Here is a 279,141-nt window from a genome sequence, read left to right as displayed (position 1 = left end):
AAAAGCTTTACCCAGCAAAAAAGGGGAAGACAAAAGAAGTCCAAGTGCTGGAAGAGCGATGCCATCTGCCCTTGCACCGTGTGCCTTCACATCCCAGCTGCTGCAGGCAGCAGAGGGATGCTCTGTGCAGCCGTCCCTGTGTCCAGGCTGCTTTGTTTCTAGACAGAGGAGTGAGGGGGGATGGGAGCAGAGAGCTGAAGTGTCTTGCTCTGGATCTCCCAGTTGAGGAAGGATCTCCCTCCAAACACACAGCCGGAGCAGGCTTTGGGCTGCAGGGGCCAGCCCCGGCTCTGCAACCCAAGCACCTGCTGCGCACGAGTTAAAAGCATAGTTTCATCGTTTCATAGTTTCATTCAGGGTTGGAAGGGACCACAAGGATCATCCAGTTCCAACCCCCCTGCCATGGGCAGGGACACCCCACACTAGATCAGCCTGCCCAGAGCCTCATCCAGCCTGGGCTTAAACACCTCCAGGGACAGGGCCCCAACCACCTCCCTGCACAACCCATTCCAGGGCTTCACCACTCTCATGGGGAAGAACTTCCTCCTCCCCTCCAGCCTCAATCTCCCCACCTCCAGCTTCATTCCATCCCCCTAGTCCTAGCACTGCCTGAGATCCTGAGCAGTCCCTCCCCAGCCTTCCTGTAGCCCCCTTCAGATCCTGGAAGGCCACAATGAGGTCACCTGGGAGCCTTCTCTTCTCCAGACTGAACAGCCCCAACTCCTTCAGTCTGTCCTCACAAGAGAGGTGCTCCAGCCCTCTGCTCATCCTCCTGGCCCTGCTCTGGACACCTTCCAGCACCTCCAGATCCCTCTTGTCATAGGGGCTCCAGAACTGGAGGCAGGACTCCAGGTGGGGTCTCCCCAGAGCTGAGCAGAGGGGGAGAATCACCTCCCTTGCCCTGCTGGCCACACTTCTCCTGCTGCAGCCCAGGATCTGGTTGGCTTTGTGGGCTGCAATTGCACATAAGCAATGGCAGGAGAGGTTTAATGCCCTGTTCAGTGCTGATTCACATCTGGCTGGAGCCGCAGCGACCTGCTGGCTGGTTGTTTGATCCAGCTCCAGAGTGATAAATTGATCTGTACCTTATGCCGGTTGCCACGCACGGCAAAAACCATCTGATAGAGAGTGGCGGCGGAGGGTGCGCCGGGGAGCCGGAGCCACGGCCCCGGGGCGGGTGAGTCACTGATTGCCTTGGGGAATAGCCCTCTGCGCTGGAATGTTATCAGCACCTCTCCTGCTGGATCTCTCGCCCCAGGCCCAGCAGCAGGGCTGGCTGCCGGCTGTTGGCTGCCGGCTGCTCGCAGGGACGTGCGCAGGTTCAGCCGCTGCTGCTGGGGAAAGGAGCAGCTGAGGCGCTTGAGCAAGAGCTGCTCCCGAGCTGCTCCCCGCCGGCAGCAATCGGCTTTGACTGCTGAGCGCAAACGGCGTCAACCCAGGCTGCCCTGCGACCTTTGTTTTTGTTATTGACTGCTTGGGTTTGATCACCAAAAGCATAAAATCACATTTGGTAGGGAAAAGATGGAGTTTTAAATCCGGATCAGATGTTTAGGGCCAGCTGCTTATTGAGCCAATGAATCATTCCCAGCAGAGAAGTGTTTCCCTCTCCACATGGTATGGACATCAGGAGTGCTTTTGTTGTGGAGCATATGGGGGAACAAGTCACTCTGACAGTGAACTGAGTGAGATTTCAATCAGCTTTTGCTGGCTGGGTCCTCTGAGCTTTGGCTGGTCCTTGAAGGAACCAGACCTGTGTCTTCTGCTCATTCTGCCCTGGGCTCTGCACTGCTGAGGCCACACCTTGAGTCCTGTGTCCAGTTCTGGGCTCCTCAGGTTAGGAAAGATGTTGAGATGCTGGAAGGTGTCCAGAGAAGGGCAAGAAAGCTGGGGAGGGGTCTGGAGCACAGCCCTGTGAGGAGAGGCTGAGGGAGCTGGGGTTGCTTAGCCTGGAGAAGAGGAGGCTCAGGGTGACCTCATTGCTCTCTGCAACTCCCTGAAGGGAGGTTGTAGCCAGGTGGGGGTTGGTCTCTTCTCCCAGGCAAGCAGCACCAGAACAAGAGGACACAGTCTCAAGCTGTGCCAGGGGAAGTTTAGGCTGGAGGTGAGGAAGAAATTCTTCCCAGGAAGAGAGATTGGCCATTGGGATGTGCTGTCCAGGGAGGTGGTGGAGTCACCATCCCTGGAGGTGTTTAGGAGGAGCCTGGATGAGGCACTTGGTGCCATGGTTTAGTTGATCAGATGGTGCTGGGTGAGAGGTTGGACTTGATGATCTCAAAGGTCTTTTCCAACCTGGTTCATTCTATTCTATTCTATTCTATTCTATTCTATTCTATTCTATTCTATTCTATTCTATTCTATTCTATTCTATTCTATTCTATTCTATTCTATTCTATTCTATTCTATTCTACTCCATTCCATTCCATTCCATTCCATTCCATTCCATTCCATTCCATTCCATTCCATTCCATTCCATTCCCTTTCTTTCCTTCCTCTCCTTGAGTGTTCTTCCCTTCCATGCAGCTTCATTGCACTGGGTAACTGTGACTTCAGTTTGTCAGCTTTGGTTTGCCCAGCTTGCAGTTCCAGGGCATGGAGACCTAAATGCAACATGGTGCAAACCCTGCAGCCAGTGTGGGGTCAGTAAGATGAATGAGGGAGGTTGTCTTGAAGTCTGTGAACAGTGATGAGAATTGGGAGATCTGCCTTCAAATTAGAAGCAGCTGGATCCAGGTTAGGTATTGGGAAGCAAATCTCCCCCAGGAGGGTGGTGAGGCACTGGGACAGGTTGTGGAGGCTCCAGGTCTGGTAGTGTTGAAACCAGGCTGGCTGGAGCCTTGAGCAAGCTGGGCTAGGGAGGTGTCCCTGCCCATGGCAGTGGGGTGGAACCAGAAGGTCTTTGAGGTCCCTTCCTTTATTAGAATAAACCAAACCAGGTTGGAAGAGACCTTCAAGATCGTGTCCACCCATCAACCAATCCAACCCACCCAAACAACTAACCCATGGCACCAAGCACCCCAGCAAGTCTCCTCCTGAACACCTCCAATGATGGCGACTCCACCACCTCCCCGGGCAGCACATCCCAATGGGCAATCACTCTCTCTGTGTAGAACTTCTTCCTGACATCCAACCTGAACCTCCCCTGGTGCAGCCTGAGACTGTGTCCTCTTGTTCTGGTACTGGCTCCCTGGGAGAAGAGACCAACCTCTGCCTGTCTACAACCTCCCTTCAGGTAGTTGTAGAGAGCAATAAGGTCACCCCTGAGCCTCCTCTTCTCCAGGCTGAGCAACCCCAGCTCCCTCAGCCTCTCCTCACAGGGCTGTGTTCCAAACCCCTCACCAGCTTTGTTGCTCTTCTCTGGACTCATTCCAGCAAGTCAACCTCCTTCCTAAACTGAGGGGCCCAGAACTGGACACAGGACTCAAGGTGTGGCCTAACCAGTGCAGTGTACAGGGGCAGAATGAGCTCCCTGCTCCTGCTGGCCACACTCTTCCTGCTGCAGGCCAGGATGCCATTGGCCCTCCTGGCTGCCTGGGCACACTGCTGGCTCATGTTCAGCCTACCATCAGCCAGCACCCCCAGGTCCCTCTCTGCCTGGCTGCTCTCAGCCACTCTGCCCCCAGCCTGCAGCACTGTCTGGGGTTGTTGTGGCCAATGTGCAGAACCTGGCACTTGGATGTGTTCAGTCTCATGCCCTTGGCCTCTGCCCATCTCTCCAGCCTGTCCAGGTCCCTCTGCAGAGCCTCTCTACCCTCCAGCAGATCAACTCCTGCCCCCAGCTTGGTGTCGTCAGCAAATTTACTGCTGATGGACTCAATGCCCTCATCCAGATCATCAATGAAGATGTTAAAGAGCACAGGGCCCAGCACTGCTCCCTGGGGCACACCACTGGTGCCTGGCTGCCAGCTGGCTGTGGCACCATTCACCACCACTCTCTGGGCTCAGCCTCCAGCCAGTTCCTTACCCAGCTCAGAGAGCTGCTGTCCCAGCCAGGGGCTGACAGCTTGGCCAGCAGTTTGCTATGGGGGACGGTGTCAAAGGCCTTGCTGAGGTCCAGGTAGACTACATCAACAGGCCTCCCCACAGCCACCAGGCAGTCACCTGATCATAGAAGGAGATCAGGTTGGTCAGGCAGGACCTGCCCTTCCTAAATCCAACCCAAACCATTCTGTGATCTGTCTCCTACCCTCAGCAGTGCTCATGAGTAACCAACAATCACTCTCTGCCTGGTTTTGCCATGCCTCTGGATCAGCAGCAGTGCCTGCAGAGCCCCAGAGGTGCTGAAGTTCCAGCCCATTCGTGTTCATAGCATCGTCACAGGCAGGCAGCTGTCCTTCAGGAAGCAAGTCAGAGACTTGTGGTCAACAGGATAGAGTCTGGCTGGAGGCCTGTGTCCAGTGGAGTCCCTCAGGGGTCAGGACTGGGACCAGAGCTGTTCAATCTATTCATCAATGACCTGGCTGAGGGAACAGAGAGCACTGTCAGCAAGTTTGCTGATGTCACCAAGCTGGGTGGAGTGGTGACACAGGAGGGTTGTGCTGCACTTCAGCCAGACCTGGACAGGCTGAGAGCTGGGCAGGGAGAAATGGAATGAAATTCAGCAAGGGCAGGGGTAGAGTCTGGCACCTGGGAAAGAACAGCCCCAGGGAGCAGGAGAGGTTGAAATAGGTAGAGGAAAAGGGCCTGGGGGTCCTGGTGGATGGAAGGTTGACCAGAGCCAGCAATGTGCTCACAGCAGCAAAGGACCTGAGGGTGCTGGTTGGCAGCAGCTGAAGAGGAGCCAGGGGGTGCCCAGGTGGGCAAGAAGGCCACCAGCAGCCTGGCCTGGAGCAGCAATGGTGTGGGCAGCAGGAGCAGGGCAGGGATTGTCCTCCTGTGCTGGGCACTGGGGAGGCCACAGCTTGAGTGCTGGGTTCAGCTTTGGCCTCTCACTCCCAGAAGGACATTGAGAGGCTGGAGCAGGTCCAGAGAAGGGCAACCAAGGTGGGGAGGGGTCTGGAGAAAAGGTCTGGGGAGGAGCAGCTGAGGGAGCTGGGGGTGTTGAGTGTGGAGAAGAGGAGGCTGAGGGAGACCTCATTGCTCTCTGCAGCTCCCTGAGAGGAGGCCGCAGGGAGGTGGGGGTTGGGCTCTGCTCCCTAGTCTCAGGTGATAGAAGGAGAGGAAATGACCTGGAGTTGTGCAGGGGAGGCTTAGGTTGGAGATGAAGACAAATGTCTTTGCTGCACGAGTGGTCAGGGACTGGCAGAGGCTGCCCAGGGAGGGGGTGGAGTCCCCATCCCTGGAGGTGTTCCAGAACCCTGTGGCCATGGCCCTTGGGGCCAGGGTTTGGTGGCCATGGTGGGGTTGGGTTGGTGTTGTACTGATGATCTCAGAGGGCTTCTCCAATTGAACACTTCTCTGATTCAGTGATTCTCACAATTTCTCTGGCTTGCTGATTCAGCTCTCTGGATGGCTCCTGGCTGCTGTTTGGGCAGCAGGCCACAGAAACATTTCCCCTGTGCAACAGGGAATCATGAAAGTGTCAGGCATGGACCAGCCAGGAATGCCCCTCGGTGCTGCAGGGCTTTGCTGTATTCTGCAGGAGCTGCTTTGCTCTGAGCTCAGCCATGAAGAACCCTCCCAGACTGGGGGTGGAGCAGGAGGCAGAAGCCAGACAATGTGGCAAAGTTGAGGTTTTGTGACTATTTCCACTTATTTAAACAAATCCATTACCTGTTTGAATACCTGGAAGCCCTCCAGCACTTCAGCAGTTGGTCATTTTCTCATCTAATTCCCCTGCTTTGTTTTCCCAGGCCCAAGAGCTGCTGTCTTGGAACCTTCTCAGGGAAAAGGTGGAGAGGTCCCTGTGCTCACCCTGTCTCTGTCCCTGCAGCAGCAGGACCAGCAGTGCCATGGTGCACCTCAGGGTCACAGGATGTTAGAGCTTGGAAGGGACCTCCAGAGGTCAGCCAGTCCAAGCCCCCTGCCAGAGCAGCATCACCCAGGGCAGGCTGCACAGGAAGGCATCCAGGTGGCTTTGGAAAGGTTCCAGAGAAGGAGACTCCACAACCTCTCTGGGCAGCCTGCTCCAGGGCTCTGGCACCCTCACACTAAAGAAGTTTCTTCTCCTCTTGAGCTGAAACCTTCTCTGTTCAAGTTTGAACCTGATGTTCCTTGGCTTATTGCTGTGCACCACCCACAAGAGCTTGGCCCCCTCCACCCCTCAGCTATTGAGAGACATTGATCAGATCCCTCTCAGCCTTCTCCTCTCCAGACTCAACAGCCCCAGGGCTCTCAGTCTCTCTTCCCAGGGGAGATGCTCAAGTCCCCTAAGCATCCTCCTGGCTCTCCCTTGGCCTCTCCCCAGCAGGTCTCTGTCTGTCTGGAGCTGGGGAGCCCAGCACTGGACACAGTGCTGCAGGTGTGGTCTGAGCAGGGCAGAGCAGAGGGGCAGCAGAACCTCCCCAGCCCTGCTGGCCACACTTTGCTTGCTGCCCCCCAGGACCCCATTGGCTCTCTTGGCCCCCAGGGCACTTTGCTGTCCCATGCAGACCTTGCTGCCCACCAGCACTCCAAGGTCTTTCTCCATGGAGCTGCTCTCCAGCAGGGCAGCCTCTAACCTGTCCTGGTGCCTGCTGCTGCTCCTCCCCAGATGCAGGACCCTGCACTTGTCCTTACTGAACTCCATGAGGTTTGCCTGCAGCCAACTCTCAGCCTGTCCAGCCCTGCTTGGATGGCAGCACAGCCTGAGGGGGGCCAGCCACCCCCACCCCCAGTTTTGTATCATCAAGGAACTTGCTGAGGGTGCTCTCAATCTCCTTATCCAGGTCGTTAATAAAGATATTGGACAAAATCATCCTAGAGGAGTCCAGGAATGGTTCCAGGCTCAGGTCTGCAGGGTGTGAGCAGAGGCTCCAGGCTGGCAGTGAGCAGCAGTGCAGGGCTGTAACCTCTGCTGGTGTCAGCATGGGGACCAGGGCTTGGCTGCCTGCCTGGGGCAGGGCAGTTAGAAGCTCTTTGAGGGATCTCACTCCAGACCTTTACAAAGGATGAACCCCAGGTGTTCCTTCAGATGTGGCTGGGCACAGCACTGCTCTGAGCACACTGGGACATGGCCAAGGCATGCACTGGTTAAAAGCAGCTGGGTACATGAGCCAGGGGTGGCATCAGCAGCTGGCCTCCTCCAGCAGGCTGAGGAAGAGCATGCAGGGAGGGCTGACAACTCACCAGCCCTCAGGATACAAACCCACCTCTCTGTTTCCCTCCTCTCTCAATACAAAAATGATCCTGTTGGCCAGGTGCAGTGCCAGCCAGCAGCCCCTGACAAACAAAGGCATTGCCCAGTGCCCAGGGGACTCTACTAAATGATAGGGTACCACAGCCAAGTGTGAGAGGGCCCAGCACCACTGCCCACCAAGGAAGAAACCAGCAGGTGTGGGCTGCAGGGGGCAGCTCCTGCTATTCTGCACACACATCTCTGGCCCTTGAAGAGGCTGGGGGAAGGGAAATGTAGTTCCTTTCATAATGTTAACCAGACCTGCTTCCTACTCAGTGCTGAGCTTGCTGCTTTGTCTTTCTGGAGGCTTTTTCCTGAAAGTGGGAAGTGAGAATCCAGCTGTGAGAAGCTAGTCTGCAGCTAAGGGCTCAGGCCCAGCCAGCATGGATTTAGGAGGGGCAGGTCCTGTCTGACCAACCTGATCTCCTTCTATGCCCAGGTGACTGCCTGGTGGATGTGGGGCAGGCTGTGGATGTGGTCTGCCTGGACCTCAGCAAGGCCTTTGACACCATCCCCCACAGCAAACTCCTGGCCAAGCTGTCAGCCCCTGGCTGGGGCAGCAGCTCTCTGAGCTGGGTTAGGAACTGGCTGGAGGCTGAGCCCAGAGAGTGGTGGTGAATGGTGCCACAGCCAGCTGGCAGCCAGGCACCAGTGGCATCCCCCAGGGATCAGTGCTGGGCCCTGTGCTCTTTAACATCTTCATTGATGATCTGGATGAGGGCATTGAATCCATCAGCAGTAAATTTGCAGATGACACCAAGCTGGGGGCAGGAGTTGATCTGCTGGAGGGCAGAGAGGCTCTGCAGAAGGACCTCGACAGGCTGGGCAGATGGGCAGAGTCCAGGCCAGGCAGCAGTGGTGTGCACACTGGGACCAAGCAGTTTATATGCCTGGGCAAACAGGTTGTAGAAGCTGCAATTCACCACCTTGGACTAAAGCAGCTGCAGTTAACCACCTTGGACTAAAGCAGCTGCAGTTAACCACCTTGGACTAAAGCAGCTGCAATTCACCACCTTGGACTAAAGCAGCTGCAGTTAACCACCTTGGAGTAAAGCAGCTGCAATTCACCACCTTGAACTAAAGCAGCTGCAGTTAACCACCTTGGAGTAAAGCAGCTGCAATTCACCACCTTGGACTAAAGCAGCTGCAATTCACCACCTTGGACTAAAGCAGCTGCAGTTAACCACCTTGGAGTAAAGCAGCTGCAGTTGACCACCTTGGACTAAAGCAGCTGCAATTCACCACCTTGGACTAAAGCAGCTGCAATTCACCACCTTGGACTAAAGCAGCTGCAATTCACCACCTTGGACTAAAGCAGCTGCAGTTAACCACCTTGGAGTAAAGCAGCTGCAATTCACCACCTTGAACTAAAGCAGCTGCAGTTAACCACCTTGGAGTAAAGCAGCTGCAATTCACCACCTTGGACTAAAGCAGCTGCAATTCACCACCTTGGACTAAAGCAGCTGCAGTTAACCACCTTGGAGTAAAGCAGCTGCAGTTGACCACCTTGGACTAAAGCAGCTGCAATTCACCACCTTGGACTAAAGCAGCTGCAATTCACCACCTTGGACTAAAGCAGCTGCAGTTAACCACCTTGGACTAAAGCAGCTGCAATTCACCACCTTGGACTAAGGCAGCTGCAATTCACCACCTTGGACTAAAGCAGCTGAAGTTAACCACCTTGGACTAAAGCAGCTGCAATTCACCACCTTGGACTAAAGCAGCTGCAATTCACCACCTTGGACTAAAGCAGCTGCAGTTAACCGCCTTGGACTAAAGCAGCTGAAGTTAACCACCTTGGACTAAAGCAGCTGTAATTCACCACCTTGGACTAAAGCAGCTGAAGTTAACCACCTTGGACTAAAGCAGCTGCAGTTGACCACCTTGGACTAAAGCAGCTGCAGTTAACCACCTTGGACTAAAGCAGCTGCAATTCACCACCTTGGACTAAAGCAGCTGCAATTCACCACCTTGGACTAAAGCAGCTGCAGTTGGCCACCTTGGACTAAAGCAGCTGCAGTTGACCACCTTGGACTAAAGCAGCTGCAGTTAACCACCTTGGACTAAAGCAGCTGCAATTCACCACCTTGGACTAAAGCAGCTGAAGTTAACCACCTTGGACTTTAGAGTAACTTCAGGTTTTCAGCTTTCATGGCCACTTGTTGGTGTTTGCAGAGCATTCCTACAGCATATGGTAACCTTTAGCCCAGCACAGACCTTCAGGAGTAAGTGCAAACCCTCTGTCAGCCCTGGCTGGGGCCTGTGGTTAATATTACACAATGGCTTAGCTCTTGTTTGCTGGCCTGGGTTTGCTTTGAGACCATCTGAGCCCAGCAGCTCCCCTTCAACTCGGCTTCAGGGCTGCCTGAAAGGATACTGAAGTGCAGAACCTCTGGCTGGCAGGACAGTCACACAAAGGGTTCTCATTGCTTTGGGTGCTGCACAGGCACTGCAAAAGAAGCAGTTTCTGCCCTGTGATGTGCTCAGCAGCTCCAGAAACGCAGCAGAAAAGGGGCAGGAGGGGGAGGCAGAAGTCATCCTGCTCTGGCTGGGAGGAGATGACACAGCCCATGAGTGATGGCGCCAGGAATAGGAGCCGAAGCCCTCAGCTCCCTTGCTCCTCTCACCCACCATGTTCCCAGGGTGGTTTGTTATTTTAAATGTTAGTGAAACATCTGCATAAAAGAACAAATCATAGAGCAGTGGCAGCTGCCTGCCTTTCTGTGCTGTCACAAGTATTGTTTTAGGAGCAAGGAAGAGGGACAGAAGGGTCTGTTAAGCAACATCCCCCGAGCAATGTAAATCTCCTGAGAAAATAATGCAGCTTCTTTACCCTATCTGATTCCCAGAAGGCTCTGGTGCCTTCCAGGATGGCAGAGCCTTGGTGTCCCAGCATGTTCCTGAGCAGGAATGCTGTGCTGGGCAGGCTGCAGCGCCCAGCTGGGAGCCTGGAGGGGCACAAGTTGGGGGCTGAGGGACGGTGGGTGTGGAGCTGGCCTGGGACGCTGCCACTGCTTCTCCTGCAGCTCCAAGGAGGCAAGGACAGCTGGGGGGGAGCTCAGGTCTCTCTCACTGCCTCAGCCTTGAAGAGAGATGCTGCCATACCTGTGCCTCCTGATTTAAGTTGTTGTTTTCAGCTCAGTGCCTGACAGCCCTTTGCTTTGCTCTTCTGACCCCCTTGAATGGAGCATGTGGGTGCTCAGGCAGTGCTATAAAAGATTCAGACTAGGCACAGGCTTTCACCCAGGCTTTTGTCACAGGACAGACCCAGGGAGGCTGGGGACAAAGTGATCACAACCACAGGGGAGCACAAAGGGCTCCAGCTTGTGCCATGGGAGGGCACCCATGGCCTCAAGTGGTCGATGGCATCTGCTCTCCCCATTTCCTTTCATCTGCAGGGGAGAAGTCACTGCTCCCACCCCTGATCACTTTAGCACAGAACCACAGAATGTACCTGCTTGGAAGAGAGCTCCAAGCTCAGCCAGTCCAGCCCAAGGCCCAGCACTGCAGGCTCAGCACCAAACCATGTCCCTAAGCACCAGGGCCACAGCTGCTGGAACACCCCCAGGGATGGGGACTCCAGCACTGCCCTGGGCAGCCTCTGCCAATGGCTGAGAGCCCTTCCAGGGCAGAAACATTTCCTGAGCTCCAGCCTGAGCCTCCCCTGGGGCAGCTTGGAGCCATTGCCTCTGCTCCTGTCCCTTGGCACCAAGGAGCAGAGGCTGTCCCCTCCTCACTGCAACCTCCCTTCAGGGAGCTGCAGAGAGCAAGGAGGTCTCCCTCAGCCTCCTCTTCTCCAACCTGAACACCCCCAGCCCCCTCAGCCCTCCTCTAGCCCAGGGGCTCCAGGCCCTTCTCCAGCCTGGCTGCCCTGCTCTGGACAGGCTCCATGGCTGCTGGCCTTTGGAAGCACACATTCCAAAGTGTCCCCTGCACCACTGCGAGGTGTCAGCTGCTCAGGGCCAGACTGCAGTGCTGTTGGGAGGGGAGCTGTGCAAATCAGGCTGCCTGCCTGCCCTTTGCTCCCTCAGGTCACCATTCAGGGGCAGATACCTGATTCCAGGTGACTGTGCTGGGCCTGTTTTCTGTGAAGCCCTGGAGAGGAAAGCCAGGTGAATGACGGAGGAGTTGGTAACTGGAGAGGTTGCTGCAGGGGGTGGGGGAGTGAAGGAAGGCAAACTGCCAATGGCTGATGACTTTGTGGTCGTTTCTCAGTCCTGGAGAGCACAGAGGTTTGCCTGATTGTGACCACACACACGTTTAAAAGGCCAAGATGAGGAGCAGCAAGATGGGTGCCTGCAGCTAAGCCCTTGGGGTGGACAGTGAAGCATCCAAGCTGAGTCTGCTGAGGTCTGTGGCAGGAGGAGACCCTTCAGCTGCAGTGGACTCCTGCAGAGGCCCTGAGCAGCTGGCAGCTCCTGCTGAAGTCCCAGCTGAAATATTGTTCTGTTTCCTTAAAAGTGCTGCATGATGGACTTAAAGGACCCCACTCCAGGCACCCCTCTGGTCTGTGTGGCAGATCTGGTTGCAAGTCTAATATCATAAATCCTACTGAGAAGATTTACAGCTTTCCTGCCTTCGTTTATTTACTATTTCTGCTGGTGAATAGATGGGAAAAACAAATCAGATATTCTGATTTTTTTGATGTGTCTCAGTCAGTAGGGATTGCACTGGGGATTGTGCTAGGAGCTTTTGCCTCCCAAGCTGCTCTCCACACCAGGCTGCCTGCCCTGAGCCAGCTGAGGATGTGTGGGGGCCTGTAGCTGGTGCTCTGTGCCAGCAAGGAGTGGTGCTGGCCCTCCAAGATGAAGGACATGTTTGAAACCTCCCTCCTCACACCCTCTTTCTTCTTCATTTTCAGTCTTTCCCATCCAGACTGTGCCTGGAGCCCCTCAGTTGTGCTGCAGTGACTGGCACTTGAGGAAAAGAGAAGAGAGAAGAAAGAAAGGACAGAACTCCTCAAAAAAGAGCCCTTGGCCACGGCAGAGCTCTGGAATCTTCAAGCAGCTTTGCCCTGCAGCTTCAGTGAGCAGCTCTGGTGCTTCCAGCTGCAGAGCCAGCCCTTGGTACTCCTCATGCAGAGCAAGTGGAGGGGTGGGTGAGTGCCACAATAGCTGTGGGCTCCCCGGGTCAGGGACAGAGACTCCCTGGAGAGGGTACAGAAGAGGGCCACAAAGGTGCTGAGGGGACTGGAGCATCTCTCCTGCTGAGAGCGTTGGGGCTTGCTAGTCTGGATGAGGCAGACTGAGGGGGAGCTCACCAATGCTGATCAATACTGAAAGTGTGGGGGCAGGAGGATGGGGCCAGGCTTTGGTCAGTGGTGCCCAGGGACAGCTCAAGGGGCAGTGGGCACAGACTGGAACATCAGAAGCTCCATCTGAACATGAGGAGGAACTTTAACTTAAGGGTGACAGAGAGCTGGACCAGACTGTGCAGAGAGGTGGTGGAGCCTCCATCTCTGGGGACATTCCAAAGCCACCTGGATGTGCTCCTCTGTGACCTTCTCTGGGTGACCCTTCTTTGGCAGCAGGGCTGGCCTGGATGATGTCCAGAGGTCCCTTCCAACCCCTACCACGCTGTGATGTTGTGGTACAGCCTGATGCTTCTTCTCAACGCCCCCTCCCCCATCCCTGCTTGCTCCCGCCTGCCACTTTGTCCCACCTTTTGTCACAATCTGTACCTGGTTAGCTGGAGAATGTTTCTGACATAATGGTGAGCTGCCAGGCTGCGGGTTTGATGTGCCCTCCTGTTAATGCAAAGCACACCATTACTGGTTAATGATCATGAACTGTCATCACAGGCACTTTGAAAAGGTGACAGTGATGAATGGAGACGCCGGCTCCCAGGGAGGCTGAGCACCGAAGGGACAGTAAAGTTTATTTAAGCCCAGGCCTGATAATGGCTCTGCATATTTCAGATGGGTTGTTACCACTCACTTCAGGGATTGCAGACATTCCCCACATGATGCATCCCTCTGCTGCCCCTCACCCCTTCTCCTGCTCTCTCACAGGAAGAACAGGTCTCCCCCCGCTGCTGAATCACAGAGACCCAGAACGACAGCTTGTATGGAACCCCAGGGAGCATCTGCTCCAACCTCTGCAGCTGACAGCAGAGCTGAAAGGAGCTGGCCCAGCCCCCTGCCAAGCTGAGCCTTCCAACTGCCCCATGGAGGGGACTCCCCTGCTGCCCCTGGGAGATGATTCCAGTCTCTGACTGCTCTCAGGGGCAAACATTTTCTCCTGCAGTCCCATGGGAATGTCCCCAGCAGTGCCTTGTCCCCATCCCCCTTTGTCTTTCCCATGGGGCTCCTTGGACACAGGGAGTCTCCATCCTCCTGGCAGCCTCCCTTTATCTGCTGCTCCATGGTGATGAGGTTGTCCTCTAAGCCTTGCCTTCTCCAGGCTGAGCAAGCCCAGCTCTCTGCCTTGCCTTCTCCAGGCTGAGCAAGCCCAGCTCTCTGCCTTGCCTTCTCCAGGCTGAGCAAGCCCAGCTCTCTGCCTTGCCTCACCCGGCCGTGCTGCCAGCCCTCTGATCATCTGCTGCAGAGCTGCTGCTCCCCTGCCCGTGCCGCAACTCTCTGCCAGAGGCCTGGCTGACATTTCCTCCGGGTCTGAAGACAGGAAGAGCCTCTCTCGGAGCCCTTTCCCAGCGCATGGCCCTGCTGCTCGCAGGCTGGGGCCGCAGCTCAGGCTGGCACCGGGCTCGCAGGAGCTGTCCGGGCAGGCTCAGCCTGAGGTCCCGGGGTGGGACCGCAAACGAAACCTTGCATCTCGCCGGGCGTCCCACCGGGGGCCGGCAGCCAGCAGCGGCAGGCTGGGCGCTGGGACACAAGCCAGGGCTTCGGGGCTGGGAGGTTCGAGGTCCCAAGATAAACAACTGCGCTGGTGAGAGTGACCAGCCTGAGGTCAGGCTAAGGGTCTCGGGGAGGTCACGCCGCCCCGCAGCTGGGATGTTTTGGTTGTGTATTTACCTTCCCCAAAGGCAGGCTGCGTTGCGAGGCTCCCCTGGCAGAGCTGGGATCGATCTGCCGGCCCCTCCCCGGGGGGCACATCCCTGCGGCAAGCCCCCCGGGGGCGCTGGGTCTCGGTAGTGCGGCTGGGCAGAGGGAGGCAGAGCTGAGGGGCAGCAGCTCTCGGCGAAGGTCTCTGGGTCGGTGAGCAGCAGGGGTGCAGGGGGAGATCTTGGCTGCTGTGCTCTCCTAGGCTTCCTTTTCACGTGTGCTGGTGGTAACAAACGGCCAGGGCTTGCTCAGGTTGGCCTCTTCTCCCAGGCAACCAGCACCAGAACAAGGGGACACAGTCTCAAGCTGCGCCAGGGGAGGTTCAGACTCGAGGTGAGGAGGAAGTTCTTCACCGAGCGAGTCATTCGTCATTGGAACAGGCTGCCCAGGGAGGTGGTGGAGTCATTGACCCTGGAGGTGTTCAAGGGGAGATTGGATGTGGCACTTGGTGCCATGGTCTAGTCATGGGGTCTGTGTTGATAGGTTGGACTCGATGATCCTCGAGGTCCTTTCCAACCTAAGCGATACTGTGAGACTGTGATACTGTGAAAACCTGCAGCTGCACCAGCTGACAGCAGCCCAGGCTGCAGATGGCACTGCCAGAGCCTCACACATGCAGCAGCCAGGTCTGGCTTGAAAAGCTGGAGGCTCCTGAACACCTGAAGAAGCAGAGGAAAGCCTGAGATGCTTCTCATGGCTCTGTTTCTGGCTGCTGGCTCTCTGGAAGCTCTGCCAGGCTTTGCTGTGCAGGCAGGAAGGCTGGAGAGGCCCTTTCCTTGTCACTGAGAGGTGAGAGCAGACTGCAGTAAGGCAGAGCAGTGCCCAGGAAGAGCTGACAGCTGGGGACACTGCAGGGGCACAGCTGCACCAGCCCTCACCCCAGCACTCCAGGCTCTCTGTGGCACTCTGCTTGGGGCATGCTGGAGCCACAGAACTGCTGAGGTTGGAAGAGACCTCTGAGATCATCAAGTCCAACCACTTGCCTGTTGGCTACAAACCAAGCAACACCTTCTCGTGCTTGCAGTGGACAGCACAGCAGTGATGTTTGTGGTGGGTGTCCTGTGGTGCTTATGATGAGTGTCCCTGAGTGCCCAGGTGGTCATGTTGTTCTCTTGGCTCACCCACTTGTCAGGATTCACAGTATCATAGTATCAGTCAGGGTTGGAAGGGACCACAAGGATCATCCAGTTCCAACCCCCCTGCCATGGGCAGGGACACCCCACACTAGATCAGGCTGCCCAGAGCCTCATCCAGCCTGGGCTTAAACACCTCCAGGGACAGGGCCCCAACCACCTCCCTGGACAACCCATTCCAGGGCTTCACCACTCTCATGGGGAAGAACTTCCTCCTCACATCTAGCCTGAATCTCCCCACCTCCAGCTTCATTCCATTCCCCCTAGTCCTATCACTACCTGAGATCCTGAGAAGTCCTTCCCCAGCCTTCAGATCCTGGAAGGCCACAATGAGGTCACCTCAGAGCCTTCTCTTCTCCAGACTGAACAGCCCCAACTCCTTCAGTCTGTCCTCACAGGAGAGCAGCTCCAGCCCTCTGCTCATCCTCCTGGCCCTTCTCTGGACACCTTCCAGCACCTCCAGATCCCTCTTGCCATAGGGGCTCCAGAACTGGAGGCAGGACTCCAGGTGGGGTCTCCCCAGAGCTGAGCAGAGGGGGAGAATCACCTCCCTTGCCCTGCTGGCCACACTTCTCCTGCTGCAGCCCAGGCTCTGGTTGGCTTTCTGGGCTGCAAGTGCACACTGAGAGCTCCTGCTGAGCTTCTCCTGCCCCAGCACCCCCAAGGCTCTCTCCTCAGGGCTGCTTTCCAGCCAGTCCCTGCCCAGCCTGCATTTGTGCCTGGGATTGCCTTGACCCAGATGCAGGACCCTGCCCTTGCTCTTGTTGAACCTCCTGAGGTTGGCTTGTGCCCAGCTCTGCAGCCTGTCCAGGTCCCTCTGGATGGATCCCTTCCCTCCAGCTGTCTGCTGCACCACACAGCTTGGTGTCAGCAGCAAACCTGCTGAGGGTGCACTCAGTGCCACTGTCCATGGCACCCACAGGGATGTTGAACAAGCCTGGTGCCAGGAGTGATCCCTGAGGGACTCTGCTTGTCCCTGGCCTCCCCTGGGACATGGAGCCATGGACAGCCACTCTGTGGGTGCAGCCATCAAGCCAGTTCCTTATCCATCCAGTGGTCACCCATCACACCCATGTGTCACCGGCCTGGAGACCAGGATGTGATTGGGCCTTCTCTACCTGATGAGGCTCTCTGGACAGATTCAGAGGAAGGCTGGCAAGGTGAGTTGAAAACTAAAAGCCTCACAAATCCATCCAGGGAGAATAAGACGTCCTCAAAGCTTGAATAAGGGAGCTGAGGGACACAAGAAGCTGCCCAGGGGATGGGAGTGACTTGGTTGCAGCTTGGTGGAGACACAGCCTGTAGGGGAAGGGCTGGGGGTGGTGCAGCTCCCCTATGGGGACAGGCTGAGAGAGCTGGGGGGAATCAGCCTGGAGGAGACTCTGGGGAGACTTTAGAGCAGCCTTCCAATACCTGAAGGGGGCCTACAGGAAAGGTGGAGAGGGACTCTTAGCAAGGGCTTGTGGTGACAGGATGAGAGGCAATGGATTGAAGCTGGAAAAAGGGAGATTGAAACTGGAAGAAGTGAGGGTGGTGAAACTCTGGCACAGGCTGCCCAGGGAGGCTGTGGCTCTTCCCTGGAAGTGTTCAAGGCCAGGCTGGATGAGGCCCTGAGCAAGCTGGGCTGGTGGGGGTTGGAACTGGATGATCTTTGAGGTCTCTTCCAGCCCAAACCATTCCATGACTCTATGATTCTACAGGCACACATATGGCCAAGCAGCTACACTGAAAGCATTTATTGCTACATCATTTTTGATCTGCTCTCTGTCATAGTCACAGAGCCTCACCCTTGTTAGAAGGGTGAGAAAGAACCTTTCATCCAGAGGTAGCTTCTGGATGATCTGCTGTGTGGTACCTGCATGGCATAGTCAGAAGCAGGAGGTGTTAGGTCTCAGCTAAAATCAGACCAGCTGAAGCTTGAGCAATGTCAAAGCTTGAGCTTTGCTGTCAAAGCAAAATAAGGACACTGCCACAAAGGAGCCACATCAGCCAGCCCATTTATAAACTGACAGAGCTTCTTCTGGCAGACAAGTCCACAAACCACTTGCTGGTGTCTCATATGGCAGCTTACCCTGCACATTTAAGGCACAACAATGGGCTTTTAGGAAAAATAAATCACTGGCTGGAATTAGTGGTTGCTTTCATTGTCAAAGTCAATGTTTTAAGTGAGATGTAGAAAGGGAGGCAAAATACAGGCCCCCTGGCTGGGATCAGCAATTCTGTGTCCAGCAGCAGCAGGGAGGGGATTGTCCCCTGGCACTCAGCTCCGGGCAGGCCACACCTGCAGTGCTGTGTCCAGGTCTGGGCACCTCAACCCAAGAGAGATGTGGAGGGGCTGGAGCCAGGGCAGAGCAGGGCAAGGAAGCTGGGAAGGGCCTGGGGAAGAAATCTGCTGGAGAGCAACTGAAGGAGCTGGGGAGGGTTAGTGTGAAAGAGAGGAGGCTGAGGGGAGACCTCCTGGCTCTCTGCAGCTCCCTGAGAGGAGGCTGTGCAGAGGTTGGTGCTGGTCTCCTCTCACAGGCAATTAGCCCCAGAAGAAGAGGGAAGGGCCTCAAGCTGCACCAGGGCAGGGTCAGGCTGGACACAGGAAACATTTTTCCCCTCAAGAGTGGTCAGGCACTGGAGCTGCTGCCCAGGGAGGTGGTGGAGTCCCAGCCCTGGAGGTGTTTCAAGGTGGTTTGGATGTGGTGCTTGGGGCTATGGTTTAGGGCTGAGCCTTGCAGAGCAGGGTGAGGGGTTGGACTTGGTGGTCCTGAGGGTCTCTTCCAACCTGAGAGTTTGTGTAATTCTGTGATTCTCAGGAAGTTCTGAGCTTTGGGGGTGATGCCAGGGAGCTGCTTGTGGCAGGGCCAGCAGAGGTGTTGACAGCAGTGTAACAGAGCCGAGCTGTGTCCTTCAGAGAGCGCTGCTGCTTGGTGGCATGTGGGGACAGCAGTGCACCGCCCTGAGACACCTTGGCACAGGGACAGGGATGAAGAAAATCCACCCTCATCTTCCTGCTGCCCTTTCAGTGCCATGCAGCTAGCAGAGGCGACTGTCCTTTGAAATGTGGGCTGAGACGGTTTACCTCTGCTCTGCAAACACTCAGACACAGAACTGCTGCCGCTAACTGCCAGCCCATTGTCTGCCAGGGACAGTCTCCTCTGAAAGCCACTTACCAGGGGGTGGATGTTGATTGAGCAAATGAGCACAAAGCTGCCGAAGCTGCTGGCTGCGAATTGTGCTGCTGTGAGTTTGAACAGCTTGAATAGAAATGCTGGGAGAGCCGGGAGGGAGATTCACTGAGGGCAAGACGTGCCAGGCACAGCGAGATGGCTGTGGCTCAGGGGTCACCCTGGCTATGCTTATTGTGCCCACGCTCCCTCCCCTCCAATGTGATTTAATCCCAGGCTGCTCCCTCCCAGGCTGCTCCCTCCCAGGCTTCAGTGCTGTGCAGCACTGGGTTGGCAAAGTCCAACCAAGCCACTCACAACCAGAGGATCTGCTCCAGGCTCAGCCCAAATATTCCCAGCCCTGAATCTTCTGCCTGGTTCTTCCAGCCTGCTTTCTGCCCGGTTCTTCCAGCCTGCTTTCTGCCCCTTGGCTTACACCTTCTGTGGCTGGGGTGCAGGCCAGTATGGCCAGCTGCTAGAGGGACCCTAGCAGCTAGCAGCAGATGTTGGTCAGTTAGAGGGTAGAAAGGCTCTGCAGAGGGACTGGACAGGCTGGACAGATGGGCAGAGGCCAACAGGATGGCATTCAACAAGTCCAAGTGCCAGGGGCTGCACTTTGGCCACAACAACCCCAGGCAGAGCTACAGGCTGGGGTCAGAGTGGCTGAGAGCTCCCAAACAGAGAGGGACCTGGGGGTGCTGATTGATAGCTGCCTGAATATGAGGCAGCAGTGTGCCCAGGTGGCCAGGAGGGCCAGTGGCATCCTGGCCTGCATTAGGAAGAGTGTGGCCAGCAGGAGCAGGGAAGTCCTTGTGCCCTGTGCTCAGCACTGCTGAGGCCACACCTTGAGTCCTGTGTCCAGTTCTGGGCTCCTCAGTTTAGGAAGGACATTGAGAGACTTGAAGGTGTCCAGAGAAGGGCAAGAAAGCTGGGGAGGGGTCTGGAGCACAGCCCTGTGAGGAGAGGCTGAGGGAGCTGGGGTTGCTTAGCCTGGAGAAGAGGAGGCTCAGGGGAGACCTCATTGCCCTTGACAACTCCCTGAAGGGAGGTTGTAGCCTGTGAGGAGGAAGTTCTTCACCAAGTGAGTCGTTTGTCATTGGGATGTGCTGCCCAGGGAGGTGGTGGAGTCCCCATCCCTGGAGGTGTTCAAGAGGGGATTGGACGAGGCACTTAGTGCCATGGTTTAGTCATGGGGTCTGTGTGGATAGGCTGGACTCGATGATCCTCGAGGTCTCTTCCAAACTTAGTGATACTGTGAGACTGTGAGACTGTGACTTGCTGGGCTCCAGCAAAGCTGGGGCAGAGGCTGCAGTTCTCATGTGGCAGGGAACCATCCCCTCACTGGTGTGATGATAACCAGCAACCTTCCTTCAAGGTGTGGATCAAAGAGGCTATGCACTGTGCAAAATATTCCCTGAACCACCTCTGGATGCTGGAAGGGCCATGGGGGAGGGTTAGAGAAATGTCTGCCTGTGCCATGGCCTGGCCACTGCCACAGGGAATGGCTGCACAGGGAAAGAGGAATCACAAGCACCTGACTCAACAGTGCTGTTGGTGTAACAGATTCACACAGAGCAGCCTCACATCTGACTCACAGTGCTGTTGGTGTAACAGATTCACACAGAGCAGCCTCACATCTGACTCACAGTGCTGTTCGTGTAACAGATTCACACAGGAGCAGCCTCACATCTAACTCAGTGCTGTTGGTGTAACAGATTCACACCAAGCAGCCTCACATCTGACTCAGTGCTGTTGGTGTAACAGATTCACACAGGAGAGCCTCACATCTGACTCAGTGCTGTTGGTGTAACAGATTCACACAGGAGAGCCTCACATCTGACTCAGTGCTGTTGGTGTAACAGATTCACACAGGAGAGCCTCACAGCTGACTCAGTGCTGTTGGTGTAACAGATTCACACAGAGCAGCCTCACATCTGACTCACAGTGCTGTTGGTGTAACAGATTCACACAGGAGAGCCTCACAGCTGACTCAGTGCTGTTGGTGTAACAGATTCACACAGGAGCAGCCTCACATCTGACTCAGTGCTGTTGGTGTAACAGATTCACACAGGAGCAGCCTCACATCTGACTCACAGTGCTGTTGGTGTAACAGATTCACACAGAGCAGCCTCACATCTGACTCACAGTGCTGTTGGTGTAACAGATTCACACAGAGCAGCCTCACATCTGACTCACAGTGCTGTTCGTGTAACAGATTCACACAGAGCAGCCTCACCTCTGACTCACAGTGCTGTTGGTGTAACAGATTCACACAGAGCAGCCTCACATCTGACTCACAGTGCTGTTGGTGTAACAGATTCACACAGGAGAGCCTCACAGCTGACTCAGTGCTGTTGGTGTAACAGATTCACACAGGAGCAGCCTCACATCTGACTCAGTGCTGTTGGTGTAACAGATTCACACAGGAGCAGCCTCACATCTGACTCAGTGCTGTTGGTGTAACAGATTCACACAGAGCAGCCTCACATCTGACTCACAGTGCTGTTCGTGTAACAGATTCACACCAAGCAGCCTCACATCTGACTCACAGTGCTGTTGGTGTAACAGATTCACACAGGAGAGCCTCACATCTGACTCAGTGCTGTTGGTGTAACAGATTCACACAGAGCAGCCTAACATCTGACTCAGTGCTGTTGGTGTAACAGATTCACACAGGAGAGCCTCACAGCTGACTCAGTGCTGTTGGTGTAACAGATTCACACAGAGCAGCCTCACATCTGACTCACAGTGCTGTTCGTGTAACAGATTCACACCAAGCAGCCTCACATCTGACTCACAGTGCTGTTGGTGTAACAGATTCACACAGGAGAGCCTCACATCTGACTCAGTGCTGTTGGTGTAACAGATTCACACAGAGCAGCCTAACATCTGACTCAGTGCTGTTGGTGTAACAGATTCACACAGGAGAGCCTCACAGCTGACTCAGTGCTGTTGGTGTAACAGATTCACACCAAGCAGCCTCACATCTGACTCACAGTGCTGTTGGTGTAACAGATTCACACAGGAGCAGCCTCACAGCTGACTCAGTGCTGTTGGTGTAACAGATTCACACAGGAGCAGCCTCACATCTGACTCAGTGCTGTTGGTGTAACAGATTCACACAGGAGCATCCTCACCTCTGACTCACAGTGCTGTTGGTGTAACAGATTCACACAGAGCAGCCTCACATCTGACTCAGTGCTGTTGGTGTAACAGATTCACACAGGAGCAGCCTCACAGCTGACTCAGTGCTGTTGGTGTAACAGATTCACACAGGAGAGCCTCACATCTGACTCAGTGCTGTTGGTGTAACAGATTCACACAGAGCAGCCTCACATCTGACTCACAGTGCTGTTGGTGTAACAGATTCACACAGAGCAGCCTCACATCTGACTCAGTGCTGTTGGTGTAACAGATTCACACAGGAGCAGCCTCACAGCTGACTCAGTGCTGTTGGTGTAACAGATTCACACAGGAGAGCCTCACATCTGACTCAGTGCTGTTGGTGTAACAGATTCACACAGAGCAGCCTCACATCTGACTCAGTGCTGTTGGTGTAACAGATTCACACAGAGCAGCCTCACATCTGACTCAGTGCTGTTGGTGTAACAGATTCACACAGGAGCAGCCTCACAGCTGACTCAGTGCTGTTGGTGTAACAGATTCACACAGGAGCATCCTCACCTCTGACTCACAGTGCTGTTGGTGTAACAGATTCACACAGAGCAGCCTCACATCTGACTCACAGTGCTGTTGGTGTAACAGATTCACACAGAGCAGCCTCACATCTGACTCAGGGCTGTTGGTGTAACAGATTCACACAGAGCAGCCTCACATCTGACTCACAGTGCTGTTGGTGTAACAGATTCACACAGAGCAGCCTCACATCTGACTCAGTGCTGTTGGTGTAACAGATTCACACAGGAGCAGCCTCACATCTGACTCAGTGCTGTTGGTGTAACAGATTCACACAGAGCAGCCTCACATCTGACTCAGTTCTGTTGGTGTAACAGATTCACACAGAGCAGCCTCACATCTGACTCAGTGCTGTTGGTGTAACAGATTCACACAGAGCAGCCTCACATCTGACTCAGTGCTGTTGGTGTAACAGATTCACACAGAGCAGCCTCACATCTGACTCAGTGCTGTTGGTGTAACAGATTCACACAGAGCAGCCTCACATCTGACTCACAGTGCTGTTGGTGTAACAGATTCACACAGAGCAGCCTCACATCTGACTCAGTGCTGTTGGTGTAACAAATTCACACAGAGCAGCCTCACATCTGACTCAGTGCTGTTGGTGTAACAGATTCACACAGAGCAGCCTCACATCTGACTCACAGTGCTGTTGGTGTAACAGATTCACACAGAGCAGCCTCACATCTGACTCACAGTGCTGTTGGTGTAACAGATTCACACAGAGCAGCCTCACATCTGACTCACAGTGCTGTTGGTGTAACAGATTCACACAGAGCAGCCTCACATCTGACTCAGTGCTGTTGGTGTAACAGATTCACACAGGAGCAGCCTCACATCTGACTCAGTGCTGTTGGTGTAACAGATTCACACAGAGCAGCCTCACATCTGACTCAGTTCTGTTGGTGTAACAGATTCACACAGAGCAGCCTCACATCTGACTCAGTGCTGTTGGTGTAACAGATTCACACAGAGCAGCCTCACATCTGACTCAGTGCTGTTGGTGTAACAGATTCACACAGAGCAGCCTCACATCTGACTCACAGTGCTGTTGGTGTAACAGATTCACACAGAGCAGCCTCACATCTGACTCAGTGCTGTTGGTGTAACAGATTCACACAGAGCAGCCTCACATCTGACTCAGTGCTGTTGGTGTAACAGATTCACACAGAGCAGCCTCACATCTGACTCACAGTGCTGTTGGTGTAACAGATTCACACAGAGCAGCCTCACATCTGACTCACAGTGCTGTTGGTGTAACAGATTCACACAGAGCAGCCTCACATCTGACTCACAGTGCTGTTGGTGTAACAGATTCACACAGAGCAGCCTCACATCTGACTCAGTGCTGTTGGTGTAACAGATTCACACAGGAGAGCCTCACATCTGACTCACAGTGCTGTTGGTGTAACAGATTCACACAGGAGCAGCCTCACATCTGACTCAGTGCTGTTGGTGTAACAGATTCACACAGGAGAGCCTCACATCTGACTCACAGTACTGTTGGTGTAACAGATTCACACAGAGCAGCCTCACATCTGACTCACAGTGCTGTTCGTGTAACAGATTCACACAGGAGCAGCCTCACATCTGACTCACAGTGCTGTTGGTGTAACAGATTCACACAGAGCAGCCTCACATCTGACTCACAGTGCTGTTGGTGTAACAGATTCACACAGAGCAGCCTCACATCTGACTCAGTGCTGTTGGTGTAACAGATTCACACAGAGCAGCCTCACATCTGACTCAGTGCTGTTGGTGTAACAGATTCACACAGGAGCAGCCTCACATCTGACTCACAGTGCTGTTGGTGTAACAGATTCACACAGGAGCAGCCTCACATCTGACTCAGTGCTGTTGGTGTAACAGATTCACACAGAGCAGCCTCACATCTGACTCAGTGCTGTTGGTGTAACAGATTCACACAGAGCAGCCTCACATCTGACTCAGTGCTGTTGGTGTAACAGATTCACACAGAGCAGCCTCACATCTGACTCACAGTGCTGTTGGTGTAACAGATTCACACAGAGCAGCCTCACATCTGACTCACAGTGCTGTTGGTGTAACAGATTCACACAGGAGCAGCCTCACATCTGACTCAGTGCTGTTGGTGTAACAGATTCACACAGAGCAGCCTCACATCTGACTCAGTGCTGTTGGTGTAACAGAGTCACACAGGAGCAGCCTCACATCTGACTCAGTGCTGTTGGTGTAACAGATTCACACAGAGCAGCCTCACATCTGACTCACAGTGCTGTTGGTGTAACAGATTCACACAGAGCAGCCTCACATCTGACTCAGTGCTGTTGGTGTAACAGATTCACACAGGAGAGCCTGACTTCTGGCTCAGTGCTGTTGGTGTAACAGATTCACACAGGAGCAGCTTCACCTTAGCTGTCCTTGCCACATGCTTTTCTCAAAGCCTTTTCCAGCCTCCACTACATGCTCAGCTCCACAGGCAAGCAGTACCCTGTGGCAGAGCCTTCTGTCCCCATGAGGGGTAAGGAGATAGCCGAGGGAGGATGCTGGTACCTGGATCTTTGGCTGACAAAGCTGAGGGAGAGGAATGAGACTCCTGGGCACTGAGGGAGGTGAGGGAACAGACTCAGATGGGAGCGGTGGACATTGCCTGATCAAACAGCAGTGAGCTGAAGAGCTGAGATGAAACACCTGATAAGGGAACATCCCATCCCGTGGTGGCTGCTGGTGAGTGTGAGGCACTGGCTGCAGGAATGGGTGAGCAGAGTGCTCCTTCCAGGTTGTTCTCTCATTTGACTTTGCTCAGGGGATGGGAGATGTTGCTGCCCTGCACCCCGTGGGAGCAGCAGTGCCAGTGGCCAGCATCTGAGCTCATGGGGAGCAGGATATTTGATTAGGGTTCAGTGTCTGTAGCTGATGGCATTGCTGCTGCTTCCCCAAGCTAGTGTCAATGCAGCAAGGCAAATAAAAGGCTCCAGTGCTTCCTACCCCAAGGGCACACCAGTTTGGCTTGCTGGGGGAGGGATGCAACATCCCACAGCTTGTAGCTCCGTGCCAGCATCGCAGGAGCTGCTGAGCTGCTTCTGGAGGCAAGGAGTGATTGGTATCTCAGGCACAGCACAGTCACCAAGAGAGCAGAGCTGTGGTTTGAAGGAGCTGCCCCCCCCCACGCTCTGCACTCTGCCATGCACAGGCCCACACCGAAGCCATCCCACAGCCAGATCTTTGGAGAGGCAGTGGAGGTTCTGGGGCAAGGCAGAAGGACCCAGCACTGTCTGTGTCTACATCCCCACAGGAGCCATTGGGCAGCCTCATTCTTGGTGCAGGGTGGGTCTGTTCCCTGGGTGGGGTGGGGAGGAGAAGCTTCCCATGCTGGGAGAAGGGATGACAGTAGGGACAGCTCATAAGCCCCCTGGGGTGCTCAGGGAGATTGCCATTTGTTCCAGCAGCCCAGCACAGCCAGAGAGCAGCCTGCCCGGGGCTGCAGCTGAGCCCAGCTACAACACTTGGTAGCACCTCCCTGCCAAGTACCAGCACCAGCCCTGAGAGCAGAACCCTGGAGCCTTCAGGAGGGTGTGCTGCCCCTCTGCCTGCTCCCAGCCTGCTGCTCTGTGCTGCCCCTCTGCCTGCTCTGAGCCTGCTGCTCTGTGCTGCTCCTCTGCCTGCTCCGAGCCTGCTGCTCTGTGCTGCTCCTCTGCCTGCTCCCAGCCTGCTGCTCTGTGCTGCTCCTCTGCCTGCTCCGAGCCTGCTGCTCTGTGCTGCCCCTCTGCCTGCTCCCAGCCTGCTGCTCTGTGCTGCCCCTCTGCCTGCTCTGTGCTGCTCTGTGCTGCCCCTCTGCCTGCTCCGAGCCTGCTGCTCTGTGCTGCCCCTCTGCCTGCTCCGAGCCTGCTGCTCTGTGCTGCCCCTCTGCCTGCTCCCAGCCTGCTGCTCTGTGCTGCCCCTCTGCCTGCTCCCAGCCTGCTGCTCTGTGCTGCCCCTCTGCCTGCTCTGAGCCTGCTGCTCTGTGCTGCCCTTCTGCCTGCTCTGTGCTGCTCTGTGCTGCCCCTCTGCCTGCTCCCAGCCTGCTGCTCTGTGCTGCCCTTCTGCCTGCTCTGTGCTGCTCTGTGCTGCCCTTCTGCCTGCTCCCAGCCTGCTGCTCTGTGCTGCCCTTCTGCCTGCTCTGTGCTGCTCTGTGCTGCCCTTCTGCCTGCTCCCAGCCTGCTGCTCTGTGCTGCCCCTCTGCCTGCTCCCAGCCTGCTGCTCTGTGCTGCCCCTCTGCCTGCTCCAAGCCTGCTGCTCTGTGCTGCCCTTCTGCCTGCTCCCAGCCTGCTGCTCTGTGCTGCCCCTCTGCCTGCTCTGAGCCTGCTGCTCTGTGCTGCCCCACTGCCTGCTCTGAGCCTGCTGCTCTGTGCTGCCCCTCTGCCTGCTCCCAGCCTGCTGCTCTGTGCTGCCCCTCTGCCTGCTCCCAGCCTGCTGCTCTGTGTTGCCCCTCTGCCTGCTCCCAGCCTGCTGCTCTGTGCTGCCCCTCTGCCTGCTCTGAGCCTGCTGCTCTGTGCTGCCCCTCTGCCTGCTCTGAGCCTGCTGCTCTGTGCTGCCCCTCTGCCTGCTCCCAGCCTGCTGCTCTGTGCTGCTCCTCTGCCTGCTCTGTGCTGCTCTGTGCTGCTCCTCTGCCTGCTCCCAGCCTGCTGCTCTGTGCTGCCCCTCTGCCTGCTCCAAGCCTTCTGCTCTGTGCTGCCCTTCTGCCTGCTCCGAGCCTGCTGCTCTGTGCTGCTCCTCTGCCTGCTCCCAGCCTGCTGCTCTGTGCTGCCCCTCTGCCTGCTCCCAGCATGCTGCTCTATGCTGCCCCTCTGCCTGCTCCCAGCCTGCTGCTCTGTGCTGCTCCTCTGCCTGCTCCAAGCCTGCTGCTCTGTGCTGCCCCTCTGCCTGCTCTGTGCTGCTCTGTGCTGCTCCTCTGCCTGATCCCAGCCTGCTGCTCTGTGCTGCTCCTCTGCCTGCTCCCAGCCTGCTGCTCTGTGCTGCCCCTCTGCCTGCTCCCAGCCTGCTGCTCTGTGCTGCTCCTCTGCCTGCTCCAAGCCTGCTGCTCTGTGCTGCCCCTCTGCCTGCTCCCAGCCTGCTGCTCTGTGCTGCCCCTCTGCCTGCTCCCAGCCTGCTGCTCTGTGCTGCTCCTCTGCCTGCTCTGTGCTGCTCTGTGCTGCTCCTCTGCCTGCTCCCAGCCTGCTGCTCTGTGCTGCCCCTCTGCCTGCTCCAAGCCTTCTGCTCTGTGCTGCCCTTCTGCCTGCTCCGAGCCTGCTGCTCTGTGCTGCCCCTCTGCCTGCTCCCAGCCTGCTGCTCTGTGCTGCCCTTCTGCCTGCTCTGTGCTGCTCTGTGCTGCTCCTCTGCCTGCTCCCAGCCTGCTGCTCTGTGCTGCCCCTCTGCCTGCTCCCAGCCTGCTGCTCTGTGCTGCCCCTCTGCCTGCTCCAAGCCTGCTGCTCTGTGCTGCCCCTCTGCCTGCTCCGAGCCTGCTGCTCTGTGCTGCCCCTCTGCCTGCTCCCAGCCTGCTGCTCTGTGCTGCCCCTCTGCCTGCTCCGAGCCTGCTGCTCTGTGCTGCCCTTCTGCCTGCTCTGTGCTGCTCTGTGCTGCTCCTCTGCCTGATCCGAGCCTGCTGCTCTGTGCTGCCCCTCTGCCTGCTCCCAGCCTGCTGCTCTGTGCTGCCCCTCTGCCTGCTCTGAGCCTGCTGCTCTGTGCTGCCCCTCTGCCTGCTCCCAGCCTGCTGCTCTGTGCTGCCCCTCTGCCTGATCCGAGCCTGCTGCTCTGTGCTGCCCCTCTGCCTGCTCCGAGCCTGCTGCTCTGTGCTGCCCCTCTGCCTGCTCCCAGCCTGCTGCTCTGTGCTGCTCCTCTGCCTGCTCTGTGCTGCTCTGTGCTGCCCCTCTGCCTGCTCCCAGCCTGCTGCTCTGTGCTGCCCCTCTGCCTGCTCTGTGCTGCTCTGTGCTGCCCCTCTGCCTGCTCCCAGCCTGCTGCTCTGTGCTGCCCCTCTGCCTGCTCCCAGCCTGCTGCTCTGTGCTGCCCCTCTGCCTGCTCCCAGCCTGCTGCTCTGTGCTGCCCTTCTGCCTGCTCTGTGCTGCTCTGTGCTGCCCCTCTGCCTGCTCCCAGCCTGCTGCTCTGTGCTGCCCCTCTGCCTGCTCTGAGCCTGCTGCTCTGTGCTGCCCCTCTGCCTGCTCTGAGCCTGCTGCTCTGTGCTGCCCCTCTGCCTGCTCTGAGCCTGCTGCTCTGTGCTGCCCCTCTGCCTGCTCCGAGCCTGCTGCTCTGTGCTGCCCCTCTGCCTGCTCTGAGCCTGCTGCTCTGTGCTGCCCTTCTGCCTGCTCTGTGCTGCTCTGTGCTGCCCCTCTGCCTGCTCCCAGCCTGCTGCTCTGTGCTGCCCCTCTGCCTGCTCTGAGCCTGCTGCTCTGTGCTGCCCTTCTGCCTGCTCCCAGCCTGCTGCTCTGTGCTGCCCCTCTGCCTGCTCTGTGCTGCTCTGTGCTGCCCCTCTGCCTGCTCCCAGCCTGCTGCTCTGTGCTGCCCCTCTGCCTGCTCCCAGCCTGCTGCTCTGTGCTGCCCCTCTGCCTGCTCTGAGCCTGCTGCTCTGTGTTGCCCCTCTGCCTGCTCCGAGCCTGCTGCTCTGTGCTGCTCCTCTGCCTGCTCTGAGCCTGCTGCTCTGTGCTGCCCCTCTGCCTGCTCCCAGCCTGCTGCTCTGTGCTGCCCTTCTGCCTGCTCTGTGCTGCTCTGTGCTGCCCTTCTGCCTGCTCCCAGCCTGCTGCTCTGTGCTGCCCTTCTGCCTGCTCTGTGCTGCTCTGTGCTGCCCTTCTGCCTGCTCCCAGCCTGCTGCTCTGTGCTGCCCTTCTGCCTGCTCCCAGCCTGCTGCTCTGTGCTGCCCCTCTGCCTGCTCCAAGCCTGCTGCTCTGTGCTGCCCCTCTGCCTGCTCCGAGCCTGCTGCTCTGTGTTGCCCCTCTGCCTGCTCCCAGCCTGCTGCTCTGTGCTGCCCCTCTGCCTGCTCTGAGCCTGCTGCTCTGTGCTGCCCTTCTGCCTGCTCCCAGCCTGCTGCTCTGTGCTGCCCCTCTGCCTGCTCTGAGCCTGCTGCTCTGTGCTGCCCCTCTGCCTGCTCCCAGCCTGCTGCTCTGTGCTGCTCCTCTGCCTGCTCTGTGCTGCTCTGTGCTGCTCCTCTGCCTGCTCCCAGCCTGCTGCTCTGTGCTGCCCCTCTGCCTGCTCCAAGCCTTCTGCTCTGTGCTGCCCTTCTGCCTGCTCCGAGCCTGCTGCTCTGTGCTGCCCCTCTGCCTGCTCCCAGCCTGCTGCTCTGTGCTGCCCTTCTGCCTGCTCTGTGCTGCTCTGTGCTGCTCCTCTGCCTGCTCTGAGCCTGCTGCTCTGTGCTGCCCCTCTGCCTGCTCCCAGCCTGCTGCTCTGTGCTGCCCTTCTGCCTGCTCTGTGCTGCTCTGTGCTGCCCCTCTGCCTGCTCCCAGCCTGCTGCTCTGTGCTGCCCTTCTGCCTGCTCTGTGCTGCTCTGTGCTGCCCTTCTGCCTGCTCCCAGCCTGCTGCTCTGTGCTGCCCTTCTGCCTGCTCCCAGCCTGCTGCTCTGTGCTGCCCCTCTGCCTGCTCCAAGCCTGCTGCTCTGTGCTGCCCCTCTGCCTGCTCCGAGCCTGCTGCTCTGTGTTGCCCCTCTGCCTGCTCCCAGCCTGCTGCTCTGTGCTGCCCCTCTGCCTGCTCTGAGCCTGCTGCTCTGTGCTGCCCTTCTGCCTGCTCCCAGCCTGCTGCTCTGTGCTGCCCCTCTGCCTGCTCTGAGCCTGCTGCTCTGTGCTGCCCCTCTGCCTGCTCCCAGCCTGCTGCTCTGTGCTGCCCCTCTGCCTGCTCCGAGCCTGCTGCTCTGTGCTGCCCTTCTGCCTGCTCTGTGCTGCTCTGTGCTGCTCCTCTGCCTGATCCGAGCCTGCTGCTCTGTGCTGCCCCTCTGCCTGCTCCCAGCCTGCTGCTCTGTGCTGCCCCTCTGCCTGCTCTGAGCCTGCTGCTCTGTGCTGCCCCTCTGCCTGCTCCCAGCCTGCTGCTCTGTGCTGCCCCTCTGCCTGATCCGAGCCTGCTGCTCTGTGCTGCCCCTCTGCCTGCTCCGAGCCTGCTGCTCTGTGCTGCCCCTCTGCCTGCTCCCAGCCTGCTGCTCTGTGCTGCTCCTCTGCCTGCTCTGTGCTGCTCTGTGCTGCCCCTCTGCCTGCTCCCAGCCTGCTGCTCTGTGCTGCCCCTCTGCCTGCTCTGTGCTGCTCTGTGCTGCCCCTCTGCCTGCTCCCAGCCTGCTGCTCTGTGCTGCCCCTCTGCCTGCTCCCAGCCTGCTGCTCTGTGCTGCCCCTCTGCCTGCTCCCAGCCTGCTGCTCTGTGCTGCCCTTCTGCCTGCTCTGTGCTGCTCTGTGCTGCCCCTCTGCCTGCTCCCAGCCTGCTGCTCTGTGCTGCCCCTCTGCCTGCTCTGAGCCTGCTGCTCTGTGCTGCCCCTCTGCCTGCTCTGAGCCTGCTGCTCTGTGCTGCCCCTCTGCCTGCTCTGAGCCTGCTGCTCTGTGCTGCCCCTCTGCCTGCTCCGAGCCTGCTGCTCTGTGCTGCCCCTCTGCCTGCTCTGAGCCTGCTGCTCTGTGCTGCCCCTCTGCCTGCTCTGAGCCTGCTGCTCTGTGCTGCCCCTCTGCCTGCTCCGAGCCTGCTGCTCTGTGCTGCTCCTCTGCCTGCTCCCAGCCTGCTGCTCTGTGCTGCCCTTCTGCCTGCTCTGTGCTGCTCTGTGCTGCCCCTCTGCCTGCTCCCAGCCTGCTGCTCTGTGCTGCCCCTCTGCCTGCTCTGAGCCTGCTGCTCTGTGCTGCCCTTCTGCCTGCTCCCAGCCTGCTGCTCTGTGCTGCCCCTCTGCCTGCTCTGTGCTGCTCTGTGCTGCCCCTCTGCCTGCTCCCAGCCTGCTGCTCTGTGCTGCCCCTCTGCCTGCTCCCAGCCTGCTGCTCTGTGTTGCCCCTCTGCCTGCTCCGAGCCTGCTGCTCTGTGCTGCTCCTCTGCCTGCTCTGAGCCTGCTGCTCTGTGCTGCCCCTCTGCCTGCTCCCAGCCTGCTGCTCTGTGCTGCCCTTCTGCCTGCTCTGTGCTGCTCTGTGCTGCCCTTCTGCCTGCTCCCAGCCTGCTGCTCTGTGCTGCCCTTCTGCCTGCTCTGTGCTGCTCTGTGCTGCCCTTCTGCCTGCTCCCAGCCTGCTGCTCTGTGCTGCCCTTCTGCCTGCTCCCAGCCTGCTGCTCTGTGCTGCCCCTCTGCCTGCTCCAAGCCTGCTGCTCTGTGCTGCCCCTCTGCCTGCTCCGAGCCTGCTGCTCTGTGCTGCCCCTCTGCCTGCTCTGAGCCTGCTGCTCTGTGCTGCCCCTCTGCCTGCTCTGTGCTGCTCTGTGCTGCCCCTCTGCCTGCTCCCAGCCTGCTGCTCTGCTGCCCCTCTGCCTGCTCCCAGCCTGCTGCTCTGTGCTGCCCCTATGCCTGCCCCCAGCCTGCTGCTCTGTGCTGCTCCTCTGCCTGCTCCCAGCCTGCTGCTCTGTGCTGCCCTTCTGCCTGCTCTGTGCTGCTCTGTGCTGCCCTTCTGCCTGCTCCCAGCCTGCTGCTCTGCTGCCCCTCTGCCTGCTCCCAGCCTGCTGCTCTGTGCTGCCCTTCTGCCTGCTCCCAGCCTGCTGCTCTGTGCTGCCCTTCTGCCTGCTCCAAGCCTGCTGCTCTGTGCTGCCCCTCTGCCTGCTCCCAGCCTGCTGCTCTGTGCTGCCCCTCTGCCTGCTCTGAGCCTGCCGCTCTGTGCTGCTCCTCTGCCTGCTCCCAGCCTGCTGCTCTGTGCTGCCCCTCTGCCTGCTCTGAGCCTGCTGCTCTGTGTTGCCCTTCTGCCTGCTCTGTGCTGCTCTGTGCTGCCCCTCTGCCTGCTCCCAGCCTGCTGCTCTGTGCTGCCCCTCTGCCTGCTCCCAGCCTGCTGCTCTGTGTTGCCCTTCTGCCTGCTCTGTGCTGCTCTGTGCTGCCCCTCTGCCTGCTCCCAGCCTGCTGCTCTGTGCTGCCCCTCTGCCTGCTCCGAGCCTGCTGCTCTGTGCTGCCCCTCTGCCTGCTCCCAGCCTGCTGCTCTGTGCTGCCCCTCTGCCTGCTCTGTGCTGCTCTGTGCTGCCCCTCTGCCTGCTCCCAGCCTGCTGCTCTGTGCTGCCCCTCTGCCTGCTCCCAGCCTGCTGCTCTGTGCTGCCCTTCTGCCTGCTCTGTGCTGCTCTGTGCTGCCCTTCTGCCTGCTCCCAGCCTGCTGCTCTGTGCTGCCCTTCTGCCTGCTCTGTGCTGCTCTGTGCTGCCCTTCTGCCTGCTCTGAGCCTGCTGCTCTGTGCTGCTCCTCTGCCTGCTCCCAGCCTGCTGCTCTGTGCTGCCCCTCTGCCTGCTCCCAGCCTGCTGCTCTGTGCTGCCCCTCTGCCTGCTCTGTGCTGCTCTGTGCTGCTCCTCTGCCTGCTCCCAGCCTGCTGCTCTGTGCTGCCCCTCTGCCTGCTCCCAGCCTGCTGCTCTGTGCTGCCCCTCTGCCTGCTCCCAGCCTGCTGCTCTGTGCTGCCCTTCTGCCTGCTCTGTGCTGCTCTGTGCTGCCCCTCTGCCTGCTCCCAGCCTGCTGCTCTGTGCTGCCCCTCTGCCTGCTCTGAGCCTGCTGCTCTGTGCTGCCCCTCTGCCTGCTCCCAGCCTGCTGCTCTGTGCTGCCCTTCTGCCTGCTCTGTGCTGCTCTGTGCTGCCCTTCTGCCTGCTCCCAGCCTGCTGCTGTGTGCTGCCCCTCTGCCTGCTCCCAGCCTGCTGCTCTGTGCTGCCCCTCTGCCTGCTCTGTGCTTCTCTGTGCTGCCCCTCTGCCTGCTCCCAGCCTGCTGCTCTGTGCTGCCCCTCTGCCTGCTCCCAGCCTGCTGCTCTGTGCTGCTCCTCTGCCTGCTCTCTGCTGCTCTGTGCTGCCCCTCTGCCTGCTCCCAGCCTGCTGCTCTGTGCTGCCCCTCTGCCTGCTCTGAGCCTGCTGCTCTGTGCTGCCCCTCTGCCTGCTCTGAGCCTGCTGCTCTGTGCTGCCCCTCTGCCTGCTCTGAGCCTGCTGCTCTGTGCTGCCCCTCTGCCTGCTCCGAGCCTGCTGCTCTGTGCTGCTCCTCTGCCTGCTCCGAGCCTGCTGCTCTGTGCTGCTCCTCTGCCTGCTCCCAGCCTGCTGCTCTGTGCTGCTCCTCTGCCTGCTCCCAGCCTGCTGCTCTGTGCTGCCCCTCTGCCTGCTCTGAGCCTGCTGCTCTGTGCTGCCCCTCTGCCTGCTCTGAGCCTGCTGCTCTGTGCTGCCCCTCTGCCTGCTCCGAGCCTGCTGCTCTGTGCTGCTCCTCTGCCTGCTCCGAGCCTGCTGCTCTGTGCTGCTCCTCTGCCTGCTCCGAGCCTGCTGCTCTGTGCTGCTCCTCTGCCTGCTCCCAGCCTGCTGCTCTGTGCTGCCCCTCTGCCTGCTCCCAGCCTGCTGCTCTGTGCTGCCCTTCTGCCTGCTGCTCTGTGCTGCTCTGTGCTGCCCCTCTGCCTGCTCCCAGCCTGCTGCTCTGTGCTGCCCCTCTGCCTGCTCTGTGCTGCTCTGTGCTGCCCCTCTGCCTGCTCCCAGCCTGCTGCTCTGTGCTGCCCTTCTGCCTGCTCCCAGCCTGCTGCCCTGTGCTGCCCCTCTGCCTGCTCCCAGCCTGCTGCTCTGTGCTGCCCCTCTGCCTGCTCCCAGCCTGCTGCTCTGTGCTGCCCCTCTGCCTGCTCCCAGCCTGCTGCTCTGTGCTGCTCCTCTGCCTGCTCTCTGCTGCTCTGTGCTGCCCCTCTGCCTGCTCCCAGCCTGCTGCTCTGTGCTGCCCCTCTGCCTGCTCTGAGCCTGCTGCTCTGTGCTGCCCCTCTGCCTGCTCTGAGCCTGCTGCTCTGTGCTGCTCCTCTGCCTGCTCCAAGCCTGCTGCTCTGTGCTGCCCTTCTGCCTGCTGCTCTGTGCTGCTCTGTGCTGCCCCTCTGCCTGCTCCCAGCCTGCTGCTCTGTGCTGCCCCTCTGCCTGCTCTGTGCTGCTCTGTGCTGCCCCTCTGCCTGCTCCCAGCCTGCTGCTCTGTGCTGCCCCTCTGCCTGCTCCCAGCCTGCTGCTCTGTGCTGCCCCTCTGCCTGCTCCCAGCCTGCTGCTCTGCTGCTCCTCTGCCTGCTCTGTGCTGCTCTGTGCTGCTCCTCTGCCTGCTCTGTGCTGCTCTGTGCTGCCCCTCTGCCTGTTCCCAGCCTGCTGCTCTGTGCTGCTCCTCTGCCTGCTCCCAGCCTGCTGCTCTGTGCTGCCCTTCTGCCTGCTCCCAGCCTGCTGCTCTGTGCTGCCCCTCTGCCTGCTCCCAGCCTGCTGCTCTGTGCTGCCCCTCTGCCTGCTCTGAGCCTGCTGCTCTGTGCTGCCCCTCTGCCTGCTCTGAGCCTGCTGCTCTGTGCTGCCCCTCTGCCTGCTCCAAGCCTGCTGCTCTGTGCTGCTCCTCTGCCTGCTCCCAACCTGCTGCTCTGTGCTGCCCCTCTGCCTGCTCCCAGCCTGCTGCTCTGTGCTGCTCCTCTGCCTGCTCCCAGCCTGCTGCTCTGTGCTGCCCCTCTGCCTGCTCCCAGCCTACTGCTCTGTGCTGCCCCTCTGCCTGCTCCGAGCCTGCTGCTCTGTGCTGCCCCTCTGCCTGCTCCGAGCCTGCTGCTCTGTGCTGCCCCTCTGCCTGCTCTGTGCTGCTCTGTGCTGCCCCTCTGCCTGCTCTGTGCTGCTCTGTGTTGCCCCTCTGCCTGCTCCGAGCCTGCTGCTCCCAGTCTGGGCTCTCACCCCATGCAAAGGATCAAACAAGGAAAGGAGCAATGCTTCTGTGCTACCACGGAACGATTTGGTGTCACCAGCAGTGCTTACACCAAGAAACTGAAGGAGGCCAGGATGTAGAGAAGGAAAGACCAGACTGAGGGAGGTCTCATCAGTGCTGCTCAATACTTCAGGGGTGGGTGTCAGGAGGATGGGACCAGGCTGCATTCAGTGGTGCCCTGTGACAGGGTAGAAACTTGAGCATAAGAAGTTCCTTGCAAATATGAGGAGGAACTTCTTTAATCCAAGAGTGCTGGAGCCCTGCAGCAGACTGTCCAGGGAGGTGAAAGAGTGTCCTGCTCTGGAGACATTCAAACCCTGCCTGGACATGTTCCTGTGTGACCGTCTGTAGGTGACCCTGCCTTGGCAGGAGGGTTGGGCTCAGTGGCCTGCAGAGGCCCCTTCCAACCACTACCATTCTGTGGCTGTGTAGCTGCTCTGTGTCACTGTGCCTGTGTGGCACATCCCAGTGGTGTGCCCCGGCACGAGCACGGCTCAGGTGTTTGCTGTCACCAGTCTGCACTGAAAGCTGCTCCAAGGCTGTGAGCTGCACTGGGCTGGAGGCTGCAGGGGCAGGGAACAGCCCTGCAGCACTGCAGTCACTCACAGAGATTTAATCATCCCTCAGGTGCCTGCCACATGGTGATCCTGCAGCGGGGAGGCAGCGTGGCCTGGATGACAGCCTTGGCTTCAGGGAAACTGTTGTGGGGCTGAATGTGATGGGATCACCTCATGTGCTGGTATCACTGAATGTGCTGGTATCACCTCATGTGCTGGTATCACTGCATGTGTTGGTATCACTGAATGTGCTGGTATCACCTCATGTGTTGGGATCACCTCATGTGCTGGTATCACTGCATGTGCTGGTATCACTGCATGTGTTGGTATCACCTCATGTGTTGGGATCACCTCATGTGTTGGTATCACTGCATGTGTTGGTATCACTGCATGTGCTGGTATCACCTCATGTGTTGGGATCACCTCATGTGCTGGTATCACTGCATGTGCTGGTATCACTGCATGTGTTGGTATCACCTCATGTGTTGGGATCACCTCATGTGCTGGTATCACTGCATGTGCTGGTATCACTGCATGTGCTGGTATCACCTCATGTGTTGGTATCACTCCATGTGCTGGTATCACTGCATGTGCTGGTATCACCTCATGTGCTGGTATCACTGCATGTGCTGGTATCACCTCATGTGTTGGTATCACTCCATGTGCTGGTATCACCTCATGTGCTGGTATCACCTCATGTGTTGGCATCACTCCATGTGCTGGTATCACCTCATGTGCTGGTATCACCTCATGAGTTGGCATCACTCCATGTGCTGGTATCATCTCAAGTGCTGGTATCACCTCATGTGTTGGTATCACCTCACGTGTTGTTATCACTCCATGGGTTGGTATCACTCCATGTGCTGGTATCTCTCCATGAGTTGGTATCACCTCATGAGTTGGTATCACTCTACGTGTTGGTATCACTCCAACTGTTGGTATCACTCCATGTGTTGGTATCACTCCATGTGTTGGTATCACCTCATGAGTTGGTATCACTCCATGTGCTGGTATCACTCCATGTGTTGGTATCACCTCATGGGTTGGTATCACTCCACGTGTTGGTATCACTCCAACTGTTGGTATCACTCCATGGGTTGTTATCACTCCACGTGTTGGTATCACCTCATGGGTTGGTATCACTCCATGGGTTGTTATCACTCCACGTGTTGGTATCACTCCAACTGTTGGTATCACTCCATGTGTTGGTATCACTCCACATCTTGGTATCACTCCATGTGCTGGTTGTCTCCCCTTTGCTGCTCCATCATCTCCCCAGAGCATTCCTCTCTGCCTGCTGCTGCACACACCCCTGATCTGGTGCTCAAACCTTCTTCTGCCTGTGCTCCCTCTCCTCCTCCCCGCACTTCATCCTTCTCCTCCTGGCTGTCCACACCTCCTCTTGTGTCACCTCTGGATGCAAACTCCTGTGCTGCATTCCTGCTCCCCAGTGCCACACACACAGTCAGGTCTTCATGATCCGGCCCACACCACCACGCTGACTGCTGGGGCAGCAGGCTCCTGCTAGCAGGGGGCTGTCACCCTGCCTCCATCCCCCCTGCCACCATCCACCCTGACACCATCCACACTCCCACCATCCCCCCTGCCTCCATCCACACTCCCACCATCCCCCCGCCACCATCTGCCCTGCCTCCATCCCCCCTGCCACCATCCCCCCTGCCACCATCCACCCTGCCTCCATCCCCCCTGCCACCATCCACCCTGTCACCATCCACCCTGCCTCCATCCCCTCTGCCACCATCCCCCCTGCCACCATCCACCCTGCCTCCATCCCCCCTGCCACCATCCCCCCTGCCACCATCCACCCTGCCTCCATCCCCCCTGCCACCATCCACCCTGTCACCATCCACCCTGCCTCCATCCCCTCTGCCACCATCCCCCCTGCCTCCATCCCCCCTGCCACCATCCCCCCTGCCTCCACCCACACTGCCACCATCCACCCTGCCTCCACCCACCCTGCCACCATCCCCCCTGCCTCCATCCCCCCTGCCTCCATCCACCCTGCCCCCATCCCCCTGCCTCCATCCCCCCTGCCTCCATCCCCCCTGCCACCATCCACCCTGTCACCATCCACCCTGCCTCCATCCCCTCTGCCACCATCCCCCCTGCCTCCATCCCCCCTGCCACCATCCACCCTGCCACCATCCACCCTGCCTCCATCCCCCCTGCCACCATCCCCCCTGCCTCCATCCACCCTGTCACCATCCACCCTGCCTCCATCCCCTCTGCCACCATCCACCCTGCCACCATCCCCCCTGCCACCATCCCCCCTGCCTCCATCCCCCCTGCCACCATCCCCCCTGCCACCATCCACACTGCCTCCATCCCCCCTGCCACCATCCCCCCTGCCTCCACCCACACTGCCACCATCCCCCCTGCCTCCATCCCCCCCACCACCATCCACCCTGCCACCATCCACACTGCCACCATCCACCCTGCCTCCATCCCCCCTGCCTCCGTCCCCCCTGCCACCATCCCCCCTGCCTCCACCCACACTGCCACCATCCACCCTGCCTCCATCCACCCTGCCCCCATCCACCCTGCCCCCATCCCCCTGCCTCCATCCCCCCTGCCTCCACCCACACTGCCTCCATCCCCCCTGCCTCCATCCCCCCTGCCACCATCCCCCCTGCCTCCATCCCCCCTGCCACCATCCACCCTGCCTCCATCCCCCCTGCCTCCGTCCCCCCTGCCACCATCCACCCTGCCTCCATCCCCCCCACCACCATCCACCCTGCCACCATCCACACTGCCACCATCCACCCTGCCTCCATCCCCCCTGCCTCCGTCCCCCCTGCCACCATCCACCCTGCCTCCATCCCCCCTGCCTCCATCCCCCCTGCCTCCATCCCCTCTGCCACCATCCCCCCGCCACCATCCCCCCTGCCACCTTCCACCCTGCCTCCATCCCCCCTGCCACCACCCTTGCTGCCACTGGGACAGGCAGGCAGTGTGATCTGAGTGCTGCTGGCCTGGCACACCTCAGCTGGTACAAACGGTGCCAGGCTCCAGCAGGCAGTTGAATACTTCTGGTGCACAGGAATGTGAGCTCACTGCCTGGGGCTGCCCCACACAGACCCTTCCTCAGCCTCCTCCTGTTCTCCTGGGGGAAAAAATTGGTCATAGGTTGATCATAGAATTGTTTGGTTGGAAAAGGCCTCCAAGCTCATCGAGTCCAACCATCAACCTACCACCACCATGGCCATTAAACTGTGTCCCACAGTGCTGTGTCATAGAATCATAGAACAGTTTGGGACGGAAGGGACCTCCAAAGATCATCCAGTCCAACCCCCCCTGCAGTCAGCAGGGACATCCTCACTAGATCAGGTCCCCCATCGAGCCTGACCCTGATGGCCACAGGTTTCTTGAGCACCTCCAGGGATGGGGACTCCATCCCCTCCCTGGGCAGCCTCTGCCAATCCCTGACCACTCTTGCAGCAAACAAGTATTTCCTCATCTCCTCATCATCACCCAAGCCTCCCAGCTCTGCCTGCTGCAGGGCTCTCAGCACCCCCAGCTCGCAGGGGGGCACCAGTGGGCACAGGGGTGAGGGCCGGGCTGCAGCCGGCAGCGAGCAGCGCAGAGCTGGGTGCCTGCAGGACAAAGGCAACCTTGCAAGGGTGCCGGGGCTGGCAGCTATCAGCGGCCGGCAGGAAACCTCCCACACCACAATAAGCTCAACCCCACCTTATGTCAGCAAGCCCCACAAACAGAGGGAGCCGGGCGCGGGCTGCCGCGCTGCCTGGTGCCGCACAGCGGGGCCGCTCCGACGGGGCCGGGCGGAAGAACGAGAGGCCAGGCTGGCTCTGATGGCAGCACGATAAACCCCGCGGCGCTCCGGCCGCATTGTTCGCTCCCGGCCCTCCTCGCTGCCGCCGCCGGGCACACGATAACCCGCGGGGCTGTGTGTGGGGCTCCCGCTCGCCTCCGCGCCGCTCTCAGCGCTGCCATTCACGCAGAGCAGCGCCCGGGGAATTGGTAATTCACCGGCCCTGGGACGCCGCCGCCAGGGAAAATGTGAAGGCTGTCGTTAACCAGTTCCTGCTGGGTGTGAATTCCTCCCACCCCTGGCACCCCGGCTCAGGATCCTTCAGCTTCCCACAGCAGGCGGCTTCAGAGCCAGGGCTGGCAAGGAAGGGAGGGAACGTGAGCAGGAGTAAGGAGACGGACTCCTGAAGGCCATAAGCTCGGTCAGACCCTGCCCAGGCTGGCTGGGGTGGGTGCTCCAGCCTGGATTCCAGCAGAAATGAAACCAAAGATTCCCATGGGCTTTGTCACACAGCCTGGAAGCCAACCATGCCCTGGGCTGCATCCAAAGCAGTGTCAGCAGCTGGGCCAGGGAGGGGATTCTGCCCCTCTGCTCTGCTCAGACCCCACCTGCAGCACTGCCTCCAGCTCTGGGGCCTCAGCACAAGAAGGACCTGGAGCTGCTGGAGAGGCTCCAGAGGAGACCATGAAAAGATCAGAGGGCTGCAGAACCTCCCCTGTGGGGACAGGATGGGAGAATAGGGGCCTTCCAGTACTTGAAGGGGGATAGAAGAGAGTTGAAGAGGGACTTTTGACAAGGGCTGGGAATGCCAGGACAAGGGGCAATGGCTTTGAGCTGGGAGAGGGGAGATTGAGAGTGGAGATGAGGAAGAAATTCTTTGCAGTGAGGGTGGTGAGACACTGGCACAGGCTGCCCAGGGAGGCTGTGGATGCTCGCTGAAGGTGTTCAAGGCCAGGCTGTGCTGGTGGGAGGTGTCCCTGCCCATGGCAGGGGGGTGGAACTGGATGAGCTTTGAGGTCCCTTCCAGCCTAAAGCATTCTGTGAATCTCTGATGCTGTCAGGTACTACATCCCAGCACATCCATGTACAGAAGCAGGAAAGCCCTGTTGGACTTTTTAGCCCCACAACAACCCTTGTGCTGCTTGTTCCCTAAAGCCCTGATGATGAGGTCAGATATTCTCAGTGCCTCAGGCAGCTCTCCAGGATCACCCACCCCTGGCTGACATCCTCTGCCTGTGCCATGGCACTCAGCTGGCAGCCCTGTGCCCGAGCAGGCGCAGGCAGGAAGGGAAGGTGGGAAAGGGCCTAGAGTGCTTGGGCAGGAGTTTGGGTTTTCATCTGGGTGATTTAACACAACAGCAGGACTCAGACTCCTGACAGCTCCTCTCCTTGCATGGCAGCAGCCTGGGCATTTGCTGCAGCCTGCTGCTGGCACTCCTGTACGGCTGAAAGCTGCAGTAATGGCTAATGGACAATAGGAGCTTTGCTCCTGTCCCATGTGCACCTCACCCACAGCCCTTTCCCTGCTGTGTCCTCCATGCCCTTGTCCCTCATGCTCTAGCAAACAGCAGCCTCCTTTCAGCATTTCCTGCGAGGCTGAAGTGGTTTCTGACACTAGAATCATAGAATTGTCAGGGCTGGAAGGGACCTCAAGGCTCAGCCAGTCCCAACCCCCTGCCATGGGCAGGGACACCTCACACCACAGCAGGTTGCTCACAGCCACATCCAGCCTGGCTGCAAACACCTCCAGGCAGGAGGCTTCCACCACCTCCCTGGGCAACCTGTGTCAGGCTCTCACCACCCTCATGGGGAGCAACTTCTTCCTCACATCCAATCTGATATCCTCCTACCTAAGTGAGGGCACTGCTGGTGAGACTTGGACATGGACAAAAGGCACATGGACATGGAAATTGTTATTAGCTTAGGAGAAGCTGTGATGTCTGTGCCAGTCTCTCACCAGCCTCATGGGGAAGAACTTCTTCCTAACATCCAATCTCAATCTCTCCACTTCTACTTTTGCTCCATCCTCCCCAGTCCTATCACTCCCTGACACCCTCAAAAGTCCCTCCCCAGCTTTCTTGTAGTCTCCCTCAGATACTGGAAGGCCACAAGAAGGTCTCTTTGGAGCCTTCTCTTCTCCAGACTGAACAGCCCCAACTCTCTCACTGCCAGTGCCACATCTGGCTGGCTTCAGAACCTGCAAGGCTGTGGCTCTCTAACCCTTCAGACCAGTTGGGTTTTTCATCTGCCAAGTACCACACAGGCTGTTGAGTCTATTTTCCACATCTCTCCAGCTTATCCATTTCCTCCCCTCCCCACTGGATTATCTGCCACAGCTTCTTATCTTTCCTCTTTGTGACCTGATTTGCTTCTGCTCTGCTCCTCCTTGCCCCATCCACCACTCTCCCCACAATTCTGCCCACTCTAAACCCCTGCCTGCTGTGAGAGGTGGAATGTGCCTGGCTGCAGGGGGGAGATGGGAGACTCTCTCCCATGTCTTTGTAAGCCCTGTGCTTCTCCTGCATTCTGGAGCCAAGCAGTGCACTGCAAGTGGAGCACAGAGAGCAGCCTGGGCTCTGGTGCAGCACAAAGTCTCTGCTCTGGCACTGCAGTGGGCAGCAGAATTTGCCAGCACAGAGTGTGCCCAAAGGTTTGGTTTGCTGCTGCTGCTCCTGCTGGGAGTGTGGAGCAACCAGAACAGCCTCACTGCAAAAGCAGTACTCTGTACTCTGCCACTATACCCCATTGGTTAGGCCACACCTTGAGTCCTGTGTCCAATTCTGGGCCCCTCAGGTTAGGAAGGACATTGAGAGACTTGAAGGTGTCCAGAGAAGGGCAACAGAGCTGGGGAGAGGCCTTGAGCACAGCCCTGTGAGGAGAGGCTGAGGGAGCTGGGGTTGCTTAGCCTGGAGAAGAGGAGGCTCAGGGGAGACCTCATTGCCCTCTACAACTACCTGAAAGGTGGTTGTAGCCAGGTGGGGGTTGGTCTCTTCTCCCAGGCAAGCAGCACCAGAACAAGAGGACACAGTCTCAAGCTGTGCCAGGGGAGTTTTAGGGTCGAGGTGAGGAGAAAGTTCTTCACTGAGAGAGTCATTGGTCATTGGGATGTGCTGCCCAGGGAGGTGGTGGAGTCCCCATCCCTGGAGGTGTTCCAGAGGGGATTGGATGTGGCACTTGGTGCCATGGTTTAGTCATGAGGTCTGTGGTGCCAGGCTGGACTTGATGATCTTTGAGGTCTCTTCCAACCTTGGTGATTCTGTGATACTGTGAACAGTGCCTGGCCTGAGGAGCTTGCAGGCCTCTTAGATAAGACAGACAGAGGCAGGGAGAGGAGGCATGGAGAGATGGGGGCCAGTGAGAGGAGTAATTGAATCCATGTTCCTGCTTATGAAGGGCTCTCCAGGGCACTAAGCTGCCCACTAAACCAAACACCAACTCTAGTTGGTTTTTTCCTTAGCCCCTGGATCAGTGAACATTTCAAACAGTATTTTGATATTCCATCTTGGCTTTTATTCTCTGTATTGCTGTCCACTTGGGTTGGGTTGGGTTGGGTTTGGTTTTCTGCGGCACTAACTCAAGAAGCAGGAATTTCAAGTTGATCTGATGCCTCCTGGTTGTGGACACATTGTGACCCAGCAGTCGGAGCCTGGGCTGCAGCAAGAGAAGTGTGGCCAGCAGGGCCAGGGAGGGGATTCTGCCCCTCTGCTCCACTCTGCTGAGACCACAGCTGGAGCTCTGGGGCCAGTTCTGGAGCCTCTGTGCCAGGAAGGATCTGGAGGGGCTGGAAGGTGGCCAGAGAAGGACCACGAGGAGGAGCAGAGGGCTGGAGCTGCTCTGCTCTGGAGACAGCCTGAGAGAGTTGGGGTTGTGCAGGCTGGAGAGGAGAAGGTTCCCAGGAGACCTCATTGTGGCCTTCCAGGATCTGCAGGGGGCTACAAGGAAGCTGGGGAGGGACTTTTGAGGGTGTCAGGGAGGGATAGGACTGGGGGGGATGGAGCAAAACTAGAAGTGGGGAGATTGAGATTGGATGTGAGGAAGAAGTTGTTGCCCATGAGGGTGGTGAGAGCCTGGCACAGGTTGCCCAGGGAGGTGGTGGAAGCCTCCTGCCTGGAGATGTTTGCAGCCAGGCTGGATGTGGCTGTGAGCAACCTGCTGTGGTGTGAGGTGTCCCTGCCCATGGCAGGGGGTTGGGACTGGCTGAGCCTTGAGGTCCCTTCCAGCCCTGACAATGCTCTGATTCTGTAATGGTTTTGCTCTGCTGTCATCTGGAAGCCTCAGGCAGCTTGTGGAAGGTGCTGGAGAGTCTTTTACCTAAGAGCCCAATAAATTGAACTGTGTGACAACTGCTGTGGGCAGAGCACCATCTGCTTCCTCTGCAGCATCACAAGTGTGGGGCATAGCAGGCCAGAAGGGACAGAGCTGGGGGGAACAACCCCCCAAAAGAGGTTTCTCCTTTTGTAAGAGGAAAGGAAGCTCCAGCTGAGGAACTTGAACATGCACAGGTGTATGGGACCTGAGGTCCTCCAAAGCATCCCAGAGTGCTGAGGGAGCTGGCTGCTGGAGCTGCCAGGCCTCCCTCCATGGCCTCTGGGAAGTCCTGGCAGGCAGCAGTGCCTGGTGACTGGGAAAGGGAAACACTGCAGCCATTGGTGAAAAGGGTAGAGAGGAGGCTGGGGTCACTGACCCGGCAGCCTCACCTCTGTGCCTGGGAAGAGCATGGCACAGATCCTCCTAGCAGCTCTGAGAGGGCTCTTGCAGGACAGGGAGGGGATTGGAGGCAGCCAGCATGGCCTCACCAAGGGCAAGTCCTGCCAGGCCTGCCTGGGGGCTGCTGTGATGGAGTGACTGTGGCAGTGGACAAGGGGAGAGCTCTGGGTGTCCTCTGCCTGGAGGCGTCTGACACTGTTCCCCACAGCCTCCTGCTCCCTAAATCAGAGAGATGTGGGTTGGATGTGTTGGGTGGTGACATCCAGAGGGAAGTGGTCAGTGGCTCAGTGTATAGGCTGGGACTGGTGATGAGCAGGGGCAGGGAGGGGATTCTGCCCCTCTGCTGTGCTGGGGCAGCTCTGGAGTCCTCAGCACAGACAGGGACAAGAGGTGTTGGGTTTAAGCTAAAAGAGGGAGATTCAGATCAGAGAGAAGGGAGACATTTTTTACTCTAAAGGTGGCGAGACACTGGCCCAGGTTGCCTCGAAGGTTTTCTCTGCAAACATTCAAGGTCAGGGCTGGAGGAGGCTCTGAGCACCCTGCTCTAGTTGAAACATCCCTGCTGAGTGCAGGGGAGTTGGACTGGATGACCTCTGAGGGTCTCTTCCAGCCTGAAATCTAGCAGGAGCTTGGAAAGCACCACTGGGAACAGCAAGTTTGGGTTCCTGGTTATCTGCAAGGCCAGAGGGAGGTACAGGCAGTGCCAGTGAAGGCTCTGCAGTTCTCCTGCTGCTTAAACACAGAGGCACAAGAAGAGAAGCAAAATGTGTTAGTCAGTCCTGGCTCTCAGCAGCCTGAAGCCCTTCCTCATCCACCCCCAGAGCTGCTCCTTCCATTTGCTCCATTCATAGACCACAGGCAGCTGGGGTCCTGGGGGTCAGCTTTGGTGAAGGCTGGGAAGTGCCATGGACAACCTCCCACCAAGGCCAGGGAATGAAATGTGGAGCCTGGCAGCAGGCAGGGCTCCCCAGGCATACCTCCATCGAAATGGGGATCTCCATGGGGGTCTCCAAGCTGCTGGCTTCCCACCTGCCAGGGGAGCAGGCCAGAGGAATTTCCTGCTGAGTGTGTTACCAACCTTTGGGATCTGTCCTCTTTTTCTCCTTCCCTTCCCTCTTTTCCCTGCCACCTGGTCAGCATCACCCTCCCTGTGCTTCCACACTTCTCCCACTGCTGTGTGTGCTGTCCCAGGGTTTTCCTTTCAGCATTCTCTATTTCCATGCCAGACCACCTTGGTCCTTACCTTCTCCAGGCTCCCTGGACTCAGGCTGTCTCCTGCCCTCAGCCCAGACCCCTTCTCCCTCATGCCAGGTCCCTGCCTGGGTGACAGCCAGCTTGGTGATCTCTCTTCCAGTGCCACGGTGGTGGCAAGGCAGGAACAAACTTTTCCTCTAGCATGAGGAAGGGAGAGGAAAGGCCCCAGAGGCATTGCTCATCACCCCCAGGATGGCCAGCATCTGCCTTGGGCTCAGCCTGGCTTTGCCTTGCCATGGCAGCTCCCCAGCCTGCCTCCCACCTCACTCTGCCTTCCACCACTCTCTGCCTCCCACCTCACTCTGCCTCCCTTTCTCCCTTCCCCTGCCTTAGCCCACAGCATGCCCACTGCAAGCAGAATACTCTCACTCTTTCTTTCCTCTGCTGGAGCCAGGCTGGAACGTCCTTGGATGGTATTTTTAGCCAGAAGGTTGGCAGCCTGGCAGCCCCTGGGCATTCTGCCACCTCGAGCAAAAAGTGTGCGTGGGCCTGATAAGGATTACAATGGGGTGCATGGGGGCACTGTGGGGAGTGCCCAGCTCTGCAGCCCATGTTCACCCCTGTCCTGCACCCTGCCCTGCAGCATGGCTTCATTCAGCTGGCCCTGGGCTCTGGGGTACCTTTTGGGGTACAGCAGGAGGGGTTCCTAGGGAAGCCAAGGGAGGAAAGTGGAAGAAAGCTGGAACAGGGCCACTGGCTGGGGGCAGCATTGCTGCAGGTGGTCTGAGTGCAGCAACTCATCCCAGAGCACTGCCAAGAGCACTGCAGCCAGGTGAGGATGGGCACAAGCAGAGTATCACGTGCCTGTCCCCAGGATGAAGGAGGGGATTCTGCCCTGCTGAGACCCCACCTGCAGCCCTGTGTCCTGTTCTGGTGCCCCCAGCACAAGAAGGACCTGGAGCTGTTGGAGCAGGTTCATCAGAGGGCTGGAGAACCCTGGGGACAGGCTGGGAGAGTTGGGGCTGTTCAGCCTGGAGAAGAGAAGGCTCCAGGGAGAGCTTAGGGCACTCCTCCAGTAACCTGAAGGGATCCAGGAGAGCTGGGGAGGGACTTCTCATAAGGGCTGGGGGTGACAGGGCAAGGGACAATGGCTTTGAGTTGGGAGAGGAGAGTTTGAGAGTGGAGATGAGGAAGAAATTCTTTGCAGTGAGGGTGGTGAGACTCTGGCACAGGCTGCCCAGGGAGGCTGTGGCTGCCTCCTCCCTGGAGGTGTTCAAGGCCAGGCTGGATGAGGCCTTGAGCAAGCTGTGCTGGTGGGAGGTGTCCCTGCCCATGGCAGGGGAGTTGGAGCTGGATGAGCTTTGAGGTCCCTTCTAACCCAAACCATTCCAGGATTCTATGATAATAGCCTTGAGAGTTGCTCCTTTCCCTCTGCTTTGTCTCTCTGGCTGCATCACAGCTGGGGGCACGGTGCCAGCCCCCTCCCAGGCAGGGGCAGCCTCTGGGAGCTGGCACAGCTTGCCTGGGATGCTGCCCACAGACATGGCAGGTGAAATGCTTGCAGCAGGGCCTGGCCTGCTGTGGGCACTTGCAGCTGCAGGCAATGGGGTGCTGCCTCACATCAGGCTGATGCTTTCCACTGTCTAGTTTCCCTCTCACAGCCCAAGGGTCTACCTCTCACTTAGAGGAACGTTGACAATGTCATTAACTACCCTGGGAAACCTCTGCTGAAACGCAGCCTTTCCCCAGCGGGGCTCTGGGGGTGTGGGGGATCCTCAGAGCCAGTGCACCTAGATTGCTTATCCAGCTCCTGATCACACAGAGCCAAGGCAGGCAGAGAAACTCCCTGGGGAAGCACTTCCAGGGGTAACACAGATGCTCTAAGTACTCTTCAATTAGCCCTGTCTGCCCTGTGGGCGCCCCAGGGGCTGCAGCTGGCCACCCACCTCAGGGAGCAGAGCTGTGAGAGCCTTGCCCAATCCACACCGCTCTGAGCAGCCCTCCAAAGCTCAGGCCAGGCAAGCCTGATCCTCAGCTCTGCACAAATGGCTCTGCTGTGCCTCTGTGCAAAGGGAGGTCATTTCCAGAGGACCCTGCCTGAAGGCTGGTGGGGAGGACACTTATTATGAGGGTAACAAAGCTGGGGAGGGGTCTGGAGCACAGCCCTGTGAGGAGAGGCTGAGGGAGCTGGGGTTGCTTAGCCTGGAGAAGAGGAGGCTCAGGGGAGACCTCATTGCCCTCTACAACTCCCTGAAGGGAGGTTGTAGCCAGGTGGGGGTTGGTCTCTTCTCCCAGGCAAGCAGCACCAGAACAAGAGGACACAGTCTCAAGCTGTGCCAGGGGAGGTTTAGTCTTGATCTTAGCAAGTTCTTCCCAGAGAGAGAGCTTGGCCTCAGGATGTGCTGCCCAGGGAGGTGGTGGGGTTGATGTCCCTGGAGGTTTAAGACGAGCCTGGGTGAGGCACTTGGTGCCATGGTCTGGTTGGTTAGATAGGGTTGGGTGATCAGTTGGACTTGATGATCTTGGAGGTCTCTTCCAGCCTGGCTGAGTCTGTGATTTGGAGCAGGGCAGGTAAGGGTGGCTGCCCCTGTGCATGTGGTGGGGAATCACTGCCTGGAGCCCAGAAGTGGACAGAGGGGTTGGAAGAGATCTTCAAAAGCAGCTCTCTGCCTAAGAAGTGACCAACTGTAAGCATGCTGTACTGTGAAAGCTGTTCTTACACTACTCTCAAGGACCTTTCTAGCCATTGGAAAAGTTTTTGCCCTGTCCATTATGAACAGGGGAGCAGATTTGTTCCCCTCTCCATTCATCAGCTGGTTTAAGTACCCAGGGATGTCACTGCAGTCCCACCAGCTGCCTCTCTCTTGACCCAAGCTGCCCAATTCTTCAGGCCTCTCATGCAGGCCACATTTCCCAGAGCTCTGCTCCCTCTGGGCTCTCTCCAAAGGGCTCCATCTCTCCTGGAGTGCATCCCCCCAGACCCTCCAAGAGCAGCAGCACCCCACAGCTGCACTGCACAAGAGAGTGGTTGCTCGGTTACAGGCCATGGTGCTCCTTGTCCCTTCCAGCTCCACGTTTGCTTTCATGGCTTTGGGTTTGCTGCTGCTAGGAGCACAATCCAGAGCCAAAGCTGTTACCCCCTGGTGCCTGTCCAGCTCCTTACTCATGCCAAATCCTTGCACCCTTCCCCACTGAGTTTTGCCAAGCAATGCCTCTAGGTTGTCAGCACAATGTTTCTTTTCCCCTTTTATCTGTTTTACTTTTGAGCTCTGGTCCCCCCCAGCACCTCTCTCTGCCAGGCTCACAGCTGCAGGCTGTGCTCCCATGGGATCACACAACCACTAGGGTTGGAAAAGTCTGTGTGATGAATCATTCACTCTGTGAAGACTGCTGCCTCTGTCTTACAGCTGCTATCACAGTGTCACAGTGTCACCAAGGTTGGAAGAGACCTCAAAGATCACCAGGTCCAACCTGGCACCACAGACCTCAGGACTAAACCATGGCACCAAGTGCCACATCCAATCCCTGCTTGAACACCTCCAGGGATGGGGACTCCACCATCTCCCTGGGCAGCACATCCCAATGGCCAACAACTCTCTCAGTGAAGAACTTTCTCCTCACCTCCAGCCTAAACCTCCCCTGGCACAGCTTGAGACTGTGTCCTCTTGCTCTGCTGCTGGTTGCCTGAGAGAAGAGCCCAACCCCCACCTGGCTACAACCTCCCTTCAGGTAGTTGTAGAGAGCAATGAGGCCTCCCCTGAGCCTCCTCTTCTCCAGGAAGACTGCAGTGAGGTTAAAAGAATCTGATCAAATGCTAACTTTTTTCTCTGCTCCTCCCTTTTTGTCATTCCCAGGTGTCCCAAAGATAGTTTCATAGTTTCATAGTTTCATTCAGGGTTGGAAGGGACCACAAGGATCATCCAGTTCCAAGCCCCCTGCCATGGGCAGGGACACCCCACACTAGATCAGGCTGCCCAGAGCCTCATCCAGCCTGGGCTTAAACACCTCCAGGGACAGGGCCCCAACCACCTCCCTGCACAACCCATTCCAGGGCTTCACCACTCTCCTGGGGAAGAACTTCCTCCTCCCCTCCAGCCTCAATCTCCCCACCTCCAGCTTCATTCCATTCCCCCTAGTCCTAGCACTGCCTGAGATCCTGAGCAGTCCCTCCCCAGCCTTCCTGTAGGCCCCCTTCAGATCCTGGAAGGCCAAAATAGCTCCTGAAACCGAGAAACCAAATCTAGATGTAAACTGAGATCAACCCCCATGACACTGAATAGTGTTCAGCAAGACTTTTCAATGGGAGGAAGAGGGGAAGTATCTCCAACCTAACCCTCCCCTGGCACAATTCCAGGCCATTTCCTCTTGTCCTATGGTTAGTTACCTGGGAGAAGAGACCAACCAGCCTCCCTCCAACCTCCTTTCAGGTAGCTGTGGACAGCAATAAGATCTCTCCTCAGCCTTCTCCAGGCTAAACAACCTGGGCAGCAGCAGCCCTGTGTCCCTCTCTGCCTCTCTCCCCTTTCTGACTATGAGCTACCCCCAGCTGCTCCTTGCTCTGTCTTATCCAACCAGTTAGGCATCCAAAAGGTATTTTTCTGCTGTGCTTGAAGAGTTGTGAGGCAGATTTGAAGGGGCATGAGACAGCAGCAGCCCCACCTCCAGAGAGCTGAGCAGAGAAGATGCTGCTGGCAAGACAGCTGGGAGGGCAGCTTGGCACAGAGAGCCATAGGGGTTAGGTGTTCTGCAGCTCAGCTTGGCCATGGCTGAAGGAGCCAGGTATGTGCCAGGTGTCTGAAGGGCATAGTGGCACCTGGGCAGGGAAGTGGAGCAGCCAGCCTTTGGACTCAGGTGCCTGTGGGACCATTGGGGTTTGGTTTAGGTGTCCATGCCCATGTGCTGTCTCCAGCTCTCCCAGGGCAGCTCTCTCTGGTAGGCCAATGGACACAAACACACCAAGGGGAAATCACAGAGCTGTCAGGGATGGAAGGCACCTCAAGGCTCAGCCAGTCCCAACCCCCTGCCATGGGCAGGGACACCTCACACCACAGCAGGCTGATCACAGCCACATCCAGCCTGGCTGCAAACACCTCCAGGCAGGAGGCTTCCACCACCTCCCTGGGCCAGGCTCTCACTACCCTCATGGGGAACAATTTCTTCCTCACATCCAATCTCAATCTGCCCTCCTCTAGCTTGGATCCATCCCCCCCAGTCCTATCACTCCCTGACACCCTAAGTCCCTCCCCAGCTTTCTTGGAGCCCCCTGCAGATCCTGGAAGGCCACCAGAAGGTTTCAGTCAGCTGTGTTCCTGTGCCTGGGGCTGCTGCTCTGTGTGGAAAAGATTCTCAGTGTCCACCAACTGATACTTGATTCTGGGAAATGTTCTGTGCTGAACATTGAGAGCTTTTATCCCAGTGTGCTGATGGGAAGTGGGAAGGGCTGCAGGCCAAGGTGCCAACAGCCCAGCAGCTGCTGGATCTCAGTTACCATGAGTGGCTCACAGAGCCTGAGTCCCTCTGAAACCTGCATCTCACCTTCCCCTCACCCCTTGCCCATATTAAAACCTTGAAGAGCTGCAGCACACAGAACAAAGGAGAAAGCAACAGGAGAGTGGCAAGGTCACCCATCTGCTGCTTTCCACACTTCCTTATCTCTGACATCATTGCCTCAAGGCCTTTCTCCTCATTAAAACAGCTGAATAATTGCAAACTCCACACAAACCGACCACCCTGTGGCCTTCTGCCTTAGCCATAACATGGGCTGTCTGGCCAGGGAAGATGCTCCTCGGTGAGGCTGGCTGAAGGGGATGAAGGAATGAGCAGCTCTGTGGGAGCAGCGTGGGCAGCACTGCCTCTGCCACCCTCCCTGGCAGGACAAACTGCAGGGCACCCCCAGCCAGGGCAGTGTGGGGTCCCCAGTGGTGCTGCTGCAAGCACTGGGAGGTGACCCCATCCTGCTCCTGGGGGGGGGCAGGGCCAGCACCCCACTGACCTGGGGTGTGCTGGTCTGTGGTGATCCTGCCAGGGCTGGAGCTGTGCTTTAGCGGTGGAGAAATAACAGGCCAGGGGTAAGAAGGGGAGCTGAAGGCTGGGAGGAGTGGGAAAACAAAGGGTAAGGCAAGTTCTGAGTGAAGGTGCATGAAAAAGAAAGCAGAGAAGGAGGCAGAAGTGCCCTGAGCCAAGGAGACTCTCAGCCTGGCTGCAAGCAGGGCCCACCAGCTCAGAAAAGACCTTCAAGACCATCGAGTCCAACCCTTCCCAGCCTAAGCTGACTTCAGACCCCTCTGTTTCTTCCTCACCATGGGGAGCTACAGGCCTGGGGATGTGTGGCTGGAAAGCTGCAACCTGCAGAGGGACCTGGGGGTGTTGGTTGGCAGCCACTGACCAGGAGCCAGCAGTGCCCAGGGGGCCAAGAGAGCCACTGGCAGCCTGGCTTGGGTCAGAAGCAGGGTGGGCAGCAGGGACAGGAGGTGACCATCCCCTGTGCTCAGCACTGGGGAGGCCACACCTCGAGTGCTGTGCTCAGCTCTGGGCCCTCCCTGCAGGAAGGACACTGAGGGGCTGGAGCCTGTCCAGAGCAGGGCAGCCAGGCTGGAGAAGGGTCTGGAGCCCCTGGGCTAGAGGAGGGCTGAGGGAGCTGGGGGTGTTGAGGCTGGAGAAGAGGAGGCTGAGGGAGAGCTCCTTGCTCTCTGCAGCTCCCTGAAGGGAGGTTGCAGTGAGGAGGGGACAGCCTCTGCTCCTTGGTGCCAAGGGACAGGAGCAGAGGCAATGGCTCCAAGCTGCCCCAGGGGAGGCTCAGGCTGGAGCTCAGGAAATGTTTCTGCCCTGGAAGGGATCTCAGCCATTGGCAGAGGCTGCCCAGGGCAGTGCTGCAGTCCCCATCCCTGGGGGTGTTCCAGCAGCTGTGGCCCTGGGGCTTAGGGACATGGTTTGGTGCTGAGCCTGCAGTACTGGGTGGAGGTTGGACTGGCTGAGCTGGGAGCTCTCTTCCATCCAGATACATTCTGGGGTTCTGCTGTCTCTTCACAGGTCTGTTGGGCAGCTGCCTCTCAGATCCAAACACTGCACACACTTTTGCTCACATCTCTGTGGCTGCTGCCCTTGGGATTGCTGCAAGCCACTCCTGTGGCCACCCCCCTGCTAGCCCTGCAGAACCTCATTAATGGCACAGGGTCTGGCAAGACACAGGGCTGGGTGCAGAGGATCTATTTCTGCTGGTCCTACACACCTCCCTGCTTGCTGATCAGTGCTCAGCACCTGGCCATGCAACCCTCTGGGAAAGCCAAGGGGTTAGCCAGTGTGTGGGTGGGGGGTGGCCTGCAGTGTGAGAAGTGAGAGGTGCACTGAAGTGAGTGCATAAAGATGCTTGTGAGGCTCCAGAGCTTCCCCTACAGGAACAAAAATTACTGTGAAAGGTGAAAACTGTGTGAGGGGTGGCTCCTGGCAGCAGCAGCTACACACCAGTGTCAGCAGTGTTAGTCCTCCCTGTGCTGCTGAGGAGGGTTGTAAGCTGCCAGCAGTGCAGCTCTGTGGGCTCCCCACTGAGCTCCAGCTTTGGCTGTTCCTCCCTGAGTCTCACAGAATCACAGAGTGCCAGGGGCTGGAAGGGACCTCCAAAGCTCATCCAGCCCAACCCCCTGCCAGAGCAGCATCACCCAGGGCAGGTCACACAGGAGCACAGCCAGGTGGGGGTTGAATACCTCCAGAGAGGGAGACTCCACAACCCCCCTGGGCAGCCTGCTCCAGGGCTCTGGCACCTCACAGGGGAAAAATCCTTCCTCCTGTTTCCATGGCACTTACATAGAATCACATAGAATAAACCAGGTTGGAAGAGACCTTCAAGATCCAACCCATCAACCAATCCAACACCACCTAAACAACTAACCCATGGCACCAAGCACCCCATCAAGTCTCCTCCTGAACACCTCCAGTGATGGTGACTCCACCACCTCCCCGGGCAGCACATTCCAATGGGCAATCACTCTCTCTGTGTAGAACTTCTTCCTAACATCCAACCTAAACCTCCCCTGGCGCAGCCTGAGCCTGTGTCCTCTTGTTCTGGTACTGGCTGCCTGCCTCAGCTTCCACCACTGCCCCGGTGCTGGCATTGGGCATCCCCCAGCAGAGCCTGGCTCCAGCCTCTGGGCATCACCCTGCACAGCTTTAGCAACAGCAAGGAGCTCACCCTCAGGCTCCTCCTCTCCAAGCTCCAGAGCCCTCAGCTCCCTCAGGCTCTCCTCAGGAGGAAGATCTTCCACTGCCTGCAGCAGCTCTGTGGCTCTGTGCTGGACTCTCTCAAGCACTTCCCTGAGGTCCTTCTTGAGCTGAGTGGCCCAGAGCTGGACACAAGTTTCCAGATGCGGCCTCAGGTCTGACTGAGTTCTCAGATGACCTTTCCTTTAGCAGGAGATTTCCAAAGAGATTAACTTCATTTCTGCTTGCAAGAAGGGCAAAAAAAGTGAAATAATAAAAGGTCTTTTTAAATCCCACACATTGCTTTTGCCTGCCTGGAGCTGGCTGTGCCTCTGAGCTCCAGGAGGTGCAACATCTGCCACACCTCCCACAGGGGTTCCCTCCAACAGACCTGGCGAGGAGAAACTAACCCTGCACATCTTCAGCAACAGCAGTGAGGTCTCATCCCTGTGCTGGGCCTGGGGGTTGCCTTGGACCAAACCAGCTCTACCATCAGGGCTGCCACCCTTTGCTGGGGGCTGCTCATCCTCACTGCTGCAGACTGAGTTCTTCCAGCTTCTTCTGTTGTGCCTTTGCCACCCAGCAGTGAGTTTTGCTACCTGGCACCATTCCCTTCCCAGGGCATTTGCACCACCAGCAAGACAGCTCAGCCTTCTTTGGAAGAGCTGAGCTGGTGCCTTGGGTCTGCTCTTTCCTGCACATTCTCCACATTTTTGGCATTTTTTTGGAAGTGTGGACAGCAGATGGGAGCTGCTGACCCATCAACCCTCTCTTTACTTCCTGTCTTGGTGGGACCCCATTACACCCTTAGCAACCTACTGGGAGCTGTAGGGACAGAGGCAGAGCTCTTCCCTGCATCAAGAATACCCAAAGAGTGGCTGTCCATGGCTCCATGTCCCAGGGGAGGCCAGGGACAAGCAGAGTCCCTCAGGGATCAGCCCTGGCACCAGGCTTGTTCAACATCCCTGTGGGTGCCATGGACAGTGGCACTGAGTGCACCCTCAGCAGGGTTGCTGCTGACACCAAGCTGTGTGGTGCAGCAGACAGCTGGAGGGAAGGGATCCATCCAGAGGGAGGTTCAACAAGACCAAGGGCAGGGTCCTGCAGCTGGGTGGAGGCAATCCCAGGCACAAATGCAGGCTGGGCAGGGACTGGCTGGAAAGCAGCCCTGAGGAGAGAGCCTTGGGGGTGCTGGGGGAGGAGAAGCTCACCAGGAGCTCTCAGTGTGCACTTGCAGCCCAGAAAGCCAACCAGAGCCTGGGCTGCAGCAGGAGAAGTGTGGCCAGCAGGGCAAGGGAGGTGATTCTCCCTCTGCTCAGCTCTGGGGAGACCCCACCTGGAGTCCTGCCTCCAGTTCTGGAGCCCCTATGACAAGAGGGATGTGGAGGTGCTGGAAGGTGTCCAGAGCAGGGCCAGGAGGATGAGCAGAGGGCTGGAGCACCTCTCCTGTGAGGACAGACTGAAGGAGTTGGGGCTGTTCAGTCTGGAGAAGAGAAGGCTCCCAGGTGACCTCCTTGTGGCCTTCCAGGATCTGAAGGGGGCTCCAAGAAGGCTGGGGAGGGACTGCTCAGGATCTCAGGCAGTGATAGGACTAGGGGGAATGGAATGAAGCTGGAGGTGGGGAGATTGAGGCTGGAGGGGAGGAGGAAGTTCTTCCCCATGAGAGTGGTGAAGCCCTGGAATGGGTTGTCCAGGGAGGTGGTTGGGGCCCTGTCCCTGGAGGTGTTTAAGCCCAGGCTGGATGAGGCTGTGGCCAGGCTGATCTAGTGTGGGGTGTCCCTGCCCATGGCAGGGGGGTTGGAACTGGATGATCCTTGTGGTCCCTTCCAGCCCTGACTGATACTAGGGTACGATGTTAACCCTCCAGGTGTGTTCTGGGGTTGTGTTTTCAGCCTTTCCCCCCACCTTGACTGCCGCTGGAAGGAGAGTGCCAAAAGCTCAGGCTGATGTGGTCTCTGCTGGAAGAGAGCAGCTTCTCAGGCCAGCTTGCCTGACAGAGCATTTAGCAGGGACAACTTGAGGCACACTGCCCCAGGCCCATGGAGCAGTTCCTGTGTCTTCACTCAGTTGTCTGAAGATGGCAGAAGGTGACACTGCCAGCTGCCAGTGTGCAGGTATCATCTGGGTACCATTCCCCAGCCTGAACAGAGCCCCAGACAGAGAGTTGTTGGGAAATGAGCCAGAGCTGGCAGCACCCAAAGATGCTCTGGAGGGAGTGCTGGGGAGCATCCTGCCACTCAGAGCTGCACCATGGTGGCTTCCCCTAGACACCATTGGTGAAAGGATTTTAAATGGTCTCCCCCTGGGCCCTGCTTCTGGCACCTGGGGCCTAATGCCCACAGGCAGAGGAGAGGAATGAAAAGCAGGCAACCTGGCCCCAGTGATGCTGAGCATAGCTGGAGGATACAACACAGCCTGGGGGGAACCTGCTGTGAGGCTGAGGGAGCTGGGCTGCTTCAGCCTGGAGAAGGCTCCAGGGGGACCTTAGAGCTGCCCCCCAGTAGCTCCAGGGATCCTACTGGGAGGCTGCAGAGAGACTTTCCCTGAGGGGGTCTGGAGCCAGGCCAAGGGGGAATGGTTTGGAGCTGAGGCAGAGCAGGGTCAGAGTGGATGTTAGGAAGAAGTTCTTCAGCCCAGGGGTGGTGAGGCTCTGGAGTGGGTGGCCCAGAGACACCCTGGGATGACTTCTCACTGGGGGTCTTCTCAAGAGCAGGTTGGACAAGGCCTTGGGCAACCAAGCCCAGTTGAGAGGCATCCTTGCCCATGGCAGGGGGGTTGGAGTAGATGATCTCTGAGGTCCATTCCAACCTGAGCCACTCTGTGCTTCTCAGCTGGCCACTGCAGAAGTCAGACTTCATTTAGCAGACTGCCAGTGCTGCACCAGTGCTCTGGAGGCTGTTCAGAGAGACCTGGGTTCACTGGCACAAGGCTCCCAGCTCTGGATGCCATGGAGGGTGGCACAGCTGTAGCTATGGTGAGGGAGAGAGGAGTCCAAGGCTTGGAAAACCAAGCAAGGCATCAAGCTGAGCAAATCTGCTCTGACAGCTTTATGTGTCCTCATGGATGGGTTCTGCCTGCAGCAGCTGGGCTCTTAGCTGCAGCTCTGCAGCATCTAGAATGCAATCACACTGTGTCAGGATGAAAGGGAGCATGGTCAGCATGAAAACAAAACCAAGCTACAAAGTTCCAGCTGGGGAATTTGTGGAGCACTGACAAAACATTGTGCAGGAAGCAAGGAACAACCCTGCCTCATGCTGCCAGAGAAACTCCAGCCCTGATGGCACTGAGTAGATTGAAACAAACCCCTGAGCCTTCTGCCAGGGACAAGTGGAGACCCTCAGGGATCAGCACTGGCACCAGGCTTGTTCAACATCTTTGTTGGTGCCATGGAGAGTGGCACTGAGGCACCTCAGCACCAAGCTGTGTGGTGCTGCTGACTGCTGGAGGGAAGGATCCATCCAGAGGGGCCTGGGCAGGCTGCAGAGCTGGGCCCAGGACAACCTCAGGAGGTTCAAACAGACCAAGGGCAAGGTCCTGCAGCTGGGGCAGGGCAATCCCAGGCACTGCTATAGGCTGGGCAGGGACTGGCTGGAGAGCAGCCCTGGAGAAAAGGCCTTGGGGGTGCTGGGGGAGGAGAAGCTCAGCAGGAGCCAGCAGGGAGCACTTGCAGCCCAGAGAGCCAAGCAGAGCCTGGGCTGCAGCAAGAGAAGTGTGGCCAGCAGGGCAGGGAGGGGATTCTGCCCCTCTGCTCCACTCTGCTGAGACCACAGCTGCAGCTCTGGGGCCAGCTCTGGAGCCTCTGTGCCAGGAAGGATCTGGAGGGGCTGGAAGGTGTCCAGAGAAGGGCCAGGAGGAGGAACAGAGGGCTGGAGCTGCTCTGCTCTGGAGACAGCCTGAGAGAGTTGGGGTTGTGCAGGCTGGAGAGGAGAAGGCTCCCAGGAGACCTCATTGTGGCCTTCCAGGATCTGCAGGGGGCTCCAAGAAAGCTGGGGAGGGACTTTTGAGGGTGTCAGGGAGGGATAGGACTGGGGGGGATGGAGCAAAACTAGAAGTGGGTAGATTGAGATTGGCTATGAGGAAGAAGTTGTTGCCCATGAGGGTGGTGAGAGCCTGGCACAGGTTGCCCAGGGAGGTGGTGGAAGCCTCCTGCCTGGAGGTGTTTGCAGCCAGGCTGGATGTGGCTGTGAGCAACCTGCTGTGGTGTGAGGTGTCCTTGGCCATGGCAGGGGGTTGGGACTGGCTGAGCCTTGAGGTCCCTTCCAGCCCTGACAGAACACTGAGGGTCCTGATGAAGCTCAGAAGCTCAGCAGTGGGAGACCCTGTGGGAAGGGCAGGAGGCCACGAGGCAAGACACCAAGTCCCTGCTAAGTCACCCTTGCACTAAGATCAGAGCAGGGGGCTGGGGGCAGATGTGCCAAGGGGTGCCCACAGAGGTCATGGGGGACCTGTCTGCATGCATGCACCAGGATCAACCTCCTGGCACCAGGCAGTGCAGAGCTGGAGAGGGACCCTGGGGGAGGTCCTGTGGAGACCTGCTGGCACAGCTGCATGGACTCAGGTCTGGCAAAAGAGAAGCAGCTGTGGGGGCCAGAGAGGAAAGTCTCTGTGTGTGGACTAGGAGGGAAAAAAGCTTAGCTGGGGCTGAGTAAAGCTGAGCTGGGGCTGAGTAAAGCTGAGCTGGGGCTGAGTAAAGCTGAGCTGTAGCTGAGTAAAGCTGAGCTGGGGGTGAGTAAAACTGAGCTGTAGCTGAGTAAAGCTGAGCTGGGGCTGAGTAAAACTGAGCTGGGGTTGAGTAAAGCTGAGCTGTAGCTGAGTAAAGCTGAGCTGGGGCTGAGTAAAGCTGAGTTGTAGCTGAGTAAAGCTGAGCTGGGGCTGAGTAAAGCTGAGTTGTAGCTGAGTAAAGCTGAGCTGTAGCTGAGTAAAGCTGAGCTGGGGCTGAGTAAAGCTGAGCTGTAGCTGAGTAAAGCTGAGTTGTAGCTGAGTAAAGCTGAGCTGGGGCTGAGTAAAGCTGAGCTGGGGCTGAGTAAAGCTGAGTTGTAGCTGAGTAAAGCTAAGCTGGGGCTGAGTAAAACTGAGCTGGGGTTGAGTAAAGCTGAGCTGGGGCTGAGTAAAGCTGAGCTGGGGCTGAGTAAAGCTTAGCTGGGGGTGAGTAAAGCTGAGCTGTAGCTGAGTAAAGCTTAGCTAGGGCTGAGTGAAGCTGAGCTGGGGGTGAGTAAAGCTGAGCTGTAGCTGAGTAAAACTGAGCTGGGGGTGAGTAAAACTGAGCTGGGGCTGAGTGAAGCTGAGCTGGGGGTGAGTAAAGCTGAGCTGTAGCTGAGTAAAGCTGAGCTGGGGGTGAGTAAAGCTGAGCTGGGGCTGAGTAAAGCTGAGCTGGGGCTGAGTAAAGCTGAGCTGGGGGTGAGTAAAGCTGAGCTGGGGCTGAGTAAAGCTGAGCTGGGGGTGAGTAAAGCTGAGCTGGGGCTGAGTAAAGCTGAGCTGGGGGTGAGTAAAACTGAGCTGGGGGTGAGTAAAGCTGAGCTGGGGGTGAGTAAAGCTGAGCTGGGGCTGAGTAAAGCTGAGCTGTAGCTGAGTAAAACTGAGCTGGGGGTGAGTAAAGCTGAGCTGGGGCTGAGTAAAGCTGAGCTGGGGGTGAGTAAAGCTGAGCTGGGGCTGAGTAAAGCTGAGCTGGGGGTGAGTAAAGCTGAGCTGGGGCTGAGTAAAGCTGAGCTGTAGCTGAGTGAAGCTGAGCTGGGGCTGAGTAAAGCTGAGCTGTAGCTGAGTAAAGCTGAGCTGTAGCTGAGTAAAGCTGAGCTGGGGGTGAGTGAAGCTGAGCTGGGGGTGAGTAAAGCTGAGCTGGGGCTGAGTAAAGCTGAGCTGGGGGTGAGTAAAGCTGAGCTGGGGGTGAGTAAAGCTGAGCTGGGGCTGAGTAAAGCTGAGCTGTAGCTGAGTAAAGCTGAGCTGGGGCTGAGTAAAGCTGAGCTGTAGCTGAGTAAAGCTGAGCTGGGGGTGAGTGAAGCTGAGCTGGGGGTGAGTAAAGCTGAGCTGGGGCTGAGTAAAGCTGAGCTGGGGGTGAGTGAAGCTGAGCTGGGGGTGAGTAAAGCTGAGTTGTAGCTGAGTAAAGCTGAGCTGGGGCTGAGTAAAGCTGAGCTGGGGCTGAGTAAAGCTGAGTTGTAGCTGAGTAAAGCTGAGCTGTAGCTGAGTAAAGCTTAGCTAGGGCTGAGTGAAGCTGAGCTGGGGGTGAGTAAAGCTGAGCTGTAGCTGAGTAAAGCTGAGCTGGGGGTGAGTAAAGCTGAGCTGGGGCTGAGTAAAGCTGAGCTGTAGCTGAGTAAAACTGAGCTGGGGGTGAGTAAAGCTGAGCTGGGGCTGAGTAAAGCTGAGCTGGGGGTGAGTAAAGCTGAGCTGGGGCTGAGTAAAGCTGAGCTGGGGGTGAGTAAAGCTGAGCTGGGGCTGAGTAAAGCTAAGCTGTAGCTGAGTAAAGCTGAGCTGGGGCTGAGTAAAGCTGAGCTCTAGCTGAGTAAAGCTGAGCTGGGGGTGAGTGAAGCTGAGCTGGGGGTGAGTAAAGCTGAGCTGGGGCTGAGTAAAGCTGAGCTGGGGGTGAGTGAAGCTGAGCTGGGGCTGAGTAAAGCTGAGCTGGGGGTGAGTGAAGCTGAGCTGGGGGTGAGTAAAGCTGAGCTGTAGCTGAGTAAAGCTGAGCTGTAGCTGAGTAAAGCTGAGCTGGGGCTGAGTAAAGCTGAGCTGGGGGTGAGTAAAACTGAGCTGGGGCTGAGTAAAGCTGAGCTGGGGGTGAGTAAAGCTGAGCTGGGGGTGAGTAAAGCTGAGCTGGGGCTGAGTAAAGCTGAGCTGGGGGTGAGTAAAGCTGAGCTGGGGCCAAGTGAGAGGCCAGGGCAGCCGCTCCGAGCAGGAGCCAACGCCTGTGCACAGTGGCATGCCTGGTGAAGACAGGGAAGAGAGAAGCCTGGGGGTGATGTACAGATACGCACAGACATCAGCACTGCTGCTTCACCAGATCCTGGGGGCTGAAACCCCTCCAAGCCTGCCCTGCCCTGCCCTTCCTCCTGCACTGCAGCAGACTGCTTGGTTGCTCAGAGCTATCTGGCACTAGGTCAGGAAGTCCAAGTAGCTGCTGGGTTCAGAGGGTGGTTTGCAGCTGGAGATGGAAGCCACTTTGGGAAAGCATCTGCAGAGCTTAAGCAAGGCCCTGCAGAGCATGGCTTGGGTGGGTGTCCCTGCTGGAGGCACAGGCTGTGAGGCAGACATCAGCTGCAAGGCTTAGCGGTGGGTGGGAGGAAACGGGCTGGGAACTCCTGACTCAGCATTTCAGCAGAGCCCTGCTCAATGGGCTGTGAAATGACTCTGAGGGCCTGGCTCTCAGGGTGAGTGCCTGGGTGTGCTGCCAGAGGAGCATCCTGGGCTCTGGAGCTCTGCTCCGTGGAAAATCAGCTCAGGAATTCTTCCCGTATCAGGTTTAACAAAGCCAAGAGCTGAGTCCTGCACTGGGGTCACAACAGCCCCAGGAGTGCTCCAGGCTTGGGGCAGAGTGGCTGCAAACTGCCCAGCAGGGAAGGAGCTGGGGGTGCTGGTTGACAGCAGCTGAAGAGGAGCCAGGGGGTGCCCAGGTGGGCAAGAAGGCCACCAGCAGCCTGGCCTGGAGCAGCAATGGTGTGGGCAGCAGGAGCAGGGCAGGGATTGTCCTCCTGTGCTGGGCACTGGGGAGGCCACAGCTTGAGTGCTGGGGTCAGTTCTGGCCCTTCACACCAAGAAGGACATTGAGAGGCTGGAGCAGGTCCAGAGAAGGGCAACCAAGGTGGGGAAGGGTCTGGAGAAGAGGGCTGGGGAGGAGCAGCTGAGGGAGCTGGGGGTGTTGAGTGTGGAGAAGAGGAGGCTGAGGGAGACCTCATTGCTCTCTGCAGCTCCCTGAGAGGAGGCTGCAGGGAGCTGGGGGTTGGGCTCTGCTCCCTGGTGTCAAGTGATAGAAGAAGAAGAAATGGCCTGGAATTGTGCCAGAGGAGGCTTAGGTTGGAGAGGAGGAAGAATTTCTTTGCTGCCAGAGTGGTCAGGGCTTGGCAGAGGCTGCCCAGGGAGGTGGTGGAGTCCCCACCCCTGGAGGTGTTCCAGAGAGCTGTGGCCATGGGACCTGGGGCCAAGGTTTGGTGGTCATGGTGGGGTTGGGTTGGTGCTGGACTGGAGGATCTTGGAGAGCCTTCCCAACCCAAACTCTTCTGTGATTCCATGATTTGTACACAGTGCCAGGTGCCCATCTTCTGAGCTGCCCTCCAAGTCTGTGTACCCTTTACTGGAGCAGAAGCTCCCTGGTTTATTGCAGCCTGGGCTGGGGCTGCTGCTTACAACAGCCAGACCAGGGCCAAATTCTGTCAGAGAGTTCTAGAAGAGAAATGAAGAGACTCTGCTGCCTGCAGAAACTCTGGAAGGGAATGAGGAAACATGGAAGAGCAAGGAGCTTCTGGGAAAACTCAGGTGGTACAAGGAAGTTTCCAACATGTGGAGAAAGGGCCTGGACACCCAGGAGGAATATAGGAACACTGCCACAGTATGTAGGGCTGGCCTGGCACACCTCCAGGGAGGAGGCAGCCACAGCCTCCCTGGCCAGCCTGTGCCAGAGTCTCACCACCCTCTCTGCAAAGAATTTCTTCCTCATCTCCAGTCTCAGTCTCCCCTCTTTCCTGGAAGAACCATTGCCTCTCATCCTGGCACTCCCAGCCCTTGTCCAAAGTCCCTCCCCAGCTCTCCTGGAGCCTCTTCAGGTACTGGAATACATAGAATAGACCAGGTTAGACGAGGCCTTCAAGATCATCACGTCCAACCCATCAACCAATCCAACACCATCTGATCAACTAACCCATGGCACCAAGCACCCCATCAAGTCTCCTCCTGAACATCTCCAGTGATGGTGACTCCACCACCTCCCTGGGCAGCACATCCCAATGGGCAATCACTCTCTCTGTGTAGAACTTCTTCCTAACATCCAACCTAAACCTCTCCTGGAGCAGCCTGAGACTGTGTCCTCTTGTTCTGGTACTGGCTGCCTGAGAGAAGAGACGAACCTCTGCCTGGCTCCAACCTCCCTTCAGGGAGTTGCAGAGGGCAAGAAGGTCTCCCCTGAGCCTCCTCTTCTCCAGGCTAAGCAACCCCAGCTCCCTCAGCCTCTCCTCACAGGGCTGTGTTCCAAACCCCTCAAGGCTGCTCTAAGGCCTCCTCAGAGCCTTCTCTTCTCCAGGCTGAACAGCCCCAACTCTCTCAGCCTGTCCCCACAGGGGAGGTTCTGCAGCCCTCTGATCATTTCATGGCCTCCTCTGGAGCCTCTCCAGCAGCTCCAGGTCCTTCTTGTGCTGGGGGCCCCAGAGCTGGATGCAGTGCTGCAGGTGGGGGCTGAGCAGAGCAGAGCAGAGGGGCAGAATCCCCTCCCTGTGCTGCTGCTCTCCCTGCTCTGGCTGCAGCTCAGCACTCAGCTGGCTCTGGGCTGCCAGGGACCACTGCTGGCTCCTGGGGAGTTTGTCACCAACTGACACCCCCAAGGCCTTCTCCCTGTCCCTACACCTGGAACATAAAATGACCTGTGTCAAAGAAGTTTCAGTATGAGCTGTGTGGAGGCCTCTCCATGCAGGAGAGTCCTTCCAGAGCAGCATATCCCTGCTGAGCAGCTCAGCTCCTAGGGCAGCAGATCCTTTACCAAATCCACCTTATCAGCTGCAGGGCTGACCCCCAGGATTGCTGCCTCCTGTGCCTCTTCTGCCAGGCTGGCCACAGAGGAGCCTTAATTAAGTGGCTCTTTAATTATTTCTTCCAGCAGAGCACCCATTCACTCACATTGTATTCACGGAGCTTTGCTCAAATCCCAGCTCATTGTCTGCCTGCACACAAGTATTTATCTAGAGGTATGGCTTTAGACTGATTAACTCAGCCTGGAGCAAGTGTCTGTTTGGGCACTGATAGTGGCTTAATGCCTGACTCAGAAGCACTCTGAAGTTGGCTAAGGTCTGGTATGGAGCCTCTTCTTTGAGAGCAAAGTGTTTGCACAGCGGTAGGACTCAGCTCTGCTGGGTTGCAGGGTGGCTGAGCTGAGCTGAGCTGAGCTGATAGAGCGTTGAGGTGCCTGGAAGCAGCGGGTCTGGAGGTGGAGGATCTCAAACTGCCTGCTTGCTGATGGAGCCTGGCTCTGCTCCTTCAAAGCTGCCAGGGAGATAATGCAATCCCAGATCAAAGTGAGGCACAGCCGCCGCTGCCTTCCCCTGGTGTGAGCTGTCCTTGCCCTGTCCCGGAGCAAACTCATTTGCTTTGCAAAACGCTCACGGATGCCTGGAAATTGTTCAGAAGGAGACTTGCTGGGGTGCTTGGTGCCATGGGTTAGCTGTTTGGGTGGGTTGGATTGGTTGATGGGTTGGACACGATGATCTTGAAGGTCTCTTCCAACCTGGTTTGGTTTATTCTAATAAAGGTTTATTCTAATAAGGGAAATGGGAAGGGGCACAGCCCCCCTGCCCCAGCCTCACTGCTCACTGCCACTGGGCTACCTGGGCTTGGGCTGCCCGAGTGGATCGGTGCTCCTCAGCCCGAAGAGAGTCCGGGCCAGGAGGGGAGGCCCTGAGCTTTATCAGCTCTGGTTTCTTCCTTCGGCTTATCAGCAAACGAGCTCCCAGTTGGCTCTGTTTGATTTCTGCCCTTTATTGGATCTGTTGCTTCCCTCCCTCATTTTCATATTAAAGGCTGAGGCAGGGCTGCGATCCTGCTGCTGCAGCCTCCCGCTCCCGAGCTGATATTTCTGGCTCTAATTGCTCAGCTGCCTGCGGTAATCACCGGCTGGGGGTGGCTGCAGGCGCTCTGCATTCCCTCCCCTGCCGGGCAGGACAGGGGGAAGAGCAATGAAAAAGGAGAGGGGGGAGCGGGGGGAAAGAAAGAGTCAATTGGCTGCGGGTCTGTCAATAGTGACTAATCAGGTGCTGTACAATTAATTATGGAGGGGTGTCATTTGAAAACAATTCTGAGGTGGGAAAAAGCAGGCCTGGGCCCTTCACCTACTGGCAGTGTTTGTGTTGCTAAGCCAATCCAGGCTGCGTCTTCTGTTTCATTTACCTTTTCAACTCTTGCCCCCGCAAAGGTAAACACTTGCCATAAAGTGTGTGTGCATGCATGTGTGTGAGGGGGTGGAGGGCGAGCTGGGGAGCTCCCCACCCTAGGAAAGAAATTAATGATGGAGAAGGAAGGAGGAGGAGAAAAAAAGAGAGCAACATAACTTGGCAGTGATTTCTGAAGAGCGGCGGGAGATAACAGCAGGTGGATGACACAGGAGCAGCACAGAGCAGGCTGGGGCTCAGCCCCAGCCACTGAGCATTGCTGGTGGGTGTGGGGGTGGAGGGAAGAGATGTCCCTGCAGTGCAGATGTGGGGCTGCAGGTGAGAGATGTCCCTGCAGTGCAGATGTGGGGCTGTGGGTGAGAGATGTCCCTGCAGTGCAGATGTGGGGCTGCAGGTAAGAGATGTCCCTGCAGTGCAGATGTGGGGCTGCAGGGAAGAGATGTCCCTGCAGTGCAGATGTGGGGCTGTGGGTGAGAGATGTCCCTGCAGTGCAGATGTGGGGCTGTGGGTAAGAGATGTCCCTGCAGTGCAGATGTGGGGCTGTGGGTAAGAGATGTCCCTGCAGTGCAGATGTGGGGCTGCAGGTGAGAGATGTCCCTGCAGTGCAGATGTGGGGCTGTGGGTAAGAGATGTCCCTGCAGTGCAGATGTGGGGCTGCAGGTGAGAGATGTCCCTGCAGTGCAGATGTGGGGCTGTGGGTAAGAGATGTCCCTGCGGTGCAGATGTGGGGCTGTAGGTGAGAGATGTCCCTGCAGTGCAGATGTGGGGCTGTGGGTAAGAGATGTCCCTGCAGTGCAGATGTGGGGCTGTGGGTAAGAGATGTCCCTGCAGTGCAGATGTGGGGCTGCAGGTGAGAGATGTCCCTGCAGTGCAGACGTGGGGCTGCAGGTAAGAGATGTCCCTGCAGTGCAGATGTGGGGCTGCGGGTAAGAGATGTCCCTGCAGTGCAGATGTGGGACTGTGGGTAAGAGATGTCCCTGCAGTGCAGATGTGGGGCTGCACCAAGCGGGGGGGGGGTACCAGGCTCCCCGTGCTGAGCTCCCCAGCAGCCATCTCCTAATGTGTTTTGAGGCAGCAAGCTCCCTGCCACCTGAGCTGCTTGTCCCACCTGGGGGAGGTGGCTGTTGAGAGCAGGGTGGCCCACATCCCCTCCAGGCTGCTGGCAAGAATTCGTGGTCCTTGGCATAGCAGAACTCATTCTTTGAGGGGGAAGGCAAAGGAACTGCTGTCCTCTGAGAGAGAATCAGAGAATTGCCAGGCTTGGAAGGGAGCTCAAGGCTCAGCCAGTCCCAACCCCCTGCCATGGGCAGGGACACCTCACACCACAGCAGGTTGCTCACAGCCACCTCCAGCCTGGCTGCAAACACCTCCAGGCAGGAAGCTTCCACCACCTCCCTGGGCAGCCTGTGCCAGGCTCTCACCACCCTCATGTGGAGCAACTTCTTCCTCACATCCAATCTCAATCTCCCCACTCCTACCTAAGTGAGGGCACTGCTGGTGAGACTTAGACATGGACAAAAGGGACATGGACAAAAGGCACATGGACATGGAAATTGTTATTAGCTTGGTAGAAGCTGCTGCCAGCCCAGCTTGAGAGCCATCATACATCAAGACCAGGATGACATCTCTGATGCCCACGTCTGGTGCTTGGGGCAGCAAGAAGGGATGGGGGGGAAAGGCAGAATGGGGAATGCTGAGGGGAAGGATCTGTTGGGCCCAGCCCTTCTTGACCACAAAAAAACTCTTCCAGAATGGGACAAAGGCCAAGTGTGGTGGGGTCCAGCAGGAACAATGAGAAATAACCCCAGGAAACTGTTGAGCCTTCTGAAAGAAAAGCTCCAAGCTGCCCTTTGGTCAAGCCTCCTGCTTGCAGTGTCTGCAGTTATGTCCCATGGCCAACCCTCCTGGTGAATCTCTGTGTGTGTCTGATTGCTGAGGCTGCTTCTCACTTATAGTATCATAGTAATAGTATCAGTCAGGGTTGGAAGGGACCACAAGGATCATCTAGTTCCAACCCCCCTGCCATGGGCAGGGACACCCCACACTAGATCAGGCTGCCCAGAGCCTCATCCAGCCTGGGCTTAAACACCTCCAGGGACAGGGCCTCAACCACCTCCCTGGACAACCCATTCCAGGGCTTCACCACTCTCATGGGGAAGAACTTCCTCCTCCCCTCCAGCCTGAATCTCCCCACCTCCAGCTTCATTCCATTCCCCCTAGTCCTATCACTGCCTGAGATCCTGAGCAGTCCCTCCCCAGCCTTCTTGGAGCCCCCTTCAGATACTGGAAGGCCACAATGAGGTCACCTGGGAGCCTTCTCTTCTCCAGCCTGAACAGCCCCAACTCCTTCAGTCTGTCCTCACAGGAGAGGTGCTCCAGCCCTCTGCTCATCCTCCTGGCCCTTCTCTGGACACCTTCCAGCCCCTCCAGATCCCTCTTGTCATAGGGGCTCCAGAACTGGAGGCAGGACTCCAGGTGGGGTCTCCCCAGAGCTGAGCAGAGGGGGAGAATCACCTCCCTTGCCCTGCTGGCCACACTTCTCCTGCTGCAGCCCAGGCTCTGGTTGGCTTTCTGGACTGCAAGTGCAGACTGAGAGCTCCTGCTGAGCTTCTCCTCCCCCAGCACCCCCAAGGCTCTCTCCTCAGGGCTGCTTTCCAGCCAGTCCCTGCCCAGCCTGCATTTGTGCCTGGGATTGCCTCCAGCCAGCTGCAGGACCCTGCCCTTGGTCTTGTTGAACCACCTGAGGTTGGCTTGTGCCCAGCTCTGCAGCCTGTCCAGGTCCCTCTGGATGGATCCCTTCCCTCCAGCTGTCTGCTGCACCACACAGCTTGGTGTCAGCAGCAAACCTGCTGAGGGTGCACTCAGTGCCACTGTCCATGGCACCCACAGAGATGTTGAACAAGCCTGGTGCCAGGAGTGATCCCTGAGGGACTCTGCTTGTCCCTGGCCTCCCCTGGGCCATGGAGCCATGGACAGCCACTCTGTGGGTGCAGCCATCAAGCCAGTTCCTTATCCATCTAGTGGTCACCCATCACACCCATGTGTCACCAGCCTGGAGACCAGGATGTGGTGTGGGACAGTGTGGAAGGCTTTGCTCAGGCCCAGCCAAACGACATCAGCTGCTCTCCCCTCAGCTATTGATGTTGTCACCTGTTCAGAGAAGGCCACCAGGTTGGGCAGGCAGGATTTGCCCTTGCTGAAGCCATGCTGACTGTTCCCAATCACCTCTTCACTATTCTTCTGAGCCAGCAGTGCCTCCAGGAGGATCTGCTCCATGATCTTTCCAGGCACAGAGGTGAGACTGCCTGGCCTGGAGTTCCCTGGTTCCTCCTTCTTACCCTTTTTGCAGATGGGGTGATGTTTCCCCTGTTCCAGTCTGTGGGGACTGCCCCAGACTGCCATGACCTTTGGAATAGACTAGAGAGGGGTTTAGCAACCTCCTCTGCCAGTTCTCTCAGTACCCCTGGGTGTAACCTGTGGGGTCCCATGGACTTGAACACTTTCAGGTTCTTCAGGTGATCACCAACCTGATCTACACTTCCCATGGGCAGTTCTTCCTCCTCATCCCTGCATTGTCTTCCATGACACCTGGAGTGTGGCTGGAGGCCCTGGCAGTGAAGACTGAGTTAAAGAAGTCATTGAGTACCTCAGCCTTTTCCTCATCACTGGTGACCATAGGATGGATGCAGAATTAGGTGGATTGTGCTGGAGAGATTCCTGCACTAGAAAACAGATTTTTTGGAGCAAAACACCAAGGGACAACCAATTCAGCACTGAACCTCTCACAATCAGCCATGCTGACATTTCCCCCTCTCCCCCAGACCAATTCTCTTCGTTTTATTGGCTAACATTGTACATGGAAAAGAGAACTCCATTGAAGGTGGAGCAAAGCCCTTGATTGAAACACATTGATCAAACCCTTTTATTTGGCTGAAAAGACTTCTAACAGCTTGCTCAGAGATATTCTCACAGCTTTGATGTGTCTCAGGATCATTGCTGGTGGAGTCCTCCTCTCCCCAACCTTCAGAGGCTGCTCACATTACATGGCCTTTAACAGGGAAAGGTCTTTCTTACCATCAGTCAGTCTGCAGCTGACACCAAGCTGGGTGGCAGTGTGGATCTGCTGGAGGGCAGGAAGGCTCTGCAGAGGGACCTGGCCAGGCTGGCTCCAGGGCTGAGCTCAGCTGTGTGAGGTTCAACAAGGCCAAGTGCTGAGTCCTGCACTGGGCTCACAACAGCCCCAGGAGTGCTCCAGGCTTGGGGCAGAGTGGCTGCAAACTGCCCAGCAGAGAAGAAGCTGGGGGTGCTGGTTGGCAGCAGCTGAAGAGGAGCCAGGGGGTGCCCAGGTGGGCAAGAAGGCCACCAGCAGCCTGGCCTGGAGCAGCAATGGTGTGGGCAGCAGGAGCAGGGCAGGGATTGTCCTCCTGTGCTGGGCACTGGGGAGGCCACAGTTGAGTGCTGGGGTCAGCTTTGGCCTCTCACTCCCAGAAGGACCTTGAGAGGCTGGAGCAGGTCCAGAGAAGGGCAACCAAGCTGGGGAAGGGTCTGGAGAAGAGGGCTGGGGAGGAGCAGCTGAGGGAGCTGGGGGTGTTGAGTGTGGAGAAGAGGAGGCTGAGGGAGACCTCATTGCTCTCTGCAGCTCCCTGAGGGGAGGCTGCAGGGAGGTGGGGGTTGGGCTCTGCTCCCCAGTCTCAGGTGATAGAAGAAGAGGAAATGGCCTGGAGTTGTGCAGGGGAGGCTTAGGTTGGAGAGGAGGAAAAATGTCTTAGCTGCCAGAGTGGTCAGGGCTTGGCAGAGGCTGCCCAGGGAGGTGGTGGAGTCCCCATGCCTGGAGGTGTTCCAGAGAGATGTGGCCATGGCCCTTGGGGCCAGGGTTTGGTGGCCATGGTGGGGCTGGGTTGGTGTTGGACTGGAGGATCTCAGAGGGCTTCTCCAACCCAAACAACTCTGTGATTCCATGAGCAGAGCTTGGCTCTGTGAGCAGTGAAACCTGTAGCACCCCTGGGCTCAGCTGCTCCCAGCCCTGGGATGGCAGCAGCCCTGCTGCAGCTCTCCCTTGCCACCATATAGAATGGAATGGAATGGAATGGAATGGAATGGAATGGAATGGAATGGAATAGAATAGAATAGAATAGAATAGAATAGAATAGAATAGAATAGAATAGAATAGAATAGAATAGACCAGGTTGGAAGAGACCTTCAAGATCATCAAGTCCAACCTATCATCCAACACCACCTAATCAACTAAACCATGGCACCAAGCACCCCAGCAAGTCTCCTCCTGAACACCTCCAGTGATGGTGACTCCACCACCTCCCCAGGCAGCCCATTCCAATGGGCAATCACTCTCTCTGTGTAGAACTTCCTCCTGACCTCCAGCCTGAACTTCCCCTGGCGCAGCCTGAGACTGTGTCCTCTTGTTCAGGTGCTGGCTGCCTGAGAGAAGAGACCAACCTCTGCCTGTCTACAACCCTCCTTAAGGTAGTTGTAGAGAGCAATAAGGTCACCCCTGAGCCTCCTCTTCTCCAGGCTAAGCAACCCCAGCTCCCTCAGCCTCTCCTCACAGGGCTGTGCTCCAAGCCCCTCACCAACTTCGTTGCCCTTCTCTGGACACCTTCCAGCAAGTCAACCTCCTTCCTAACCTGAGGAGCCCAGACCTGGACACAGGACTCAAGGTGTGACCTAACCAGTGCAGTGTACAGGGGCAGAATGACCTCCCTGCTCCTGCTGGCCACACTCTTCCTGCTGCAGGCCAGGATAACCATGCAGGTTCTCAATGCAGGCCAGGATAACCATGCAGGTTCTCAATGCAGGCCAGGATAACCATGCAACCTGCTGGCCCAGAGCTGCCTGAAATACCCTGTGGGGAGATGGAGTTTGTTGGAGCTGTGCAAGGTGAGGGCTGCAGCCTGCTTTGGGTCACTTGCACCCTGTGTCCCCAGCCCTGGAGGTGTGGCCATGGCACTTGGGGACAAGGGTTTCATGGCAGCTCTCAGCACCGTGGGAGCTGCTGTGAGTGGGGGTTGTTAACGGATACCAACGGTTATGAATGGTTGCTAATGGTGATCGATGGCTACTAATGGTTATTAATGGTGGCTAATGGTGATTAATGGTCACTGCCAATCTCCCAGGGGCATAGCCCCTCGCCTGCCTGCTGCTGCAGAGCCAACCAGTGCCAGCAGCACCCTGGGCTCTGGCTGCAGCTCAAGGTGAAACCCAAAAGTGGCCCAAAGTGGCCTTGGTGCTGCCAGGCTGGACACAGCCTCCCCTCTGCCCTCTGTTTGCCTGAACTTTGCACACACACAGGGGTCCTGCTGACACGGGCCAGGGGCAGGGCTGTGTCACCTGCTCTCAGCTCTGTGGGGACATCCTTGGGAGCCAGCCCGTTCCCTTTCCCCTGGCTCGGGTGTGTGCCCAGAGGCTACCAGCCCCGGAGGTGGCATGAGGTGAGGCTCTGCGAGAGATGCTGCAGGGTTCAGCACATTTGTGGAGCATTGCTGGAATGTGAAGCATCTGGGGCAGATGCAGAGCCGTGATAAGGGCTCCTTACTGTCCTTAAAAACACTGTGAGGTGGCCAGGTAGGGATTCCCCAGGCAAAGGGGAATTCCCCACCTGGCACAGAGCCGATCCCTGCTGCCAGCAAGGCTCTGGGACCACCACAGGCAGCGCAGCCTGGAGGCCCTGGGGAGATCCAAAGTGGTACCCCCCCTGCTGCAGGTGGCAGGGGGGCCACCAGCTCACCCTGTGCCCTCTGCAGAGGGTCACAGCAGCTGGGGAGCAGGCCAGAGCCCCTCCTGCCTTGCTGGTGCAGCCACCTCGGCTGTATCTGCATAGAAGCTCCTGAGAGAGAGAGAAACAGAGCAAGAAAGTGTCCTGGGCACAGGCAGCTGTGGCACAGAGCTGCACTGGAAGGGGTAGGTGTGGGCACAGCTGTGGGCACAGAGCTGCACTGGAAGGGGTAGGTGTGGGCACAGACAGCTGTGGGCACAGGGCTGCACTGGAAGGGCTAGGTGTGGGCACAGGCAGCTGTGGGCACAGGGCTGCACTGGAAGGGGTAGGTGTGGGCACAGACAGCTGTGGGCACAGGGCTGCACTGGAAGGGGTAGGTGTGGGCACAGCTGTGGCACAGAAGCTGGATGAGAAGCTGTGGCTGTGGGCACAGGCAGCTGTGGCACAGAAGCTGGCTGAGAAGCTGTGGCTGTGGGCACAGCTGTGGCACAGAAGCTGGATGAGAAGCTGTGGCTGTGGGCACAGGCAGCTGTGGCACAGAAGCTGGATGAGAAGCTGTGGCTGTGGGCACAGGGAGCTGTGGCACAGAAGCTGGATGAGAAGCTGTGGCTGTGGGCACAGCTGTGGCACAGAAGCTGGCTGAGAAGCTGTGGCTGTGGGCACAGCTGTGGCACAGAAGCTGGATGAGAAGCTGTGGCTGTGGGCACAGACAGCTGTGGCACAGAAGCTGGCTGAGAAGCTGTGGCTGTGGGCACAGCTGTGGCACAGAAGCTGGATGAGAAGCTGTGGCTGTGGGCACAGCTGTGGCACAGAAGCTGGATGAGAAGCTGTGGCTGTGGGCACAGGCAGCTGTGGCACAGGAGCTGGCTGAGAAGCTGTGGCTGTGGGCACAGCTGTGGCACAGAAGCTGGATGAGAAGCTGTGGCTGTGGGCACAGACAGCTGTGGCACAGGAGCTGGATGAGAAGCTGTGGCTGTGGGCACAGGCAGCTGTGGCACAGAAGCTGGATGAGAAGCTGTGGCTGTGGGCACAGGCAGCTCTGGCACAGAAGCTGGATGAGAAGCTGTGGCTGTGGGCACAGCTGTGGCACAGAAGCTGGCTGAGAAGCTGTGGCTGTGGGCACAGGCAGCTGTGGCACAGAAGCTGGATGAGAAGCTGTGGCTGTGGGCACAGGCAGCTGTGGCACAGAAGCTGGATGAGAAGCTGTGGCTGTGGGCACAGGCAGCTGTGGCACAGAAGCTGGCTGAGAAGCTGTGGCTGTGGGCACAGGCAGCTGTGGCACAGGAGCTGGATGAGAAGCTGTGGCTGTGGGCACAGGCAGCTGTGGCACAGAAGCTGGCTGAGAAGCTGTGGCTGTGGGCACAGGCAGCTGTGGCACAGAAGCTGGATGAGAAGCTGTGGCTGTGGGCACAGGCAGCTGTGGCACAGAAGCTGGATGAGAAGCTGTGGCTGTGGGCACAGCTGTGGCACAGGAGCTGGATGAGAAGCTGTGGCTGTGGGCACAGGCAGCTGTGGCACAGAAGCTGGATGAGAAGCTGTGGCTGTGGGCACAGGCAGCTGTGGCACAGAAGCTGGATGAGAAGCTGTGGCTGTGGGCACAGGCAGCTGTGGCACAGAAGCTGGCTGAGAAGCTGTGGCTGTGGGCACAGGCAGCTGTGGCACAGAAGCTGGATGAGAAGCTGTGGCTGTGGGCACAGCTGTGGCACAGGAGCTGGATGAGAAGCTGTGGCTGTGGGCACAGGCAGCTGTGGCACAGAAGCTGGATGAGAAGCTGTGGCTGTGGGCACAGGCAGCTGTGGCACAGGAGCTGGATGAGAAGCTGTGGCTGTGGGCACAGGCAGCTGTGGCACAGAAGCTGGATGAGAAGCTGTGGCTGTGGGCACAGACAGCTGTGGCACAGAAGCTGGATGAGAAGCTGTGGCTGTGGGCACAGGCAGCTGTGGCACAGAAGCTGGATGAGAAGCTGTGGCTGTGGGCACAGCTGTGGCACAGGAGCTGGATGAGAAGCTGTGGCTGTGGGCACAGACAGCTGTGGCACAGAAGCTGGCTGAGAAGCTGTGGCTGTGGGCACAGACAGCTGTGGCACAGAAGCTGGCTGAGAAGCTGTGGCTGTGGGCACAGGCAGCTGTGGCACAGAAGCTGGCTGAGAAGCTGTGGCTGTGGGCACAGCTGTGGCACAGAAGCTGGATGAGAAGCTGTGGCTGTGGGCACAGCTGTGGCACAGAAGCTGGATGAGAAGCTGTGGCTGTGGGCACAGCTGTGGCACAGAAGCTGGATGAGAAACTGTGGCTGTGGGCACAGCTGTGGCACAGAAGCTGGATGAGAAGCTGTGGCTGTGGGCACAGCTGTGGCACAGAAGCTGGCTGAGAAGCTGTGGCTGTGGGCACAGCTGTGGCACAGAAGCTGGATGAGAAGCTGTGGCTGTGGGCACAGCTGTGGCACAGAAGCTGGCTGAGAAGCTGTGGCTGTGGGCACAGGCAGCTGTGGCACAGAAGCTGGCTGAGAAGCTGTGGCTGTGGGCACAGGCAGCTGTGGCACAGAAGCTGGCTGAGAAGCTGTGGCTGTGGGCACAGGCAGCTGTGGCACAGAAGCTGGATGAGAAGCTGTGGCTGTGGGCACAGGCAGCTGTGGCACAGAAGCTGGATGAGAAGCTGTGGCTGTGGGCACAGGCAGCTGTGGCACAGGAGCTGGATGAGAAGCTGTGGCTGTGGGCACAGGCAGCTGTGGCACAGAAGCTGGATGAGAAGCTGTGGCTGTGGGCACAGGCAGCTGTGGCACAGGAGCTGGATGAGAAGCTGTGGCTGTGGGCACAGCTGTGGCACAGAAGCTGGCTGAGAAGCTGTGGCTGTGGGCACAGGCAGCTGTGGCACAGAAGCTGGCTGAGAAGCTGTGGCTGTGGGCACAGCTGTGGCACAGAAGCTGGATGAGAAGCTGTGGCTGTGGGCACAGCTGTGGCACAGAAGCTGGCTGAGAAGCTGTGGCTGTGGGCACAGGCAGCTGTGGCACAGAAGCTGGCTGAGAAGCTGTGGCTGTGGGCACAGGCAGCTGTGGCACAGGAGCTGGATGAGAAGCTGTGGCTGTGGGCACAGGCAGCTGTGGCACAGAAGCTGGATGAGAAGCTGTGGCTGTGGGCACAGGCAGCTGTGGCACAGAAGCTGGATGAGAAGCTGTGGCTGTGGGCACAGCTGTGGCACAGAAGCTGGATGAGAAGCTGTGGCTGTGGGCACAGGCAGCTGTGGCACAGAAGCTGGCTGAGAAGCTGTGGCTGTGGGCACAGGCAGCTGTGGCACAGAAGCTGGCTGAGAAGCTGTGGCTGTGGGCACAGCTGTGGCACAGGAGCTGGATGAGAAGCTGTGGCTGTGGGCACAGGCAGCTGTGGCACAGAAGCTGGCTGAGAAGCTGTGGCTGTGGGCACAGGCAGCTGTGGCACAGAAGCTGGATGAGAAGCTGTGGCTGTGGGCACAGCTGTGGCACAGAAGCTGGATGAGAAGCTGTGGCTGTGGGCACAGCTGTGGCACAGAAGCTGGATGAGAAGCTGTGGCTGTGGGCACAGCTGTGGCACAGAAGCTGGCTGAGAAGCTGTGGCTGTGGGCACAGCTGTGGCACAGAAGCTGGCTGAGAAGCTGTGGCTGTGGGCACAGGCAGCTGTGGCACAGAAGCTGGCTGAGAAGCTGTGGCTGTGGGCACAGGCAGCTGTGGCACAGAAGCTGGATGAGAAGCTGTGGCTGTGGGCACAGGCAGCTGTGGCACAGGAGCTGGATGAGAATCTGTGGCTGTGGGCACAGCTGTGGCACAGAAGCTGGATGAGAAGCTGTGGCTGTGGGCACAGGCAGCTGTGGCTGTGGGCACAGCTGTGGCACAGGAGCTGGATGAGAAACTGTGGCTGTTGGCACAGCTGTGACACAGAAGCTGGCTGAGAAGCTGTGGCTGTGGGCACAGGCAGCTGTGGCACAGAAGCTGGCTGAGAAGCTGTGGCTGTGGGCACAGCTGTGGCACAGGAGCTGGATGAGGAGCTGTGGCTGTGGGCACAGGCAGCTGTGGCACAGAAGCTGGATGAGAAGCTGTGGCTGTGGGCACAGACAGCTGTGGCACAGAAGCTGGATGAGAAGCTGTGGCTGTGGGCACAGCTGTGGCACAGAAGCTGGCTGAGAAGCTGTGGCTGTGGGCACAGCTGTGGCACAGGAGCTGGATGAGAAACTGTGGCTGTGGGCACAGCTGTGGCACAGAAGCTGGATGAGAAGCTGTGGCTGTGGGCACAGGCAGCTGTGGCACAGGAGCTGGATGAGAAGCTGTGGCTGTGGGCACAGCTGTGGCACAGAAGCTGGCTGAGAAGCTGTGGCTGTGGGCACAGCTGTGGCACAGAAGCTGGCTGAGAAGCTGTGGCTGTGGGCACAGCTGTGGCACAGAAGCTGGCTGAGAAGCTGTGGCTGTGGGCACAGCTGTGGCACAGAAGCTGGCTGAGAAGCTGTGGCTGTGGGCACAGCAGTGGCACAGAAGCTGGATGAGAAGCTGTGGCTGTGGGCACAGCTGTGGCACAGAAGCTGGCTGAGAAGCTGTGGCTGTGGGCACAGCTGTGGCACAGAAGCTGGCTGAGAAGCTGTGGCTGTGGGCACAGGCAGCTGTGGCACAGAAGCTGGATGAGAAGCTGTGGCTGTGGGCACAGCTGTGGCACAGGAGCTGGATGAGAAGCTGTGGCTGTGGGCACAGCTGTGGCACAGGAGCTGGCTGAGAAGCTGTGGCTGTGGGCACAGGCAGCTGTGGCACAGAAGCTGGATGAGAAGCTGTGGCTGTGGGCACAGGCAGCTGTGGCACAGAAGCTGGCTGAGAAGCTGTGGCTGTGGGCACAGGCAGCTGTGGCACAGAAGCTGGATGAGAAGCTGTGGCTGTGGGCACAGGCAGCTGTGGCACAGAAGCTGGCTGAGAAGCTGTGGCTGTGGGCACAGGCAGCTGTGGCACAGAAGCTGGATGAGAAGCTGTGGCTGTGGGCACAGCTGTGGCACAGAAGCTGGATGAGAAGCTGTGGCTGTGGGCACAGGCAGCTGTGGCACAGAAGCTGGCTGAGAAGCTGTGGCTGTGGGCACAGCTGTGGCACAGAAGCTGGCTGAGAAGCTGTGGCTGTGGGCACAGCTGTGGCACAGAAGCTGGCTGAGAAGCTGTGGCTGTGGGCACAGCTGTGGCACAGAAGCTGGCTGAGAAGCTGTGGCTGTGGGCACAGCTGTGGCACAGAAGCTGGATGAGAAGCTGTGGCTGTGGGCACAGCTGTGGCACAGAAGCTGGATGAGAAGCTGTGGCTGTGGGCACAGACAGCTGTGGCACAGAAGCTGGCTGAGAAGCTGTGGCTGTGGGCACAGCTGTGGCACAGGAGCTGGATGAGAAGCTGTGGCTGTGGGCACAGGCAGCTGTGGCACAGAAGCTGGCTGAGAAGCTGTGGCTGTGGGCACAGCTGTGGCACAGAAGCTGGCTGAGAAGCTGTGGCTGTGGGCACAGCAGTGGCACAGAAGCTGGATGAGAAGCTGTGGCTGTGGGCACAGCTGTGGCACAGAAGCTGGATGAGAAGCTGTGGCTGTGGGCACAGCTGTGGCACAGAAGCTGGATGAGAAGCTGTGGCTGTGGGCACAGCTGTGGCACAGAAGCTGGATGAGAAGCTGTGGCTGTGGGCACAGCTGTGGCACAGAAGCTGGCTGAGAAGCTGTGGCTGTGGGCACAGCTGTGGCACAGGAGCTGGATGAGAAGCTGTGGCTGTGGGCACAGCTGTGGCACAGGAGCTGGATGAGAAGCTCTGGCTTTGGGCACAGCTGTGGCACAGAAGCTGGCTGAGAAGCTGTGGCTGTGGGCACAGGCAGCTGTGGCACAGAAGCTGGATGAGAAGCTGTGGCTGTGGGCACAGCTGTGGCACAGGAGCTGGCTGAGAAGCTGTGGCTGTGGGCACAGGCAGCTGTGGCACAGAAGCTGGATGAGAAGCTGTGGCTGTGGGCACAGGCAGCTGTGGCACAGAAGCTGGATGAGAAGCTGTGGCTGTGGGCACAGCTGTGGCACAGAAGCTGGATGAGAAGCTGTGGCTGTGGGCACAGGCAGCTGTGGCACAGAAGCTGGATGAGAAGCTGTGGCTGTGGGCACAGCTGTGGCACAGGAGCTGGCTGAGAAGCTGTGGCTGTGGGCACAGGCAGCTGTGGCACAGAAGCTGGATGAGAAGCTGTGGCTGTGGGCACAGGCAGCTGTGGCACAGAAGCTGGCTGAGAAGCTGTGGCTGTGGGCACAGCTGTGGCACAGAAGCTGGCTGAGAAGCTGTGGCTGTGGGCACAGGCAGCTGTGGCACAGAAGCTGGATGAGAAGCTGTGGCTGTGGGCACAGCTGTGGCACAGAAGCTGGATGAGAAGCTGTGGCTGTGGGCACAGCAGTGGCACAGAAGCTGGATGAGAAGCTGTGGCTGTGGGCACAGCTGTGGCACAGAAGCTGGATGAGAAGCTGTGGCTGTGGGCACAGCTGTGGCACAGAAGCTGGCTGAGAAGCTGTGGCTGTGGGCACAGCTGTGGCACAGAAGCTGGATGAGAAGCTGTGGCTGTGGGCACAGGCAGCTGTGGCTGTGGGCACAGCTGTGGCACAGGAGCTGGATGAGAAACTGTGGCTGTTGGCACAGCTGTGACACAGAAGCTGGCTGAGAAGCTGTGGCTGTGGGCACAGGCAGCTGTGGCACAGAAGCTGGCTGAGAAGCTGTGGCTGTGGGCACAGCTGTGGCACAGGAGCTGGATGAGAAGCTGTGGCTGTGGGCACAGGCAGCTGTGGCACAGGAGCTGGATGAGAAGCTGTGGCTGTGGGCACAGGCAGCTGTGGCACAGAAGCTGGATGAGAAGCTGTGGCTGTGGGCACAGACAGCTGTGGCACAGAAGCTGGATGAGAAGCTGTGGCTGTGGGCACAGCTGTGGCACAGAAGCTGGCTGAGAAGCTGTGGCTGTGGGCACAGCTGTGGCACAGGAGCTGGATGAGAAACTGTGGCTGTGGGCACAGCTGTGGCACAGAAGCTGGATGAGAAGCTGTGGCTGTGGGCACAGGCAGCTGTGGCACAGGAGCTGGATGAGAAGCTGTGGCTGTGGGCACAGCTGTGGCACAGAAGCTGGCTGAGAAGCTGTGGCTGTGGGCACAGCTGTGGCACAGAAGCTGGCTGAGAAGCTGTGGCTGTGGGCACAGCTGTGGCACAGAAGCTGGCTGAGAAGCTGTGGCTGTGGGCACAGGCAGCTGTGGCACAGAAGCTGGATGAGAAGCTGTGGCTGTGGGCACAGCTGTGGCACAGAAGCTGGCTGAGAAGCTGTGGCTGTGGGCACAGCTGTGGCACAGAAGCTGGATGAGAAGCTGTGGCTGTGGGCACAGCTGTGGCACAGAAGCTGGCTGAGAAGCTGTGGCTGTGGGCACAGCAGTGGCACAGAAGCTGGATGAGAAGCTGTGGCTGTGGGCACAGCTGTGGCACAGAAGCTGGATGAGAAGCTGTGGCTGTGGGCACAGCTGTGGCACAGAAGCTGGCTGAGAAGCTGTGGCTGTGGGCACAGGCAGCTGTGGCACAGAAGCTGGATGAGAAGCTGTGGCTGTGGGCACAGCTGTGGCACAGGAGCTGGATGAGAAGCTGTGGCTGTGGGCACAGCTGTGGCACAGGAGCTGGCTGAGAAGCTGTGGCTGTGGGCACAGGCAGCTGTGGCACAGAAGCTGGATGAGAAGCTGTGGCTGTGGGCACAGGCAGCTGTGGCACAGAAGCTGGCTGAGAAGCTGTGGCTGTGGGCACAGGCAGCTGTGGCACAGAAGCTGGCTGAGAAGCTGTGGCTGTGGGCACAGGCAGCTGTGGCACAGAAGCTGGATGACAAGCTGTGGCTGTGGGCACAGGCAGCTGTGGCACAGAAGCTGGATGAGAAGCTGTGGCTGTGGGCACAGGCAGCTGTGGCACAGAAGCTGGCTGAGAAGCTGTGGCTGTGGGCACAGGCAGCTGTGGCACAGAAGCTGGATGAGAAGCTGTGGCTGTGGGCACAGCTGTGGCACAGAAGCTGGATGAGAAGCTGTGGCTGTGGGCACAGCAGTGGCACAGAAGCTGGATGAGAAGCTGTGGCTGTGGGCACAGCTGTGGCACAGAAGCTGGCTGAGAAGCTGTGGCTGTGGGCACAGCTGTGGCACAGAAGCTGGCTGAGAAGCTGTGGCTGTGGGCACAGCTGTGGCACAGAAGCTGGATGAGAAGCTGTGGCTGTGGGCACAGCTGTGGCACAGAAGCTGGCTGAGAAGCTGTGGCTGTGGGCACAGGCAGCTGTGGCACAGAAGCTGGCTGAGAAGCTGTGGCTGTGGGCACAGCTGTGGCACAGAAGCTGGCTGAGAAGCTGTGGCTGTGGGCACAGCTGTGGCACAGAAGCTGGCTGAGAAGCTGTGGCTGTGGGCACAGGCAGCTGTGGCACAGAAGCTGGATGAGAAGCTGTGGCTGTGGGCACAGCAGTGGCACAGAAGCTGGATGAGAAGCTGTGGCTGTGGGCACAGCTGTGGCACAGGAGCTGGATGAGAAGCTCTGGCTTTGGGCACAGCTGTGGCACAGAAGCTGGCTGAGAAGCTGTGGCTGTGGGCACAGGCAGCTGTGGCACAGAAGCTGGATGAGAAGCTGTGGCTGTGGGCACAGCTGTGGCACAGGAGCTGGATGAGAAGCTGTGGCTGTGGGCACAGCTGTGGCACAGGAGCTGGATGAGAAGCTGTGGCTGTGGGCACAGCTGTGGCACAGAAGCTGGATGAGAAGCTGTGGCTGTGGGCACAGCTGTGGCACAGGAGCTGGATGAGAAGCTGTGGCTGTGGGCACAGCTGTGGCACAGAAGCTGGATGAGAAGCTGTGGCTGTGGGCACAGCTGTGGCACAGGAGCTGGATGAGAAGCTGTGGCTGTGGGCACAGCTGTGGCACAGAAGCTGGCTGAGAAGCTGTGGCTGTGGGCACAGGCAGCTGTGGCACAGAAGCTGGATGAGAAGCTGTGGCTGTGGGCACAGGCAGCTGTGGCACAGAAGCTGGCTGAGAAGCTGTGGCTGTGGGCACAGCTGTGGCACAGAAGCTGGATGAGAAGCTGTGGCTGTGGGCACAGCAGTGGCACAGAAGCTGGATGAGAAGCTGTGGCTGTGGGCACAGGCAGCTGTGGCACAGAAGCTGGATGAGAAGCTGTGGCTGTGGGCACAGCTGTGGCACAGAAGCTGGATGAGAAGCTGTGGCTGTGGGCACAGCAGTGGCACAGAAGCTGGATGAGAAGCTGTGGCTGTGGGCACAGCTGTGGCACAGAAGCTGGCTGAGAAGCTGTGGCTGTGGGCACAGCTGTGGCACAGAAGCTGGATGAGAAGCTGTGGCTGTGGGCACAGCTGTGGCACAGAAGCTGGCTGAGAAGCTGTGGCTGTGGGCACAGGCAGCTGTGGCACAGAAGCTGGATGAGAAGCTGTGGCTGTGGGCACAGCTGTGGCACAGAAGCTGGATGAGAAGCTGTGGCTGTGGGCACAGGCAGCTGTGGCACAGAAGCTGGCTGAGAAGCTGTGGCTGTGGGCACAGCTGTGGCACAGAAGCTGGCTGAGAAGCTGTGGCTGTGGGCACAGCTGTGGCACAGAAGCTGGCTGAGAAGCTGTGGCTGTGGGCACAGCTGTGGCACAGAAGCTGGATGAGAAGCTGTGGCTGTGGGCACAGGCAGCTGTGGCACAGAAGCTGGCTGAGAAGCTGTGGCTGTGGGCACAGGCAGCTGTGGCACAGAAGCTGGCTGAGAAGCTGTGGCTGTGGGCACAGGCAGCTGTGGCACAGAAGCTGGATGAGAAGCTGTGGCTGTGGGCACAGCTGTGGCACAGAAGCTGGATGAGAAGCTGTGGCTGTGGGCACAGCAGTGGCACAGAAGCTGGATGAGAAGCTGTGGCTGTGGGCACAGCTGTGGCACAGAAGCTGGCTGAGAAGCTGTGGCTGTGGGCACAGCTGTGGCACAGAAGCTGGATGAGAAGCTGTGGCTGTGGGCACAGCTGTGGCACAGAAGCTGGCTGAGAAGCTGTGGCTGTGGGCACAGGCAGCTGTGGCACAGAAGCTGGATGAGAAGCTGTGGCTGTGGGCACAGCTGTGGCACAGAAGCTGGATGAGAAGCTGTGGCTGTGGGCACAGGCAGCTGTGGCACAGAAGCTGGCTGAGAAGCTGTGGCTGTGGGCACAGCTGTGGCACAGAAGCTGGCTGAGAAGCTGTGGCTGTGGGCACAGCTGTGGCACAGAAGCTGGCTGAGAAGCTGTGGCTGTGGGCACAGCTGTGGCACAGAAGCTGGCTGAGAAGCTGTGGCTGTGGGCACAGGCAGCTGTGGCACAGAAGCTGGCTGAGAAGCTGTGGCTGTGGGCACAGGCAGCTGTGGCACAGGAGCTGGATGAGAAGCTGTGGCTGTGGGCACAGCTGTGACACAGAAGCTGGATGAGAAGCTGTGGCTGTGGGCACAGGCAGCTGTGGCACAGAAGCTGGATGAGAAGCTGTGGCTGTGGGCACAGGCAGCTGTGGCACAGAAGCTGGCTGAGAAGCTGTGGCTGTGGTCACAGGTAGCTGTGGCACAGAAGCTGGATGAGAAGCTGTGGCCCACTGGCTCCTTGCTCTGTGCCAGAGCCATCCTCCCACCCCTGGCCATCCACAGCCAGGTCAGCAGGAGGTGGTTGGCCACAGCACATCTGGAGCTGAGTGTGCAGCCCAGGAGAGCAGTGACAGCCATGGGGTTGTTGCTGTGTGTGTGGGGCACAGCTCTGCATCTCTGCTGGCACTGGCACCCCCTCCCCAGGGCTGTGGCTTCTTTGCCATGTCAGCCCTGGGCCTGGGGACATGCACTGGCCCTGAGCCAGCTGCCTGGGCAGCTTGGGGCTGGGGAAGGCTGGGTGTTGGCATGACCTGTGCTTAGACAGCAAGCCTGAGCACGGTGCCCACTGAGCCCTGGCCACCACTCCTCCTTGAAGCCCTGCAGGAGGTCTGGACTCACCACACCAGCATCCCTCTGCCTACAGGAGGCACAGGAACAGCCCCATGGCTGCCTCTGCTCTCCTGGGCTGGACTCTCAGCTCCAGATGTGCTGTGGAGAACCATCCACAGCCTGAAGTGGCACTGCTGCCACCTTTAATCGCCTCGAGGTTTGCAGCAGTCAGAGTGGAGGCTGATAGCCACACAGCACTTCTGGGTGCCTTCATTAACTGGGAGAAATATGGAGCCCTGCCTGCAGCTGGGATACAGATTTGCCTCTTGTAAACCATTTGGCATAGGAGTGATGAGGCTCATGATGAGAGGTAGGAACACATCTAGATGTTTGCCCTGGGTTCATGACAGCAGTTTCTGAGCCTCTGTCTATGCTGCCAGCTCCACTTGCACCTCCCTTAGCCTCCTGTGCTCTGCAACCCTGTGCTACCTATGGCACAGTGCCAGGGGTGACCCCTGCAAGGTCTGCCCAGCTCCAGGGCCTCTTGGGCACAAGCCCTTCCTCTGGGCAGTTCACCTCCCATGCCCTCACTGCAGGACCATGGGGGAGCAGAACACTGCAACAGGTTGCCCAGGGAGGTGGTTGAGGCTCCATCCCTGGAGATCTTCAAGGTGAGGCTGGACAGGGCTCTGGGCAACCTGATGCAGTGGAGGATGTCCCTGCTGAGTGCAGGGGCTTGGACTGGCTGAGCTTTGGAGCTCCCTTCCAACCCAAACCATTCTCTGATTCTCTGATTCTGTGACTTGCTGAGGTTTCACAACCAGGACACAGGGTGGAACTGACCCAAAGCAGGCTGCAGCCCTCACCTTGCACAGCTCCAACAAACTCCATCTCCCCACAGGGTATTTCAGGCAGCTCTGGGCCAGCAGGTTGCATGGTGGCAAGGGAGAGCTGCAGCAGGGCTGCTGCCATCCCAGGGCTGAGAGCAGCTGAGCCCAGGGGTGCTACAGGTTTCACTGCTCACAGAGCCAAGCTTCTGCTCATGGAATCACAGAGTTGTTTGGGTTGGAGAAGCCCTCTGAGATCCTCCAGTCCAACATCAACCCAGCCCAACCATGGCCACCAAACCCTGGCCCCAAGGGCCATGGCCACAGCTCTCTGGAACACCTCCAGGCATGGGGACTCCACCACCTCCCTGGGCAGCCTCTGCCAAGCCCTGACCACTCTGGCAGCTAAGACATTTTTCCTCCTCTCCAACCTAAGCCTCCCCTGGCGCAATTCCAGGCCATTTCCTCTCCTTCTATCACCTGAGACTGGGGAGCAGAGCCCAACCCCCACCTCCCTGCAGCCTCCTCTCAGGGAGCTGCAGAGAGCAATGAGGTCTCCCTCAGCCTCCTCTTCTCCACACTCAACACCCCCAGCTCCCTCAGCTGCTCCTCCCCAGCCCTCTTCTCCAGACCCTTCCCCAGCTTGGTTGCCCTTCTCTGGACCTGCTCCAGCCTCTTAATGTCCTTCTTGGTGTGAAGGGCCAGAACTGACCCCAGCACTCAAGCTGTGGCCTCCCCAGTGCCCAGCACAGGAGGACAATCCCTGCCCTGCTCCTGCTGCCCACACCATTGCTGCTCCAGGCCAGGCTGCTGGTGGCCTTCTTGCCCACCTGGGCACCCCCTGGCTCCTCTTCAGCTGCTGCCAACCAGCACCCCCAGCTCCTTCTCTGCTGGGCAGTTTGCAGCCACTCTGCCCCAAGCCTGGAGCACTCCTGGGGCTGTTGTGAGCCCAGTGCAGGACTCAGCACTTGGCCTTGTTGAACCTCACACAGCTGAGCTCAGGCATGGATCCAGCCTGGCCAGCTCCCTCTGCAGAGCCTTCCTGCCCTCCAGCAGCTCCACACTGCCTCCCAGCTTGGGGTTGTTGTGACCCCAGTGCAGGACTCAGCAGAGCCCAACCCTTTGCTCCCCACCCCTCTGCACCTCCCCTGGCTGTGCTGGCCTGGGGCTCCTTTGCCTTTAAGAGGAAGCTCAGGGGAAGCTCAGCCATTCAATATTGTTCCATATCATTTGGTTGTGAAACAATCTCATTTGTTTATGGCTCTAAAGGTCAGATTTGACTGCTGCCCAAATTTCTGCAAGCATAAAGAGTGAATCAGGCTGGAGGAGGAGGAGGACTTTGTGGCACGATGAGCTGGGGAGCAGGGGTGGGGAGGGAGGGGGGGAGGTCTGAGTGAGAATATTTGACTGGGACAAGCAAGGCAAACTTCCCTCCAGCTCGGGTTTAAAACCTTGGTCAATCATTACACCTTTTTTATTATTTACCTGCCTCAAAACCCCCCCAGGAGAAGAGGGAGGAGCGGGGGGGAAAGCCTCACAGGCCACATTCTTGCCGATTCCCAGTGGCTTGCTCAGCACTTGGGGAAAAGAGCTTCTTGCTTTGCAGTTTTTGGGGGTGGTTTTGTTTCCTCCCCTCCTCTCTTCTCTGTCAGGAGAGTCAAGAGTGCTGTGGATCGTGCCGGTGCCCGGGCTGATGAAAAATAAAGTGGAAGCACATTGGGGCTGCAGCTCCACATGTGGAAGAGAGGAGAGGAGAGAGCAGGGCCAGCTGGGGACTTCGGGAAGGCAGAGCAATTCTCACACAGCCATCAGCAGACAAAGGTTGCATTTACACCTGGCCAGGAGGTTTAATCATCTACCAGCTCCAAACATTGCAAGCTCACAATCTGTTGTGTCTGAGACCATAAAACATGTCACAAACTGGAGACAAGGGACCTGGGGCTCGACTGACCACAGATTATCTTTCCTTTGTATTCCTTCCGATTTTTCACTCCATTTTCTGCCTTTTTACCTCTCCTCTCCTCTCCTCTCCTCTCCTCTCCTCTCCTCTCCTCTCCTCTCCTCTCCTCTCCTCTCCTCTCCTCTCCTCTCCTCTCCTCTCCTCTCCTCTCCTCTCCTCTCCTCTCCTCTCCTCTCCTCTCCTCTCCTCTCCTCTCCTCTCCTCTCCTCTCCTCTCCTCTCCTCTCCTCTCCCTTCTCCCTTCTCCCTTCTCCCTTCTCCCTTCTCCCTTCTCCCTTCTCCCTTCTCCCTTCTCCCTTCTCCCTTCTCCCTTCTCCCTTCTCCCTTCTCCCTTCTCCCTTCTCCCTTCTCCCTTCTCCCCTTCTCCCTTCTCCCTTCTCCCTTCTCCCTTCTCCCTTCTCCCTTCTCCCTTCTCCCTTCTCCCTTCTCCCTTCTCCCTTCTCCCTTCTCCCTTCTCCCTTCTCCCTTCTCCCTTCTCCCTTCTCCCTTCTCCCTTCTCCCTTCTCCCTTCTCCCTTCTCCCTTCTCCCTTCTCCCTTCTCCCTTCTCCCTTCTCCCTCTCCCTTCTCCCTTCTCCCTTCTCCCTTCTCCCTTCTCCCTTCTCCCTCTCCCTTCTCCCTTCTCCCTTCTCCCTTCTCCCTTCTCCCTTCTCCCTTCTCCCTTCTCCCTTCTCCCTCTCCCCCATGCTTTGCAAAGCACTAGCTTTGAGCAGGATGTTCTTGCCCGGTGGAGCAGGCAATGTGATGCAGACCAATTCTGCAAGCCAGGGATTCTTGGGCAGTTTTCATCCCTCTGCCTCACTGTGTAAAGAGCACTTGAGCAGCAGATCACCCCGCTGCTAAAACCTCCTTCCCAGGGCTGCAGGGAAAAGGACTGGTGGGAAAGGAACCAAAGAGAGGGCAGCACTGAAAGAGGAGCAGGAAGGAACCTTTCATAGCTTAGTTTTTCCAGATCCTCTCCCAACAACTGGCATCCAACCACCTGAACCACAGGGTGTGGATGGCTTTCATCTGTTCAGGAGGGGAAGGCTAAATGCTGGCAGCATGGGAAGGGAAGCTGCCTGCCCTGGATCTGGGTAGTGCCAGCTGCATCTTTGCAGCCTGGGTCTGCAGCTGCTTTCCTCTGCTGCTGTGAGCTTGGCAAGGAGGTTTACCAAGTGTGATCAGGGACTCACACGGCAAAGAGAGGTTCACAGCCCTTGTCCAAAGTCCCTCCCCAGCTCTCCTGGAGCCCCTTCAGGTACTGGAAGGCTGCTCTGAGGACTCCCCAGAGCCTTCTCCTCTCCAGATTGGCAAGGAGGTTTACCAAGTGTGATCAGGGACTCAGATGGCAAAGAGAGGTTCACAGTATTGTCAGGGTTGGAAGAGAGCTCAAGCACCATCCAGTCCCAACCCCCTGCCATGGGCAGGGACACCTCACACTACAGCAGGTTGCTCACAGCCACATCCAGCCTGGCTGCAAACACCTCCAGGCAGGAGGCTTCCACCACCTCCCTGGGCAACCTGTGCCAGGCTCTCACCACCCTCATGGGCAACAACTTCTTCCTAAGGTCTAATCTCAATCTCCCCACTTCTAGTTTTGCTCCATCCCCCCCAGTCCTATCCCTCCCTGACACCCTCAAAAGTCCCTCCCCAGCTTTCTTGGAGCCCCCTGCAGATCCTGGAAGGCCACAATGAGGTCTCCTGGGAGCCTTCTCCTCTCCAGCCTGCACAACCCCAACTCTCTCAGGCTGTCTCCAGAGCAGAGCAGCTCCAGGTTCAAGGATTGTCCTTTCTGCTTCATTCTCCCCACTGCCTCTGGGTGGTCACCACCCTTTGCTCTCTGCCCATGGCCAGGCTGGGGAGAGATGAAGGACTTCATGGGGGTGATGCTCCCCACTGATATTCCTGCTGGTTTATAGGAGACAGGGTGAAAGGACCATGCCCTGGCCCTGGCTCCAGCCTTGCTCAGAAGGGCTGTGGCTGAGTCAGGGAGGGAGCCAGGAAGGGCTGAGGCTGCTTTGCACCTCGTTTGGGTGTCACAGCTCGGATCCATCAAAGCACTTAGCGCTGGGAGGAGGAACTGGCCCTGTTGAGATGAAGGCTTGCCCGGTGCTGACTTCAAAGGGGGTTGAATTTAACCCTTCGACTTCGGTGGGGTCTGAACCCCTGGCTAGAGTCCAGCTCCTGCTGTTGCTGGCTGGGGACCATCCTCTGCTTGGAAAGGGAAATAAACAGGTTCGGTTTATCTGCTTTGTGTCATCTCCTCCTCGGTGATGCCTCTGTGCATGTTGTGGCTGCCAGCCCCATAGCCTCCCACCCTCAGCAAAATGGGTGGGAGCAGGGAGAGCTCCCCCAGGAGGAGGCAGGCTGGAGGTCCAGCTGCCCCTGGCACTGGCAGGGCCCTCAGAGTGTCCCTGGCTGGCTGGTCACCCGGTCCTGAGTGGCATCTTTGATGTTGTGCAGGGCAGCAGCCGCAGAGTTGCATCATCAAGGCCACTGGAAAATTACACAAAACTTTGACCAGGTCTGTTGGGAAAAAAAAGTGAAACACTTGAAAGAAAAATCCAACCCCCTCCCCCCAACCCCCCAAAAGCAGCAAACAAACCAATCCAAACCCACCCAAACTGTTCCTGCCACCACTGTGCCACCCTCAGCTCTGCCCACACACACTGGCCCCTGGAGGTGTTGATGAAAGAGTAACATTAGCCACGTAAAGGTAACTGAGCTAAACCGGGCTGCAGCAAGAGAAGTGTGGCCAGCAGGGCCAGGGAGGGGATTCTGCCCCTCTGCTCCACTCTGCTGAGACCACAGCTGCAGCTCTGGGGCCAGCTCTGGAGCCTCTGTGCCAGGAAGGCTCTGGAGGGGCTGGAAGGTGTCCAGAGAAGGGCCAGGAGGAGGAGCAGAGGGCTGGAGCTGCTCTGCTCTGCTCTGGAGACAGCCTGAGAGAGTTGGGGTTGTGCAGGCTGGAGAGGAGAAGGCTCCCAGGAGACCTCATTGTGGCCTTCCAGGATCTGCAGGGGGCTCCAAGAAAGCTGGGGAGGGACTTCTGAGGGTGTCAGGGAGTGATAGGACTGGGGGGGATGGAACAAAAGTAGAAGTGAGGAGATGGAGATTGGCTGTGAGGAAGAAGTTGTTGCCCATGAGGGTGGTGAGAGCCTGGCACAGGTTGCCCAGGGAGGTGGTGGAAGCCTCCTGCCTGGAGGTGTTTGCAGCCAGGCTGGATGTGGCTGTGAGCAACCTGCTGTGGTGTGAGGTGTCCCTGGCCATGGCAGGGGGGTTGGGACTGGCTGAGCCTTGAGGTCCCTTCCAGCCCTGTCTTCATGGAACAGTCATCCTGAGTGCAATCACACAGCACCTACAGGATGGCCAAGGGATCAGGCCCAGCCAGCATGGATTTAGGAAGGGCAGGTCCTGCCTGACCAACCTGATCTCCTTCTATGATCAGGTGACTGCCTGGTGGCTGTGGGGCAGGCTGTGGATGTGGTCTGCCTGGACCTCAGCAAGGCCTTTGACACCATCCCCCACAGCAAACTGCTGGCCAAGCTGTCAGCCCCTGGCGTGGATGGGAGCACACTGCAATGGGTTAGGAAGTGGCTGGAGGCTGAGCCCAGAGAGTGGTGGTGAATGGTGCCACAGCCAGCTGGCAGCCAGGCACCAGTGGTGTGCCCCAGGGAGCAGTGCTGGGCCCTGTGCTCTTTAACATCTTCATTGATGATCTGGATGAGGGCATTGAGTCCATCAGCAGTAAATTTTGCAGATGACAGCAAGCTGGGGGCAGGAGTTGATCTGCTGGAGGGTAAAGGCTCTGCAGAGGGACCTGGACAGGCTGGACAGATGGGCAGAGGCCAAGGGCAGGAGATTGAACACATCCAAGTGCCAGGTTCTGCACATTGGCCACAACAACCCCAGGCAGTGCTACAGGCTGGGGTCAGAGTGGCTGAGAGCTGCCAGGCAGAGAGGGACCTGGGGGTGCTGGTCGATGGCAGGCTGAACATGAGCCTGCAGTGTGCCCAGGTAGCCAGGAGGGCCAATGGCATCCTGGCCTGCATCAGGAAGAGTGTGGCCAGCAGGAGCAGGGAGGTCATTCTGCCCCTGTACACTGCACTGGTTAGGCCACACCTTGAGTCCTGTGTCCAGTTCTGGGCTCCTCAGTTTAGGAAGGAGGTTGAGCTGCTGGAAGGTGTCCAGAGAAGGGCAAGAAAGCTGGGGAGGGGTCTGGAGCACAGCCCTGTGAGGAGAGGCTGAGGGAGCTGGGGTTGCTCAGCCTGGAGAAGAGGAGGCTCAGGGGTGACCTTATTGCTCTCTACAACTGCCTGAAGGGAGGCTGTAGACAGGCGGATGATGGTCTCTTCTCCCAGGCAGCCAGCACCAGAACAAGAGGACACAGTCTCAGGCTGCGCCAGGGGAGGTTCAGGTTGGATGTTAGGAAGAAGTTCTACACAGAGAGAGTGATTGCCCATTGGGATGTGCTGCCTGGGGAGGTGGTGGAGTCCCCATCACTGGAGGTGTTCAGGAGGAGACTTGACAGGGTGCTTGGTGCCATGGGTTAGTTGATTAGGTGGTGTTGGATGATAGGTTGGACAGGATGATCTTGAAGGTCTCTTCCAACCTGGTTTGGTTTATTCTAAATAAATAAAGGTTTATTCTAAACCCTGACAGCTCTGTGACTCTGTGCAAGCATTTTCCCTGGCAGCCACATGAAGTCAGTTTGGTTTCCCCTCCTCCTCGGGCTGCAGTTTCAGTCAGGTCATGATGCTGTGCAAACAACAGAAGCAGCAGTCCCATGCTCTGCATGGCTGTGTGCTCTCCTGCCAGAGGGTTTGGGGTCTCAGGGGGTGAGTTTGGTTGCACAGATAATTAATTGACTTTTATCATCTTTACAGCTCCGGGAAACAGCCACCTGGAAGAGCTGCAAATAAAGAGGAGAGCTCCAAAATTATCCTCAGAAAGCTTATCCTGTCCTTCACCCAAATCCCTCTCTGTGCCTAAGCCTGGCATTGAACATTGAAGGGGTTTTGCTGAGCTTTTCCTGCCTGTTTGGTTCATCACCTTTCCCTCCTCCCTTCTATCTTTATTGTTTTCCTTTTTTTCCCTTCCCACTTCTGTTTGTGAGAGGTAGAGAGTCACAGAGATGCCATGAAGAGGAAGATCACTGTGTGAAAGAGGCCAGGGGTAGGAGGTGAAGCAAGAAGAAAACCCTTCAAAACCTGAAATGTTTCATTTTCTCCTAAGCAAAAGCTAAGAAATCCTCTCCTAATCCCTAAACCCTCTCTGGGCACGTGGGGGATGGCAGGGAGGGTGCAGGTCCAGCCCTCCTTTGCCCAGCTGGAGTGTCCCAGGCCATGTTTCCAGCTGCCTCCAGGCATTACTGTGCCCTGTGCCTTCATCAGCAGGCCAGGGCCATCTGCACCACCCCTCCTCTGTGCTCCCAGAATCACACAATCACAGGGTTTGGAAGGGACCCTAAAGCTCACCCAGTCCCACCCCCCTGCCATGGGCAGGAACAGAGCCCCCCAGCCCAGCTTGCTCAAGCCCCCATCCAACCTGGCTTTCAACACTCCCAGGCTTGGCGCCTCCACAGCTCCTCTGGGCAACCTCTCCCAGAGCCTCACCAACCTTGTGGGGAAGAATTGCTGCCTGTTGCTCAATCTCAATGCAGCTTCTTCCAGTTGGAAGCCATCTCCTCTTGTCCTCTCTCTCCCAACATTTGTCCAAAGTCCCTCCCCAGCTCTCCTGGAGCCCACTCCAAACACTGGAAGGCTCTCAGGTCATTCCAGAGCCTTCTCCTCTCCAGGCTGAACACCCCCAGCACCCTCAGCCTGTCCTAATAGCAGAGCTGCTCCAGCCCTTGGATCTTCCTTATGGCCTCCTCCTGAGGGGAGGCTGAGGCTGAGGGGAGACCTCCTGGCTCTCTGCAGCTCCCTGAGAGGAGGCTGTGCAGAGGTTGGTGCTGGTCTCTTCTCACAGGCAATTAGCCACAGGACAAGAGGGAAGGGCCTCAAGCTGCACCAGGGCAGGGTCAGACTGGACACAGGAAACATTTTTCCCCTCAAGAGTGGTCAGGCACTGGAGCTGCTGCCCAGGGAGGTGGTGGAGTCACAGCCCTGGAGGTGTTTCAAGGTGGTTTGGATGTGGTGCTTGGGGCTATGGTTTAGGAGTGAGCCTTGTAGAGCAGGGTCAGTGGTTGGACTTGGTGGTCCTGAGGGTCTCTTCCAACCTGAATGACTCTGTGATTCTATATCTAACATTACCTGAAAGACAGATTGCTCCCCTACGTCATGTCCAGAGGCCAGGTGACTTCATTTGGGTATAAGAGTTGAATCACAGAATTGTCTGGGTTGGAAAATCTCTCTAAGATCATTGAGTCCAATGATCAACCCCCACACCACCATGGCCATCAAACCACAGACTCACAGAGCTGTCAGGGATGGAAGGGACCTCAAGACTCAGCCAGTCCCAACCCCCTGCCATGGGCAGGGACACCTCACACTACAGCAGGTTGCTCACAGCCACATCCAGCCTGGCTGCAAACACCTCCAGGCAGGAGGCTTCCACCACCTCCCTGGGCAACCTGTGCCAGGCTCTCACCACCCTCATGGGCAACAACTTCTTCCTCACAGCCCAATCTCAATCTCCCCACTTCTACTTCTGCTCCATCCCCCCCAGTCCTATCCCTCCCTGACACCCTCAGAAGTCCCTCCCCAGCTCTCGGAGCCCCCTGCAGATCCTGGAAGGCCACAATGAGGTCTCCTGGGAGCCTTCTCCTCTCCAGCCTGCACAACCCCAACTTTCTCAGGCTGTCTGCAGAGCAGAGCAGCTCCAGCCCTCTGCTCATCCTTGTGGCCCTTCTCTGGACACCTTCCAGCCCCTCCAGATCCTTCCTGGCACAGAGGGCTCCAGCACTGGCCCCAGAGCTGCAGCTGTGGTCTCAGCAGAGTGGAGCAGAGGGGCAGAATCCCCTCCTGTCTATGTTGTTTCCTCCCTGGCAGACACCACTTTTGTTGCAGCACATGGAGAGCTCATGGCTTTTCTTTGGTAATAACATCTCAGCAGCTCCAGCAGGTGAGCAGAGTCAACCTGCAGGCTCTTCTCTGTGAGGGTCTGTGGTTGCTGCTTTGTAGCACTTTTCCTGCTGGAGATGTGGGCATGGGGCAGTTCACATGCTCACAGTGTAAATCAGGCTCATCTCTTGGATGGCAGCTGCTCCAGTCAGGACAAGATCTGATTAAATCACCTCAGAAAGTGGAAACCAAATAATGAATGAGCACAGGGGAAAAATGAGCTTGGCCAAACTCCACCACGGTGATTTGTTTCCCAGTGTGCAGCTGATGTACAGATTTGAGGCCTCCATTGGTGCTCTCTGGGTCTGAAGCCAGATATTTCCACAAAAGTTATAGCTGAGGAGCAGCTCTGCTGATGCCAGAAATGTTGTGAGGGGCACACTCCAGGGACGTGCAGGAGGGCTTTGTCCCAGCCAGTGCTGGAGCCTCTCTGCACAGAGTGGCCAAAGCAAGGCCAGCTCCCTGCTTTGTTGAATTTCCAGACCCAGGAGGATGGTGAGAGCCTGGCACAGGCTGCCCAGGGAGGTGGTGGAAGCCTCCTGCCTGGAGGTGTTTGCAGCCAGGCTGGAGGTGGCTGTGAGCAACCTGCTGTGGTGTGAGGTGTCCCTGCCCATGGCAGGGGAGTTGGGAGTGGCTGAGCCTTGAGGTCCCCTTCCAGCCCTGACAGTTCTGTGAGTCTATGACAGCTCTGCCCCACAGTTGCCCTGCCCCCACCAGGGGCCAGAGCAGGGTTTGGCCAGATTCCTGTGAATTCCCACCAAAAAAAGGACTGGCTGGCTGGAATGGGCACACAGAGGCTTGGCCACCCCCTGAGCAGCTCCCAGCTCTCCACCACCACCACTATCCTCTCTCTCCTTGGGGCAGAGGTGACTCCTCCAGCAGTTTGGGTGCTGGGGGTTGCTCAGCCTGGCTCACAGACAGTGAGAGTCAGAGAATTTCACTTCCAAGTGGCCTGTTTTCACCCAGCAGCTTTGCTGGTCAGCATTACTGCTGGTCAGCAGCCAGGGCCCCCAGCTGCATGTGGTGCAGCCCCTGCAGAGGTTCCCTCTCCTTTGCCTTGCTGCAGGGGGCAGAGAAAAACCTTCAGGAGCTAACCACATGTGGCTGTCCTGGGAGGAGATAAATGCTGAACATTCCTTGGGCCTGCTGCAGTTTTTCTTGCACTGGTGATAAGGACAGAACAAGATCTCCCTGTGCCTGCAAACACTGGGTGAGGAACCAGCAGTCCTCAGAGCCTGACCTGCCTCTGCCTCAGCTCTAAGGGAAGTTTGATCCCTTAATAAACTGGAAAGTGGCTCTGATGGCAGAGGGAGCAGCAGCTGCCATCACCTGGGATGCCTGGCTGCAGCAGGCATGGGGAGGTGCCCACAGGCACTGAGGAGCTCCCCAGGATGGATCTCCCTTTTCCTTTTTGACTGCAGTTGGGCAGTGGAAATCTCAATGACCTTAAGTGATCTCACAGTACAGGAAGGTGCCCAGCAGAGATTTCTATGTGCAATTTGTCAAGCAAAACCAAAGCATGATACAAACTGAGGATCAAGCCCTCCCTTGTGGCCATGGCACTCTGGGACCCAGAGGTGTTGGAAGGTGTCCAGAGAAGGGCCAGGAGGAGGAGCAGAGGGCTGGAGCTGCTCTGCTCTGGGGACAGCCTGAGAGAGTTGGGGTTGTGCAGGCTGGAGAGGAGAAGGCTCCCAGGAGACCTAATTGTGGCCTTCCAGCATCTGCAGGGGGCTCCAAGGGTTGCCCAGGGAGGTGGTGGAAGCCTCATGATTTAACCACTTCTCCTGCACCATTAATTAAATGCTAACCTCAATTATGTATTTATTGGAAGCCAGCCCATGGAAAAAGATTGTCTTCCTTTTTCACAGAGGCACAGAATCACAGAATGGGAGGGGGTGGAAGGGACCTCTGGGGATCACTGAGTCCAAGGCAGGGTCACCTGGAGATGGTCACACAGGAACATGTCCAGCTGAGCCTTGAATATCTGCACCACCTCTCTGGGCAGCCTGCTCCAGGCCTCCATCACCCTCAAATTAAAGAAGCTCCTCTTAATGTTTAGGTGGAACTTCTGATGGTCAAGTTTGTGCCTGTTGCCCCTTGTCCTGTCACTGAGCACCATGGAACAAAGCCTGGCCCCATCCTCCTGACCCCCACCCTTGAAGTATTGATCAGCATTGATGAGATCCCCCTCAGTCTGCTCTTTGCTTGTCTACATCCTGGCCTCCTACAATTTCTTGGTGTAGACACTGCTGATGACAGGGAAGCTTTACCTGGTAGCACAGAGACATTGCCTCTTTGCCTTGTTTGATTCTTTGGAGAGCAGCCAGGCAGAGAGGGACCTGGGGGTGCTGGTTGATGGTAGGCTGAACATGAGCCTGCAGTGTGCCCAGACAGCCAGGAGGGCCAATGGCATCCTGGCCTGCATAGGAGCAGTGTGGCCAGCAGGAGCAGGGAGGTCATTCTGCCCCTGTACACTGCACTGGTTAGGCCACACCTTGAGTCCTGTGTCCAGTTCTGGGCTCCTCAGTTTAGGAAAGATGTTGAGCTGCTGGAAGGTGTCCAGAGAAGGGCAAGAAAGCTGGGGAGGGGTCTGGAGCACAGCCCTGTGAGGAGAGGCTGAGGGAGCTGGGGTTGCTTAGCCTGGAGAAGAGGAGGCTCAGGGGTGACCTTATCACTCTCTACAACTACCTGAAGGGAGGTTGTAGCCAGGCAGAGGTTGGGCTCTTCTCCCAGGCAAGCAGCACCTGAACAAGAGGACACAGTCTCAGGCTGCACCAGTGGTGGTTTAGGCTGGTAGTGAGGAGGAAGTTTTACACAGAGAGAGTGATTGCCCATTGGGATGTGCTGCCCAGGGAGGTGGTGGAGTCACCGTCGCTGGAGGTGTTCAGGAGGAGACTTGATGGGGTGCTTGGTGCCATGGGTTAGTTGTTTAGGTGGTGTTGGATGATAGGTTGGATGTGATGATCTTGAAGGTCTCTTCCAGCCTGGTCTCGTCTCGTCTCTTCTCTTCTCTTCTCTTCTCTTCTCTTCTCTTCTCTTCTCTTTCTTCTCTCTTTCTCTTCTCTCTTCTCTTCTCTTCTCTTCTCTTCTCTTCTCTTCTCTTCTCTTCTCTTCCTTCTCTTCTCTTCTCTTCTCTTCTCTTCTCTTCTCTTCTCTTCTCTTCTCTTCTCTTCTCTTCTCTTCTCTTCTCTTCTCTTCTCTCTTCTCTTCTCTTCTCTTCTCTTCTCTTCTCTTCTCTTCTCTTCTCTTCTCTTCTCTTCTCTTCTTTTCGGGATGCCTCCAGAGATGGAGACTCCACACCTCTCTGGCCAGCCTGCTCCAGTGCTCATCACCCTTTAATTAAAGAAGTTCCTCCTTCAGCTTCCCAATACTTTTTAAGTAGCCCTACTGTGCCAGAGCTTCACCTAAAGTAACTGTTCCAGTAACAAGCAAGGCAATATGAGAGTGGAATTGCTGTCAGCAGTGCTCTTTCCACCCTGTTTCTGCAATTCCTGGCAGGCTCTGTAATGAGGCAAGCTTTGAGATGAACCCCACAGCCTCTTGCCTTGCTCCTGCCAAAGCCTTTTAGGCTTACTTAAGGTTATTACAACAATGTGATAGTCATGTTGAGCTGTGGTGTCTAAGAACACACAACTGCTCACAGCCAGCACAAAGCTTTCAAAGAGCTCTGCTTCCAAGTCAAAATGGGCTTTCCCTGGGTTCAAGATTGCAGGGTCCTTCATTTCCCATCTTGCTGCACCAATGATATCACCCACCTGCTGAGCTCCTGCCTGGGAACAGTCCTGTGGTCAGAAGTATGAAAATCTGGAACTGATATACACCTGGGGCTGTTTAGTGTGGAGAGGAGAAGACTGAGAGGGATCTGATCAATGTCTATCCATATCTGAGGGCTGGGGGGTCAAGAAGGAAGGGGCAGGGGCAGGCTCTGCTCAGTTGCACCCTGTGACAGCACAAGGGGCAATGGATGTAAGCTGCAGCACAGGAGGTTCCACCTCAACACGAGGAGGAACTTCTTGACTGTGAGGCTCCCAGAGCCCTGGAGCAGGCTGCCCAGAGAGGTTGTGGAGTCTCCTCTGGGGACTTCCAAAGCCCCATCTGGATGTGTTCCTGGGTGAACCTGTGCTGGATTCTATGCTCCTGCTCTGGCAGGGGGGTTGGACTGGAAGATCTCTGGAGGTTCCTTCCAACCCCTGACATCCTGTCAGCTGTGATCCTATGGTTGAAAAAAGAAGGTCATAGATTCACAGATTGATTCAGGTTGGAAGGGACCTCAAAGCTCATCCAGCTCCAACCCCTGCCAGGGGCAGGGACACCTCCCACCAGCACAGCTTGCTCAAGGCCTCATCCAACCTGGCCTTGAACACCTCCAGGAGGAGGCAGCCACAGCCTCCCTGGGCAACCTGTGCCAGAGTCTCACCACCCTCACTGCCAAACAATTTCTTCCTCATCTCCATTCTCAATCTCCCTTCTTCCAGCTCAAAGCCATTGTGCCTCATCCTGGCACTCCCAGCCCTTGCCAAAAGCCCAGCTCTCCTGTAGCCCCCTTCAGGTACTGGAAGTCTGCTCTGAGGTCTCCCTGGAGCCTTGCATTGAATATGCAAAATTATTCAATTTCCTATTTGTGCTGGCACAGGATTGTGGAGGTCTGAAGTAGATGAACTTGTTCACATAAGAGAACTTCCACCATGTCACTGAGGTCCTCTTTGCAGTGGTTTGTGTTGCCAGAAGCAGAGTGAAGAAACCTTCCTGTAAATTCACACTGAGCCACCTGAGCTACGACTGCCCAGACCCTCACAAGGTGCTTGGAAGGACAGCTCCTGGTCTTGCTGGGGCCTCCATTTATTCCAGGTCATGGGAAGTTTCAGATGCATTCCTCCAAGAGTGACTAACGAGAATTGATCCCCTGGGGGTTGGACTTGAGCATCTCCAGAGGTCCCTCCCAACCCCTAGCATCCTGTGATCCTGTGAAGTAGTCCTGCTGTGTGGAGAGCAGTTAGCAACCACCCTGCTGTGTCCAGCTGGGTGATGGTAGCATTGGCTCAGCTCTGGGGCTCCTGCTGGTGCTGCAGTTCACTTCAGTGCAGCCAGAAGCATGAGTCCCAGCATCCTCTTTCTGTGGAGATGACCATAACTCATGGACTTGGGGCTCTTAAAGGTTTCTCCAGCTGAAGAGATTCTATAACCCCTCATCTTGGCTATGACTTCCACAGTTACAGATTGCATCAGGTTGGAAGGGATCCTTCAAGGTCATCTTGTCCAACCCCCCTGCAGTCAGGGACACCTCCAACCAGGTCAGGCTGCCCAGGGCCACATCAAGGCTGATCTTGAATGTCTCCAGGGATGGAGCCTCAACCACATCCTTGGGCAACCTGTTCCAGTGTTTCACCTCTCACTGTGCAGAGCTTCCTCCTGATGTCCAGCCTAACTCTGCACTGCTCCAGTTTTCAAACCATTGGACTCCTCCTATCCCCACAGCCCTTCTGAGCAGTCCTTCCCCAGCCTGCCTGCAGGTCCCCTGCAGATATTGAAATGTAATTATGAGGTCTCCCCTGCAGCCTTCTCTTCTCCAGGCTGAACAGCCCCAGCTCTCCCAGCCTGTCCCCACAGGGGTGATGCTCCAGTCCTCTGATCATCTGGTTGCATGGTTTAGTTGATTAGATGGTGTGGGATGATAGGTTGGACATGATGATCTTGAGGGTCCCTTCCAGCCTGGTTTATTCTATCTTCCTGGCCCTTACATCTCCTTCAGGTAGACCCCTTGAAAGATCTTTGTCTTCACTTCAATGCCTACCTCTCCCCTGCAGCATTTTGAGCCACATCTTCCTTGCCTTGGTGTTTTGAAGAGTCATCCTGGTGAGATGTCCAGGAGCCAAAGGTGGTGGCAGGGGTGCTGCAAGTGCCCCAAGAGGATGACCAACTGCATCTGACACACCAGTAGGTTTGTGCAAGGATGGGCAGGACAGATGGCTGAACCTGCAGAGCAAGTTCCAGCCATAAATGCTCTCAGCACCATAAACCTTTCCTGGCTTTGCTTCTTTTCCTTCTTCTTTTTTCCCCCTCCCTTTTCTTTCTTTTTCTCTTTCTTTCTTTCTTTCTTTCTTTTCTTTTCTTTCTTTCTCTTCTTTCTTTCTTTCTTTCTTCTTTCTTTCTTTCTTTCTTTCTTTCTTTCTTTCTTTCTTTCTTTCTTTCTTTCTCTTCTTTCTTTCTTTCTTTCTTTTCTTTCCTTTCTTTTCTCTTCTTTCTTTCTTCCTTTCTTTCTTTCTTTCTTCCTTTCTTTCTTTCTTTCTTCCTTTCTTTCTTTCTTTCTTCCTTTCTTTCTTTCTTTCTTCCTTTCTTCTTCTTTCTTTCTTTCTTCCTTCTTCCTTTCTTTCTTCCTTCCTTTCTTTCTTTCTTCCTTCCTTTCTTTCTTCCTTCCTTTCTTTCTTTCTTCCTTCCTTTCTTTCTTCCTTCCTTCCTTTCTTTCTTCCTTCCTTCCTTTCTTTCTTCCTTCCTTTCTTCTTTTCTTTTCTTTCTTTCTTTCTTTCTTTCTTTCTTTCTTTCTTTCTTTCTTTCTTTCTTTCTTTCTTTCTTTCTTTCTTTCTTTCTTTCTTTCTTTCTTTCTTTCTTTCTTTCTTTCTTTCTTTCTTTCTTTCTTTCTTTCTTTCTTTCTTTCTTTCTTTCTTTCTTTCTTTTCTTTCTTTCTTCCTTTCTTTCTTTCTTTCTTCCTTTCTTTCTTGCTTCCTTTCTTGCTTCCTTTCTTGCTTTCCTTCTTTCCTGCTTTCCTTCTTTCCTTCTTTCTTTCTTTCCTTCTTCTTTCTTTCCTTCCTTCTTTCTTTCTTTCCTTCCTTCTTTCTTTCTCTCTCTCTCTTTCCTTCTTTTTTAAAGCAGAAATCCACTTGGGGAGTACCTGTTCAAACTACAGACTCAGTCAAATATTAACAAGTGGAAACTGGGGGGGGGGGGGAGGGGGAGGGGAAAGAAAGGCAAAGCACTTTGAAGGGCTGCAGCCTGTGTGGGTTCCTGCTGTTTGCCTAACTCTAGTCACCGAGGCCACACTTGCGCCAGGCTGAAACGCTGCTGTGAATAGAAAGTGTACCACAAGGGTTCTCAAATATGAAAGTGGGGCTGGAACAAAGAGCAGGCACCAGACAGACTTCCCCTGTTAACGATTACCAGCCTCTCCCCCTGGTGCCAGCAGTCTCACAAACCCCAGCAGGAGCAGGCAGCAGCGGCTCACCCAACCTGCCCAGGCTGCTTTGAAACCCTGCCCGCAGCCTGGCCGTGCTCCTCGCTACCACCTCCGTGTGGGGGAATGAACTTTATCTCTCTGCTTTCAAGAGTGTTTGCTTTAAAGATGATTTACCACACTTGACAATGACTGAGTTTCCTAAATGCAGCCGGAGGTATTGTTGTTGTTATGTATCTTGTGCTGTGCAGAGCGGCACCTCGGCTGCGCAGCTCCGCCGGGCTCAGCCTGCAGAAGCTCTCTCGCAACGTGCTGAAGGTCGTCCAGTGCTGCTCCCCTCTGCAGTCACACACACACAGAGTCACAGAGTGCTCTGGGTTGGAAGGGAGCTCCAAAGCTCATCCAGTCCAACCCCCCCCGCGCTCAGCAGGGACATCCCCAACTATCACAGTCTCACAGTATCGCTAAGGTTGGAAGAGACCTCGAGGATCATCGAGTCCAACCTGGCACCACAGACCTCATGGCTAGACCATGGCACCAAGTGCCACGTCCAATCCCCTCTTGAACACCTCCAGGGATGGGGACTCCACCACCTCCCTGGGCAGCACATCCCAATGGCCAACAACTCTCTCAGTAAGAACTTTGTCCTCACCTCCAGCCTAAACCTCCCCTGGCACAGCTTGAGACTGTGTCCTCTTGTTCTGGTGTTGCTTGCCTGGCAGAAGAGACCAACCCCTTCCTGGATACAACCTCCCTTCAGGTAGTTGTGGAGGGCAATGAGGTCACCCCTGAGCCTCCTCTTCTCCAGGCTAAGCAACCCCAGCTCCCTCAGCCTCTCCTCACAGGGCTGTGCTCAAGGCCTCTCCCCAGCCTCATTGCCCTTCTGTGGACACGTTCAGGTTGCCCAGAGCCCTGTCCAGCCTCACCTTGAGTATCTCCAGGGATGGAGCTTCAACCACCTCCCTGGGCAACCTGTTCCAGTGTTCCACCAGCCTCGTGGTGCAGAACTTGTTCCTAACATCCAAGCTGAGTCTACTCAGTCCTGCAGCTCAGGGTGTCACAAGGAGACAAAAAAACTTCTGACAAAAAGAGGAAGAGGAGAAACCTCTCACCCAGTGGTGCAGGAGCATCAGCCCACCACTGAGTTAGGATTCCACTGAGTTGCCTATGGGATCCTGGGGTGCATCAGAGGAGTGTGGCCAGCAGACCCAGGGAGGTTCTCCTCCCCTTCTACTCTCCCCTGATAAGATCACCTGGAATATTGCACCCAGTTCCAGGCTCCCCAGTTCAGGAGGGACAGGGATCTGCTCGAGAGAGTCCAAGGGAGAGCCATGAGGATGCTGAAGGGACTGCAGCACTGCCTGGGGAGGAGAGGCTGAGAGCCCTGAGGCTGTTTAGTCTGGAGAAGAGAAGGCTGAGAGGGATCTGATCAATGTCTATCAATAGCTGAGGGGTGGGGGGCAAGAGGGAAGGGACAGGGACAGGCTCTGCTCAGTTGCACCCTGGGAGTTGCAGTGGATATAAACTGCAGCACAGGAGGTTCCTCCTCAACATGAGGAGGAACTTCTTGACTGTGAGGCTCCCAGAGCCCTGGAGCAGGCTGCTCAGAGAGGTTGTGGAGTCTCCTTCTCTGGAGCCTTTGCAGCCCTGTCTGGATGTGTTCCTGTGTGACCTGTGCTGGATTCTCTGCTCCTGCTCTGGCAGGGAGTTGGACTCAGTGATCTCTGGAGGTTCCTTCCAACCCCTAACATCCTGTGAGCTGTGATCCTGTGACTGGAACTAGGACTTGGGGATCAGCTACACCCAGTGCCCTTTGCTTTCACATGGCCACATCATGCTGGGTTTTCCCTAAAACTGTGCTGTTTGTTGCCTGACTGAGCTGTTGGGAGAACTCTCTACTTCACATCAGGAAAACAAAACCCAACAAGAAATCTGCCTCCTTTCTTTATTCAGCTGAAACATCTCTCAGAACAAACTCACCTGAAATGCAACTTTTTTTTGGTTCCACCTCAACATGAGGAGGAACTTCTTGACTGTGAGGCTCCCAGAGCCCTGGAGCAGGCTGCCCAGAGAGGTGGTGGAGTCTCCTGCTCTGGAGCCTTTCCAGCCCTGTCTGGATGTGTTCCTGTGCGACCTAACTGCAGTCCATGCTCCTGCTCTGGCAAGGGGGCTGGACTCGGTGATCACTGGAGCTCCTTCCAGCACATGAGGTGCTGTGAGCCTCTGATGCTGTGACCCATCCTTGCCTGAGGGGGGTGAGGTGCAGAGCTGCTGCAGCAGGGGCAAGCACACAGCTGGAACTTGATTTCTTTTGTTTTACTCCGTATTTTGATCCTGTGACTCCAGGGAGTAGCATCCCCAGAAAGAACACAAGACAGGTCAGGGAAGAAATGAATTCCTCTGGTGCTAATGTGATCTCCTTTGACTGCCCTGCTGCTGACTCAAGAGCTGCAGGAATGTCCTTCCTGCACTCCAAGGGGAAGCAATACAAAGAGTTATTGTTTCATTGCTATTTTCTTGGGAAAACTACCAAGGCCTTTCTATCAGAGCATTTGACAAGGCAGTCAACAGCATTGCCCTGGACTGCTGCTAATGTGTCACAGTACCACACTGCACCAGAGGCTGGAAGGGACCTCCAGAGGTCACCTAGTCCAAGCCCCCTGCCAGAGCAGCATCACCCAGGGCAGGCTGCACAGGAAGGCATCCAGGTGGCTTTGGAAAGGCTCCAGAGAAGGAGACTCCACAACCTCTCTGGGCAGCCTGCTCCAGGGCTCTGGTACTGGACAGAACTTTCTCCTCCTCTTGAGCTGAAACCTTCTCTCTTCAAGTTTATCTCCACTGCTCCTTGGCTTATTGCTGTGCACCACCCACAAGAGCTTGGCCCCCTCCCCTTGCCCCCCACCCCTCAGCTATTGAGAGACATTGATCAGATCCCTCTCAGCCTTCTCCTCTCCAGACTCAACAGCCCCAGGGCTCTCAGTCTCTCTTCCCAGGGGAGATGCTCAAGTCCCCTAAGCATCCTCCTGGCTCTCCCTTGGCCTCTCCCCAGCAGGTCTCTGTCTCTCTGGAGCTGGGGAGCCCAGCACTGGACACAGTGCTGCAGGTGTGGTCTGAGCAGGGCAGAGCAGAGGGGGAGCAGAACCTCCCCAGCCCTGCTGGCCACACTTTGCTTGCTGCCCCCCAGACAGAAGAAGATACCCTGGCATTTCATCTAGGACAGAGCACAGGGCTGTATTCCCTTCTCCCACCAGCCATGGCATGTTGGACCTGTGTGGGTAACTCATTCAACTCCACACAGTTTCACTGAAGATCTTTTAACCTTCTTGATATCCTGCACTGACCTGTGATGAAGACTGTGGGATGAAGGCTGCTACCTGAGGCTTCCAAACCCTCTTCTTTTTCTCTGCAACCCTGGCTAGGACACACAGAGTCACAGAAATTCAGGATCCCAGGACCCCATTGGCTCTCTTGGCCCCCAGGGCACATTGCTGCCCCATGCAGAGCTTGCTGCCCCCCAGCACTCCAAGGTCTTTCTCCATGGGCAGCCCTCAGCCTCTGCTGGTGCCTGCTGTTGCTCCTCCCCACCTGCAGGACCCTGCACTTGTCCTGACTGAACTCCATGAGGTTTGTTGGCTTTGTTTTTTTCTTTAAGGCTGAGCTCATTGAAGCCTTCCAGCTCTGGGTGATGTTGTCCTTGTGTTTCTTTTGAAGGAGACAAGTGTGTGTACTGAAAGATTAGATTATCCTGGGGTGGGTTTTTAGAGGGGGAGGGAAAAAAAAAACCCCAAACCCAAAAAGAGAAAAAGGAGAAATGTCTTTAAAATGAAGTACATCAAAAGTAAGAGTAGGTGACAAATGTTAATATTTGCAAAGGGCTTCCACTTTGATCCTGCATTTCTATTTTGTTTTAAGAGCTTGACAAATGTGTCCTGTGGTTTGGCTTCAAACCTCTTTGCCTAGTGCTTTGCTTGACCTACAATCCATTTGATCTTCCACTTGTTTTGCCTTCTGCCCAGGAGGCCTCTGGCCTGGATGAAAGGCTGGGTTCTTATCTCCCACTTGCTGCTGCTCAGAGGCATCCTTTTCTGCTCTTGATTGGGTTAGCTTGTTGTCCCTGTTTGCTTGGGCAGTTTCTAAAGCGATGCTCACTCTGCATTGCTTGGGAGGGTTCCCTTCCCATTGCCATGGCAGTAAGAGCTCTATCAGGTCACAGTCTGGGTGGGCTGATTGATTCTGGCGCTGGATGTGAGCAAGACCTGCGGCACGGAGCGGCTATCTTGGGTGGCAGCTGCCACCTCCCTTCTGTCCTACACCTCCCAGGCACACTGCACCCAGGACCTGAGCTCAAGGTCATTCAGTACACCACACACTGCCAGGGCTCTGCCAAGGATGCCTCAGCTACAATCAGCCAGCAGTGTGCCCAGGGGGCCAAGAAGGCCAAGGGCATCCTGGCCTGCAGCAGGAAGAGTGTGGCCAGCAGGAGCAGGGAAGTCCTTGTGCCCTCTGCTCAGCACTGCTGAGGCCACACCTTGAGTCCTGTGTCCAGTTCTGGCCTCCTCAGGTTAGGAAAGAGGTTGAGCTGCTGGCAGGTGTCCAGAGAAGGGCAACGAAGCTGGGGAGGGGTCTGGAGCACAGCCCTGTGAGGAGAGGCTGAGGGAGCTGGGGTTGCTTAGCCTGGAGAAGAGGAGGCTCAGGGGAGACCTTCTTGCTCTCTGCAACTCCCTGAAGGGAGGTTGTAGCCAGGTGGGGGTTGGTCTCTTCTCCCAGGCACTCAGCACCAGAACAAGAGGACACAGTCTCAAGCTGTGCCAGGGGAAGTTTAAGCTGGAGGTGAGGAGAAAGTTCTTCCCAGAGAGAGTTGTTAGCCATTGGGATGTGCTGCCCAGGGAGGTGGTGGAGTCCCCATGCCTGGAGGTGCACAAGAGGGGATTGGATGTGGCACTTGGTGCCATGGTTTAGTCATGAGGTCTGTGGTGCCAGGTTGGACTCCATGATCCTCGAGGTCTCTTCCACCCTTGGTGATTCTGTGTTACAAGCAGCATATTTATTGTCTTTTTTTTTCCCCAAAGCTACTGAGCACTGCTCCAAGTTCCCTCACCTGCAACCCAGTAGTTCTGACTGGAGGCTGGCAGCTGGGCACAGCTGGCTGGGAGGCTCACGTTCTACAGCCCCCAAACCTTCACCTGCCCCCCTGATCCCAGCCCCACATTTCCAGAATCACAGAAACATTCAGCTTGGAAAAGAGCCTCAGGATCACCAAGCCCAACCCCTGAGAAGGTTCACCCCTAAATCATATCCCCGAGCACCACATCCAAACAACCCTTAAACACATCCAGGGCTGGTGACTCAGCTACCTCCCTGGGCACATTCCAATGCCTGACCACTCTTCCCATGTTTTCCTCATGTCCAGCCTAAACCTACCCAGTGGCAGCTTGAGGCCATTCCTCTTGTTCTATGGCTGGGAGAAGAGCCCAGCAGCAGATGTCATCATCTGGTGACATCTTTTAGGCTGTCATATTTGCATTGCAGATGTGTGGGTTGCTTACAGCCCACTCAGCTTCTGTCCCTGGCAAAAGGTTCTGACACAGTGAGCTTCATTCCACTGCCACTGCAAGAGGCATTTGTGTTTTGAGTAAGTGGGAGTGTGAGGGAAGCAGGGGAGTTGGCTTCTAGGACCAAGCCTTGGAGTGTCTTGATTAACTGGAGCAGTTGGGCAGGATGCTGAGAGCAGCCCTGGAGAAAAGCCTTGGGGGTGCTGGGGGAGGAGAAGCTCAGCAGGAGCCAGCAGGGAGCACTTGCAGCCCAGAGAGCCAAGCAGAGCCTGGGCTGCAGCAAGAGAAGTGTGGCCAGCAGGGCCAGGGAGGGGATTCTGCCCCTCTGCTCCACTCTGCTGAGACCACAGCTGCAGCTCTGGGGCCAGCTCTGTGCCAGGAAGGATCTGGAGGTGCTGGAAGGTGTCCAGAGAAGGACCACGAGGAGGAGCAGAGGGCTGGAGCTGCTCTGCTCTGGAGACAGCCTGAGAGAGTTGGGGTTGTGCAGGCTGGAGAGGAGAAGGCTCCCAGGAGACCTCCTTGTGGCCTTCCAGGATCTGCAGGGGGCTGCAAGAAAGCTGGGGAGGGACTTTTGAGGGTGTCAGGGAGGGATAGGACTGGGGGGGATGGAGCAAAACTAGAAGTAGGTATATTCCCACGAGGGTGGTGAGAGCCTGGCACAGGCTGCCCAGGGAGGTGGTGGAAGCCTCCTGCCTGGAGGTGTTTGCAGCCAGGCTGGAGGTGGCTGTGAGCAACCTGCTGTAGTGTGAGGTGTCCCTGCCCATGGCAGGGGGGTTGGGACTGGCTGATCCTTGAACTCCCTTCCATCCCTGACAGTTCTGTGATTCTATGATTCTATGCTATAGCAGCACAAGGCCCTTTGCAGCTGCACTGCTTGTCTGTCACTGGAGTAGGATACCTGCCAGCTCTCCATCTCCTTCTCTCCTGCAGAACAGGCAGCATTGTGTGACTGAAGAAGAGGAGGAGTCCAAGAGGACAGGCTAGGGTTCAGGTTTTCATGGGTACAGCTCCCTGACAGTGAAAACACCCCCAACATTAAACATTAACGATTGTAAGACTGAGGAGAAGCTGTGATGATGGCACTCAGGGATTCAGGGAGAGCCCACCCAGGTAAACACTCCATCCCCACCATGACCTCCTCTGTGTTTGTCCATCCCTTGCCCTTCACCCATTTTGCAGGCAGAGCTATTTCCTCTTGCTCTCCCAAGGTTACAAATCCCTCATCTGGCAGCTGTGTATCTTCTGCCCCCTCAGCCTTCCCCAGGCACTCTGCCTGCTGTGGCCTGGCAGAGGGCTGCTCCTCTGCTGAGGGCTGCTGTGCTCCTGCAAGGGAAAAGGGCCACCAGGATTCTCTGCCTTTCCTGGGCCAGGGAATATCTGCAGCTGGGTCAGCTGTCACTTTCCAAGAAAATGTTTGCACAGGCATTTCCTGAAGGCAGACTAGCAGACAGAAATGCTGACTGGAGCCTTTTCCCTCTCCTCTGCCCAGGCTATTCTTTGACTGCTGCTGTTTGGTGTCCAGCCTTTTACTGGAACCAGGAGCTTCAGTGCCAGTGGTGTGGCAGAGGAGCTGTGCACAGCACTGCTGGAGACACCCCTGAGCTTGCTGGGTGATCTAGAGCCAAACTAAGTTAAGCAATTCATCATAATTAAGGAGTTAATTAGATTTTCCCCCTCCCCCTCCCCCTTTTAGAGGCAGCTTTTGTAAGGATTCCCCTGCTTGGGGAAGCCTCTGCTGCACAAAGGCCGCTGGCATGTTCCTTGTTCCACCTCCCAGGCTGCAGCAGTCCAAGTGGGGAGCAGAAATCAGCAATGCTTGGTGCTGTGCTGTGGTCTTCTTGCCAGCCTCAGGATGGCAGAAAGGTTGTCAGCCTCTGGGAAGGTCCAGGCAGTCTGTGACCATTCAGCTGCTTCTGGGGCTGGAGGGCTGCAGCCTTCTCACAAAGGTTGTCAGCAGCTGGATGCAAGGAGCTGTAGTTAGTAAGAATCATGGAGTGGTTTCAGTTGGGAAATTCCTCTGAGATCACCCAGTCCAACATCCACCCAGCCCCACCATGGCCACCAAACCATGGCCACAGGGTTCTGGAACACCTCCAGGGATGGGGACTCCACCACCTCCCTGGCAGCCTCTGCCAATCCCTGACCACCCTTGCAGCAAACAAATTCTTCCTCCTCTCCAACCTAAGCCTCCCCTGGCACAATTTCAATTACAGTGCTGCTTCTTTGGGGGACAGGAGGAACACCCAACCAACAAAACAACCAAACCCATGCAGAATGGAGGATGTAGACTAATGTAATAGTATTATAGAATCAGTCAGGGTTGGAAGGGACCACAAGGATCATCCAGTTCCAACCCCCCTGCCATGGGCAGGGACACCCCACACTAGATCAGCCTGGCCACAGCCTCATCCAGCCTGGGCTTAAACACCTCCAGGGACAGGGCCTCAACCACCTCCCTGGACAACCCATTCCAGGGCTTCACCACTCTCATGGGGAAGAACTTCCTCCTCCCCTCCAGCCTCAATCTCCCCACCTCCAGCTTCATTCCATTCCCCCTAGTCCTAGCACTGCCTGAGATCCTGAGCAGTCCCTCCCCAGCCTTCCTGGAGCCCCCTTCAGATGCTGGAAGGCCACAATGAGGTCACCTGGGAGCCTTCTCTTCTCCAGCCTGAACAGCCCCAACTCCTTCAGTCTGTCCTCACAGGAGAGGTGCTCCAGCCCTCTGCTCATCCTCCTGGCCCTTAATATATAATAATATATAATAATAGTAACTGCTCTAGTAAAAATAAAGATTCTCCCCTCCCTTGTAGCCTTCTCTTTTGCCCTCTCCCCACACTGTAATCTGGATAGAGTAATTCCCTCCCATTTGCTGGAGTGACTGAGGGAAGACTCAGGCATTACCTTCATGCCTGGACACTGCTGGACTCAGCAGCAATTGCTTCTTTTGCATGCAGATGGAATGTGTCCCTGCTGATGGGAAGGGTGTATGTGGGGTGGAGAGCTGGGGATCCCAAAGAGCTGCCTTTCCAAGGAGCTCCTCTTTTCCTTGGACAAATGACCTGCTGCATTGTCTGCCTGAACTTCAAGCTGGCAGGAAATGCCCCTTGAGAAGATGAGAAGTCTTGAACCACATCCAAGCAGCTGGGACCTAAGGGAGGGGATCCATCCCACATCGTTGGAAATCAGATGTTTAATTTCAGCTAATTGTCCAGGATTAATTGATATCAGACAGATTGAATGGCACAGAGTGACTGCACCTGGCTGGGTCTGGAGACTGATGGTAGGATGGAAGAGGTCACCTTGCAGAGATGTCCATTTCCCCACTGCAAAGACAGCGAACTCTCCTGGGTGTGTAACTTCTGCATGGCCAAGAGCCCAGCCTCCAGGCATTTCACAGGCTGCACAGCTTCAGCAGGTGACTTGTTCCTCAGACTGCTCTCCCCCCTCTGGATGGCACAGGAGGAGAGTGCAGAAGGCTTGCACACAGCAGGCAGGACTGTCTGTGTGTGTGCTCCTCCACAGCAGGCAGGAGAGTGAGGACTGCAGAGAGGAGAGGAGGACACAGCACCCCTCTGAAGAGCACTCCCACACTGCCTGTGTCATAGTCACAGAATCATTCAGGTTGGAAAAGCCCCTCAGGATCACCAAGTCCAACAATCAACCTTACTCTGTGAGGTTCACCCCAAGCACCACATCCAAACCACCTTGAAACACCTCCAGGGATGTGACTCCACCACCTCCCTGGGCAGCAGCTCCAGTGCCTGACCACTCTTGAGGGGAAAAATGTTTCCTGTGGCCAGTCTGACCCTGCCCTGGTGCAGCTTGAGGCCCTTCCCTCTTCTTCTGGGGCTAATTGCCTGTGAGAAGAGACCAGCACCACCCTCTGCACAGCCTCCTCTCAGGGAGCTGCAGAGAGCCAGGAGGTCTCCCCTCAGCCTCCTCTCTTTCACACTAACCCTCCCCAGCTCCTTCAGTTGCTCTCCAGCAGATTTCTTCCCCAGGCCCTTCCCAGCTTCCTTGCCCTGCTCTGCCCTGGCTCCAGCACCTCCACATCTCTCTTGGATTGAGGTGCCCAGACCTGGACACAGCACTGCAGGTGTGGCCTGCCCAGAGCTGAGTGCCAGGGGACAATCCCCTCCCTGCTGCTGCTGGACACAGCATTGCTGATCCCAGCCAGGAGGCCTTTGGCTCTCTTGGCCCCCTGGGCACACTGCTGGCTCCTGTTCAGCTGCTTGTCCTTCAGCCCCCCCAGATCCCTTCCTGCCAGCAGCTTTCCAGCCACAGTGCCCCAGGCCTGGAGCCTTGCTTGGGGTTGTTGTGCCCCAAGTGCAGGACCTGGCACTTGGCCTGGTTGAAGCTCCTCCTGGGAACCTTGGCCATGGATCCAACCTATCCAAGTCCCTCTGCAGAGCCTCCCTGTCCTCATGAAGATCAACACTGCACCTGGCTTTGTGTCCTGTGTGCCTGCACCACTGCTTCTACTCAGCACTGCTCTTCTGTTATCTCCTCCAGCTTTTCTACCCACTGCAATCTAACTGGCATCTGAAGAACTCAAGCTCTGTGTTATCTGCCCAGGGTCTATCAGTCAGGCTCAGCCCTTTCCTAGTTCCTAGTTACCTGCCAGACAAGGAAAGGCTGGGCTTGTTCAGCCTGGAGAAGAGAAGGCTTAAGGACAACCTTATCACCATGGAGCAGCAGCTAAAGGGAGGCTGCCAGGAGGATGGAGACTCCCTGTGTCCAAGGAGCTCCATGGGAAAGACAAGGGGGGATGGGGCCAAGGCACTGCTGGGGACATTCCCATGGGACTGCAGGAGAAAATGTTTGCCCCTGAGAGCAGTCAGAGACTGGAATCATCTCCCAAGGGCAGCAGGGGAGTCCCCTCCATGGGGCAGTTGGAAGGCTCAGCTTGGCAGGGTGCTGGGCCAGCTCCTTTCAGCTCTGCTGTGAGCTGCAGAGGTTGGAGCAGGTGCTCCCTGGGGTCCCTTCCAAACTGGCATTTTGGTTACTGTCACGTGTGTAGGTGAGCTGTGTGAGTGCATGCCCAGCTTGACCCCTCCATGGACAAAGACTCTTTGGTGTCTGAGATGCATCTCTGCTCCTCTGCACTGTCACTTTGCTCCCCTGAGTCTCCTGTTTCAGCCTGAGTGTGATCCTGCATGGCAGAATGTGTCCCAGTGCTCTGCCTCAGGCAGAGCCTGACCCAGGAGGGGCAATGCCAGTTGTGGCCATCACAGCAGACCCCTGAGGCTGTGCTTCTGTGTGCTGGCTCTTCTTGCCACTGCAGGACAGGGCAAGCCTCCTGCCCTCTGCCTTTTCATTGATGGAAGTGTGAGTAGCTTTTTGCCTTGGCACAAGCAGAGCTGAGAAGCCTCCCAGGAGCAGGGAACAGCAGGAGGAAAAGTACACAGCAGCCTGCAGAATGGAAACTTTTATGGGCTGGGGTAGCTCAGCGTTGTTGTAACACCTGTCAAGGGTAGGAAATAATACCTTGACCCTTCCCTGGTGCTGCTCAGGCAGGTGCTGATACAGTGATGGATGGTACTTACACAGGGATAAGGAGCAGGCAGGGGGAGTGGCTCATTCTTTCCAGAGAAATAAGCTGGCTGAGTGGTGCAGATTTAGCAGGTCTGGAACGGCTGGGCAGGAGCAGGGAAGGACAAGCACGACAGAGAGCATGGTAAGAGGAGGCAACCCAGCAGGAGAAGAAGGAAAGTTCAGACTGGACCCAGGCTCACACTGTGACTGAAGTTTGAATGTGCACAGATAGCCTTTGTGAGCTCTTTTCCATGTTAAGGGAGGGGGTGGGGAGCTTGCTGCTGGGGCTGATCAGAACTGGCTTCAAGGTGTAGCCCTGGGAAGTGCTCAGGCAAGATTTGTAGCCTGCCCTGAGAGGGGAAATACTGCAAATCACATGTGAGCTCGGGGTGGGGGGGAGGGAGTTTGAGCTCCACTTTGGAGACACAAGAGATTTGGGCTTGATCCAGCAAGGCAAGAAGCTGTGCCTGACATCTGAGCACGTGAGTGGCCCTGGCATTTCTGTGGGACTAATGCAGAGCCTGAGTGCTGCAGCAGCTCTTGCATGGGCAGAGAGAGACCCCACAGAATCCTTCCTTCCTGTGACCTTGCTTGGTACCCAGGTACCCAGAAGGAGCTGGCTGCCACCAGCTTGGGAAGTCTGTTGCCACTGCAAGCTGCCTGGGTTCACCCTTTAGCCCCAGCAGATGCCACCCATGTGAGTTCTGCAAGCAAAACCAGCCACTGGAGTTTGACAGCCACCTCTCATTAGTGTTTTGTTATTGCCTTCGATGAGTTGGTAACCAGCAGGGTTTGTTGTGCTCTGTTTCAGCTGCTTGCACATCAGCACTGACCTCAACTGACCAAGACAAATCTCAAACGGGGTGGGGAAAGAGCTGATCTTCTGCCTGCCCCTGATGCTATCAAGTTGATCCTTCTACCTGATGCCAATCTTTCCCCCCACAGACTTGCTTTGTGCTCTTCTCCCTCACAGGTGAGTGGTGTAGGCAGTGCCCATCACTAGCAGAGCCTCCTTGGAAGGCCACAGGAAGGTCTCCTGGGAGCCTTCTCCTCTCCAGCCTGCACAACCCCAACTCTCTCAGGCTGTCTCCAGAGCAGAGCAGAGCAGCTCCAGCCCTCTGCTCCTCCTCCTGGCCCTTCTCTGGACACCTTCCAGCCCCTCCAGATCCTTCCTGGCACAGAGGCTCCAGAGCTGGCCCCAGAGCTCCAGCTGTGGTCTCAGCAGAGTGGAGCAGAGGGGCAGAATCCCCTCCCTGGCCCTGCTGGCCACACTTCTCTTGCTGCAGCCCAGGCTCTGCTTGGCTCTCTGGGCTGCAAGTGCTCCCTGCTGGCTCCTGCTGAGCTTCTCCTCCCCCAGCACCCCCAAGGCCTTTTCTCCAGGGCTGCTCTCCAGCCAGTCCCTGCCCAGCCTGTATCAGTGCCTGGGATTGCGCTGCCCCAGCTGCAGGACCCTGCCCTTGGTCTTGTTGAACCTCCTGAGGTTGGCTTGTGCCCAGCTCTGCAGCTTGTCCAGGTCCCTCTGGATGGATCCCTTCCCTCCAGCTGTCTGCTGCACCACACAGCTTGGTGCCATCAGGAAAACTGCTGAGGGTGCACTCAGTGCCACTCTCCATGGCACCAACAAAGATGTTGAACAAGCCTGGTCCCAGTGCTGAGCCCTGAAGGTCTCCACTCATCACTGGCCTCCCCTTGGAGCGGAGGTGCTCTCTGGTTTAACCCATCACCTCACACAGACTCAGTGGTTTCCCACCGAGGAGATTTCCCTGATGCTCCTTTGCCTTCTCCCACATCCTCCTGGGGTTTTTCTTCCTCTCTTGTATTATTACCTTAAACAACAGCTTTTTCTTTTTGTTCTTTTCTCTTTCCAGAGGTGCTTTGCTGAAACACTCAAAACACAAACACAAACCCAGCAGCCAAGCAGCAGCTGCCCCCAGATCCCCACAGAAACAAATAAGATGACTTTGAAATGGGGAAGCGCTGGCAGCCGGTGCTGCTAGGCCCAGAGGTTACAGCCTGGCTGAACCACAGGTGCCCTCCAGTTGCTCTGCTGACATTTTCCCCCTTCCATTTGATTCTTTCCCACTGCCTCCCAAGGTTTCCAAACTGGAATGCCAACATCCCCACAGCACAGCTGACTGGCAGCGAGAGACCACAGCACAAATCACCTCCCCTCTGCTGGCTCCCTCCGTGCCTGGCTGTCTCTGAGAGCTCTCAAGGAAGGTATCTCAGAGGCTCTCAGGGAAGGAGGCTATAGTGAGGGAGGTAGACAAAGGGAAGCTGAGAATCCCTGCTGAGCTGCAGCAACTGCAGCATGCTAGGGTGAGGTTTGGTTTTCCCGAGGAGCTGTGGTTCCTCTCCCCTCAGCCCTTTCTGGGAAGAAGAAAAGAAGGTTTCCCACCTGTTCCCTGAGCTGACCCTCACACCTGTGTGCCCAGCAGTGTGCCCAGGGGGCCAAGAAGGCCAAGGGCATCCTGGCCTGCAGCAGGAAGAGTGTGGCCAGCAGGAGCAGGGAGGTCCTTGTGCCCTGTGCTCAGCACTGCTGAGGCCACACCTTGAGTCCTGTGTCCAGTTCTGGGCTCCTCAGGTTAGGAAAGAGGTTGAGCTGCTGGAAGGTGTCCAGAGAAGGGCAATGAGGCTGGGGAGGGGTCTGGAGCACAGCCCTGTGAGGAGAGGCTGAGGGAGCTGGGGTTGCTTAGCCTGGAGAAGAGGAGGCTCAGGGGAGACCTTTTTGCTCTCTCCAACTCCCTGAAGGGAGGTTGGAGCCAGGTGGGGGTTGGTCTCTTCTCCCAGGCAGCCAGCACCAGAACAAGAGGACACAGTCTCAAGCTGTGCCAGGGGAGGTTTAGGCTGGAGGTGAGGAGAAAGTTCTTCCCTGAGAGAGTTGTTAGCCATTGGGATGTGCTGCCCAGGGAGGTGGTGGAGTCCCCATCCCTGGAGGTGTTTCAGAGGGGATTGGATGTGGCACTTGGTGCCATGGTTTAATCATGAGGTCTGTGGTGCCAGGTTGGACTTGGTGATCTTCAAGGTCTCTTCCAGCCTTGGTGATTCTGTGATTCTGTGATACCTTCTTGCAGGCAGAGGACAGCTGAGCTCTCCCCTTCCGGGCAGGACCCTCAAACTCCCTTTTTTTCCTCCTGCAGCTTGACTCCCAGCTAATAACTTTGTGGTGGTCACCACTAAAATGACCTTGCTGTGAGGAAGTTCTGCTGGGTGGTCATGAAGGACAGAGACAGAATGGGGTCAAGGATAAAACTATGCAGTCCTTCCTTATTTCTTTTTGAAAGTCTACATCAGCCTTCATGTTACAGCCTCACCAAGTATTTGGAGACTTATGTCAGGCTTGACAGCCAACAGGGCCAGGGAGGGGATTCTGCCCCTCTGCTCCACTCTGCTGAGACCACAGCTGCAGCTCTGGGGCCAGCTCTGGAGCCTCTGTGCCAGGAAGGATCTGGAGGGGCTGGAAGGTGTCCAGGGAAGGGCCAGGAGGAGGAGCAGAGGGCTGGAGCTGCTCTGCTCTGGAGACAGCCTGAGAGAGTTGGGGTTGTGCAGGCTGGAGAGGAGAAGGCTCCCAGGAGACCTTCTTGTGGCCTTCCAAGGAGGCTCTGCTAGTGATGGGCACTGCCTACACCACTCACCTGTGAGGGAGAAGAGCACAAAGCAAGTCTGTGGGGGGAAACTTTGGCATCAGGTAGAAGGATCAACTTGATAGCATCAGGGGCAGGCAGAAGATCAGCTCTTCCAGTATCTGCAGGGGGCTCCAAGAAAGCTGGGGAGGGACTTTTGAGGGTGTCAGGGAGTGATAGGACTGGGGGGGATGGAGCAAAACTAGAAGTGGGGAGATTGAGATTGGATGTGAGGAAGAAGTTGTTGGCCATGAGGGTGGTGAGAGCCTGGCACAGGTTGCCCAGGGAGGTGGTGGAAGCCTCCTGCCTGGAGGTGTTTGCAGCCAGGCTGGATGTGGCTGTGAGCAACCTGCTGTAGTGTGAGGTGTCCCTGCCCATGGCAGGGGGTTGGGACTGGCTGATCCTTGAGGTCCCTTCCAGCCCTGACAGCTCTGTGATTTGATGATCAATGAGGTTCTGAGCAACTTGATCTAGTTGGGGATGTCCCTGTTTACTGCAGGAGGGCTGGAATGGATGACCCCGAGGAGTCCTTTCCAACCCAAAGCACTCTATGAGTCTCTATGTATATCCTTACCTTTGGAAGGACCTTAGGCCTAGCGGATTTATCCTTTCTAGAGGAATTTCTTTCTTTGAAGCTATTCTCTGGGCCAGGGCTCTATAAAATGCTCAGACACTTCCACTGCACTCTGGTGATTAGGAATGTGCAGGGATTCTTTCAAACACTCTGCCCCATCTGGGGTGTGGATATCACAGGTCCAGCTGCTCACTGCTGGGCAGAGCAGGGCATGCAAGGACCATGCAGTCCATGCAAATTGTGTCTGACCTCTCTGCATTGTCCTGCCCATGACCCCTTCTGTAATCAGGCAGGAGTCATGCTCCTGAGGGCTGGGAGGCACTGCAGCTTCCATTGCTGTTTCTATTGCTGCTTCCACTGCTGCTTTCACTGCAGCTTCCACTGCTACTTCCATTGCAGTTTCCATTGCTTGTTCCATTGCTGCTTCTATTGCTGCTTCCACTGCTGCTTCCATTGCTACTTCCATTGCTTCTTCCATTGCTGCTTCCATTGCAGCTTCCATTGCTGCTTCCATTGATTCTTCCATTGCTGCTTCCATTGCAGCTTCCATTACTGCTTCCATTGCAGCTTCCATTGCTGCTTCCATTGATTCTTCCATTGCTGCTTCCATTGCTGCTTCCATTACTGCTTCCATTGATTCTTCCATTGCTGCTTCCATTGCTGCTTCCATTACTGCTTCCATTGCTTCTTCCATTGCTGCTTTCATTGCTTCTTCCATTACTGCTTCCATTGCAGCTTCCATTGCTGCTTTCATTGCTTCTTCCATTGCTGCTTCCATTGCTGCTTCTATCGCTTCTTCCATTGCTGCTTCCATTGCAGCTTCCATTGCTGCTTCCATTGCTGCTTCCATTGCAGCTTCCACTGCTGCCCTTGGGCCCTGCTGCAGAGATGTTGCCAGCAGGAACAAAATGCTGAATTATGCACAGTGGTACAGAGAGGTGGGCTGGGGGTGACACACCTGGCTGTGTTCCTGTGTGCCCTGTCCTGGGTGACCCTGCTCTGGCAGGGGTTTGGACTGGGTGATCTCTGAAGGTCCCTTCCAGCCTCAAGCATTCTGTGATTCTGTGATTTGTGACTCACTGCTGGGGCTGCAAAGCTTCCCTAGGGACAACCACTTGCAGACCAAAAGTGTGGGGGTGTTTAATAACAACAACAATAATAATGGTAATGTGTTTTTATTGCTTTTTTAATTACAAGGCTTTGAAGCACTGGATTATCATTTTCTTTGTCCCCTTCTTCTTGTCTTCCCTCCCCTCCCCCAACCCCTCTCCAGTATCTCTTTTCCTTGCTAGTGCAATAAGTGAACTCTCTCCCTCCTTTTGCCCATCTTTCATAGAATGCCCTGGGTTGGAAGAGATCCCTAAAGCTCATCCACTCCAACTCCCTCTGCAGTCAGCAGGGACCAGGGACACCTCACACTACAGCAGGTTGCTCACAGCCACATCCAGCCTGGCTGCAAACACCTCCAGGCAGGAGGCTTCCACCACCTCCCTGGGCAACCTGTGCCAGGCTCTCACCACCCTCATGGGCAACAACTTCTTCCTCACAGCCAATCTCAATCTCCCCACTTCTAGTTTTGCTCCATCCCCCCCAGTCCTATCCCTCCCTGACACCCTCAAAAGTACCTCCCCAGCTTTCTTGGAGCCCTCTGCAGATCCTGGAAGGCCACAATTAGATCTCCTGGGACCCTCCTCCTCTCCAGCCTGCACAACCTCAACTCTCTCGGGCTGTCTGTTTTCACCCTGTGAGTACACAGTGAAAATTTATGGGATGCTGTAGAGCTCTTAAGGGCCTTTGAGGTACTGGGAATGGACTTTAAGGTACTGGGAATGCATTGTAAGGTACTGGGAATGCACTTTAAAGTACTGGGAATGGACTTTAAGGTACTGGGAATGCACTTTAAGGTACTGGGAATGCACTTTAAAGTACTGGGAATGGACTTTAAGGTACTGGGAATGCACTTTAAAGTACTGGGAATGGACTTTAAGGTACTGGGAATGCACTTTAAGGTACTGGGAATGCATTTTAAGATACTGGGAGTGCATTTTAACGTACTAGGAATGGACTTTAAGGTACTGGTAATGCACTTTAAGGTACTGGGAATGCACTTTAAGGTACTGGGAATGGACTTTAAGGTATTGGGAATGCACTTTAAGGTACTGGGAATGCATTGTAAGGTACTGGTTATGCATTGTAAGGTACTAAGAATGGACTTTAAGGTACTGGTAATGCACTTTAAGGTACTGGGAATGGACTTTAAGGTACTGGGAATGCATTTTAAGGTACTGGGAATGGACTTTAAGGTACTGGGAATGCATTTTCGGGTACTGCGAATGAACTTTAAGGTAGTGGTAATGCACTTTAAGGTACTGGGAATGGACTTTAAGGTACTGGGAATGCATTGTAAGGTACTGGGAATGCATTGTAAGGTACTGGGGATGTATATTAAGGTACTGGGAATGCACTTTATGGTACTGGGAATGCATTGTAAGGTAATGGGAATGGACTTTAAGGTACTGGGAATGCACTTTAAAGTACTGGGAATGGACTTTAAGGTACTGGGAATGCATTTTAAGATACTGGGAATGCATTTTAACGTACTGGGAATGCATTGTAAGGTACTAGGAATGGACTTTAAGGTACTTGGAATGCACTTTAAGGTACTGGGAATGCATTGTAAGGTACTGGGAATGCATTGTAAGGTACTAGGAATGGACTTTAAGGTACTGGGAATGCACTTTAAGGTACTGGGAATGCATTTTAAGGTACTGGGAATGGACTTTAAGGTACTGGGAATGCATTTTAGGGTACTGGGAATGGACTTTAAGGTACTGGTAATGCACTTTAAGGTAATGGGAATGAACTTTAAGGTACTGGGAATGCATTGTAAGGTACTGGGAATGCATATTAAGGTACTGGGGATGTATATTAAGGTACTGGGAATGCACTTTATGGTACTGGGAATGCATTGTAAGGTACTGGGAATGGACTTTAAGGTACTGGGAATGCATTGTAAGGTACTGGGAATGGACTTTAAGGTACTGGGAATGCATTGTAAGGTACTAGGAATGGACTTTAAGGTACTGGGAATGCATTGTAAGGTACTGGGAATGGACTTTAAGGTACTGGGGATGCATTGTAAGGTACTAGGAATGCATATTAAGGTACTGGGGATGTATATTAAGGTACTGGCAATGCACTTTAAGGTACTGGGAATGCATTGTAAGGTACTGGGAATGGACTTTAGGGTACTGGGAATGCATTGTAAGGTACTGGGAATGGACTTTAAGGTACTGGGAATGCATTGTAAGGTACTGGGAATGGACTTTAAGGTACTGGGGATGCATTGTAAGGTACTAGGAATGCATATTAAGGTACTGGGGATCTATATTAAGGTACTGGCAATGCACTTTAAGGTAAAGGACTTTAAGGTTTCCTTTCTTTTTCCTTTTTTTCTTTTAATAGCCTTCAGTTAACAATGTGTCTGGCCCCACCCAACCCCCAAAGGCAAGGCAGCTTTGGGGTGGCCTCGTGGAGCTGAATTTCCCCTCGCTCTCCCCGCGGGGCCAGGCAGCCTCCCTCCCTGATGAGGTCATTGAATTTTCACATTACGCTTCATGGGATATCCTTTATTTACCTAATGCTTTCCTGTCGAGTCTTTTCAGACTGGGAATCTTGTACATTTTATATACACAAAGGTGACTTTTCCTTCCTTTAATGACTGCAGCTTATCAGGGCAAGCAAGCGATCCTGGGGCTCATAAATCTGTCACTCCGGGGGCGCGCAGCGGCAGCCCCTCCGCGGGGCTGCTCCCGGCTGCTGGCTCCTCCCCGCAGCCCCTGGGCGCTGCCGGGCTGCCCCCCTGCCCGCTCCAAACAGCTCTCTGCTCCCAGCTGTAGGTGCGAAGCAGCCCGAGAGGAGCAGGCAGGGGAATAATGCGCTGCGAGGTCGGTGGCGGCCGGTGCCTTCGGATCCCGATTAAATGTTTCCTGCGAGCCGGTGCCAATTGTGCATCTTGGAAGAAGGTTGGAAAGCAGCGAGGAGCTGAACTCTGCAGGACCCTCTCGCCTCGAAACCTGTTTCCTGTTTAACAAGATTTAACAAGCGCGGCCAAACCTGCCCCATCAGCAACAAAAGCCACTGGCGGCGGCGCCGAGGTGCAAAGGCGCTGGGCTCCCCCTCGGCCCCCACTGCCTACCCATCCCACCGAGCCAGCAGGGGGTGGCTGGCACCGTGCCCTGATGCCATCTTGGGAAGAAAGGTGGTCCCCAGGGACAGGACAGGAGGGAATGGGCATAAACTTGACCACAGGAAGTTCCATTTAAACATGAGGAGGCAACCAGCACCAGAACAGGAGGACACGGTCTCAAGCTGTGCCAGGGGAGGTTTAAGCTGGAGGTGAGGAGAAAGTTCTTCCCTGAGAGAGTTGTTAGCCATTGGGATGTGCTGCCCAGGGAGGTGGTGGAGTCCCCATCCCTGGAGGTGTTCAAGAGGGGATTGGATGTGGCACTTGGAGCCATGGTTTAGCTAGTCATGAGGTGCTGGGTGACAGGTTGGCCTTGATGACCTCTGAGGTCTTTTCCAACCTTATTGATTCTGTGATACTATGAACTTCTTTACTTTCAGGGTGGCAGAGCCCTGGAGCAGGCTGTTCAGAGAGGTGGTGGAGTCTCCAACTCTGGAGACTTTGAAGACCAGCCTGGAAAGGGGATTGTAACCAGCTGGGGGTTGGTCTCTTCTCCCAGGCAAGCAGCACCAGAACAAGAGGACACAGTCTCAAGCTGTGCCAGGGGAGGTTTAGGCTGGAGGTTAGGAAGATGTTCTACACAGGGAGAGTGATTGGCCATTGGAATGTGCTGCCCAGGGAGGTGGTGGAGTCACCATCATTGGAGGTGTTCAGGAGGGGACTTGATAGGGTGCTTGGTGCCATGGGTTAGTTGTTTAGGTGGTGTTGGATTGGTTGATGGGTTGGACTCGGTGATCTTGAAGGTGTCTTCCAACCTGGTTTATTCTATTCTATTCTTATTCTATTCTACTCCAGCAGCCTCAAGCTGTGCCAGGGGAGGTTTAGGCTGGAGGTAAGGAGAAAGTTCTTCCCAGCAAGAGAGATTGGCCATTGGGATGTGCTGCCCAGGGAGGTGGTGGAGTCCCCATCCCTGGAGGTGTTTAGGAAGAGCCTGGATGAGGCACTTGGTGCCATGGTTTAGTTGATCAGATGGTGCTGGGGGAGAGGTTGGACTTGATGAGCTCAAAGGTCTTTTCCAACCTGGTTAATTCTATTCTATTCTATTCTATTCTATTCTATTCTATTCCATTCCATTCCATTCCATTCCATTCCATTCCATTCCATTCCATTCCATTCCATTCCATTCCCTTCCCTCCCTTCCTCTCCTTGCGTGTTCTTCCCTGGAGGTGTTAGAGAAAAGCTTGGATGTGCACTTGGAGCCATGGTTTAGCTGTCAGGAGGTGTTAGGTATCAGGTAGTAGGTTGGACTTGATGATCTCTGGGTTTTTTTCCAACCTGCTTAATTCTATGATTCTATGAAGTGTTCCAGCATGATCAGCCCTAGGTGACCCTGCTCTGGCAGGGGGGTTGGACCCAATGATCTCCAGAGGTCCTTTCCAACCCCTAACTTCCTGTGATTCTGAGACTTTCTGACAGCCTTTTCCAAATGGGTCAAAGCTTGTCAGGTGAAAGCTTCAGAGCTTGGTCCCTCTCTCCTTTTTTAGCAGAGGATTGCTAACTCTGTGCTGCCTGCCTCTCAGCTTGAAGGACAACCTTGCTGCTCACAAAATGCCTCCAAGAGATCACCGTGGCTCAAGGCATCACTGTGATGCCTGGGGCAGGCAGCTGCCCAGGCTGAGCTCCCTTCCCAGGCAGCAGACTCCCAAAGAAGAGACCATCCACTGCCAGCCTCTGGGTGTGCAATCAGATATGGGGAGTCTGCACATGAGAGCCTGAAAAATGAGGGAGTCCACAGGATGCCTACTTCTGTCCCCTACTTCTGGGGACACTGAGAATGGGCACTGAAGGGGCAGTGCTGGTTCCTGCAGGGCTGTGCAGTGGCAGGAGGCAGCCATGCACACAGACACATCACCTGTGCCAGGCACAGACACTGAAGCAATGTGCTGCCCTGTGTCTGTATGCATCCAGCTGCCCCAGGTGGCTGTGCCCTGTGCAGATCACCCCTGCCAGCAGCTCTGGGAGCACATTCATAGATTCACAGAATGGTTTGGGCTGGAAGAGAATCCAATCATCAACCCCACACCACCATGGCCATCAAACCATAGACTCACAGAGCTGTCAGGGCTGGAAGGAACCTCAAGGATCAGCCAGTCCCAACCCCCTGCCATGGGCAGGGACACCTCACACCACAGCAGGTTGCTCACAGCCACCTCCAGCCTGGCTGCAAACACCTCCAGGCAGGAGGCTTCCACCACCTCCCTGGGCAACCTGTGCCAGGCTCTCACCACCCTCATGGGGAACAACTTCTTCCTCACAGCCAATCTCATTCTCCCCACTTCTACTTTTGCTCCATCCCCCCCAGTCCTATCCCTCCCTGACACCCTCAAAAGTCCCTCCCCAGCTTTCTTGGAGCCCCCTGCAGATCCTGGAAGGCCACAATGAGGTCTCCTTAGAGCCTCCTCTTCTCCAGCCTGCACAACCCCAACTCTCTCAGGCTGTCTCCAGAGCAGAGCAGCTCCAGCCCTCTGCTCCTCCTCCTGGCCCTGCTCTGGACACCTTCCAGCCCCTCCAGATCCTTCCTGGCACAGAGGCTCCAGAACTGGCCCCAGAGCTGCAGCTGTGGTCTCAGCAGAGTGGAGCAGAGGGGCAGAATCCCCTCCCTGGCCCTGCTGGCCACACTTCTCTTGCTGCAGCCCAGGCTCTGCTTGGCTCTCTGGGCTGCAAGTGCTCACTGCTGGCTGCTGCTGAGCTTCTCAGCATTCACTTTGCCCTGTGTTTCTCACTGGCCTGACACACATCACACATGTGGCAGAAAGACTGCATCTCCATGAGGGGCAGGGGTGGGATCTGCAGCCCTGTTTGATAACAGCTTTTATTGACCAAGGATCTGCTGCATACATCTGCCCCGTGCAGCCTCTTGGCTTGCTGCTGCACAGCTGTGGGAAAGCATCTGAGGAGGTGTCTCATGTTGAGAAGCTCAGCAGGAGCCAGCAATGTGTGCTCAGAGCCCAGAAACTAGCCCTGTCCCTGGCTGATGCCCAGCAGTGTGGGCAGCAGGTGTAGGGAGGGGGTTCTGCCCCTCTGCTCTGCTTTGCTCTGCTGAGCCTCCCTACAGTGATGGGGCAGCTCTGGACCCCCCAGCACAAGAAAGCCATGGGGCTGGGTTAGGGGCCCCAAAGATAATCAGAGGGCTGCAGAACCTCCCCTATGGGGACAGGCTGAGAGAGTTGGGGCTGTTCAGCCTGGTTAAAAGAAGGCTCCAGGGAGACCTTAGAGCAACCTTCCAGTACCTGAAGGGGCTCCAGGAGAGCTGGGGAGGGAGTGCTGACAAAGGCTGGGAGTGACAGGATGAGGAGTAATGGCTTCAAACTGGAAGAAGCTGGATTTAGATGAGGTATTAGGCAGCAATTCTTCCCCATGAGGGTGGTGAGGCACTGGGACAGGTTGTCCAGAGGAGTTGTGGAGGCTCTGAACCTAGAAATGTTGAAAGTCAGGCTGGATGGGGCCTTGAGCCTGGGCTAGTGGGAGGTGTCCCTGTCCAAGGCAAGAGGGCTGGACCTGGATGATCTTTAAGGTACTTTCCAACCCAAACACTTCTATGATTCCATGTTGTTGACTTTGCCTTCAAGAGGCCACCAGGCTATGCTGCCTTGAGCTGGGCTGGCAGGCAGAAGCCTGTTGGGCCATGCTTGCTCCACAAACCTCCTCCCCTTCCTAGAGAGCTGAGCAGTGGGCAAGTCTGGCAGTTCTGTCTGGGGTAAAGCTGGGGTCTGGCTGAGATGAGAAGTGCTCTCAGTTTCTCTCATTTGCACCTGAATGAGCTGTAACTCCACTCTGGTGCCTGTGAGCTGCAGTGTCCAGCTTCACCATCCTAAACTGACTCCCACACCATGTGGAAACCCAAGACATGTTATCATGCTCTGCTGGCTTCAGCAAGCCAGCCACTCCTGCCATGGCACAGGGGCAGAAGTGGGATCTTGGGATCTGAATCACAGGATTGTCAGGGCTGGAAGGCTCAGCCAGTTCCAACCCCACTGCCATGGACAGGGACACCTCACACACAGATTGCTCAGAGCCACATCCAGCCTGGCCTTAAAAACCTCCAGGGATGAGGCTTGACACAGTAAATGAGAGTTTTGGGATGCTTCCCTGGGTGCAGAGTGCACAGGAGGAAGGCTAGACTCCTGCTTCTGGAACCAACAGCTCAGACATGCAGCCTGGGGGAGGCCTGTGCAAAGTTTCCCACGTGCACAGGGCTTTGATTTACAGCAGACTTGCACCCATGGACCACAACTGAAACCTTCCAGGCACCATTAAAGCACAACAGCCTCTGTGAGCTGCAAGTGAGACAGCTCAAGTACAGGACACAGCCCCTGAAAGCAGCAGCTCCCAGTCTAAGGAGCCCAAAGCCTCCACAGATAGGATAATAGAATAGACCAGGTTGGAAGAGACCTTCAAGATCATCGTGTCCAACCCATCAACCAATCCAACACCACCTAAACAACTAACCCATGGCACCAAGCACCCCAGCAAGTCTCCTCCTGAACACCTCCAGTGATGGTGACTCCACCACCTCCCTGGGCAGCACATTCCAATGGGCAATCACTCTCTCTGTGTGGAACTTCTTCCTCACTTCCAGCCTAAACCTCCCCTGGCACAGCCTGAGACTGTGTCCTCTTGTTCTGGTGCTGCCACACGCAAGAAGGAAGGGAAGCTGGGGCATGGTTCCCTTGGGCAGATGGGGAGCTGAGGCATGCTGTCTGCGTGCTGGAACCCTGGCTTGGATTGCTGCAGGGGCTCTGGAGCACAGCTGGGCATTAGATGCAGATCTGTGTCGTCTGCCCCTGCTCCTGAGGAGGAGGGGATGGAGCCACCGGCAAACATTTCCAGGCAGACCTTGGAGTGGATTAGCAGAGGAGAGGATGCAGAGCTCAGCCCTTCAGCTGCCAGCAGAGAGGAGGGGGAGTGCAGCCAGGCAGCTGGTGCAGAAACAGGTGCAGAGAGGGCTTCCTGATAGCCCTGCTGTCATCCTGCTTTGAACCCTCAGCTCCTCACTAAATCTTCCCTCTCGGAGCTCTCTCATCAAAGTTTCATTTCCTCGCGGTCCTAAAATAGTTCTTGATAAGCGAGCTTGGGGCCTGCTGCCCGAGCCCTTTGGGGAGCTTTCCTAGAAACCTCTCCTCATGCTTTCTCACTGGGCCTCAGCTGCTTGCATTCCCACTGGAACAAAAAGAAAAGGTGGAAAATAACCGACCCAAAGCCCAGGCAAGGCTTAACGCAGCCAGGAGGTGGAGGCTGTTATGTTTAGCAGCCCAGCAGGACCTTGTCTGTCAACTGGATTCCCAAACCATGCCATGAATTCGTGGTGGCAGAACTTGCACCTAGCCAGAGGGCCCGGGGGGGGAAGAAAATACACCACCAGAGCCTTTAGCATGCCAAGGAGCTGCAGGAAATGCAGACTTCAGGCTTTCAGTGGCTCCCTGCACAGCATTTTGTCTCACACTGCAAGCAGTAAAGATGGAATAGAGCAGAGGTGGCCAAGCTGCAGGGTTTAAGGTGAAAGGAAGCCTTGAGGGCTTCTTCCCATGCTCTGCTCAGCTGCACTGGGACTGCACTGGGCTCCTGGGCAATCCCAGGTAGTGTGGAAGCAAACTGGCCAAGTCTGCTGGGATTGACAGGGCTAAAGGACCTCACAACCCAGCCCAGATCCTCCCCCCCCATATGGAAGCGGTGAGGAATTCGCTGCTATCCCCCAGATAATGAACATCTGCCAGAGCTCCTCCCTCAGCTCTCTGCTGCTGGCAGCCTTGTGCTGTCCCACAGCTCTCACCTGGAAAAGCTTTTGCCACATAGCTATGGGAGTTTGCCTGGGGGAGTGTTGGCCATCCAGCTTTGTAGGGCAAGAGTTGTCAGCAGCTCACAACCATGCAGGAGCCCAAGGCTGCTACAGGAGTGGGGGTGCTGGAGGGAATCACAACTTTGGGGGTGGGGAGGGGGGCAAGTGGTTGGTTGTGATCTCATTAGGCCAACTAACCACCAGCCTTTGGGGGTCCCTGTGTAGGGAAAAAGCTAAAGTAAGAGGTGATCTTGATAGGATTGCACCAAAAGAGTCCTGCAGGCTCCCAGCTCTGGGGAGCTGCTGCTGCTTGCTGTGCTGCCTCTTCTCTCCTCCTCCCCTTCCCTCCGAGCTGCTGCCTGGCAGGGGATGGCTGCTGTATCTTTAAGGAGACCTTATGGCTCTCTACAACTCCCTGAAGGGAGGTTGTAGCCAGGTGGGGGTTGGTCTCTTCTCCCAGGCACCCAGCACCAGAACAAGAGGACACAGTCTCAAGCTCAAGTCTCAAGGGGAGGCTTAGGCTGGAGGTGAGGAAGAAATTCTTCATAGAGTGATTGCCCATTGGGATGTGCTGCCCAGGGAGGTGGTGGAGCCACCACCCCTGGAGGTGTTTAGGAGGAGACTTGATGGGGTGCTTGGTGCCATGGGTTAGTTGATTGGGTGGTGTTGGGTGATGGGCTGGACTTGATGATCTTGAAGGTCTCTTCCAACCTGGTTTATCCTGTCCAGGCTGCATGAGCATGGTCGTCTGAAGAGAGCACCCAGGGAAAGAGGCTCTGCTGTTAATTTGAGCACAAATAGCTCAGACAGCAGCTTCTGAGGGCTAGGCAGTCAGCTATCAGAACTGTTGGCTTCTCTTCAGAAGGGTTTGTGGCTGACTCTGGGTGTCCAACAGCAGGTGAGAGAACCAGTGCCAGTGCTGAGGCTGCTGTTGGAGAGATCTCTTTCACAGGATGTGCAAGGCTGAAGAAGGCAGGAGGAATAATGTGCTGGATGTGAGCTGTTCACAACAGCTCTGCTTTTAACTCCTGAGCAGCATGGGGCAGCACTGGAAGCTTGGGGTAGGCAAGGGGATGCCTGGACTCCTCAGGATAGTTTATCCCGTGTGCATCCCCTGCCCCTGGCAGTTTGTTCTCCTAGGAACCTCTTGGTTTGCTTAAATTGATTCCAAACCTTCTGAGCTCTCCTGGTGATTTGCTTTGGGGGTAACTCTCCACGTTTGTGTTTGTGTTGTGTTCTTAAACCCACCACATACCCTAGAGGAGCTGTGCTGGTGCTCCAACCCGCCCACAGCTGCCATTTCTTTCAGGATCCTTTTCCCTTGGAGTCAGAGTGGTTGGGAAGAAGTTGCTGCTTCCAGAAAGGACCAACCTTTCCAGTGCTGGTTCCCTAAACATCCCAGAAGGCTGCACTGTTTTCCCAGGTGAGAGGCAAAAAGGACTTGGGTGTGCACAGCCAGCAGGTCTGGAGCACCTCAGTATCAGGAGGCAGGGGATGGACTGTGGCTGGGCATGAGGAAAGGGAGGCAGTGCCCAGACCTCTGCTCCTACTGCAGGAAGATGCAGAGCTCCTCTGAACCATAGAATCATTGAAGTGTCAGGGTTGGAAGGGAGCTCAAGCATCATCCAGTTCCAACCCCCTGCCATGGGCAGGGACACCTCACACTACAGCAGCTTGCTCACAGCCACATCCAGCCTGGCTGCAAACACCTCCAGGCAGGAGGCTTCCACCACCTCCCTGGGCAACCTGTGCCAGGCTCTCACCACCCTCATGGGGAACAACTTCTTCCTCACAGCCAATCTCAATCTCCCCACTTCTACTTTTGCTCCATCCCCCCCAGTCCTATCCCTCCCTGACACCCTCAAAAGTCCCTCCCCAGCTTTCTTGGAGCCCCCTGCAGATCCTGCAAGGCCACAATGAGGTCTCCTGGGAGCCTTCTCCTCTCCAGCCTGCACAACCCCAACTCTCTCAGTCTCTCCTCATGGAGACATGGAAACAAGTTCAAAAGCTTTCACACCATTCCTCAATAGATAGTTCCTCACAGCCCAGCTTCCCCATCAGCAGGCAGCATATTTCTGTTTGATTTTCATGGATTTCTTCCCACTCAAGGCTGACACAAACAAAAGCCCCTGCCCCCAGCTTAGCCCAAAGGTGACCTCTGGGCATCAGAGTCTCAGAAGTACCCAACCTGCACACACCCTAAACACAGACACACATTTTTCTAGAGTCAAGAAGTCTTTTGTGTGGCTTTGCAGCAACTTAGAGGCATTTGGGAGGGAATCAAGCAGGAGCCAAGGCAGTAATTCCTCTACTGTACATCAGATCTTAACAAAATAGCCTCTTACCCTCACCCTCTGTGCTCAGACAACCACCCTGTGAGGCAGGGCCACTGTCTCTGTCATGGAATCAGAGAATGGTAGGGGCTGGAAGGGTCCTCCAGAGGTCAGTGAGTCAAAGCAGCATCACCCAGGGCAGGTCACACAGGAACACATCCAGATGGGGCTGGAAAGGCTGCAGAGAAGGAGACTCCACAGCCTCTCTGGGCAGCCTGCTCCAGGGCTCCAGCAGCCTCACACCAAAGAGGTCTCTCCTCACGCTGAGATGGAACTTACTGGTTCCAGTTCGTGCCCATTGCCCCTTGTCCTGTCACAGGATACCACTGAAAGGATCCTGGCACCTCCTCAGTGACCAGAGTGCTCCACCACCCTGTAGGTTGTCCTAGGAAACCAGGCTCATTAGGTCTGACTGTAAATCCTTGACCCAGGCACTGCCTCGCTGGGGGTTGTGGTGGTTTCTCCTTGCAGCACACTGAGGCTCTGTCCCAGGATGTGCCTAGAAGTGATATTCAAATCATCACATCATTCCAGCATTTCAGTGCTGAATATTTAAATGCCAATGCTGACACAGTTTCCCAGCTGGCTGAAGATGGATTACTTTGGGGAAGGCAATTTGCAGCCTGGCTTCTCTTGTATCTGAAGCAAAGCAACTTCCTATCTCCTCTGTCTGGGACCAGATTAGAGACTTTTCCCTAAAATAGAAAGCCTTATGAAGGCAAACCTCAATATCAGTCCAGGCTGGGGGATGATGAGATTGAGAGCAGCCCTGAGGAAAAGGACTTGGGGAGTGCTGGTGGGGGAGAAGCTGGACAGGAGCCAGCAATGGGCACTTGCAGCCCAAATGGCAAATCCCATTCTGGGCTGCAGCAAAAGAATGTGGCCAGCAGATGAGAGAGAGGATTCTGCCCCTCAGGTCTGTTCTGCTCTGCTGAGACTTCACCTGCAGTGCTGTGTCCTGCTCTGGGGAGCCCAACACATGGGAGGCTGCTGGAGTAGAATAGAATAAGAATAGAATAGAATAAACCAGGTTGGAAGAGACCTTCAAGATCATCGTGTCCAACCCATTCAACCAATCCAACACCACCTAAACAACTAACCCATGGCACCAAGCACCCCAGCAAGTCTCCTCCTGAACACCTCCAGGGATGGGGACTCCACCACCTCCCTGGGCAGCACATCCCAATGGGCAATCACTCTCTCTGTGTAGAACTACTTCCTAACATCCAACCTGAACTTCCCCTGGCACAGCTTGAGACTGTGTCCTCTTGTTGTGGTGCTGGCTGCCTGGGAGAAGAGACCAACCCCCACCTGTCTACAACCTCCCCTCAGGTAGTTGGAGAGAGCAAGAAGGTCTCTCCTGAGCCTCCTCTTCTCCAGGCTAAGCAACCCCAGCTCCCTCAGTCTCTCCTCACAGGGCTGTGCTCCAAGCCCCTCACCAACTTTGTTGCCCTTCTCTGGACACCTTCCAGCAAGTCAACCTCCTTCCTAACCTGAGGGGCCCAGAACTGGACACAGGACTCCAGGTGAGGCCTAACCAGTGCAGTGTACAGGGGCAGAATGAGCTCCCTGCTCCTGCTGGCCACACTGTTCCTGATGCAGGCCAGGATGCCATTGGCCCTCTTGGCTGCCTGGGCAGCCTGAGTAGGTCCAGAGGAGGCCATGAAGATGATCAGAGGGCTGGAGAACCTCTGCTGTGAAGACAGGCTGAGAGATTTGGGGCTGTTCTCCAGGGAGACCTTAGAGCTGCATGTCAGTATCTGAAGAGGACCTACAGAAAGACTGGGGAGGGACTGTTTAGAAGAGCTTGGACTGATAGGACAAGGGGCAATGGTTTGAAACTGGAGCAGAGCAGATTTAGGTTGGACACCAGGAGGAAGTTCTCCACAATGAAGGTGGTGAGACACTGGAACAGGTTGCCCAAGGATGTGGTTGAGGCTCCACCCCTGGAGACATTCAAGATCAGACTTGATGTGGCCCTGGGCAGCCTGATCTGGTTGGAGGTGTCCCTGCTGAGTGCAGGGGGGTTGGACAAGATGACCTTTGAGGGTCCCTTCCAACCCAATGCACTCTGTGGAGCTGTGACTTCATCTCTCTGAAGACAGTGGATATTACAAATAGACCTTGCTGGGTTTGCAGTTTTCTCCTGAAGCAGCTCTTACATGTACAAAGACTGCACAAACCTGAAATGCCATTTCTGTCTGCAGCAAAGGGTTTCTTCTCTCATTACAGGGAGAGGAGAAAATCTCTGTGTGCAATGAAAAACTTTCTTTCAAAGAATCACAGAGCTGTCAGGGCTGGAAGGGACCTCAAGGCTCAGCCAGTCCCAACCCCCTGCCATGGGCAGGGACACCTCACACTACAGCAGGTTGCTCACAGCCACATCCAGCCTGGCTGCAAACACCTCCAGGCAGGAGGCTTCCACCACCTCCCTGGGCAACCTGTGCCAGGCTCTCACCACCTTCATGGGCAATAACTTCTTCCTATGGTTTAATCTAAATCTCCCCTCCTTTAGCTTGGATCCATCCCCCCCAGTCCTATCCCTCCCTGACACCCTCAAAAGTCCCTCCCCAGCTTTCTGGTAGCCCCCTTCAGATCCTGGAAGGCCACAAGAAGGTCTCCTTGGAGCCTTCTCCTCTCCAAACTGAATTCTGTGATTCTGTCCACTCATTGAAGCCAGCAGACAATTCTGGTTGTTCAGGATTTGTGATGCTTAAACAGTTTAAAAGCTGAAGTCAAGCAGCATTTCATACACAATATCTTATGAGGTGATATTTAAATCCTCTTAGAATGTTAACATCTCAATATCAAACAGTTAAACATCAGTGCTGGCTTAATGTCCCAGCTTGTTGAAGGTCATAGGATCATAGAATGGTCCAGGCTAGGGGAGACCTCCACAGCTCATCCAGTCCAAGCCCCTGCCCTCAGCAGGGACATCCTCCACTGCATCAGGTTGCCCAGAGCCCTGTCCAGCCTCACCTGGAATAGCTCCAGGCATGGAGCCTCAACCACCTCCCAGGGCAACCTGTTGCAGTGTTCCAGCAGCCTCCTGGTGCAGAACTTGTTCCTCACATCCAATCTCAATCTGCTCTGCTCTAGTTTGAAGCCATTGTCCCTGCTCCTGTCCCTGCAGGCCTTTGGGAACAGTCTCTCTGCAGCCTTCTTGCAGCCCCTTCAGGTCCTGGCAGGCTGCTCTAAGGTCTCCCTGGAGCCTTCTCCTCTCCAGGCTGAACACCCCCAGCTCCCTCAGCCTGGCCTCATAGCAGAGCTGCTCCAACCCCCTGAGCATTTTCATGGCCTCCTCTGGACAACAACAAAGCTGGGGAGAGGCCTTGAGCACAGCCCTGTGAGCAGAGGCTGAGGGAGCTGGGGTTGCTTAGCCTGGAGAAGAGGAGGCTCAGGGGAGACCTCATTGCCCTCTACAACCACCTTAAAGGTGGTTGTAGCCAGGAAGGGGTTGGTCTCTTCTCCCAGACAAGCAGCACCAGAACAAGGGGACACAGTCTCAAGCTGTGCCAGGGGAGGTTTAGACTCGAGGTACGGAGAAAGTTCTTCATGGAGAGAGTTGTTAGCCATTGGAATGTGCTGCCCAGGGAGGTGGTGGAGTCCCCATCCCTGGAGGTGTTCAAGAGGGGATTGGATGTGGCACTTGGAGCCATGGTCTAGTCATGAGGTCTGTGGAGACAGGTTGGACTCGATGATCCTCGAGGACTCTTCCAACCTTAGTGATACTCTGACACTGTGATACTGTGACCCTCTCCATCAGCTCCATGTCCTTCCTATACAGAGGGCTCCAGAGCTGTACACAGTACTCCAGGTGAGGTCTCACCACAGCAGAATAAAGTGACAGAATCACCTCTCTGGATCTGCTGGCAACACATCCTTCAGTGCAGCCCAGGCTGCCTTTGGCCTCCTGTGCTGCAGTCTCACCCTGCCCGCTCCTGGCCGGCTTCTCCCCGACCAGCACCCCCAAGTCCTGGATTTCCCAGCGCTGGTGAGGGGCCCACATACCATTAAAAACGTTTGTTCCCACTTTGTCTCGACCCTAATAATTGCAGCAAATTGGTTTTGAAAGAGTGCATCAGGAAGATCTGCAGCAAGGAGCCAGGCTCCGGGGCCGCTGCACATAGCCAAAGCGCTGGGAGTCACCGAAGCCCAGCCTCCGAGCAGCCCTGGCGTCGTTAAAAAGCCATTTAGCTGCTCAGTTCAAGGTTAAGTTTGTTCCCAGGAGATGAGGTAATTTAGTAAAATAATAAAGCTGCCATTAAAGAGCCCCCCAGAGCAGAGCTGAGCCTCGGTGGCTGCGGAGGAAGGAAATCATCACTTCTGTCAAAGCAGAGGGACGAGATTAGCGCCCATAGGGCAGAGCGACGGCCTGCAGGGGAAGGCACATCCACAGAGCTCTCATTTCCACCACATTTCCTCCCAGATAGGGGCTTTTTAATTAGGAAAGAAAACTGAAAGTGTACTTTCTCCTCTCAGTTTCTCCTGCAGCATTAATCTCCCCGCTGAAAGCCGTGCCACCAGCCCCATCTCATTGTTGTTAGCCAGCGGAGACGCAGCAGCGCCACGTCCACGCTCCTTATCACAGCCCAGAGGTATTTCCTCTGGGTGAGGAGGAGTGTTTTGATTAGCTTTGGCTGTGTCTGCAGGGAAGACACAGTTTATGTTTTCCACAGCTAACCTCATCTCTAGAAATGAAAGGTCCCTTGCGGTGCTTGCCGGTGGGGCTTGGCTGCTGCGGGGGTTTCAGCTCTGCCCCCCAGCCGGTCCCTTTCTTAGCTCCTCTTGGACTGGTGGCTAAGGCTGAGGCAAAGCGTTGGCAGAGGACTGCTGCAGCAGCTAGCTGCTGAGCTTCAGTGGTTCCTTTACATGAGCAACACAGCTTTCCTCCCCTGCAGCTGCGCTGTCCCTCAGAAGATGTGAGGATTGCTCATTTACAGAGCCAGGGAGGTGTGCTTTTGGGGGCACCTCAGAGGGCTGCCCAGGCTTTTTTGTCGTCCCCCCCTATAGAATCATAGAATTGTTTGGGTTGGAAAAGGTCTCCAAGATCATCAACTCCAACCCTCGACGCAGCTCCACTATGGCCACCAAACCCTGTCCCCAAGGGCCATGGCCACAGCTCTCTGGAACACCTCCAGGGATGGGGACTGCACCACCTCCCTGGGCAGCCTCTCCCAAGCCCTGACTACTCTTGCAGCAAACAAATCCTTCCTCATCTCCAACCTAAGCCTCCCCTGGCACAATTCCAGGACATTTCCTCTCCTGTCACCTGAGATTAGGGAGAAGAGCCCAACCCCCACCTCACTGAGACCTCCTAAGTCTGACCTTCTCCTAAGGTGCTTAACCTCCTCTTGTGATGATTGGGATCCTCCACTCTCTCTGGCAGACCTTTACCATTGCCTGTCCCTTGGCAGAACTGGCAGCCCAGATGGAATGGGCTGCCCTGGGGAGGTGGTGGAGTCAACATGACTGGAGGTGTTCAGGAGGAGACTTGATGGGGTGCTTGGTGCCATGGGTTAGTTGATTAGGTGGTGTTGGATTGGTTGATGGGTTGGACACGATGATCTTGAAGGTCTCTTCCAACCTGGTATATTCTATTCTATTCCATTCCATTCCATTCCATTCCATTCCATTCCATTCCATTCCATTCCATTCCATTCCATTCCATTCCATTCCATTCTATTCTACTGCCTGCCAGGAGCACCACAAAGCTTTCTGTTCTCTTTGCAGCAGCCTTCACCAGATTGGGCAGCCCACAAACAGTCACTTTCATTCCAGACAATGCAGCAAGTGGGATCTGAGCCCATGCAACTGTTCTGAGGTGGCTGCCACTGCTGGATGCTTTCACTCCTGCTTGTGCTCCATGCTCCTCCAGAGCCAGGGTGGTACAAGAGGACCACACACACTATTGTGCTGGGCAGGAGCCCTTCATAGTAGTATCACAGTATCAGTCAGGGTTGGAAGGGAACACAAGGATCAGCCAGTTCCAACCCCCCTGCCATGGGCAGGGACACCCCACACTAGATCAGCCTGGCCAGAGCCTCATCCAGCCTGGGCTTAAACACCTCCAGGGACAGGGCCCCAGCCACCTCCCTGGACAACCCATTGCAGGGCTTCACCACTCTCATGGGGAAGAACTTCCTCCTCCCCTCCAGCCTCAATCTCCCCACCTCCAGCTTCATTCCATTCCCCCTAGTCCTATCACTGCCTGAGATCCTGAGCAGTCCCTCCCCAGCCTTCTTGGAGCCCCCTTCAGATCCTGGAAGGCCACAATGAGGTCACCTGGGAGCCTTCTCTTCTCCAGACTGAACAGCCCCAACTCCTTCAGTCTGTCCTCACAGGAGAGGTGCTCCAGCCCTCTGCTCATCCTCCTGGCCCTGCTCTGGACACCTTCCAGCCCCTCCAGATCCCTCTTGTCATAGGGGCTCCAGAACTGGAGGCAGGACTCCAGGTGGGGTCTCCCCAGAGCTGAGCAGAGGGGGAGAATCACCTCCCTTGCCCTGCTGGCCACACTTCTGCTGCAGCCCAGGCTCTGGTTGGCTTTCTGGGCTGCAAGTGCACACTGAGAGCTCCTGGTGAGCTTCTCCTCCCCCAGCACCCCCAAGGCTCTCTCCTCAGGGCTGCTTTCCAGCCAGTCCCTGCCCAGCCTGCATTTGTGCCTGGGATTGCCTCCAGCCAGCTGCAGGACCCTGCCCTTGGTCTTGTTGAACCTCCTGAGGTTGGCTTGTGCCCACCTCTCCAGCCTGTCCAGCTCCCTCTGGATGCTGCAGCTCTGCAGTTCTCCATGGCTGGGTATTAGATGGAGAGGAAAGGAAAGAGTCATAGGAACATAGAAGTGTTTCAGTTGGAAAAGAGCTTTGAGATCAACCATGTCCTGGGCTGCATCTAGAGCAGTGTCGCCAGCAGGAAGAGGGAGGGGATTCTGCCCCCCTGCTCTGCTGAGACCCCACCTGTAGCATTGCCTGCAGCTCTGGTGCTCCAGCACAAGAAGGATCTGGAGCTGCTGGAGAGGGTCCAGAGGAGACCACAAAGAGGGCTGCAGAACCTCCCCTGTGGGGACAGGCTGGGAGAGTTGGGGCTGTTCAGCCTGGAGAAGAAAAGGCTCCAGGGAGACCTCAGAGCAGCCTTCCAGTACCTGAAGGGGCTCCAGGAGAGCTGGGGAGGGACTCTGGGCAAGGACTGGAAGTAACAGGATGAGGGACAATGACTGTGAGCTGGGAGAGGGGAGACTGAGACTGGAGATGAGGAAGAAATTCTTTGCAGTGAGGGTGGTGAGACTCTGGCACAGGCTGCCCAGGGAGGCTGTGGCTGCCTCCTCCCTGGAGGTGTTCAAGGCCAGGCTGGATGAGACCTTGAGCAAGCTGTGCTGGTGGGAGTTGACCCTGCCCATGGCAGGGGGTTGGCACTGGATGAGCTTTGAGGTCCCTTCCAACCCAAACCATTCCATGATTCTGTGAATCATGAAGTCCAGCCTTCAGCTGAAGAGCAGAGCTCTCCTCCCCACTGCAGAAAGCGGAGATGGGGCCTGGGCTGACAGTGCCTGGGGAAGAGCCATGGCAGCTCCCAGGTGAGAGCCATGGCAGCTCCCAGAGCTCAGAAGCAGAAGGTTTGCCAAGTCCCCACTGCTGCTGACTGTGCTAAAGGCTCAGCACAGAGAGAGAGAACACAAATGAAGCGATGGTGCTGGCAGGGGGCAGGCTGGGCAGGAGGCAGCTGGTGGGAAACCTCACTTTGGGCTGCAGTGGCTGTAACACACTCACACTTGAACACTCCTGCCTAACTCACACCTAACACACTCACACACCTTACACAGTCACACCTAACACACTTACACCTAACACACACCTAACACACTCACACTTGAACACTCCTGCCTAACTCACACCTAACACACACACCTTACACAGTCACACCTAACACACACCTAACACACTCACACTTACACATAACACACACACTCACACCTAACACACACACCTAACATACTCACACTCACACCTAACATACTCACACACTTAAGACAATCACACCTACACACACCTAACACACTCACAGTCACACCTAACACACACCTAACATACACACTTAAGACAATCACACCTAACATACACCTAACACACTCACACCTAACACACACCTAACACACTCAACCTAACATACACCTAACACACTCAACCTAACATACACCTAACACACTCACACCTAACACACACCTAACACACTCACACCTAACACACTCACACACCTAACACACACCTAACACACTCACACCTAACACACTCACACCTAACACACTCACACACCTAACACACACCTAACACACTCACACCTAACACACTCACACCTAACACACTCAACCTAACATACACCTAACACACTCACACCTAACACACACCTAACATACTTACACCTAACACACTCACACACCTAACACACTCACACTCACACCTACCCCACTCCCTCTTCCCCCTTCTTTCCCAGGGCTGCTAATTTTGCAGGCCCAGGGGAGCTGAGGAAATCAGATATCCCAAGCCCAATGCTGGCAGAGTTCCTGCTGGCTCGGGGAGCAGCAGAGCTGTGTTCTGCTGCAGGTTCCCTTTTGTTTCCCTCCCCAGGGCTGAGCCGATCAGGAGGCTGAGCAGTGCCTGCTGGGGATCAGCACGGTTCTCTGCTGACCTGTATTGTTTCACACGTGGAAAATGGGACAAGCCCAGACCAAGACAACAATGCCCAGCGGGTCCCTGACTCATGGATTCCTGTCACCTCAGACCTTTCCTACTTTGGCAGCCTGTGAGTATGGCTCCAGATGAAGGAGCAGGCTACACTTCACTGTGAATTTATTTGCTGGAGCTGTTATGAAGCCCTCCAAGTGCTTTCACTCCCCGCAGCTGCTTTTGCCCAGAGCCCTGCAGGTCGGGGCTTTGCCTGCTGGAGTGGCGTGGGCTCCTGCAGAGCAGCCACCAGGACAGCTCTGCTTTCCAGGCTGAGCTGTTGCAACATCTCTCAAGTGGTGGCAGCCGGCCAGGAGCATCAAAGACACAACGTGCCACACCCTGGGGCTGTGGAGGCAGCTCTGGGCACCCAGGGCCGACACTGGCACCTATGACCTCCAGCACTGGGTGTCGGAGCCACCCAACCCTTCCCTTTGCCACCCTGTACCCCCGCTCTCCACAGGGTAATGCAAGAACAATGCTGCTGGTGAAGAGGCTCTTGGCTGCAGTGAGCTAACTGAGTATTTATGGAAGGTCTGGAGCAGATTCCTGTCACCTTTATAGCACATGCCTCAGAAGAGCCTTTGTCTCCTGCAGGAATCTCCCTGTGCCCCAGAATCCAGGGAGCAATAAAAAAGGTATCTAAAAAATGTGGCAAGCAGCTCCGAGTCAGCAGTGCTGGAAATCAAAACAAAGCCTTCAGTGAGGGGGGGAAAAAAAAGAGCTTCCAGCTCTGGAAAACTTCTTGATCCCCAGTTTCCCCCCATGCCAGGGCCAAGCTTGGTTATCTTGGCTCTTCCTATCTCGAGCATGTGTCACTGAAGCGGCCTGGCTGAAGCTGCTATTTGTAGCTCCTGGCTCAGGCAAAACTTGTCTCAATGAAGCCACTGAATTGCTCTTGTCTGGGCTGTTGCACAACCGGCTCCTGCAGGGCTGCAGGGCTCTCCTCGGCGGTGCTGAGCTCTCATGACTCACGGCTGTCACACAGCACAGGCTGCTCCTTCCTGCCAGCCCCCGCTGGCTCCCTGCGGAGGCTCCGCTCAGCTCCTGCAGAAGGGAGGACACCTCCTGTCTTTGTTGCTGGCTCCAGAAGTGCAGCAGTGATTATTGTGGTCAGATCCCAGCGTCACAGAATGCCAGCTGGGGAGGGAACCCAAGGACCATTTGCTCCAACCTTTCCAGGTTAAAAAGGAGCTGGCCCAGCCCCCTGCCAAGCTGAGCCTTCCAACTGCCCCATGGAGGGGACTCCCCTGCTGCCCTTGGGAGACGATTCCACTCTCTGACTGCTCTCAGGGGCAAACATTTTCTCCTGCAGTCCCATGGGAATGCCCCCAGCAGTGCCTTGTCCCCATCCTCCCTTGTCTTTCCCATGGGGCTCCTTGTAAAACAAGGGTAGCAAGTTAAGGCCCTCTTTCTCCTTTCAGAAACTCTGCAGGATGGAAGCAGAGGCAGACAAACTCTCTTCTGCTGTTCAGAGATTCATAGATTGGGTTGGGTTGGAAGGGGCCTTAAAGATCATCCAGCTCCAAGCCTCCCACTGGTGCATTAACACTGAAACACTTCTTCAGTAACTCTTTGGGAAGCTTTGCTGAGGCTTCATTTGGAGACTCTGCAGTCAGTGCTGTGCTTCCAACAGATGCTGAGGCAGTGCCAGGCAGTGCTGTCACCCAGAGAGGGGAGGGGGTGATGGGCACTGGTCAGGACCCTCCTTGAGTGCTGGGTTCAGTTTGGGTTCCACACTCCAGCAGGAGTTCTGCTGGGGAAAGGCCAGCCCAAGTTGAGCTATTTAAGTGAAATGGAATAAAGTGTAAATTCCTTTGCATCCTTTCACTCTGATGCCAGCCTCAGAGTCCCAGATTTGCTAGAAGCTGAGCAAAGTGGTTTTACCTTGGCCAAGATGGGCAGCAGCATCCTGGCCTGAATAATAGTAGGACAGCAGGAGCAGGGCAGGGATCATTGCCCTGAACTTAGCACTGGTGAGGCCACAGCTTGAGTGCTGGGTTCAGTTTTGTGCCTCTCACTCCAGGAAGGACATTGAGAGGTGGAGGATGTCCAAAGAAGGGCTGGGGAGGAGCAGCTGAGGGAGCTGGGGGTGTTTAGAGTGAGGAGGCTGAGGGAAGACCTCATTGCTCTCTACAGCTCCCTGAGAGGAGGCTGCAGGGAGGTGGGGCTTGGGCTCTGCTCCCTAGGCTCAGGAGATAGAAGGAGAGGAAATGACCTGGAATTGTGCCAGGGGAGGCTTAGGTTGGAGAGAAGGAAGAATTTGTTTGCTGCAAGAGTGGTCAGGGCTTGTCAGAGGCTGCCCAGGGAGGTGGTGGAGTCCCCATCCCTGGAGGTGTTGCAGAGAGCTGTGGCCATGGCACTTGGGGCCAGGGTTTGGTGGCCATGGTGGGGTTGGGTTGATGATTGGAGTTGAGGTCTTAGAGGTCTTTTACAGCTGAAACAATTCTGTGATTCTGTGATTCAGGAATCCAACCCTCACTGGAGGATGCCAAAGGCTGGAGCTATTCTGCCATGAAAGCTGTTTGAGGGAGCTCCTTACTGAGTGTGTGGCTGCCTCCATCCCTCTCATTCAGCAAAATCCTGGTGCTCTAAACTGCATGCTTTTGTGTGCTCCTGAAGGAGGGCTGGATAGGCAAATCCCCTTGAAATCATGTGTAGTAATTGTCAAAATGACTCCCTTGGGAGGTTCTCCTTCCATGACACTGCTGGAACTCAGGACCCCACTTCAATGCATGCTGAAGGTCTTTAGACTTGAAGGTATTTAACATCCTGGGGATGGGAGAAAATAAGAGGAGAGGGACTGCCTCGTACAGCCTCTGGGGAGAGGTTTCTCTAAGTGCCTACTGCTGGCAGCTCTCAGGGATGAGATGTGAGGAGAGGGAGGGCTTGGAGGCCTTGCTCCAGCATTTCTCTTCTTGCTGCAGATTTTTCAGGTGCCTCCTTTTCCCCATCTTCTACTACTATTGGGCTCCCCAGCTCGAGAGGGACAGGGAGGTATTGCAGAGAGTCCAGTAGAGGGCTGGGAAGGTGATAAGGGGACTAAGGGGACTGGAGCATCTCTGAGGAGGAGTGACTGAGGGAAGAGCAGAGTGAGAGAGGATTTTATCAATGCATGTAAAACTCTAAAGGGTAGAGGTCATGAGGATGGAGCTGAGGTCTTCTCAGTGGTGGCCAGTGATAGGACAAGGGACAATGGCTACAGACTAGAACACAGGAGGTTTCACTTGAACTTAAGGAGAAATTTCTTTGGTGTGAGGGTGACAGAGCCCTGGAGCAGGCTGCCCAGAGAGGTTGTGGAGTCTCCTTCTCTGGAGACCTTCAAAACACACCTGGACATTGTGCTCCTGTGGAGCTAGCTTTAGGTGAACTTGAAATAGAGGGGGGTTGGACTCAGTGATCTCTGGAGGTCCCTTCCAACCACTACCATCCTGTGGGCTTGTGATTCACTTTCCCCCTCTCCCTCTCAGCTCCAGGGCAGGTCCTCAACTCCTTGCTGGGAGCTGTGTGATGTTTCCTGCCCTTCAGCTGAAGGAATCTTTGTTGGAGTATAAACACCCCAGCAAAGGATGTTTGCTGCAGGTGGACAGCCAAGCTGAAACACAGCTTCTGGAGATTCCCTGCCTTAGCTGATGCTGGATTCCAGAACAGCTGAAGATGTCTTCTCCATCATGGCTGCTTCCTGATGGCCAGGCAGCTTCAGCAAAACAAAGGCAATGGGAGCTCTGCCTTTGATGCTACCACAGTGGCCTTCAGTCCTCGCTCTGACAAGAGCCAGCTGCCAGAGCTTACTCTGCTGCACGCTTCTGAGAGAGGAAGGAGGGAAGGAAGGAGGGAAGGAAGGAAGGAAGGAAGGAAGGAAGGAAGGAAGGAAGGAAGGAAGGAAGGAAGGAAGGAAGGAAGGAAGGAAGGAAGGAAGGAAGGAAGGAAGGAAGGAAGGAAGGAAGGAAGGAAGGAAGGAAGGAAGGAAGGAAGGAAGGAAGGAAGGAAGGAAGGAAGGAAAGAAGGAAGGAAGGAAGGAAGGAAGGAAGGAAGGAAGAAAGAAAGGAAGAAAGAAAGGAAGAAAGAAAGGAAGAAAGAAAGAAAGAAAGAAAGAAAGAAAGAAAGAAAGAAAGAAAGAAAGAAAGAAAGAAAGAAAGAAAGAAAGAAAGAAAGAAAGAAAGAAAGAAAGAAAGAAAGAAAGAAAGATGGATGAAAGGAAGAAAGAAAGAAAGAAAGATGAAAGGAGGAAAGAAGGAAAGGAAGACGTGCCGGCGTTGTTTTTCTGCGGGGCTGACCCAGCTCCTCAGTCCATGAACCGCCCGCAGAGGAGGAGCGCGGCGCACGCCCACCCCAGCCGGTGGAGCTGAGCCCAGCCAAGCTCCGCAGGCTGCACATGAAAGCTTCCCTGCCTCACCTCCAGAAGCAAAGGTGATAACAGCAGCACCCGGGGAGCATTCCCCTCCCCACCTACCGCCACCACCTTCTCCTCTCTCTTGTAAACACAAACAAGACAACCCAGTTTGGGTTTTCATAGCTGGGAGTGATTGATAGGTTAATGAGCACTGCTATTTATATCTAAACAAGCACGGTGCCAAACAGCAGCTCGCAGGCAGCAGCGTGGAGGGAAGGTTCTGGGCTATGACTTGAAGGGGTGCAGGCAGCATTTGCTGTTGCTGAAGGGTGAAAACAGATCCAAAGTACAAAAATGCTTTGCCATGTTTTGGACAAGCTGAAGGAAGCTGGAAGAAGAGATCGGAGAATCAGAGTCTGAGAATCAGAGGATCAGAGAATCACAGAATCAGAGGATCAGAGAGTCACAGAATCAGAGAATCACAGAATCAGAGAATCACAGAATCAGAGGATCAGAGGATCAGAGAATCACAGAATCAGAGGATCAGAGAGTCACAGAATCAGAGAATCACAGAATCAGAGAATCAGAGGATCAGAGAATCACAGAATCAGAGGATCAGAGAGTCACAGAATCAGAGAATCACAGAATCAGAGAATCAGAGGATCAGAGAATCACAGAATCAGAGGATCAGAGAATCACAGAATCAGAGGATCAGAGAGTCACAGAATCAGAGAATCACAGAATCAGAGAATCAGAGGATCAGAGAATCACAGAATCAGAGGATCAGAGAATCAGAGAATCACAGAATCAGAGGATCAGAGAGTCACAGAATCAGAGGATCAGAGAGTCACAGAATCAGAGAATCAGAATCACAGAATCAGAGGATCAGAGAGTCACAGAATCAGAGAATCAGAATCACAGTATCAGAGAATCAGAGAGTCACAGAATCATAGAATCATAGAATCAGAGAGTCACAGAATCAGAGAATCAGAATCACAGTATCAGAGAATCAGAGAGTCACAGAATCATAGAATCATAGAATCAGAGAGTCACAGAATCAGAGAATCAGAATCATAGAATCAGAGAATCAGAGAGTCACAGAATCAGAGGATCAGAGTCACAGAATCAGAGAATCAGAGAGTCACAGAATCAGAGAATCAGAATCACAGTATCAGAGAATCAGAGAGTCACAGAATCAGAGGATCAGAGTCACAGAATCATAGAATCAGAGAGTCACAGAATCAGAGGATCAGAGTCACAGAATCATAGAATCAGAGAGTCACAGAATCAGAGGATCAGAGAGTCACAGAATCAGAGAATCAGAGAGTCACAGAATCAGAGAATCAGAATCACAGTATCAGAGAATCAGAGAGTCACAGAATCAGAGCCACAGAATCACAGAATCAGAGAATCAGAATCACAGAATCAGAGAATCAGAGAGTCACAGAATCGGAGAATCAGAATCACAGAATCAGAGAATCAGAGAGTCACAGAATCAGAGAATCAGAATCACAGTATCAGAGAATCAGAGAGTCACAGAATCAGAGGATCAGAGTCACAGAATCAGAGCCACAGAATCACAGAATCAGAGAATCAGAATCACGGAATCAGAGAATCAGAGAGTCACAGAATCGGAGAATCAGAATCAGAGAATCAGAGAGTCACAGAATCAGAGAATCAGAGTCACAGAATCAGAGAGTCACAGAATCATAGAATCATAGAATCAGAGAGTCACAGAATCAGAGAATCAGAGTCACAGAATCAGAGAGTCACAGAATCATAGAATCATAGAATCAGAGAGTCACAGAATCAGAGAACCAGAATCACAGAATCAGAGAATCAGAGAGTCAGAGAATCAGAGAGTCACAAAATCAGAGAATCAAAATCACAGAATCATAGAATCAGAATAATAGAATCAGAGAATCAGAGAGTCAGAGAATCAGAGAGTCACAGAATCAGAGAATCAGAATCATAGAATCATAGAATCAGAGAGTGGTTTGGGTTGGAAGGGACCTCCAAAGCTCGTCCAGTCCAACCCCCTCTGCAGTAAGCAGGGGCATCCTCAACTAGATCAGGTTGCCCAGAGAGGTGTACATAGGCCTGGCTTGCCTGCTGGAGTGTGCTGGCCTTGACAGTGTTCAGAGCAACTACTTTTGCTAAGCAGCTTCCTTTGACCACCCTACAGCCCTGCCTGGGGCTCTAGCAGCACACTGGGCTGCCCACACCCATAGGGTACCTGGCACTCTGCCTCCAAGGCCAGAGTGTGTGGAGAGTCCTTGCAAGTCAGCTTTGCCCTCTCTGCCCTTGGCTGAGGTGAGTCTCCTGGCTCAGAGCAGAGCTCATGAGGCCACTTCAAGCTCTCTGGCTCCTTATGAAGTTATTTTTCATAAATCTTCATCACTGAGAACTGCTTCAAGTCCTGCAGGGATTCTCTAGTGCCATTAACCACTGAAACAGGGAGACAGGCTCAGGTGCATTCATCTCCATCATCCCATGGGTTTTCTAGTCTTTTACACAAGCTAGAGCCAGGAACCCAGGCACAAGTGGGAGCTCTGAGCCAGCACTGCCTGCCTGGCAGTTTGTAACCATCCCCTAGCACTGTTGTCACCCCCAGTGCTCCCCTGGGGAATGTTCTCTGTGCAGGCAGTGACTGCATGCTCCTTGGTGAGCCTCCCATGCTTCAGCCACCAGATTGCTCCTCGTCTGGGAAAGAATCTCAGGTTGGGCTTTCCCCTGAAGCCATGCCTCAGGTTACAGTCTGGCAGTCCCCAAATGGATCAGTTCCCTGCTGTCATGGCTTGACATGGGTGCCTTCAAGAAGCCATAGGGTGCAGGCCTCCAGAGGTAGGTCCAGGAGGTGAACTGGAAAGTGTAGTTTGTTATTTCATTCCCAGAATGCCTGCACCTCCCATTCACAAGGGGACAGCACAAGCTGGTTTTTTCCCTTCCCCCCCTTTTTTCTCCTTCCCCCCTTTTTCCCTTCCCCCCCCCTTTTTCTCCTTTTCCCCCTTTTCCCCTTTCCCTCCTTTCCCCCTTTTCCCCATTTTCCCCTTTTCCCCCTTTTCCCCTCCCTCTCTCTCCTTCCCAACGCTGCTCCTTTATCTTTGTGGTTGCAGGGGAGTGAGGCTTAGAGCAGCCTTGGCAGAGGCCTGGAGCTGGTGAGCTGAATTTTAGCTGCATCACACAGGGTTGGTAATGGAGGGGTGCAGAGAGGCAGGGGGTGGGGAGGGCATTTGAGGCCTGGATTTTGGGACCTTGTTGGAGGGAGCTCTGTAAAAACTTTGGCTTAATGAGCTTCTGTGTTAAGCCCAGGCTCTGGATTCCTTTGTACATCATATGCTCTGCACTGCAACATGCCTTTTAGGAATATCACTTCCATTTCAGCTTCCAATATCATATAAATACAGAGATTATAGTGTATAGATATTATATTTATATATATATATATATATACAGAGAGAGAATACAGATATTATTATTGTTATAATATTAATATTAATATATAAATACAGATATTTCTATCCAATCCTGTGTGGAGATCTGTGTCCAGTTCTGGGCTCCTCAATTCAAGAAGGACATTGAGAGACTTGAAGGTATCCAGAGAAGGGCAACAAAGCTGGGGAGGGGTCTGGAGCACAGCCCTGTGAGGAGAGGCTGAGGGAGCTGGGGTTGCTTAGCCTGCAGAAGAGGAGGCTCAGGGGAGACCTCATTGCCCTCTACAGCTACCTGCAGGGAGGTTGTAGCCAGGTGGGGGTTGGTCTCTTCTGCCAGGCAGCCAGCACCAGAACAAGAGGACACAGTCTCAAGCTGCACCAGGGGAAGTTTAGGCTGGAGGTGAGGAGAAAGTTCTTCACCTTGAGAGCTGTTAGCCATTGGGATGTGCTGCCCAGGGAGGTGGTGGAGTCCCCATCCCTGGAGGTGTTCAAGAGGGGATTGGATGTGGCACTTGGTGCCATGGTTTAGTCATGAGGTCTGTGGTGCCAGGTTGGACTTGCTGATCTTTGAGGTCTCTTCCAACATTGGTGATTCTGTGATTCTGAGATTTTCTTTAACTCCTCTGAGAGCAGTTAGAGAGCTCTGTCTTGCTCCCTGTGAAACCAAGCCCCCTGCCTGCCCTGTCATTTTCTGGCTTGGAATTCTGGCTGCCATAGCTAATGGCTTTTGCTGAGCAGCAAGAGCCTTCCCTGAAACAGCTGCCAGCTTGATGGCTAGGGGAGCATCACTGGGGAAGCACCCCTGAGTCTTTAAGAGGGTTGTTTACATCCCACACGTTGTGGTCTCCAGAGTGAGTGTGTGGATTCTGCATGCTCTGCATGGCTTCCTGACGCCTCACCTCTGGGAAACGTGGGCAGAAAAGGCATGAATGAGGTTCCCAGCCAAAGAGAAAATGACTCCAGTGCAGGCAAAGTCACTGACCTCACTGGGAGCCTGTTGTCCCTGTGTAATGGGAAGGAGCTTAGATGTGGCAGATAAACATGGAGCAGCTGAACACCTAAGGAAGTTTATATCTCACCATAGTTTGAAGAAATGGTTCCAGGGATAGTTCTGCAGGCAATGAGGGACTAAGCCTCCACAGAGCCCTTGAAGGGTTGCAGCTCCTCATGGTCCAACCCTGTCCAACCAAGCTTAGGCCACCCTATTCTAGCACAAACTCACACTTCTGAGAGCTGGGTGATTTCCTAGGGTGGCTTTTCATAGCTATTTTGTTTCTGCCATCAAAACACAGCTGAGTGCCATGGAAGTCCTCCTGTAGAGCCATGGTGGTGATGTTAATCTGGGTTTAAGTCTATCTGCATTACCAAAAGGTTCACTAACCTCAGTGGGGGCTGGAACAGTGTGTGTGGAGCAGAAGAGGAGCAGTGTGTTTGTGCAGACAATCAAGGTCTGCCTGGTGAAAAGCTTGACACTAAGGGCTTCAATCTGCCAAAGGAACAGGTCATGGATAGTAGAATCTTCTAGGTCTTTAGGTCAGGAGTAGTGCAAGGTGAATTACCTGAGGTATCAAAAATAGGTCCAGACCCATCCAAATTGGTAGGACAACAAAGCTGGTGAGGGTTTTGGAGAGCAGGTCTTGAGAAGAGAGGGAGAAGCAGCAGGGATGGTTAAGCCTCAAGAGGAGGAGGCTAAGGGAAGACTTCATTGCTCTTTACAGCTTCCTGAAAGTGGGGGCTGGCCTCTGCTCCCTAGTCTCAGGTGATAGAAGGAGAGGAAATGACCTGAAATTGTGCCAGGGGAGGGGTAGGTTGGAGATGAGGCAAAATGTCTTTGCTGCAAGAGTGGTCAGGGCTTGGCAGAGGCTGCCCAGGAAGGTGGTGAAGTCCCCATCCCTAGAGGTGTTCCAGAAAGGAGTAGATGCAGCACTTTGGGACATGGTCTTGTGGCTATGGAGGTGTTGGGTAGAAGGTTGGACTTGATGACCTCAGAGGTCTTTTCCAGCCTTAAAGGTCCTATGCTTCCATGTTGTTTCTGCCATTGGCTCAGTGGGGTTTAAGGAATGCCTTGCTGTGATGCTGTCACACATGAAGAAGTCAGATCATTGCTTCTATGGCAGGGACCTGTAGGAAGGAGCTGTTCAATGGTGTGCTGTGCTGTCTGCTCTGGGATGCATTGGTTAATCAGGTGCTAGGAGCACAGTTCTAGCCTGCTGCAGAGAAGGCTGGATTTTATCTGACTTCCTGTGTGCTAAAGGCTATGCAATTTTGCCTAAGCACTGACACAGCTGCGTCCTAAAAGTCACTCCAGGCTGTAGCTTCAAGAAATGAAAATCACAGGCAGAGGACATTAAAAATCAAAGGGCCACCATCACCTGGGGTGAAGTGGCAGGAAGATGGAGAGATAAGGAAGGAGATTTCAGCAAGTGACTCAGGGCCTGTGCTTTAAGAAAAGATGGAAGAACCCCAAATCATGGCCAAAGCGAGCCAGCAGAATTCCTTACTCAGTCCTGAATCACATACACACCTTGATCCTCAGCCTGTAAGCAAAACAGCTAAGGCTGTGATCAGAGACCCACAAGGGAATACAGAGAGGTGTGTAGGTGGCTCTTGCCCTGTGGCCAAGGCGTTGCCCTGACTGCATGCTTGCTCCTAACCCAGTCCACTTAAGCCTTCCACTGACAGGAACCCAACCATCTAAACAGACAGAGGGCTTGTCACTGGGCTGAGGCTTTGCCTACAGTGAGTTTCTCCATAGAATGTTAGGGCTGGAAGTGACCTCAAGGCTCAGCCAGTCCCAACCCCCTGCCATGGGCAGGGACTCCTCACACCACAGCAGGTTGCTCACAGCCACATCCAGCCTGGCTGCAAACACCTCCAGGCAGGAGGCTTCCACCACCTCCCTGGGCAACCTGTGCCAGGCTCTCACCACCCTCATGGGCAACAACTTCTTCCTCACAGCCAAGCTCAATCTCCCCACTTCTAGTTTTGCTCTATCCCCCCCAGTCCTATCCCTCCCTGACACCCTCAGAAGTCCCTCCCCAGCTTTCCTGGAGCCCCCTGCAGATCCTGGAAGGCCTCAATGAGGTCTCCTGGGAGCCTTCTCCTCTCCAGCCTGCACAACCCCAACTCTCTCAGGCTGTCTCCAGAGCAGAGCAGCTCCAGCCCTCTGCTCCTCCTCCTGGCCCTTCTCTGGACACCTTCCAGCCCCTCCAGATCCTTCCTGTACTAGGGACTGGAGCCCAAGGCTGGTCCAGCACTTCTGCAGCAGAAATGCTGCATAGCTGCACCAGTCAGGAAAGGCAAAGGGTAAGTTCCTAGACTGAACTACCACACCACAGTCCCATGATACACTTGCCTCTGACAGCTAAGCTGCTGCAACCAGCTCCATGCTTGTCCCCACCTCTGGCCAGCAGTTTGTCGCCTCCTGGGCCGTGCCAAGACAGCTGTGTGTGAAGCACTGCTTAGCTCAGCACTGAAGTGATGGAAGTTAAAAATAAACTGCTCATGGGAGGAGGAGAGGCAGAGCTATTTTTAATTGTAATCATTTCAATGGTCTTTCTTCCAGTGTGGTCCCAGAAGGAATTTCATTAACACAGCTGGGAGAAGGCAGTGAATTGCTGTGCTGGCAGCACTGTAACTCCTCCAGGCAGAGGAGTCCCTCCTGGCAGAGGACTTCTGAAAGCAGGATTGCACCAAGGCCAAGGTGCTGTAGAACTGCACCTTCCAGCATGCAGAATTCTGCTTTCCCTCCTGGGTCAAAAGCAGACCCAGGGCTCTCAGGCTTTCTGTTTGCTATTCTGTCTCTAGGTCCTCACATCACTCATCAAGAAAAGGAGTGTGGTGTGCCAGGCAGAGCTACTGTCAGTGAAAACAAATACAATCACAGAGCTGTCAGGGCTGGAAGGGACCTCAAGGCTCAGCCAGCCCCAAACCCCCTGCCATGGGCAGGGACACCTCACACCACAGCAGGTTGCTCACAGCTACATCCAGCCTGGCTGCAAACACCTCCAGGCAGGAGGCTTCCACCACCTCCCTGGGCAACCTGTGCCAGGCTCTCACCACCCTCATGGGCAACAACTTCTTCCTCACATCCAATCTCAACCTCCCCACTTCTAGTTTTGCTCCATCCCCCCCAGTCCTATCCCTCCCTGACACCCTCAGAAGTCCCTCCCCAGCTGTCTTGGAGCCCCCTGCAGATCCTGGAAGGCCACAAGAAGGTTTCAGTCAGTTGTGCTCCCGTGCTGAAGCTGTTCCTGAAGCTTTTTCCTGGTTTACAGACACCTGTAATCCACAAGGATTCTGAACATAACATCCTGCACAGCTTGCCATGGTATGGCCGAGTGTCACCCCTCACATCCACCCAAGAACCAAATGCACAGTGCACTCAGGACCACCTGGATTTAGTGAAGCTTCTCACAGGATCAACAAAGCAAAGTTTTGAACCTTCCATGAAGAGCACCAAAAGTTCAAGGAAAAACCTCCCCAGAGAGCTCACAGTATCACAGTCTCACACTCTCACAGTATCACCAAGGTTGGAAGAGACCTCAAAGATCAGCAAGTCCAACCTGGCACCACAGAGCTCATGACTAAACCATGGCACCAAGTGCCACATCCAATCCCCTCTTGAACACCTCCAGGGATGGGGACTCCACCACCTCCCTGGGCAGCACATCCCAATGGCCAACAACTCTCTCTGGGAAGAACTTTCTCCTCACCTCCAGCCTAAACCTCCCCTGGCACAGCTTGAGACTGTGTCCTCTTGTTCTGGTGCTGCTTGCCTGGCAGAAGAGACCAACCCCCACTTGGCTACAACCTCCCTTCAGGGAGTTGCAGAGAGCAAGAAGGTCTCCCCTGAGCCTCCTCTTCTCCAGGCTAAGCAACCCCAGCTCCCTCAGCCTCTCCTCACAGGGCTGTGCTCCAGACCCCTCCCCAGCTTTGTTGCCCTTCTCTGGACACCTTCAAGTCTCTCAATGTCCTTCTGAAACTAAGGAGCCCAGAACTGGACACAGGACTCAAGGTGTGGCCTCAGCAGTGCTGAGCACAGGGCACAAGGACTTCCCTGCTCCTGCTGGCCACACTCTTCCTGATGCAGGCCAGGATGCCCTTGGCCTTTTTGGCCCCCTGGGCACACTGCTGGCTCCTGTTCAGGCAGCTGTCAATCAGCACCCCCAGGTCCCTCTCTGTTTGGCTGCTCTCAGCCACTCTGCCCCCAGCCTGTAGCACTGCCTGGGGTTGCTGTGGCCAAGGTTGCTGTGGGTCAAGAAGGTTGCAGTGCAGCTGTGGTTTGGAAATTCACAGCACAGCTCAGCAGCTTGCTTATGGTTTGGCCTGGGTAGTTTCTGTGCTTTGGTAGAATCACAGAATGGTTGGGGTTGGAAGGGGCCTCAAAGATCACCTAGATCCAACCCCACTGCCATGGCCAGGGCCACCTCCCACCACACCAGCTTGCTCAAGCCCTCAGCCAGCCTGGTTTTCAACACTTCCAGCATTGGAGCCTCCACTGTTTCTCTGGGCAACCTGTTCCAGTGCCTTGCCAGCCTCCTGAGCCAGAATTTAATCTCAATGCCTGATTGAAACTGAGCTTGATGATCTTTGAGGTCCTTTCCAACCTTATTGATTCTATGATTCTTCCCATGTGCAGCCATTGTCCCTCATCCCCAGCTCTCCTGTAGCCCCTTTCAGGTACTGGAAGGCTGCTCTAAGGTCTCCCTGGAGCCTTCTCCTCTCCAGACTGAACAGCTCTGACTCTCTCTGCCTGGCCTCACAGCAGAGGGCTTCCAGCCCTCTGATCATCTTTGTGGCCTCTTCTGGCCCTGCTCCAACTCTGTCCCTGTCTGTGCTGTGCTGAGGGCTCCAGAGCTGCCCCAACACTGCAGGTGGGGTCTCAGCAGAGCAGAGGGGCAGAATCCCCTCCCTCCACCTGCAACCCAGGCTGCTGGGGATCGGCCCAGGAGGCAGCTGGCTTCTGGGCTGCATGAAATGCATCCATTTGTATGCAGATGCCTCTGCTGGGTCACTGCAAGGAGCTGCTGCACCTGGGAAGGACATAAAATGCAGTTCCCAAACTGTCAAGTTTTGAGTCCTCAGGGAACATCCTGAATCATTTTCTGTTGTGAGGCACTGCTCAGCAAGTGGGGCAGCAGCTGAGTTTCCAGCACAGAGGGAAAGGAAGAGGTATCACAGAATCACAGAATGCCAGAGGCTGGAAGGAATCTCCAGAGGTCACCCAGTCCAAGCCCCCTGCCAGAGCAGCATCACCCAGGGCAGGCTGCACAGGAAGGCATCCAGGTGGCTTTGGAAAGGCTCCAGAGAAGGAGACTCCACAACCTCTCTGGGCAGCCTGCTCCAGGGCTCTGGCACCCTCACTGTAAACAAGTTTCTCCTCCTGCTGAGGTCAAAATTTCTCTGTTCAAGTTTGTCTCCACTGCTCCTTGGCTTATTGCTGTGCAGCACCCACAAGAGCTTGGCCCCCTCCCCTTGCCCCCCACCCCTTGCCCCCCAGCCCTCAGCTATTGAGAGACATTGATCAGATCCCTCTCAGCCTTCTCCTCTCCAGACTCAACAGCCCCAGGGCTCTCAGTCTCTCTTCCCAGGGGAGATGCTCAAGTCCTCTAAGCATCCTCCTGGCTCTCCCTTGGCCTCTCTGCAGCAGGTCTCTGTCTCTCTGGAGCTGGGGAGCCCAGCACTGGACACAGTATTCCTGAATGCCACATCAAGGCATGCTCCTGCAGGACTCCTGCTCTGTGTGCTGGATTGCAGCAGGTCCTGGTGGCTTGGGTGCCCAGGCAGGGTGTGAAGTTAAACTGCTAGACACTGAGTCTGCTGAGCCTGTCCTTCAGTTCCCTTCTGAGCGAGCCAAGGGCACAGTGAGTCAGTGTGGGGAAGAGATGATGGAATTGGCTCAGGAGCTCTCTGCACATTACCTCCGCTCTGGATTGTTATTGCAGTCTATTGTTTGTCTTGAATAAAGTGGCACTGACCCAGTTCATATTGCAGTCAGTAAAGCACCCTGGGTTACAGCTGCTGGCCCACAAAGGAGTAGCTTACATCAACAGAAATGATTCAGTTGTTACCCTCTGTAATGCTGTCAGTGCTCCTCAGCTACACCCCCAAACTGATTGGAAGTTACAACTAAACTTCCTTAACACTTGGTTGGGTGGGTGGGTGGGTGGGTGGCTGGTTGGCTGGGTGGGTGCTTGGTTGGGTGGGTGGGTGGGTGGGTGGTTGGGTGGTTGCTTGGGTGGGTGGTTGCTTGGGTGGTTGGGTGGTTGGTTGGGTGGGTGGTTGCTTGGGTGGTTGGGTGGGTGGGTGGTTGGGTGGTTGGGTGGTTGGGTGGTTGGGTGGGTGGTTGGTTGGGTGGGTGGGTGGGTGGTTGTTTGGTTGGTTGGTTGATTGGTTGGCTGGCTGGGTGGGTGGGTGGGAGGGTGGGCGGGTGGGTGATTGGTTGGGTGGTTGGGTGGGTGGGTGGCTGGGTGGGTGGGTGGCTGGGTGGTTGGTTGGTTGGTTGGGTGGGTGGGTGTTTATTTGGGTGGTTGGTTGGGTGGGTGGTTGGGTGGTTGGTTGGGTGGTTGGGTGGGTGGTTGGGTGGGTGGGTGGCTGGGTGGTTGGTTGGTTGGTTGGGTGGGTGGTTGGGTGGGTGGGTGGCTGGGTGGGTGGTTGGTTGGTTGGGTGGGTGGGTGATTGGTTGGTTGGGTGGTTGGGTGGGTGGGTGTTTATTTGGGTGGTTGGTTGGGTGGGTGGTTGGGTGGTTGGTTGGTTGGTTGGGTGGGTGGTTGGGTGGGTGGGTGGCTGGGTGGTTGGTTGGTTGGTTGGGTGGGTAGTTGGGTGGGTGGTTGGTTGGGTGGTTGGGTGGGTGGGTGGCTGGGTGGTTGGTTGGTTGGTTGGGTGGGTGGTTGGGTGGGTGGGTGGGCGGTTGGGTGGGTGGTTGGTTGGGTGGTTGGTTGGTTGGATGGGTGGGTGGTTGGTTGGTTGGGTGGGTGGGTGGCTGGGTGGTTGGTTGGTTGGTTGGGTGGGTGGTTGGGTGGGTGGGTGGGCGGTTGGGTGGGTGGTTGGTTGGGTGGTTGGTTGGTTGGATGGGTGGGTGGTTGGTTGGTTGGGTGGGTAGTTGGGTGGGTGGGTGGTTGTTTGGTTGGGTGGTTGGTTGGGTGGTTGGTTGGGTGGTTGGGTGGGTGGTTGTTTGGTTGGTTGGTTGGTTGGGTGGTTGGTTGGGTGGTTGGGTGGGTGGTTGTTTGGTTGGGTGGTTGGTTGGTTGGGTGGGTGGGTGGTTGTTTGGTTGGGTGGTTGGTTGGGTGGTTGGTTGGGTGGTTGGGTGGGTGGTTGTTTGGTTGGGTGGTTGGGTGGTTGGATGGGTGGGTGGTTGGGTGGTTGGGTGGTTGGTTGGGTGTTTGGGTGGTTGGTTGGGTGGTTGGGTGGTTGGATGGTTGGTTGGATGGGTGGTTGGTTGGTTGGTTGGTTGGGTGGTTGGGTGGGTGGGTGGGTGGGTGAGTGGGTGGTTGGTTGGGTGGGTAGTTGGGTGATTGGTTGGTTGGGTGGGTGGTTGGTTGGTTACCAAGGGATAATTACAGATCATAGAATCATGGAATGGTTTTGGTTGGAAAAGCCCTCTAAGACCTCAACTCCAACCATCAACCCAACCCAACCATGGCCACCAAACCCTGGTCCCAAGAGCCATGGCCACAACTCTCTGGAACACCTCCAGGCATGGGGACTCCACCACCTCCCTGGGCAGCCTCTGCCAAGCCCTGACCACTCTTCCAGCAAAGACATTTTGCCTCATCTCCAACCTAAGCCTCCCCTGGCACAACTCCAGGCCATTTCCTCTCCTTCTATCACCTGAGATTAGGGAGCAGAGCCCAACCCCCACCTCCCTGCAGCCTCCTCACAGGGAGCTGCAGAGAGCAATGAGGTCTCCCTCAGCCTCCTCTTCTCCACACTCAACACCCCCAGCTCCCTCAGCTGCTCCTCCCCAGCCCTCTTCTCCAGCCCCTTCCCCAGCTTGGTTGCCCTTCTCTGGACCTGCTCCAGCCTCTCAATGTCCTTCTTGGAGTGAGGAGCCCAAAGCTGAACCCAGCACTCAAGCTGTGGCCTCCCCAGTGCTGAGTTCAGGGCAATGATCCCTGCCCTGCTCCTGCTGTCCTACTTCAGGCCAGGATGCTGCTGCCCATCTTGGCCAAGGTAAAACCACTTTGCTCAGCTTCTAGCAAATTTGGGACTCTGAAGTTGGAATCAGAGTGAAAGGATGTAAAGGAATTTACACTTTATTCCATTCCAATTAAATAGCTCAACTTGGGCTGGCCTTTCCCCAGCAGAACTCCTGTTGGAGTGTGGCTCTTCATTGTTAGGCTATTTACTGGGAGGTTTCTGCTTTCCAAACAGAGGACTGAGGCAATAATTCAAACCATGATAGGGTCTGGTTTTGACAGGCAGGCTGACAGATGCTGGGGAGCATCTTGCTGCTGAGTGCTGTCAAACATGTGCCTTGCTACTCCTTTTAGCAAAGGAGAACTCTGGCTGTGCTGGATTCTGCCTGCAAAGAGCAGGGTGGCTTCAAGCCTGTGAACCAGCCCCAGCCTCTCAACCCCCATGGAGTGCTTGGTCATAGCTCTGTGTCTGCTTTGGGGCTACAGATCCAGGGCACCACTTCTTCTGGGGTCCGTGCTGTGCCCTGCTGCCCTCCTGGGTTGTGGGGACCAGGGTGCATTCCCCATCTGCCAGGCAGCAAGGAGGTGTGGAGGTCTCTCTCAGCTGGCATTGCAGCTGGGCAATGGCCCTGCCCTGGTCAGCACAGCTCTGCCTTCTGCTCTGCCCTGCTGGCTCCAAACTTGGGTTTTTTTCTGTTCACTTCCAGTCAGGGAGCCTTGGATGAGCTTGTTCCAAGGAGCTCTTCCCCCACACTTAACTTTTGTCTCCAGTTCTCCCCTCAGTCATAACAAAGTGGCCAACATCCACTGCTTTCCCTGCAAGATGCCCAGATGCTGTGAGGAGCTCTTCTCTAACACCCACAGCAGCTCTTCTGGGGCTGACCCTGCTCACTTGCTCCACGTCCAGCAAATGCAGGCAGCCTCTTTTTCCAGCTGAGGCTTAATTGTTTGCTTTCTGATTCTCTCCTATAGCTCATCCTGCTCAGCCCTGTGCTCCACAAGTCCAGGTGCTGAGCTATGGTGAGCATGCTCCTGGACTGCATACTTCTAACCTTCTGGTAGCTACAGCTCACAGCCATTAGTTTCTCCTCTCCAGGTCTGTTGGAGGGAACCCCTGTGGGAGGTGTGGCAGATGTTGCACCTCCTGGAGCTCAGAGGCACAGCCAGCTCCAGGCAGGCAAAAGCAATGTGTGGGATTTAAAAAGACTTTTTTTGTCTCACTTTTTTTGCCCTTCTTGCAAGCAGAAATGAAGTTAATCTCTTTGGAAATCTCCTGCTAAAGGAAAGGTCATCTGAGAACTCAGTCAGACCTGAGGCCGCATCTGGAATCTTGCGTCCAGCTCTGGGCCACTCAGGTCAAGAAGGACCTCAGGGAACTGCTTGAGAGAGTCCAGCACAGAGCCACAGAGCTGCTGAAGGCAGTGGAAGATCTTCCTCCTGAGGAGAGCCTGAGGGAGCTGAGGGCTCTGGAGCTTGGAGAGGAGGAGCCTGAGGGTGAGCTCCTTGCTGTTGCTAAAGCTGTGCAGGGTGATGCCCAGAGGCTGGAGCCAGGCTCTGCTGGGGGATGCCCAATGCCAGCACAAGGGGCAGTGGTGGAAGCTGAGGCAGGCAGCCAGTACCAGAACAAGAGGACACAGGCTCAGGCTGCGCCAGGGGAGGTTTAGGTTGGATGTTAGGAAGAAGTTCTACACAGAGAGAGTGATTGCCCATTGGAATGTGCTGCCCAGGGAGGTGGTGGAGTCACCATCACTGGAGGTGTTCAGGAGGAGACTTGATGGGGTGCTTGGTGCCATGGGTTAGTTGATTAGGTGGTGTTGGATTGGTTGATGGGTTGGATCTTGAAGGTCTCTTCCAACCTGGGTTATTCTATGTAATTCTATGTAAGTGCCATGGAAACAGAAGGAAGAAATTTTCCCCTGTGAGGTGCCAGAGCCCTGGAGCAGGCTGCCCAGGGGGTTGTGGAGTCTCCCTCTCTGGAGATATTCAACCCCCACCAGGCTGTGTTCCTGTGTGACCTGCCCTGGGTGATGCTGCTCTGGCAGGGGGTTGGACTGGATGAGCTCTGGAGGTCCCTTCCAGCCCCTCACATTCTGTGATCCTGTTAAAGCTATCAAAAGCAAAACCAAATGGATCTGGAAAATCAGAGATGGTTTGTGAGACAAGTAGCAGCTAGTCCTTTGGGGAGCAAGAACAGGGAAGATTGGAAGCTGGTTGTTAGGCTCCCTGAGTGTTCTGCTTCCCTCCAAAAACCAGCAGTGACCTGTTCTAGTAAGAACAGCATAAACCAGGTAAAGGCCATGAGGGAGAGCTGAGCAGGGACACCTGCTGTGTTTCCATTGCTGCCACAGGAGGGATTCTCTTCTAGTTTCCATGAATCCCAGTGCTGCAACAACCTTGACAACTGGTTGTGTGTGACCTCAAATCAGCTTCTCTTCTCCCTAGTCTCAGGTGAATGATGGAGAGGAAGTGGTCTGAAATTGTGCCAGGGGAGGCTTAGGTTGGAGAGGAGGAAAAATGTCTTTGCCAGAATGGTCAGGGCTTGGCAGAGGCTGCCCTGGGGGGTGGTGGAGTCCCCATCCCTGGAGGTGTTCCAGAGAGCTGTGGCCATGGCACTTGGGGCCGTGGTTTAGTGGCCATGGTGGGGCTGGGCTGATGGTTGGAGTCAAGGTCTTAGGGGTCTTTCACAGCTGAAATAATTCTGTGCTTCTAACTAGAACAAGAACATAGCTTAAATCCTGGGTTTAGGCTGGGTTACACTTCCCTCCACATCTATCAATGAATTATCATGGAGTGTATTCATGAGAGTGGTGAAGCCCTGGAATGGGTTGTCCAGGGAGGTGGTTGGGGCCCTGTCCCTGGAGGTGTTTAAGCCCAGGCTGGATGAGGCTCTGGCCAGGCTGATCTAGTGTGGGGTGTCCCTGCCCATGGCAGGGGGGTTGGAACTGGATGATCCTTGTGGTCCCTTCCAACCCTGACTGATACTATGATACTATGATATTCCTGTGAGCCCCTGACTTTTCCAGTAAAAGCCAAGCAAACAAAATCACCCCACAGACACACAGACAGACAAGCAAACTTGAAGCCCAAAGCCCAGGCAGCAGTTTGAGACCGCTCAGGAGCTGTTGCTCTCTCTGTACATTGGTGTCTGGGCAGAAAGAATAGAAGAATAGAATAAACCAGGTTGGAAGAGACCTTCAAGATCATTGTGTCCAACCTATCATCCAACACCACCTAATCAACTAAACCATGGCACCAAGCACCCTATCAAGTCTCCTCCTGAACACCTCCAGTGATGGTCACTCTACCACCTCCCCTGGCAGCCTATTTCAATAGCCAAACTCTCTCTCTGTGTAAAACTTCCTCCTAATCTCCAGCCTAAACCTCCCCTGGCACAGCCTGAGACTGTGTCCTCTAAAGCACCTCCTGCAGCTTTTGCTGCAGTTTCTGGTGGCTGAGCCACTTTGAGGTTCTGAGACCTTGGCTTCTGCTCCAGGCATGAGAAACCTTTCCTACAACTCCAGCTGTGAGCCCACTAGCAGAGGGAGAGGGCAATGCAAACCACTTTGCCCTCTCGAGATGAACTTTGTTGCTAGCTTGTGTCCAAGCTGATCTTTGCCTTGAAGGGGTTAGATAACTCAAAAATAGCATCAAAAGCTTTGTTTTGGGTAAAAGGAAATGTTTTGCCTGGTAGCAGCTTTTCTGGAGGGAAAAAGCTTGGTTTAGTGTAGAAGCTGAAGCCCTTTGACTAATCTTAGCTAAACCTGTGGTTGCTGCAGAGCGGTTGGTGGTCTGTGGGGAGCAGCGCTGCGTGGGGTGTCTCCTTTGGGGCATGTGGGGGGAAGCCAAAAACAACTGGAGAAAAGCCCTCAAGCCAGCTGAGCACTGCTGAGTTTCCATCTCCCAGCACCCTCAAGGCTCTCTTAGATCTAGCTGTCATGCCATGGATTTCAGCTACTGCTGCTGTCTGCTGAGGTATGGCCCCCACAAGTGTGAGCAGTGTCTGTTTGTAAGGGTGTGATAGCCGTGGGGCTGGGCTCTGCCACCCTTAGTGCCCATCCAGCAGCTTGGGATCATAAAGAGATACCATTAAAGCTGGTAGTGGCTGTCCATGGCTCCATGTCCCAGTGGAGGCCAGTGACAAGCGGAGTCCCTCAGGGATCAGCCCTGGGACCTGTCTTATTCAACATCTTTGTGGGGGACATGGACAGTGGCATTGAGTGCACCCTCAGCAAGTTTGCTGATGACACCAAGCTGTGTGGTGCAGCAGACAGCTGGAGGGAAGGGATCCATCCAGAGGGACCTGGACAGGCTGCAGAGCTGGGCACAAGCCAACCTCAGGAGGTTCAACAAGACCAAGGGCAGGGTCCTGCAGCTGGATGGAGGCAATCCCAGGCACAAATGCAGGCTGGGCAGGGAGTGGCTGGAAAGTAGCCCTGAGGAGAGAGCCTTGGGGGTGCTGGTGGACAAGAAGCTCAACATGAGCTCTCAGTGTGCGCTTGCAGCCCGCAAAGCCAATCAGATCCTGGGCTGCAGCAGGAGAAGTGTGGCTAGCAGGTTGAGGGAGGTGATCCTCCCCCTCTACTCAGCCCTGGTGAGACCCCACCTGGAGTCCTGCCTCCAGTTCTGGAGCCCCTATTACAAGAGGGATGTGGAGGTGCTGGAGCGTGTCCAGAGCAGGGCCAGGAGGATGATCAGAGGGCTGGAGCACCTCTCCTGTGAGGACAGACTGAAGGAGTTGGGGCTGTTCAGGCTGGAGAAGAGAAGGCTCCGAGGTGACCTAATTGTGGCCTTCCAGGATCTGAAGGGGGCTACAGGAAGGCTGGGGAAGGACTTCTCAGGATCTCAGGTAGTGACAGGACTAGGGGGAATGGAATGAAGCTGGAGGTGGGGAGATTGAGGCTGGAGGGGAGGAGGAAGTTCTTCCCCATGAGAGTGGTGAAGCCCTGGAATGGGTTGTCCAGGGAGGTGGTTGAGGCCCTGTCCCTGGAGGTGTTTAAGCCCAGGCTGGATGAGGCTGTGGCCAGGCTGATCTAGTGTGAGGTGTCCCTGCCCATGGCAGGGGGGTTGGAACTGGATGATCCTTGTGGTCCCTTCCAACCCTGAATGAAACTATGAAACTATGAAAATAAAACACAGAAAGCATCTACATTGCCTTGACTGCTCTCAAGTTCTTTACAGGCATTATGGTAGTCGATGAGTTAGTGCTGATTTGGGTTGTTTGGGACCAACAGCTTCCAAGTTGTGAGAGCAGACAGCTCTGTGTTAGGTGTCCCTGAGTGTTCTGCTTCCCTCCAAAAACCAGCAGTGACCTGGTCTAGTAAGAACAGCATAAACCAGGTAAAGGCCATGAGGGAGAGCTGAGCAGGGACAGCTGGTGTGTTTCCATTGCTGCCACAGGAGGGATTCACCTGGATTTTGGGGCAGGATCTGCTTAAAGCCATCTTGGTTAAGCTTCAAGCATGACTTGAAGGGCCAAGTGGCAATTCCTGTGGCTAACCTGGGAACTTCACCATTAGCAAGGTTTATTGCTCCACCAGGCACTCCCATGGAGGTCTGTGAAACTGGCTCTTCATCCTTTGGTCATCAGGAATGAGGACAAATTCCAGCTGAGTGAGTAGCCTCAGACCATTGTAAGGTGCAGATAAAAGGGCAGAGCCGCAGGAGCAGGACTTCCTTGTGACCACTGATTCATGCACGATTCACTGGCAGAAATCCTAACCTGCAGCAGCAGCAGCACTGTGAGAATGCCCTGCTGCAAAGCCAGGAAGAGCTGCAAATTTATAGTAAAGCTTTCTGGCTTTCACATCATTTCACAGGAGAAGATTACAGCTGGGTGTGCCTAAGCTGAGGTTTGATCCTCATCAGGAAATGCTAAATGCCTGGTGCAGATTCCATCCTGGTGACTGAGAGATGCCAGCAGTGAATCCCACAAGCTATCCTGTCCTGCTGCTGCATGGTGTGGGTTATGTTCAGAGGTTGCTGTAACTGTCACAGAATCACAGAATCACAGAATGTCAGAGGCTGGAAGGAATCTCCAGAGGTCATCCAGTCCAAGCCCTCTGCCAGAGCAGCATCACCCAGGGCAGGCTGCACAGGAAGGCATCCAGGTGGCTTTGGAAAGGCTCCAGAGAAGGAGACTCCACAATCTCTCTGGGCAGCCTGCTCCAGAGCTCTGTCACCCTCACTGTAAAGAAGTTTCTCCTCCTGCTGAGGTCAAACCTTCTCTGTTCAAGTTTGTCTCCATTGCTCCTTGGCTTATTGCTGTGCACCACCCACAAGAGCTTGGCCCCCTCCACTTGCCCCCCAGCCCTCATCTATCGATAGACATTGATCAGATCCCTCTCAGCCTTCTCCTCTCCAGACTCAACAGCCCCAGGGCTCTCAGTCTCTCTTCAAAGGGGAGATGCTCAAGTCCCTTTCTGGTCGAGGTCCCTTTCCTTTTTGTCTTGCAAACAGTGACAGCATAGTCACAGCCTGCAGTACTCACGGGCTGCAGTACTCACTGCCTGCCATAGTCACAGCCTGCCGTAGTCACAGCCTGCCATCACCCGGATTCATCTGGGGGCTGGTTGGTTGCTTCAGAGACAGGCTGAGAACTCTCTCCACGATAGGAGGACTGACAGAAACCCCACTGGGACCACTCCGAGCTGCTTTGCAGCTACTGTATCACCCCTTCTAATACTGAAACTACTACGCCCTGCAAGGACCAGACATTAAGAAATCCTATTAAACATTGAAACTGCTATGCCCAGCGGGACCAGACATTAAGAAATCACATGAAACCTTCGAATACTGAAAAGTCCTGAGCCCAGCAAGAGCCATGAATTAAGGAGTTCCATTACGCCTTTAAATACTGAAACTCCTCTGCTCAGCGAGGACCACGGACGAAGGAATCCTACTACACCTTCAAGTACGGACAGCGGTGAGCCCAGCAAGGGTCACAATGAAGAAACTGCGGGTGCAAAGTGATGCGTGTTTAAAAAGACGACTTTTTAAAGGGTGAGAAATCGTTGCAGCACGGAAAAAGTCCCTGTTTGGGGTTTTTTTTTATCCCCAGATCGAACTACAAGGCTTCTTACCTCTGGTCATCTAATTGTAATACAAATCGTTTAACGCCTTGAAACTCAGCCATCTGCCACCTTTTAAAGCAAACCACTGCCAGCAGTGGGACAATAGTGGGTTGCGAGGATAGTGTAATAAATGCTGGAATCCTGGGGTCCACCTAGTTTCCAGCCTCTTTGGGCACATCCCGCTAAATCGCTCTTAATTACTTGAGAATGCCGACGTCCTTTACTTGTGAATTATGAATTCAACGCGAGCAGCAGCACCGTCTGTAAGGAACCCGCCCTTGTCCTAAAGCAATGGGACAGCGCGAGTTATCTGCACAGCCTGGATGCTCCAAGCGAAATAGATCAACAGTGACAGCGAGGAGAGGAACGAAATGGGACCTGCGGTGACTACAGGGTGAACGCCTGCGTTTATGCTTGTAACTGCAAAGAGAGGGCTGTGGTCAAGAAGCCATCAACACCCAAGGGGGACACAGAGAAGGGAGGAAGGCGTTGCCTCCTCCCCGGAAAATTAGCAGCATCTCTTCCCTTGAGGGCCGTTGTGGATGGGACCTGTAACTCCCTGGGAATTCCCTGTATCCCAAGAAGGGAAAATTCTGCGTCTGTGGGGCAGTAAAACAAAAGAGGAAAACCAAAGATAAATAAAAGAAGGGGGTGAGAAGCGGGGTGCACACACATTTTGCCTCTCCGTGAGGGCCCATGTGCCTGGTCGGAAGTTTCCCTCCATCTCCTAGGTGTCTCCTACCGTGCATGCCGGCGCAGGAGGCGAGAGCCATCCTCCTACCTCCCACAGCAGCGAGGAGCGAGGCTATTAATAGGCGATCTAATTACTCCGAGCTGTTAACTCCGCAGTCTTTAATTCTGTGATGTGGTCGGTTTGATTTTTTCTTTTCCCCAAGCCAGTAGGACTTGCATTTAGAGAACCGATCAGACTCGCCCTGGAAGATAGAATTGTAACGTTTGAAAATCAACTTTTATCCCAAGCGGGAACAAAGTCTCCAAATTTTGACATTTCTGACGAAAGCGGCAACTGAAAATGTTGTTAGTCCGGGTCGAGGGAAGCGTGCTGCTTAGCTAAGGGTGTGAACTTCATTCCTTTATTTGGCCCTCGGTCCCAGGCATCTGGGCAAGGCAAGCACTGGGCGCTGGAAACGGTTCCAAAAGGGCTGGCAAAGGGGTAGCCACGGTGCCAAGGGAAACAGAGCGGCCCCGACGCGGACACGCGTGAAACAGAGCTGCCCTCGCAAAATGCAACCCAGAGAACGGTTTCATTTTGTCCCGTGGGGAAGAAAAATGTTCAAAGATATCTATGTGGAAGGTTTCGAGCAGTTTTGATGCTTTATTTTATTTCGTGAGCAGAGAAATAAGAAGGGCAACGATGCGTGGTGCAGGGCTGTGGCGCAGGGCTGTCTGGCAGGTTTGGATGCAGAAAACGATATCTCCTTGGCTGTGTGCGACAGTGGCCCAGGAGCAGTTAGGGATGAGGGAGGTTTGCCTGCGCGGTGGTTTGGTGGTTGGTTTGGTTTGGGATTGTTTTGTTTTGTTTTGTTTTTAAGAGAGAAAAAACAAATCCCTACAAGTTGCGCTGTAGAAACTGAGGCTGAGGCAGAACAGGTAACTGCAGATTGGATTTGATATTGCCTAACCTCCGTGATAAGGCCCGGGAGGGAGGATGAGGAGGAGTCTCGCTGTGGAGCGGTGGGAAGGGGGAGCTCGGCTGTGCCGTGCCCCGCGTTGCCCGTTCCCAGCTCTCTCCCACTGCAAGCCCTCTCAGAAAGGAGCCCGAGAAACCTGCCCCCGGGCTTTCCGTGGCCGATCCAGTGTAAGGAACCCCCGAAAACTCTCTCCTGTATCCGGGGAGGCCCCCACGGCGCCGTCCCGGGAGCCTCGGCAGCGGGGCCGACACTGGGCTGCCCCCGAGACCCCGGGCAGCGGCGGCTCCCTCAAGCCCAGGGGCCCTGTGCTCCGGAGCCGGGCAGCGTTTTCTTTGGCCGCGTTCTGCAGCTGAAAATCACGTATAAATTAATACTTGTCACTGCAAGGAATGCCTGAAGCTCAGTCTCACCGCTTCATAGCAAAGGTGCTGAGGCGCTCGTCGACAAAAATATCAAAACTAAGCCATTTTAGTCACCAGCTTTTAAAATGAAAACCGCAGAGCAGCGATAAACGCAAAGGTTAGCTCCTCATTTTCAAAGCCTCTCTGCATGTGCTAGGAAGAGACAAAGCTCGTAGGCGCCTGGAGGACAGAAGCAGCTGAGCTCCATGGGTGTTGCTTGGGTGCCCGCGGCCACTCCTGAGAGCTGGAGGGCATCGCCCTGGCCCTGCACACCCCCCGGGGATCAGCCGCGGGCACGGCGCAGCGCCGGCCCCGGGAGGTTATGCGGCAGCGGGAGCCTCTCTTCCGCCCTTCGAAATCCTTTTGGTGTGGGGTTGGTTTTGGTTGTGTGGGGTTTTTTTTTGGTTGTGTGGTGGTTTTGGGGTCGTTGGTTTTGTTGTTCTTGTTTGGTTGGAGGTTTTGTTTGTTTGGTTTGGTTTGGTTTTTTTTTTGGGGGGGGGTTGTAGGGTTTTGGGTGGTGTTTTTTGAGGGGTGGTGGTTTTGTTTTGTGAGGGGTTTTTTGGTGGGGTTTTTTTTGTTTGGTTGGGGTTTGTTTGATTGATTGGGGGTTTTTTGGTTTTCTTTTTAAGGAGGAAATCATTAACTAGGTGGACTTCGGAGGCTGGAGTGGAGGGAGCAAACGAATATAAGATGCACATGTTTTTTTTTAAAGAAATAAAACCCCAGCTCTTTCAGTCACCTATTGCACAAAACTCCGGGCGGGCTCTCTGCTGCTTGTCTGGACGTCAAGGGTTGGCGGGCACCGTGGAAATCACCCAAAAGCACGGCGGCGGCAAGTCACAAGTGGCGAGGAGGCCGCTTACGGCAAGGGGAAAGAGCCTCCTGACTACTCCCCGCCGCCGGGCACGACTTAGGCCCTGGAGGAGAGCTGAGCTGCCGGGCAGCAGCGGGGAATGCTCCCCGGAGCCAGGGCAGGGGGTACTGTCCGGGCAGGGGCAGCCGGGCTCTGGGGAAAGAAAAAATAATCTCTCTCCATCTTTGTGACCTGGAGGCTGCCTCCTCGCTCATGGTCGCCAGAAGCACCCTCACCATGCCCTCTCCACTTTGCCCAGGATCCTGAAGATTTGGGGGACGAGCTTCACGAAGCGCTGCCCCAAAGGCTGTCCCTCCCGGCCCGAGAGGGAGGCGATGGGCGATGGGAAGGGCACCTCTCCCCTCGGCTGCCGCTTAAATGTCCCTTTCCCTGCTGGCGCGGATCGTCCCGCCGGCCTGAGGCAGGGATTTGAGCCCTGCGCGGCGGGGAAGCCCGGGGCCAGCAGCTCCCCGCCGGGCTGGGCGAGCCGGAGCGCTGCCGATGCCCTGATCGATAAGTCCGCTTCAATGTCACAGCCGCCAGGGAATGGAAACACTCGGTATCGCTGGGTGGCCTTGATAAAAGTGTATTTTAAGTAGCGCGGATAAGCGACGGGGAGAGGAGAGGGGGAGAGCTGCCGGCACGTCGCCTGCACTACCCGAGCTTATCAGCCCGGCCTCAGCTCCCCGGCAGTTTCTAAAGTACATTAAGTTACATAAACACGGCTCGCAAAAGGATCCTCCATCCTGCGATGGTCACCAAAGTGACCCCTTGCAGCCGAGCCTCCCACGGCCGCGGCGCCCCGGGGGCACCGGCACCCGACCCGGCGGGCAATGCCCGCGGCTCCAGGGTATGCTGGTACCCGGCGGCGACTCCTGGGGAAGTAGCCGGACCGGAGCCTTTTTTTCCCCCCCCCTCTCTCTAATATACCCCTGGTAAGCGATAGGATTTGCAGAGACCTAGGAGAGGGGAAAGGAGCAACCGCACCGCGCCTGCACAGGGCTTTCCCTCAACCCTTTTTGGTTTGGGAAGTTGAAGTGCCCCTTAGGGAATTTGCCTAGATACAAATCCTCTGTTTTTCCCTCCAATCTGTCTCCTTCCCTTTCGGCCTCATCTAGCACAAGCGACAGTTGCACCCTCTCCCCAGCTCTGCCTTTCCGCACCGAATATCCCCCCGCCCGGCTTTTCCCTGCACGGTCCCTGCCGATGCCACCGGGACAGGAGGTACTCGAGAGGCTCCCGGAGCCCCGAGGTGAAGATTACGTCAGAAGAATGGGATCTGGGAAGAGAGTGACGTCGTGACAAGTTAGGACCCCAAGGCGATATGAGGTCTGGGCGTTTAGAGAGCAAACCTGAAACGAAAAGGAGTGGAGAAGAAAGGAGCGAACGGGAATAGTTTCCCACGCCGGTCCCAGTTCAAACTGGGTTTTCTTATCGGGTCTATCGGAGGAAATAAAATGAAACTTGTAGCCCGGCTATAACGTAAACAAGCTAATCAGCGGAGAAAGAAAAATAAAACCAACAGAGAGGCGCCTCAAGTGTAAAACACAGAGCGCTTTGGAGCCAGGGGACGCGGCGCCTGGCAGGCCAACGCGCCCAGTCACCCTCAGCCCCCCTCGGCCAGGGCAGGGGCTCTGCCCATGGGCACGGACACCCCCTCGCAGCCAGCAGAGCCAAAAAAAAAAAGCAAAATAATTAATAAATAAATCAATAAACCCAACGGAATCGATCGCTTTTGATTCACCCTTCCACGGGTTTGATACAGCCTCGGGTTCGACTCGAGAAGGGACACCCGAAGCCTTAAACGAAACGCGGGGTCTGAAGACGCTTTTCAGGGCAGACATTAGCGGGGGCAGCATCCAAGCCGGGGAGAAACGGTTTGGGCATCGGCACCCTCGCCCCTGCCCCCGCTTTCGCAGGTAAAAAACCACGGGAAAGCGTTTCGCGTTGCAAGTTGAGATGGGAAGGCACCGCCGGCCGTTTGCAGCCCATGAACCTCTGCCCCCGCTGGCAAATGATTGTTTTCTATTTCCTAGTGCGCCCACTAAAATAGATCTCAAATTTAAAAGGGGGAAAAAAAATCACTTCAGCTTGGCAGGCAACATTATTTAGAGAGAACTGGCAAGAAAGAAGTTTCTCCTTTATTCGGACAATTTAACAGAGGAACGGTGCGTCGGGAAAGTGCTTCTTTGCCGACCAGAGCCCTGCCTCGCTGCAGCACGAAAAATGAACGACCACGATACAGCCTGGGAAGTCGCAATCGATTCAGCCACGCCGCCGAGCGCATGGCTCCGTACCGGCTTCTACCGACCCCCCAGCACTCTTCACCTCCCCATCGCCTTGCCTTGCAAAGACAGAAAGAAAAGTGGTGCCTACCCCAGGAGCGACAGCACCGGGCATCAGCAGGTCTGGGCTCGGCTTCATGTCTGCCGGGCTCTGCTCGGGTCCAGCCCTTTGCCGCGGATGACTCTTTCTGTACAAACTGATGATGACAGATATCCAGCTGATAACCCCTGGTGAACGAAGTTATTTTAATTTCCAGTCACTTTCCTGCTAAGTACCGTATCAGTTTGTACACAGCTGAGATAAGAGGGCGGGGAAAGAGAAGAAGAAGAAAGAAACGGAGGGAAAAATGCCTGGTGCCTGCTGCTGGGATGGACACATCCCACAGCTCGCAGTGGCTTCACCTGACGGTTGGGCAACTGAAGGAGGAGCCACATTTTTTCCCCTCGGATAGCTCTGATTTTAACGAGCAAAAATAAATTGATTTGTGGGGAGGGGGTTGGGAGGGAGGGAGACGTTCACCTGGATGCTGAGGGGGAGAGCCAGGCACACATCCTCCGGGCACACTGCCAGGGGCTGTATGCTGCGAGGCCGGGAGCCACGGGGTGAAAAAAAAAGGCCCCAAACCTTCGAAAAGGTGCAAAATCGACCTAAAGAAGGCGTTATCCGTGTGTCAGTGTTATAAAGAAAGAAATACATTTTATACAATGGAAAAGACTCGGGCATCCTGGAGGGCGAGCTCCCCTTTGCTTCTTTCCCCCTCCCAGAACAGGGGGCGGGATCCCTCCCTCTGCGGACACCTCGAGGTGTCCCCCCCCCCCCGACGCCCCCCCCATCCCCACCCCCCCCCCGCGGCGGCAGTGCGGGCCGGCTGCCCGCCGGGACTGGCACCCCTGCGGAGCCCCGTGTTTGTTTAGGGCTCGGCGAGCCCAATCAGGGCCGGCTGCCTGCACTTTTCCGGCAGGGCTGCGAGAGGCGCCTCCTCTCTCCTTTTTATACATCGGCCGCCGGCAGCCGCCGCTGGACTCGCCGCCGCCTCTCGCCCCCGCCGCACCGGATTTACCGCCCGCCGCGGCCCCGCGCACCCGGCCCCATGCGGGGCACCGGCAGCAGGTTTGGCCCCTCGCTTTTCCTTCTTCCAACCCAGCTTCCCTCGCAGCCCCGCCGCGGTTTTCCTTCCCCGCTCCTCTCTGTTCCTGCTTCTCTGCCCTCGGCCGCTCCGGGAGCGCAGCAGCGGCTGCGCCTGAGAGGCAGAGCCCGAGAGAGGCTGTGTGGGCAAACATCCGATGCTGGTGCCTGGAACTCTTATCTGCCGGGGTCTTATCTCCCAGTTATCTCGCATGAGGCAGAGACCCATTCGGTGCCTATCCACGGGGGGCTCTGTGTGTGTCCTGTGTTCATGTGCCTGTGGTTATCTGCACAACCCCGAGGTGGGCTGAGAGCGCGGAGCCTCGCTGGCCGCTCCTGCTGTCAGCTCCTTGAGTCCTCTTTCGCTTTCTGCCCCTTCTCCTAAGGCCGGGGCAGCGGGGCCTCTGTGTGTGTCTGTCTGTCTGCCTGTCCGGCCTCTCTCATGCCGGCGGCTCCGGAACGTGGCTCTTGGCAGGGGCCGCGCTGGCTGCAGAACGGGTGCCACCCCGCGAATGTGTGCCGGGGCTGTGGGCAGTCCCCAGCCAGAACCCACACCGGCCCCTGCGCCAGGCACAGCCCGCCCGGCCCTGGTCTGACCACGGCCCGTGTCCCGGACCCGCCGCGCACACGTCGGGGCCCGGCCAGTGTGCATCTCCCGGGTCCTTTCCCTGCTCCTCCTCCTCCTTTCCGTGACCTTGGGCTGGAAACAAGCAAACAAACGAGGCGATGCGCGGAAAAGCTCACATCGCTCTCTGGGGAAGTAACCTTAAAGGGATCGGCTTACTAATTGTTTTCTCGGTGGAACCGAGTCAAATGACTCATTCATTGAAAGAACCATAATAGTAACTGCAGCGGCAGCCGCCAGGGAAGGGGCTTTGCCACAGACCGGGGAAAATGCCCCTCTTCCCCTCTCTCCCTACACGCCTTCCCATCCTCCTTCTCTCCGGTGCGCTTCGTGTTCAGATCCCCAGACCCAGGTGCGGAGGGCTCGGGAAGCAGTCCGCGGAGGAGAGGGGCCGGAGCACGAAGTGCCGTCCCCCAGGGACCGTGCTCCGCGGAGCTCTGCGCCGCCGGCGGCTCCCAGCCCATGTTGACCTGGGCTGCCGGCTCCCATTCCTCGGGGGCGAGGGACAGCAGCGCCCAGGCGACATGACTGATTAAACGCTCCGAGGGTCCAGATAAGGCCTGATGAATCTCATTAAGGGAGGGAGACGGGCTGTCCTGTTTGCTAACTTTGTTATCATCATTATTTCTCTCCCTCCCCTGCTCTTTTGTGTCCTCCTTCCCCGCCCTGCCCTGCGGACCCCCCCTCCACTTTTCCTCCTCCTCCTCCCCTCCTCTCCTTGCCCATCCACACCCAGCAGCTAGAAGGGACCTGGATGGCCGTGGCTGACGACGGCTGGTGCGCGGTGAAGCGGTGCGCTGAGGACGCCGGCGGTTCCTCCTGCCCCTTCGCGACCAGGGAGCCGCGCCCGTCTCCTCCTTCGCCCTCCTCCTCCTCCTCTTCCTCCGGCGGCTCCCGGGCCGAGCGAGGCTCCTCCGAGACTCCACTACCGGAGCCCGACGGCAGCCACCGGCCGGCCCCACCGCCCGTCGCCGAGGCCAGGTCACTGCTCGCCCCCTACGTGCACTTCGGGGGCCCTCACCCCTCCGGACGGCCCACCTGGGAGGACATCGTGCTATTGGCGGATTTAGACCAAGCGAACAAGCTGATCTGGTCCAGCCGCGGCCCACGGCTGAGCGGGCTCGGCGCCGAGCAGCCCGAGGAGATGTACCAGACCCTGGCCATCTCGGCCTCCCAGGGCCCCGCGCCCTACGACGGATCTCCGGGCAGCTTCATGCACTCCACACCCAGCTCGCCCGTCTACGTGCCCACGACCCGCGTGGGCTCCATGCTGCCTACGCTGCCGTACCTGCAGGGCAGCGGGGCGGCCCAGCCTAGCCACCCGGGAGGCAGCCACGCCGTCTGGTCCCAGCCGGCAGCGGAGAGCCCCTCGTACAGCAGCGGAGGAGGCTCGCACCCCTCGGGCCGTTTCCCCTACTCTCCCAGCCCGCCGGTGGCTAACGGGGCCTCCCGTGAGCCCGGCGCCTACAGCAACAGCCTGGGGGCCAGGGACCAGTACAGCCCCTTGGCCCGGCCGCTCAATGGCTCCTACCCGGGGCCCTACACGTCCTACGTGGGGCCGCAGCTCACCCCCGCCTGGCCCACGGCCCCTTTCGAGAACTCCATGCTGCACTGTCTGCAGGGCCGGGCTGCCCCCATCCCCGTCCGGGCACCCAGCGCAGGTAGGACCGGCCGCCGGGGACACTGGGGTAGGGGAGGGCAGAGCAGGGCAGGGGGGTGGCCGCTGCCTCACATCGGGGCTGCCCCCGGGGGTGCGGAAAGTCGACAAAGGGGCTGCCCCGGCGTGAAGGTTAGCTGGCTGCGCGGCATGGGGAGGCTCTAGTGCCGGTGGCAGGACGGCGGTCGCGGGACCTTGGCTCTCGTTGAGCTGGGGGGGAACACGCACAAAAAAGCGGCGTTGGTCGGAGTATGGCGGTGGGGGCCGCAAACCCGCCGGTCGCGAATCGAATCTCCTGGCGTAAAGCCTCGCTTTTAAGCTCCCCAATTCCATCCAACTCTGTTTCCTCGACATGAGATAATTCGACCACCAAACGGTGACAAATTTCGCTGGGAATTAATCTCCCGCGTAGCGTGGAGGGAAAACTCAACTAGTTTGGGGTTAGCGCAACCCCAAATCACTTCACTACTTCCTGAAGCGCGAACAGCAGCAAGGCAAAACCACTGATAGGAAGGAGAAATCCAGTTTGTAAACCGCGGTTAAAATCCGGCATCTCCGGATGGGATTTTCACTTTCGCTTCCGAGTTGTCCAGCCTTTATTTTATTTATATATATAAAAATAATGATTTATTTATCGATTAAATTCAGGAAATTCTCGGTGCCATTAAATTAATTGTAGAAGCGGAGGCTGAGCTGCCCTGGTGCAGTCAGGGCTAGAAAGATTAACGATTATGGCAGCCTCTTCAGCTTTAGAATGTGTGTATGTACATATAAATAGAGACGTATAGAGAGGGGTGCGTGTGGGTGCGTGTAGAGATGTATGGCGATGTGCACTTTTAGTTGCACATCGTTTTGTTTATGTATACCTGTGTATGTATACACAGGACACGCAGACACACAACACCCCTAGGCTTGATCAGCGCTCGCTTTAATCATAAGCTCCCCACCGGGAAGGTTTTATTTTATACACACTGCAATTTTCTCTTTCGGCGCAGTCTTGCAGAAAATGACTCGCTGGCTTTTTTTTTTTTCACCTTCCCCTAGGAGCGCGCCCCCTGCTCCCCCTTGGTGATGCGCGGGAGGCTGGGGGCATTTTAAGGCTCCCACTCGGTGCTTACTAACGTGACAGGGAAGGAGACTTGAGTTGTAGTGGTGGTAGGAGAAAGACAAGAGCACAGCCGGGAAGCCGTGCCTCGGGGTGACACCGAAGCTGAGGTTTTCGACTCGGTTTCCTTATACCACCTTACTTACTTACACCACCACTACATTAAGCGTTGAGGAAAACAAAATCCTGGGGTTTCTGGGTTGGTCGTTTGGGGGGTTTTGGGTGTTTTTTTTTGTTTGTGGGGGTATTTTCGTTTGCCTTTTGGGTCGATTTTTGGTGGGGTTTGGGCGGGGTATTTTTTGTTTGTAGTTTTTCTTTAGTGTGTGTGCGTTGGATTTTTTTGTTTTGCCTTTTCTTTTATTTATTTCCTTTTATTTAATTTCTTTTTTTTTTTTATTTCTCTTTTTGTTTTGATTTGGTCTTTTATTCTGGAGAAAGGTGGAGGAAAAGAATTACAAAAGGGAAAGGAGAGAGGTGGGGGAGAAGGGACAGAGGAGAAACGGCGAAAGGCTGGGGCAGGTAGTGCCAAGCCAGCCGGAAGGGACACGGCAGCTTCCCCTGCTCCCCGGGGGTTTCTCGCCCGCCCCTGTGTCCCCGGAGCTGCTCCCTGCGGCTCCGCTGAGCACCGGCCCGGCTGGGGAAGGGGCAGCGGGAGCAGCCGCGGCGCTGGGGCAGCTTCCTCGGCTTTCTCTGGGCACACCAGAACCAGAGGGGCAGGGTTTAGCCTTTCGGTGAGGAGAAGATGGGTTCCAGGGAGTTGTTTCTGTGAGGGGAAGGTGAATGCCGGGGAAGTTGTTTCGGTAAGGGGAAGGTGAGTGCCGGGGGAGTTGTTTCGGTGCCGGGGCAGTCGCATCGCGAAGCAGCGGCAGCAGCAAAGCCGAAGCCACTCGCGGCCCCGGCTCAGACCATGGGGCAGGGACTGCGAATTGTTGCCGCGATAGATTTTGTAAAAGCAAAATACGAGCTCGTTTGACACAGCTTTCTTGAAATTATTCGGAGGCTTACCAAAACAGCATCTAAAATTAAAACTTGATTTTGCTTTCCTTGGCGATAAAAATATTTCTCTTGCACTAAGGGGAAAAATATTTTCAAATGCCCGAGAAGTGCTGTCCCGGCAGAATATCTTTCTTTCTTTCTTTCTTTCTTTTTTTTTTTGAGGCACGAAGGTAAAGTTATAAAGTCAATAAGTGAGACAAACAACTGTTTAACTTCCAGCGTCCTTGAAGCCTTAAGCATTTTCCTGATTACAGTCTTCAGTGACGCTTTTAGTGCAAGGATTAATAAATCTTAGCCATGTGCTAAGAGCTGCAAACTGACAACGTCAGTTGAACTGTGCTCTCTGGACTCTGCCGTGTGCTCCGTCCTGCTGAGCTCCCAATAATTCGCCGACGAAGGAAGGAGGGAAATGGATTTGGGTGGGTGCGGGCCAAGAGGCCGTTTAGCCCTCTGCTTAATGCCCGCTCTGTCACTGCAGCCCTGTCTCCAAAGCTGCCTGACGTTTACAAGCTCTTTTCGCTTTACAGCCCGGAGCTGCTAAGCGAAACGTAAAAGAGCAACCCAGTGATGAATGGAGGCAGGTAGCGGAGGGGATGAAGGGAGCGAAAATATCTGAGGCCAAGCTATGAGCCTGAAACAGCCTTCCCGTGCTCAGCTCGAAAGCTGCTGCAGAAAGCCAGACACCTCTTACTATTTATATTCTATTATTATAGGGTAAAAGTCCTATTTATTTTTTCCCCTCTCTATTATTTTTTTCTCCTCCGTATTTATTTTCCCCCCTCCCTATTTATTTCTCCCCCTGTGTATTTATTTCTACCCCTGTGTATTTATTTCTTCCCCTCTGCATTTTATCGTTCCCCCTAAAATACAGAGCGGTGAGTCAGAACAAGAACAGAAGGAATTGCAGGGCTGAAGGAGTTTGCTTTTATCAGTGACTTCTCTTTGTGTTTTTCCTTTTGCCGTGCATTTAGATCCCTCTCTGTAGTTTTTTTTTCCTCTTTTCCCCTAGTAGCTATGAGAGCAGAAGGCAGCACGCTGCATATTTTCCCATTTCCTCCATTTCCTACCAGTTTAACCAAATAGCCGAGGTGAAGCGGTCGCTCCCCGTCTCTGCCTTGGCACAACAGGCTCCCAAACGCTGTCTCTAAACTGGAGGTTTTTGCTGTTTTCCGAAGCATTTAAAACGAGAGTTGGGGTAAAATCTCCTTGCCCAGCTTCGGCTCGGGGAGATACTGGGCACAGTCAGAGCTCCTCACACCCTATCCCTGTGCTCCAGCTCCTCTTGGAAGACTATTCTGGCAGACACCGAACTCCCCCTTTCCCCGTCCAAAATCGAGTGCACTCCCCTGTCCTCCCCACGGGGCTTTCACCCCTCGGGCGGGCCCCGCACGGCTCCAGGCAGAGCTCCAAAGGGCCAAATTCCGCTGTCCCCCGAGCGCCCGGTGCCCCTCAGCCCGGCCAGGGCAGCTCGGCCCTGCTCCGCTTTGTAACGCGAAGGTTGCGCCGGGAGCGGCAGAGCCTGGTAAATGTGGAGAAGTTAAGCAAAAGTAATAATTGAAAGGGAGGATTTGGTAAAAAGCCGGCGCCTGGCCGCGGCCGCCGCCGGCAGCTGCGGTCCGAGGGCTGCTCTCGGGTCCTTGCTCGCCGCCGCGCCCGGCGCCGGGGCAGCGCTCCGCGGGGTTCTACGGGGTTCCGCGTCTGCCTGCCGCCCTGTCCCATCGCCTGACCCCTCTGCTCCTGCCCCGCAGAGCTGTTGGAGGACCTGTCCGAGAGTCGGGAGTGCGTCAACTGCGGCTCCATCCAGACCCCGCTGTGGCGACGGGACGGCACCGGCAACTACCTGTGCAACGCCTGCGGGCTCTACACCAAAATGAACGGACTCAGCAGGCCCCTCATCAAGCCCCAGAAGAGAGTGGTGAGTGGGGATGGAGGAGAGGAGGGGTGTGGCAGGAGCTGTGTCTGAGGGACCCCTGGTCAGTGCTAGCCAGGGGAAAGCTGGAAGAAGGACAGGAACGGCAAGCAGAGTGTTAAGGACAGGGAGGGGAAGCATAGAGTATTAGCCTGCAATACCCAAGTGGGGCTTCTGGCCAGGTTTGCATGCCACAGTGGGCCTGCTGAGGGGTGACTGCTGCCCTTTGGGCGCTGCTTCAGGCCCACTTCTGAGTCTTACACTGGTAAAATCTCTGCCCTCAGAGAGCCAAACACAGCCAGCTTGGGCCCTGCCGGCTTTCTGAGCCTGATGGACGTTGTGGCTGAGGGGGCATCAGCAGCTTGGAAGAGCTGAATGCTGCTGATGTTGAACGTTTTCAACAGGGGGAGGAAAAAAAAAATAGAAATCAAAATAATGAAGGTTGGAAAGTGTTTGTTCAGAGAGCTAGGAATTTCTCCAGACCTGCTTTTGTTTGCTGAGAGCTCGATCCTTGGGAATGTAAGCAAGTTTTGTATATAATTCAAAGAAAACCAATTGTTTAAACAATGATAATGGCCTTTGTTTTGTTTCACTCCCAAGAAGTGAGCAGCAACTTTTTTTTTTTTCTTCCTAAAAATACACTCCTAAACCCCAGGGGTGGGGGGAAGTAAACTGTACAACCCAGAACCCCTGTTTATACCTCAGGCTGGCACTGTGAATAGGCAAGGAGAAAACTGAACAAGTGGGAACTGCACATTCTGTTTGGCAGGCCTGGGTGGAGGTCAGCAGAGAGAAAGAATAGGTCCTGCAGTCGGGGGGGGGGGGGGGGGGCTGCGAGGGAGCCGCGATAAATCACGGAGGTATAATCCCAGCTGATGTTTGGACCCTTGTGCGTGGAGACAGCGTATCAAACCCATCAGCCTGGCGAGCCCCTTTCAATCACCCCAGCTGCTGCGCTCCACGCCTGTTTTCCTAGCCTTAAAACACGTCCCCTTCTTTATTTCACAACCCTTTGGATTTACTGCCCTGACGGGAACGGGGGGGAAGCAAAACCCCAGCACGCGATGGTCGGCGCAGGCGGTGCGAGCTCCAGGGCCAGCCCCTCCTTTGCTGCAAGACCTTGCTTTCGGCCGCAGAGTTAATTCAGCTTCAAGCCAGGGGGCAGTTGCTGCTGGGTGCCCCCCTTTTCCTTTTTTTCTAGCTGGTGGTCCACTACATTTCATGACACAGGAGGTTATCCCCAACCAAACCCAGGGGCCGGGTCTGAAGGGCTTCCCTGAAGTGTCAGAGCCCGGCTGGCTGTGCCACCCCCTAGGCGAGGCAGTTATCAAGTCGACAATACCCAGCCTTGGCATCTCTGTGTTTTGTTCCTGTGTTTTTTGAAGGAGGGGTGGGGGTGAGGAGACTAAACCAGTCAGGCTGCAGCCTGATTTCAGCCTGACACAGCAGTGAAATGATTTGGAAGGGCTCTGTGTAACAATCCCTACCAGCACCCCCAGCCATCGCTATAAATCAGCCATGACTGGCTGCTCATACAGTTGGAAATATGTAGGTGAGAAGGGACAATGTTTTGAAAATGCTAAACATGTTTAGATTGCCCTGGAGTTTCTGATAAAATTCCTGCAGCAGAAAAGTCCTTTTAGCTTCCCCCCAAGCCTGCCTCCCCTCTTTGTTTAGAGACAGCAAGGAGCAAAAAGTTATCGAAATGAAATATAGGGAGATGGATAGCAGGCTGCCCAGGGAGGGGGGGAAACAAAAGTACAGAACAGCTTCAGAGGGTGAAATCCTGACAGCATTTCACTTCCACAGAAAGAACATGAAGTGTATGTGCTAAAACCCAGCTTTGGGGTTTTATTTCCCCCCCCCCCCTCCCCTCCCCCAGTCTGTGTAGAACTGGTGTTGAATCGAGGGCTGCAGCCTGGGCACTGTGCAGGGCTCTTGATTAACAAAGTCACAGCTAGGGGGGTGTGTGTGGTGGTGGTGTGTGTTCATCAGACCTGGATTCTTAAGGTTAAAAAGCATCTCTGTGGCCTTCAGCCTGCACTGCACTTGGCTGCTGGCTGGCTGGGGTTTGGTTGTTGGTTTGTTGTGAGGTTTTGGGCGGGTTGGGGTTTTTTTTTCCTGCCCCTTTATTTATCTATTTATTTATTTCCTGTGCAATGAATAACTGACTGAAGGTTGCAAAAATTCCTGCTTCATGGGGAGCAGTTTCTGAGCTCTGGTTTAAGTGCTAGAGGAGCTCAGATCAACCCCCAAGAAACTGGGTTGCTGCTCTGGAATATTCTCCGCTCTCCTCCAAAGGCTTTTTTATCGGTTTCCCAAGCGGCAGCCAGCTCTGTGGTATCAAAGGTGACGGAGCTACATCCAACAGCCCAGCAGTAAATGATTCAAGGGGAAGGGCACTGCGCCCTCAAGTTGGTGCTTTCAGTTGTGTGGGCACTTTACAGGCAGATGAAAGCAACCCTCTGAGCCTGGCAGACTTAGCCCTGCTGCCCGCCGCGGGGCCAGGCAGGGAGTTTTTACTGGGTGGGTTTCCTTGGGTTGGACAATGTGATACTCTGAGAGAGGCTGGATTTATGGTGGAGCTGGAATTCTTTGCTGGTGATGAACGTAAAAGAGATCACTTGTTGCAGGGACTTTTATAACCCATTCACCTTCATTTCACATGTTTATGAGGAGTGCCTTCACTTATGATATACAGCCTGCAGCCATAAAGCTCTGGGGCGTGCGGTGATTTCTGATACCAGGTTGCTTCATCTTGGCTCCAAACTCCACGGAAGAGTGTCATAAATGGCTTGTTTGCAGTGCGGGATCTTGCTGTCACCCACCAGCTTTCCTGCTGGGTAGGGGTGGGGGGAAGCTCTGCTCTGCAAAACGTCCTCCCAGGGCATGAGACTGAACACATCCAAGTGCCGGGTTCTGCACGTTAGCCACAGCAACCCCAGGCAGTGCTACAGGCTGGGGGCAGAGTGACTGAGAGCAGCCAGGCAGAGAGGGACCTGGGGGTGCTGGTTGATGGTAGGCTGAACATGAGCCTGCAGTGTGCCCAGGCAGCCAGGAGGGTCAATGGCATCCTGGCCTGCATCAAGAACAGTGTGGCCAGCAGGAGCAGGGAGGTCATTGTGCCCCTATGCTCTGCACTGGTTAGGCCACACCTCGAGTCCTGTGTCCAGTTCTGGGCCACTCAGTTTAGGAAGGAGGTTGACTTGCTGGAGCAAGTCCAGAGAAGGGCAATGAAGTTGGTGAAGGCTTTGGAGCACAGTCCTGTGAGGAGAGGCTGAGGGAGCTGGGGTAGCTTAGCCTGGAGAGGAGGAGGCTCAGGGGAGACCTTCTGGCTCTCTCCAACTCCCTGAAGGGAGGCTGTAGCCAGGCAGAGGTTGGTCTCTTCTCCCAGGCAGTCACCAGAACAAGAGGACACAGTCTCAGGCTGTGCCAGGGGAGGTTTAGGTTGGATGTCAGGAAGAAGTTCTACACAGAGAGAGTGATTGCCCATTGGGATGTGCTGCCCAAGGAGGTGGTGGAGTCACCATCACTGGAGGTGTTCAGGAGGAGACTTGATGGGGTGCTTGGTGCCATGGGTTAGTTGTTTAGGTGGGTTGGATTGGTTGATGGGTTGGACAGGATGATCTTGAAGGTCTCTTCCAACCTGGTTTATTCTATGTATTCTATGTATTCATGCAAGTTAAAACCGAGAGATGATAGAAAGAACACTTTGCAGAGCGTGGTGTGTGCTGCCCCTGGGGTGGCCAGCAATGTATTCCACAGCCATGATGCTGCTGAGGGCAGGCAGTTAAAGCTTCTTCCAATGAGTTGTGAGCACTGGGCGCAGGCTCAGAGCTGTCTCTTTGCCCAGCACATAGGGCAGAGAGTGTTGGACTGGCTAGAGTGGGGGCACAAGAGAGATATTCTTTCTTCTCAGCTGGATGGAGCTGTAGTGGGGATGTTTCCTGCTGGAGGAAGAGCCAGTGCCCAGTGGCCTGAACAGAGGTACCTGGGTCAGCAGCCTCTCACATTTTGCCTCTGCCACAACTACCTATAGTGGCAAACTCACAGGGCCTCTCCATGCCAGCTTTCCAGCCACTGAAATAAGGATAACCATGTTTTAATTCTGGGGTGTTGCTGATAGATGATACCAGCACCTCCCCTCCCCTGGTCATTCCTACTGCATGCTGAAGCTCTTTTTATGAACCATAAAGACATAAAAGCCTTGCTCCTGCCTGCCTGACGCCCCTCTGCTTGCCCTTAGCCCTCGTCCCGGCGGCTGGGCCTGTCCTGTGCCAACTGCCACACCACGACCACCACCCTGTGGCGCAGGAACGCGGAGGGAGAGCCTGTCTGCAACGCCTGTGGCCTCTACATGAAGCTCCATGGGGTAAGTGAAGAAAGGGACTTGGGGGTGCTGGTGGTGGAGAAGCTCAAGAGGAGCCAGCAGTGAGCACTTGCAGCCCAGAGAGCCAAGCAGAGCCTGGGCTGCAGCAAGAGAAGTGTGGCCAGCAGGGCCAGGGAGGGGATTCTGCCCCTCTGCTCCACTCTGCTGAGACCACAGCTTCAGCTCTGGGGCCAGTTCTGGAGTCCCTAGTACAGGAAGGATCTGGAGGGGCTGGAAGGTGTCCAGAGAAGGGCCAGGAGGAGGAGCAGAGGGCTGGAGCTGCTCTGCTCTGGAGCCAGCCTGAGAGAGTTGGGGTTGTGCAGGCTGGAGAGGAGAAGGCTCCCAGGAGACCTCATTGTGGCCTTCCAGGATCTGCAGGGGGCTCCAAGAAAGCTGGGGAGGGACTTTTGAGGGTGTCAGGGAGTGATAGGACTGGGGGGGATAGAGCAAAACTAGAAGTGGAGAGATTGAGATTGGATGTGAGGAAGAAGTTGTTCCCCAGGAGGGTGGTGAGAGCCTGGCACAGGTTGCCCAGGGAGGTGGTGGAAGCCTCCTGCCTGGAGGTGTTTGCAGCCAGGCTGGATGTGGCTGTGAGCAACCTGCTGTGGTGTGAGGTGTCCCTGCCCATGGCAGGGGGGTTGGGACTGGCTGAGCCTTGAGGTCCCTTCCCACCCTATTAATTCTATGATTTTATAAGTGGCTGCTTGGCCAAGGCAGGTTCCCTGCCAGCTCTGATGCTGCTTTGGGGAAGGGGTGGTCCTCCCAGCCACCAGGCACCCGCAGGCTCTGGGTGGGCATTGTCCCTCAAGGTGGGGCAATGCTGGTCTTGACTCTCAGTTTAGATCATGGAGTTAAAAATTATCAGCAAAATGTATAATATGACCCCAAATCTGTGTGACACTTGGTTTTAGCAAGTTGGGCTCTAGATAATCCATGTGCTTGCTGCTGCAGCTCTCCTGACAGAGAAGTCACCTCTGGAGGAGTGGCAGAGGTCTTCTGGCCACTGGGCTTTAAAGCAGCTCTTCAGTTGTTAAACCCCTGGAGCTTTAGTGTGACAGCTTTCCCAGGGCAGAGAGAGTTGTGCCAGCAAAGTCTAAATGGAATTCAAGCCAGAGCAAAACTTCCAACATCTCTGCAGCCTTGGCTGGGCAATAACAGAGGAAGAAAAGAGCTCCACCCTGGACGTGAGGCAGTGTGTTGTGGGACAGGCTTGGAGCCTCTTAGAGTCACCTGGGTTGGATGGGACTTCTAAAGGTCATCCAGTCCAATGCCCTCTGGAGTCAGCAGGGACATCCCCAGCTAGATCAGGCTGCCCAGAGCCCTGTTGAGCCCCTGTTAGTGAAGCTGCAGTCAAGCACAAGTGCTTGAGGGGCAGGAGCATTAGGAGTGATTGGGGCTTGGGCAAAGAAGGTAAATTACATTACAGGTTGAAACACCATGCTGCTGGTGAGCACCTGGTTGGATTTTCTTTCCTCCCACTCCTGTTGTCAAATGCATTTTGGGGCAGTATTTTCTGCAGCCTGAAAATCATTGTTCTGACCCAGAACACAAAGCTGATTTTTGAGCACATTTTTCCCTGTGAGTGTGGATTTGAACACTACAAAGCTGCATGACAGGCAGAGCTGCTTCCAAGAACAGATACTGAGGTGATTGTGGCCTAAAGGTTCTGTCCTAAGACACTTATTGGCACAGCTGCTCCTCAGGGAGAAGAATATTTTCCCCTCTCATAAGCATCTTTGCTTTCCAAGATCAGCCAGAGGAGATGATTCCTCACTGGCTGATAAGCCTGAAGGCCCTGCAGCCATTCAGAGACTTGGGCAGACTGAGAGCTGGGCACAGAGGAGCCAAATGAGGTTCAACAAGGACAAGGGCAGAGTTCTGCAGCTGGGGAGGAAGAATAAACTGCAGCAGCACAGCTGGGAGGGGATCTGCTGGAGAGCAGCCCTGGGGAGAGGGACCTGGGAGTGCTGGAGGCTAACAAGCTCTGCATGGGACAGCAATGTGCCCTGGGAGCCAAGAAGGCCAATGGGGTCCTGGGGTGCAGCAGAGGAGTGTGGCCAGCAGAGCCAGGGAGGTTCTCCTCCCCCTCTGCTCTGCCCTGGGGAGACCTCACCTGGAATATTGCATCCAGGTCTGGGCTCCCCAGCTCAGGAGGGACAGGGATCTGCTGGAGAGAGTCCAAGGGAGGGCTGCAAGGATGCTGAAGGGACTGCAGCACTGCCTGGGGAGGAGAGGCTGAGAGCCCTGGGGGTGTTTGGTCTGGAGAGGAAAAGGCTGAGAGGGATCTGATCAATGTCTATCAATATCTAAGGGCTGGGGGTCAGGAGGCAGGGGACAGGGAGAGGCTCTGCTCTGTTGATCCCTGGGGTAGGACAAGGAGCAATGGATATAAACTTCAGCACAGGAGGTTCCACCTCACCATGAGGAGGAACTTCTTGACTGTGAGGGTCCCAGAGCACTGGAGCAGGCTGCCCAGAGAGGTTGTGGACTCTCCTTCTCTGGAGCCTTTCCAGCCCTGTCTGGATGTGTTCCTGTGTGACCTGTGCTGGATTCTATGCTCCTGCTCTGGCAGGCAGTTGGACTCAGTGATCTCTGGAGGTTCCTTTCAACCCCTAACATCCTGTGAGCTGTGATCCTGTGACTGGAACTAGGACTTGGGGATCAGCTACACCCAGTGCCCTTTGCTTTCACATGGCCACATCATGCTGGGTTTTCCCTAAAACTGTGCTGTTTGTTGCCTGTCTGAGCTGTTGGGAGAACTCTCTACATCAGGAAAAAAAAACCAACAAGAAACCTGCCTCCTTTCTTTATTCAGCTGAAACTTCTCTCAGAACAAACTCACCTGAAATGCAACTTTTTTTTTGGTGACACTGGAAAAACTGATTGGCAAAGCAGGCATGCAGATGGCAGCTGCTTCTGCTGCTACTCTGCTCTGCTGAGACCCCCACCTGGAGCTCTGGGGCCAGCTCTGGAGCCTCTGTGCCAGGAAGGATCTGGAGGGGCTGGAAGGTGTCCAGAGAAGGGCCAGGAGGAGGAGCAGAGGGCTGGAGCTGCTCTGCTCTGGAGACAGCCTGAGGGAGTTGGGGTTGTGCAGGCTGGAGAGGAGAAGGCTCCCAGGAGACCTAATTGTGGCCTTGCAGGATCTGCAGGGGGCTGCAAGAAAGCTGGGGAGGGACTTTTGAGGGTGTCAGGGAGTGATAGGACTGGGGGGATGGAGCAAAACTAGAAATGGGGAGATTGAGATTGGCTGTGAGGAAGAAGTTGTTGGCCATGAGGGTGGTGAGAGCCTGGCACAGGTTGCCCAGGGAGGTGGTGGAAGCCTCCTGCCTGGAGGTGTTTGCAGCCAGGCTGGATGTGGCTGTGAGCAACCTGCTGTAGTGTGAGGTGTCCCTGCCCATGGCAGGGGGTTGGGACTGGTTGAGCCTTGAGCTCCCTTCCAGCCCTGACAGCTCTGTGACTCCGTGGTTGCTGTAGAAATACAACTTCTAATTGTTCTTTTTTGTTTTCTCCCCAGGTTCCTCGACCTCTTGCTATGAAAAAAGAAGGAATTCAGACCAGGAAGAGAAAACCTAAGAACATCAACAAGTCCAAGGCATGCTCTGGTGAGTGTAAAGAGCTAAGAGAACTGAGCTGCAAGCGGTTGGGGTTTTGGGGGTTGCTGGGGGGGGGGGGGGGGGAGGTTGGGTTTTGTTGGTTTTTTTTGTTGTTTTTCCATGTTTGGAAGATACCTTTTTTTAACAGCAGTCCCTGATGTTCCAGGAAACAGCACAACTGCAGTTCCAATGACTCCAACATCCACCTCCTCGACTAACTCAGACGACTGCAGCAAAACCGCTTCCCCCAGCGCGCCGACCGCAGCCTCCGGGGTAAGCTGCCGGCCCGAGCCGCCAGCCCTCGAGGCTGAGCGCTCTGCAGTCTTATCACAGCTTTTATCTTATCTAGCAGGACAATAATCTAAACAAACTTTGCAGTTTTGTTAGCTGATCCTGGAAGGAGATGTTGTTGGGTTGCTTTTGGAGGGTATTGCTGATAGCTGCTGAGCAGCAGGACCGGCCGAAGCGCTTGGCAAGCCTCTTGGTTAGGATCTGTGTCATTTTTATGGGGAAGGCAACCACAGCCTAACACCCCCCCCCACCCCCCCAGCCACTTTGGGTGGAAATGGCCAGGGTCTTCCATTTGAAAGGTTTTCTGGTGGAGCAAAAAGAATAGATCAGAGAATCAGAGAGTCAGAGAATCAGAGAATCAGACACAGAATCAGAGAATCAGAGTCACAGTGTCACAGTGTCACAGAATCACCAAGGTTGGAAGAGACCTCAAAGATCATTGAGCCCAACCTGTCACGACAGACCTCATGGCTAGACCATGGCACCAAGTGCCACATCCAATCCCCTCTTGAACACCTCCAGGGATGGGGACTCCACCACCTCCCTGGGCAGCACATCCCAATGGTGAATGACTCTCTCGGTGAAGAACTTTCTCCTCACCTCCAGCCTAAACTTCTCCTGGTGCAGCTTGAGACTGTGTCCTCTTGTTCTGGTGCTGCTTGTTAGAGAGATGAGACCAACCCCCACCTGGCTACAACCTCCCTTTCAGAATCATAGAATCAGAGAGCCACAGAGTAATAGAATCAGAGACACAGAATCAGAGATCAGAGCCACAGAATCAGAGAATCAGAGAGCCACAGAATCAGAGAATCAGAGAGCCACAGAATCAGAGAATCAGAGAGCCACAGAATCAGAGAATCAGAGCCACAGAATCTGAAAGCCACAGAATCAGAGATCAGAGACACAGAATCAGAGATCAGAGCCATGGAATCAGAGATCAGAGCCATAGAATCAGAGATCAGAGCCACAGAATCAGAGAATCAGAGAGTCAGAGCCACAGAATCATAGATCAGAGACACAGAATCAGAGAATCAGAGAGTCAGAGCCACAGAATCATAGATCAGAGACACAGAATCAGAGAATCAGAGCCACAGAATCAGAGAATCAGAATCACAGAATCAGAGAATCAGAAAGCCACAGAATCAGAGAATCAGAGCCACAGAGTCATAGAATTAGAGAGTCCCAGAGTCATAGGATCAGAGAGACACAGAGTCATAGAATCAGAGCCACAGAATCAGTCACAGAATCGTGCCCAGTTGATTTTCTCCAGACACAGCTGTCATGCCCCTTTCCTTTCCTGACATGGTCTGATAAGAATGCTGCATGCAAGGCACTGCTGGTCTCAGGTGTTCCAGAAGCTGTTCAGCAGGGACAGACATGTTTTGAGGTGTTACCCCAACTGACTGCTAGACCTGCTCTATGCAGGGAAACATGCAGCACATAGACCTGATGGAGAGGATCCAGAGGAGGGCTATGGAAATGCTCAGGGGGTTGGAGCACCACTGCTATGAGGACAGGCTGAGGGAGCTGGGGGTGTTCAGCCTGGAGAAGGCTTCCAGAGAGACCTAATAGCAGCCTGCCAGAACCTGAAGGGGGCTACAAGAAGGGTGGAGAGAGAACATTTGCAAAGGACTACAGGGACAGGCCCAGGGGCAATGGCTTCAAACTAGAGCAGAGCAGATTTAGCTTGGATATCAGAAGAAGTTCTTCACTATGAGGGTAGTGGAACACTGGAACAGGTTGCCCAGGGAGATGGTTGAGGTCCCTTTCTTGGAGATACTCAAAATAAGACTCAATGAGGCTCTGGGCAACATGATCTAGCTGGGGATGACCCTACTGACTGCAGGGAGGTTGGACTGGATGTCCTTTGGAGGCCCCTTCTAGCCTGGACCATTCTATGATTCTTCCAAACTCAGATGTGTGCTAAACCCTGATCCAGACCCAGCTGGAACCTGGCTGGGGCACACAGCCCTCCCCTTGCAGAGGGCTCTTCACAGGTCAGACTCAGCACCTGGCAGCACCGAGCTCCAGAGGAGCACTGATCATCCCCTGCTTGAGTTTTGATCCTTATTTTCCATTGAACCCTTGCAGACTTCCTTTCCTCACTTGGTTAGTGTGTGTGATAAGCAATGCTGCTGCTCAGGCTGTGAAGCTTAATGTAGATTGATTTCTAACCCCTTGGCTCTCCATATCCACGCTCAATCCCTGGGCCTTCTGTATCCTTGAATCTGCCACATCATGTCTTTGAAAAGCTTTCCTAATGTGGCTTTCTCCTCCATTCCTTTATTAATAACAATGAAAAAAGAAGAAGACATTGTTTATAATAACTATTTTTCACTATGTCTTGGCCTTCCCCCCCTCTAAATTCCTTTCAAGAGTTTAATTCCTGCCGTGCAAAGTCTCACTGCACAGAGCGATTGTTCGTGGACTGACAGGGCCACCCAGCCTCAGAGGCACTGGGTTTGGGGTTTGGATGCTGCCAGGGCCAAGGAGATTATGAAAGGGGCTTGTCTTTGACATGAGGAAACCCTGACAGCCCAATAAAATGAACAGATCACAGCAGAAAAAGAAAGAGAAACGCTAATCAAAAAGCCAACTCCCAAGGCCCTTCAGGCAGGCTCCCCCCAGTGAACAGCTCTGCACTGCTCTGGGGTCTCCCCTAGTATTTGCAAAGGGACAAATGCAGCCAAATATTCATCCTACAGGAAGGCTGGGGAGGGACTGCTCAGGATCTCAGGTAGTGATAGGACTAGGGGGAATGGAATGAAGCTGGAGGTGGGGAGATTGAGGCTGGAGGGGAGGGGGAAGTTCTTCCCCATGAGAGTGGTGAAGCCCTGGAATGGGTTGTCCAGGGAGGTGGTTGGGGCCCTGTCCCTGGAGGTGTTTAAGCCCAGGCTGGATGAGGCTCTGGGCAGCCTGATCTAGTGTGGGGTGTCCCTGCCCATGGCAGGGAGGTTGGAACTAGATGATCCTTGTGGTCCCTTCCAGCCCTGACTGATACTATGAAATACTCCTTAGATTTTCCTTGCATTGTCCTTCAGCAGCCCCATCCACCCTGAGGACTGTCCTGGCAGCTCTCTAGAACGGGCAGCCCTGGAGGTGCCGTCCCAGCTCAGGTTGCAGTGCAGGCTGGAGGCAGTGCAGCTGGGGCAAGGAAGCATAGAATCATGGTAGGGGGTGGAAGGGACCTTAAAGCTCATCCAGTTCCAACCACCCACCTCCCACCAGCCCAGGCTGCTCAAGGCCTCATCCAACCTGGCCTTGCACACCTCCAGGGAGGGGCAGCCACAGCCTCCCTGGGCAACCTGTGCCAGTGTCTCCCCAGCCTCGCTCTAAAGATTTTCTTCCTAATCTCCCCTCTCAATCTACCCAGGAGAGGTCATCCAGATGAGATCCCCCTTCCCTTCTTGCCTGCCCTCTTTCCTGCAGCCTTCCTCCCTAGGACAACTCATTGAACCTGGCATTAATCATCTTTATCTTATCATTTTGTACTGTGATTTGGCTAGGTGGAGTTGTGTGGGTAGTGGAGGAGAGCAGGTTGGGTGCACAGTTCATGACCCAAAGGCTTGTTGAGAGCTCTGAGCAGCCAAGAGCAACAACCAGGGACCCTGGGACTGCTCTTAATTCCTGAAAGAAAGGGGTTCCCCAGTGGCAGGATGTCAGCTCTCCCTGGCTTTTCCATAGCAGTTGAGGCTGGGAGAGGACACCTGCAGAAGGGCTGAGGAAATCTGTCCCCTTGTATGCAGCAGGCAGCACAGTGCCATCTCTGCAGCCTTTTCCCCACCCTGCCTTGCTCAGCTATGCAAAGCACCTGCAAATTGCATGCTGTGAAAAACCTCAGTGAGACAAAGTGTTGAAGAGGGGCTGTGAAATGTGCTGAGGAGATGAGACTGCAGCAGTGAGCAGGCATGCAGGCATCCCCCCCTGGCTCCCCCCAGCCCCATAAGCATGCAAATGAGGATGGGATTTGCAGGGGAGCAGCTGTCAGGACATCTCCTGGGTATGGCCCTTGGGCTCCTGGCTATGCCCAAGGATCAGCAGGTCGATGGGATGGCAACGAGGGAGACTAGAGGTTGAAAGTAGAAAGCAGTGGCTCTTCAGGCCCCTGATGGCCCAGACATCATTTGGGAAGAGGATCACTGGCTGCAAAGGAAGGGAGAGAATTTCTTATGGGCTTAAATCCTGTGGGAGAGGCTGAGCTGTCATGAGGGCCACTGAAGCTGTCAGGAGCAAAGGGATGCCAGTGTCTGAGGGAGCAGCAGCCTGCACTCTGGTCACCCACTGAGGCAGAGGCCCTCCTCTTGTCCTGGCCTTGTTGTCTGTTTTGAGTTGAGCACTGGTAGCCTGGGGAGCTGGAGTGGCGTTGGGAACAGGCAGTGGCATTGCACAAGGAGAACAAACTTCTCTGGGCAATGTCAGATGGATGAATCACACAATCACAGAATGGTTTGGGCTGAAAGGGCCCTCAAAGATCATCCAGTTCCAACCCCCTGCCATGGGCAGGGACACCTCCCACCACCCCAGGGTGCTCAGGGCCTCATTCGGCCTGGCCTGGAACACCTCCAGGCAGGAGGCAGCCACAGCCTCCCTGGGCAGCCTGTGCCAGAGTCTCACCACCCTCACTGCAAAGAATTTCTTCCTCATCTCCAGTCTCAATCTGCTCTCTTCCAGCTTCAAACCATTGCCCCTTGTCCTATTGCTGTATGTCCCTCAAAACAGTCCCTCCCCAGCTCTCCTGGAGCCCTTTAGGTGCTGGAAGGCTGCTCTAAGATCTGCCCAGAGCCTTCTCTTCTCCAGGCTGAACAGCCCCAACTCTCCCAGCCTGTCCCCACAGGGGAGGTTCTGCAGCCCTCTGATCATCTTTGTGGCCTCCTCTGGACCCACTCTGGGAGTTCCACGTCCCTCTTGTGCTCTGTAGCCGCTGGTCACTTGGACAAGAAGGGGAGCAATTGCTGCCAGCAGTGCTGGTGACCTTGCTGAGAGACAGGCACCTGCTGGAAGAGGAAACCTGGCTGGGTCCCTGCGCCTTACACAACCAGCATGGCAACTTGTTTTTGTTTCCCCTCTGTTTTCCCTTCTGCAGCCTTTCTTCTGTGAGGAGGGGAAAAGTGCCAGAGTGACATTAGGCAGAGAGGGCTGATGACGTTTTAGAAACCGCTGTCTGAAATTCGCAGCAATGCTGTTGCTAAAGGAAAGAGAGCAAACGAATTCCTCTGCTGGCACAGAAGCAATTCATGATGACTTTTAGCGGGGGGGGGGGAGGCTGCCAGAAGAGTTCCCAGCCCTAATGGCAACCCAGCTCAGCAGAATTCCTCTCTGTCAGTAAAACTCACTTTCTGCCCTACCTTTCTTTATCTCTTCTGAGAGGAAAGAAAGAGGGGAGGGCAGGAAAAAGGGAAGGGCAGCATTTGCTCTTGGCAGTGTCTTTGAGGCCATCCCGTTGAGGAAGGGACTCTTGCATGCTGCCAGCTTGGAGAGCCTCAGAGGCTGATTTCACGTCCCAGCTGAGTTTAAACATCGACCAGAGATGATTAATGAATTGCTGTGGAGGCAAGGTTGGTTTCAAACCTCCCCACAATGTACAGGGGAGAGATTTCCTTGTCCCATCCCAAAGGGCCTGTTTGCCAAACTCACATCTGGATCTAGGATTCAGGTCTATTTCTGTCCCCCTCGGCAGTGTAAGTGCTGCTGGTGTCCTCTCTCCCTAACATGGAACAGGTCCAGCTGCCTGAGAGATGAAGTTGCCCTAACATCCCCATAAAAAGAAGATGGGAAGGCTCCAGGCAGCCTGCATCTGCATCCATACCTGCGCTGCCTTTGATGCAAAAGCTGTGCAGGAGAAGCTGCTGAGCAGAGCAGAGGGCCTGGCCTGCAGTGCACACCCAGCCCTTTCCACGCAGGGGCTCCAGCTCCTGTGCTTACCAGCAGGACTTCATTCCCTTATTAGGATAAAAGGCAGGATGAAAACTGCTGCAAAATCTGCTTTTTATGGCAGGACATGGAGGCTCCTCGGGCCAGGGCTGATGTCAGTAAAGGCTCAGAGCACCTCTTCCAGAAGGCTCTGCTGCTCCCTTTGGAGCTTGCTCTAAAGGACCATAACCACACTGCAGAGTAGCTTAGGGCAGTTGGCTTGTAGGTAAAACTGCCACTTGCTTCTCTTGGAGCTTCACCTTGCTTCTCCAGGTGGCTCAGGGCTGGATCTTCTGTGCTGTAGGGTGGGAAGTGAGGGAGCTGCCTGAAGCACCCTCAGCAGGGGAATTCTGTCCCCCTAGTGCCTGACAACCTAGGCTCAATTCTCTGGATTGTTCATCCTGCATTAGAATAGAGTAGAGTAGAGTAGAGTAGAGTAGAATAGAATAGAATAGAATAGAATAGAATAGAATAGAATAGAATAGAATAGAATAGACCAGGTTGGAAGAGACCTTCAAGATCATTGTGTCCAACCCATCAACCAATCCAACACCACCTAAACAACTAACCCATGGCACCAAGCACCCCATCAAGTCTCCTCCTGAACACCTACAGTGATGGTGACTCCACCACCTCCCCAGGCAGCCCATTCCAATGGGCAATCACTCTCTCTGTGTAGAACTTCCTCCTAACATCCAAGCTAAACCTCCCCTGGCACAGCCTGAGACTGTGTCCTCTTGTTCTGGTGCTGGCTGCCTGGGAGAAGAGCCCAACCCCCACCTGGCTACAACCTCCCTTTCTGTTCTTTTCAGAAGAGAGTTCATGAGGTGGTTAGAGGTGGTTGGTGTTCCTGGCTCCTCGGTAGGCAGCAGATTGGTAGGACATGGATGCAGGCTGTGGTGGAATCAGCCTCCAGGCAGCATCTCCCAGTCTGGGTGAAGCAGAGACTCAGCCTCTTAGGACAAAAATCTCCTAACCAGCTACATGACAGAGCGTGAAGTGGCTGAAGGGCCTTCAGATCATAAGGTTTCAGCTGGCAGTGGATAATTTCATAGCTGTTGGGAGAGAGTTGCCATGAGAAAGGCTCACCAGCCAGCAGGGTTGGCAGGACTTTCACCTGGAAAATGGGGACACGGTGCCTCACTCCTGGTATGAGTCAATATTTATCTAAACCAGGTGGAATAAGATCAACAGGAGGCATGGAGGAACATGGCAACCTAAGATACCAAATAGTTTGGTAGTCAGGGCATGGTGCTGGGAGATCTGATAACCCAGGTGAAGTCTTCTCCAGCTCCCCTACCTCTTCAGTGGACAAGGTGGGATGCTGCTCTCTTCTCCCCACTGCCTTCCATACATTCAGTCTCTTGTTTTCTTTGCTCCAAAAGAGAGAATTTCACCTTGCAACCCAGCTTCTCTGGTTTTCTATTGGTTTCAGTGGGGAAAAAACAGCAGCAAAGAGTATTGCTGGTTCTGCCCAACACTTCTATATGCATGTGGGCACACACCTTTGCCTTGGCTTTGCTTTACTGCCAAAGCAATAAAGCCAATTGCTCATGCAGCCCTTGGCAGCAGTGGGGTCATCAGCTTTCCTCAGCCATGCTGGAAGTTGCCTCCCTTAGGAAATTGATCAAGTATTAACCACAGATTTATGTTGCTGCAGCAGCACAAAGGGGAGATCAGAAGATCTGTGAGCTTACACATAGGACTTACACAGGGCTGGAAGGATCAAGGATCATCCAGTTCCAACCCCCCTGCCATGGGCAGGGACACCTCACACTACAGCAGCTTGCTCACAGCCACATCCAGCCTGGCTGCAAACACCTCCAGGCAGGAGGCTTCCACCACCTCCCTGGGCAGCCTGTGCCAGGCTCTCACCACCCTCATGGGGAGCAACTTCTTCCTCACATCCAATCTCAATCTCCCCACTTCTACTTTTGCTCCATCCCCCCTAGTCCTATCACTCCCTGACACCCTCAGAAGTCCCTCCCCAGCTTTCTTGGAGCCCCCTGCAGATCCTGGGAGGCCACAATTAAGTCTCCTGGGAGCCTTCTCCTCTCCAGCCTGCACAACCCCAACTCTCTCAGGCTGTCTCCAGAGCAGAGCAGCTCCAGCCCTCTGCTCCTCCTCCTGGCCCTTCTCTGGACACCTTCCAGCCCCTCCAGATCCTTCCTGTACTAGGGACTCCAGAACTGGCCCCAGAGCTGCAGCTGTGGTCTCAGCAGAGTGGAGCAGAGAGGGGCAGAATCATCTCCCTGCTCCACTCTGCAACATAAACTAAAGGATCAATCAGGCTAGCAAGAAATGAGCACTTTACAGACTAAGAGGGTAACTGCATCAGAAACAAACCCAACCTGTGCTTTCACAGTGTCAAGATTTGCTCTTTAGGAGCTAGGGAGAAAGTGGGGCTGACAGTGCAGCAAGGCTGAGGCTGGAGAATGAAGGACTCCACCAGAGTTTGCCACAGCACTTTAGAGAAGCTCTGGCAAGTGTGTTTCAGCTGACCACAGTCTTCATCTAGGTGCAGCAAAGCTAAACCAGGCTAACTGGGGAGCAAAAGCTTCTGCTGAGTCTCAGCTTACTGCAGACAGTGTAATGTCCAAAATTCATGGAGCATTTTGAAGCTGTGAGGTGGATGGAGCAAAGGTCTGGCTGATAGAGCAAAGATCTGGATCAAGGTCCTGTGCCACTCCCTACAGCGGTTAGCACAACTCCTTGCCCAGAGCTTTTGCTTCTGGGCTTCAGAGGTGTGGGGTCAGGCTGGGGGGGTGAGTGTCCCTCCCCACTCTCCGTGGTGGGCAGGAAGGAGTGAGTGGCATAGAGCAGGAGTCCTTCAGCTGGAGACCTTGGTGCTGCCCCCCAGGTGCTGCTCTGCACAGGCTGAGCAGCTTGGGTTTGATCTGAGACAGCTTCAGTGGGGATGAATTCAGCCCCAGGTTGCTGACAGCAGCTTTGGGGCTGAGGTAGGTGTCTGTGTCCCTGTGTGGCTCTGGCTAAGCTCTTGCTGTGAATGTGGTGGGCAGGTCCTCTAGAGAGAGGCCACCTCCAATCCAGACACCCTACCTTGGGGTCTCCCCACCCCCTTGCTCCTGCTGCTTTGTGTAAAGAGAACATTTGCAGCTACAAAGCCAACCCTCCCCTGCCTGCCTGGGAGGCAAGCTCTTCCCAGTGGACCTGGGTCATTCTTTCCTCAGGAAGCTGAGCTCTCCTAGTAGCAGGCTGCAGCCACAAAAATAAATCCATTACCTTTCTACCCATGGAGCAGCTGGGGAGGGTGGGGGTTAGAAGAGCTCACTGACTGCTGCAGCATTGCTCAGCTTATTTACTCCAGCTGACCAGAGTCCTCCAGCTGTGCCTTCTGCCACCTCTCATGCCCTAGAGCAGGAGAAGCCAGAGCAGAGGCAGGTGGGCTCAGGGGCAGAGCCATGGTTCAACTGTGTCCTTTCCACCAGCTGAAGTTTGTTTTCCATGCCTCACTTTGGGAGCTGCCTTTGCTGCCTGCATTTGTCATGCCATTACCGGGGTGGGGTTTCCAGGCCTGGCTGTCCTGCCCAGGTCCTGCCTGGCTCCTGCCCACCCTGCCTCAGTGGAGCCAGGAGCTGACCTTGGCCAGGCAGGGACTGGCAGTCGTCAAACAGGACGTGCTCCCACGTCCTCCCTTCTGGGGTGCAGAGGGAGGGGCAGGTGATAACCCCACGTGGAAACTGCAGGTCCCTGCACCCCACCTTTGGTAGGGCTGAATCAGGAAAAGGGAGAATTACTCTTTCCAAGCCTGGAACAAAAGCAGGGAGAGAGATAAGATATTTGCCTACCGGAACAGCGGTGGCAAATATGGGCAAATGGGAACCTTTCACAGCAGCTCAGGTTGAACAAACACTGCTCAGCTCGAAGCCAAACCTTCCTCCTACTGCAGGGGCACTCAGGCTGCTCAGAAGGATGCCTTCTGTCCTAACAGGAGGCTGTTGGATCTGTTAGTGTGGTGGATTGGAAATTCCCCCCTCAACATGAACTTTGCCAGAGCAGCTCAGTGGGAAGCAAGTGGAAACTGTGTTGGCAAGCAAACTACAACCTACACTGGAATGCAGGGAAGCACAGCGTTGTCAGGGCTGGAAGGGAGATCAAGGTTCCAGTTCCAACCCCCTGCCATGGGCAGGGACACCTCACACCACAGCAGGTTGCTCACAGCCACATCCAGCCTGGCTGCAAACACCTCCAGGCAGGAGGCTTCCACCACCTCCCTGGGCAACCTGTGCCAGGCTCTCACCACCCTCATGGGCAACAACTTCTTCCTAACATCCAATCTCAATCTCCCTACTTCTACTTTTGCTCCATCCCCCCCAGTCCCATCCCTCCCTGACACCCTCAAAAGTCCCTCCCCAGCTTTCTTGGAGCCCCCTGCAGATCCTGGAAGGCCACAATGAGGTCTCCTGGGAGCCTTGTCCTCTCCAGCCTGCACAACCCCAACTCTCTCAGGCTGTCTCCAGAGCAGAGCAGCTCCAGCCCTCTGTTCCTCCTCGTGGCCCTTCTCTGGACACCTTCCAGCACCTCCAGATCCTTCCTGTACTGGGAGCTCCACTCTCCCTGTTCTGTGAGTCTGTGAAATTCTCCATCCAGTCACTGGGAAGAGTCTGTGGAGATTTGTTGTTGCTGACTGAAAATTGTGTCTTTGAGAGAGGGCTAAAAGTCTGCCTTAGGATTAGAGCTATTTTGACTGGTTTGGGGGAGCATCCACCTCTGTGTTTCTGGGTGGTGACTGAGACTGTTCAGCCTGGAGAAGGGAAGGCTCCAGGAAGTCCTTAGTGCTGTGTTTCAATATCTGTAGGGGACCTACAGGCAGGCTGGGGAGGGACTGTTCATAAGGGCTGTGGGGATAGGATGAGGGCAATGGTTTGAAACTGGAGCAGGGCAGAGTTAGGTTGGACATCAGGAGGAAGTTCTGCACAGTGAGAGGTGAGACACTGGCACAGGCTGCCCAGGGAGGTGGTTGAGGCTCCATCCCTGGAGACATTCAAGATCTGCTGTGGCCCTGGGCAGCCTGGTGTAGCTGGAGATGTCCTTGCTGAGTGCAGGGAGGATGGACAAGATGCCCTTTGAGGGTCCCTTCCAACCCAAAGCACTCTGTGTGATGGAGCTGGGACCCTGGTTGACAACTGAGTAGAAGAACAGCAGCAAGCAATCATTTCAGTACAAGCTAAAGAGAACCTTGAGAAAAGTGCCTGCTGGCAGGGAGGGTCTCCTTCAGGGGATCTCTTCAGGTCCCTGGGTTAAGGATGGCCAGAAGCACCCTGCACAGCACTGCTGGGAGTGTACCTTTGGCTAAGTGAAGCTTTTCCTAGGTCAGGACAGGGAGGCTGGCATGGCTCCAGCAGGCCAAGAGCTCTGCTCTTGTCAAATGATTCAACAGGAGCATGCATTCTCCAGCAGGCAGGAAGCTCCTGCTCTTGCAGCTGAGGAGAACCTTCTGGTGTTTGAGCTTTTTCTTTTCAGTTCTTCTTTTCTTGTTAAGAACTCTCCTCTGAGGGCTATCCATTAAGAAGTAAATTCAGGTTTCAAAGCTGACAGATCCAAGAGTGGATTGTGCATGAAGTCAGCTCTTAAACATTTCCTTTATCAGGTGAAAGCGTTGCCCCCTTCTCTGTCTGGCACTGTGAATTTTCCCTCCTCAGAGGATCTGCTCAGCCTCATGGAAAAAAAATGATCATTTCTTTGCCTTTTAACTCTCCATTCCTCTGCTAAAACACCATGGGCTGGTTCCAGTGCTGCTCAGAGGTGCAGCTTTGTGCTTACCAGGGTTCCCCTGCGTGTGGTCTTGTAGGTGAGGGATCAAAAAGGCTCCTGGTACAAGAGAGTGGTGTGTCTCCACTTGAATGGAATGGAATGGAATGGAATGGAGTGGAATGGAATGGAATGGAATAGAATAGAATAGAATAGAATAGAATAGAATAGAATAGAATAGAATAGAATAGAATAGAATAGAATAGAATAGAATAGACCAGGTTGGAAGAGACCTTCAAGATCATCAAGTCCAACCCATCATCCAACACCACCTAATCAACTAACCCATGGCACCAAGTGCCTCATCCAGTCTCCTTCTAAACACCTCCAATGATGGTGTCTCCACCACCTCCCGGGGCAGCACATCCCAATGGGCAATCACTCTCGGTGTGTAGAACTTCTTCCTCACCTCCAGCCTAAACCTCCCCTGGCACAGCTTGAGACTGTGTCCTCTTGTTCTGGTGCTGGCTGCCTGGGAGAAGAGACCAACCTCCACCTGGCTACAGCCTCCCTTCAGGGAGTTGCAGAGAGCAAGAAGGTCTCCCCTGAGCCTCCTCTTCTCCAGGCTAAGCAACCCCAGCTCCCTCAGCCTCTCCTCACAGGGCTGTGCTCCAGACCCCTCCCCAGCTTTCTTGCCCTTCTCTGGACACCTTCCAGCAAGTCAACCTCCTCCCTAAACTGAGGAGCCCAGAACTGGACACAGGACTCAAGGTGTGGCCTAACCAGTGCAGTGTACAGGGGCACAAGGACCTCCCTGCTCCTGCTGGCCACACTCTTCCTGCTGCAGGCCAGGATGCCCTTGGCCCTCTTGAATGAAAAGATCCCCACTGCAGGCAGGGCAATGCAAGCTGTAACTTCTCCTAGCCTTAGAGAACAGCAAAGTTCAATTTTGCCTTCAGTTCTCCTTCTGTTCAGTTTGAAAGCAGCCTCAGATGGACAGATCAGGCTGCCCAGGGGGTGTTTGAATCCCCATGCCTGGAGGTGTTTCACAGAGGCAGAGATGCAGTGCTGAGTGCTATGGTTTAGCCCCAGCCTTGGCAGGGGTAGAGAATGGTTGGACTGGATGAGCTTAAAGGGCTTTTCTGTGAGGCTATGACCTTCTTTACTGGCCAGTCTTACTTGGATGCATTTTGAAGGGTGAGGAAGGATTTTATGTTGCCCAGGGAGGTGGTGGAAGCCTCATCCCTGGAGGTTTTTGCAGCCAGGTTGGATGTGGCTGTGAGCAGCCTGCTGTGGTGTGAGGTGTCCCTGCCCATGGCAGGGGGGTTGGGACTGGCTGAGCCTTGAGGTCCCCTCCAGCCCTGACAGCTCTGTGATTCTATGATTTTGAGGTCTGAGGGAGCCAAAGGTGGCTGATTCCCATCTGCTGTTGGACAGTTGGGATGTACCTCACTGGGGCAGCAGAACTGTAGTTGCCACCACCCCCACTTCACATTTTTAGTGCTGGCATCTGTGTCCCTTCAGGAGGGGGCAGTGGGACACACACTCACACACACACAGAGGTTACCTTCCTCACCAGGGTCGGCTGCCAGGTTTTTCCTCACACTATGCACCTTTGTCTCCACCTTGCTGTGCTTATAGATAACCCTGTGCTGATCTCCAACTGCAGTTATCACTCCCCTCAGCAGGGCTGAATGAGCAAGCTGACCCTGAGCCCTTTCTCCCAGTGTCAGGATTCTGAGGCACAGGGACAAGCGGAGGGCAACCCCTGGCTTTTCAGAGAGCCCCTGCAGTGTGGGCTGTGCCCCCAGCCTGCCTTGCTCCCTGTGGTGGGCTGAAAGTTCCCCCCAACATTACATGGGCCAGCCCAGCCCAGCTGGAAGCAAATGGAAGCTGTGGAATAGAATAGAATAGAATAGAATAGAATAGAATAGAATAGAATAGAATAGAATAGAATAGAATAGAATAGAATAGAATTAACCAGGTTGGAAAGGACCTCAGAGATCATCAAGTCCAATCTATCATCCAACACCACCTAATCAACTAAACCATGGCACCAAGTGCAACATCCAATCTCCTCTTGAACACCTCCAGGGATGGGGACTCCACCACCTCCCTGGGCAGCACATCCCAATGGCCAATCTCTCTTCCTGGGAAGAATTTCTTCCTGACATCCAGGCTAAACCTCCCCTGGCACAGCTTGAGACTGTGTCCTCTTGTTCTGGTGCTGCTTGCCTGGGAGAAGAGACCAACCCCCACCTGGCTCCAACCTCCCTTCAGGGAGTTGTAGAGGGCAATGAGGTCTCCCCTGAGCCTCCTCCAGGCTAAGCAACCCCAGCTCCCTCAGCCTCTCCTCACAGGGCTGTGCTCCAGACCCCTCCCCAGCTTTCTTGCCCTTCTCTGCACACCTTCAAGTCTCTCAATGTCCTTCTTGAACTGAGGAGCCCAGAACTGGACACAGGACTCAAGGTGTGACCTCAGCAGTGCTGAGCACAGGGCACAAGGACTTCCCTGCTCCTGCTGGCCACACTCTTCCTGCTCCAGGCCAGGATGCCTATTGGCATCCTGTATTTACAAGCAGAACTACAATCTGCAATGGAATGCAATCGATGTGTACAACATATACAGACATCTACAATTAATAAACAGCACAAGAACCCCCTGGCCAAAACCCAGGGGAGCTAATAGCTTCCCCCTCCCTGCCCTCCCCCACCCCCTTGGACACAAAGGGGCAGCATTAAAGAGCAGAGAGTTATTTTGTTAGACTTAGCCAAACCATTGCAGCCAAGGGCAGCAGAGGCACAAAGTTAGTCTCTCCCAGAGCAAAGCAGCCAAAAGAGAGAGAGATGGTTTGCCAGGCTAATCTTTATGGTAGCTATCTCTCCAAAGGGATTGTTTAGAGCTTATCATGATTTTCCTCTCTACACCCAGTGGTGATTTATTTGCATTCTACCACTTTCTGTCCAAGCTCTGTGGAAAATTTTGAAGGTGCAGCCTAAAGCTGCCTGGCTCCCACTGCCACCTCTCAACCGAGCCTCTCTCTGCTCTTCCTCTTCCAGGCAAGCTCCTCCGTGATGCCTGGCCCGGGAGAGAGCACCAGTCCTGAAAGCAGCAGCCTGAAGTATTCTGGCCAAGATGGGCTGTACACAGGAGTCAGCCTGAGCTCCACGGCCGAAGTGACGGCGTCGGTGCGGCAGGACCCCTGGTGCGCCCTGGCTCTGGCGTGACCCCGCGGCGGGGAGGCTGGAGCCCGGCGCTGCCTGGCAGCCCCCAGGCGCCCGTGCGTGGTTTCCTCCGTGGAGTGGTCGTGGTGGCAGCAAGAGTGCTGGCAAAGACCATCCCTCTGAAGTTGTTTCTCGTGCCTTGGCGGCAGAGGCGCTCTCCAGCCTCCCCGAGAGGCTGTGCCGAAGCAGCCACTTCCTCATCTATGCAAGAAAAAAACCTCGGGCAAGCAAGTGCCCAGGGAGGAGATGAAGCCTTAGACCCTCACCCCCCCCCCAAAAAAAAAGGAAAAAAAAGGAAAAAAAAAAACAACCCTACACAATTAAAAAATAAAAATAAATAAATTAAAAAAAAAACAACAAAAAGAAGAAAAGAAGAAAAAAAAAAAAAAGAAGAAGAAGAGAGAAGAGCCTAAAGCTATCCCCAGGGCCGGGTCCCAGCCCCGGCTCCTCGCTGCACCCTTCCCCCTGGCCTCTCGTCCTCCCTTCTCAAATGACCTTCTCCCCCCCACCCCCAGCGCCTTCAGCGCCAAGGAAGGAGCAGCAAAGGCTACCAGAGGTAGCGAGAAACTTTGGGGGGGTTTTTGTTTCGAGGAGCCTCACAAGTGCCTCTGGCCTAGAGCCACCATCTCCTGCCCAGCGCTCAACCTCCTTCGCCCCCACCGCTTCCCTCCGCCCGCCGGCAGCGCTCCGGAGCTCCGCAGCCCGGGAGGAAATCGCAACCTTTGGTACAAGCCTCACAAGGTCCCAGCTGGGTCGAGGAGACTTCTTTTTTCTTGGGGGTGGGGGGTGTGGGGGTGGGAGTGTGTGTGTGTGAGCGGGGGTTGGGTTTATTGTTTTGGATTGCTGATGTTGGTTTGGTTTGGTTTCTTTTTGGGGGAGGGGGTTCAACTAGTCACTCACTTGGCGAGACTGCGACGTTCACTTCGGGAGCACACTGTGACTGCTTGCTGGAAGGTGGTGTTTGCTGGCTGGACTGCACAGAGCCGGCGGAGACTTGGAAACAGGGTAGCAATCAGATTCTTCTTTGGTGGTTTTTTTGTGGTGGTGTGGTTTGTTTTTTTGCTTCTTCCATAGCTACAATAATTATTTTGGTTTTGTTTTTTAATTTGGTGTTTTTTTCCCCCCTCCCTTTTTGTTTCTTTGGGTTTTTCCCCTTTGCCTTTTTTCCCCATCTCCTTTGTTTTTTCCCCTTGGTTTTTCTTCCTTTGCTTTTTTTCTTCCTTTGTTTTTTCTTCCTTTGTTTTTTCTTCCTTTTATTTTTCCTTTTTTCCTCCCCTTTTTTTTTCCTTTGGTTATTTTTTTTGTGGTTTTTTTCCCTTTATTTTTGTACCTTTAAAATTTTTTCCCCCTTTTTTTTTTCCTTTTTTTTTTTCTTTCTTTTTTCCATTTTTTCTTTTTGTTTTTCCCTTTGTTTTTACCCTTTCCCCCCCTTTTTTAAAATTTCTTTCCTTTCTTTTTTCTTTTTGTTTTCATTTGGTTTTTTTTTTCTTTTTTCCCCCCCTCTTTTATTCTTCTTTGTTTTCCCCCTTTGTTTTTTTGCCTCTTTTTTCTTTTTTTTTTTTTTTCTGTTTTTTTTTCTTTGTTTGTTTTTTTTCTTTGGTTTTTTTTCATTTCCCCCATTTTCCCCATATTTTTTTTTCACTTTGGTTTTTTCCTTTTCCCCCCTTTTTCCTTTGGTTTTTTTTCCCTTTGTTTTTTCCCTTTTCTTTCCCCTTTTCTTCCCTTTTTCCTTTTTTCATTTCTTTGCTTTTTTCCCTTTTTTTCCCTTTTTTTTCCTTTTTTTTTTTCCCCATTTCCCCTCCATTTTCTTTCCCTTTTTTCCTTTGTTTTTTCTTCCCTTTGTTTTTTTCCCTTTTATTCCCTTTTTTCCTTTGTTTTTTTCCCCCCTTTGATTTTTTCCTTTCTTTCCTTTTTTTTTTTTCTTTTTTCCCCTTTGTTTTTTCCCTTTCCTTTCCATTTTTTTCCTCTTTTTCTTCCCCTTTATTTTTTTCCCTTTGGTTTTTTCCCCTTTTCTTTCCCTTTTGTCTTTGTTTGTTTTTTTTTTTCCCCCCTTTGATTTTTCTGTTTCCTTTCCCTTTTTTCCCTTTTTTTCCCCTTTTTCTTTCCTTCCCCCCCCCCTTCTATTTACCTTTTTCCTTTTTTTTTTTTTTCCCTTTCCTTTAATTTTTCCCTTTTCTTTCCTTGTTTTCCTTTGGGTTATTTCCCTTTGTTTTTTTTCCCCCCTTTTCTTTCCCTTTTCTCTCTTTTTCCCCCCCCTCCCTTTTTTTTTGTCCTTTGGTTTTTCCTCTTTTCTTTCCTTTTTTTATTTGTTTTTTTTCCCCTTTGTTTTTTTCCCTTTTCTTTCCCTTTTTTTCTCTGCTTTTTTTCCCTTTTTTTCCCCTTTATTTTTCCTTTTTTTTTCTTTTCTTTCCCTTTTTTCCCTTTGTTTTTTCCTTGTTTTTCTCCCTTTTATTTCCCTTTTTTTCCTTTGTTTTTTCCCCCTTTGTTTTTTCCCTTTTCTTTCCCCTTTTTCCCTTTGTTTTTTTTCCTTTTGGTTCCCCCCCCCCCCCCTTCCCTCCCCCCTTGTTTTTTTTCTTTGTTTTTTTTTTGTTTGTTTGTTTTCCTTTGGTTCCTTTTATTTTATGACTTTAAAGAAGTGCAATGTGCGTTGCAGCAATCAGTGTTAAATCACTTGCAGGAGATTTAACCAGAGGGGTTTTTATACCAATGAATGAATGTAAACATTTTAACTTAATGGTACGGAAATAATTTAAAAGAAAAGGGGAAAAAAAGACACAAAAAAACCCAACCCCCAACCCCCCAAACTCCCCAACCTCAACAGCATCCTCCCTTAGGCTTTTAGCTCAACAACAACAAGACCCAACCAACCCTCCTCCTTCTGTATTCCCACTTTGGTGAAGCAAGAGATGCACAGAACAAGCCTTCTCTCAGGAAAACTGCCCTGGCCACTTGCTGGGAGGTGCACAAAAACACAGAAGCATCCTCAAGCTGTTGGGTGGTTTCAGGCCATTAGCTGGGAGGTGCTGTACAAGGATGCAGAAGCATCCCCAGGCTGTTAGCCATTAGCTGGGAGGTGCTGTACAAGGATGCAGAAGCATCCCCAGGCTGTTAGCCATTAGCTGGGAGGTGATGTACACAAATTCAGAAGCATCCTCAAGCTGTTGGGTGGTTTCAGGCTATTAGCTGGGAAGTGTTACACACAAATTCAGGAGGCATCCCCAGGCTGTTGGCCATTAGCTGGGAGGTGTTGTACAGAAACTTAGAAGCATCCCCAGGCTGTTGGGTGGTTTCAGGCCATTAGCTGGGAGGTGCTGTATAAAGATGCAGAAGCATCTCCAGGCTGTTGACCATTAGCTGGAAGGTGATGTACAGCAGCTCAGAAGTATCCCCAGGCTGTTGGGTAGTTTCAGGCCATTAGATGGGAGGTGCTGTACAAAGATGCAGAAGCATCCCCAGGCTGTTGGCCATTAGCTGGGAGGTGATGTACACAAATTCAGAAGCATCCCCAGGCTGTTGGGTGTTTTCTGGCCACTATCTGGGAGGTGTTGTACAAAGATGCAGAAGCATCCCCAGGCTGTTGGGTGGTTTCAGGCCATTAGCTGGGAGGTGTTGTACACCAATTCAGAAGCACACAAAAATGCAGAAGCATCCCCAGGCTGTTGGCCATTATTAGCTGGGAGGTGCTGTAGAGTTGCTCAGAGGCATCCTCAAGCTGTTGGGTGGTTTCAGGCCATTAGCTGGGTAGAGCTGTACAAAGATGCAGAAGCATCCCCAGGCTGTTGGCCATTAGCTGGGAGGTGTTGTAGAGATATTCAGAAGCATCCCCAGGCTGTTGGGTGGTTTCTGGCCACTAGCTGGGAGCTGCTGGGTTGTTTCTTTGGCTGAGTGTGGGCTGGAAAGAAGAGAACCCCAGTGGAACTTGACTACCTGACTGCTGGATAATGTAAATGCTCCAGGAGCTCTGTGGGCATCTGGAGAAGGTTGGATGCAAGCTGTATGGTGTGACTGGTCAGCTGGGATGTCATTTGGAAGGTTGTTTCATCAGAGCTTGACAAATAAAAGGGTATCATTTGGGGATGGTTTTCCTTTCTCTTCATGCTGACTGTGTCTCCTCCTTTGTCTCCAGTGTGGTTGTTGAGCTGCACTCAGAGCTGTGGGGCTGTACCTGCCACGGGCAGCCTGCCTGCTGCCTGCCAGGGAGCTCTCCAGCCTGCTCTGTCTGGAGAAGCTCAAGGTGTGGTGGCTTTTCTGCAGCTCCTCTCACTGTGCCTTCTGATGCAGTGTGAAACTAGAGCCTCCACCTGCCAGCAGGAGCCCTTCATGGGCACACAGGAGGCTTTTCTGGTGAAGGCCTGGGGAACTGATCCCATGTTATGTGAGGACTGCCATGGCTTTGTTGGCCTTCCCAGCACAGCTCCTGAGCGTGCAGAGAGCTGCCTGTCACCCACTGCAGGTGTAAGTGTGTAAGGCCAGCTGGGTGGCAGAGTGCTGTGTGCCTGCTGCCAACCTCTGATGGCCAGAGGTGAAGGGCAGCAAAAACTGAGGGGGTGCTGCTGAAAGGAGAAGATGGAGAAATTTAGCTGCTCAGGGACCTGGAGAACTTCTTGCTGGCTCTGAGGCTCTGCACTGCTCAGCTGACTGCAGCAAGACTCACCACTGGGGGTGATTTGCAGCTCTGTCAGCAGAACTGCTGGCCTGGCAAGCCAGGATGCCAGCCTCCATACCCAGTGAGCTGTGGAGTGGCTGGGATGTGCCTCTTCACCTCTCACCTTCATTTGGGGTGAATTGGGATAGTTCCTTGGCCTCCAGTGAAGCTCTGCTGATTTGCATCAGCTGAGAATCTGCCTCTTGGCTTTTCAACCCCAACAGCCAAGGCCACCTTCATGCCCTGGAGGTGTTGTGAGGACCATGGGAAGCATGCTGAGAGGAAAAGCTTCTATCAGGAAGGGCTCAGGCCAAGCCTCACCTGGGGTTTGGGCTGCTCTGGCCAGCAGTGTGAGCCCTCACCCCTCCTGGCTGGGCCACCATACTAGGCTTGGTGCTGGATCACCTCATGCTCTTGCCCCCCGAGGGTGGATGCTGCCAGGTACCCTGAGTCCTGCCAGCCTTGGGCCCATGTGGGCTTGGATCTCATGATGTACAAAACTAAATCCCTCTCTAAAGGTGCACAGTGAGCCATGCAGAGAAACCTTGGGCTGAAAAAGCAGGAGATGTGGAGGAGGGGAGGTGAATGTCTTCCCTTTGGAAGCATCTGGTGGCTACAGTGCCTTTTCTCTGTGATTTCCCAGAGCTGACACTTCAATGGCTAAAAAAGCTGTGGCTAGCTGGAGTGACAGAGTGTTCAGCCTTAGCTGGGCTTGGCCTCCTTTTTATTTTCCCTTGAAGCTTGCTGTGCCACCCCTGAAGATCTGTGTGAAACCCGCTGCTGGGTTTGTCAGAGCTGTCACTGCCCACAGTTGCCATAAACCAGGAGGTTTACAGCAGTCCCTCCCAGCTTTGGGCTGCTGACCCAGAAGACAAAGCCATCTGGCTGCTGCTGCTCCCTCTGGCAGCATGGGGAAGGCCTGAAACCTTGTGCTCTGGAACCCTGTGGCACCATTTGAGGAGGCTCTCAGGAGGTCCTGCTCCCTTCTCAGCAGCACCTTACCCCAGGGTCTGGTTTGGGTGGTGGGGCCTGAGGACCCAGTCTTGCTGGGGGCATAAGAAGCTGTCCCCTCTTGGATCTGAGGCTGGAAATGCTTTTTTGGGGGCAATATCAAGGGGAGAAAAAATGAAAGAAGAGAAAAAAAAGTAGGAAAGTGCAGGTTTGCTGGGGAAGGTGGTTCCCATTACTCCTTATCAGCAGGCCCATCAGGTCTGAAATGCTTTGCCTCCTCGCACCAGCAGCAGGGCACAGTCAGGTTTTCATCCCCCTGCAGCAGGCAGTGGGGGGTGGGCAGCCCCATGCTGCCTCGCTCTACAGATGCCAAGGAGCTCAAAGCCAGGCTCTGTGTCCTGGTTCTGCCTAGGGAAAAGCCTGGAGGAAGAGCAACTCCCTGCTCCCCAGCGCTGCTCCCCAGCTCTCCACCTGTGCTGACCGCTGGAGCTGCTGCACAAAGGAAAAGGAAAGAGAATCTCTGCCGTTCAGTCCAGCTGAGCCAGCACAGCTCTGAGGATGTGTGCTGGGCTTTGCTCTGCCTCATACATCATCAGTAGCTCTGATACTGATGGATGGCCTGGCCAGATGCTTCCCTCACCTAGCCCTGTTTCTCTTCAGTGACAGCCCCTGCCATGGGCTGAGAAAGAACAAAGAGTTTGGCCATGGGGCTCGGCTGCTGCTGGGGCTGAACCAGCCACACTGGCCCCAGAGCAGCTCTCTCTCTGCCAGGATGAAGCTCCAGAGGTGGGAAACCAAACCAAACCAGAACAAAGCCACAAAACTTTAGGTTATTTGGCACCTCAGCACCTTTTCCCTGGCAACAGCTGAAATTAAAGAGCCACTGACTCAGGCATCTCCTTCAGGCTCCCCCCAGCAAGCAGCACCAAAGGGCTCACATTTGCTTGGCTGGCCCCTCGAGAGCAGACTGCTCCTGGCCATGTGCACTGGGGCAGAGGGCACTGGCAGCAGGTTTGCTGATGACACCAAGCTGGGTGGAGTGTCTGACACACCAGAGGGCTGTGCTGCCATTCAGCCAGGCTTGGACAGGCTGAGAGCTGGGCAGGGAGAAACTGAATGAGATACAGCAAGGACAAGGGGAGAGGCTGGCACCTGGGAAGGAGCAACTCCATGCACCAGGATAGGTTGGGGACTGAGCTGCTGGAGGACAGTGAAGGCGAAAGGGACCTGGGGGTCCTGGTGGATGGGAGGATGACCATGAGCCAGCAATGTGCTCTGATGGCCAGGAAGGCCAAGGGCATCCTGGGCTGGATTAGAAGGGCTGTGGGCAGTAGGTCAGAGAGGTTCTCCTCCCCCTCTACCCTACCCTGCTGAGGCCACATCTGGAATCTTGTGTCCAGCTCTGGGCCACTCAGGTCAGGAAAGACCTCAAGGAACTGCTTGGGAGAGTCCAGCACAGAGCCACAGAGCTGCTGAAGGCAGTGGAAGATCTTCCTCATGAGGAGAGCCTGAGGGAGCTGAGGGCTCTGGAGCTTGGAGAGCAGGAGCCTGAGGGTGACTGGGGGGGATGGAGCAGAAGTAGAAGTGGGGAGATTGAGATTGGATGTGAGGAAGAAGTTGTTGCCCATGAGGGTGGTGAGAGCCTGGCACAGGTTGCCCAGGGAGGTGGTGGAAGCCTCCTGCCTGGAGGTGTTTGCAGCCAGGCTGGATGTGGCTGTGAGCAACCTGCTGTGGTGTGAGGTGTCCCTGCCCATGGAAGGGGGTTGGGACTGGCTGAGCCTTGAGGTCCCTTCCAAGCTAAACAGTTGCATTAATCTATGATAATTAGAACAGAATTTTGGCCACTGCTTTAAATTCCAAATGAAGGCAGGTATCTGTGTTGGAAATAGGCAAATTTGGATCAATGTGAACTTGTGCCTTTGAAACACACAGTTAAGAACATGTTGCCATATTCTGACATGCAGTGGCTGTCACAGAACCACAGAATAGACCTGGATAGAAGAGAGCTCCCAGCTCAGCCAGTCCAACCTCCACCCAGCACTGCAGGCTCAGCACCAAACCATGTCCCTAAGCCCCAGGGCCACAGCTGCTGGAACACCCCCAGGGATGGGGACTGCAGCACTGCCATGGGCAGCCTCTGCCAATGGCTGAGATCCCTTCCAGGGCAGAAACATTTCCTGAGCTCCAGCCTGAGCCTCCCCTGGGGCAGCTTGGAGCCATTGCCTCTGCTCCTGTCCCTTGGCACCAAGGAGCAGAGGCTGTCCCCTCCTCACTCCAACCTCCCTGCAGGGAGCTGCAGAGAGCAAGGAGCTCTCCCTCAGCCTCCTCTTCTCCAGCCTCAACACCCCCAGCTCCCTCAGCCCTCCTCTAGCCCAGGGGCTCCAGGCCCTTCTCCAGCCTGGCTGCCCTGCTCTGGACAGGCTCCAGCCCCTCAGTGTCCTTCCTGCAGGGAGGGCCCAGAGCTGAGCACAGCACTCGAGGTGTGGCCTCCCCAGTGCTGAGCACAGGGGATGGTCACCTCCTGTCCCTGCTGCCCACCCTGCTTCTGACCCAAGCCAGGCTGCCTTTGGCTTCCTTGGCCCCCTGGGCACTGCTGGCTCCTGGTCAGTGACTTCCAACCAACACCCCCAGGTCCCTCTCCAGGTTGCAGCTTTCCAGCCACACATCCCCAGGCCTGTAGCTCCCCATGGGGTGGTTGTGACCCAGGTGCAGGCCCTGGCCCTTGGCCTTGCTGAACATCCTGACATACATTCTTATGACATATTTGCCTTTTCCCTTCTTTCATTTGTGTGACTGAAAGCTGATTATCCCTCCTGTTTCTGTGACCTGCTTCTTGCTGTTATCTGGAGAGATGTCCCTATCTGAACCTCAATAAAGAGAGGCTACTCCTGCCTTACATGGAGGAACCTAATAAATGAGGGTGGAAAAGAAATCAGGAAGTGCTTTGATTCAGTGCTGTGCAGTTAATGAGTTTTTCCAGGCCCTGGAGTGACCAGAAGCAGGCAGGAGATAGCCCTGTGGTTGGGAGGGGAGAAGGACAAAACCAAACCCAGATTACACAGGATGCAACAGAGGGAGAAAAAGAGACAGAGGAACCACAGCATCACAGAACATTAGGGGCTGGAGGAGACCTCAAAAGCTCATCCAGCCCAACCCCCCTGCCACAGCAGGGTCACCCAGGGCAGGGCACACAGAACACATCCAGGTGGGGCTGGAAAGCCTCCAGAGCAGGAGACTCCACAGCCTCTCTGGGCAGCCTGCTCCAGGGCTCAGCACCCTCACAGGGACAAAGTTTTCCCTTCTGTTCCCCTGGCAGCTCCTCTGCTCCAGCTTGCTCTCTGGAGGTGCCTCCCAACTTCTGACATTCTGTGAGTCTGTGATGGACATTTTCATCCTGAGCCCAAGCAAAGGCTGAGTGAAACTCCTGTGTGCTCATTTCCTCATTTCTTGCCACTCACCTTCTGATGTTCAAGATGTTTTAACCCTACCCAAGGCCATATTGTAGAATGAGAAAAGCATAGAGCCACAGAAATGAAGGGGTTGGAAGGGAGCTCTGGAGGTCATCCAGTCCAACCCCCTGCCAGGGAAGGGTCGCCCAGGGCAGGGCACACAGAACACATCCAGGTGGGGTTGGAAAGCCTCCAGAGCAGGAGACTCCACAGCCTCTCTGGGCAGCCTGCTCCAGGGCTCAGCACCCTCACAGGGACAAAGTTTCCCTCCTGTTCCCCTGGCAGCTCCTCTGCTCCAGCTTGCCCCCAGTGCCCCTTGTGCTGTGCTTGGCCATCCCTGAGCAGAGCCTGGCTCCAGCCCTGCACATCTTCATCCCCAGCACTGAGGTCACCCTCAGGCTCCTCTGCTCCAAGCTCCAAGCCCCAGAGCTCCCTCAGCCTGTGCTCACAGGGAGAAGTTTCTCCTCATGTTGAGATGGAACTTTTTATGGTCAAGTTTGTGCCTGTTACTCCTTGTCCTGTCACTGGGCACCTCTGGAAAGAGCCTGGCCCCATCCTCCTGCTGCCCACCCTGGGAGCAGCTCAGTTGTAGCCAGGTGGGGTGGCCAGGACTGGGCAAGGCCAATCCTTGTAGCCCTGGGGTTGTGTGATAGCTTCAGGCTATGCCTTTAACATTTTTTCACAGATCTTGAGCAGAAAAGTAGCCAAATGTGAATAGATGACTACTGGGGGTGAAAAGGAAATTAAAGATGATTCTGAATTCAGGTCTGGGCTCCCCAGCTCAGGAGGGACAGGGACAGGCTGCTCTGCTCCAAGCCCCAGCTCCCTCAGCCTGTGCTCACAGGGAGACGTTCCACTGCCTGCAGCAGCTCTGTGGCTCTGTGCTGGACTCTCTCAGGCAGTTCCCTGAGGTCCTTCTTGAACTGAGGGGCCCAGAACTGGACACAAGATTCCAGAAGTGGCCTCAGCAGGGCAGAATAGAGGGGCAGGAGAACCTCTCTGACCTACTAACCACTCCCCTTCTGATGCACCCCAGGATGCCATTGACCCTCTTGTCTACAATGGCACACTGCTGGTTCATGGTCATCCTTTTGTCCAGCCAAATCTAATGTCTGCAGATGTGTAGAGCTGTGAGACTTCTTTCACAAACCCACTGCAACCTTCAGAGGGTTGCAGAACTGGACACAAAAGGCAGGAAGAGGGAAAGAGAGGAAGAAAGAAGGTGGAAAAGCAAGCATGAAGAAGAAACTACCTGGGCTGGTGGCTCCTTCCACCCTTGTTGGCTTATTCATCCAGATGCCACTTGGGTATTCACAAGCCTGCAGCTCTGCTGGACACAAAGCACCTGCAATCTTCAGGCCTCTCTGCTGATGAGCCTCCAAATTCTGCAGCCCACATACAGAGCTACATAGAGGTAGTCTGCTTCCAAATGCCCAGGAAGATCTGAAGGGGGCTACAGGTTGGACTCGATGATCTTTGAGGTCTCTTCCAACCTTGGTGATGCTGTGGTACTGTGAAAGCTGGGGAGGGACTTTTGAGGGTGTCAGGGAGTGATAGGGCTGGGGGCATGGAAAAAACAAATGGGGAGATTCAGGCTGGATGTTAGGAAGAAGTTCTAGAGGGCTGGAGAGGTCTGAGGAGACTCTCCTGAGGTTAAATAAGGCAAAGGTCCTGCAATTGGGTCAGGGCAACCCTCAACACCAACACAGACTGGGGGCTGATGAGACTGAGAGCAGCCCTGCAGAGAGGTGTCTGCTGCTGAGGGAATGTTTAGGGTGTCAGGTAGTGACAGAACCAGGGGCAATGGATCCAAGATAGAGGAAGGGAGATTTAAGAAGTTGTCCCCCAGGAGGGTGGTGAGAGCCTGGCACAGGTTGCCCAGGGAGGAGGTGGAAGCCTCATGCCTGGAGGTTTTGAAGGCCAGGCTGGAGGTGGCTGTGTGCCAATGATCTACCTTTCCATAAGGAAGAGTGAGCTGGGAAGATGGCTGCAGAACAACCTTCCCTGACCTCAGTGGTGTTTATGGCATGTCCTTTAGTCACCTTTCCCAGTAAAGCAGGCTGTGCACTTTAGTACTGCCTGAGGGAAATAAGGGTTCTGGTGATTAGCTCTGAGTGTGCTATCAGAGAACTCCAGGAGCCTTTGCTCCGCTGCTCACTTGAAGCAGCAATGCTGGGGTTGTTTAGTCTGGAGAAGAGGAGGCTCAGGGGAGACCTTCTTGCTGTCTACAACTCCCTGAAGGGAGACTGTAGCCTGGTGGGGGTTGGTCTCTTCTCCCAGGCAAACATCATCTGGGTGGAGGCAATCCCAGGCACAAATGCAGGCTGGGCAGGGACTGGCTGGAAAGCAGCCCTGAGGAGAGAGCCTTGGGGGTGCTGGGGGAGGAGAAGCTCACCAGGAGCTCTCAGTGTGCACTTGCAGCCCAGAAAGCCAACCAGAGCCTGGGCTGCAGCAGGAGAAGTGTGGCCAGCAGGGCAAGGGAGGTGATTCTCCCCCTCTGCTCAGCTCTGGGGAGACCCCACCTGGAGTCCTGCCTCCAGTTCTGGAGCCCCTATGACAAGAGGGATCTGGAGGTGCTGGAAGGTGTCCAGAGCAGGGCCAGGAGGATGAGCAGAGGGCTGGAGCACCTCTCCTGTGAGGACAGACTGAAGGAGTTGGGGCTGTTCAGTCTGGAGAAGAGAAGGCTCCCAGGTGACCTCATTGTGGCCTTCCAGGATCTGAAGGGGGCTCCAGGAAGGCTGGGGAGGGACTGCTCAGGATCTCAGGCAGTGCTAGGACTAGGGGGAATGGAATGAAGCTGGAGGTGGGGAGATTGAGGCTGGAGGGGAGGAGGAAGTTCTTCCCCATGCGAGTGGTGAAGCCCTGGAATGGGTTGTGCAGGGAGGTGGTTGGGGCCCTGTCCCTGGAGGTGTTTAAGCCCAGGCTGGATGAGGCTCTGGCCAGGCTGATCTAGTGTGGGGTGTCCCTGCCCATGGCAGGGGGTTGAAACTAGATGATCCTTGTGGTCCCTTCCACCCCTGACTGATACTGTGATGCTATGATACTTGAAGCATTTCCAGGCTGTTTGGTGAAGAGAGGAGAGGAAACACCACATGCAGTGGGGCTGAGTCTTCTGTGACCCTGAGCCTTGCTGCTGGGGATGTTTTTGCAGGAGGGCAGCTGCCTGCCTGCCTGTGCAGTGTCAGCACAAAGCAGAGCTAGCCCCCAGTACGTGACTGCTGAGGGACTGCTCTGGATGCAAATGGGTGGCTCCTGCACAGATTCATTGTGCAAGCAAAAATGTATTTGCTGAAGAATACAGCCCTGTGTTTGCTCTGGATGCTGGGCCTGGGAGGTGGAAGCTGCCCTCTGGGACTTTTCATAACAGGTTGGTGGTGTCCAGGACCTGTTCTACTTCGCTTATCCCTGCCCCAATGTCTGCAGCACAGGCACTGGGCAATGGAAGCACAGCAGAGCTCTCTAGGGCTCAGACTCCAGCTCCTGCGTCCCTTTGGAGGTGCACAATGGATCCACTTACCACTCCTAAAGGCCTTGGGGTCTGTGCCAGGTGTGGACAAACAACTCCCATGTCCACTGCCCTCTGCTCATTGCTCTGCACCAGGGGTAAGGGTAGTGCTGTGTCCAGTTCTGGGCTCCTCAGTTTAGGAGGGATGTTGAGATGCTGGAAGGTGTCCAGAGAAGGGCAAGCAAGCTGGGGAGGGGTCTGGAGCACAGCCCTGTGAGGAGAGGCTGAGGGAGCTGGGGTTGCTTAGCCTGGAGAAGAGGAGGCTCAGGGGAGACCTTCTTGCTCTCTGCAACTCCCTGAAGGGAGGTTGTAGTCAGGAGGGAGTTGGTCTCTTCTCCCAGGCACCCAGCAGCAGAACAAGAGGACACAGTCTCAAGCTGTGCCAGGGGAGGTTTAGCCTGGATGTTAGGATGAAATTCTTCCCAGGAAGAGAGATTGGGAATTGGGATGTGCTGCCCAGGGAGGTGGTGGAGTCCCCATCCCTGGAGGTGTTCAGGAGGAGACTTGATGGGGTGCTTGGTGCCATGGGTTAGTTGGTTAGGTGGTGTTGGATGATAGGTTGGACTTGATGATCTTGAAGGTCTCTTCCAACTTGGTTTATCCTATCCCATCCCATCCTATCCTATCCTATCCTATCCTATCCTATCCTATCCTATCCTATCCTATCCTATCCTATCCTATTCTATTCTATTCTATTCTATTCTATTCTATTCTATTCTATTGGAACACCATGGAGCTCCTTGCCCCACAGGCTGTTCTCCAGCTTCACTCTGTCACATCTCTCTCAGGGTAGCACAGACCCAGGAAGCTCTGTTGATGGATCAGAAACAGGACTCATCCTTGGACCTGTAATTAGTCAGAGAGCCATGATCATTACCTTCTGTGCCAGAGGTATCACATGTTGTGCCATTGCAGGGCTGGAAGGGGTTTGCAGCAGCTAGGCTTGGAATTCTGCTGCTGTGGCTGCTGTTGCTGAAGTGGAGCAGCTGAGGAGCTGGGTCCCCTTCCCTCCAGACAGTACTCAAGGTGTGGCCTAACCAGTGCAGTGTACAGGGGCAGAATGACCTCCCTGCTCCTGCTGGCCACACTGTTCCTGATGCAGGCCAGGATGCCATTGGCCCTCCTGGCTGCCTGGGCACACTGCTGGCTCATGTTCAGCCTACCATCAGCCAGCACCCCCAGGTCCCTCTCTGCCTGGCTGCTCTCAGCCACTCTGCCCTCAGCCTGTAGCACTGCATGGGGTTGCTGTGGCCAATGTGCAGCACCTGGCACTTGGATGTGTTCAATCTCCTGCCCTTGGCCTCTGCCCATCTGTCCATCCTGTCCAGGTCCCTCTGCAGAGCCTCTCTACCCTCCAGCAGATCAACTCCTGTCCCCAGCTTGCTGTCATCAGCAAATTTACTGCTGATGGACTCAATGCCCTCATCCAGATCATCAATTCATAGAATTGATTCACAGAATGGTTTGAGCTGGAAGGGATTTCAAGGCTACAGGTGGCAAGCAGGACTTTTGATGGCCAAGATTGCCTGAGAGCTTCAGCAGCTGGAAAGCCCCTGGGGCACAGAGACTGTCCCACTCCAGCAGCCTGCAAAACATGCCTGAAGTGGGCTCTGAATTGCTCTGCCTTTTGTGAGGCTCCTTCCAATGGCTGCAGCTTGATCTTGGTGGCTGCCTCGGGTAGCCTCATTAAGTACAGAGATGTCCAACACCTCTTCCTGGCCTTTGCAGCTAACAAAGGGTTTGCATGGGAGCAGAGAGCCTGCTGCTTTCCCTGGCCTTGCCTGCTCCACCTGGCCATAGCTTAGGACTGGGATCATCTCTTCAAAAAGTTCTTATAAGTCAGAGCTCAGCTCTGCCTCTGGGCTGCAAGGGGTTTCACTTCTGCCTGCAAGCAGAGCAAGAGCAGCCCTGGGGTGGCAGGGGTATGGAAGATCATAGAATGGGTTGGGTTGGAAGAGACCTCAAAGCTCATCCACTTCCAACCCCCTGCCATGAGCAGAGACACCTCCCATCAGCTCAGCTTGCTCAAGGCCTCATCCAGCCTGGCCTTGAGCGCCTCCAGGGAGGAGGCAGCCACAGCCTCCCTGGGCAGCCTGTGCCAGAGTCTCACCACCCTCACTGCAAAGAATTTCTTCCTCCTCTCCAGTCTCAATCTCCTCTCTCCCAGCTCAAAGCCATTGTCCTCAACCTGGCACTCCCAGCCCTTGTCACAAGTCCCTCCCCAGCTCTCCTGGAGCCCCTTCAGGTCCTGGAAGGCTGCTCTGAGGTCTCCCTGGAGCCTTCTCTTCTCCAGGCTGAACAGCCCCAACTCTCCCAGCCTGTTCCAATAGGCTCAAGTCTAGCCCTCAGCTGGGCTTGGAACCATGGTTCAGATGCAGTTGTAGAGGAAAATGAGACCCCATCATCTGAGAGGTGTGCTCATCATCAACTGATCAAAGGGATTCCTTTGCTGGTGTGTGGAATCCAGGTCCCACCACTCTGCTTCCCTGACAGAAACGCTCCTGAGGGTTGCCTTTGCTGATGTGCTGCAACTGCAACCCCCCATGGCAGGGGGGTTGGAACTAGCTGATCCTTGTGGTCCCTTCCAACCCTGACTGATACTATGAGACTATAACTGTTGGCAAAGGGAAACTCTGCCAGCTGTGAAGTTATCTTGGAGCTGTCCTTGCAGAAGGGAAAATGAGGCCTGGGCTGCTCTGGCAGCCTGCTAACATCTGCTGCCATGGCAGTTTTTTGCCAGCCCAGGGAGGAGTGCTGCAGCCCATGGAAGCCAGAGGCTTTGTCCAGTGCAGGGCTGCCTGCAGGAGGTGGGGTTTCCTGAGAGGAACCACCACAGCTGGTGACCTTGCACCAATTTTGCTGACAGTTCCTGATGGAAATGAGGTTTCCCTGGCCTGGTGCAACAGCAGCACCTCCAGCAAGGGAGCATCAGACTGCTGAGACACTTAAGAGCTGTGTAAGGAGGGATCCCTCTGGACTGAACATGGGACATGCAGGCTCTGAAGGAACTCAGCTCCAGGCTGAAGGTTGCAGTGGGTTTGTGAAAGAAGTCTCACAGCTCTACACATCTGCAGACATTAGATTTGGGTGGACAAAAGGATGACCATGAACCAGCAGTGTGCCTTTGTAGACAAGAGGGTCAATGGCATCCTGGGGTGCATCAGAAGGGGAGTGGTTAGTAGGTCAGAGAGGTTCTCCTGCTCCCCTATTCTGCCCTGCTGAGGCCACTTCTGGAATCTTGTGTCCAGTTCTGGATCCCTCAGTTCAAGAAGGACCTCAGGGAACTGCTTGAGAGAGTCCAGCACACAGGCACAGAGCTGCTGCAGGCAGTGGAACATCTCCCTGTGAGCACAGGCTGAGGGAGCTGGGGCTTGGAGCAGAGGAGCTGAGGGCTGCCCTCACTGCTGGGGATAAAGATGTGAAGGGCTGGAGCCAGGCTCTGCTCAGGGATGGCCAAGCACAGCACAAGGGGCACTGGGGGCAAGCTGGAGCAGAGGAGGTGCCAGGGGAACAGGAGGGGAAACCTTTGTCCCTGTGAAGGTGCTGAGCCCTGGAGCAGGCTGCCCAGAGAGGCTGTGGAGTCTCCTGCTCTGGAGGCTTTCCAACCCCACCTGGATGTGTTCTGTGTGCCCTGCACTGGGTGCTCCTGCTCTGGCAGGGGGGTTGGGCTGGATGATCTCTGGAGCTCCCTTCCAACATCTAACATTCTATGACTCTGTGTCTTCACATCGAGTTCTGCATCCCAGGTCAAGTTAAACACAAGCAAATGGCAAACACCCTGGGATGGGGATCCAAGTGATCTCCAAAGCACTTGTTCAGCAGGGCCAGCAGGAGCAGCATCCCCAGAGCTGCCACTTACAAACTTGAACATCAGCATTCATGGCTGACAACTGATTTAAGGGGCAGACTGAGGTGCAAGGCAGGAGATTGACTGCTTTGCCTCTTTGCCCTTCTCCTGCTTTACGCCTCGGAACCCTACCTGGGGCTGCCTGTTAATGAACATCTGCTTCTGATTGCCACAAGCACATGGACTGAAGCAAAACAAACAGATCTGATCTCCACTTGGGAAGCAGCCTACTGCTGCTGCTGTGCCAGCTCCAAGAATTGCTTTTAAATCACACACAGGTATTTCACAGTCCCACAGCATCACAGAATCACCAAGGTTGGAAGAGACCTCAAGGATCATCGAGTCCAACCTGGCACCACAGACCTCATGGCTAAACCATGGCACCAAGTGCCACATCCAATCCCCTCTTGAACACCTCCAGGGATGGGGACTCCACCACCTCCCTGGGCAGCACATCCCAATGGCTAACAACTCTCTCTGGGGAGAACTTTCTCCTCACCTCCAGCCTAAACCTCCCCTGGCACAGCTTGAGACTGTGTCCTCTTGTTCTGGTGCTGGTTGCCTGGGAGAAGAGACCAACCCCCACCTGGCTACAACCACCTTTAAGGTAGTTCTAGAGAGCAAGAAGGTCTCCCCTGAGCCTCCTCTTCTGCAGGCTAAGCAACCCCAGCTCCCTCAGCCTCTCCTCACAGGGCTGTGCTCCAGACCCCTCCCCAGCCTCATTGCCCTTCTCTGGACACCTTCAAGTCTCTCAATGTCCTTCTTGAACTGAGGAGCCCAGAACTGGACACAGGACTCAAGGTGTGGCCTCAGCAGTGCTGAGCACAGGGCACAAGGACTTCCCTGCTCCTGCTGGCCACACTCTTCCTGATGCAGGCCAGGATGCCCTTGGCCTTCTTGGCCCCCTGGGCACACTGCTGGCTCATGTTCAGGCAGCTGTCAATCAGCACCCCCAGGTCCCTCTCTGTTTGGCAGCTCTCAGCCACTCTGCCCCCAGCCTGTAGCTCTGCCTGGGGTTGCTGTGGCCAAAGTGCAGCCCCTGGCACTTGGATTTGCTGAATGCCATCCTGTTGGCCTCTGCCCATCTGTCCAGCCTGGCAAGGTCCCTCTTCAGAGCCCTTCTGTCCTCTAACTGACCAACATCTGCCCCCAGCTTGCTGTCATCTGCAAACTTGCTGATGACTGACTCAATGCCCTCATCCAGATCATCAATGAAGATGTTAAAGAGCACAGGGCCCAGCACTGCTCCCTGGGGCACACCACTGGTGCCTGGCTGCCAGCTGGCTGTGGCACCATTCACCACCACTCTCTGGGCTCAGCCTCCAGCCACTTCCTAACCCATTTTCCCCTCACCTGCCTACCAGTTACCTTCCAGAGCTAAACGACCCCAGCAGGAGTTCTGCCTCTGTGCTTGGAGCAGCTGCAGGATGTGGGCTGAAATGTTGCCTTTGCTGTGGTGGCTGATGTCTGCTGTGCTGAAGGACTGCCTCCTGAAGGGACTGGCTGCTGGTGTTGGAGAATACATCCATCTTCCACATCCCAGCTAAGGCTGAGTGCTGAGCTGGATGCAGGTGACAGGCTGTGGTGGGTTGACATTTCCCTCCCCCTAGCATTAAGTTTGCCAGGCCAGCTCAGCTGGAAGCAAATGGAAGCTGTATTGACAAGCAAACTGCAATCTACAATGGAATGCAATAGAATAGAATAGAATAGACCAGGTTGGAAGAGACCTTCAAGATCATGGTGTCCAACCTATCATCCAACACCACCTAATCAGCTAACCCATGGCACCAAGCACCCTGTCAAGTCTCCTCCTGAACACCTCCAGTGATGGGGACTCCACCACCTCCCCAGGCAGCCCATTCCAATGGGCAATCACTCTCTCTGTGTAGAACTTCTTCCTAACCTCCAACCTAAACCTCCCCTGGCACAGCCTGAGACTGTGTCCTCTTGTTCTGGTGCTGGCTGCCTGAGAGAAGAGACCAACCCCCACCTGGCTCCAACCTCCCTTCAGGGAGTTGCAGAGAGCAAGAAGGTCTCTCCTGAGCCTCCTCTTCTCCAGGCTAAGCAACCCCAGCTCCCTCAGCCTCTCCTCACAGGGCTGTGTTCCAAGCCCCTCCCCAGCTTTCTTGCCCTTCTCTGGACACCTTCCAGCAGCTCAACCTCTTTCCTAACCCGAGGGGCCCAGAACTGGACACAGGACTCAAGGTGTGGCCTCAGCAGTGCTGAGCACAGGGCACAAGGACTTCCCTGCTCCTGCTGGCCACACTCTTCCTGATGCAGGCCAGGATGCCCTTGGCCTTCTTGGCTGCCTGGGCACACTGCAGGCTCATGTTCAGGCAGTTGTCACCCAGCACCCCCAGGTCCCTCTCTGCCTGGCTGCTCTCAGCCACTCTGACCCCAGCCTGTAGCTCTGCCTGGGGTTGCTGTGGCCAATGTGCAGAACCTGGCACTTGGATGTGTTCAATCTCCTGCCCTTGGCCTCTGCCCATCTGTCCAGCCTGTCCAGGTCCCTCTGCAGAGCCTCTCCACCCTCCAGCAGATCAACTCCTGCCCCCAGCTTGCTGTCATCTGCAAATTTACTACTGATGGACTCAATGCCCTCATCCAGATCATCAATGAAGATGTGCTCACCATACACAATATTTACAATTAATAAACAGCACAAGCACCCCCCTGACTAATGAGCAGGGGAAGCTGCTAGCTCCTCCCTCCCTGCCTTCTCCTTTACTCCCCTATACAAAAGGGAGACAGAAGCAGAATCCCTGTCACATCAAAAGCAGTGCAGCCAAGGCCAAGCAGAAGCAAGTTAGCATCTCCCAGCCTCAGGAAGTGAGGAGAGAAATTGTTTTGGGAACTAAATCTTATGGTGGATATCTCTGCAATGGGAGTGATTACAGGCTCACAGCTCACAGGATGTCAGGGGTTGGAAGGGATCCAAAGAGATCTTCCAGTCCAACCCCCCTGCCAGAGCAGTACCATAGAATCCAGCACAGGTCACACAGGAACACATCCAGGTGGGGCTGGAAAGGCTCCAGAGAAGGAGACTCCACAACCTCTCTGGGCAGCCTGCTCCAGGGCTCTGGGACCCTCATGGTGAAGAAGTTCCTCCTCATGTTGAGGTGGAACCTCCTGTGCTGCAGCTCACATCCATGATTAGAATAGAATAGAATAGAATTAACCAGGTTGGAAAAGACCTCAGAGATCATCAAGTCCAACCTATCACCCAGCACCATCTGATCAACTAAACCATGGCACCAAGTGCCTCAGCCAGGCTCCTCCTAAACACCTCCAGGGATGGGGACTCCACCACCTCCCTGGGCAGCACATCTCAATGGCCAATCTCTCTTTCTGGGAAGAACTTTCTCCTCACCTCAAGCCTAAGCCTCCCCTGGCACAGCTTGAGACTGTGTCCTCTTGTTCTGGTGCTGGCTGCCTGGGAGAAGAGACCAACCCCCACCTGGCTACAAACTCCCTTCAGGTAGATGTAGAGAGCAATGAGGTCTCCCCTGAGACTCCTCTTCTCCAGGCTAAGCAACCCCAGCTCCCTCAGCCTCTCCTCATTGCTCCTTCTCCTATCCCAGGGTGCAGCTGAGCAGAGCCTGTCCCTGTCCCCTCCCTCCTGACCCCCAGCCCTTAGCTATTGATAGACATTGATCAGATCCCTCTCAGTCTTCTCCTCTCCAGACTAAACAGCCCCAGGGCTCTCAGCCTCTCCTCACCAGGCAGTGCTCAGTCCCCTCAACATCCTCACAGTCCTCTGCTGGACCCTCTCCAGCAGATCCCTGTCCCTCCTGAGCTGGGGAGCCCAGACCTGAATTCAGAATCATCTTTAATTTCCTTTTCACCCCCAGTAGTCATCTATTCACATTTGGCTACTTTTCTGCTCAAGATCTGTGAAAAATGTTAAAGGCATAGCCTGAAACTATCACACAACCCCAGGGCTACAAGGATTGGCCTTGCCCAGTCCTGGCCACCCCACCTGGTTACAGCTGAGCTTCTTCCAAATACTTCCAGGGTGGGCATCAGGAGGATGGGGCCAGGCTCTTTCCAGAGGTGCCCAGTGACAGGACAAGGAGTAACAGGCACAAACTTGACCATAAAAAGTTCCATCTCAACATGAGGAGAAACTTCTCCCTGTGAGCACAGGCTGAGGGAGCTGGGGCTTGGAGCTTGGAGCAGAGGAGCCTGAAGGTGACCTCAGTGCTGGGAATGAAGATGTGCAGGGCTGGAGCCAGGCTCTGCTCAGGGATGGCCAAGCACAGCACAAGGGGCACTGGGGGCAAGCTGGAGCAGAGGAGGTGCCAGGGGAACAGGAGGGGAAACTTTGTCCCTGTGAGGGTGCTGAGCCCTGGAGCAGGCTGCCCAGAGAGGTTGTGGAGTCTGCTCTGGAGGCTTTCCAACCCCACCTGGATGTGTTCTGTGTGCCCTGCCCTGTGTGACCCTGCTGTGGCAGGGGGGTTGGACTGAATGACCTCCAGAGCTCCCTTCCAACCCCTTCCATTCTGTGGCTCTATGCTTTTGTCATTCTACAATATGGCCTTGGGTAGGGTTAAAACATCTTGAACATCAGAAGGTGAGTGGCAAGAAATGAGGAAATGAGCACACAGGAGTTTCACTCAGCCTTTGCTTGGGCTCAGGATGAAAATGTCCATCACAGACTCACAGACTGTCAGAAGTTGGGAGGCACCTCCAGAGAGCAGCGAGTCCAACCCCCTGCCAAAGCAGGCTCACCCAGGCTGGTTTGATTTCCCCAGTCTCTTTGATTCCCCCTTCTCAACCAGCTACCATTCTGCATCATGCATTCATGCAGCTGCAAAAGCCCAGGGGCTGTGGAGTGCTATCACAGTACCACAGGATCACAGAATGTCAGAGGCTGGAAGGGACCTTCAGAGCTCAGCCAGTCCAAGCCCCCTGCCAGAGCAGCATCACCCAGGGCAGGCTGCACAGGAAGGCATCCAGGTGGCTTTGGAAAGGCTCCAGAGAAGGAGACTCCACAACCTCTCTGGGCAGCCTGCTCCAGGGCTTTGGCAATGTACAGAAGTTTCTCCTCCTCTTGAGCTGAAACCTTCTCTGTTCAAGTTCGTCTCCACTGCTGCAGAGCTTTGCTGTATTCTGCAGGAGCTGCTTTGCTCTGAGCTCAGCCATGAAGAACCCTCCCAGACTGGGGGTGGAGCAGGAGGCAGAAGCCAGACAACGTGGCAAAGTTGAGGTTTTGTGACTATTTCCACTTATTTAAACCAATCCATTACCTGTTTGAATACCTGGAAGCCCTCCAGCACTTCAGCAGTTGGTCATTTTCTCATCTAATTCCCCTGCTTTGTTTTCCCAGGCCCAGGAGCTGCTCTCTTGGAACCTTCTCAGGGAGAAGGTGGAGAGGTCCCTGTGCTCACCCTGTCTCTGTCCCTGCAGCAGCAGGACCAGCAGTGCCATGGTGCACCTCAGGATCACAGGATGTTAGAGCTTGGAAGGGACCTCCAGAGGTCAGCCAGTCCAAGCCCCCTGCCAGAGCAGCATCACCCAGGGCAGGCTGCACAGGAAGGCATCCAGGAGGCTTTGGAAAGGCTCCAGAGGAGACTCCACAACCTCTCTGGGCAGCCTGCTCCAGGGCTCTGGCACCCTCACACTAAAGAAGTTTCTTCTCCTCTTGAGCTGAAACCTTCTCTGTTCAAGTTTGAACCTGATGTTCTTTGGCTTATTGCTGTGCACCACCCACAAGAGCTTGGCCCCCTCCACCCCTCAGCTATTGATAGACATTGATCAGATCTGTCTCAGCCTTCTCCTCTCCAGACTCAACAGCCCCAGGGCTCTCAGTCTCTCTTCCCAGGGGAGATGCTCAAGTCCCCTAAGCATCCTCCTGGCTCTCCCTTGGCCTCTCTCCAGCAGGTCTCTGTCTCTCTGGAGCTGGGGAGCCCAGCACTGGACACAGTGCTGCAGGTGTGGTCTGAGCAGGGCAGAGCAGAGGGGGAGCAGAACCTCCCCAGCCCTGCTGGCCACACTTTGCTTGCTGCCCCCCAGGACCCCATTGGCTCTCTTGGCCCCCAGGGCACATTGCTGTCCCATGCAGACCTTGCTGCCCACCAGCACTCCAAGGTGAGGAACTGCTGCTCCTTGCTCTCAGCAGCCAGGGAGCATAACTCTGTATTTAGTATTTAGTATCACTAAGGTTGGAAGAGACCTCAAAGATCATCGAGCCCAACCTGGGAACGATTGGCTGCAGTGCTGTTGCCTGATGGGTGTCACCTGAGCAGCAGAAGGTGAAGGCTGGAGCAGCAGGGCTCACCTTCCCCCACCCCCAAAGGCAAACCAAGCAGCAGCAGCAGCAGAGCAAAGGTGTGTTTGCTGCACAAGGTCAGCCTCATAAAACTGACCTTTGCCCAGGGCTGCAGCAGGCCGCTGGCAATTCCACACAAGGCTTTAATCAGCACAAGTTATTTATGGCCTTGCTCTGACAGTCTGTGCAGGTTTGATTCTGTTACACAAGGCCCATTCCTGTCATGCCTTGGCAGGAGGAGTGTCAGGCTGGTAGGACAGATGGAGTGGGCAGGGGGTTTGAGGCTGGCTTGTCACTCACCTCCCTCCTCCCCTTGCAGGTGGTTTATGGCCAGGCTGCTCGACCTGCATAGAATCACAGAGCTGTCAGGGCTGGAAGGGAGCTCAAGGCTCAGCCAGTCCCAACCCCCTGCCATGGGCAGGGACACCTCACACTACAGCAGGTTGCTCACAGCCACATCCAGCCTGGCTGCAAACACCTCCAGGCAGGAGGCTTCCACCACCTCCCTGGGCAACCTGTGCCAGGCTCTCACCACCCTCCTGGGGAACAACTTCTTCCTCACAGCCAATCTCAATCTCCCCACTTCTAGTTTTGCTCCATCCCCCCCAGTCCTATCACCTCTCCTGTGAGGACAGACTGAAGGAGTTGGGGCTGTTCAGTCTGCAGAAGGGAAGGCTCCAAGGTGACCTCATTGTGGCCTTCCAGGATCTGAAGGGGGCTCCAGGAAGGCTGGGGAGGGACTGCTCAGGATCTCAGGCAGTGCTAGGACTAGGGGGAATGGAATGAAGCTGGAGGTGGGGAGATTGAGGCTGGAGGGGAGGAGGAAGTTCTTCCCCATGAGAGTGGTGAAGCCCTGGAATGGGTTGTGCAGGGAGGTGGTTGGGGCCCTGTCCCTGGAGGTGTTTAAGCCCAGGCTGGATGAGGCTCTGGGCAGCCTGATGTAGTGTGGGGTGTCCCTGCCCATGGCAGGGGGGTTGGAACTGGATGATCCTTGTGGTCCCTTCCAACCCTGAATGATACTATGATACTATGATACTCCCTGACACCCTCAGAAGTCCCTCCCCAGCTTTCTTGGAGCCCCCTGCAGATGCTGCAAGGCCCCAGGAAGCTCTCCTCTGAGCTTCCTCGCTGCCACATCACAGAACCACAGAATCAACCAGGTTGGAAAAGGCCTCAGAGACCATCTACTCAGTGAGTTTGATGTGGTTCTCCTCTAAACCATGACAGATGTGTCAGAGCAGCACCCACCAGCACACAGGCTGCGCACTGATCGCTGCTTCAGGTCACAGAGGCAGGAGCAGAGCTGCTCTCTGTCCTTCCCCCCTCCCTGCCAGCTTTGCCTATTCACAACTGCAGACACTGTTATCACATCCTGCTTTGTTGATCAGCAAGTCTGTTTTTTCCCCTGGCTGGCAGACAAAGGAAGATCAGTACCAGAGCAAGTCAAAGCAAATCAAGTAGCTGCCACAGGGTGCTCTGAGGATTGTTCACTGTTCCATCAACTGTGCAGGCTGACAGCCTTGGCCCACAGACCTCTGCAGGACAAACAGCACCACTCCTGCTGCCTGAGTCAATCCCAGGCTTGGGAAGCTGTGCTTTCTGTGACACCAGTGCCAGGAGAAACTGGGAGGCTCTATTTCATGTCATGGTAAAATACTTTAAAGGCCCCAAACTGCACCAAGGTGGCAGGACAGACCCAGGGGGCATCAGAAGCCAAGATCAACAGATTCTTTCCTAGGTTTTCATAGAATCATAGGATTGCCTTGGTTGGAAAAGATCTCTGATACCATCAGCTCCAACCAGCAACCCAGCCCCACCATGGCCACCAAACCCTGGCCCCAAGAGCCATGGCCACAGCTCTCTGGAACACCTCCAGGGATGGGGACTCCACCACCTCCCTGGGCAGCCTCTGCCAAGCCCTGACCACTCTTGCAGCAAACAAATTCTTCCTCTTCTCCAACCTAAGCCTCCCCTGGCACAACTCCAGGCCATTTCCTCTCCTTCTATCACCTGAGCCTGGGGAGCAGAGCCCAACCCCCAGCTCCCTGCAGCCTCCTCTCAGGGAGCTGCAGAGAGCAATGAGGTCTCCCTCAGCCTCCTCTTCTCCACACTCAACACCCCCAGCTCCCTCAGCTGCTCCTCCCCAGCCCTCTTCCCCAGACCCTTCCCCACCTTGGTTGCCCTTCTCTGGACCTGCTCCAGCCTCTCAATGTCCTTCTGGGAGTGAGAGGCCAAAACTGACCCCAGGACTCAAGCTGTGGCCTCCCCAGTGCCCAGCACAGGAGGACAATCCCTGCCCTGCTCCTGCTGCCCACACCATTGCTGCTCCAGCCCAGGCTGCTGGTGGCCTTCTTGCCCACCTGGGCACCCCCTGGCTCCTCTTCAGCTGCTGCCAACCAGCACCCCCAGCTCCTTCTCTGCTGGGCAGTTTGCAGCCACTCTGCCCCAAGCCTGGAGCACTCCCGGGGAGGTTGCTGTGACCCCAGCATAGCAGTAGAGGAGAGTGCCACAAATCATCAGTGTTAGGAGCTCTGCTGGCTGGAGCTTGCCAGCAATCCATGTGACAGAGAGGAGGATCAGAGCTGCTGCAGGGACAATAAGAGACACTTCACATCTTGCTGGCAGCAGCTTGCTCCCAGATCACAACTTGCAGTCTGCTGATGTTCCTCAACAGGTTGATTTTGCTGCTCCTTGCCAACCAAGGCACACCACAACAGGCTTGACTTTTCATCCCTTCTTAACCCAGGCTCAGACTGTAAGCCTCATTGCTGAACATCTGAAGGATAAATTAGAAGCCAGCTTGTTTCCTGCACACAGTAAAATACAACTGTTCTCAGCCCCAGCAGATCCCAGCCAGAGCCAAAGGAGATGTAACAGCTCATTTCTGCTGACAGCCTGATTTATCCTGCTCCCCTCAGCCTCCAAAGTGTCCCTGCTTCACTCTCTTTGTGCTGAGATTCAAACTCTTGCTGATCAGATTGCAGCAGTTTGAAATGAGCAGGAGAATTCCCTCTGCCTTCCCCCAAGCAGCAATTTCCATCTGCTTTAAGAGAAGGTTTCTTGGTTCTTCCTGCCCCAGCCTGGGTGGTTTGCTCCCCTGTTTCCTCCTGCTTGCTGTGGATCTAAGCTCTGCTGCTTGCATGCTGCTAGGACACAATCCTTCTATGCCCAGGTGACTGCCTGGTGGCTGTGGGGCAGGCTGTGGATGTGGTCTGCCTGGACTGCAGCAAGGCCTTTGCCACCATCCCCCACAGCAAACTCCTGGCCAAGTTGTCAGCCCCTGGCTGGGACAGCAGCTCTCTGAGCTGGGTTAGGAACTGGCTGGAGGCTGAGCCCAGAGAGTGGTGGTGAATGGTGCCACAGCCAGCTGGCAGCCAGGCACCAGTGGTGTGCCCCAGGGAGCAGTGCTGGGCCCTGTGCTCTTTAACATCTTCATTGATGATCTGGATGAGGGCATTGAGTCAGGCATCAGCAAATGTGCAGCTGACACCAAGCTGGGAGCAGATGTTGGTCAGTTAGAGGGCTGAAGGGCTCTGCAGAGGGACCTGGACAGGCTGGACAGATGGGCAGAGGCCAACAGGATGGCATTCAACAAGTCCAAGTGCCAGGGGATGCACTTTGGCCACAGCAACCCCAGGCAGAGCTACAGGCTGGGGTCAGAGTGGCTGAGAGCTGCCAAACAGAGAGGGACCTGGGGGTGCTGGTTGACAGCTGCCTGAACATGAGCCAGCAGTGTGCCCAGGTGGCCAAGAAGGCCAAGGGCATCCTGGCCTGCATCAGGAAGAGTGTGGCCAGCAGGAGCAGGGAAGTCCTTGTGCCCTGTGCTCAGCACTGCTGAGGCCACACCTTGAGTCCTGTGTCCAGTTCTGGGCTCCTTAGTTTCAAGAAGGACATCAAAACACTTGAACATGCCCAGAGAAGGGCAACAAGGCTGGGGAGGGGTCTGGAGCACAGCCCTGTGAGGAGAGGCTGAGGGAGCTGGGGTTGCTTAGCCTGGAGAAGAGGAGGCTCAGGGGTGACCTCATTGCTCTCTCCACCTCCCTGAAGGGAGGTTGTAGCCAGGAGGGGGTTGGTCTCTTCTCTCTAGCAACCAGCAGCAGAACAAGAGGACACAGTCTCAAGCTGTGCCAGGGGAGGTTTAGGCTGGAGGTGAGGAGAAAGTTCTTCCCAGAGAGTTGTTAGCCATTGGGATGTGCTGCCCAGGGAGGTGGTGGAGTCCCCATCCCTGGAGGTGTTCAAGAGGGGATTGGATGTGGCACTTGGAGCCATGGTTTAGCCATGAGGTCTGTGGTGACAGGTTGGACTTGGTGATCTTTGAGGTCTCTTCCAACCTTGGTGATATTGTGAGACTGTGAGACTGTGAATCCAGAGTGCTTCAAACAGGACAAGTCAAGGAGGCACTGGAAGGTGAGCTGACTGCTGGTTGGGATTTGAAGGTAGGTTCTGCATTGTTGTAGGTAAACATCAACCTCCTTCAAGCAGCTCTCCAGGCAGCTGGTGACAGTTTCCTTCCAAACCCCAAAGTCTTTCCATTTTTAAAGGATTTCTGCAGTCTCTCCCTGGCCCAGACAATATTATCAACAAGCTTCTGCCTTCAGCTTGGCAGAGAAGGCTGCAAAACCCAGCCTTTGTGAAGCCCATGCAGGGAGCAGAGCGTGGTGCCAGCGAAGACAAGGCAGAGCAGCCGCCCTGCTCATCTCTGGCTGGAGCCTTTGGGGGGCTCAAAGGACAGGGAACTGCTGGAGCAGATCCAGAGGAGGCCACCAAGATGATCAGAGGGCTGTAGGACCTCCCCTGAGGGGACAGGCTGAGAGAGTTGGGGCTGGAGAAGAGAAGGCCCCAGGGAAACCTCAGAGCAGCCTTCCAGCACCTGAAGGGGCTCCAGGAGAGCTGGGGAGGGACTTTTGCCAGGGGCCTGTGTGCAGGGCACAAAGTGTGCCACTGAAACAATGAGAATCCAGATGTTTCCCAAGGGGAATAAAAGAAGCAGCTCCCCTGGGGTGTCATTAGCAGCCATGCCCCTGTCACCTCAGGCTGCAGAGCAGCATCTCCTGGTAGGTGGTTGAGAATCAACATTCCCAACACATCTTCCTCTCCTCTGGGAAGGAAAAAAGCACAGCAGCCAGAATCACAACACCACAGAATGGTTTGGGTTGGAAGAGACCTCAAAGCTCATCCAGTTCCAACCCCCTGCCATGGGCAGGGACACCTCCCACCAGCACAGCTTGCTCAAGGCCTCAGCCAGCCTGGCCTTGAACACCTCTGGAGAGGGTTCCTCCCTGTGCCAGAGTCTCACCACCCTCACTAGAAGGAATTTCTTCCTCATCTCCAGTCTAAACATTCCTTCTTCCAGCTTCAATCCATTCCCTCTCATCCTGGCACTCCCAGCCCTTGTCACAAGTCCCTCCCCAGCTCTCCTGGAGCCCTTCAGGTACTGGAAGGCTGCTCTGAGGTCTCCCCAGAGCCTTCTCTTCTCCAGGCTGAACAGCCCCAACTCTCCCAGCCTGTCCCTTTAGAGGAGGTGCTCTCCAGCTCTCTGATCATTTCATGGCCTCCTCTGGAGCCTCTCCAGCAGCTCCAGGTCCTTCTTGTGCTGGGGGCCCCAGAGCTGGAGGCAGTGCTGCAGGTGGGGGCTGAGCAGAGCAGAGCAGAGGGGCAGAATCCCCTCCCTGTGCTGCTGCTCTCCCTGCTCTGGCTGCAGCTCAGCACTCAGCTGGCTCTGGGCTGCCAGGGACCAGTGCTGGCTCCTGGGGAGTTTGTCCCCAACTGACACCCCCAAGGCCTCCTCCAGACTGCTCTCCAGACACCTCTTAACCATCCTGTATCTGTGCTTGGGATGGCCCTGATTGAGATGCAGGACCTTGGCCTTCAACTCTCTGAACTTCCTGAGCTTGGCTTGGCCTCACCTCCCCAGCCTGTGCAAGTGCCTCTGGATGGATCCCTTCCCTCCAGTGTGCCAACCTCACCACACAGACTCAGCAGTCTGTCATCTGCAGACGTGCTGAGGGTGCCTCACTGCCTGGCAAAGACATCAGACATGAATAAGATCCTCTCAAATCAGTTCAAAGGAAGCTGATCAGAGCCAGAGGGACAGAGTCAGTCATATAGTCAGGGCTTGGGATTGTTCTGACCCAGGTACAGGACCTTGGCCTTGTTGAGCTTCAGGAGGCTGCCTTGGGCTCACCCCTCAAGCCTGCACTCCCCAGGGTGTGTGTGCAAGGTCTCCTCAGGAGAGAATCCTTGATTCAGGGATTCACTTCCCTCTTGGTGTGAGGGAGCTGCAGCTTGTTGCCTTTCCCAGCCTGCTGCAGAGCTATCTATGTGTCCAGGCTTCTCCTGAAGGGTGGCTTTGGGGCAGAGGATCTCTGACCTTTCCTCCTGCCTCCATTTCTTCGTGCAGTACCCCTGGAGGCACTTGCTGCTTTCCAGGCTCCACTCCTGGGCCCTCATGACTCCCAAGGAAAGGTGGTAGGTGCACAAAGCTGTACAAATAAGAAAAGAGAAGGGGAAGAAAGGGAATCACTGCTGTCCCCACCCCAGCCTCTGGACCACTGCTTTGGTAATGAAGGGAGGAAGCCAAACTTCCTCCTTGCCGGGGATGCCAGGCGCTGCCGGCATAAGCCTTGGCAGGAAGCAGCCTTCATCCTCACATGCTCACATCCTCATGGTCTGAGGAGAAGCTGGCAGATGAGTGCTGGCCCTACCAGCAGCAGCAATCTCTCTGTCTGCTGGGGAGCACTCTGCAGACCAAAGGGGATGTGCTGTTACGAGCTCTGATCCTCACTGCCTGTCACAGGCCAGCGTGGGCCAGGGCAAGGCAAGGCTGTGGAGAGATTCCCTCAAGGTTCTTAAAAGAGCCACAGAATAGGCTCAGAAACACTCAGAACAGGCCTGGAGAAATGGAACTCTTAGAGCAGGTCCAGAGGAGGCCACAGAGATGATCAGAGGGCTGCAGAACCTCCCCTGTGGGGACAGGCTGAGGGAGTTGGGGCTGTTCAGTCTGCAGAAGAGAAGGCTGCAGGGAGACCTCAGAGCAGCCTCCCAGTACCTGAAGGGGCTCCAGGAGAGCTGGGGAGGGACTTGTGACAAGGGCTGGGAGTGACAGGACAAGGGACAATGGCTTTGAGCTGGGAGAGAGGAGATTGAGACTGGGGATGAGGAAGAAATTCTTTGCAGTGAGGGTGGTGAGACTCTGGCACAGGTTGCCCAGGGAGGCTGTGGCTGCCTCCTCCCTGGAGGTGTTCAAGGCCAGGCTGGATGAGGCCTTGAGCAAGCTGTGCTGGTGGGAGGTGTCCCTGCCCATGGCAGGGGGGTGGAACTGGATGAGATTTGAGGTCCCTTCCAACCTAAACCATTCTGTGAGTCTCTGAGGCCCTAGGGAGAGGAGGAGGAAGGACAAAGGGAGCAGGGGAAGAGAGAATTTTGGAAGGAGCTGAGAGCAGCATAAACTATTTTCCAAGCTGTAAATCTGCTGGATAAGCTAATCCCAGGCTCCATGAGAGCCCAGCTGAAACGCTGGAATATGCCAAGCCTCTCCTCTTCAGTTTCCAAGTGCTGAGTTCATTTGGATCCAGAGGCAGCCAGATGTGAGCAGCACTGTGAGCAGGTGCAGCTCCCCTGCCCTGAGCAGAGTTACAGCCACCAGGAGCAGCATTTGTCCTGCAGGGATTGGAGCAGGGCAGAGCACAGCACAGACATCTCCTGTGTTGCATCTCTGAACCCTGAGCCAGGTGGATAACACCAGCAGCAGCAGCAGCAGCAAAAAGCTCTGCAGAGGGACCTGGACAGGCTGGGCAGATGGGCAGAGGCCAAGGGCAGGAGATTGAACACATCCAAGTGCCAGGTGCTGCACGTTAGCCACAGCAACCCCAGGCAGAGCTACAGGCTGGGGTCAGAGTGGCTGAGAGCAGCCAGGCAGAGAGGGACCTGGGGGTGCTGGTCGATGGTAGGCTGAACATGAGCCTGCAGTGTGCCCAGGGGGCCAAGAGGGCCAAGGGCATCCTGGCCTGCATCAGGAAGAGTGTGGCCAGCAGGAGCAGGGAGGTCATTGTGCCCTGTGCTCAGCACTGCTGAGGCCACACCTTGAGTCCTGTGTCCAGTTCTGGGCTCCTCCGTTTAGGAATGATGTTGAGCTGCTGGAAGGTGTCCAGAGAAGGGCAACAAAGCTGGGGAGGGGTCTGGAGCACAGCCCTGTGAGGAGAGGCTGAGGGAGCTGGGGTTGCTTAGCCTGGAGAAGAGGAGGCTCAGGGGAGACCTTCTTGCTCTCTCCAACTCCCTGAAGGGAGGTTGTAGCCAGGTGGGGGTTGGTCTCTTCTCCCAGGCAAGCAGCACCAGAACAAGAGGACACAGTCTCAAGCTGTGCCAGGGGAGGTTTAGGTTGGAGGTTAGGAAGAAGTTCTACACAGAGAGAGAGATTGCCCATTGGAATGTGCTGCCTGGGGAGGTGGTGGAGTCCCCATCCCTGGAGGTGTTCAGGAGGAGACTTGATGGGGTGCTTGGTGCCATGGGTTAGTTGATTAGGTGGTGTTGGATGATAGGTTGGAAGCGATGATCTCGAAGGTCTCTTCCAACCTGGTCTATTCTATTCTATTCTATTCTATTCTATTCTATTCTATTCTATTCTATTCTATTCTATTCTATTCTATTCTATTCTATTCTATTCTATTCCCAGTCTCCCTGACACCAAACTGCAGCCTGGTGGAAGGCTCTCTTTAAGCACAAGGCTCCTCCCAGCTTCCCTTGAGCTCTTGTTGACTTACTGCTCTGATCATAGAATCAACCACAGGAGCATGGAATCACAGAATGTGAGGGGCTGGAAGGGACCTCTGAAGCTCATCCAGCCCAACCCCCTGCCAGGGCAGGGTCACTCAGAGCAGATCACACAGGAACACATCCAGGTGGGCTGTGAATGCCTCCAGAGAAGGAGATATTTTCACTTCCCCCTCCCCACCCCCATCCTTATCCTTACTTTCATCCCTTTGGTTAATCTGGTGTACTTTTGTGGTAGAGACATGCCATGAGAGCTTCCTGTGGGTGCTGGGGCAGGAGAAGCTCTGCAGGAGCCAGCAGGGAGCACTTGCAGCCCAGAGAGCCAAGCAGAGCCTGGGCTGCAGCAAGAGAAGTGTGGCCAGCAGGGCCAGGGAGGGGATTCTGCCCCTCTGCTCCACTCTGCTGAGACCACAGCTGGAGCTCTGGGGCCAGTGCTGGAGCCTCTGTGCCAGGAAGGATCTGGAGGGGCTGGAAGGTGTCCAGAGAAGGGCCAGGAGGAGGAGCAGAGGGCTGGAGCTGCTCTGCTCTGCAGCCATCCCCTCCAGGGATGGAGCCTCCACCACCTTTCTGGGCAACCTGTTCCAGTATTGCACCAGCCTCACTCTGCAGCACTTCCTCCTGGGGTCCAACATAAACCTGCCCTGCTCCAGCTTAAAGGGACAGCAGGATGGCAGCCTGGCAAGGATGGCAGGATAGGAGGATGGCAGGGTGGCAGGATAGGAGGATAGCATCATGTCTGGGTGTCTGGGTGGCAGGGATGGCAGGATAGGAGGATGGCTGGTGGCAGGAGGGCAGGGTGGCAGGAGGGCTGGGTGGCAGGGGGGCAGGGTGGCAGTGGCTGGTGGCAGTGGCTGGTGACAGGGGGGCAGGGTGGCAGGAGGGCTGGGTGGCAGTGGCTGGTGGCAGGGTGGCAGGAGGGCAGGAGGGCAGGGTGGCAGTGGCTGGTGGCAGTGGCTGGTGGCAGGGGGGCAGGGTGGCAGGAGGGCAGGGTGGCAGGGGGGCAGGGTGGCAGAGGGGCAGGGTGGCAGGAGGGCAGGGTGGCAGTGGCTGGTGGCAGTGGCTGGTGGCAGGGGGGCAGGGTGGCAGGAGGGCAGGGTGACAGAGGGGCAGGGTGGCAGGAGGGCAGGGTGACAGAGGGGCAGGGTGGCAGTGGCTGGTGGCAGGAGGGCAGGGTGACAGAGGGGCAGGGTGGCAGTGGCTGGTGGCAGGAGGGCAGGGTGACAGAGGGGCAGGGTGGCAGTGGCTGGTGGCAGGAGGGCAGGGTGGCAGGGTGGCAGGAGGGCTGGGTGGCAGTGGCTGGTGGCAGGGGGGCAGGGTGGCAGTGGCTGGTGGCAGGGGGGCAGGGTGGGAGGCTGGGAGGACGGAAGGATGGCTTGGCACTGCCTGAGAGGCACCGGAGCATCCCAGCTCCTGGGCAGTTCCCCCAGCACTGGGGGTGCCTGGGCCCCGTCCGGAGGTCGGTGCCCCCTGGCTGTGACTCTGCAGCCCGGATATTGCCAGCTCCCGGCCGTCCCCCGTGCCCCTGCTGCGTGCAGGCGGGCAGCGCTGCCTGCTGCCTGCTTCCTTCCTCCATCCATCGCCTCCCGCCGCGGCAGGGCAAGGAAGGAAGCCACTTACCCCCTGCCCTCTGCCCTCGTGGGAAACTCACCCCGGGGCTTACCTCACTCCCGTGGTGTGTGCATAGTTTCATAGTTTCATAGTTTCAGTCAGGGTTGGAAGGGACCACAAGGATCATCTAGTCCCAACCCCCTGCCGTGGGCAGGGACACCCCACACTAGATCAGCCTGGCCAGAGCCTCAGCCAGCCTGGGCTTAAACACCCCCAGGGACAGGGCCCCAACCACCTCCCTGGACAACCCATTCCAGGGCTTCACCACTCTCATGGTGAAGAACCTCCTCCTCACATCTAGCCTGAATCTCCCCACCTCCAGCTTCATTCCATAGTCTGCATCTGCAGCAGGCCCCAGGATGCCCAGTTGTGCCTGGTGGCCAGAGGGCCAGCGGCCATCTGCAGGAGTTTCAGCTGCCCAGGACCTGCCCCAGAAGTGTTCAGCCCTGCAAGCAGGGCACCAGCAGGCCCCTGCCTGCCACTTATGGCTGCAGCCTTGTCCTGGGGTCAGCTAGAGCACAGAATCAATAAAGTTGGAAGAGGCCTCAAAGATCATCAAGTCCAACCTGGCACCACAGACCTCCTGACTAAACCACGGCACCAAGTGCCACATCCAATCCCCTCTTGAACACCTCCAGGGACGGGGACTCCACCACCTCCCTGAGCTGGCCCTGTTCAGTGCTTGCACAGCTACAGGCTAAAGAGATGCAAGGACCCTGTGCCTGTGTGTTCTGGCTGGACCAGAGCTGCTTCTGCTCACTGCTTCCCTTCCCAGCTCAGCCTCTGCTCAGGGCAGGTCTGCACAGCCAGGGGCTGCTGCCAGCAGGGAGAACATGCTGGGGAGAGTGAGCACCAAGGGCTGGGCTGCAGCCCAAGGGCACTGCCACATCTTGTAGGCTGCAGGGAGTCAGAGGCTGCAGCCCATGGATGTCTTGTTCCTCATAAAGCTGAGGGGTCCCCAGGGCCAGGCCTCTTCTTCAGTGGCTGCTGCCTCAGCAGGACTCTCCCAGCTCTGCCTCCAATCCTGATCCAGGAGTTCCTCAATCCAGTTCCAGGACCCAGCTCCTGAGTCTGGTTCCCCTCTGCCACTGAGGCCAGTCTGGGACTTCTGCCACAGCACCAGTGGTGACAGGGATGGTGTCCCTGCCACCAGGGCTTGGGTTCCACATGGCTTTGGATCCAGTTGTGTCTCTTTCAGTTTGTCATTGTCTCCATCCCAGCTGGCTCAGTTTCCCTCCCACCCCATCAGTCTCTCTCCCTCATTCCCTTTCTCTTCCCTTTGGGAATGCAGAGGGCTTCCTGGGGAGCCTCTGGCACTCACTCAGTGCCCAGCCCAGCCCTGACCCTTGACAGCCCTGGGACAAATGCCCACACAGTCCAATGCCAGGATGATCACCCCAGGCAGGTCTGTGACCACCTGCTGCCTTGGTGCCTCCTCTGACACTGCTGCTGCTGCAGCTGGGCCTGGGCAAGAGCTCTGGGTTTACCCATGGGAAACTGAGAGGTGGATTTGTCCTGTGGGGACAGAGGAGTGCTGAGAAACTTCCTCTGCTCTGCAGTGTCCCAAGGCTCAGCTGTCCCAGGCACTGCAAGCCACTGAAGCTGAGTGCTGCACTCCAGGACAGCTGACTGGTGCCTGGCTGGGGGAACTCCAGAGAGCCTCAGGGCTGCCAGAGGACACCCACTGTGAAGGAGTCAATCCTTCAGAACTAGCAGAACAGGGACCTCATGGAGGTGTGCATGAGAAGATGCCCAGAAGGGCAACCAAGGTGGGGAAGGGTCTGGAGAAGAGGGCTGGGGAGGAGCAGCTGAGGGAGCTGGGGGTGTTGAGTGTGGAGAAGAGGAGGCTGAGGGAGACCTCATTGCTCTCTGCAGCTCCCTGAGAGGAGGCTGCAGGGAGGTGGGGCTTGGGCTGTGCTGCCTAGGCTCAGTGCTAGAAGGAGAGGAAATGTCCTGAAATTATGCCAGGGGAGGCTTAGGTTGGACATAGGGAACAATTTGTTTGCTGCAAGAGTGGTCAGGGCTTGGCAGAGGCTGCCCAGGGAGGTGGTGGAGTCCCCATCCCTGGAGGAGTTCCAGAGAGCTGTGGCCATGGCACCTGGGGCCAGGGTTTGGTGGCCATGGTGGGGTTGGGGTGAGGTTGGACTGGAGGATCTCAGAGGGCTTCTCCAACTGTCAGAGTTCTATGATTCTGTGACTATTTTCTGTATCTGCCCAGCTCAGAAGAGACTTTTCACAGTGTAACCTCACTGATGTCCTCCCCTTGAATCCAAACTGCTGCTCCTGTGCCCCTGAGCTGGCAGAAGGCTCTTCACCCATGGCAGCAGCTTCAGCTGCAGAAAGCACTTTAAGTTGAGGCTTGGAGGATGTTAAACCTGGTCTTGCATTTCCCCTTAGAATCACAGAACTGTCAGGGCTGGAAGGGAGCTCAAAGCTCAGCCAGTCCCAGCCCCCTGCCATGGGCAGGGACACCTCACACCACAGCAGGTTGCTCACAGCCACCTCCAGCCTGGCTGCAAACACCTCCAGGCAGGAGGCTTCCACCACCTCCCTGGGCAGCCTGTGCCAGGCTCTCACCACCCTCATGGGGAACAACTTCTTCCTCACATCCAATCTCAATCTCCCCACTTCCAGTTTTGCTCCATCCCTCCCAGTCCTTCACTCCCTGACACCCTCAAAAGTCCCTCCCCAGCTTTCTTGGAGCCCCCTGCAGATCCTGGAAGGCCACAATGAGGTCTCCTGGGAGCCTTCTCCTCTCCAGCCTGCACAACCCCAACTCTCTCAGGCTGTCTCCAGAGCAGAGCAGCTCCAGCCCTCTGCTGCTCCAGCACCCCCTGGGGAGTTTATGCCAATGGCTGACAGTTCATATGGTGAATGTTTTCCCTGGCATCCAGCTGGAATCTCCCCAGCAGTCACTTGTGCTGATCCCCCCTGGTCTTGGCCTGGGGCTCTGTACAAAGGGAATCTACCTCCTCAGGAGAGCTGCCCCTTGTGTGCTTGTACTTGGTTAGGAGGTCTGCTCTGAGCCTTCTGCTGCAGAAGGCCAGCTCTCAGCCTTCCCTCCCACAGCAGGGCTGCTTGCTGATGCTGTGGCACAGCTTTAAGTGAGGCAGAAAGTTCAGCTGGAAGCTCCAACTCGCTGCCATGAGACTGCTGATACAGACACAGGCAGTGTGCCCTCCCCAGTGCCCAGCACAGGGCACAATCCCTGCCCTGCTCCTGCTGCCCACACCTGCTCCAGGCCAGGCTGCTGGTGGCCTTCTTGCCCACCTGGGCACACCCTGGCTCCTCTTCAGCTGCTGCCAACCAGCACCCCCAGGTCCATTGCTGCTGGGCAGTTTCCAGCCCCTCTGCCCCAAGCCTGGAGTGTTTGTGGGGCTGTTGTGAGCCAAGTGCAGGACCCAGCCCTTGGCTTTTTGACTCTGACACAGCTGGCCTCAGCCAGCTCAGCATTCAGGGCATGCTTTCCAGGCAGAGCAATGCTCTCCATCTCCTGTGAGCATGTGCAGGCTGCAGCTGCATTTGCTGCTTCTCAAGCTCAGCCCAAGAGAGCAACTCTGCCTTTGCAGGAGCTCTCCAGGTGATGGCCACAGGCAGAGTGAGGACCACCTAACCTCCCAGTGCCTGCTGCTGCCTCTGGGCTGTGTGCAAACAGGGCAGTGGTTCCCATTCCCTTGGAGAGCAAGGCCAGCTCCACTTGCCCAGATCACAAGGTCTGTTATGTCCATGCTCAGGCACTCAGCTTACTGACACCTAGAGATGCAGAGAAGCCAGCAGCACACAGACACCAATCCTGATACCCAAACTGGGCTGCTCCCAGTGAAAGAGGAGCTTAATCTCCTATTTTCACAGAGCTAATCTGCTCCCTTCCTCTGGCTCCTTTGACATATCCAATTACAGCTGCCCTAACACAATTGGGAGACATTTATTGCCATCATTAGTGGCTTGGGTGGAAATGGGCTGTGAAATTGTGTGTACATTAACTTGCAGAGCAGGCTGGAGGCCCTGGGGATTGATTTGCTGCATGGCTGCTGAGCTCCTGTGCTGGATACACAGCCACTAACCCCAGGCAGCTGGGCCCTGGGGCAAGGAAGGCACAAGAGCCAGTCCTGGGTGCCCAGCCCTTGCCTGCAGCTCTGCCCTGGGCTGAGGGGAGGAAAGGATTGAAGCTGGCAGAGGGGAGATTGAGACTGGAGATGAGACTGGAGATGAGGAAGAGTCCCTCAGGGTTCAGTCCTGGCACCAGGCTTGTTCAACATCCCTGTGGGTGCCATGGACAGTGGCACTGAGTGCACCCTCAGCAGGGTTGCTGCTGACACCAAGCTGTGTGGTGCAGCAGACAGCTGGAGGGAAGGGATCCATCCAGAGGGAGCTGGACAGGCTGCAGAGCTGGGCACAAGCCAACCTCAGGAGGTTCAACAAGACCAAGGGCAGGGTCCTGCAGCTGGGTGGAGGCAACCCCAGGCACAAATGCAGGCTGGGCAGGGACTGGCTGGAAAGCAGCCCTGAGGAGAGAGCCTTGGGGGTGCTGGGGGAGGAGAAGCTCAGCAGGAGCTCTCAGTGTGCACTTGCAGCCCAGAAAGCCAACCAGCTCCTGGGCTGCAGCAGGAGAAGTGTGGCCAGCAGGGCAAGGGAGGTGATTCTCCCCCTCTGCTCAGCTCTGGGCAGACCCCACCTGGAGTCCTGCCTCCAGTTCTGGAGCCCCTATGACAAGAGGGATGTGGAGGGGCTGGAAGGTGTCCAGAGAAGGGCCAGGAGGATGAGCAGAGGGCTGGAGCACCTCTCCTGTGAGGACAGACTGAAGGAGTTGGGGCTGTTCAGGCTGGAGAAGAGAAGGCTCCCAGGTGACCTCATTGTGGCCTTCCAGGATCTGAAGGGGGCTCCAAGAAGGCTGGGGAGGGACTGCTCAGGATCTCAGGCAGTGCTAGGACTAGGGGGAATGGAATGAAGCTGGAGGTGGGGAGATTGAGGCTGGAGGGGAGGAGGAAGTTCTTCCCCATGAGAGTGGTGAAGCCCTGGAATGGGTTGTCCAGGGAGGTGGTTGGGGCCCTGTCCCTGGAGGTGTTTAAGCCCAGGCTGGCTGAGGCTGTGGCCAGGCTGATCTAGTGTGGGGTGTCCCTGCCCATGGCAGGGGGGTTGGAACTGGATGATCCTTGTGGTCCCTTCCAACCCTGACTGATTCTATGATACTACTAAGAAACTATTTGCAGTGAAACACTGGCAGAGGTTGCCCAGGGGGGCTCTGGATGTCCCCTGCCTGGAGGTGTTCAGGGCCAGGCTGGATACTCATTGGCCAGGTCTGCACCCTCACAATTATAGACTAGACTAGACTAGACTAGACTAGACTAGACTAGAATAGAATAGAATAGAATAGAATAAACCAGGCTGGAAGAGACCTTCAAGATCATTGTGTCCAACCTATCATCCAACACCATCTGATTAACTAAACCATGCAACCAAGCACCCCATCAAGTCTGCTCCTGAACACCTCTCAATGGCTAACATTCCTGAGTGGATTTTTACTGCTGGCCAGGCCTCCTGCTTTCAGGATTGGTCCAGAAGAAGCATTTGGTTCTCCCAGTAAAGCTCCACCAAGTGTATGCCACAGGGAAGTTTCCCATGGTGACAGCAAATGTGAGCTTGCAGCACAGGAGGCCAAGGGCAGCCTGGGCTGCATCCAAAGCAGTGTGGCCAGAGATGGAGAGAGAGGATCCTGCCCCTCTGCTCTGCTCTGAGGAGACCTCACCTGCAGGGCTGTGTCCAGCTTTGGGGTCCCTGGCAGCCCAGAGCCAGCTGAGTGCTGAGCTGCAGCCAGAGCAGGGAGAGCAGCAGCACAGGGAGGGGATTCTGCCCCTCTGCTCTGCTCTGCTCAGCCCCCACCTGCAGCACTGCCTCCAGCTCTGGGGCCCCCAGCACAAGAAGGACCTGGAGCTGCTGGAGAGGCTCCAGAGGAGGCCACAGAGATGAGCAGAGGCTGCAGAACCTCCCCTGTGGGGCCAGGCTGGGAGAGTTGTGGCTGTTCAGCCTGGAAAAGAGAAGGCTCCAGGGAGACCTCAGAGCTGCATTTCAGCACCAGAAGGGCACCTCCAGGCAGGCTGGGGAGGGGCTGCTCAGGAGGGGCTGTGGGGATAGGATAAGGGCAGTGGTTTGCAGCTGGATCAGGGCAGGTTTAGGTTGGACATCAGGAGGAAGTTCTGCACAGTGAGGGTGGTGAAATACTGCAACAGGTTGCCCAGAAAGGGGGCTGAGGCTCCAGCCCTGGAGACATTCAAGGTCAAATCTGAACAACCTGCTCTGGTTGGAGGTGTCCCTGCTGACTGCAGGGGGCTGGACAAGAGGACCTTTGAGGGTCCCTTCCAACCTGATGCGGTCTGCAACTCTGTGATCACAGTATGACTAAGGTTGGAAGAGACCTTGAGGATCATCGAGTCCAACCTATCAACACAGACCTCATGACTAAACCATGGCACCAAGTGCCACATCCAATCCCCTCTTGAACACCTCCAGGGATGGGGACTCCAGCTCCCTCAGCCTCTCCTCACAGGGCTGTGCTCCAGACCCCTCCCCAGCCTTGTTGCCCTTCTCTGGACACCTTCAAGTCTCTCAATGTCCTTCTTGAACTGAGGAGCCCAGAACTGGACACAGGACTCAAGGTGTGGCCTAACCAAAGCAGAGTACAGGGCACAAGGACTTCCCTGCTCCTGCTGGCCACACTCTTCCTGATGCAGGCCAGGATGCCCTTGGCCTTCTTGGCCCCCTGGGCACACTGCTGGCTCATGTTCAGGCAGCTGTCAATCACCACCCCCAGGTCCCTCTCTGTTTGGCAGCTCTCAGCCACTCTGCCCCCAGCCTGTAGCTCTGCCTGGGGTTGCTGTGGCCAAAGTGCAGCCCCTGGCACTTGGACTTGTTGAATGCCATCCTGTTGGCCTCTGCCCATCTGTCCAGCCTGGCAAGGTCCCTCTGCAGAGCCCTTCAGCCCTCTAACTGACCAACATCTGCTCCCAGCTTGGTGTCATCTGCAAATTCACTGCTGATGGACTCAATGCCCTCATCCAGATCATCAATGAAGATGTTAAAGAGCACAGGGCCCAGCACTGCTCCCTGGGGCACACCACTGGTGCCTGGCTGCCAGCTGGCTGTGGCACCATTCACCACCACTCTCTGGGCTCAGCCTCCAGCCAGTTCCTAACCCAGCTCAGAGTGTAGTGGTCCAAGCCATGAGCCTGCAAGCTGTGAGAGGACTAAATCTGTGCCTAGACACAGCAAAGCATGGCCAGCTGCAGGGGGAGGTAGATGCCCCTTTGAATTAATCAGCAGGACAGGAAAGCCTCTCAGCAGTGAGTGATGGCCAAGAGCTGCTTTGAGTTCAGCCTGTGGGGAGAAAAACCAGGCCATAACCCCAGCACAAACCCAGGAGCTCTGCTGCAGGCTCTGCACTCCACAGCTTTTTCCTGCTTGGCTACACTGATCCTGCCTGCAGCATCTCTGGATTCAGTCCATGCCCATCCCATGCCCAACAAGGAGAAGAGAAGGCTCCAGGGAGACCAAATAGAAACCTCCCAGTACCTGAAGGGGCTGCAAGAAGGCTGCAGAGAGACTGTTTGCAAAGGCCTGCAGGGACAGAACCAGGAGCAATGGCTTCAAACTGGAGCAGAGCAGATTGAGATTGATGTGAGAAAGAAGTTCTGCACCAGGAGGGTGGTGGAACACTGGCACAGGTTGCCCAGGGAGGTGGTTGAGGCTCCATCCCTGGAGATATTCCAGGTGAGGGCTGTGGGCAACCTGATCCAGTTGGGGATGTCCCTGCTGGCTGCAGGGAGTTGGACTGGATGAGCTTTGGAGGTCACTTCCAACCCAGAGCATTCCATGGTTCCCATTTCTTCCATGTCTCAGATATCCACCTGTGAAACACCACCACCAAAGAGTCCTTTCACTCTCTCACAGAGGTGCTGTGAGGACAAATACCGAGTAGGAGATGTGGGTACTGCAGTTACTGGACCAGAGAAAGCCCTGAGGAGCAGAACAGGGATGTTTCCATACCTGCATGGGGTTCCTAAAAGTGGCATTTCTTGTCAAAGAAATGTCTTAGGATGAGAGGTCTGCATCAGGAAGAGTGTGGCCAGCAGGAGCAGGGAAGTCCTTGTGCCCTGTGCTCAGCACTGCTGAGGCCACACCTTGAGTCCTGTGTCCAGTTCTGGGCTCCTCAGGTTAGGAAAGATGTTGAGCTGCTGGAAGGTGTCCAGAGAAGGGCAAGAAAGCTGGGGAGGGGTCTGGAGCACAGCCCTGTGAGGAGAGGCTGAGGGAGCTGGGGTTGCTTAGCCTGGAGAAGAGGAGGCTCAGGGGAGACCTTCTTGCTCTCTCCAACTCCCTGAAGGGAGGTTGTAGCCAGGTGGGGGTTGGTCTCTTCTGCCAGGCAAGCAGCACCAGAACAAGAGGACAGAGGATCAAGCTGTGCCAGGGGAGGTTTAGGCTGGAGGTGAGGAGAAAGTTCTTCTCAGCAAGAGAGATTGACCCTGGGGATGAGCTGCCCAGGGAGGTGGTGGAGTCTCCATCCTTGGAGGTGTTCAAGAGGGGATTGGATGTGGCACTTGGAGCCATGGTTTAGTTGTCAGGAGGTGTTGGGTGCCAGGTTGGACTTGATGATCTCTGAGGTCTTTTCCAACCTTGTGGATTCTATGGTTCTATGAAATGGCCTCAGGTTGCCCCAGGGGAGCTTCAGGTTGGATATCAGAAGAAACTTCTTCCCTGCAAGGGTTCTCCAAGCCTGGCAGAGGCTGCCCAGGGAGGTGGCTGAATCCCCATCCCTGGAGGTGTTTCAGAGAGGCAGAGCTGTGGTGCTGAGGGCCGTGGTTTAGCCCCAGCCTTGGCAGAGGCAGAGACTGGTTGGACAGGATGAGCTTGAAGGTCTTTTCCAATCAAGCTGATTCTACAATCCCATGACAGAAAAGCTCAGTGAGGAGGAGCTGGGGTTTGCTAAGGCCTCACAGCTCTGTTTCACATCCCTGGGAGCTTGGAAGTGCCATTGAAGAATGCTGCAGGAAGTTAATTATTTTTAGGCAGGCAATGTCACATGGCAATAAAATCTCCAACCAGAGAGCTGTTTGAAAGGTTGACAACCTGCTAGAAATTGCTCAGTGTCAATAAATGTCTTACAACACAGGTGGAACAGCAATGGTATGGCTGTGACCCCACCTGGAGTACTGTGACCCCACCTGGAGCCCCCAGCACAACAGCACAAGAAGGACTTGGAGCTGCTGGAGAGGCTCCAGAGGAGGCCACAAAGATGATCAGCTGTGCTTGGGGCACTCAGCAGGCACTGCACAAAATGCTGCTTGCTGTTTGGAAGCAGAGAGAGTCACAGAATGGCTTGGGTTGGCAGGGGCCTTTAAAGACCATCTGCTCCTACTGCCCTGCAGTCAGCAGGGTCCAGCAGGATCAGGGAGGAGATTCTCCCTCCTTGCTCTGCTCTTGTGAGACCTCACCTCGAGTCCTACATCCAGTTCTGGTGCCCCCAGCACAAGAGGGACATGGAACTGCTGGAGAGGCTGCAGAAGAGGCCATGAAGATAATCAGAGGGCTGCAGAACCTCCCCTGTGGGGACAGGCTGGGAGAGTTGGGGCTGTTCAGCCTGGAGAAGAGAAGGCTCTGGGGAGACCTCAGAGCAGCCTTCCAGTACCTGAAGGGCTCCAGGAGAGCTGGGGAGGGACTTGTGACAAGGGCTGGGAGTGACAGGATGAGGAGTAATGGCTTCAGACAGGAAGAAGCTGGATTTAGATGAGGTATTAGGCAGCAATTCTTCCCCATGAGGGTGATGAGACACTGGTACAGGTTGCCCAGGGAGGCTGTGGCTGCCTCCTCCCTGGAGGTGTTCAAGGCCAGGTTGGATGAGGCCTTGGACAAGCTGGGCTGGTGGGAGGTGTCCCTGCCCATGGCAGGGGGGTGGAGCTGGATGAGTTTGAAAGTCACTTCCAACCCAAACCACTCTAGGATTCTATGGACGGAGCTGTAGAGTTCAGCTTGCTCAAGGCCACACCTTGAGTCCTGTGTCCAGTTCTGGGCTCCTCAGGTTAGGAAAGAGGTTGAGATGCTGGAAGGTGTCCAGAGAAGGGCAAGAAAGCTGGGGAGGGGTCTGGAGCACAGCCCTGTGAGGAGAGGCTGAGGGAGCTGGGGTTGCTTAGCCTGGAGAAGAGGAGGCTCAGGGGAGACCTCATTGCTCTCTGCAACTCCCTGAAGGGAGGTTGTAGCCAGGTCGGGGTTGGTCTCTTCTCCCAGGCAAGCAGCAGCAGAACAAGAGGACACAGTCTCAAGCTGTGCCAGGGGAGGTTTAGGCTGGAGGTGAAGAAGAAGTTCTTCCCAGACAGAGTGATTGCCCATTGGGATGTGCTGCCCAGGGAGGTGGTGGAGTCGCTGTCACTGGAGGTGTTTAGGAAGAGCCTGGCTGAGGCACTTGGTGCCATGGGTTAGTTGGTTAGGTGGTGTTGGATGACAGGTTGGACTCAATGATCTTGAAGGTCTTTTCCAACCTGGTTAATGCTATTATTCCAGACCATGCTTATAGCTGAGCAATACATGCCATGGGTGAAACACTGAGCCCACTGGGCCCTGGCTCTTTGAGCCATGCTGCCTTTGAATATTTAAGGTCAATGTTAAAGCAGAAAGGTTCCTATGTCAAAATCCCCCAAACCTGGCAGTTGTCTCAGTGAGGTTTGATTTCCTTCTGCTTTCACTGACACACAGTTCCTGACCCACTGAGCTGGGCAGCTTCCCAGACAGAAACAGCACTGCACCCAGCACCTTCTTCAGCTTTTGGCCTCCTGGAGGTACATTAGTCCATGACTATTAAACTAGGAACACAGGAGAGGTTTGCTGCCATTCAGCCAGGCTGAGAGCTGGGCAGGGAGATAGTGAATGAGATACAGCAAGGGCAAGGGGAGAGTCTGGCACCTAGGAAAGAACAACCCCAGGGAGCAGGAGAGGTTGGGGCTGGCCTGTGGGAGAGCAGTGAAGGGGAAAAGAACCTGGGGGTCCTGGTGGATGGCAGGCTGACCATGAGCCAGCAATGTGCTCTGGTGGCCAAGAAGGCCAAGGGCAGCCTGGGGTGGATTAGAAGGGCTGTGGGCAGTAGGTCAGAGAGGTTCTCCTGCCCCTCTACCCTGCCCTGCTGAGGCCACAGCTGCAATCTTGTGTCCAGCTCTGGGCCCCTCAGGTCAAGAAGGACCTCAGGGAACTGCTTGAGAGAGTCCAGCACAGAGCCACAGAGCTGCTGAAGGCAGTGGAAGATCTTCCTCCTGAGGAGAGCCTGAGGGAGCTGAGGGCTCTGGAGCTTGGAGAGGAGGAGCCTGAGGGTGAGCTCCTTGCTGTTGCTAAAGCTGTGCAGGGTGATGCCCAGAGGCTGGAGCCAGGCTCTGCTGGGGGATGCCCAATGCCAGCACAAGGGGCAGTGGTGGAAGCTGAGGCAGAGGTGGAAGCTGAGGCAGAGGAAGTGCCATGGAAACAGGAGGAAGGATTTTTGCCCTGTGAGGTGCCAGAGCCCTGGAGCAGGCTGCCCAGGGGGGTTGTGGAGTCTCCCTCTCTGGAGATATTCAAACCCCACCTGGATGTGTTCCTGTGTGCCCTGCCCTGGGTGATGCTGCTCTGGCAGGGGGTTGGACTGGATGACCTCTGGGGTCCCTTCCAGCCCCTCACACTCTGTGACTCTGTGATTTCTAGGTTCATTTTTCTCATACCAATCAAATCCCTAGGCCAGGATTTACTCTCCTGTGAGATGCTCCTACCCCTGCTGCTGCCTGTGGTGTCCCTGACTGAACTGTGAGGGGGAAGACACTGAGTGCTCCTTGGCCAGGACCCTCCAGGCCCAGATTGCCTCGGGATCCAGATGTGCTAGGTGCTCAGCAGCCCAGCTCTTTGTGAATGGAGGGCAGCATGTGCTGAGTTATCTGAGTGGGTGCCATGGCAGGGCTGAACAATGTGTGCCTTTTACTCATGAATCACCCCCTAGGCATCCAGGCCTCCATGGCACCTTTTCTAACACAGGAAATAAATATGTGTTGCTAAGCTACTCTGGGGCTGTGAAAACTCCACTGCTGTTCCCATTGTCCACTCTGTGTTCTGAGGGCTGTGCTCCATCACAGCCTTGCTTTCCCCTCCCCTGATGAATACCTGCTCTTTCACCTTTGCCTTACTTTCTGCTGAAGGCAAAGAGCTCCATGGGCTGCCTGCCTCACTCCAGTGTTCTTTGCCTCTTGCACCTGTGCCAAGCCTCTTGCACCACCTGTGCCACCTGGCCAGGAGGTTCCTGGAAGATGCAGATGGAAACTCATGAGATGAACTTCATGAAGTTCAATGGGGCCAAGGGCAAGATCCTGCAGCTGGGTCAAGGCAATCCCAAGCACAAATCCAGGCTGGGTGAGGTGTGGATGAGAGCAGCCTGCAGGAGAAGACCTTGGGGGTGTCAGCTGGTGACAAACTCCCCAGGAGCCAGCACTGGTCCCTGGCAGCCCAGAGCCAGCTGAGTGCTGAGCTGCAGCCAGAGCAGGGAGAGCAGCAGCACAGGGAGGGGATTCTGCCCCTCTGCTCTGCTCTGCTCAGCCCCCACCTGCAGCACTGCCTCCAGCTCTGGGGCCCCCAGCACAAGAAGGACCTGGAGCTGCTGGAGAGGCTCCAGAAGAGGCCACAAAGATGATCAGAGGCTGCAGAACCTTCCCTGTGGGGCCAGGCTGGGAGGGTTGGGGCTGTTCAGCCTGGGGAAAAGGCTGCAGGGAGACCTCAGAGCAGCCTCCCAGTACCTGAAGGGGCTCCAGGAGAGCTGGGGAGGGACTTGTGACAAGGGCTGGGAGTGCCAGGCTGAGGAACAATGGCTTTGAGCTGGGAGAGGAGATTGAGACTGGAGAGGAGGAAGAAATTCCTTGCAGTGAGGGTGGCACAGGTTGCCCAAGGAGGCTGTGGATGCCTCCTCCTTGGAGCTGCTCAAGGCCAGGCTGGATGAGGCCTTGAGCAAGCTGGGCTGGTGGGAGGTGTCCCTGGTCTATGGCAAAAGGGTTGCAACTGGATGACCTTGTAGGTCCCTTCCAACCCAAACCATTCTGTGCAAAGTCTCCAGACACAGAGGGAAATCCTGCAGGCAGCAAGGCTCCAAGCCAGCACTGCTGACCTTGTGGTGCTTGCTGGAGTACAGAACAAGAAGATGTTGATGTCTGGGCTGGGACACTCGCTGGTCCAGCCAGTGGCAGCACTTTGGCATAGCAGCTGAAGTCATCTGCATCTCAAGGATCCACTCCCCCAGCTTTCCATCCTCCAGGTGGCTGCAGATAACCTTCAGCCAGCACTGAGTATACACAGAGTTGCTTCCTACTCATGGCTTGTAGGAGTAGCTGTATCTGGGTTAACCAGGCTGAGAGCCATAAATAGGAAGGGCTGATGTGATTGTAGAAGCTTCCTTCAGATCCTGGTCAATATTGTAACTCTGACCTGCAGTGCTCTCTCCCAGCAATTCCAGCACTGGGTGGCTCCTAAGCAAACAAGGCCTAATCACCCCAGCACTGCTGACTGCTGTGCATTGAGCTGCTCTGCACAGAGCTGGCACAGCCTGCACAGCACTGCCAGGCAAGGCAGCAGCAGCACTCCATGGGGCAGAAGGGGCTCCAGCTCAAGAGAGGAGCAGGATGGTTGCATGCTGCCTCTTTCAAAGGACTCACAGAATGCTCTGGGTTGACCCAAAGATCATCCAAGCCCCTGCACTCAGCAGGGACATCCTCCACTGGATCAGGTTGCCCAGAGCCCTGTCCAGCCTCACCTGGAATGTCTGCAGGAGCCTCAACCACCTCCCTGGGCAACCTGTTCCAGTGTTCCACCATGGTGCAGAACTGGTTCCTCACATCCAATCTCAATCTGCTCTGCTCTCAAACCATTGCCCCTGCTCCTGTCCCTGCAGGCCTTTGCAAACAGTCTCTCTGCAGCCTTCTTGCAGCCCCTTCAGGTTCTGGCAGGCTGCTATTAGCTCCCCCTGGAGCCTTCTCTTCTCCAGCTCCCTTAGCCTGGCCTCACAGCAGAGCTGCTCCAACCCCCTGAGCATTGTCATGGCCTCCTCTGGTCCTGCTCCATCAGCTCCAGGTCCTTCCTGTGTGGAGGGATCCAGAGCTGGATGCAGTACTCCAGGTGAGGTCTCCCCAGAGCAGAGCCAAGTGGCAGAATCACCTCAGTTGATCTGGGGGTCACCTATCCCCAGGGAAGAGAAGAACAATCCCAATCCTCTTTCCTTTTACACATATTCCTGTCATTTCAAAAACTCACATCTGAAATGTTCCCTTGGGCAGCAACCAATCTCTCTGCAGCCTTCATTCTAGCCTCCTTAAGGTACTGGAAGGTTACTATGAGGTCTCCCCAGAGTCTTCTCTTCTCCAGACTGAGCACCCCCAGCTCCCTCAGCCGCTCCTGGTAGTGGTGTTCCTCACAGAAGCTTTCCTTGGGGTGTGTGGGGTTTGGGTTTTGTTGGGGTACTTTCTTTGGCATGTATTTGGGAAGCTGTGCTGAAAGGATGAAGCCAACACCTGAAGAGCTGGATTCTGGCCCTGCATGTCCCAGGATGGGCATTTGGGGCTGGCTATTGTGTGACAGTGGCTGAGCAAACATCTTGGTTCATCAGTTCTGCCACTGGCAATCTTCTCCTTTGCACAGACTCACAGAATGCTAGGGGCTGGGAGGGACCCCCAGAGATCACTGAGTCCAACCCCCCTGCCAGAACAGATCAGCCAGAGCAGCTGGGTTTGGAAAGGCTCCAGAGAAGGAGACTCCACAGCCTCTCTGGGCAGCCTGCTCCAGGGCTCTGCCAGCCTCACAGTCAAGAAGTTCCTCCTCATGTTGAGGTGGAACCTGCTGTGTTCAAGCCTATGCTCATTCCCTCCTGTCCTGTCACTGGGCACCACTGAGGCACTGGCCTCATCCTCCTGACCCCCATCCCTCAGAACTTTGTAAGCATTGATCAGATCCCCCTCAGCCTCCTCTTCTCCAGGCTAACCACCCCCAGCTCTCAGCCTCTCCTCCCATGAGAGCTGTTCCAGTGTCCTCAGCATCTCAGTGGCCCTGAGCTGGGCCCTCTCCAGTAGCTCTTTGTCCTTCTTGAGCTGTGGAGCCCAGAACTGGACACAATTTTCTCCTAATTTCTTCTGTCCTTCTTCCATTTCCCACCTCTTGCCACAACTGATTTCAATGACTTTGGTTTTGTCACATCTGAAATACACTGGGCCACATCTCTCTTGCAACTTTAGAAGAGCCTTAGGAAGAAGTTCTTCAGTAGGAAGGGGGTGAGAGAGGGACCTGGGGGTGCTGATTGACAGCAGATGAACATGAGCCAGCAGTGTGCCCAGGGGGCCAAGAAGGCCAAGGGCATCCTGGCCTGCATCAGGAAGAGTGTGGCCAGCAGGAGCAGGGAAGTCCTTGTGCCCTGTGCTCAGCACTGCTGAGGCCACACCTTGAGTCCTGTGTCCAGTTCTGGGCTCCTCAGTTCAAGAAGGACATTGAGAGACTTGAAGGTGTCCAGAGAAGGGCAACAAGGCTGGGGAGGGGTCTGGAGCACAGCCCTGTGAGGAGAGGCTGAGGGAGCTGGGGTTGCTTAGCCTGGAGAAGAGGAGGCTCAGGGGAGACCTTCTTGCTCTCTGCAACTGCCTGAAGGGAGGTTGTAGCCAGGTGGGGGTTGGTCTCTTCTGCCAGGCAAGCAGCACCAGAACAAGAGGACACAGTCTCAAGCTGTGCCAGGGGAGGTTTAGGCTGGAAGTGAGGAGAAAGTTCTTCCCAGCAAGAGAGATTGCCCATTGGATTGTGCTGCCCAGGGAGGTGGTGGAGTCCCCATCCCTGGAGGTGTTGAAGAGGGGATTGGATGTGGCACTTGGTGCCATGGTTTAGTCATGAGGTCTGTGGTGCCAGGTTGGACTGGATGATCTTTGAGGTCTCTTCCAACCTTGGTGATACTGTGAGACTGTGATACTGAGTAGATGTCTCTGAGGTCTCTCCTGAGCCATTCTATGACTCTGTGAACCTGCAGACTGGATTTGCATGACAGAAATTGAGTTTCCTGACATTCTATGTCAGGCTAGCTGCTGTGTGTTTAAGATTGCATGTCTTGCCCATGTTGCTGAAAGTCCTCCAAGCAGCAGAGAGGGGCAGGGAAGTGGACACTGGAAAGTGCAACCTTTTGTTATTTCATTCCCATAATTGCTGCATCTCCCCTTCACAAACAGACAGAACAGGCTACACTTCCCTTGTTTGCTCCCTCTCTGCTTGGAGCAGAGAGAGGGAGAAGAATAGGATAGGATAGGATAGGATAGGATAGGATAGGATAGGATAGGATAGGATAGGATAGGATAGGATAGGATAGGATAGAATAAAATAGACTAGACTAGAATAGAATAGAATAGAATTAACCAGGTTGGAAGAGACCTTGGAGATCATCCAGTCCAAGCTATCACCCAGCACCATCTGATCAACTAAACCATGGCACCAAGTGCCTCAGCCAGCTCTTCCTAAACACCCCCAGGGATGGGGACTCCACCACCTCCCTGGGCAGCACATCCCAATGGGCAATCTCTCTTGCTGGGAAGAATTTCTTCCTCACCTCCAGCCTAAACCTCCCCTGGCACAGCTTCAGACTGTGTCCTCTTGTTCTGGTGCTGCTTGCCTGGCAGAAGAGACCAACCCCCACCTGGCTACAACCTCCCTTCAGGCAGTTGCAGAGAGCAAGAAGGTCTCCCCTGAGCCTCCTCTTCTGCAGGCTAAGCAACCCCAGCTCCCTCAGCCTCTCCTCACAGGGCTGTGCTCCAGACCCCTCCCCAGCTTTCTTGCCCTTCTCTGGACACCTTCCAGCAGCTCAACCTCTTTCCTAATCTGAGTAACCCAGAACTGGACACAAATACTCTCCCTCTCTCCCTCTCCCTCGCCCTCTCTCTCTCCCTTTCCCTCTCTTCCTCCCTCTCACTCTCTTCCTCCCTCTCTCTCCCTCTGTCTCCCTACCTCTCTCTTTCTCCCCAGCCCCTGGCTCTCTGACACCCTGCTGGTGCTGCTGGGAGCTGCTAACCTCCCGCTGGGGTCTGCTCCACACGGTCCCAGACACCTAAGCGGACTGCATCCAGAGAGACTCACTCCATCCTACCTCCAGAGAATCCTTTGCCAGCTCTCTCTGGCTTTGTATGCATTTCTATTGATCCCTTTGCCTTATCCCCCTGTGGCCTCCCTTTTGCTTAAACACCTCTTGGTTTCTGTTAAACCTGCCTCTTTGCTTCCACACTGATGCCAGACTGCTTTGTTGTTTGACCTCTCTCTTCTTCTCCTGATCTTCTTTTCCCTACCAGGAAAAGAGGAGGAGGGAGGCAACCTAAATGTGTTCCACTGAGCTTTTGGGCTCTGGGGAAAGCTTAAAAGGCTACCACAGCCTCTGGGGAGGTCTCTGATGCTTGGAGGTCGTGAAGCTCCTCTTCACCAGGCTGTCCTGAGGACTGGGCCACTGAGAGACCACAGAGCATGGCTCAGGTTGGAAGAGACCTCAGACACCATCTGCTCCAACCCCCCTGCCACAGGCAGGGACAGCTCTCAGCTGAACTCAGCTGGACTCAGCTGCTCAGGGCCTCATCCAGCCTGGCTTTGCTCACCTTCAGGGAGGGGACATCCAAAATCTGTATCTTGGATGCCAAGAGCCTTTTGTCTGCTTGATTTTAAGCCCTGCAACTTGGTGCTTCCCCTCCCTGCCTCCAGAGACCCCTCCAGAGATGTGCAGGAATCTCACCCTGGGGTTTCAGGGCCACCTCCACAGCAGATTTTCCTCTTTGCATCATTTAAAAGCTAAAAGGAAGCACAGGGAATTGTGGCAGGTTCAAAATGAGACTGAGAACCATCTGAGCTGTCTGCCTCCCGCACCTGGAAATGGAGAGTCTGCTCCCCAGGGACTTCTTCCAGCCATGTCTGGCAACACATCAGCAGCTTTGGCCTGGAGCAGCAGCAGTCTGTCCTGACAGCACCAATGATCAGAGAATGGGTTGGGATGGAAGGACCCTTCAAGCTCATCCAGCTCCAACCCCCTGCCATGGGCAGGGACACCTCCCACCAGCACAGCTTGCTCAAGGGCTCATCCAGCCTGGCCTTGAACACCTCCAGGGAGGAGGCAGCCACAGCCTCCCTGGGCAGCCTGTGCCAGAGTCTCACCACCCTCACTGCAAGGAATTTCTTCCTCATCTCCAGCCTCAATCTCCCCTCTCCCAGCTCAAAGCCATCATTCCTCATCCTGTCACTCCCAGCCCTTGTTCAAAGTCCCTCCCCAGCTCTCCTCGAGCCCTTCAGCTACTGGAAGGCTGCTCTGAGGTCTCCTTGCAGCCTTTTCCCCAGGCTGAACAGCCCCAACTCTCCCAGCCTGTCCCCACAGGGGAGGTTCTGCAGCCTCTGATCATCTCTGTGGCCTCCTCTGGAGCCTCTCCAGCAGCTCCAGGTCCTTCTTGTGCTGGGGGCCCCAGAGCTGGAGGCAGTGCTGCAGGTGGGGGCTGAGCAGAGCAGAGCAGAGGGGCAGAATCCCCTCCCTGTGCTGCTGCTCTCCCTGCTCTGGCTGCAGCTCAGCACTCAGCTGGCTCTGGGCTGCCAGGGACCAGTGCTGGCTCCTGGGGAGTTTGTCACTGGGATTGGCCATTGGGCTGTGCTACCCAGGGAGGTGGTGGAGTCACCACCACTGGAAGTGTTTAAAACCTGCCTGGATGATGCACTTGGTGCCATGGTTCAGTTGATTAGATGGTGTTGGATGATCTCAGAGGTCTTTTCCAACCTGGTTAATTCTGTATTCTGTACTGAGAGCCCCAAGGCCTTCTCCTGCAGGCTGCTCTCCTCACCCAGCCTGGATTTGTGCTTGAGGTTGTGCAGGATCTTGCCCTTGGCCTTGTTGAACTACATGAGAGTGGCTTGGGCCCAGTTCTCAAGACTTCCCTCCAGTGTGTCACCCAGAGGGACATGGATGGCAGAGAAGGCTGCAGCAATCTCCAGGCTGGATGCTCCTGAGGTCACACTGCTGAATGTCTTGGGTCTCCTGTGGCTCTTGGAAGTGAGGTTCTGATGAAGGCTGGAGAGAGCTCAGCTCTGCAGGGAATCCCCTTGATTGCAGGAGGCTATTTTCAGCACATGGTCACTGAGAGGTCACTCAGACTGCCAGCACTGCACTGAGGGCCAACCAGCAACGTCCCTTCAGAAGAATTTTGTTTGGGAATCTGTTTGCAGCCAGTGGGAACACAGCAAGCCAGAGGCACTTGGGATTGGTCTACACAGAGTGAGTGGTGTGAGAAAAGTGAACAGGGAACAACTATCCCAGTTCTAGAGAGAAAGGAACCTTTGCCCAGCAGCCTAAAGTGCCCTAAGAGAGGCCTTGGCCATTCTGGCTTCTTCCATTAGGATGAAAATCACATCAGGTGAATAGCAACCTGGTGGTCCAGCACATGGCCTCCTGGCTGGGATCAGCAATGCTGTGTCCAGCAGCAGCAGGGAGGGGATTGTCCCCTGGCACTCAGCTCTGGGCAGGCCACACCTGCAGTGCTGTGTCCAGGTCTGGGCACCTCAATCCAAGAGAGATGTGGAGGTGCTGGAGCCAGGGCAGAGCAGGGCAAGGAAGCTGGGAAGGGCCTGGGGAAGAAATCTGCTGGAGAGCAACTGAAGGAGCTGGGGAGGGTTAGTGTGAAAGAGAGGAGGCTGAGGGGAGACCTCCTGGCTCTCTGCAGCTCCCTGAGAGGAGGCTGTGCAGAGGTTGGTGCTGGTCTCTTCTCACAGGCAGTTAGCCCCAGAAGAAGAGGGAAGGGCCTCAAGCTGCACCAGGGCAGGGTCAGACTGGACACAGGAAACATTTTCCCCATCAAGAGTGGTCAGGCACTCAAACTGCACACAAACTGATCACTTAAGGTGGCCTTCCTGTCACCTGCCAGTGCCACAGAGCAGTGAGACTCATCCCTGGCACAGCCAAGGTACCCTCATTAGTTTTGCATGTTACCATCTCTAAAGTCTCTTAAAGAGAATCCCAGCAAGGGAGGGGTTGGGAGGGAGCTCTGGAGCTCACCCAGCCCAACCCCCTGCTCAAGCCGGGCACCCGCAGCACCTTGCCCAGGGGCACCGTGCTCAGGTAGGTTTGGAATCTCTCCAGAGAAGGAGACTCCAGAGCCTCTCTGGCAGCCAGCTCCAGGGCTCCAGTCACCCTCAAAGTAAAGAAGTTTTCCCTTGAATGCCAGGAGCCAGCTCTGAGTTGGGCACTGTGAAGCTGTCTGCCAGTGACTGTGGAGCAGAGCTCCTCCTGCCCTTGCCTGGGCGCGGGGAACATTCCCAGACTCACTCCAGCAGCAGAGGCTGTGAGTACAATAACACTGAGGAGAGCTCCTCAAAAGCAGCTCCTCAAGGGCCACTTGGGCTCCTCAGTCTGCCCCTGCTCTTGCTGTGGCCGTGGCTGAGGAGCCTTGCAAGGATCTGCTGGAATCTGCCGGGTCTGGAGGTCACCCTGAGCACAGGCAGGGCACGGCAGCCCGGAGGCAGGGCTGGGTCACGTCCTGCCGTGCACCCTGCAGCACCAGGCTCCCTCAGGCAGACACTGCCAGGCTGAAAGCAGGCAGCATGTGGCTGAGGAGCTCTCAGGCCTTCTGAAGAACCCCTCCCAGAGGAACCTAAGCCCTCCTGAGGGCCAGCTGGCAGGGGCTTGCTTCCTCTGTCCTGCAGGCTGCCACCTCGGGGCTGGCTGGACAGCAGCAGTGCTGCCCTGGTTCTTCCAGATCAGTCTGCTCATCCTGCATGCTGAAGAAAAGTGATCCATGCAGCAGCTCCTGGGGTCAGCCTTTGATTCACCTCTACACTGCTAACACAGCCCTTGATGGCTCAGTATCCCAGCCTTATCCCACAGCCCTCTCTGGGCTGGAAACAAGGACACAAGGAAGAGGCCCAAGCATTGCAGGTGATGTTGCCAGAACCCCTCCAGGACCAGAGCTGGCTGTGATCTCTGCTGATGGACCTGTCCCAGCACCAACTGCTCCCTTGCTTCAGCCTTGGACACAAGGTGGCAACAATTTCTGAACACAGGAATCTCCTAAGTTACAACCTGGGAAAGGAACAGAAGGGTTCCCCCTGCCCCCAGGAAAGATGTCTGTAGGGCTCCTTGGTGACAGAGCTCCTTCTGCTGTGGCCCTACCCCCCCTGAACTGCAGGAATGTCTTCTTCTTTTCTTTTCCCTCCAGAGAAGGGGTGGAGGGAGGGTACCAAGGAGGCAAGCCACCAGAAGAATGCAGAGCAGTCCCCAAAGAGCTGTGGCTTGGAAATGAGGCAGAAGAGATCTTGTGGCATTGTTTGGTTGGTGTGGCTGCTGGGCTGCCCTGCTCTGCAGGGCCTGGGCAGGCTTTGCACTGAGCACAAGCAGGGAGGAGAAGCTGGGGCAGGGGCCAGAGCAGTTAGCAACTCCTGAGATGAAAAGCTCCACACAACCTTGAGATGGTTATGCTTGTCAGAAGGTCACCACTGCCTCTTCCCAGCCACCAAGCTAGAGAAGAGTCACCTGCAATCCCTGGCCTTGAGGGTAGCACAGAGGAAGTCAGGACTAAGCTGATGATGTTAAAGTGTCAATGGAAATGAGGTAAAACTCTGTGATGGGCAAAGCACTGCCAAGGTATGGTATCCAGCTTAAGGGACAGCTCCAAAATGGACACAGAAGGACTTCAGATGGAAAAGATGCACTCAGCTGCCTCATCCTAGAGAACCACCATGGTCCCCTGGCACTCAGCTCTGGGCAGGCCACACCTGCAGTGCTGTGTCCAGGTCTGGGCACCTCAATCCAAGAGAGATGTGGAGGTGCTGGAGCCAGGGCAGAGCAGGGCAAGGAAGCTGGGAAGGGCCTGGGGAAGAAATCTGCTGGAGAGCAACTGAAGGAGCTGGGGAGGGTTAGTGTGAAAGAGAGGAGGCTGAGGGGAGACCTCCTGGCTCTCTGCAGCTCCCTGAGAGGAGGCTGTGCAGAGGTTGGTGCTGGTCTCTTCTCACAGGCAATTAGCCCCAGAAGAAGAGGGAAGGGCCTCAAGCTGCACCAGGGCAGGGTCAGGCTGGACACAGGAAACATTTTTCCCCTCAAGAGTGGTCAGGCACTGGAGCTGCTGCCCAGGGAGGTGGTGGAGTCCCAGCCCTGGAGGTGTTTCAAGGTGGTTTGGATGTGGTGCTTGGGGACATGGTTTAGGGGTGAACCTTGTAGAGTTTAGGGGTGAAACTTGTAGAGCAGGGTCAGTGGTTGGACTTGGTGGTCCTGAGGGGCTTATCCCAACTTGAATGCTTCTGTGATAACTGCAAATCCATAGGCTCCCAGCTCCAAGAGGTCCCTGTGAAGGCAGCAGCACCAATTCACTCACCTTCAGTCAGGTGTCTAAACTCCCTGGCTGGTGGGAGGGTGGTGAATTAGGGTTTGGATTCGCCTTGTGCTGAGTGCCTTCTGCCCACAGGCAGCTTCCACCTCAGCTTGGAGATACTTTTTGACTGTTCTTTGGAAGCTCCTTGCTCTCTTCCCTCAGTTCTCTTCAGTATCTCTACCAGAGGTCTGGACAGGGGGATTGAGTGCACCCCCAGTCAGTTTGCAGGTGACACAGGGCTGGGAGGCAGTGTGGATCTGCTGGAGGGCACGAAGGCTCTGCAGAGGGATCTGGCCAGGCTGGCTCCAGGGCTGAGCTCAGCTGTGTGAGGTTCAACAAGGCCAAGTGCTGAGTCCTGCACTGGGCTCACAACAGCCCCAGGAGTGCTCCAGGCTTGGGGCAGAGTGGCTGCAAACTGCCCAGCAGAGAAGGAGCTGGGGGTGCTGGTTGGCAGCAGCTGAAGAGGAGCCAGGGGGTGCCCAGGTAGGCAAGAAGGCCACCAGCAGCCTGGCCTGGAGCAGCAATGGTGTGGGCAGCAGGAGCAGGGCAGGGATTGTCCTCCTGTGCTGGGCACTGGGGAGGCCACAGCTTGAGTGCTGGGGTCAGTTCTGGCCTCTCACTCCCAGAAGGACATTGAGAGGCTGGAGCAGGTCCAGAGAAGGGCAACCAAGGTGGGGAAGGGTCTGGAGAAGAGGGCTGGGGAGGAGCAGCTGAGGGAGCTGGGGGTGTTGAGTGTGGAGAAGAGGAGGCTGAGGGAGACCTCATTGCTCTCTGCAGCTCCCTGAGAGGAGGCTGCAGGGAGGTGGGGGTTGGGATCTAGTCTCCCTAGTCTCAGGTGATAGAAGGAGAGGAAATGGCCTGGAGTTGTGCCAGGGGAGGCTTAGGTTGGAGATGAGGAAGAATTTCTTTCCTGCCAGAGTGGTCAGGGCTTGGCAGAGGCTGCCCAGGGAGGTGGTGGAGTCTCCATCCCTGGAGGTGTTCCAGAGAGCTGTGGCCATGGCTCTTGGGGCCAGGCTTTGGTGGCCATGGTGGGGCTGGGTTGCTGGTTGGAGTTGCTGCTCTCAGAGGGCTTTTCCAACACAAACAGTTCCATGCTTCTGTGATTGTGTCACCCTCAGTGCTGCATTTGGGGTTCTGCCTCCATTACCTATACCTCTGCACTCCTTATCCTCCGCTGGCTGCACTCCAGGGTTTTGCAATCCCATCAAGTGAGCCCAGCCCCCCCAGGACATGTTTTTAACTCACTTTATGTGGCCAGTTTTGTCTCTCTCCTTTCCTGACTCTCTGCAAAGTGTCTCCTGGCAGGCAGAGGACACATTGTGAGCATACATTGCAGATTATTCACACCACAATTCACACGCTGCTCCGGCGGGCCCTGGGGGGAAGGGAAGAGGAATCCACCAGGGAAGGACTCTGGGAAGCTCTTCACTGCTAGCTCCAGTCCAAGAGGCTGGAGAAAAGCCTTGTGACATGAACATAGCATTCCCTGCTGCTCACTGGAAAAAAATCTGCACTTATTAGAAGGAGTAAGGGACTCCTGAGTGATGGGAGAACATGAGTCTGCTCTCTGCTGAACCCTCAGCACTGCAACTGCCCTGCACTGGAGAGCACAAAACAGTCCTGCTGCAGAAGGGCCCTGAGACAGACATTGCTTGCTGTGACCTTACTCTACAGAGTCACAGACTGCCTTGAGGAAAGGACCCTCACAGGTCATCTTGTCCAAGACCTCTGCAGTCAGGGACACCTCCAACCAGAGCAGGCTGCCCAGGGCCACAGCAAGTCTGACCTTGAATGTCTCTGGGGATGGAGCCTCAAGCACATCCCTGGGCAGCCTGTGCCAGTGTCTCACCATCTTCACTGTGCAGAACTTCCTCCTGATGTCCAACCTAACTCTGCCCTGCTCCAGTTTCAAACCATTGCCCTCATTCTATCCCCACAGCCTCTTCTGAACAGTCCCTCCCCAGCTTTCCTGGAGCCCCTTCTGGTACTGAAATGCAGCTCTAAGGTCTCCCCAGAGCCTTCTCTTCTCCAGGCTGAACAGTCCCAACCTGTCCCCACAGGGGAGGTTCTGCAGCCCTCTGATCATCTTTGTAGCTTCCTCTGCTCCATCAGGTCCATGTCTCTCTTGTTATGGTTCCCAGCCCTGCAGGTGAGGTCTCCCCAGAGCAGAGCAGAGGGGCAGGATCCTCTCTTTCCATCTCTGGCCACACTGCTTTGGATGCAGCCCAGGCTGCCATTGGCCTTCTATGCTCCCAAAGCCCATTGCTGGCTCCCATCCAGCCTCTTCCCCCCACAGCATCCCCAAGCCCTTCTCTGCAGGGCTGCAGAACCACAGCCTGCCTTCCTCCCTCACTGAGCTCTCTCCAGCCCCCACTTCCCTGAGAGCCCAAGGAACATGCAATGCCTATTTCCACTTACCACATCTATCAGAGTATTATCAGCTAAAGCCATTTAAAGCCATTAATGGTTCTGCTTTTACCATAACAAACAGCTTACTTCATGAGCTCATTCATGAAACCCAAATTAATTGTAGAGGCTAGCAGTGACAGAGGCAGCATGTGTTATTGTAACTGGAGGAAAGAGGTCTAATTCTAGGCTTACTGCTGGTGCTTAGGGCTAAGCTGTGCCTGGGCCACAGTGGCTGGATGCTGGGGGGGTGCCTCTGATGCCTTGCCAGTGTTTAGCTGGAGGGAAATCAAATCTGTCCCTCTCTGTAGATGCCATTGCCTGCCCTGGGTGCTGTTTATAACACATTTCCCTCTCAGAATCTCTCACACAGCTGCAAGTGCCTTCAGAAATGCAATGAATGAGATGAAGCACAGAATGGTCAGGGTGGGAAGGGACCCCATGGGCAGGGACACCTCACACCACAGCAGGTTGCTCACAGCCACCTCCAGCCTGGCTGCGAACACCTCCAGGCAGGAGGCTTCCACCACCTCCCTGGGCAACCTGTGCCAGGCTCTCACCACCCTCATGGGGAACAACTTCTTCCTCACAGCCAATCTCAATCTCCCCACTTCTACTTTTGCTCCATTCCCCCCAGTTCTATCCCTCGCTGACACCCTCAAAAGTCCCTCCCCAGCTTTCTTGGAGCCCCCTGCAGATCCTGGAAGGCCACAATGAGGTCTCCTAGGAGCCTTCTCCTCTCCAGCCTGCACAACCCCAACTCCCTCAGGCTGTCTCCAGAGCAGAGCAGCTCCAGCCCTCATGGCCCTGCTCTGAACACACTCCAGAGAACAGATTGCTGAAAAGATTTCCAATGCTTTGGGAGTGATAAAACCATGAACAGAGAGATCCTTGAATGGGTTAAAGAAAGAGATCCTTGAATGTGTTAGAGAAAGAGATCCTTGAATGTGTTAAGGGAAGAGATCCTTGAATGTGTTAAAGGAAGACATCCTTGAATGTGTTAAGGGAAGAGATCCTTGAATGTGTTAGAGAAAGAGATCCTTGAATGTGTTAAAGGAAGACATCCTTGAATGTGTTAAAGGAAGAGATCCTTGAAGGTGTTAAAGGAAGAGATCCTTGAATATGTTAAAGAGATCCTTGAATGTGTTAGAGAAAGAGATCCTTGAATGTGTTAAAGAAATCCTTGAATGTGTAAAAGAAAGAGATCCTTGAGGGTGTTAAAGAGATCCTTGAAGTTGTTAAAGGAAGTGATCCTTGAATGTGTGAAAGAGATCCTTGAAGGTGTTAAGGGAAGAGATCCTTGAAGGTGTTAAAGAGATCCTTGAATGTGTTAAAGGAAGAGATCCTTGAAGGTGTTAAAGAGATCCTTGAATGTGTTAAAGGAAGAGATCCTTGCATGTGTTAAAGAGATCCCTGAATATGTTAAAGAAAGAGATCCATGAATGTGTTAAAGGAAGAGATTCTTGAAGGTGTTAGAGAGATCCTTGAATGTGTTAAAGAGATCCTTGAATGTGTTAGAGATCCCTGAATATGTTAAAGAAAGAGATCTTTGAATGTATTAGAGATCCTTGAATGTGTTAAAGAGATCCCTGAGCATGTTAAGGAAATGAAGGCATCAGAAAGCAGAGCTCCTGCAAAGCCCCTGGCTTGGGTGGCATGGTTTCTCAGTCTGATATTGATCCCGCTCTGAGCAAGGCCAGAGCCAGGTGCTGGGTGCTGTCCAAGGCCTGGCAGGCCATCCTGCATGAAGCTTCACGCTTGTGGGGCTGCCTTATTTTGCACACTCCTCTGGATTCTTCTTCTCTAATGGCCAAGCCATTAAAGGGAGACCTTTCCTACCCCTCTGAGCACGCAGCAGCATTAATAAATCAAGCGATTTTTGCAGGACAAAAAGCCAGTTGGCCTGAAAAAGGAAAACCAACCCCATCCCCCAACCTTAGTGGGAGAGGGAGGTTAGGGAGCTGTGATTTCCTTTACCCTCCTAACTTGCTCCTTGCTGCTGCACATCTAAGAGCAGCTTAAAGGCAGCATAAACTCCATCTTTATCTTAGGAGACAACAATTTTTTCCCCCCCCGGTCGAAGAAAAACCACCACAACACCACCACCACCAGAGAAAAACAGGGACTAGGCAGGCCTGGCTGGAAGAGAGCTGAACCATCTTAAATATTCCAGACAGGAAAAGTTTTTTGTCAAAGCCTCTGACAGTTTAAACTTTAAAGCTTCGAGCAAGGGAAAAAAAAACAACCCCCAAAAAAAAACCCCAAAAAAACTGTTCAACTTTTAAACTTTGAACCTGTTTGAACTGCCTTTGATTTATGAATTATGAAATGGGCCACTGAAATTCGCAGCCTGAGGGAAAGAGGAGGTGGAGGGGTTGGGTTTCGAGGTTTGGGGTTTGGTTTGGGGTTTGGGTTGGGGTTGGGTTTGGGGTTGGGTTTGGGGTTTGGGTTAGAGTTTGGGGTTTGGGTTGGGGTTTGGTTTAGAGTTTGGAGTTTGGTTTGGGGTTTGGTTTGGGTTGGAGTTTGGGGTTTGGTTTGGGGTTTGGTTTGGGGTTTGGGTTAGAGTTTGGGGTTTGGGTTGGGGTTTGGTTTGGGGTTTGGGTTGGGGTTTGGGTTAGAGTTTGGGGTTTGGGTTGGGGTTTGGTTTGGGGTTTGGGTTGGGGTTTGGTTTGGGGTTTGGGTTGGAGTTTGGGGTTTGGTTTGGGGTTTGGGTTAGAGTTTGGGGTTTGGGTTGGGGTTTGGTTTAGAGTTTGGGGTTTGGGTTGGGGTTTGGTTTGGGTTGGTGTTTGGGGTTTGGTTTGGGGTTCAGTTTGGGGTTTGGTTTGGGGTTTGGTTGGGGGCTTGGTTTGGGGCTTGGTTTGGGGGTTTGGTTTGGGGTTTGGGTTAGAGTTTGGGGTTTGGTTTGGGGTTTGGTTTGGGGTTTGGGTTGGGGTTTGGTTTGGGGTTTGGGTTGGGAATTTGGATTGGTATTTGGTTTGGGGTTTGGGGTTTGGTTTGGGGTTTGGGTTGGGGTTTGGTTTGGGGTTTGGTTTGGGGTTTGGGTTGGGGTTTGGGTTAGAGTTTGGGGTTTGGGTTGGTGTTTGGGGTTTGGTTTGGGGTTTGGTTTGGGGTTTGGTTGGGGATTTGGGTTGGGGTTTGGGTTGGGGTTCAGTTTGGGGTTCGGTTTGGGGTTTGGGTTGGGGGTTTGGGTTGGGGTTTGGGTTGGGGTTCAGTTTGGGGTTCGGTTTGGGGTTTGGGTTGGGGGTTTGGGTTGGGGTTTGGATTGGGGTTTGGTTTGGGGTTTGGGTTGGGGTTTGGGTTAGAGTTTGGGGTTTGGGTTGGTGTTTGGTTTGGGGTTTGGGTTGGAGTTTGGGGTTCGGTTTGGGGTTTGGGTTGGAGTTTGGGGTTTGGGTTGGGGTTTGGGTTAGAGTTTGGGGTTTGGGTTGGTGTTTGGTTTGGGTTGGTGTTTGGGGTTTGGGTTGGGGTTTGGTTTGGGGTTTGGGTTAGAGTTTGGGGTTTGGGTTGGGGTTCGGTTTGGGGTTTGGGTTGGAGTTTGGGGTTTGGGTTGGGGTTTGGTTTAGAGTTTGGGGTTTGGGTTGGGGTTTGGTTTGGGTTGGTGTTTGGGGTTTGGCTTGGAGTTTGGTTTAGAGTTTGGGGTTTGGTTTGGGGTTTGGTTTTGGGTTTGGGTTGGGAATTTGGATTGGTATTTGGTTTGGGGTTTGGGGTTTGGTTTGGGGTTTGGTTTGGGATTTGGTTTGGGGTTGGTTTGGGGTTTGGGGTTTGGGTTGGGGTTTGGTTTGGGGGTTTGGTTTGGGGTTTGGGTTGAGGTTTGGTTTGGGGGTTTGGTTTGGGGTTTGGGTTGAGGTTTGGTTTGGGGTTTGGTTTGGGGTTGGGTTTGGGGTTTGGGGGTTTGGTTGGGGGTTTGGGTTGGGGTTTGGGTTGGAGTTGGGTTTGGGGTTTGGGGGTTTGGTTGGGGTTTGGTTGGGGGTTTGGTTTGGGGTTTGGTTTGGGGGTTTGGTTTGGGTTGTTTTTTTCCTCCTCTTTTTTGGGGGTGGGGGGTTGGGTGGGGTACTGGGGTTGGGTGTTTAAAAGCCTGCAGGATGAAGAGTGGGACTGAAGGAAGTGCAGCCCAGGGAGATGATCTGGGCCCTGCTTTATCAGCCTGGCTGTATAAAACCAAACCCCCCCAGTAAACTATTTAGAAGTGGGAGAGATAAAGGGCTGGAGCTGGTATATACAAAGGGTGGGGAGCACGAATGCTGGGCTGGCAAAATGGATTAGGCAAGAGCAGGAAAATCAGAAGGCCTCTGGATTAATTCCTTTAACTCTTTCCCCGGGCTGCGCTGTGGCTGCTCCGCCTGCCCCCGGCCAGCAGCAGGGTAAGGGCAGTCTCTGACACCAAGCCCAGGGCAGGGGGGAGGAGGAAGGCATGGCTTTGGTGAGTTGCTCCAGAGGAAACAAACCTCTGGAAAGGGAAGTGCCTGAATGGCTCCCAGGGTCCCACACCGCCGTGCTGCCTGTAATTTATGTGCCGGCTGACAGCACATCGCTGGAACCACCTCGGTGTGAAAGGGAGGAGGAGCAGGAGGAGCATGGTCACTGCCTCTGCCACAGCAGCCTGTCCAGAGCAGGGCAGTGAGGCTGGAGAGGGACCTGGAGCACCTGGGCTGTGAGGAGGGGCCAAGGGAGCTGGGGGTGTTGAGGCTGGAGAAGAGGAGGCTGAGGGAGACCTCATTGCTCTCTGCAGCTCCCTGAAGGCAGGTTGGTGTGAGAGGGAGCAACCTCTGCTCCTTGGTGGCAAGGGACAGGAGCAGAGGCAATGGCTCCAAGCTGCCCCAGGGGAGGCTCAGGCTGGAGCTCAGGAAAGAGAAGACTCCATGGAAATCTCATTGTGGCCTTCCAATATCTGAAGTGGGCTACAAGAAAGCTGGGGAGGGACTTTTGAGGGTGTCAGGGAGGGATAGGACTGGGGGGATGGAGCAAAACTAGAAGTGGGGAAATTGAGATTGGATGTGAGGAAGAAGTTGTTCCCCATGAGGGTGGTGAGAGCCTGGCACAGGTTGCCCAGGGAGGTGGTGGAAGCCTCCTGCCTGGAGGTGTTTGCAGCCAGGCTGGAGGTGGCTGTGAGCAACCTGCTGTGGTGTGAGGTGTCCCTGCCCATGGCAGGGGGGGGTGAAACTGGATGATCCTTGAGGTCCTTTCCAGCCCTGACAATTCTGTGATTCTATGAAATATTTCTGCCCTGGAAGGGATCTCAGCCATTGGCAGAGGCTGCCCAGGGCAGTGCTGGAGCCACCATCCCTGGGGGTGTTCAAGCTGCTGGGGCAGCTGTTGCTTAGGGACATGGTTTTGGCATTGACCCTAACCTGGGTGGAGGGCTGGATTGGATGAGCTCGGAGGTCTCTTCCAACCAGATGTTTTTCTGTGATTCACACACTGCTAATCACAGCTCTGAGGTCCCATCCCAAGGCAGCCTGGGCACCATGCAAGGGTCTGGGGTAGAGCTTTCCAGAAGCCTGCCCTAGAAGAGGCAGTCAGGGAGCGTGGCAGCAGTTTGTGCACAGGTAGTGGCACACAGCTGTACAGATGCAGAGTACCTGGCAGTGTTAGATACAGGGGCACAGGATGCTAGGGTTTGGAAGGGACCTCTGAAGATCATCCAGTCCAACTCCCCTGCCAGAGCATAGTCACTGCCTCTGCCACAGCAGGGCAGGGAGGCTGGAGAGGGGCCTGGAGCACCTGGGCTGTGAGGAGGTGCCGAGGGAGCTGGGGGTGTTCAGGCTGAAGAAGAGGAGGCTGAGGGAGACCTCATTGCTCTCTGCAGCTCCCTGAAGGGAAGTTGGAGTGAGGAGGGGACAGCCTCTGCTCCTTGGTGGCAAGGGACAGGAGCAGAGGCAATGGTTCCAAGCCGCCCCAGCACAGGTCACACAGGAACACATCCAGACAGGGCTGGAAAGGCTCCAGAGAAGGAGACTCCACAACCTCTCTGGTCTAGATGGTTTTGAGGTCCCTTCCAACCCCTAACATTCTGTGGTTCTGTGATCCCTCACTAGCAGGATCAAAGGAGACAGGAACAGTTTGGCCACCAGGAGCAGGGAGGTTATTCTGCCCCTGTATGCTGCACTGGTTAGGCCACACCTTGAGTCCTGTGGCCAGTTCTGGGCTCCTCAGTTTAGGAAGGAGGTTGACTTGCTGGAACGAGTCCAGAGAAGGGCAACAAAGTTGGGGAGGGGTCTGGAGCACAGCCCTGTGAAGAGAGGCTGAGGGAGCTGGGGTTGCTTAGCCTGGAGAAGAGGAGACTCAGGGGAGACCTCATTGCTCTCTCCAACTCCCTGAAGGGAGGTTGTAGCCAGGTGGGGGTTGGTCTCTTCTGCCAGGCAAGCAGCACCAGAACAAGAGGACACAGTCTCAGGCTGCGCCAGAGGAGGCTTAGGCTGCAGATTAGGAGGAAGTTCTACACAGAGAGAGTGATTGCCCATTGGAATGGGCTGCCTGGGGAGGTGGTGGAGTCACCATCACTGGAGGTGTTCAGGAGGAGACTTGATGGGGTGCTTGGTGCCATGGGTTAGTTGATTAGATGGTGTTGGATTGGTTGATGGGTTGGACACGATGATCTTGAAGGCCTCTTCCAACCTGGTCTATTCCATTCCATTCCATTCCATTCCATTCCATTCCATTCTATTCTATTCTATTCTATTCTATTCTATTCTATTCTATTCTATTCTATTCCATTCCATTCCATTCCATTCCATTCCATTCTATTCTATAACTGGAAGATGAACTTGCCTTTCTTATTTACTGAACTGCAAGTGTCTGCTGTGCTGGGCTGCTTCGGGGTACCCCGAGCAGGGCTGGCTGAGCTCCCCAGGGCAGACACTCACCCAGCAGCAGCGCGGGGCTGGGGGGCTCAGCCTGGGCTCTCCTGCTCTCTCCTGCCGAGCCGCGGCAGCGCTCGGCAGCCACCGGCGCGCAGGGCTCGCCCCGGCTCGCCTGTCCGTCTTCCAGCCAGGGCTGTGACAGGGCAATCGCATCAATACGGCCAGAGATAAAAGGGATAAAGCACACAGGGGAAGCTGAATGAAACTGGAGCTGCGTGAAAGCTGAAATACCCAAACTTGGCAAACATGCAATGTCAACAACTGAAGTCACAACTCAGCTTCTGGGTTTGCACTGAAAGGAATAGAAGACAAAGGTAAAAATGGGTCAGACCGGGGAGGAGAGGGGGATGGGGAGGGCAGAGGCAAGGCACTGCTCAGCCTGTGTGTGCAGCCAATCCATGCAGCACCCAGCATCGGGTTACACTCTGAAAACGAGGTCTGAAACGGGAGAGGAACTTGAGAAGTGAGTATTTGTCTTTAATAAGGAGCTTTTTGTCTGTCTGTTTCCTTATGCCTTGTTGAGGATGTTGTTTCTTTACACCATGCCCTTTTACAGGAGAAAAGCTGTAGTGATTCCACCTGCTCCCACCTGGTGCAGGAAACCAAAGGGCTGGGAGGTGAACACCACCAGGAGAGCCTGCATGAAGAGGTGCCCTACAGTGTGCCTAAGGGGGGAAGAATCAGGAGCCTTGGGAACTGCTTCAAATCAGAGCACTTCAGTTTGCCTGCTGCCATTTGAATGGGCTTTACCCAGGGGCTGCCTTCAAAACAGGGCTGCTTGACATTTTTTTGCTCTGGAGTGTATTTGCTAAGGAATCAGGGAATTTAGATGGCTTACAGAGGAGGGGAACTGCAGAGGGGGCCAAACCCATCTACAGGACACTAAATTGACACTGGTTGACACTAGGCTGAACATGAGCCAGCAGTGTGCCCAGGGGGCCAAGACGGCCAAGGGCATCCTGGCCTGCAGCAGGAAGAGTGTGGCCAGCAGGAGCAGGGAAGTCCTTGTGCCCTGTGCTCAGCACTGCTGAGGCCACACCTTGAGTCCTGTGTCCAGTTCTGGGCTCCTCAGTTCAAGAAGGACATTGAGAGACTTGAAGGTGTCCAGAGAAGGGCAAGAAAGCTGGGGAGGGGTCTGGAGCACAGCCCTGTGAGGAGAGGCTGAGGGAGCTGGGGTTGCTTAGCCTGGAGAAGAGGAGGCTCAGGGGAGACCTTCTTGCTCTCTGCAACTCCCTGAAGGGAGGTTGTAGCCAGGTGGGGGTTGGTCTCTTCTCTAGCACCCAGTACCAGAACAAGAGGACACAGTCTGAAGCTGTGCCAGGGGAGGTTTAGGCTGGAGGTTAGGAGAAAGTTCTTCCCAGAGAGAGTTGTTAGCCATTGGAATGTGCTGCCCAGGGAGGTGGTGGAGTCCCCATCTCTGGAGGTGTTTATAAAGAGCCTGGATGAGGCCCCTGGTGCCATGGTTTAGTTGATTAGATGGTGTTGGATGATGGGTTGGATGTGATGATCTTGGAGGTCTCTTCCAACCTGGTTTATTCTATTCTATTCTAAATCACAGACAGGGGTCTGGACACCAGTAACCACAGCAGCTCTGGAAGTGCACTCACAAGCATAATGCTTACAAGCACAGGAATGGGCATCTGACACACATCTGCTGTGCAGAAGAATGCCTGTGCCATCCTTGGGCACTGCCAGATGAGTTTGGCTCTTTCTGCCCTGAGCCAGGCTCCAAAAGCCTCTCTTAGCAGATGTGTGCAGAGGCAGTGGCCCAGGCAAATTAGAGATTCAATGGGCTTTAGAATCATAGAACCATAAAATGGTCTGGGCTGGAAGGGGCCTCCAAAGCTCATCCAGTCTGACCTCCCCCACAGTCAGCAGGGACATCCCCAGCTAGATCAGGCTGCCCAGGGCCTCGTTGAGTCCTCACCTTGAATATCTCCAGGGAAGGAGCCTCAAGCACTGCCCTGGGCAGCCTGTTCCAGTGCTCCACCACCCTCATAGGAAAGAACTTCTATCTGATATCCAACCTCAATCTGTTCTGCTCTAGTTTGAAGCCATTGCCCCTGCTTCTGTCCCTTCAGGCCTTTGCAGACAGCCTCTCTGCAGCCCTCCTGTAGCCTCCTTCAGGTCCTGGCAGGCTGCTATTAGGTCTCCCTGGAGCCTTCTCCTCTCCAGGCTGAACACCCCCAGCTCCCTCAGCCTGGCCTTGTAGCAGAGGTGGTTTGGGTCAGGAGGGGCCTTAAAGATCATCCAGTTCCAACCCCCTGCCAAGGGTAGGGACACCTTCCCCTAGCCCAGGGAGCTCAAGCTTAGTGGATAAAGCTATCACAGTCACATTCCCTGCACAGTTGAAACCAGCACCCTGTGTATCTGTGGGGTTTCAGAGCTGAGCAGCACTGCTTTAAACATACACCACAGGCACAGGAACTCTGAGGGGAAGATTAAGTCAGAGAAGATTAAGTCATTTAGAAAATTAAGGCATGAAGTCATCCTGAAAACTATGTGAATTGGGCAACACTTGTTTCCCTCCATACCTGCTGTGACCATGCAAGAGAGCTGACTGGGGACACCATGGCAAGCATCTCTGCAACCTCAGGAGGCTGAGAAGGCCACCAGCAGCCTGGCCTGGGTCAGCAATAGTGTGGCCAGCAGGAGCAGGGCAGTGATCATGTCCCAGCACTCAGCACCAGTGAGGCTGCATCACAAATACTGGGTTCAGTTTTAGGGCTCTCACACCAAGAAGGACATTGAGAGGCTGGAGCAGGGCCAGAGAAGAGCAACAATGCTGGGGAAGGGTCTGGAGAAGAGCGCTGGGGAGAAGCAGCTGAGGGAGCTGGGGGTGTTGAGTGTGGAGAAGAGGAGGCTGAGGGAGACCTCATTGCTCTCTGCAGCTCCCTGAGAGGAGGCTGCAGGGAGGTGGGGGTTGGGCTCTGCTACCTAGTCTCAAGTGATAGGAGAGGAAATGACCTGGAATTGTGCCAGGGGAGGCTTAGGTTGGAGATGAGGACAAATGTCTTTGCTGCCAGAGTGGTCAGGGCTTGGCAGAGGCTGCCCAGGGAGGTGGTGGAGTCCCCATCCCTGGAGGTGTTGCAGAGAGCTGTGGCCATGGCACTTGGGGCCAGGGTTTGGTGGCCATGGTGTGGCCAGGCTGATGCTTGGAGTCAATGATCTTAGAGGTCTTTTCCCACTGAAACAATTCCATAATTGTATGATTCTATGATTTGTTCCATCACATTCCACTTGTGCATCTCAAGGGATGCTCTGAGACAATAGGAACTCAAGGCAGAGAGAGGGTCTGAAATCTGTGTTTTCAATAGAAACCAAGAGAGAGAGAACAGAATCAAGTAATGCCCAGCTTCAAAGCTCAGGAGACTGGCAGCCAACTGAGCTCTCAGCGTGGCAGATCTGCTGCCTCCCCCTCACTGGTACAATGCTATTGTGAGCAGGCTCAGATCACAGGGGCTTTCTGGAGGGGATCTTCACAGGTTTGGGTATAAACACATCCCCTCAGTCCCCAGATTCTCTGGGGTCCATCTCTCTGCCGGCAAGAGAGGTAAACCCCAACGGAGGCTTCCACACTGGAGCAGCCTTGGCTGTGGGAGGGCTCAGCAGCTCTGCAGCCCGGGAACTCCTTCAGCCAGCCTTACCCGGAGCGTTGTGGTAGGAACTGGCTCGTTGTCACTTTGGCTTCCCTGCAGCCTTCCTGGTTTGTGCACCGCCTGAAATTTCCACCCGCGCCACGACCCAGCCAGGGGCTTTGAATGAGCTCCGTAGGAAACAGGGCAGTCCGGAGCAACCTGCTCTGTTGCTAAAAGCAAGCAGCACTTCAGGAAACAACCAGCCTGGAAAATAAAACAAAAGTACAAACCGGGAAAGACACTGAAAGAGAGAAGGCTCTTCTGTGCAAACCCCGAGGAAACCGGGCACGTTGTAGGCACTGGAAAAGGGATACTTAACAGTGGGATTAGTGACTCATGGAAATGCATTTCAGCAGCTCTTGCCCAGCCCGAGGACGCAGGGAAACAGGCAGCTGGGGCAGGTAGAGGGTGGCTGCTGCTGGACTCAGCCTGCGGCGCCCTGCAGCAGCGGCAGCGGCAGCAGCGAGGCAGGCAGCAGGGGTTGGGGAGCGCTGCAGCGGCTCGGAGCTGGCCGAGCAGAGCGCCTCTGACAATGGCAAATTTTGACTCATAAAGGGCTTTTTTTTAAAAAACAACCAAAAAAAAGCTCTGAGACCTTTCACCTTCTGCTTCCTTTGCCTTTTATAACCATTTATGGGCTTCTAGGGACCCCTTCCAGCGCTGCTTGCCCCGGGACGCGGGCAGCCCGCCGGGCTGTGCCCCCGAGCCGAGGCCGAGCCGAGGTGGCCTGGTGGGGGGCACGGAGGGGTGAAGGGACGGCGACGCGAAGGGGTGGTGGCGCCCAGGGCTCCTGGGGCCCCCCACTCAGAGGCCGTGGATTTGGCTTTGCAGGGGACGCGGGGCGCCAGCCCGGACGAGGCGGCACTTGTGGCGCTGGGCACAGGGCGGCGGGGCCCGGCGGGAAGGTGGGTGCCGGCCGTCCAGCGCCCCGCTGCCCGCGCCCCGCTGCCCGCACCCCGCGCCCCGCTGCCCGCACCCCGCACCCCGCGCCCCGCTGCCCGCGCCCCGCGCCCCGCGCCCCGCTGCCCGCGCCCCGCGCCCAGCTGCCCGCACCCCGCGCCCCGCTCCCCGCGCCCCGCGCCCCGCGCCCCGCTGCCCGCTCCCCGCACCCCGCGCCCCGCTCCCCGCCGGGGCCGAGCGTGGGCGAGCTCCTCCCCCAGTGTGTGTTTTGGATGGGGCCGCATCAGCTGCCTGGTATCAGCGCGGCGGCTCCGGCGGGGCGGGCGGGAGGCTGAGCAGAGCCAGGCTCGGAGGGTCAAGTACAGGTTGCTGCGCAGGAAAGAGCCGGGGGAGGGGAGCCTGGGTCACTCCTCTCTCCCCTGGCTCTCCCTTTCTCTTTTTCCTTACCTCCCCCCGCGCCACCTCGCCTCTTTTTTTTCCCCCTTCACCCCTCCACCCCTTATCCTTTTCCCCCTCCCTTCCCGGGAAGGGGATGTTGGGACTATTCCATCAGTGTGGTATGTCTGTGTAAACATCATTAGCTCCTATGAGCTGACACGCTGGAGATTTTCATTTCTCCCTTACAAATCGCTGCCTTCCACAATAAAAATACCACGCATGTTCGGCTGGATGTGCTCGCAGGGAAGAGGGAGAGGTTTGCTCTCCCTGCCTTTGATCTGCAGAGCAAAGAAGAAAACCAACTGCCTGGGCAGAGGAACAGCGCCAGAGGGAGGAGAGGGAGAGGGAAGCCCTGAGAAGAGGGTTTGAATCTCCCTAAGGAGAGGGTTTGAGTCTCCCTGAGGAGAGGGTTTGGGTCTCCTTGAGGAGAGGGCAAGGGAAGCCCTGAGGAGAGGGTTTGAATCTCCCTAAGGAGAAGGTTTGAGTCTCCTTGAGGAGAGGGTTTGGGTCTCCTTGAAGAGAGGGTGAGGGAAGCCCTGAGGAGAAGGTTTGGGTCTCCTTGAGGAGAGGGTGAGGGAAGCCCTGAGGAGAGGGTTTGAGTCTCCTTGAGGAGAGGGTGAGGGAAGCCCTGAGGAGAAGGTTTGAATCTCCCTAAGGAGAGGGTGAGGGAAGCCCTGAGGAGAGGGTTTGAATCTCCCTACGGAGAGGGTTTGAGTCTCCTTGAGGAGAGGGCAAGGGAAGCTCTGAGGAGAGGGTTTGGGTCTCCCTGAGGAGAGGGTGAGGGTCACCCTGAGGAGAGGGTGAGGGAAGCCCTGAGGAGAAGGTTTGAGTTTCCCTAAGGAGAGGGTGAAGGTCTCCCTGAGGAGAGGTTGAGGGAAGCTCTGAGGAGAGGGTTTGAGATTCCCTAAGGAGAGGGTGAGCATCTTCTCGAGGAGAGGGCAAAGGTCTCCCCAAGGGCACCTGGGCAGGCATGTGGGCTCTGGGCAAGGACAGGGCAGGAGGCCTGGCCATGGGCATGATGCAATGGGCCAGAGGTGTAGAGGTAGGTAATGGTTGGACTCGATGATCTTAAAGGCCATTTCCAGCGGAAGCAATTCGATCCTAGGTGCAAGGCAACAGCCCTGCCCCAGGGCACTGTCCCACAGTGCTGCCAGGCCAGCCCAGAGGCTTTCAGCAGTGCTCTCCAGAGGAGCTCAGATGGTGCAAGCCCAGAGGAGCTCAGATGGTGCAAGCCCAGGCTCTCCTCTCCAGAGTGCACGTAGGGAAAGCTGCTGTTAGGTGGTTTGTACCCCCAAATTCTCTGGGCTCCAGGGTGCCTGCCTGCCTGCCAGCAGGGTCACTCCACGCAGGGAGCTGTCCTCAGGTCCGGCTTGGCTGAGCCCCACAGAGTAGAGCAGAGCCCAGCAGAGCCCAGCAGAGCTGAGCCAAGCTTGCTATCTCCCTTGATCCACTCCTTATCTCTGGGAGCAGCCGTGGCAAGCAGGGAGCTCCGGCAAAGAAACTTCCCTCATCCACTTCCCCCTTCTGTCTGTTTGCCCTGGCAGCAGGACAGCACTTTAGTAACCAACAGCTGTCCACACCCTCCTTCTTCCCAAGCCCTCTCGGTGCTGCTGGCCTCGATGCCTCGCTAGGTGTTGCTTGCTGCCCCTCTCCTCAGGCACTTTTTTTGGTGGGCTATTGTCTGTGTAGCAACAATAAAGCAGTGAGGTCCCTGCCCCTGATTTTGGCAGTACAGGGTTGGAGGCAGTCCTTTGGTTGGGCAAAAGATAAAGATGGGAGAAGAACGTGAAGGGCCAGGGAGGCTGGGAGAGGCTCAGCTGTGCTGGGCTGTGGTGCTGCCTGCTGCTGGTGCTTTGCCCAGCTCGCCACGAGAAGGCAGCAACCTCCGCACAGCCTGCAGCAGTCCTGGGCTGCGAACCTCCGTGGCAAGACTTCAGCCAATTTCACTAAGCCCTACGTCCCCAAAGGCACTTTTGGTCCAGGGACCCACCCAGATCCCAGACTTCCCAAGCTCGCTCTCTCTTTTTTTGTTTTGCTTTCAGTAACTTCTACTTTGTCTCTTTCCAGTGCTGTCTGTGTGCAGGGTCGCAGGGAGAGCTGAAGCCCACGGAGTTAGGGCTGATGCAGAGCCTTTTGTTCCCTCCATTGCATTGGGGCAGGCAGCAGCCCTGCTGAAGAGCTGCTGTGCTGAGAGGTGCTGGTGATAGTAGGCTGAACATGAGCCTGCAGTGTGCCCAGGGGGCCAAGAAGGACAAGGGCATCCTGGCCTGCATCAGGAAGAGTGTGGCCAGCAGGAGCAGGGAAGTCCTTGTGCCTGCACTGCTGAGGCCACACCTTGAGTCTTGTGTCCAGTTCTGGGCTCCTCAGGTTAGGAAAGATGTTGAGCTGCTGGAAGGTGTCCAGAGAAGGGCAAGAAAGCTGGGGAGGGGTCTGGAGCACAGCCCTGTGAGGAGAGGCTGAGGGAGCTGGGGTTGCTTAGCCTGCAGAAGAGGAGGCTCAGGGGAGACCTTCTGGTCTCTCCAACTCCCTGAAGGGAGGTGGTAGCTAGGTGGGGGTTGGTCTCTTCTTCCAGGCAAGCAGCACCAGAACAAGAGGACACAGTCTGAGGCTGTGCCAGGGGAGGTTTAGGCTGGAGGTGAGGAAGAAGTTCTTCATAGAAAGAGAGATTGGCCATTGGGATGTGCTGCCCAGGGAGGTGGTGGAGTCCCCATCTCTGGAGGTGTTTAAGAAGAGCCTGGATGAGGCACTTGGTGCCATGGTTTAGTTAATCAGATGGTTCTGGGTGAGAGGTTGGACTTGATGATCTCCAAGATCTTTTCTAACCTGGTCTATTCTATTCTATTCTATTCTATTCTATTCTATTCTATTCTATTCTATTCTATTCTATTCTATTCTATTCTATTCTATTCAGCTGCTAACACAAAGGTGGTAAAGACCAAACATCAGCCTCCTCCCCTGCACAGGGTTGATACCCAGTGCATGCTGGCTAGCACTGCAGCACAGGCACTGCCTGCCTGGCTCAGCACAGGCCTGTGTGGTCTGTTCTGCAGTGCAGAGCCAGCAGCCAGCATGCCTTGGGCCATCTTTCCCTTCTCTCCTTTGGCATTTTCAAACACTGGCACAGGCTGCCCAGGGAGGTGGTGAATCCCCATCCCTGGAGGTGTTTAATGAGGGAGATGTGTTGCTGAGGAACATGGTTAGCTCCACACTTTGGCAGAGTTAGGGAATGGTTGGACCTCATGATCTTAAAGGTCCTTTTCAACTGATATCATGAATCACAGGGCTGGGAAAGTCCTCTGAGATCATTGACTCCAAACAGCAACCCAACCCTACCATGGCCACCAAACCATGTCCCAAGTGCCATGGCCACACCTTTCTGGAACACTTCCAGGGATGGGGACTTCACCACCTCCCTGGGCAGCCTCTGCCAAGCCCTGAACACTCTGGCAGCAAAGACATTTTGCCTCATCTCCAACCTATGCCTCCCCTGGCACAACTCCAGGCCATTTCCTCTCCTTCTATCACCTGAGACTGGGGAGCAGAGCCCAACCCCCACCTCCCTGCAGCCTCCTCTCAGGGAGCTGCAGAGAGCAATGAGGTCTCCCTCAGCCTCCTCTTCTCCACACTCAACACCCCCAGCTCCCTCAGCTGCTCCTCCCCAGCCCTCTTCTCCAGACCCTTCCCCAGCTTGGTTGCCCTTCTCTGGACACATCCAAGACCTCATACTGTGGGAGCCTCAATCTCCTCTCCCTGATCATTGATTGAAGATATTGAAGTGAATTGGCCTCAGCACTGAGCCCTGGGGAACACCACTTGTGACCAACTGTTTTTAACACCATTCCTCACCACTCTTTGGGCCCCAGCAGTTCTTCACCCAGCAAAGCATCCCCCCACCCATGCCAGGAGCAGCCAGTTTCTCCAGGAGGATGCTGTGGGAGACAATGTGAAAGGCTTTGATGATGTCCAAATAAACAAGATCCACACATCCACAGTCTTTCCCTCATTCACTGAGCAGGTCACTGTCATAGGAGGAGATCAGGTTTGTTCAGCAGATCCTGCCCTTCATGAGCCCATGCTGACAGGGCCTGATCCCCTGGGTGCCCAGCACATCACAGTATCACACAGTATAACTTAGGTTGGAAAGGACCTCGAGGATCATCGAGTCCAACCTATCAACACAGACCTCATGAATAGAGCATGGCACCAAGTGCCACATCCAATCCCCTCTTGAACACCTCCAGGGTCGATGACTCAACCACCTCCCTGGGCAACCCGTTCCAATGACGAATGACTCGCTCGGTGAAGAACTTCCTCCTCACCTCGAGTCTAAACCTCCCCTGGCGCAGCTTGAGACTGTGTCCCCTTGTTCTGGTGCTGGTTGCCTGGGAGAAGAGGCCAACCCCTTCCTGGCTACAATCACCTTTCAGGTAGTTGTAGAGGGCAATGAGGTCACCCCTGAGCCTCCTCTTCTCCAGGCTAAGCAACCCCAGCTCCCTCAGCCTCTCCTCACAGGGCTGTGCTCCAGACCCCTCCCCAGCTTTGTTGCCCTTCTCTGGACACCTTCCAGCAAGTCAACCTCTTTCCTAACCTGAGGAGCCCAGAACTGGACACAGGACTCAAGGTGTGGCCTAACCAGTGCAGTGTACAGGGGCAGAATGACCTCCCTGCTCCTGCTGGCCACACTCTTCCTGATGCAGGCCAGGATGCCATTGGCCCTCTTGGCTGCCTGGGCACACTGCAGGCTCATGTTCAGTCTACCATCAACCATCACCCCCAGGTCCCTCTCTGCCTGGCTGCTCTCAGCCACTCTGCCCCCAGCCTGTAGCACTGCCTGGGGTTGCTGTGGCCAATGTGCAGCACCTGGCACTTGGATGTGTTCATTCTCCTGCCCTTGGCCTCTGCCCATCTGCCCAGCCTGTCCAGGTCCCTCTGCAGAGCCTCTCTGCCCTCCAGCAGATCAACTCCTGCCCCCAGCTTGCTGTCATCTGCAAATGTACTGCTGATGGACTCAATGCCCTCATCCAGATCATCAATGAAGATTGTTTCTGTAGGATGTCATTCATGGGAGAAAAGTGACATCTGAGCACTGCTGCCACAGCAGCTGGCCTGGGGGATCCCTCAGTGGGCTGAAGGATCTGACATCAGCAGTGGGATGTGCAACAGTCAGATTGGGGAAGGCACTCTGCATGCCCCAGAAGGGAAGGAAGCCACCTGGTCAGATAAATCATAGATTCACAGAATGGGTTGGAAGGGACCTTAAAAATCATCAAGTTCCAACCCCCCGCCATGCACACCTTCCACCAGCCCAGGCTGCTCAGGGTATTGTCCAACCTGGCACTGAACACCTCAACAACCTCCCTGGGCAACCTGTTCCAGTGTCTCACCACCCTCACTGTAAAGAATGTCTTCCTCATCTCTAGTCTAAATCTGCCCTCTTCCAGCTTAAATCCATTGCCCCTCATCCTAGCACTACAAATCACTTCCTAAAGCCATTGCCCCTCATCCTAGCACTACAAATGAGTTCCTTTGGGATCACACAGCCTGGTGATTTCAGCATCAGCTACACTGGAATTGCTACATCTAGCCTCTTGGAAAACCTTACACCAGAGGAATCACAAAGCTGGTTGCAGGAGGACAGATCCTCCAGACCTGACAATGAACATTTCCTCCTCTGCAGGGAGGAAACTGCACTTTGAGGTCTTGATTTTAATTACATGGATAGTAGGAGACTCAACAGGTCTCTGGGCAACCTGTTGGGGATGTCCAAGCTTACTGCAGAGGGGTTGGAGCTCCCTTTCAACCCAGACCATTCTATGATTCTGTGATTCTCTGATTCTCTGATTCTGATTCTCTCATTCTGATTCTCTCATTCTCTGATTCTGTGATTCTGATTCTCTGATTTTCTATTTGTCTGATTCTGATTATCTGATTCTCTGATTCTCAAGTCCAACAGGATGGCATTCAACAAGTCCAAGTGCCAGGTGCTCCACTTCGGCCACAACAACCCCAGGCAGAGCTACAGGCTGGGGTCAGAGTGGCTGAGAGCTGCCAAACAGAGAGGGACCTGGGGGTGCTGATTGACAGCTGCCTGAACATGAGCCTGCAGTGTGCCCAGGGGGCCAAGAAGGCCAAGGGCATCCTGGCTTGCATCAGGAAGAGTGTGGCCAGCAGGAGCAGGGAAGTCCTTGTGCCCTGTGCTCAGCACTGCTGAGGCCACACCTTGAGTCCTGTGTCCAGTTCTGGGCTCCTCAGTTTAAGAAGGACATTGAGAGACTTGAAGGTATCCAGAGAAGGGCAAGAAAGCTGGGGAGGGGTCTGGAGCACAGCCCTGTGAGGAGAGGCTGAGGGAGCTGGGGTTGCTTAGCCTGCAGAAGAGGAGGCTCAGGGGAGACCTCATTGCTCTCTGCAACTCCCTGAAGGGAGGTTGTAGCCAGGTGGGGGTTGGTCTCTTCTCCCAGGCAACCAGCAGCAGAACAAGAGGACAGAGGATCAAGCTGTGCCAGGGGAGGTTTAGGCTGGAGGTGAGGAGAAAGTTCTTCCCAGAGAGAGTTGTTAGCCATTGGGATGTGCTGCCCAGGGAGGTGGTGGAATCCCCATGCCTGGAGGTGTTCAAGAGGGGATTGGATGTGGCACTTGGTGCCATGAGGTCTGTGGTGCCAGGTTGGACTTGATGATCTTTGAGGTCACTTCCAATCTTGGTGATACTGTGAGACTGTGATTCTCTGATTCTGAGTCTGTGATTCTGTGATTCTCAGGTTCTGATTCTCTGATTCTGTGATTCTGATTCTCTGATTCTGTGACTCTCTGAACACCATGAATTCAGCCAAGACCTTTGGCTTGATGACTTTGGGTGTTCCTGCCTAACGAATGAGTATTTTTCATCATGGGTTTTTTTTTGTCCATGCAGATTGAAGGGCTCCAGGTTTTCATCCCTAGCTGAGAAGTGTGGCTTCCTAACTTCCTGCTGTGCTCATGATTTGGGCTCCAGGCCCATGGGTCCCTCAGCTGCAGGCATATGGCCTGGAAGTGTGTTCAGACACAAGGGCTAGAAGCTCAGACACTGGAAAAATGATAACTCCATTGGACCTCTGATTTGTGACAACCTCTTAAGCAAGCTGCTCCCCTCAGTTAGCCAGCTAGTGAAATAGAGGGCTTGAATTGAAGGCCATGACTTAACCCCAGATACAGAGTCATAGAACTGTTTGGGTTGGAGGAGAACTCCAAGATCATGGAGTTGAAAGCAGAATTCCTTCATAGTAGTAGCTTCCTATCTCCCAGCCATGGGTTTGCCTCTTCCCACATCCACAACTGCTTGGAGATCTGTGACAAACCTCTCACGACTTGCTCTTGATACAAATGACTTCAGTTTGCCTGGGAAAAGGCAGCATCCAAGATGAACAAAGCTCCCTGGTTGAGCCCTCAGTGATTAATTATTGTAAGAGCAAGTGGGAAGAAGGAGCCAAATGCTCTGACACTGCCTTGCAGGGCTACTGAACCAATGAACTGAGGGAACTGGCCAGGGAGCCAGAGGGGTTCTGCCCACACATCAGCCCTGCAGATTCATGCAAAGGATTGAGACACAGAAAGAATCAGCACAGAAGCACTGCATGGAGTTGTGTCCAGAGAAGGGCAACCCAGCTGGGGAAGGGTCTGGAGAAGAGGGCTGGGGAGGAGCAGCTGAGGGAGCTGGGGGTGTTGAGTGTGGAGAAGAGGAGGCTGAGGGAGACCTCATTGCTCTCTGCAGCTCCCTGAGAGGAGGCTGCAGGGAGGTGGGGGTTGTGCTCTGCTCCTCAGTATCAGATGATAGAAGGAGAGGAAATGGCCTGGAGATGTGCCAGGGGAGGCTTAGGTTGGAGATGAGGCAAAATGTCTTTGCTGCCAGAGTGGTTAGGGCTTGGCAGAGGCTGCCCAGGGAGGTGGTGGAGTCCCCATCCCTGGAGGTGTTCCAGAGAGCTGTGGCCATGGCACCTGGGGCCAGGGTTTGGTGGCCATGGTGGGGTTGGGTTGCTGGTTGGACTGGGTGATCTCAGAGGCCTTTTCCAACCCAAACCATTGTATGGTTCTGTGCAATGAGCTGTGAGTTTCCAGACAGAACTAGCAGCAGACTCACACAGACCCTGCAGAATCACACCTAAACAACTGCTGTTGGCATTTTGTCCAGCCCAAGCTTGCTCAGAATCCTTGCATTCAGATCCACATTTGAAGAGAGGCTCTTTGACAATCTCTGGGCTTGTTCACAGCCAGCTCACACACAGAATAAGCCAGGCCCTCTAGATAAATGATTTGCAGTGGATTCTTTGCCTAGCTCTAGTTCTCCTCCTCCTGCTCCTCCAGCAGCAGTTTCAAAGTGAACAGCCATGGATGACTTGGATTTTCAGCTCCAGAGATTTCAAAGAAAAAGAGGTCACAAAATGAAGCAGGGTTTTGTTTCCCTCCCCCTGGATTTTGTGCACTGATGTGGATCCCAGGGCAACAGCAATGTGCATGCCCTCAGCAGTGATTGAACAGGGCTGAGCAGGCTGTGGAGCAACCACTTCTGGCCCTAGATTGGGAGCCCCTGGCTGTTCCTCCTGAAGAGGTCACCAGTGTGGACTCTTCAGCCCATGGAAAGTCTCATGGACAGGCTTAGTGTGCTGGCCACAAAGCAGGGTGTCAAGAGCTAAGAAGACCTGGCCCAAGGCTAGCTACAATTGTGGCCTTCCAGGATCTGCAGGGGGCTCCAAGAAAGCTGGGGAGGGACTTTGCAGGGTGTCAGGGAGGGATAGGACTGGGGGGGATGGAGCAAAACTAGAAATGGGGAGATGGAGATTGGCTGTGAGGAAGAAGTTGTTGCCCATGAGGGTGGTGAGAGCCTGGCACAGGTTGCCCAGGGAGGTGGTGGAAGCCTCCTGCCTGGAGGTGTTTGCAGCCAGGCTGGATGTGGCTGTAAGCAACCTGCTGTGGTGTGAGGTGTCCCTGCCCATGGCAGGGGGTTGGAACTGAATGATCTTTGAGGTCCCTTCCAGCCCTGACAATCCTGGGCTCAGCCTCCAGCCAGTTCCTAACCCAGCTCAGAGAGCTGCTGTCCCAGCCAGGGGCTGACAGCTTGGCCAGCAGTTTGCTGTGGGGGATGGTGTCAAAGGCCTTGCTGAAATCCAGGCAGACTAAATCCACAGCCTGCCCCACATCCACCAGGCAGTCACCTGGGCATGGAAGGAGGTCAGGTGGGTCAGGCAGGAGCTGCCCTTCCTAAATCCATGCTGGCTGGGCTGATCCCTTGGCCATCCTGTAGGTGCTGTGTGATTGCACTCAGGATGACTGCTCCATAACCTTGCCTGAAGAGAAGTAGAAGTTGGGGGTTGGGACTGGATGGTGTTGGGGGGTTCCTTCCAACCCAGAGCATTCTGTGGTTCTGTGATTCTGTGGTTCTGATTCTATGATTCTGTGATCCTCTGATTCTGTGATTGTGTGCTTCTGATTCTGTGGTTCTCTGGTTCTCTGCTTCTCTTATCCTGTGGTTCTGTGATCCCTTTGGCCATCCTGTAGGTGCACTGTGAAAATCTTGTATTAAGTGACAGGACAAGGGGCTGTGGGCACAAACTGGAACACAGGAGGTCCCACCTCAACATGAGGAGACACTTCCTGACCATTCTGTGATTCTGCAAGGCCATGGCTTAAGGAACACAAAAATGCTGGAACAGTCAAACACTCCAAGGGGACATTTCAGATGTGAGTTTTTGAAATGACAGGAATATGTGTAAAAGGAAAGAGGATTGGGATTGCTCTTCTCTTCCCTGGGGATAGGTGACCCCCAGATCAACTGAGGTGATTCTGCCACTTGGCTCTGCTCTGGTGAGACCTCACCTGGAGCATTGCATCCAGCTCTGGATCCCTCCACACAGGAAGGACCTGGAGCTGATGGAGCAGGACCAGAGGAGGCCATGAAAATGCTCAGGGGGTTGGAGGAGCTCTGCTGTGAGGCCAGGTTGAGGGAGCTGGGGGTGTTCAGCCTGGAGAGGAGAAGGCTCTGGGGAGACCTAATAGCAGCCTGCCAGGACCTGAAGGGGCTGCAAGAAGGCTGCAGAGAGACTGTTTGCAAAGGCCTGCAGGGACAGGACCAGGAGCAATGGTTTGAGAGCAGAGCAGATTGAGATTGGATGTGAGGAACAAGTTCTGCACCAGGAGGCTGCTGGAACACTGCAACAGGTTGCCCAGAATGGGGGCTGAGGCTCCAGCCCTGGAGACATTTAAGGTGAGGCTGGACAGGGCTCTGGGCAAACTGATCTGTAACTGTGATGCCACAGCCTGCAAGCTGTGAGGGGACTAAAGCTGTGCCTAGACACAGCAAAGCATGGCCAGCTGCAGGGGGAGGTAGATGCCCCTTTGAATTAATCACCAGGACAGGAAAGCCTCTCAGCAGTGAGTGATGGCCAAGAGCTGCTTTGAGTTCTGCCTGTGGGGAGAAAAACCAGGCCATAACCCCAGCACAAACCAAGGAGCTCTGCTGCAGGCTCTGCACTCCACAGCTTTTTCCTGCTTGGCTACACTGATCCTGCCTGCAGCATCTCTGGATTCAGTCCATGCCCATCCCATGCCCAACAAGGAGAGAAGAAGGCTCCAAGGAGACCAAAAAGTAACCTCCCAGTACCTGAAGGGGCTACAAGAAGGCTGCAGTGAGACTGTTTGCAAAGGACTGCAGGGACAGGAGCAAGGGCAATGGCTTCAAAGTAGAGCAGAGCAGATTGAGATTGGCTGTGAGGAACAAGTTCTGCACCAGGAGGCTGCTGGAACACTGCAGCAGGTTGCCCAGGGAGGTGGTTGAGGCTCCATCCCTGGAGATATTCCAGGTGAGGCTGGACAGGGCTCTGGGCAACCTGATCCAGTGGAGGATGTCCCTGCTGAGTGCAGGGGCTTGGACTGGCTGAGCTTTGGAGCTCCCTTCCAACCCAGAGCATTCTGTTTGAGCCTTTGTGACAAACTGCCAGCTCTCCTCAGAGGGCTGCCTTCCAGTGGCACGTTCCTCCACACCCCTGTCAGCTGCAGAGGGGCTGCAGGATCATTTTCCCCTTGCACTCTATGGACACCCCTGGTGGCTGCAAGCCCACCCCAGCTGTCTGTGTATTTTACTGTAACACTTCCTGATTACAGACATAGAAACTGTGTGGTTTGGGGATCTTCCTTCCTGGCACCAGGCTGTTCAGCATAACTACTAGTTCTGAACTGCTTCAGGGCTCTGGCACCCTCCCCATAAAGAAGTGTCTCCTCATGTTCAGGTGGGACCTCCTGTGTTCCAGTTTGTGCCCACAGCCCCTTGTCCTGTCACTTAATACAAGATTTTCTCAGTGCACCTACAGGATGGCCAAGGGATCACAGAACCACAGGATAAGAGAAGCAGAGAACCACAGAACCACAGAATCAGAAGCACACAATCACAGAATCAGAGGATCACAGAATAAGAGAATCAGAGAATCAGAATCACAGAATCAGAGAATCAGAATCAGAGAATCAGAACCACAGAATCACAGAACCACAGAATGCTCTGGGTTGGAAGGAACCCCCAAAGACCATCCAGTCCCAAGCCCCAACTTCTCTTCAGGCAAGGTTATGGAACAGTCATCCTGAGTGCAATCACACAGCACTCACAGGATGGCCAAGGGCTCAGGCCCAGCCAGCATGGATTTAGGAAGGGCAGGTCCTGCCTGACCAACCTGATCTCCTTCCATGCCCAGGTGACTGCCTGGTGGATGTGGGCAGGCTGTGGATGGAGTCTGCCTGGACTTCAGCAAGGCCTTTGACACCATCCCCCACAGCAAACTGCTGACTGAGCTCTCTGCCCCTGGCTGGGACAGCAGCTCTCTGAGCTGGGTTAGGAACTGTTGGGAGGCTGAGCCCAGAATTGTCAGGGCTGGAAGGGACCTCAAGGCTCAGCCAGTTCCAACCCCCTGCCATGGGCAGGGACACCTCACACTACAGCAGGTTGCTCACAGCCACATCCAGACTGGCATTACACACTTACAGGGATGAGGCTTCCACCACCTCCCTGGGCAACCTGTGCCAGGCTCTCACCACCCTCATGGGCAACAACTTCTTCCTCACATCCAATCTGCATCTACTCACTTCTAGTTTTGCTCCATCCCCCCCAGTCCTATCCCTCCCTGACACCCTCAAAAGTCCCTCCCCAGCTTTCTTGGAGCCCCCTGCAGATCCTGGAAGGCCACAATGAGGTCTCCTGGGAGTCTTCTCCTCTCCAGCCTGCACAACCCCAACTCTCTCAGGCTGTCTCCAGAGCAGAGCAGCTCCAGCCCTCTGCTCCTCCTCGTGGCCCTTCTCTGGACACCTTCCAGCCCCTCCAGATCCTTCCTGGCACAGAGGCTCCAGAACTGGCCCCAGAGCTGCAGCTGTGGTCTCAGCAGAGCAGAGTAGCAGCAGAAGCAGCTGCCATCTGCATGCCTGCCTCACCAGTCAGGTTTTCCAGTGTCACCTAAAGATGTTGCATTTCAGCTGGGTTTGTTCCTCATGGGCAAGAACTTCTTCCTACCATCTAATCTAAATCTGCCCTCCTCTAGCTTGGATCCATTCCCCCCAGTCCTGTTACTGCTGGTTCACAGCAGAGGCCAGGCAATAGCTCTCCATCAGCCAGCTCTGCTGAGTTCTCCCACACAATTGCACAGTGAGCACAGGGCAGCCTTGAGAGCACTGCTGGCAGATATCTGAGCACCCAGTCCTCCAAACAAGACTCCAGCGTGCGTCACGGCCCTCCTTGGAGCTCTTTGGCCAAGGGTGACAGGATCAGCCAGGGGTGCAGGTGGCAGCTCATTAGTCCTTGACAGCTAGGTTGTAGCTGTCTGCAAGCAGGGCAGTTCTGACCGTGAGCATTAGGATCATTGAAAGACTTCCTGAGGGACTTATCATAAAATCACAGAATCAACAAGGTTGGAAAAGACCTCAGAGAACATCCACCCTATGACCTAATCCCTAACACCTCCTGACAACTCAACCATGGCTCCAAGTGCCATATCCAAGCCTTTTTTGAACACCTCCAGAGATGGGGACTCCACCACCTCCCTGGGCAGCACATTCCAGTGGCCAATCTCTCTTGCTAGGAAGAACTTTCTCCTAACCTCCAGCCTAAACCTCCCCTGGCACAACTTGAGACTGTGTCCTCTTGTTCTGGTTCTGATTGCCTGGGAGAAGAGACCAACCCCCACCTGGCCACAACCTCCCTTCAGGGAGTTGCAGAGAGCAAGAAGGTCTCCCCTGAGCCTCCTCTTCTCCAGGCTAAGCAACCCCAGCTCCCTCAGCCTCTCCTCACAGGGCTGTGCTCCAGACCCCTCCCCAGCTCTGTTGCCCTTCTCTGGACACCTTCCAGCATCTCAACCTCTTTCCTAACCTGAGGAGCCCAGAACTGGACACAGGACTCATGGTGTGGCACATTTTTTATGCCTCTGAGCAAGAATAGAAGCAACTCAACATGAGCAGCAGGTCAGTTGAGTGTGAGCTGGAGGTTTGATGAGCAGTAGGTCAGTTCAGTCTCAGCTGTAGGTTTGGTGAGCAGTAGGTCAGTTGAGTGTGAGTTGCAGGTTCAATCAGCAGTAGGTCAGTTCAGAGTGAGCTGTAGGTTTGATGAGCAGTAGGTCAGTTCAGAGTGAGCTGTAGGTTTGATGAGCAGTAGGTCAGTTCAGAGTGAGCTGTAGGTTTGATCAGCAGTAGGTCAGTTCAGTGTGAGCTGTAGGTTTGATGAGCAGGAGGTCAGTTGAGTGTGAGCTGTAGGTTTGATGAGCAGGAGGTCAGTTCAGTCTCAGCTGTAGGTTTGATGGGCAGGAGGTCAGTTCAGAGTGAGCTGTAGGTTTGATGAGCAGGAGGTCAGTTCAGTGTGAGCTGTAGGTTTGATCACAGGAGGTCAGTTCAGTGTGAGCTGTAGGTTTGATGAGCAGGAGGTCAGTTCAGTGTGAGCTGTAGGTTTGATCACAGGAGGTCAGTTCAGTGTGAGCTGTAGGTTTGATGAGCAGTAGGTCAGTTCAGAGTGAGCTGTAGGTTTGATGAGCAGTAGGTCAGTTCAGTGTGAGCTGCAGGTTTGATCACAGGAGGTCAGTTCAGTGTGAGCTGTAGGTTTGATGAGCAGGAGGTCAGTTCAGTCTCAGCTGTAGGTTTTATGAGCAGGAGGTCAGTTGAGTGTGAGCTGTAGGTTTGATCACAGTAGGTCAGTTCAGTGTGAGCTGCAGGTTTGATCACAGCAGGTCAGTTCAGTGTGAGCTGTAGGTTTGATGCTCAGTAGGTCAGTTCAGTGTGAGCTGCAGGTTTGATCACAGGAGGTCAGTTCAGTGTGAGCTGTA

General features: G+C 55.4%; 1 protein-coding gene and 1 long non-coding RNA gene across 5 annotated transcripts; one reads left to right on the top strand and one right to left on the bottom strand.

Moving 5' to 3' along the window:
• Positions 1-38,610: 38,610 nt before the first annotated feature.
• LOC137455014 (uncharacterized) lies at positions 38,611-164,935 on the bottom strand. Its single transcript, XR_010990736.1, has 3 exons — positions 164,747-164,935; positions 160,207-160,399; positions 38,611-38,679 (listed from the first exon to the last, which is right to left on the bottom strand). It is a non-coding gene; the product is annotated as an uncharacterized lncRNA (long non-coding RNA).
• A 747-nt stretch (positions 164,936-165,682) lies between these two features.
• On the top strand, positions 165,683-195,677 carry GATA6 (GATA binding protein 6). 4 transcript variants are annotated; one of them, XM_068165501.1, is made up of 7 exons: positions 165,683-165,766; positions 167,143-168,067; positions 171,913-172,079; positions 176,320-176,445; positions 179,957-180,044; positions 180,202-180,308; positions 195,008-195,677. In XM_068165501.1, exons 2-7 carry the CDS (start codon positions 167,161-167,163, stop codon positions 195,173-195,175), a joined length of 1,563 nt encoding a protein of 520 aa, XP_068021602.1. In that variant the 5' UTR covers positions 165,683-165,766; positions 167,143-167,160; the 3' UTR covers positions 195,176-195,677. The 4 variants fall into 4 exon arrangements, with proteins under 4 accessions (XP_068021602.1, XP_068021601.1, XP_068021599.1 ...); XM_068165500.1 differs by having other exon boundaries at positions 180,187-180,308; XM_068165498.1 differs by having other exon boundaries at positions 180,184-180,308.
• The last annotated feature ends 83,464 nt before the right edge of the window (positions 195,678-279,141 follow it).

Source organism: Melanerpes formicivorus, unplaced genomic scaffold (assembly GCF_026170545.1).
Source record: "Melanerpes formicivorus ecotype bairdi unplaced genomic scaffold, bMelFor1.0.p_v2 SCAF_89, whole genome shotgun sequence".
In the NCBI taxonomy this organism is placed as follows: Eukaryota; Metazoa; Chordata; class Aves; order Piciformes; family Picidae; genus Melanerpes; species Melanerpes formicivorus.
The sequence above is the reverse complement of the archived record's forward strand: the minus strand, read 5'-3'. Positions and strand labels throughout refer to the sequence as shown.

Coding starts and splice junctions, on each gene's coding strand:
- GATA6 (XM_068165498.1), top strand. CDS start 167,161: ATGGCCGTGGCTGACGACGGCTGGTGCGCGGTGAAGCGGTGCGCTGAG. Junction 168,068..171,912: donor CGTCCGGGCACCCAGCGCAG/GTAGGACCGGCC, acceptor CCTGCCCCGCAG/AGCTGTTGGAGGACCTGTCC. Junction 172,080..176,319: donor TCAAGCCCCAGAAGAGAGTG/GTGAGTGGGGAT, acceptor GCTTGCCCTTAG/CCCTCGTCCCGGCGGCTGGG.